The 246692-nt window shown below is 40.6% G+C and overlaps 1 protein-coding gene and 2 long non-coding RNA genes across 3 annotated transcripts; all 3 read left to right on the top strand.

Annotated features, from left to right (window-relative positions):
- Positions 1–28249: 28249 nt before the first annotated feature.
- On the top strand, positions 28250–75507 carry LOC116874227. The gene is made up of 4 exons (XR_004383952.1): positions 28250–28470; positions 71920–72007; positions 72449–72534; positions 75279–75507. It is a non-coding gene; the product is annotated as an uncharacterized LOC116874227 (long non-coding RNA).
- An 8989-nt stretch (positions 75508–84496) lies between these two features.
- Positions 84497–109847, top strand: BLID (BH3-like motif containing, cell death inducer). The gene is given in 3 exon segments (XM_032868991.1): positions 84497–84512; positions 109302–109432; positions 109435–109847. Coding segments are annotated over 3 exon segments (330 nt in total). The 3' UTR covers positions 109618–109847.
- Positions 109848–121814: 11967 nt separating this feature from the next.
- Positions 121815–134534, top strand: LOC116874228. Its single transcript, XR_004383953.1, has 3 exons — positions 121815–123657; positions 124703–124888; positions 133571–134534. It is a non-coding gene; the product is annotated as an uncharacterized LOC116874228 (long non-coding RNA).
- The last annotated feature ends 112158 nt before the right edge of the window (positions 134535–246692 follow it).

Raw genomic sequence — 246692 nt, 5'->3', positions numbered from 1 at the left:
TAGCTATGGTGGGAGGTGGTGAGAAATGATTGGATTCTGGATCTAATTTGAAAGTAGCATGACCAAATTTGCTGGTAGATTATAGCGTGGTGTGAGAAAAAGAGAAGAGTCAAGCCCGAGTCCAAGGATTTGGGACTGAGTAATAAGAAGAAAGATGTCACCTTTAACTGAGATGAAGAAGACTGGAAGCAAGTGGGAAAACTCGAGGGGCAGATCAAGGGTACAGTTTTATATGACTTAAATTTGAGACTTCTATCAGATACTCAAGTGAACATGCAGAGTTAGCAGTTGGATTATTTGAATCTGCATTTCAGGGGAAATGGATCAGGAGATAGAAATTTGGCAATCATTGACATATAGAAGGTATTCAGCATCAAGGGACCAGATGAGATTGCCAAAGAACAAATGTAGACTGCAAAGAAGATGAGGTCCCAAGTGTGAGCCCTAGAGCACTGCCATGTTCAGAGGTCAAGAAGACGAGAAGGAACCAGCAAAGGAGGACAGAAAGCAGGCTGTAGGAAGGAGGAGAACTGGAAGAGAGATTGGTGTCTCAGAGACAAGAAAGATAAAAAAATAAAGATATTTCAAGGAGAGGAAGCAGTCAACTGTGACAAATGTGGCTAATAAGCCAAATAAGATGAGCACTGAGAATTGATCTTTGGGTTTGGCAAAGTGAAGGTTTATTGATGACCCTGACAAAGACTGTGGTACTGGAAACATTGGAACGGTGACCTGATTGGAATGTGTTCAAGTGAAAAGAGGAAAAGAAACAGGGAGAATGAGAATAGACCTCTGTTACAAGGATTTTGCTATAAAGGGGAGAAAAGGGGGATGACTTTCAAGTGTAGGGTGTAAGCAGGGACCTTGCATATGCTAAATCAAATCGGATGCTGGCTATAGGTCCAGAGCACGGTCTTGGAGGGCCCTGCTGATCCAGACTCTAACCTTCAGTTGCTGGATAATGGAAGGTCCTGAAGGTCCTAGGGAAGGGTTTGGGTTGAAAAAAGTGGGAGCGGGGATACTTGGAAAACTCAGGGTAGTGAGTGCTTCCCATCAGGTCCAGAAGTATCTCAATACTTTTAACACTCGTAATAGTAGTACCAGCGTGTTTTAGATGAACACTGGCCTGGATCCATAAAGAGGTTTCCGTCTTCATTACCTTTGTTTTTTAAGAACAGGATATTGCGGCATATTTTCGTGTTGATGAAATGACCAGAAGGGAGGGGAGATTTGGAAATTCAATTATGTGGGAGAACGAGGTGACAGTTATAGGAGATCCTTGAGTTGGTGAGTGGGGATGGGGTTAGCACATAAATAAAAGGGATGGTTTTGTTGGAAACACAATTTGTTGTTGTTGTTGTTCCTTGTAGCAAGAAGGAGCACAGAGGAGAGGGGCACAGACATGGGTGAGCTCTTAAGTGGTGGTAGAGGGCTCGTGAAATTTCTTCACTGGTTGCTCCCAGCTTGTCTGTGAAAGAGAGGAATTTTATTAACACCCCAAAATCTAACCTTCCTCAAGATCACTATGCATCCACATTTTATCTGCGACTTGGTAGAATTCTGGGGGAATGCTGGTCATTCCACCAACTTTTGATTCAGTGTCTTTATCTCCTGCCAGGAGATCTCCAGCTGTGGGATTTTGATCCCACCTCATTCCATGAATGATGATTGGAGCCCAACTTTCTTTGGTTTGCAGAGTGTGAGGACCCCTGGCCCTCTCATGCCCTGCTTTGCTATGGAGTGGCCCAGAAAGGAAACATTTCTTGCTTGACACAGTGATGCATCTGGGGCCACGGCAGAACCTGACTGACAGTAGGTATTCAATAAATATTTGTTGAATGACTATAGAAAGGGAGGGAGGGCAGGAGGGAGGGAGGGAAGGAAATTCAATTTGCATCTAGAAGGGAAACCACTAATCTAGCCTAGTTGCATTATGTTTCTGCTCAGGAGATTTACATCTTGTTTATAACTAATTCCTCTGTTGCACGTTTGGCATTCTAAGATTTTTGCCAAGACTCAGGAATACATCCAAAATGGCTGAAGGAAGACAGTGTTTGATTGCTTGCCTCTCTTTCTACCTCCGAAGTTAATATGATAGTATCTGAGTGCAAAGGCACAGACAGGCAGGAATTTAATGCAAATTTAGCCAGGAGTCTAGTGCCACTTCACAAAATATTGATTAGGTGTCTGATTTGCTCTCCCCTGACAATGGGCCAGAGGAATAAACCAATGAGGTGGGCTCAACCCCAGCTCGTCATGGTCATTCGATAAAGCCAAGCAGCCAATGAGGAGAAGCTACCTTTTGATTGGGCGAGAGGCCAGTGAGGGGGGAAACCATCTTAGCAACAGCAGAAAATATTGCACACGCCCTTGCACACACGCACAAACACAGACATCCTGCTTTACCACCCTGCTGCAGGGAACAGTCGCCGATTGTGTCTCTTAAGGCTTTTGTTTAACCACACTCCTGCTTCCAAAGGACCAGTTTCTGCTCACAGATCACACTGCTTACCTGGTCAGTCAGCCCATAATCCCTTTTTAATGGAACGCAGGAACAACACTCCTCTCTGTGCCCCCTCCAACACACATCTTATTAAGGGCAAACTTTGTCCTGCAGGTGGACGGCCCAGGCTTTGTTCTGAAACGCACTGTCCTGATCCTTTCAGGGAGCCAACCCATCTCTGTCCTTTCCTGGGTGGCAGGCTGGGTGACTGCTGGACGGTCATTTCTTCTGCTCCCTGCATGCGGCAGAGCTTTCCCCGGGGCCAGCGCAGACCCCAGGGTCCATGGAATTTTCCTTATGGGCTTCCCCTTTCATTGTTTGTGGCCTTCATATCCAGGGCCCAGGAAAGCGTGCCTGTGTTCAGTGTGACATCTGGCAGTGTCTTTCTTAGCCACTGGGTTCCAAACATTTTAGCACTCCCATTTGAAAGGCTCCCCTCCTCCAGTCTCTACTGTGTTTTCATTGCTTCCTGAGCTGCTGCCCTTGTTCCCCAGGGGCCGGGGTATGGGGGCGGCCTGCCAATCCCTGGATTCCCCAAATTAGGAGCTGCCTTGGCCTTCTTGCCTCAGTTCTCTCCTCACCCACCCCACAGCCTGGCTCCGATGGCAGCTGGTGATGGCAGGTAACAGGGAAGGCGCATTGGTGCTCAGCATCCTTCTTTCCTCCGTGAGCTTTGCTTTCTCTGCTCTCTCAGTTCCTTTCAGCATGAATCTTTGATCCAAGAGCATCTGTCCATGATTATCCAGTCCTGCTGGTGGCTCTCACTCTGGTTCCCTGCTGACAGTTACAATTCTGTCTAAGTAGGAAAGCCCATCCGTTAGGACAACCCCTCACCCTCTGAGGCGTGTGGCTAGTCTTTTATTCTAGAGAAGATGAAGCTGAGATGGTGTCAGAGGACTTTTCCAGCCCAAGAAGGATGCTTGTCTAGGAAATGGCAGCCAGCTGTTTTCTACCTTCCTACCTCTACACAACAAAGGGAGATGGCTTGAATTGGAAGCCAGAGGGGATGAAGATGGTCATGAAGCATGAGTTTCTGAATATTAGGGTTAGCAGAACCTGAAAAATATTATCAAGGGGGGCTTCAGAATGACTTTCTGCATTCTCCCAGAGTTTTGTGGGTGTTTTCTCTTCTCTCACAGAGGCAGTGACCTAGACGTGATGACTTGGGGGTGTTTTCTCTTCTCTCACAGAGGCAGTGACCTAGGCATGATGACAGGGTGGCATCGTATGGACTTTGGAGTCAGATTGGTCTAGATTCAAGTTGCAGATGTGTTGCTGCCAAACAACATGGTGGTGACAAATTTCTTAGCTTCTCTGGACATTTTTTTAAAAATCTGTAAAATGGAAGGTACAATATCAACCATATAGGTCTAAATAAAATCATGTAGATAGTATGCCTGGCTTAGGGCTTACCATGTAATGAGCATTCAAAAATGGCCAGTCTTCCTTTCAATTCTAGAACTCTCAGAGCTTCGTTCCATTGATACATGTGCGGATACAGCATCGTTCCTTGATTTTTAAAAAGTGAGCTTCTACCTAGAGCTTAGTGCTGTGAGGTTTACATGTAGTTTCTGCCCATGACAATTTACCCTGGAGGCTGGAGAAGAAGCCAGACAAGGGACGTCACAGGGAGCAGAGCTGAGGCAGGGAAAATGGAGGCCAGTTGTCCACAGCCAGTAAGTATAATAGGAGTGGGATCCGGGGTTAGGATCCCCTCAAGAAAGCATGACGGAAAAGTGGGAGCTTGATTAGAATCTTAAAGAACAGCTACAATTTGGATAAGTCGAAGGGGTGGAGGTAGAAAGAGGGAGCATCGTGGAGGTTGAGGTGACAGCACTGGCAAACCCACAGAAGAAGAACCGAGTGTGAAGGTTGAAGCAGGAAGAGCAGGGGAGCTGAAGGATGTCAGTAAGGGGCTTGGGCCCTGGAATTAGGTCTACCTTGGTTTTGGTTCAGAAACTGCCACTTGTGTCCTCATGAGTCAGTTTCCTCAGCTGTAAAATGGGCATCATGGTAGGATTAAATGGTACCAGAAGTGGATAAACGCTTCGGGCCATGTCTGACTGCAAAAACCATGCTTTAACCCATGCATGCAGCCTTTGTAACAGGACCGCCAATCAAGTATTATTCATGTGAGACATGAATAGATAAGAGGTAATAGCTCCAAATGACGGTCGCGGGACAGAATTTCCTGGGCTGCTGTGGAACTCCGTGACAATGACCTCTGGTGTTCTCCCAGACAGCTGCTGATACCCACTTCTCCCTCTGTGGGTTGTGATTCAGCACTTAAGCATTTTCCCTTTTATCTCCCCATTTGCATGCTCAGATTAGACATGGATTTGGTTAGACCTGCATCTGTTGAGACGGCCAGCCAATAATAGAAGCCCCATAGGGACTAATGCCGTCTGGTTTCAGGAGTGGGTCTAGCGAGTGAGGTCTAGGTCAGGAAGCTATTAGCTGCAGAGTCAGGGAATATATTCAGCTGTCATCACTTTTTAATTAAAAATAGCCTGGTGGCACTTGCATTCCACCACTGTGTTGTAGAGGGCGGAACACTACACTCTCCTCTATGGTGGGTCCTCCCACAAAACAGGACACCTGTGTTCTCTGTGGTCCCAGGTCTTTAGAGCTTGTCCAGAGACCATGAGAAACCTAAAGACCACTTTAGGAGGGAATGGGTGCAATGCATACATACCCTCTTCCCACCTCAACCTTTGGTAGGTTGGTGATACGACTTAGACCTTTGAAATCTGCAAATGCTATAAATCAGGGCATCTTCCTTGATGGAGAGCAACATGCCAAACGCTGACCATCACACCACTGGGAGAGAGGTGAGGTAGACCCCCAGCTGGCAATTACTAAGAAGACCCTTTTGAAGTAGGACTTTTTTTGACACTCCAGGTTTGGTCCCCATTTCCCATCACATTAAATCCATTTCTCCCATCGCTTATATGGAAAAGAACCTTTAGCACTAATATGCCATCAGTTTAAGAACCCACTCCATTAGAATGAAGTTCAAATCCCTGCTCCTGAATTACCTGTCATATGTCATATACCTTGTCTACTTTGTGAAGCATTGGTTTTCTCATCTGTAAAATGGGGCCAAGAATGGAGTCAACTAATTAAGTTCACTGGGATCATCAGTAAAGTCTTTCATGTGAAGGATTTAGTACAATCCTGGCATGAAACAATTATGAGGTAAATGTCAGGTACTTTATTAGTCTCAGACTTTATCATTCTGGTTGTGGGACATGGTAAAAAAACTGAGCAGGTATAGAAAAGTGGGTGTTATGGAGCTTGTCATAAATATAGAAGTCTGATAAGGATGTTATTTGACACAGTTCTCTGAACCATGTAACAGTGAAATGTACCAGTTGGGGGCTTCAGCACTTAATTAAAATGTTTAATTTATTACTCTGGTGTTTTTTTGCATTTAAAGATATTCGTGCAAAACAAAATGCAGTGCAGTTCCCACTCTCTTAAACCAGCGTAATATACAAATTATATATTCAGCATCTTATAGCAGTATGCAAATAAAATATCTACATATTTGTAGCTTCATCAACACAAAACATTTCTTTTGTGCCTGTTTTCTATAGGCACACCAGAACAGAATGATTTTTGACAAATATAGTCAATTTCTACTCTTGAATAAATCTAAGTTATACTCTTAGGGTTTTTATGGTAGGAGAGAGAACACTGAGATCCCTCTCACAGGTAGGCAGACAGATGAGAGAAAGAGACAGAGAGTGCTATAAAGGCAAATAAAAATTTCTAGTTCATAGAAATGTGAAGTTATTTACCTGTGTGGTGAGCTAGATAAAATTCATTTTGGATGAATGTGAGTTAGCCTTGTTGGAAGCTTATACATGAGCTAGTAAACTTTGATTAAATCTAGTTGCCTATAGTGACTAATTTTAATTTGGTTTTCTTTACGGTGCAATTTGCTTTTTCAAAGTTAGCCAGATCAAAGGTGGGGGTGCAAACTAGCAGAGTCCAGTGGCAAAAGTCACCCAACATTTACCAGCCTATTTACTCCAATACCTGCCCCCTGGTTGCGCTGGTTCTAATGGCAGCTCTAGAATCATTGATTCTCTACAAGGCTCCTATGTGCAGCATGTCTGTACATTTTCCAATGAAGAATCCCTAGACAAACTGCAGGAGAATCAGAATCACCCAGAGTGCTTTTAAAAATGAGGATTCCTTGGCCAAAGTCCAGTCCTATAAATCAGGCAGATGGGACCCAGGAAGTTTGCATTTTATCATGGGCTTCAGATAGTTACTTTATCATGGGCTTCAGATAGTTACTTTATCATGGGCTTCAGATAGTTACTGTCCACACCAAACCATGGCTTTTGACATACTTCATATCCTCGGCCTCCTTATTCCTTCTACTGCTGCCTGAGTTCAGAGTCTCAGCCTGGCTCCTACGGAAGGCTCTTCATTGGTCTCCTAGTTATCCTATTTACTATAATAAATATAAACTGAATAAAATTCTGATCTTATACTGCCAGATCCTTCATAACATCCTACAGTAGGGTATTTTCTAGAGTAATTTTCTCTCTTCTCTAAGACATATAAGACTCTTCCCAGCCTTGTCTTCTGCCATACCAACTCAGCGGTCACTTGCACGCTGCCACCACAATGATAGGATGTGTCCAGTTCTCTGGACACATTTGGCTGTGTCGTAGCCCTGAGCCTCTGCTCCTGTTCTGGCATCTCGCCAGAATGACCTCCCCTCCACCTACTCCTGGCTCTCTTGAAAATACCTACTCATCTTTAACATAAGTACAGAAGAATTACCTCTTCCATGATGACTTACCTAAACCTGTACCTATTTTTGTGCCCCCAGCCACCTCCCCCTGATCTGTGTTTTCTTTGATGACAGCACCTGTACCACTCCACTGCAGTATTTGGGCTTTTGTTTGTTTGTTTGTTTTTGTTTTAAAAGATTTTATTTACTTATTTGAGAGAGAGAGTGTGCAGGCAAGAGAGAGAACAGGAGTGGGGGTGGGAGGCAGAGGGAGAGGGATGAGCAGACTCCCTGCTGAGCCAGGAGCCCAATGGGAGATTCAATCCCAGGACCCCAGGATCATGACCTGAGCCACCCAGGTGCCCTCCACTGCAGTATTTACTGACATGTCTGCCACTCCCTTGAAGGCACAAGCTCATGTCTCCTACCCTTGGTATCTGAAGGAACATATTACTTTTTTCCAGAGTAAATGAATGAACCCGTGAAATGTACTCAAGGGAGTTTCAGTGTATTCCCAAGCTGAATTGACAGCTCAGGAGTTGGCTGTGTCATCTTTTAGTGATGTACATCTTACCAAGTTTTAAAGATCACAAGAAAAATGAAACAACTTGGAGTTTCTCATATGTGAGCAGAGTTTCCTATATGTGAGCAGGGTCAATCCAGTTTGAGTAATAAATACTAAAACTGGATGAAGCCCACAAAATGCTCCTTCCCTCTAGGACAGGGAGACGAAAAAGGGAGAATGAGGTAAATTAAACCAATGTCTTTGTTATATAAATCTCAGGGTAAATTTAGGTAAATGAGCAATCTCTGTGGCAAATGTAACTGATCTTTCTGGAGAGTTATTTGATTTAATTGGTTGATTTAATTTCCTAGCAAATGAAATCTGAAAATACTATCCCTGAGAATACTTGCTTGCTACAAATCCCTTCTCTTATCTAAACCTCATTTATTTCAATTAATTTCCCATCATTCCTTCTCTCTGTCTACAGTGTAATTTGGGTATCTCCCAGTTTTCTTTCAAGGTGACGGTTCAAAGATCAAACATTAAAAAGCTGAAGACTTGCAATTCTACCATCTAAGGCAATTTCAAAATCAACGGTTGCCCTCAGGGGTTGCGGGTGGGAATGTAAAATGGAACAGCCACTTTGGAAAACAGTGTGGTAATTTCTTAACATGTTATATGAAAACTTAGTATATGACTTTAATCAGTTTCACGCCTAGGAATTTACCCAAGAGAAATGAATATCCATGTCCACATAAGGACTTATGCATGAATGTTCACAGCAGCATTATTCAGAATAGCCAAAAAGTGGAAACCACCCAAAGGCCCGTGAACTGGTGAATGGGTAGACAAAATGGGGTGTATCCGTACAATCAGATACTACTCAACAACACAGATAAATGGAATATTGGTATATGCTATAACACAGAACCTCAGGAACATGCTAAGTGGAAGAAGACAGACATGAAAGTACTCATGTTGTATGATTCCATATATATGAAACATAAGAGAAGGTAGATTTATAGATATAAGGCAGAAGAGCAGTTGCCTGGGTTTGGGGGTGGGTAGGAGCCAACAATGAATAGAGACAGGCTTGAGGGAATTTTGGGAAGTGAGTGAAATGTTTTAAGACTGGATTGGAGTGAGAGTTGCCCAATTCTATACATTTACAGATCATCATTGAATTTTAGTTATAAGGGGTGAGTGCTATTTTGTGTAAATTATACCTCAACAGACCTATAAAAATGGTTGACATTGGCATCCTGTTATCTTCCTACTTTTATTTTAGTGATATTACAGTTTTAAAAATCTTCCCCACATAGTGTTTTTTTTTAAAGTGTTTAATCACAGAATCTAGATTTTAAGTTGGTTTCTTTCCTCTTCCACAACCCCCTGAGACCCTTCACCTTTATACTAACAGAGATATATTCAGACTATAAAAACTTTTTCTCCTTCAAACTAATTAAGCTCTGGTGACATCAGCTGTATTTGCAGTGCACCTGATTAAGGCCATGATGCTAATTAAATTCCTGAATGATTAGAAATGCAAATTACCAGACTTGGTTCTACAACAGGCATTGCTTATAGGCTCCAGAATGGTAGAGGAAGTAGCCCACCTCATGTCAGGTAATGGAATGCTTTTGAGTCTAATGGGAAAATAATATAAACTATGATAATATAAACTATAATAATATAAACTATGGGGCAGTATGTCATTGATAGAGGCTGCATGTTTCTAGGTGGCTCATAACCATGTGAGCTCATTGAGAAGTACTATAGTGGGATAGAAGGATTCTCGCCCACCCAAGTTTTGGAGTTACATGGAACAGAGTTCAAATCCTTTCTCTGACACTGGCCCGTGGTGTGATCTTTGGCTAATTATCTAATTTCTCTGAGCCTGTATATCTTCATTTGTAATAGGGGATTCAGTTATCTATCTCAGAGGATTTGAGGGCTAATTCAATAAGATCATTTATATCTCTGGACCTAGCATACAGGAGGCATATAGTAAGTGGAATATATTCATGGGATAGCTTAGATAAACTGACTCTTCATTTATTTGACAAATACTGAGTGCCAACCATACATTTACTCCTTCCATGCAACAAATATTTACCATATTCAACTTACTGTATTCCTGGTAATATTCTTTTTGTGTGTGTGTGTGCATTTTTTTTAAATTTTATTTTTTATAAACATATAATATATTTTTTCCCCAGGGGTACAGGTCTGTGAATCGCCAGGTTTACACACTTCACAGCAGTCACCATAGCACATACCCTACCCAATGTCCATAACCCCACCCCCCCTCTCCCAACCCCCCTCCCCCCAGCAACCCTCAGTTTGTTTTGTGAGATTAAGAGTCACTTATGGTTTATCTCCCTCCCAATCCCATCTTGCTTCATTTACTCTTCTCCTACCCCCTTAACCCCCCATGTTGTATCTCCTCTCCCTCATATCAGGGAGATCATATGATAGTTGTCTTTCTCTGATTGACTTATTTCGCTAAGCATGATACCCTCTAGTTCCATCCATGTTGTCGCAAATGGCAAGATTTCATTTCTTTTGATGGCTGCATAATATTCCATTGTGTATATATACCACATCTTCTTTATCCATTCGTCTGTTGATGGACATCTAGGTTCTTTCCATAGTTTGGCTATTGTAGACATTGCTGCTATAAACATTCGGGTGCACGTGCCCCTCCTGGTAATATTCTTAGTGTGCAGGATACATCAGTGAATTTAAAAAGACAAAAATCCATACCATAGCAAAGCCAACTTAGATAATATCTATACACATAATAAATAAGTAGATTTTATGATAGAATACAAAGAGGTATATCCTATGGAAAAAACCAAGGTGGGGAGCAAGGAGGATATAGAATGATGGAGGTGGGGCAGAGGATGGGTTGCAATTTAAGGCAGTGAGGGAGGGGGTCACTGAGTAGGTAAAGAATGCACAGAACCTTGGAGGAGATGTAGGGAGCCAGCACTGAACAGCAGATATCTGGGGAAGAGCCTAGGAGCCCAGTAAACAGTGTGTATAAAGGTCCTCAGGAGGAACAAACCAGACACCTTCAAAAGGTACCAAGGTGGCCTGTTACCATGGCAGACACTAGTTGTACAGTGATAAATGGAGCAGTCAGAACCGAGTTCAAGTTCTGCCTCTGTCACTTACCAACTCTGTGATCTTTAGCTAATTGTTTAATGTCCCTGAGCTTATCAGCTGTGCACCAAATGTGATTCAGATGTTTCTGGAATGTTCATCAGAGACTTCAGGTGAATAATGTGTTGGAGGTCAAGATAACAGAGAAGGGACATGGTGGCTCCTTCAATGTTGGTCCTCTTCAACTTGTCTCTCATTGTCTTTAGCTGGCTATGAATGGTGTCATGGAAAGAATTCTGGATTCAGAGTTGGAAGACATTGCTTAGATAGCCATCCCTTTATTTTTTAGCTGTTTTTTCTTGGGCTTGTCATTTTTTAACTCCCCTGAGCTTTATTTTTTTCATTTACATAATGGAAATAAAACTTTTGCATCATGTGCCGCCTAAAATGTCAAAGGTCCAATGAGGAAATGGATTTGAAATCATCTGATAAACTATAGAACGACAAGGTAAGGCAAGGTATAGGCCTTCACTAAAGAGAGAGGCTGATGGGAACTGGGGAATGGTCAGTTACCAAATGTGGGAAAGAATGGTTTTGGCATTTCTCCACAGAGTAGACATTTGGTGCTAATTTATGCACATTAGTGAATTTTGTGCTGCAGGGGGCCCAACTCCCTGGTGGGTGTGCCATCCGTGACAAAATCAAGAAAACCACATACCTTAATACTGTGATCCTTCCAGGCAGGGATGAGCCTGAAGGAGACAGGCTCTAGAGGGGCACCTACTTGGCTGACAGTTCTGCTTGAGAACACCCTACGGACACCTAGAAAGTTAGATGAATAGAGAAAAACCTTATACCTCCCTCGCAAATGGTTAAGTTCATTTTTCACCCCAGCTTTCTAGTCCTCTGGGTTCTACATCCTGGGCATGTAGGAATATTGTCACTCCATGGTGAATGGTGGTGTTGGGCCCTTCTTCCCAGCCATCTGGGGTGGCTGAGAGTGAGAAGGGGAGAGTGGCATACTTTCACTGGGAGAAAAACACTTTCACGAGTCAAACTTAAGGCACGTTCTTGGAGAAAAGAGAATGATTCAGGAGAAAGGCAGCCAGATGCTCTGTAGAAGCACATGTCTGATCGTAGCATACGTTGAGGGTGGGCAGGAAGGAATCACCAAATCTGAAGAATTACGGAACCCTCGTTGTGGATAGGACTCAAGTAAACCATAGATTCCTGTGCACCTCTGGTCCCACCCTCCAGACTGCAAGCCATTCCTCAGGAGGGGCAAGGATTTTGCATTTTGCTCTGTCTCTGACACTTACCCTGGGGCTTGGTCTCCACAGTGTCTCCAGATATGTTCTTGAATGGAATGGTGACACTGGCCCTTTCCACACACCAAGGCTGGCCAGGGAAGGAGGGGAGTCCCTGAGTCTTCTGTGGGTAATTTACCTCAGTGTTCCATAGTTCTTGACGTTTGGGGAAGATTTTCATTTAATTAAGAGATTAAAATATTCCTCTCCTTTGGGTACCCATTAATTTTGAGTGTGCTTGTTGCATCAACAGTGGGCTAGAAATGGACCAGAAGGCAGAGCTTTTCAGGGCTCTATGGCAGGCCTGGGGTGGCTAGAGTAATTTACAAGGTGTTTTCTGAGATACGGATGGTTGTAACTTTCTTGTCATGGTAAAATATGAGAAAGCAATTTTGATACCTTTTAGACATTTTCAGTTCTATTTGAGCATTCATTGTATGGCTTCATCTATAATCTTCTTGACTTTGGTAAGTTTTTGAGTCCTGAAAGTCTTTGAGTGGTCTCCATCACCAGAGGGTTCAGGGACAGCTACAAACAATCCACTTCCCCCTATTTACCTGTGAATATGTACTGGTGTCTTAAAAACAAAAACAAAAAAGGGTCCTGGTCTTAGTTCATTTATGTTTTGATCATGATTTGTCATAAGTGATGCTCTTTGTTTGGCCTACAGTATAAAATGTTAGGGATTTCTTTTTTCTGATTTAATTTGCCCTTGTATTTTATATTTCTTCTAATAACGTAAGAAGCATATGTGATTTTAATCTTTACATCTTAAAAATCAGGTATCAGGTACTCCTAAATAGAAAATGATTTATTTTACTGGAAGAAGTTTTAGAAAATCCATATTTATTGTCTTCCATAACATTTTATCACTATAAAAGTAGTGAATAAAATTTAATTATTTGTATGCCTAAGTCTCAAATAGAATCTCCCAAATTCTTCCCAACTTACCCCAGTTACACAGTTATCATAATTTACTGTGTGTGTCATGATGTGAAAAACACAAATGTAAATGATCCTTTTAGCAATTTTTCGCCCACTCTTTTGGACTGGATAGAAGGGGGAAGAAAGCTAATCTTGGAGGAAAGGGTTTGGTAGAAGACTCCGAGATGTTATGTTCTCTTTTAAAGTTCCATTTGCTACAATAGTGAAATAAAGAGGGTAAGTTAAATTTCAGGATGTTTCACAATGATGGACGCAGTCTGATGAAATTGCATGTGTTTTTGCAGATTCCTGTCTTGCCAGCTGGATCTCCCTTGCTTCCTCCAGGAGAGAGGGGGTTGAAAGAGCCAGCAGGAACTGAGAAGGTAAATGTCAGTGCTTCTAGCCTGCCATATTTTGAAATTAAACATGGATTTAACAGATTTCAATGTGGCATAGTCATACAATTCCTACAATTCATTAAGCCACGTTTAAACGAAAAGTAAGTGATAACCCTCCCATTTAAAAATAATTGAGCAAGTGTTTTTATATTGAATTGAAACACTTCCTCTATTGAATAATACACCCAGTATGGGAGTAAAAGCACAACATGGATCTGAAACTGACCTTAGATTACTCTTCCAGCTTGTTAGAAGTATGGACAAGGGATGCCCCCTTTTCTTCTTGGAGGGCTGGGGAGAGAGGTCAGGGCTGAGAAAGTGCACCTGCAGCTTTGAGTGGCCCTCTTGGGGTGGGGGTGGGGGCGGGGTCAGGGACAAGGCGTGAAGTCTGTGGTCTCAGGGGTCAGGTTGCCATATTGAGTAAATACAAATACAACCCATTCAATGTTGGGGCTATACTTCCAGTAAAAAAAAAAAAAATGGTTTGTTGTTTACCTAAAATTCTGATTTAAGCGGGCATTCTGTCTTTAACTGGCAACTCTGTGTGGGAGGGAGTTGCATGGAGAGGGATCTGGCAAGAATATCAAGAAAAGAGGGAGTCTACAGAGTGATGGGTAAATATTAGGGTAGGGGGTGGAGATAACATTATTTCTAGGTCATGTACTTAGAACGAGATTTGTACAGAATTTCTAAGAAAGCACAGGAGCAAGGTCCTGGTCAGGGAGGTCTTCAGATGATATCAGTACCGATGCTTGAAGACCAGAAATTACTCATGGAAGGAAGATGCTGGGGGTTGAGGAAGGGTTTTCCAGGCAGAACAAAGCATGCGCCAAGGCACAGAGGGATAAAACAACACCAATATCCACCTCCGGGAAGTCCTTCTTGTCCCACTTGGCAGGGTAGGGGTTGTCCTTCCTTGCTTTGTGCTCTCCTAGCCCTTTACTGGAGACTGAATCCCTTTCTACTTTCTGCTGTTGAGATGTCTGTGATGTGGGCCCCATGGAGTTGCAGGTGGGAGGTTACGGGACAGACCCCAGACCCATCATGTGCTGTCCTAGTTGGGCCATGCAGCCAACAGTGAACCTAGTTGAGCAAACCTCACTTTTTGCAGAAGATTGAGAACAAGCACATGAAATGTTCCAACAATTTTCCAAGCAGTGTGCAATTTGGGTATATGTATATATACTTAAGTAAACATAGAGAATTGATTTATAGGACATCAGAGCTGAAGTTCCTAGGAGTGTTTCCCCACCAGAGAAGTAAAAATATGAAAGCAAGCCAATTGGAAATGGAAATCAAATTGGTTACATTCTCTAAGCTTTATCTGCAAGCCTACCCACACTGCCTAAGTATACGAAGTGATTTCTCTCTTGAACCACTCAGCAGGTGACTGCCTTTGAATGTTATTTTTCAGAGAAGAGGTTGTCCTGTATCTTGAGTGTGATGCTTTTATTCCTGTGCTTAGAAGCCTCACCTGCTTAAAGTTCTTCAGCTTAGGGTGCTGAGTACTCAGATAAATAGGACCGTGCTTTCTGCCCTTGCGGGCACAGAGGCTGAGGAGTTCGGGTATGTGTGGAAAGGAAAACTTGCTGGCCGCCCTCTTCCCACATCGGTGTGATTCAGAGGTGAGCTCACCCAGAGATAAGAACATCAAAAAGGTGGTTTCCTCTAATAGCTTTGAGACATAAATAAATTTCCTTTTTATTTAAAAATGCTATTTTCCAGGGGTACCTGGGTGGCTTTGTCGGTTAAGTGTCTGCGTCTTAATTTCAGCTCAGATCATGATCTCAGATCATGATCTCAGGGTTGTGGAATCAAGCCCCAAGTTGGACTCCATGCTCAGTGCGGTCCACTTGAAGATTCTCTCTCTCTCTCCCTCTGCTTCCTCCACCAGCCCCCCTTTTTCTCTCTTAAATACATTTAAAAAAAAAAAAAAAACTTTAAAAAAAATCCTGTTTTCCAGAGCTGTTTGAGCCAGAATGGAAGTGGTTTTTGTTGTTGCTTTCATTTTGTTGGTGGTGAGGAAGGCTATGTGGGGAATTTTATTTCACTAGCAGCTAAGGGTTCTGAGTGGTGGGAGTCTTTGAAGTCTAGGAGGGTTTATCTTGCCTCTGCACATTCTTTTTCTCTTTCCTTCTCTTTGCACATTTCCTCCAAGCGCTGGCCATCCAAGAATTGGACTCAGACTTCTGAGGACCTACCTTGGCTTTTCCTTACTTGAGAAAGAGCCCATATCTGGCTCTACACTCCATCTGGGAGTGTAGAGAGCCTTGCAGAGAGCCTGGTCTCCTTTGCCTTTCCTGGCCCTAATGCCTCCCTTCCCAGAGGAGTGAAAACCATGCTTGCTTTCTCGGGGCCCACTGAGGGTTGGTTTCTGCTCTCCTGCGCCACCTGCTGTAACCAGCTCCAAACGCAGCCTTCCTGGTCTCCAGCCCCAGGCCCCCAGCAGGAGCCAGAGCCAAAATCTCAGACCAAGCAGATGTTACTGAGACTGCCAGCTTTCTGTCCTGGTCTTATCTGGGCTCCCTCCACTGGCTCTCTAGATCAGAATCCCAAATGTCCCCAGATGACTTGCCTCAAGTCACGCAGACCCTGAGCTCCTTGGCCAGAAGGAGGGAGCCTGCCAGTTTGGGGGTTGGTGACCAGCAGCTCCTGCCAGGTTCCTGAATATGTGGTCAGGGGAGGCCAGCCTCTGCCCGGCAGTGAAAATGCAAATGAATTTTTTTCACAATGTCAATATACGCATGGTACTTGTCCTTGAATGGGCTCTCCAACATGTCTCCAGCATGTTCCTTGATTGGGCCACTAGTTTTTTCGCAATTTGCTCAGGAATTAGAAACTTTGCTTTGTTTTTTAAGCACCCTGGACTTTTCTGTGTTCTCAAAACTTGGTGATTCTAACCAAGGGACCACCAAAAAAAGTAGGGTGCTGCTTTTTATTAGCTAAACTAAGTACCCTTCCCCTTATTTCCTATTCTAGGTTGAAAAGCTCTTGATATGGGACTTAGGCATTTGTTTATTGACCATCATTACAGAGCCTGGAACACAGTAGGTTTTCACGACAGCTTTTTGGAAGTCCTTTTCTATTTGTCTCTTAAATGTAAGACCTGTCAGGCCTGAGGCTCAGATAGTTCATTCCTGATTTAAGCCTGAAAAAATAAAGCTGGCTTGGTAGAAAGAAATGATGAGTGATAGTAGTGATTTCTACTATTACTCTGATAAGAACAAGGATGTAAGCAGCTGCTGTCTCCTGAGGTTAGAAAAAGTAGCAAGGTATGTGTTCAGGAGACAGGGTAGATCTGAGATAGAACTTCCTGAGAAGTTACAGTATACTCTTACAAAAATACAAAGGAGGGTTTATCCCAGCAACTAGTCTAGAGATAGATACACATACTGAATTCCTAATTATGCCAGTACCATATTGGAAGCTGGAGTTAGAAAGATTAATAAAGTCCAGTCCCTGTCCAGGGGGGAGAATGAGCCAAATAGATAGTTTCAATGTCATTTCTTCAATCCTAGGAAAGATGTGTACCTGGGCTGTTGTGGGTGCATGATGAAGGGGCACTAATTCAAGCTATGTAATCAGGGAAGGCTTCCTGGAAGAGGTAATATTTATACCGAGTCTTACCATTGGGTGAGAGATACCTAGATGAATAAATGCAGTCAGTGCATTCTAGGAAAGGTGGGTAGCTAGATTAATAGATGTAGAAACATCTTTAGATCATAGAAAATCCTTTCGGTCGTTCCGAGTTGAGTCATCTGGGAAATGCTGTTGTCCCATAAGAAATGTCTTATAATCCTGATGGCAAAAGGGGGGCTTGGTTTTCTGTTCCATGTTTGACTTGTCACCTTACTGGGACAGCTTTTCATGGATTTAGGAGGTTGGAAAAGGTAAAGGAGGGAATCTTATTTTCCTCTGGCTCCGAGGGTCGTGATTCTTCAAGCAGCCTCTCTGCTCCGGCACACATTCAGAGATGATATGTCCATGATTCTTCAGATCCGATGTGTGTGGGGGCTGCCTGCAAAGCCATGGGATCCAGGAAGCCACATGGAGGAAGGCTAGGGCTGAGGCCTGCCTGCTGGGTCAGAGAAAAGAAACAAACTGCTACCTAGAAACTCTCTCAGCAGCTACTTTCTGAATCACCAGGCCCCATTGTACAGATGGGAAAACTGAGGCTGACACCCAGTGGAGCTGCCTCCCAGGTCCTAGGGAATAAGAGGCAACTCCTGTGTATTCATTTAGCTTCTTGTTTCTTACTAAAGTGCTGCAGCAAATATCTCAGGGTGGGAACCTGTGAGAGGCCTTTTTCCCAGAAAAAAGTGCTTTTGAAATGGCAGGCCAGTCAGTACTGGCCTGTTTCCAGTGGATACCCTGCGTATTGGGCCGGCATCGTGGGGTGGGGGTTCCCAGCCTCCTCCAGGGAGGTCATTCAATCCCAGCCATGGCAGCTGGTGTCCTCCATGCCCTGGACCACCATCAGAGAAAGGAATTCGAGGGAACACAAAGAGTGCTGCCCGTGGCTGCAGACCTGAGCCCTCCACGCCCACTTGCCTGAGGCGGGCCCCAGTGGGGCTGGTGCCAGGCGCTGTGCCACTTCCCCGCCCCTTCCTGGGCCCCTCGGCTCATCTGCTGGCTTTCAGAACTGCAGCCCTCCTGAATGGGTCTTTGTGTGCGCCCCAGGAGCTGGCTCCGAAGAGCCCTGATCGAAATGCTGGACAGAGATGTCTCCTCTGGACCCAGGCGTAGCTCGGCGCCGTGCCCGTCTTGTGAGAGGCAGGCCTTTCTTATGCTACCGTGTTGCTCCAGATCTGGGACTGAGCCGGGACCCTGACGAAGGGGGGAAATGTTCTGCACCCCTGCACAGAGAGGTCATCGGCCACGGGGATGCCGGGGGATGCCAGCGCCTTGGTCGGCTCCCCCGAGCTCTCTTTCCCATTCGCTCTCTTTGCTCCGTCACCCCCAGAGATGACTGTGGTGATGAGAGTTCCAAAAGCCTCCGTTAAGTGAACCCTCTTTATGTGCCAGGCATCGTGCAGAGGGTTTTATCCCGTTGAATCAACCCTTTCCTGCAATCCTGTGACATATATCATCTCACTACCCCATTTTACAGGTGAGGAAACAAAGCTTGGAGACATGAACCTGCACCGGAAATTCTTTTTTTTTTTTTTTTTTTTTTTTTAAGACTTTATTTATTCATTTGAGAGAGAGAGCATGAATCGGGGTTGGGGGGAACAGAGAGGACTCAGAGATCGTGACCTGAGCCGAAGGTAGAGGCTTAACCATCTGAGTCACCCAGGCGGCTCTGCACTGGAAATTCTGAACACAGATTGGGTGGGCCTCTCCCAAGGAGGGTAGCTCCCTCCTTCTAGCCCTCAAGGTATCTCTTCCAGACGGGAGTCCCTAAGGCCTCTCCCTGCTTGGCTGCCTGAGAAAGCACCATGCTCCAGGGCACTGGCAGACTCGGGAGACCCCCAGGAAAGCAGATTCTGGTTCTGGCAAAATGCAGACAGCCTCCTGGCCTTCCAGAAGGCGTACTGTGTTTAACACTGTCATCCCTTTGTGCTTTTTTTTTTTTTTTTAAACCAAGAATAACGTTTTGTTTTATAAGATAAGTGAAGCTATGGATGTCAGGAAAAACTTGGGGGTACAGTTACATCCAGAAAATTTTGCTGAAGGTCCCTACCCTCCCGCCCAGGAGAAAACATGGTGCATGAGGGCTGGAGCATGGGATTCCTTTCAGGTGCTGGTGCTTCCAGCTGGTCTACCAACCGTACTGCTCTGGTCTTGCGTCCTGCCATGGTGATGAGGATAAGAATTAACTCCAGGTGTTGGGCTCTGTGGCATTCTGGTCAGGTGGAAATGTAGGCACAAGTTTTGGTTTTATTTTTTTCTCTGGAGATAGTTACGATGCTAATGATAACCTCTATATTCACCTACCTCACCTCTCATACATCTATGGCAGGGCTGGCTACCCTGAGAGGTGTGATCTATACCTTTCTTATGGAGCCAAACTCCATGACCTTTTTGAGGGATGGAGATGTTAACCATGGCTTTAAGAACGGCTCTGTTACCTAAGCCAAATGGCCAAGTGGGAAGGGCTGTTACTCCGTTTGCATAGAGGCTATGAGCAATTGGTAGTAAAGCAAACACACAAAAACAGCAAGAGAAACACAGGTTAGGTCTTCCCAACTTCCCAACTGCACAATGTGTTGAGATAATCAGGCAAGATTATAAGATGGTCTCTAGAGTTTGTGGTTTTGTTTTGTTTTGCTTTGCTTTGCTTTGCTTTCTAGGCTAGAATGATTATAGTCATACAACTTCCGGGAACTGGGGAAAGAGTTTCATAGGCCTTATGTAAAGGGAGCTCCCTTTGGGCTGATCTTCCCCACATGATAAGAAACTCTAGAACTGGGATCCTCAGAATTGTGTGTGATATGCTGTGTTCCACCCCTCCCTGTAAAGAGTTAACGTCCGCGGCCAGCCACTAGTGCACCAGCCCCAGAAAGGGCCATGTTGTAAGGATGGACAATGTGACGGATTCACTGTTCCATGCATTATTCTCCAAGTTGCTTTTCGTGACCTTTTATGCATTGCTCTGATATCCACTCTATTTCCGTGAACATGTTCCTCCCATTAAACCATTGCTATCATCATGGATTATTATTAGAGTCTAACGGTGGTGATATATGATAAATTCTATGGTTCAAGTAACTGATCTGTAAGGGCAGCAGAGGAATACCCATCACGGTCAAGATAATAGTCTGTAAATGATGAAGTCCGTAAGATGTAGGGTGTTGCACACGCGAGTCACAAACGTCCCTTTGTATGTCACCATTCTTTGGTGTTTTCCTTGGGAGCCCTTTGTTTCTTCTTGACTTTGCTAGTCTCATTTCTGAGAGTGGAACTCACTATTTAAACAACAGTTAGAGGTAGCAGATTTCAAGAGCCTGAGAGATAACTCAGGGGAGATGTCGGAAAGGACTCCCTGGTTGTGACGAGGAACATATATAGGAAAGAAACCCACGTGGGTAGCACCAGTGCAGTTCACCTCAGGTGCACGGGTTCCATGAAGGGGAGGAGTTTTCTGGATCTTGGTCCTTTATTCACAGGGTAACATGGGAGTCATTGGATAACTTAATCTTTACGAACAAAGCTGGCCATTCATTTGCTGGACTTTGGTCAGTAGGCAATGCAGAGTCACTGTGTTTGGACTCTGACCAGTGGGCAACAGATCTTCACCAAGAGTGTTTGAACGGAAGAGTGACAGGATCGGGGGCATTCATCGGGAAGGCTAAACTGAAAGTCGCCCGTAAAATGGATTACGGTGGTTAGATACAATTACTGGGAAACCAGTGGGAAGAGATAGCACAGCCCAGCAGAGAAAACATGAGAACTCCGCCAAGGACAATTGCCGCAGAAAGAAAGGGATTAATGCAAGAAGACGTGGAGGAAGAGTGGTCAGAGCTTGGCAACTCAGCAGCCACAAAGGAGGGCTCGGCCAAGGGAAGAATGAACTCTGCCACAGTCACTAGCAGAGTCCCCAGGGAGCCACTGGGCACTTGTCCAATAGTGGGGGGTGGGGGGAGTCATTGGAAATTCTTTGCTTTTCTCACTGAGAAAAAAGGAGGGATCCGCAGTGACCTGTTAGCAGTGCATACTTACCCCCGTAACCTATTATAATGGGTGGAATGGGTCCTTGATAAAGGGTGAGTCAAGATCAGAAACAGCGTGTTGGACACAGGTTTGCATTTCCACGATGGGCGAAGCCATTGTGCAGGTCCCTTTGCCGCTGCTATGCCCCCCCCTTAATGGGGATGATATCTAATACTTCACTTGCTTTTTGTTAGTGGGGCTCTCTGCACACAGAAGTGGAGAGAATTCCACAAAGAACGGAGAGGAAAACATTTAACAGAAAACGCCATGGCAACATCCCGCATGAGCAACAATATCAGGTGACTTGCAGTGTTTTAAATTCCTCCCCCTTTCACTTTTCTCGTCACCATTTCCCGACTCATAAATCCAGGGCTCTGATGCCAGATTTCCTTGGCTTTAACAGTGAAGTGAGGAATGACTTGCAATTAAGTTCTGTGTTCACTGCTGTTTTGCCACCTGAAGACAGAAGGCCTTGGGAGGGGGAGTGAATGTGGCATCTTACTGGGCTCCACAGTTAGAGATCGTAGCATGGGAACAGTGGGCATGTCCCTAGGGCCTCTCAGATAACCTGGTGGCACATTCTTTTATGCTAACTTCAGGACAAGAAAGAATATTCTTGGGATAGACAAAATCCAGATGACTAAAGCTCTTTCTTTAAAAGGAAATCCTTTAAAGGGGAGGGGAGGTTGCTCTTTCTATGATCCAGGTTGGTTTCTGGCCAGGGACCTATGAAATCCCCTGAAAATGAACAGCTTGTGAGGGTCTAGCTGTCTTTTTCTTTTTCTTTTTCTTTTAATTTAATGTTATTTTTTCAGTATTCCAAGATTCATCGTTTAGCTGTCTTCTTAATTAAAGACAAGAGATCTGACACTTCCTATACCCCATTTGGTTTTCCACCTTGAAAGCTGCCTTTAGCCCAAGATAGTCTTTCTTTCCTTGGTTGAAAATGCTCAGATCTATACTTCATTAACTGATACAGGAAAACTAAGCATCCCTATAGTTAAGTCAGGCGAAGTTCAGTCTGTGAAAGTTCCTCCAAAGCACAGGATTGTGGTTACTTCCCATTGCCAGTCCCCAGGGGGCTTGAAGCTTCTGGATGAAACAGAGCTGGGGCTCCCAGGGAAGCCCACTCCTATGAGGGAAGCCAGCATTAACCCTCTTGCTCATAATACCAGGCTTTTGAATAAGGGTGCTAAAGTCAGCTCAGGGTCCTCCAACATATTTACCCATCTGAGAGTGAGCTTTGCCCTGATTTCTTTGTCTTCTAAATTAAAAATGGTGGGTTTGATCTCAGAACCCTTTTGTTTGGGTAAGAAAGTTCAATCCTGGATGCCTGCTCTAGGTATCTCTGGACATGTGCGAGTCATCTTGGCCTGTAGGAACAGTTCAGATTTTCCTTTCCAAGAGACTCTGTTTTTCCAGTCTGAGAATACCTTCGGACTCAGAGCGTCAACCTACAGCATTCTTGCCTTCATTAACCGTGAATTGATGCCAAGAATTGAGGACGTACTTCTGTAATCATTCCGTTGTTGTTCCTGTTGTTGGAAGGCTGCTTGGCTGATCGTGCAGGCACCTCTCAGAAGCATCAGTTCCCAAGGATCTGCACATGGATTACATGCTTTGTGAATTATTCATGGATAATTTTAAATTCCAAACGGCTGTGGCACTGCTTGACATGCTTCCATTAAGAGATTCCGCCATGTCCTCCTTTGAGCTAGAGATACCTAGGGAATGTGATGCATTCTGATATTAGCGTAATACAAAATAAACCAGGACCTAAACTTATTGAAAAGCCATCCTATAAAAATTTGCAAATCAGAAAAAAAAAAAAAGCAACTTTGGAGCAATCCCCTTGTGGAACTGGATTATTTCTGCCTAAACACATCCCTCCATGATTACATATGGCCCGTCATTTCTATACGGACTCCATCTTCCTTCCCAAACCAGAACTTACAAAAATGTAATTGCAATGTTATGAGAGGGTATTGACACATATAAATTCTTCTGCCAACTCTAGATCCCATGAGGCTTGCACTAAAAGCTTCCCTAGCCCTTTCTCAAAACAGTCTTCAAGGGAGCTGACTCTGAGCCATCTTGTCCATCTTCGATAGCATGAAACCCAATCAAGCAATGTAAATCCAAAGTGAAAATTGTTCGTGCCTCCTCCCCTCTTTGGTAAAAGCATCTCATGCTTACTCCACCTTAAAAGTGGAACGTGCCCTTTTTGTGTGCAGAGACTGCCCAAAGTGGGCCCCCTGATCTTTCCAGGGAGGGAATGTAAGCAGATCCCTGAAGAAACCACTCAGCTCAGCAATTTTAGGCCTTGTTGTAATTGGCCTGGCCTAAAAGAACTCAGCAAACTGCATGTGTGCCAAGGAAAATGCAAATGCTTCCCTGAAACAGGCGTTTAGGGTGGGTGAGAGAAGAAGGCTCATCTGTGAACCCATGAGAAAAGCAAGACAGACAGAAAATTCAGGAAATCAGAGAGGCTCCTTAGGGACCATTTCTTTCACTTAGCCACGGGTGGTGGCCACACCAACAGAACTGGTCAGACCAGGCAGGGCGAGAGGGGTCGAGTGGGGAAGATCTTGAGTAGGAGGAGTTCTTCTTCCATCATGAGTCTCGCTTGTTTCCCTTGAGAGGTAGAGCTGGTCTTCTTGCCCAGTCTGGCTCCCCATGGATTGCCTCCATGGTCCCTTGCTGGGCTCAGCATCTACCACCATCCTCTGGAGCCTGGGAAGTTGATGGGGGTACTGCTTACTCCTGATTCTCTATGGCTTCTCACATCTTTTTTCTGTAAAAACTAGAAACCCAGTTTTGTATGTCTGCTATTTTTCTCCACAGTGCCCTGGAATTCTCTCCAGTTTCTTTCATGCTTGGCTGCCCTCTCCTCGTTCCTCTTTATTTGTGACCTCCATGAGAGTGGGCCCCCGTCGTCCCGACTGCATTCCTAGTGCTTACCATGGCCGTTGGCCCATAGTAGTTACTAGGCAAATGACTGTTAATTGCCTAATAGTAATACAGATTACTATGGGATATTTGACAACGTGATTTCTTAGTAGTGTTTTATTTCTATTTCTGTGACGTAGCTGAGCATATGGGAGGTGTTTAGTCAACACTGGACGGATTCAGATTTTTCTGATGAATGAACAGTCTTCCACAGCCAAAAAGTACTCTTGACTGCTCTCCTCTGAAAAATGAGCTAGTCAGGGTCAGCTGGGTGGCTTAGTTGGTTAAGCATCTGATTCTTGATTTCAGCTCAGGTCCTGTTCTCGGGGTCATGGGATCAAACCCCCAGTCGCGCTCTACTCTCATTCTCTCTCTCCCTCTGCCCTTCCCCCTGCTCGCGCGCGCTCTCTCTCTCTCTCTCAAATAAATAAATAAAATAAATATTTTTTAATAAAAGGAAAATGAGCTAGTCAGAAAAATGGAGAAACCAAGTCCTGTGATGAGTCAAGCTTCCTTGCTGCCTCTTGCACTCACATCTTTTCTGGGCCTAGGTCTCCCTTCCCCTCATCATGCAGCCTTATCCCCACCTCTCACCATCTCTTGAGACCCAACATGGTCTTGGAAGCAGCTCTTGGACCTCCCTGGAGGCTCTCTTTTCACTTCTTTCAACCTTTAAATTTCCCTTACCAATCTCCTGTTTCTCTTTCCCCCTCCATCCCTAACCTCTATGTCCTTTCCCTCAACCATTTCATGCCCTCTGTCCCCTCTACTCAAACACAGGTGCATTCTTGAATGCGCTGTTTTTCTCATCTGCCACCCTCACCAGCTTTCCACTTGAATTTACAGCCCTGTTCTGGGTCCCCACATGCAAGCTGTTCCAGAAACAGGCCGCTTGCCAGGACCTCAGAGCTCATGGTACTTCTTCCTCACCCACAGTTTTTACCTTGTTTAGTTATCTTGCCTCTAGTCTGCCGTCTCCCACCTTGCACTGGAAGGCTTGCACACACATGCAAAAGGCAGTGTAACACACAACAATTTCACCTGCGCTTTTACCAGTAATGTGTAGAATTAGAGGTGATATTTTAACTAGAGATGATATTTTTAAAATTTACTCTAGTTCTGACTTTTTAAAAATCCTGATTCACTTTAGGTTCTGTATTTATACTAATGGTTCCATTTTTCTTTTTCCGTGTTTCCTTGACTTGCTGTTGCATTCTGAATGTGTACCTTTTGCTTACTCCACGTTAGAATGGCCTGTGATGAAATTAGCTTAGAGGTGGCTTTCAAACTGAGATCAGTTTGGGGAAGATATGGAATGAATTCAAACAGGAGGGGTGGGGGCGTCCAACAAGAAGACTTCTAAACCTCTTTTTTAAAACCTGAGATTCTCCTTAAACTGAAGAGAACGTAGGAGTTTTTCCTTTTCCTTTGTGTTGTCCCCTCTACAGAAGGGCATTTGCCCCACCTAGGAGGTGCTTAAATACTGGAATTAGCTGAGACAGTGAAAATAAATAGTGCTGTTCGAGGGAGAAAGAGGACAGGCAGCAAGGCCACTCTGGACGGAGGTGATCTTTGAACGTATTAGGTCGTGAGATCCCTCTATAGGAGTCCAATGCTTTGTGTGCGGATTGCGCGTGTTTCTTTTCTCCAGCTTTTCCTTTCAGGCCTCAGGTTGATCATAGAACCAGAGGGAACCCCAAGGGTGGTTGCAGTCCCATAGGTCTGTGTGCATGGCCCCCTCTCCTTGACCAGAAAACTTGCTCTTCTAGCCTTCTCCAGACAGAAAGTGATCTTTCCAGTCTAGGGTTGAGCTAGCAGAATGTTTTCCTTCTAGTGAGTCAAATAGCACTCTTTTTGAAATTTCTCCCCATTGGCTCCAGTCTATTCCCTGATGCTCAGCAGAGCAAAATCCCGTCCCTTTTCTGAGAGCCCTTTGGACAGTGGAGGACAAACATTATTTCTGATCTGGAGTTTTACCTTCATCTGCCCGAACACTTCCAGTGTTCCCAGTTCCTCATCACGTGATTTCCGGTCTTTTCTATGCTCTGGTTCCTCTCCTTTCAGTGGACTCCCATTTTGTCTAGCACAGGGTCAGAATGGGGTGCTCTGGCCAGCCATAGCAGGACGCTTTCTCACCCCATCCATCCTCCTGTTTGTTCTCTAGCCCCTGACACGGTGCCCGTCATGTGCCCGACCCCGTGGTATGTTCTCCTTGAACAGAATCTCCGGGCTCCTACTCCATCCTTCACACCATTCCTATCCCCCAAAGCCCTCAGTTCTAGATCTATCTGCATGAAAGGGATTTTTGTTTGTTTGTTTTTGCAGCTTTCCTTGAATTCTCCAAATCCTCATTGCTGTTTTATACTTGACTTGAGTTTATAACGAAGTGTAAGTGTCTCCGGGGCTGGTTGCTTTTTTTCCTATTTAGCCCAGAGCCCAATATAGGTCTGAGAAACAGATCTTGAGTCTGTGATCAGGAACCATATCACGAATCAACTTATCATTCTCCTCCTTTTGGTGGCACATAGCTCCTGTTGTCTCGGGTGTTTGTTTTGTCTTTATGCCTTTAGTGTCTGCATTGATTATGGAAAAAGAGTCCGTGAGGAAGGTTTTTAATACATGGAGTTTTACGGTTTTATTCCAAGCTCAGTCTTCCCACATCACTCTGTACAGAGCTGCCACCAACATCAAGGAGCGAGTGGAATTTAGTAGGGATCAGTGGGAAGCAGCTTGAGATTGGTTTGCTGAAACTAATATGGGATGCTTTCAGTTGACCCCCCGGCTAGAGTTCCCTTGCCAGGACAGCTAGAAGAGTCGATGAGGCAATGTGATATGGTGAGAAGAGCTCTCGGCTTAAACAGATTTAGGTTTGATCCCTATCTCTGCCACTTATTTCATGGTCTGTTAACCACTGTGACCTCAGTTTTTCCGTCCATAAAATGGAGTTAACCTAACCTCACAACCAAGGTCTCAGAACTGGTATGATGGTGGAATGACGTCACAGGTCACAGCCCACATGGCGAGCTCTGGCCAGGGCGCTGCTGTCCTTCTTCAGAGTGTCTTTATTCCATCCCTACTGCCAGTCCCTGGTTCTGGGAAAATAAGGAGCCCAGTAACAACCCCAATAGGCCATTGGTTGTTTTGACATTCTGCACGATGACGAATTCTCTCCTGCAGGCTGTCTGGGACTTTCTATCTATGTCATACCCAGGGCACTGTCCTCATGGCTGGGGAGTCAATCAGTGCTCCTAATCGTGCCACTCATGGCCCTGCACTGGGGAAGGTCAGTGAGCATCATTTCCCATTCTCTCCAGAGACAGAGCATATAGTCTAGACACACCGGGCAGGGGGAAGGCAGGAAAGCTAAGCCCTTAGCTCCACTGATAGTTTTCCTAGTGCCTCGGACACCTTACTTGGCTATGTGAGCCTCTGATTCTGTTTGCAGAAAAGAGTAATTAATATATTTGATTTCCTACCTGCCTGCCAGGGTAAGAGAGAATGAATGAGACTGTACCTCTATGGAGAAAGTTACTGTTTGGACATACCTGTTTCCATCAAGGTGGGGAGCGGTAAATTGCCAGGTTCCAAAAGGCCGTGCACCCACACTGGGGAGAATCCTGGAGGCTGGACCTTCACTCTGGTCAGAGGACGGAGACCACGCCTGTCTCTGCAGAACAGCCCCATGTGAATGTCTGACTTTATGATACATTTGTGCGGGTGAGGGAATTGGACACGAGGTGCAGGCAAATGGTTGCCAATCACGGCTTCCCATACAGAGCCTACGCGGCGCGAGCCCATGACTCATGCCACACTCACCTGGGCTCAGAGACCTCCAGGCACGGAGAGCTCTGTCTCCCCCAGAATATTCCCCTGATGAATGACGGAGGGTTTCAGCTCTGCACTTCACACAGAGACACAGAGGCCCTTCTTCCTGGTGGAGCCCGACTCCCCCCCGCAACCCCCCAACCCCATGCCTGCGCTCTGCTCTTGGCCCTCCTCCCTCCAAGGCTCCAGCCCAGCTGTGTCCTGCCTTGCCATGCCCCGCATCTCCCACAAGGGGGAGCCCCCGGAGGGCAGTGGAATTTTGGAAGCTCAAGTTTTCTCCTCCTGTCCTCTGATTTTCGCGCTTGACCCAACTGTGAGATTTCTTTGTTGCAATGTTGGGGTCTGAAATAACACTTCTGGAGGCTGCGGCTGAGCACCACAGCTGATGCCATCTTGTATTGTTTGTTATTAATTACCTAGCATGATCCACAAAGAAGGAAAAGTAACAAAGAGCTTGAAGACTTTCATGGCTCCCAGGCCCTGGATGGAGGCAGGCGGCCTCAGACAGGCAGAACCAAGGAGGTGCCCGTGACTGCACAGCCCAGGTAGGTGCCCGGGAGAGGACGATGGAGGGGCTCACAGGAGTTGGGGGTGTCGAGAGGCACAGAGTCCCCTGATGGTGGGAGGGTGGGTGGAGTAGACAAGGGGTAGTCAGGAGAGATTAAGGGGGGAAAGGCAGTGCAGAGAGACTGAGGGAGAGCAGAGGGAGGCACCCCAAAAAGGAGTGCAGAAGAACAAAAATGTTCCTAGGATGTGATGTGGAAGGCTGACTGCGGAGCCAGAGCCGGAGAGGGAGGGCTTGTGAACTGACTCAGACTTAAACTAGCTTGAAGTTGGTTCCAACTCTGCCGCCCAGAAACTTCACAGGACAGGAGAGGCCGAGTCTGAGAGCTGGTGCTCAGCTGTCCAAGAAGATTCAGAGCGGGTCGGTATATGCCTGAAAGTCTATCTAAGCCCGGGCCTTGTGTGTCATGTAGCCACACCCACTCCGGACTCTGGACTTTCTAAACTGGAAGAAATTCTGGTCTGATGGCCTTTTCAGGTTCTCTCTGCTCCCAGCTACTGTCTCAGACGGTCCCCTTCTTCCCTCCAGGCTCCCGCAGTTGCTCTGGGTAATGGACCAGGAGTCAGAAGTGCTCACTCTGCCACTTAGCCAGATTAGCTTAAGCAAGGAGACATCAGAATCCCCTTTTTCTTTGTCTATAAAAGGGAGATAATAATACATTACTGATGAGCCTTATAGGATTTTTCTGAGGATTGAATAAGTAAGATAATGTGAATAAATGCTCCTAATAGATTATAATTGCTAGCTAAATAAAAGATGGCATTAATAATAATTAATCAGTTAATATACCCTTACACTTCTCAGTGGGGTATTTTCCTACTGAGCTTTGGAGGAACGTGCGTGTACTATTTGTGGGAAAATTTAAGTATATGATCCCTAATTGCCACATCCCTTTTTAGAGTAACCTCTTTGGCAGTTAAGTGGGAAACTTTGTGTTCTTTCCCTTTTAGCCACCTTCAGACATTCTCTTTCCCTGGTCTCAGCTCCACTTTCCTAGTTCGCAAACATGCAGATAATGATTGATGGTGTCTGCTTGGCTATCTGGACGAGGGATTTGTCTGTGTCATCGACACTGTGCTGCTGGCATACATGTCACAATGTGTCTCAGGCACCTGATCAGACTTGACTTGGAAGAAGCAAATAAGAGGCTGTGTTTATAATCCCATTGCCATATTCCCTGCGTGGAATGTTCTTTTCAGACTACTTGTTACTTACTCATTAAAATATCTCAGATGGGAAAATGGGGTCTGTGCTCTGGGTCAGGCTCTTTCAGTCAACCTACGAAGGCTGGAGTTGGCTTTGGTACCTGTGGACACATTCACCCTTTCTTTGGGTTCCAGAGGCAGCGTGGTGTATGAGGAAGGTAGTGTAGACCGTGGATAAATCCCTTGACCTCCTTGAGCCTTCTCTTTCCATCTATCACATGAAGTTGCTACTACCCTTTCTTAGTGCATCCAACTATACCTGTGAGGCACACATGAGATTACACCAGAACACTCCAGAAGTTTGTAACTCTACAGCATTATATAATTATAAGGCATTGTAAGTGTTCTGTTGCATGTCCCTTACTAGTGACCTCCCCATATTTTTAATTATTTTAAAAGCTGCCGTCCCTGATGTTCATGTATTCTCCTATTTCTTTTCTTCTCCCCCAACTAATAAATTAAATATCAATAGAGTGTTAAGTTTAAGTCATATGCCTACTCCCCTTCAAAAAGTTTGTATGCTCTCTAAAGCATGTGCCTAGCTGCATAATAGGTCCACAGACTGTATTTTTCTAAAGCCACTATACACGTATATATACGTTCCTTCTTTCCAGCAGGTACTTATTCCCCTTTTAATACAAAATACATGCAAATGTAGATTTGAGAAAACACATGGGCTGACATTCATGCAGCATACTCACTCAGAGAGCACAGTTAATGGGGAAGAGGAATGAGCACAGCACCGTATCAGCATTTCAGCAACTCTGGAGTCCAGCAGTGACCGCAATACGCACTTCATGTGGTTAAAAAAAAAAAAATCATGGATCAATTTCTTCCCTGTTCCTAGTAATGAATATCAATACTGCCTCTTCCAGACAGATGCTCAGCAGCTCCAGATATTTTTAAATGAGTTTTTTTCAAACACATTTGCAAAGTCAATTATTTTGAATCTCATCTGAAGCAATTAAAAAAAAAAACATCCTGACATTTCAGGTGATATTTTTTCCCAAGTAAAATAATTATAAATAATACTAATTATGAACAGATCATTCAGTTACTCTCAGCCTGGTTCAACCTTTAGGTTAATAAACCAATCCATTAAAATTCATCTTGCTCAAAGGACCAATTTGTTAAAAAATGTAGTGACCTTTCACCACAAGTATGATGGATATTTTCTTTAACAATAATCAGAGTTGTCTTTCCCAGAAGAGAGTGTGGCCAAGTGGCAGACGTGGTCAACTAGGGGTCTGGTAATACTTCTAGATTAGGTACAAAGTGATGTTTGTAATGATGAAGATGAATGGACAAAATGGAAATTCTGTTTCAAAAACTACCTTAAAGAGAAGTCTGAAAATCTCAGGACGATTGCTCAGAAAAACTGACAGTATCATTCTTCACAGCAGGAAGGATTTTAGATATGCCCCTCTGTCTTCCTCTGGTGTTCATTCTGTCCAAAGATGTAGGGCAGGGATTTGCAAATAGGGCTCATGGGCCAAATCCAGTCTGCTACCTCTTTCTGCAAATAAAGTTTTATCGGAACAAAGCACAGCTCTCCATTCCCATATTGTAGTGGCTGCTTGCCTACTCCAAAGACAGTCCAGTAACCACAACAGGGTCCTAAAATACTTATTATTTGGCCCTTTACAGAAAAACTTTGCCAACCCCAGTTGTAAGATGATAAAAAAACAAGTTATCTTTGAATTTAACAGCACCAGCTAATATTTGAACAGCACCTTACAGTTTATCAAGTCTGTTATTTTGTAACAGTATTATTATCCTCCTGTCACTGATGAAGACATTACAAACTTTCCCATGGCCGTTTGGCCATTAACTGGTGTAGGTAGACCTTGACCTTCCGAAGACAGAGGGTGCTGCCCTGAGGGCCGCCATTGGAGCAGCAGTGGAGGTGGCTCTCAAGCCACAGTCACAGTTGCCTGTCTCTTTCAGCCACCCAGATGTGGTCCTTGCCATAGGAGAGGAGAGGAAGCGATACTCCTGACATTCCGTTCCCTCTTATCTGATCTTGGCCTGGGTGATTTTACACTCGTTCTGCGTCTGCATCCCTCTTCTCATCATCAGAGCGATACTAATAAACAGAAAGGAGGAAAACAAATGCTTTGCAGTCAAACAAAGCTAAGCTTTATTGCCTCAACTCTCACTTATCCATACTGAAGGAATGTATCCGCCCCAAAATTGGCACCGTGGTATGGATATTCTGCAACAAGCAGAAACAGAGACGTCTTTGTTTTTGGAATATGCTCTTTTTTTTCTTTTAAGTTTGCTTTTTGAAATGGCAAATCCCCTCTTAATTACACACTGCTTTTACTCGGTTTATTATCAAAATTATACTCCCCCCCACCCGCCCCGAGCTCGTTTCATCTACTAGCAAGGTGAGCCATAAGGTGCTAGATATTAGGAACAAGGAAGCCTGGAAGGAAGACCTTGACTTTGAGATCCAAACACGTTGTTTGCAGAGACCAAAGGTTTTGTTAACTTTAATGCTTTCTTGGAACAGAAGTAAGGGAGACAGTAAGAGAGACGGCAGTAAGACACTCCTATGTCAACCTTCCCTGAAGGTTCCAAGCCAAAGATGAGGATTGAAACAACTGAGCTATTTCACTTTTTCCACCCAACCAAAATCTGGAGTGCCCACTGTGGTAGGTGCTTCAAGGAGTGGAAGGAGTATCACGTTGACTAAGCTCCAGATACTCTACTAACTGATTTATTGGAGAAACAAACATGTGCATTTGTGTCTATAGTACAAATCAGAAATAAGTAACAGAATGGAAGTACAAACAAAATCCTAGTGTGCTCAAAGGAGAAGTTGTTTCTTCTTATTAGACAGTCACTGAAGATCTTGTGGAAGAAGTTTGCATTTTCTGAGACCTGAGCATGTATGGGTTTTAGGCATTTGGGAATGGAAGTAGGTGGGCGTTCTAGGAGCAAGCAGAGAGAACAAAGTCATAGAATAAAGCATAGGACTTGTGTGTGATCAGAAAACCATTCACTCCATTTCAAGCATCTGGTTACATAGGAGTGGAGGAAGATAAGGTCAGCAAAATAGGTCAGAGTCAGATTCTAGAGGGCCTTGAAATGTAGGTTAAGAAGTTTGGTCCTTACTATGTGGATGATGAGAATCCATGTTTTTCTGCAGAAAAATTGCATGATCATACCTGTGATCTGGGAGAAGATGTAGTAGATGTTTGGAAAGGTCTTGGAGACCAGGTCACCAGTGAGCAGCTAAAGCAATGGCCAGGTCGGATGAAAAGTTTACACCTTCATCTTCTGCTCTCCTCAAGAGACAGCTCCTCTATAACCTGATTATAATAGGTTATAGCCCTGGCTGAGGGCTTTCTGAGGCCACTTACTTAATGGCATGCCAGTGGCATTTACTCATAAAACCAAAAAGCCATTGGGGCCAGAAATAGGGGTTTTGGTTACTTCCCCAGACAGGATGCAGTTGGGGTGATTATACATGTGATTCATTGAGGTTGGGAAACAAGCCCTCCACAAACAAACACCCCTCCCCTCCAAGCCCAGTGACTCACAGCTTCTTCAGCTTGGAAAGCTCTGGAGTCCAGGCAAAATTTGAGGTATGATGTTAAATCACAATTCTTCAGTGTTCATTGTTATAAGAGAAATATTTTTATTCATTCTTTCAGTTGTTCAAGCCAGGAGCATTGATTGAACTCTTACTACTTTAGGCACGGAGAATGTGGAGTTGCAAAACATGGTCCCCGACCTAAAATCTTCCCCAGTTTATCTGGGAAAACAGATAGAGCATCAAGAAGAGGTAGAGGGGTGCCTGGGTGGCTCAGTGGGTTAAGCCTCTACCTTCAGCTCAGGTCATGTTCTCAGGGTCCTGGGATCAAGCCCCGCATCGGGCTCTTTGCTCAGCAGGGAGCCTCCTTCCCTCTCTCTCTCTCTCTGTCTGCCACTCTACCTACTTGTGATCTCTCTCTCTCTCTCTGTTAAATAAATAAAATATTTTTTTTAAAAAAGAAGAGGTAGAGTATCCAACAAATGTTATAATAAAGAAATGCAAACAGTACCAGAGGGTCAGAGGAAAGACCCCTAATTGCTTTGAGAGAGGAAGCGTGGCTTTGACAACAGGTCTGAAACTGTTTATCATGTATTCATTCATTCATTCATTCATTCAACAAATAATTATCAGGCACTTCCTGTTTGCCAGGCATTGTTCTAGATGTGAGATTTCATAGTTTTGTGGAGTTTCCATCCTAGAAAGAAGATCCAAATATTAAATACACTTGAGAACCAAACAAGCAAATCTCTACCCTCGGGCAGTTTATATTCTTGTAGAAGAACATTTCAGAGAGTAGCAACTAGCACTTTGTTCCAAGAAAAAAGAACATAGACAGAAGGAAGCATGAATCCAGCCCTTGGGGAAAGAATGGAGAAAGATGCCTCAGGTTTGGGGGTACTCAATATGACAAGAGCGCTTATATATAGACCCAAATTAAGATGTACAAGTTGCCTTGACGTTCTTTGGCTGGAGTTGACAGGCAGAAGATAGATACTGTTCTCACATAGAGATGCCGAGAACTGAGTTCCCAGACATTCTGATTTTTCAGCGTCCATCAGGAAACCGAGTGTTGTGGTTCGGACTCTGACGATTTTTCCGTACCTTCTGTCTGAGTGTTCTGCGATGGCCCAGTGCCATGAACGTAAAAACTCAGTACACTGGCTCCCTTCTTGTTTAAATAATATTCAGGTCAAATTCTGTAACAGCCAACTCTGACTTGGAGGTCATGCTTGATTCTCATTTTATCAGGTTGTCTGAAGTAACCAGGCCATGAGGTGGTTATTGTTATGGTACTCGTTGGAATGGGATTTGACCTATATAAGGAAAAGAACTAGGACAGGAATAGCTCTTCAGCCCATCACAGACTTGGAGAGATCCAGTATAAGCAACTGCAGAATCACAGAGCTGGAAGGGACTTAAGGTGACTTAAGGTGATCCTGGCACCTGCCTCTGGGCACATATGTGCCTGTCTGGAAATTTAATATAAATTCTAGAACTCATTATTTTAACAATACATAAAAGTTTATCCATCCTGAATATAGTTTCCTTTTGGGTAGTGATGCTGCCTAGCCTCGGGCACGACATCTTTAAGAAGACCTCAGAACCTATAGCATATTCTTCTGAATATATTTAGTAGAGGAAAATCCTCATCTTTGCAAGATGTTTTGCATTTTCAAAAAACCAAATGCCATATCTAATTGGTCCTGCTGAATGATACCATTTTTGATTAAAAGTGAATTTAAATGCAGCTATGAAATTATGAGGTGACATTTTTGTTTGGCTCATAACTGGTTCAAAAAGACCTTAGTGGCAATTGCAAAAGTCACAAGCTTATATTCCCGCAGATGGCTAACTTGAGGGCACATGAGCTCTGGTAAGCCGGACTGTTTCTCACTCTCCTTGGTGAGCTACTTGAGGTCGAGGAACATGCGTTGTTTGTTTCAAAATACCAGCCTACCACAGAAACAGGTATATGTCAGGGGCGATTTATTGCATGAATTAAAAAACAATAATGTCCTCACCTCATATTCACATCATGAATTCTTTGTCCATTTTTATTCATTTTTTTTTTTTATTTTTACCACAGCTGAATCCCAAGATCACCTCTTACCTTAAGGCTAATTAGCCAGCAAATGGCAAGGCAGTACTCTGTTGTAAACAGAACACTGTTCTGGGAAGAGAGTTCAGGTTCTGGTGTAGACTCTGTTTTGAGTGGCAGGGGGAGTGGCTTTGGAAAGGTGCCTAAGCCTCTGTCTCCAACTTAATAAAGGGATGGAACTAGATGATGGAATGTTCCATCTGAGGAATAAAATATAGAGGAGTTACTCTGTGCCTGTCTCTGTATTTGTTGTGGGAGAATTTTTTTTTAAGGTCTTGGTGTTGATCAGGATTCTGTGTTTGCAAGTGACAGAAACCCATCCTGACTTAGTTGAGGTACAAAGCCACATTCTGGAAGGGCAGGGGTATACCAGCCTCCAGAAATTACCAAAATCGGGGACTCAGGTGCTAGTTACCATGACACACTTTCTCCAACTTTGTCTTCAGCTTCCCTCTCTGGGTCAGTTTTATTCTCTCTCATCTGCTTCCTCCATGAGCCTGGAGAAATTTGTACAACTTCTGGAAAGTTCCCTGTGCAAAGGAAAACAAGATTCCATGACTGGTGGGTCCTTTTAGCACCAGGAGGTTAGCTGGAGAGAGGGGCAGCTCATCCAGAGAAGGGGTTGCTGTAGAGCCAACAAAACAGAGCTCTGCTAAAGCCTGCCGTCCCCATTTGCCTCCCAGTCCCAGCCTCCTCTTCTCGTTCCATACACATCGGCTGGTGACCTTCTACTCTTCTTGGAGGCTCTACTCAGCTTCACTGTCTCTGAGGGCAGCCTGCTTGGGCAGCACAATTCCTTCCTGTCTGTGCTCCCACAGCACCTGGAACCCATCTGTACCGGGAAATAGAGCTCCTCATGACGCCGGCTCTGGTCTATTTACAGACCTCTCTCCCCCGGGAGATTGGAAGCTCGTCAAAGACACTAACTGCCTTAATTGGCTTTGTGTCACCTGATCTACTTATCAGATTATTTATTTATTAATTATCAACAGCCTACTGTGTACTAGGCTCTGAGGATTGAAAGACAAGTAGCCCAAGATCCCTGTTCTCAAGATGATCAAGGTCAAGAGGGAAACATGATGAATACAATAAACAGACACTTGCAGGGCAGTGGGTGGGATGAAGCCACCACCGGCATCTGTGCTGGTGCTACAGAAGCCACCACCGGCATCTGTGCTGGTGCTACAGGAGCCCCTACACTACACAGTGTAGTCCCCTCCCTAAATAAGGATGGGGAGAGGGAGAAGGCCAGAGAACATTTCTAAGAGGTAGAAGGAGTCTGCGCCTGGCAGGTGCTGGGTCCTGCTGAATAGGAAGATTGAAACTCTTCCTATGGGGATTGGGGGGAGGGGAGTGTTCTTTGCCATAGGAACAGCCTATGCAAAGCTCACGGATGCCTGAAAGTAGGATGTAATCAAAGGCTTCTGTTTGAATGGCGGAGATAAGACAGAAATACGTGAAATAATTGGGAAATAACTTTCCAATGAAGTCTTAATTTTACAATACAGTCCACTAGAGGTATGGAAAGATTGAGATCACCAGGGACTGACAAAGGAAATCCTTCAATAAAAATGTGGGTATTGATTGACCTCATGGGGAGTTAGTACTAAATCTGAAATTAGAGAGTCTGAGTTTGAATCTCACTCTGCCAGGTATTAGCCTGGTGATACTTTCTCAATCTCTATCATAAAATGAAGACTCTCAGAATTATACTGATAAAATAAGACACATAAATGAAAGTACTTAGTAAACTGTAAGGCCCATTTATAAACTTGCTATTCTTTAAATCTGATTATCTTTAAGACAGAGAGCTCTTAATTGACAAGAGTATTTGGAAGATATGAAAAGATGTATAAATATAGTTACATATGTATATGTATAAATATAGTTACATAGAAAGATACAATATTCATGTTAAGTGTTGCGTTAATTTTACTTACTGGCTCAAAATTTTGGTTAATGCTATTGCAAAATGCATGTTAATGAGTGGATGTTGGCTTCTTATTCATTGCTGATTCTGAGGATCGGGTAGAGAAACACTACCTCGGGGGTATGTGGTCGGACTCAGCTGGACATGTGATGTGTTAGGGATTAAGTCATTTGGATGTTGTGACTATCAGGTGTTCTCTCTGCTAAGGGAACTGCATTTTTTGTAGGCAGGTTTGCCTAAGGATTTCCTTCTAGCTATAGAACCTTATGAGGTAAAAGTTCTCCTTCAGTGCCATGATTTCCTTCTTTTAAATGGTCATAAATAATCATGGCATTTTAAAGAGTTGTGCTGTTACAAAGGACCTGAAGAAGTATAATCCCTATATGGCTTGTGTGAGCCCATCTTACCTCTGGTCAGGTGTGGGAGAAGGCGGCTAAGTCCATCCAACAGATACAGAATGACCCACTGAAGGGATCTGAACTCTTTGGGTGTATCTCAATGATTATTGGTGAAATACTAAAATTTAGTTGGTTCAGTATGTTCAGGCAAATCAGTGAATAATCTTTACGCCATGCATGCCTTCGGTTCTCCAGAGCTCTTGCCTAGTGTGTGGAAAGAAACGCTTGCCTTGTCGTCCACGTCTACCACCAGTGCTAACTCTGAGCTGATCCTTACTGGAGAGGATGACTCTAATGCTTTACTATGTTTCTGTGACGGTGGCCCTGAGAAGCATGGGATGAGGCATTGGAGATTTGTCACTCATTCTCATTCAGTGAATAGCACACAGAACCTGGATGTGGAGACTCATGGGGTCGAAGACATGGCGAGTTGGTAGTCCTCTCTCTGCACCCAGGGTTTGATCTACCTGGACCTCACTCTTGTGACGGCTGCCTTTCTAAAACTTACCTGAGGAAGGAGAACCTGGCTCCTTCCTTGGAACACTAGGTCCATGAGATGTTAACACAAGTTCTACCAAATAGCAAGGTAGTTCTTTAGTCAAACAAGTTGAGAAATTTTGACTATATCCCCACTGGAGATACAAAATGCATATTAACATACCGAAGGCTGCAAAAAAAAATTGAACTCTGCTTTCCCAGAGTTATTTAACTAGAAGATTGTTTTACTTAGTAATACTCATTAGCTTCTTGAGTACCTCTTGTTCCTCCACCGTACAGTTTGGAAAATGCTGTTCTTAGAGAAGTTTCAATCCCAGTGGTTCTCTTAAATATCCCATTCTTTATTAAATTAGAGGTTTCTAGGAAGGGAGGCTTCAATAAGCAGTCTTCTAGTCCATTCATCCAATAAAGCCCCATTTCCAAGTTTAATTCAGAAAAAAAAAAGTTTTTCTTCTTTTCCATTAGATTGGATAGCACTCATGGAAAATCCATTGGAAATGTTGAGGTTGATGCTTCTTCTCCCTCTTCTCTGCTCTATTTCTTTTCTTTGTAAAGAATGAGTCTGGGTGTGACTATAATACAAACTATTATAGCTTGTATTTGATGGGACCCAATGGAAACCTACTTGCCAGAGACAGAGTAACAGCCAGTAGTTTTAGCCGTAATCACAGAAAAATCATTTCCTCTTCTTCAGCCTTTCCGTTGCTTTGTGACTATGAGCGGTATCTTTATTTTTTTAATCTTTACTTTTTATTTTAAAGATTTTCTTTATTTATTTGATGCGTGGGGGGAGAGCACGAGCAGGAGGAGCAGCAGGCAGAAGGAGAAGCAGGCTCGGTGGGGAGCCTGATGTGGGACTCGATCCTAAGACCCTGGGATCATGACCTGAGCCAAAGGCAGATGTCTAACAACTGAGCCACACAAAGAACCCTATCTTTAAAAGACTGTTTCTAAAAAGTACTAAGACTGTGTTTTCTTTCCATAACCTCTCCAAAGCATCCCTTTTCTTCCTACCCACAAAACAGTCAGGAAGATACTAGACAGTGGGATCCACTCCCCTCAACACATGTTTTGTTTTATTCGTCCTCTCAGAGGTTTTTATGCCAGCTTTCTTCTCTTATCACTGATTTCCCCTGCATCTCTTCAGATTTATTCAGTTCATAGGATGTGATTTTACCTATGATGACACAGGGCTTTGGAGCTGACCTCATTCCATTCATCTGTGTATCTTTTCTGCCAACTAGAATTTAAAGTTTATCAGAGGTAGGGACAATATATTTAAATCTTTCATATTGTCCTCAAAATCTCACGTGCAGTGCTCTGTACAGAGTTGACACTTATGTATTTGAATGGATTTAAGAATACTTTGCATGGAGTGAATGTGGGTTTAATGTCTGTATGTCTAGAACGTGAATGTTGGAGTCCAACTGACCCGAGTCCAATCCCAGACCAAAGAAACATGGGCAGTATGTGTGTTCTTTACCAATTTACTTATCTTCTGTGAGATTCCATTTTCTTTTTTTCTTTTTCCCCTTAAAGATTTTATTTATTTATTTTAAAAAGAGAGAGAGAAACAGCATGTGAGCAAGGGGAAGAGCGGGGGAGGGGAGGGTAAGGGAGGGGGGGAAAGAATCTCAAGCAGACGCTGCGCTGAGTGTGGAGACTGACATAGGGCTCGATCTCACGACCCTGAGATCATGACCTGAGCCAAAACCGAGAGATGGTTGCTTTATCAATTGAGCCAACCAGGCACCCTGAGGTTCCATTTTCTTCTACATAATGGAGATACTATATTTTTTTCAAGGACTACATGAGGCGAGTAATCACTAGTTTATGTTCTGGTGTCCTACAGGTCTGGGTTTGAATCTCATTTCTGTGTTGTGCCATTATCTTGAACAAGTTAACCTCTTTAAGGCTCATTTCCCTCATCTATGAAGTGGGGTCTGTCATAGGATTTCTCTCCTGAAGTAGTTTGAATTAAATGGATTCAATGAAAAAACGCATGTAAAACTTAGAATGAGACTCCATACCTAGTAAGAATTCGATTATTGTCAACTGTTACTTTAGAAACATGCCTAGTATACCCAACACGAGTGGGCTGCCATTGGCAGACACTCTCTAGACCTGTTAGAGGATAAAGGAAATTATTGTGCAACTTTCTCATATGAATGACGTTCTGACTCTTTTAGCTATCTGAAATGGCACCAAGTTCTTCTGAAGAAAAGGCTTTCTTGGAAGGATCATGAACATCTGGATTAAAAAGAGCTTACATTCTCAAAGTGTAGGGGTTGGAGATATTTTTTATTGAACATAGCCATCTTGTGATTTGATTTCCTCAGGATATGAATCAGAGAGAAAAAACTGAATTTTTGTCCCGAAAAAAGGAGAGGACAGGCAGAGGATTTTTCACTGGTAAGGCAATTTACACACTTGTCCTTTTCATAGTTAGTCATGGTCTATGATACATTTCATAGCAATGTCTATGAGTTTCCAAATCTGGAATAAGACTTATCAGCCAAATAAAGGATAAAGAAGAAAAGTCTTTTAATCCACCTAGTTACCATTCACAGAATTCTAGAAGTGGAACTTCAAAAAAAATGACTGTGCTAGCACCCCACTTGTATTTGTTTCTTTAAACCCATTGAGAGAGAATTAGCTAATCACTTTCCAGATACCTTTAGGAAAATAGCAGAAGAATTCCATCACCAGCCCTACTGTTTTATAAAAAGTTCTTTCTTCCTAATCTTTCTCCCAAACCATTTTCCTTTCCTTCTATATAACTTGAAGCTAACTCTTCTTTTCTTGCTTTCATATTGGCTGACCTAAGTTCATCTTAAAGTGACATTGTAAACTTTTTAAAAAAGTTATTAGAGCTTATCCCTTAGTCCTTTTATTTTTCTAATCAAGCAAATTCATTTGAAAAGCTCCCTTAAGTCCGGTTTTTGCATACATCAGGTCATTTGAGGTTACTATTCTGAGGGTGTTCCCCAGATATTCTAATAATAGAATAAAAAACACCAAAGTGTTATATTCACTAGGGTACCCTAGGACCTCTTGCCACTCAAAATTCATTATAGGTGCTTAAATAAAATGTCAACTGAATAGATTAATATGGTCTCAGGTTTATAAAGCTTCTTATACTTTATGAAAAGCTTTAACTTTCTCAAGAAACTCTAAGGTTCTCTTATTTGCTCAGCGCCCCCCGCCCAATCTCCAAATCTTCTTTTTCCCTCGATCCCCAAATCTTGCTTTTAGTTGTAGACATAGAAAGTGGCAAAATGGAGGTCTGAGCTTCGGTCTCCAAATCACGTGAGTTTATCGACTTCGTCTGAGTGTTTATTTATCAAAGCAGAGGTACTAGGGTTTTGAACAATATAGACCCTCAAACTTAACCTCATACTCAGAAAATGAAGAGAATAATGGCAAGAGTGCATATCCATTCTAACAGGTCTTTGTCTGGAACATCTGAACATCATGATATTTTTTAATTGCAGAGTGTGATTTGTTCATAGAGAGCTTTTAGTCTTCTCTGACTGACCGTGAGCTCCAGTTTTCACTTCCTTTCTGCAAGCTTATCATTTTTTTCACGTGACATCTCCGCATTTTGTTCTGGGTATGAAGTATTAACCAGACATGACAGGGCACTTTAAGCTCTCCATCACCAAGATGTCTCATGGCACCTCAGCTGAGTGTTGCGTGATCAGTGCGAGGACCTTGGGACACCTCGTGATGAAAAACTTGCTGCTTCTACAGATGTGTGTGTGTGTGTGTGTGTGTGTGTGTGTGTGTGTGTGCTGAAATCAGCCATCTTTACCACATATTTCATTGACTTTTCTAGAACTTACAAAGGTGAGTATTATATGATCAGGGAGACAGGGTCTTTCATATTGAGCTCTTCAAAGGCAGGATCTGTGTCAGAAATTTTTGTATCCCCATCTCCTAATCCATGTCCTGGCACAGAGTGGGCACTTCATCCATAGTTCTTAACCTGAACTGACAGTTATAAGAAAATCCAAGAAATCTGAAACTCAGTCTAGACTTTGTCCATAACAGTATGTCCTCAGATAGATCACTGAGCTTATTACATCCTCTATAAAATGGGATTTCTTTCTACTTTTGAAAGACCAATGGGAATGTGAGAGTTCCAGGAAATTGGGCCTTACACAATATTTGTGTTAAACTTCACAGACCAGGTGGAGTTTAATCCTTAAGTAAATAACTTATAAACTGATGGCCCTTGTGTGAATACTCAAACCAAAGAGTTCTTGGTGACCTACTTGGGGATCAGTATTTTAAATGAGTATGTCACTTTTGGATAAATTCCTATGACCCTCCATATCTGTTTTTTCCCTTAATTCACAATCTGCTTAGATCATCTTTATTGTTGGAATGGAATTGTCAACTTGAAGATATGCTGAGATGTGGTTTGCTACAATTTGGGTTCATAAATCTTAACAGGAAGAGCCAGGAATCCAGTGGCTCAGAGCATTGTGAAATCATTAAATCAGGTTTCTGGAATATGTGAGCAGCCTACTACTTTCTCATTAATCTGAGGCAGAATGCCCAGAAAGAGTATTTCGTAAAGGTTAGCGCAAGAGGAAAGTCCACTGACTCATTGTTGGGTGCTGGATGACCTAGGAATTTATTGCATTTATCAATGAAAAAGATCTACATTCTAATGTTCTTTTACTGGGGGAGTCATCATCAACTTGTAAAGGAACAATTCTGATGATTTCTCTCACGTCGTTTTCTCAGTGGTTCTCAAACTTGAGTAGGCATTATCATTACTTAGAAGACTTATTTTTTCTTTTTAAGGGATTTTATTTATTTTAGAGAAAGAAAGAGCACGAGTGAGCAGGGGAGGAGCAGAGGATGAGGGAGAAGGAGGGGGAAAGAATCTCAAGCAGACTCCTTACTGACTGTCGAGCCTGACCCAGGGCTCCATCTCATGACCCTGAGATCATGACCTGAGCCAAAACCAAGAGTTGGACACTTAGCCAACTGAGCCATCTAGGCACACCTGACCTCCTGGAGGACTTATTAAATCACAGATAGCTGGATGCGCCTCTCAAATTTCTAAATAAGTAGAGCTGGGGTGGGGTGCATTTCCGCAATTTGCAATTCTAACAAGCTCCCAGGTGGTGCTGATGTTGAAGGTCCAGGGACCACGTGCTGAGAACACTGTGCTACCTGAAGATTGTTGAGACTGGTAAAAATAAATATTCCTTGGACCACTGCTCTTTTCTGAGACTACTTTCATAAAATGGGACCTAGATAACCATCAATAGCACAAACCACAGGCAGACATCGATAGGTCAGAGTGTCTGTATAGAACTACAATAAATATTGGAGAAAGAAACCCAGAATTGTCTTGTTGTTGTTGTTGTTGTTGTTCAAATTGAACATTCAGCTCCTTCATGATTTTGTAGAACCCATTATTGTGGTCTTTTCCAAACTACTTCTTGAGTCATCTGAAAATATTGCCTGAATCTTCAAAAGCAAAAGAGGGACAATTTGTCTGCATTTTCCCCCATATTGTCATTTTTGGTTCCATATTCTTTCCCAACAAATGGACCATGTTATCCCAGTGTCCTTGCCTCTTGCTTTATGATCTAATTAGATGCTAGACAATAATCCTCTATCAAGTGATTTTAAGTCATGTACTTCTTTCAGACAGGCATAATGTCATCAGTTCAGATTATTTTCCTAGAGCCTATTTCATTCAATTCAGTTCAGTGCAATTTAACACCCATTGACTGACTATATGCCAACCACTATTCTGGATGCCTAGGAACAGGCATGACCAAGACCACCTACAAATTCCTGCCCTTGCAGAGCCTACAGTCTAGCAAGGTTTAGGACTTCAGGGGCTATCAGGAGAGGGCTGTGTGTACACTTGAGCAAAGGTCCTCCAGGTAACACTATAAGCACGTATATATCTGGGTAACAGTGTGACAGACAAAGAGAATTGCCGATTCAAAGGCCAAAAGGCAGAAGCTTGCCTGACATACTTACGGAATAGCAAAGAGGCTGAAGCAAAATGTGTGAAGGGAAAGTAGTAGTAGATCTGAGAGGTAACAGAAGCAAAGTCAAGACCATATAAGCAAGGCTTTGTAGGTCACTGGAAAAGACATTGGCTTTCATCTGAGTGAACTGGGAATCACTGTGAGGTATTGACTTTCAAAGAAGGATCTGTCTGAATGTTGTATTTAGAATAGACTGAGCAAGGCAAGGATAGACATGAAGAGAATGAGACAATGCCAGTAACCCAAGCAGAAATAATGTGGCTTGAGCCATGGATTGGTCAGTAGAGGTGATGCATAGTTCAATTCTGCATATATTTCTGAAAGTAGAGTTCAGCAGGACTTCGTGACAGATTGGATATGGAGTGTTAGAGAGAAAGTAATCAAGGTTTTGGCCTAAGGGACAAGAAAGATGAAATTGCTATCAATTGAGATGTAAAAGGCTGCAAAAAACAGGCCTGCGGGGAATACTGGGATTTGGGTTTTGGATGTAGTGAGTTTGCCAAGTCAAAATGGTTGTTGATCATGTGTATGTGGGGCTTGTGAGAATATACTGAGTACATCTGGGCTGCAGATGGAGTTGTCAGCATGTTGATATTAAAAGCTGTGAGGCTCAATGAGATTATCAGTGAATGGGTATGGATAAAATAGTGAAGGCCAGGACTGAAGCCTGGGGGTCTCCAGCATTAAGAGAGCAAAAAAGGAATCACAAGGAGAGATGGAGACAGAATGGCCATCAAAGTAGGAGGAAAAGTAGGGGGTATAATGTTCTAAAAACCAAAAGAAGGAAATGTATCAAGTAGAGGAGAATGAAAAATAGCGTCTGTCGAATGCTGATAATCCATCAAGTAAGAGGAAGATTGAAAATCTACCACTGAATTTCACAACTAGAGATTATCAGTGACCTTAATGAGAACATATCTGGTACAGCAGTAATGGTTAAAGCCTGGTTTAAAAGACAATGCTAGAAGAAGAATTGGAAATAGTGAGGGAAGTTGGCTCTTGAAGTTCCTGCTAAGGGAAGCAGAGAAATGGAGCAGAAACAGGTGGAGAAAGTGAGGTCAGGCTGAGGGTTTGGTTGTGGTGGTGGTGTTTGTATTGGTTTGGAGTTGGGAGAAATAACAATATGGCGCACTGCTGGAAATGATCCAGTAGACAGGGACAGATTAATGTTTCAGGAAATACAGGAAGAATTCCTTGAGCAATTTTGTTGGGCTGGCAAATGGCCGTAACATCTAGTATCCAAGCAGAAGATTTGGTCTCAGAGAGAAATCAGATACTTTCATCCACAGGATTGGGGATGTTGAGGGGCACTAATACTGGTGGGAGAGGAAGGTGGGGTGTTGAGACCCTATGCAAAATCCCTTTCGACTGCCTCAGTTTTCTCCCAAGAAGTAAGAAGCAACATTATCGCATAAAATTATTCAAAAGAAAATAAAGCCCAAATATATGCCTCTACAAATATTTATTCAAAAAATAAAGCCAAACACAATATAAGAAGTATGCAATAAATGTTTCATTTTAGGAGTTTTCCTAAATGAACTGAACTGACTGAGGTTTGAAAATAGAAATGTAATGTCTGTTCTATGAGGGAACCCTTCTTTTCTTCTAAATGTTTCAGTATCAAGCAAGCATTTTTCATTGTCCCATTAATCTTCAAAATTGTTCAAAATTAGGGGTGTTTGTGTAGAACATCTTTTATTTGACAGTTCAGTGTGCATGAAAGTCCATAATATTTTTTTGATGGTGAATGTGGGTGGAGTGATTTCCGTGGGAATTCTCCTACAGTGATCTCTTGCTCTTCATTTCAACAAGATGGCTGACCTCTACCATCTTGTCAGTTACCATTTGGCACTTTGAAGACATTGGCTGCAGTTCTTAAACAGATATTAATAGGAGTTTTGGCCATACTTATTTAAGATAAGGTCTTAAACTTAATCAAAGATAGGAAGAACACATATGATTAAAAAGAGAGAGATAGAAGACCCTTTAATCTAAATTATGTTTCCTCTCTGGGGTGAAAAAAATATATAACACTTTCTGAAGGTTTGAAATTATAAATTATATCTTACTGCTTTGCTTGAACAAAATTTACAAAACTCAATTCAGAAGGCGTTGCATAAATGTTTTGCAATTATAATAAAACACGTTTAAAAAATACTTAGTGGGGGTTCTTCGTTGCTGAACCAAGTATGTTTGAAAAAAACAAGAATAACCATAGCATTGAACTCAGGATTGTAGGGGAAGTGAAATGAGATTGCCCATGTAAAATGTTTCTTAAAGCACATTGTTCTTGGTAAGGGTCCAATAAATTATGTAGTAGGTATAAGGTGATGTGGTTCCTTAACAAATGTAAAATAAAATTGTCAAAATTAGGGGGATATTCCCAGTTAGCTGTGTATTTTTTAGGGGAAGGTGGTGGCAGAAGGTTACTGTAGCCCCGCATTACTTTATTGAGGACCGGTGTTTAGCAGTGGAAGCATATAAAGACCCAATCACAAGAAACAATCACTGAGCATTACATGCAAGGCACGATAGTAAGCATCTGAAATATACATTTTATTTGATCCTTATGATAGACCTGCACAATAAGTTGTGCTAATTGTGTAGAGGAGGAAACTGAATTGGGGAGACATGAAATGCTACAATAGGCAAGTCTGCAAATTGCCAAGTAAATTAAAATGCCAAGCTGCCCATGAAAGAGCAAAATCCTCACCAAGATCACGATGTGATTTGACTTCTAAGTCCACAGTCTTCTTTCTACTACTATTCTACCATCGACTTGCTCATCTAAATCCAACTCAAATTCAAGTGCATGTTGCTGGCTTGGTCAGAATCAAGGAGTCCTCGCACTTGGCTGTCTATCATGGGATTCTGGACATGTATGTGGGAAGGACTTACGCTTTGATATTAACAGAGCTTGAAGACAATAGGAAAAATCTCACCTTCTGTCCCATGAGAGAAAAAGCTCTTCCCATTCCTGAAAGCTGTAATACAGTTTCTTTAGAACCTGGCTGTGCTTCAGACTAGTATTGTTCTGGTTGATGAAAAAAAGAACGATCCCTCTCTCTTCCTACAGGAATGCCACAATGAAAAAAACAAAAAAGCAACAACAAAAAAGAAAACCCAACCTAATTTTAAAGATTTTCTATTCAGAACAAAGAAAAATCAAGAACAATAACTTTCTATTTTTAAGAAGAAAACCAAATGGTAGTAGCTTGGTTTTAACAGCTTTTGGGAGAATTCTAAAGATGTAACACTCCCCTCATTCATGGTAGTCAGTTGTTGAACACTGAGAAGCGCCATTTATGAATGAAGGAGAACAGTTTGGCTGGCAGAACAACTTACAAATATAATATTTAGTTCATGAATATTATGTAAATTCAATAAATTCATTAAATAATGAATATATACAACATAACATTTTACACTTGAATTTATTCCAGAACAAAAAAGAAATCAATGTAAGCGTTTTGAAAAAAAGTGAATATAGAAGTATCATCTGTCCACTGCTCAACCCCTTTAACATTTTTTTTTTCTTAGTATGTGAAAATGTAAGCTCTCTGCTCGACCTATAGCTAGCCACCTAGAATAGGAAAAAAGATGCCAGAGCATCAAAATGGTGTTTTTTTTTTTTTTTTTTCCTTTCTATAACCTAGATGGGAGATGCAAAGTTCTCGTCTGGGAAGGGGTGGGAGAACTGCCTGGGTTTCCAACATGAGTTTAGTAAGAGAGTAACTATGTATAACCATATGACAGATTGATACTTTCAGTAGGAAAATAAAATGCTCATTCATGTCTGCAAAGACCAGTTGAGGACAGTTGAGAGCAGGAGAAGATGCTGTTAATTGAAGCACAGAGCTTAATGGCTAAAAGGGTTGATAAAGATAGAAATTACTTACTAAGAGGAACTGTGACTTTCTTTTCCTCCAAAGAATCTAAAAAATCTGCTTAGCCTGCTTCTCTGATAACCTAGGGGCTCTTCCCCTGGGGGAGACAGGCGTCTGCACTGCTGATTTCTCTTGAGTACATCAGGGTCCCACGAAAGACTTCCCTCCTCCCCATCCCCATCTCAGGACTTTCTTATATGGTGTATGGCTTCTATACATTATGCCACATGTGAGGCTTGCTTGGCTGTTTCTCATGCCCAAGGGCCAGCTCTCTTGCCCCCTGTGGCTGATTGCAGAAGGCCTGAAATCTCTCAAGAGAGAGGAAGAGAAAGAGGAAGAGAGCAGAGACCCAACCCGGCTTCCTCCAGCTTTCATCCATTTCATCTGAGCACTCTCTGACTCATCCCTGAGTTCTCCACCCCCAAGCAAGGTCCACCAAATCCCAGCCCCCCCCCCGATTCATTGTGGAACATTTTCTGTAGCGGTGTCATCTTGCTCTGAGACGACCAGGAATGCTGACTGTATTCGAGGGCTTTCCACCAACTCTTTGAATTGTTGTTGCCCTTTGGCAAGCGCCCTGTCACCCTCCAGGCTCCGTGGTATTCTATGAACACCTCATTCCATGTTACTTTCCTTGTTTCTTTTTTTGTAAGTCCTCATTTAGTTTAGAGCAAGTTCTCTCTCTTTTTTTTTTTTTTCCTCCAACAGACTTGTCTTGGAAAAGATGGGAGAAGAGCCAGTAAACTTGGCTTCCTTGCTTCTGCTCACGTGAGTATCATTTATATTTCTATTATGCAATTGTCATTCAAGCCCTGTGTTTCCCCAGGTTTCTGTGGAGGAACTGCCTTGTTTGATCTTTGCAATGCTGGTACCCTTTTAGAATTACCCATAGAAAAACTTGATGACACTTCCGTGGTTCTTGTAAAATTCATCTTTGGGGTAATTTTACGGTGTGTGTTTTCCCCCTTGAATGTTTAAGAGAGCTGGATTTCTGTCTCTTTGCAGAGCTTTCTAGCAGCTGTGTCTCATTTGCTTTGCAAGGGCATTGGAAGAAATTGCTATTTTGGAAGCTTCTCAACATATGGGATAATTGTATAAAGCACTTTACAGTTTGCATAGTGCATTCCCATTATTTTCCCCAGTTCATTTCTCAAAGAAGCCCAGGCCGTGTTGATTATATTTTTCAGAGAGAGAGAAATAGAGGTACTGAAGAAGTAACAGAAGCTTGGCAGGTCAATTTAGCTCACTCTGGAATTAATCAACAGATTAAAATCTCTTCTTTCAGATCCTTTAATACCTATGATCAGAAAGCCTCAGGCCGTGAGACACCTGGTGGCTCAGTTAAGCATCCAACTCTTGATTCTGGCTCAGGTCATGATCTCAGGGTTGTGAGATCAAGCCCCAGGTCAGGCTCTGCTCTCAGCGCAGAGTCTGCTTGTCCCCATCTCTCTGCGCCTCCCCATACTCGCTCTCTCCTTCTCCCTCAAGCAAATAAATAAAATCTTAACAAACAAACAAACAAACAAACAGGTGCTTGAGTGGCTCAGTCTGTTGAGTGTCTGACTCTTGATTTTAGCTCAGATCATGATTTTAGGGTCCTGGGATTGAGCCCCATGTCAGGCTCTGTGTTCAATGAGGAACCTGCTTGTCTCTTTCCCGCTGCTCCTCTCCCTTGCTCAAGAACTCTCTCTCTGGAATAAATTTAAAAAATCTTTAAAAATCCCTCTTGCCCTTTGACCTAAATAGGCAGACAGACATATTTTCTGTGTATCTGCAGAATGGGTAGCTAGGCTAGTGTTAGGTCTGCCCTAGCCAAGCGCTATCTGAGGGACTGAACATCGGCAGCTGGGCTGTTCAGCTCTGGTATTCAAAGTGGTAAGTGGATGGCTCAAACCACCAGATTTAGGATCAGACTGCCTGGGTGTAAATCCAACTTCCAACCTTTAGCAGCTGTGTGACATTGGATGAGTCACTTAAACTTTCTCAGACTCATTTTTCTTATCTGTCCAATGGGGACGTTCATCACTACAGCGTGGAATTAGTGTAAGACTGAATGGATCACATCCAGGCAAGGCTTTAAGCACAGTGTGAGCCCTTAGTAAATGGTAGCTAGTACCATGTTGTGGTTCCAAAGGGGCCATTGGGCCATTCATTCCTAAGGTTTACTGAAGCTGATTTGTCTCATGAAATTACACATACGGCCCAGTCAGGACCAGAGAGAGTTGGTGGTCCTTAAAGGAGGCTTATGGGGCAGACAAAACTCACACTAGTATTCGCTGTGCCCTTAAGAATTGTGATATTTATAACTTCTGACTCTCTGTCATTCTCTTCAAGACACAAATGACGATGTTGCTCCTCTTGAATAATGTGGGAAATTCACAAAGGGCCTGGTACGCTGGTACCCACAGCATCTCAGCCTAGGACGTTTGGGATGGTAGCGCACACAAAAAAGGCAAAAGATGACCTTGGTTTTCTTACCATTCCTGGTGAGAGTAGGATGTAGAGGAGACAGCAGAGACATGTCTGCTTGTGAATGTGTTCTCGCTGGAATACAGAGGACCGAGTCCTGCATCTCTGCAGTTGTCTGGGTAGACTGAGTAAAGCGCTTTGCTGTTCTGTGCCTCAGTTTCCCCAATTACAAATGATGATTATAACATCCACAGAATGACCAGTTTGTATGCTATTTGCAGGGGCTTTCCCATGGCAAGTGCCATGTCCTGGGAAGCTCTTTAGTCCCATGAAAACTGGGATGGTTCATGCCTTAAATATTTGCCTCCCAGCTTATCATGTTCACCATAAGAACAGTGGATATAAAGGTGCTTTGACATTTCATGGACAGAAGAGTATAATCAACTCAATTCTGAACACCTGGGGTCCCGAAGTAGTGCTTTGGGTTATTGAAAGAAAAACATGGCAATAATATAGTATATCACTTCTCAAGTAAGAGTATCACACTTTCATTCTTGGTGCATCATTGTATAAACTGCTTAGATGTATGTAATGTGGCCGGCAACATCCATTCATGGACTCTTGTATGTTTAAATCCATGCAACTAAAGGCACACAACAAGCATACCCATACGGGAACAGTTAAGACAAGTACTTTCAGGTCATGACAAAGATAATTTGCATCCGAAAGACTTCATTTGAAATATTTTTACTGAAAAGTTCTGTTTTGCACTGAAGGTGTATTTTTGAAATACAGTGATTAGTGATTTGTCTTAGAAAACTTCAAAGAAAAACAAAATAGTCTGGGAAAAATGGTATAACTGACTGTCTACCTGGGATCTGCAAAATGAGTATACACCAAAGGATTACACTCCATTGCCAGGAATCAGCCTGAGGGGCACCGTGTTCAATAGATGTGAAAAAATATTACCCAGTGTGCACACAGGGGAATTAGTCTCTAAAAAAATGATTCATTTAGGTTTTTTTCATAACATATACATTGCACTTGAGTGGAACTTCAAAATCTACAAGTGTGCATTTGCTTGAAAATTCAAATGTTTTCATTGACTTTTTTTTAAAGACCATTTATTTATTTATTTTTCGTGTTCCAGCATTCATTGTTTATGCGCCACACCCAGTGCGCTCCATGCCGTCTGTGCCCTCCGTAATACCCACCACCAGGCTCACCCAACCTCCCATGCCCCCACCCCTCCACTGACTTTTGTGTTTTACCTAGAGGCATCCAGCCAGAATTCAAGCCGGTATAAGACCTAGAAATGCCAAAGTGAGGCTTCTTGTAGACATGCATAACAAGATAACTAAAGCATAAATAGTACGTATAAATTAGTAAAGGCATAAAAAAGAGTAAGTCTGGTCCAACTCAGTTGCCTCTATTAAAAAAGAGAAGTGGTATTTATTTTAAAAATTAGACTTTAGGGGCACGTGGGTGACTCAGTGGGTTAAACCTCTGCTTTTGGCTCAGGTCATGATTCCAGTGTCCTGGAATCAAGCCCCGCATCAGACTCTCTGCTCATCGGGGAGCTGCTTCCTCCTCTCTCTCTGCCTGCCTCTCTGCCTACTTGTGATCTCTGTCAAATAAATAAAATCTTTTAAAAAATTAGACTTTAAAAATAGAACACCTTTTTTTCTGCTTGCCTTAGAATAGGACATGTGACCCTCTGAGAAAATCTTCAGACACTCCAAAGACCCTGGACAAGTCACTCGATTTTTCTCTATCCCTGAGGACTTAACTGCAGCCTTGGGTGCAAGGAGGACACTCAGTAAAACCTTGTTGACTTATACTGAATGTTCTATGTGTTCGTCCTAACTCAGAATTACATAATGAAACCGGAGTGAAAAGGGCATGGTCCACCATGCCACATTCAACTTTTCCCCAAGGAATGAACTACTTTACCTCTCAGACAGCAAAGAACTCATTCAAAATCAGGGCTGAAGGCTGTTGGAGTTATTGTTGTTTATATTGCCCTGGACAGAGGAGGAATTATGTTGGCTTCAAAGGCCTTTTCTTCTACCTCCCGTCATGGCAGGCGAGTGCAGGAAGAAGCCTTCATTCCGCTCCTCCGTTTCACAAACGGAAACCCAGAGGAGGGACCTATTTGCCCAGGGTCACAGATTGAAACCTTCCCAAGATATTTCTTAGTCTGAATTTAATTTTTTCACGTCTCACCAAATAGAGCTGTAGGTAATTTTCCTGGCTTTTTTTTTTTTTTTTTTAATAGTTTAGGAGATACCCTCTGCCCTAGGCCCTGCCCTTTTAGGCATTGTTACATCCTGCAATCCCAACCCCACTACTCTTTAAACAACTCTGGTTCCTTCTATCACTTTCAAATGGCATTTTCTTTGCCTTCTGACAACACACTTGAAGCTCCCCTGCAAGGTCTCAGGCTAAAGGAATCTTCTAGATTCCCCAAGTGCTATATAAATATGAGGGCCATTCCCGTACTTCTTCCTAGGCCAACGGCCTCTGTTACAGTGATGTGTAGCTCCACACTTCTACTGATTTCTTTCAGGCCTCTGTAATGTGAGTCAAGTCTTTGCTTTATGGTTAATTTAGCTGATGATGAGGGCAGGCTGAAACTCGTGAGGCTCGACAGAAGCTGAAGCAAACTGAGGTCAGAACTTGAAGAGAACCTCTAAGAAGACAGATTGCCAGTGGCTCTTAGAGCATCCTTCCCCTGACAGTAGCGATGAGGCCTGAAAGTAGAAAAATGACAGTCTCCTATGAGGGGCGCATGAGGGCACAAAGATTTTTCAAAATTTGGCCCCAGAGAGAGGAAATCTGGTTGATATTTATTCAGCCCCTTCCTTTTAAGTCTCGATTACCCTTGGCTCAGTTGGTGCTGAAACTTACACACGAGCGACAGGTGATTCTTATGTAAGAATGGAATCTCGGGCGTGATAAATTTGGTCTCAAGAAATCACAGCTCAGTCGCTGCAGATGGCAGTGTCATGATGGCAGAGTTAGAGAGAGACATCCTGCCGGGCTGTGGGCTGTCTGTGAGATGGCTACTCAGTTCAGAACTGTCTGAGCCAATTCCTTGAGCTTCAAGGTCATGACCGAGGGGTCCAGCCCAGCTGCAGGGTTGACATTCATTCTAGCAACTTTCTCCCCTACTCCCTTGGATGCTGCTGCTGACTCATTCCCACTCACAGGTCCAGCAAGAATCAGGTTATGTGTTCTTTGTGAATATCTTTATAATTTGGGGTCTTGATCTATTGTAATTAGCCTCCTTTGGGGGTGAATTTTGTGCTTGTAAAGAATTGCTTACACTATAGAGTTCGTACAACCTGGTTGGTTTGGCCAAGGAGACATTTCTACCCACTCCATCCCTATTAGGTCCTGCAACTTTCAGGGCACAGGCTTTTAGGTGTAGTTTTGAGGAGCCTGGAAATCCCCCAGAATGGCATATACACACAAAAACTGTGAACATATATAACCCCCTTTCTAGGGAAAGCATATACAGTGCTCATAAAATTGTTCTAGAGAAGCCTGAGATCCATCCAACAAGTTGCAAGAGTCGCTAGTGTAGATGAAGGAAATATCCTGAAGGCATCACTTATTCTCTTCCAACTAGATTTCCCCCTTTGAATTTTAGATTGAACTTGACCAGAGGTTAGAAATTTAAGATAAGCTTTGGAGTCAGACTCTTGATTCTGTCTTAGACCCTGGCTCTACATTTCCTCACTATGCGACCTCAGACATGCCCTTCCTCTGTGCATCACATCTTTATTTAGACAATGGATAAAATATCGCCTACCTCATGCTGTTGTAGGAATTAAATGGGAAGATATGTATATGTCTTGTCATATACCTGGCCTTTGTATACTGTTCCATAAACAGTGGCTAGTAGTGGTGGGAGTCACACAGAATTTGGGAGTCACAAAAAATTTCTGAAGAGAGAACACACCAAGAGTGAAAAAGCTATGTTTATGAAAATATCACAAGGGCTCAATGTGATGTACTAGGAAAACATGCCAGCAGATTTCACTGTTTACCCATGAGATGTATATCCTGACTGTATTGATAGATACTATTCAAGGGAATGTGGAAAATTCCTTCTGTACGTGCACTTCTCTTGCTCTAGCTCATTGCCTAATCCACTGAAGGTACTTAATAAATATTTGTTCGATGGTTGGATGTACATTATATTTTCATTATAACACAAATACCATACTATTTATATCATACTTATATTGAGCCAATAAGGAAAATGCAATCCTCCCTCATGAATACTTTTATGAACATATTTCTGAAGCTTAGCTGACTGATAGGCCACTAGAAGAAAGTGCCTTCTACATCTGTTTTCTATGCCAAAAAGGAATTTTAGAGAATATGGGTGTAAGTCCTTTGAGCGAGCCTTTATAATGTATGTGAGTTGCCATTTAGTTTGTTAGCTGTTGAGTCTTGCGATTACACCCATTCAGGTAGAACACAGTACAATAGGAGCCCATGAGAATCTTGTGGACTCCTTCTCTCCACCTTACTGTTCATAGAAGAAATACTAAGCAAAAATCACAGTGACATTGGCTTGCCGGACTTAGGGCTGAGACCAAGTAAGGGCCGGCATGTGCTGCATGAAATCTCTAGAGCCTTTCCTCCCAGTGGGAAGACTCATCTGAGGAGTTAGGGGAAAGATAGCTGTGTTGCCAGAAGAGCTGCCTGCAGCAGCTGGCTTCTTCATGAGGATGATTGAACCTAGAGCATTGGCATCCAGAAGCAGGTCATCCTGAGGGAGAACCATAGAAATGGGGAGGGTACGGGAGCAAAAAAGAATGAAACAAAGACATGGTCCCCCAAGAGGACAGCCTTTCTTCTTTGCTTTATTGCAACTCAAAACCCTTTATTTACCTTTGATTACTCAGAACTGTATCTCAGGTGTGTCTCCCACGTCACCACATATGCAGCTCTTCAATCGTCCCTGTCTTACAAGAACATATAAGCAAACACAAGGGAGTGGTTCTTACCTTGTATTTCCATTTGGGAATGTGAAAAAGTAATCAACATGTATTGGGCATCTACAGGTGCCACGTAATTTTACTTACTCTCCAACTCAGCATGTTTTAGGTGGGAAAAATTGAGTATGCACAGGTTAAGTAACTTATCCAGAACGGCCACCTAAGTGATGAGACTGGGTTTGAAACCTTTGGCTGTCAACCCCTGCTTTTCTACATGGACCGCCTCAAGGCAGATAGGAAATCCTGGGAAATGGAACAAAAAGACATTCTTGGTGATAAGAAGTATTCGGTTTGAAGATGTATTTTCTTACTTCCTTGCACTCCTTTTCAGTACAGACCAACACCGAGAGACAATCATTCATATATCTACACTTGTAAGCCCAGGTCCTCTTCCATTTTACCTACTCAACAACAGCGAAGTTTCCATTTCACAGATATGGAGGTCAGGCTCTATGACTGCACGTTTGATATTAAGCAGACCAGGAGGCCTCACAGGAGAAATGCCTCTCTAAGTGCCAGATCAAAGAATTGTTGTGGCCAAACACCAGGGCACATTGGTTTTCCTCGTACCCATCTTGACGTTGGAAGGAATTGCACTTGAGTTTGAATTCATTCTAAGTCAATATTATAACTCATTTCTGGGTCTCTTTTTCAAGTAGCTTTGTTTAGTGTTTGAGTGTTTGTCCTTCTCTCTGGATAATTTCTCAAATGCCTTTCATCCTCATCCTTTATCACTGCCACTCTTCCCTACTGAGATTGAATCCCTGATACAAAATCATATATTGAAGGCCAGGGACAAGTCATTAGCTGTCTCTGTGAAAACCAAGAGAAACACAAGCTTACCAATTCGTAGTATTTGTTAAAACATACTGACACAGCTCCTGGGTTGGTGTCAAGGTCAAGGAGGTCAGCCCACACTTGAGCTCAGGCATTCGAGTTTGTCCAATGAGTCAGCCAAATGGGAATGTTGGGGTTTCTTGGCTGGATGTGTGTCAATATTGCTGTGTATAAAAGATGTCTATTTGCTATACCAGCTTTTGTCATTACGCTAAACCATCAGCTTAAAGTGACTAATGCCCCAAGTACACTTATCTTTACAAGAAGTTCCTTGCTTGAAGGGGCAGATAAATTTTGTTGAATATTTTTTCATCTTCTCTTTTCTTTCCTTGTCACTCCCTGATTATCCACGGTTTCCTTCATGCCTCTTCCGCACCCCTACAAGAGGGAATATACTCTCTCCTTGCCGAGTGCCAATCCCAGCACATGTGCAATTATTTCTGCACATCTGCCTTCCCCACTAGAGTAGACATTCCATGCACACCCATTTTTCCCTCTTCTTTATAATTCATCTTCAGGTCGCTGGTGCCATACAACGGCTGGCACAAACTAGGCCCTCAACAAATATTTGTTGAATGAATGTAAGATAGAATGAATAGAAAAGCATGTTTATTTTGCCACACATTTGGCTTCACTGAAACATTTGGAGGTTTTTTTTTTTCTTTTGGGTATCTTTCATTCATACTGCCTCCTTGCCTTCCTCAGTCAATATTTATGGAGCATGTTTGATGTGTCAGGCACTTGAGTATATGCCAGTGTGTGTGAGACATGATCCCTACTGCTTTGGAAGGTCCAGAGTGGGTTGTACAGATCGTGTTGGTTCTGAGTCAGGTAGCCATTTTGTACAGATCATGTTGGTTCTGAGTCAGGTAGCCACTTTTGGTGAATCACCAGTCACTGTGGGTGGAGCCTGGAAGTGGCTGTTTGTGAGAAGATGTAGAAGAGGAAGACATTACCCTGATCTTGAGACTCTCAACAGCTTCTGGGGTAGTGAATGAATACATACATGAAATATGTAAGAGATGCCTATCCTCTAAGTAGTGAGGTATGTTAGAAGTGGCTAAGTATAAAGCAATGACGTCTTCCCCCAATATGAAACCTCCCTGATATTTCCATCTAGTATATAATTTATATGCAAATATTTCTTCTGTACTACTATGTGCTCAACACTAAGCTGGGGCTGCGCACATGGCAGTGAAGAAGAAAAATGTGAGACTTGCTTCTAGGAAGGTGTAGGCCAAGACACAAGTGTCTGACTCATACCTGAAAACGAGAGTGAATATGAGTGAGCAGGAGTGAGTGTACCAGAGAGGAAGTGAAGGGAGGGGCTGGTAAGAAAGACAGACTTTCTTCTTCATTCCCCTGGGTCTAGGTCCAAAGAATTCCAAAGATGATGGCTTTAAATTCAGGAGTTTTAGCTTACTTCCTTAGATTTTTTTTTTCCAGAAAGAGCTTGATATTGTTGCAGTGACAGAAGGTGAATTTAGTAGAAATATAAGAAATGTCTAAACAACTCCAGTAATCTAGGTTATTGGAGAATTAGCCTATCTTCAGGTGTCTTGTTTCATTTTGAACTAAGACTTCCAATGAATTTTCATTTAGCCCCTCCAGCCTACTAACCATACATTATCAACACTTATAAAAAAAATTTTAGGGGCACCTGGGTGGCTCAGTCTGTTAAGTGGCTGCCTTTGGCTTGGGTCATGATCCCAGTATCCTGGGATCAAGTCCCGTATCAGACTCCTTACTCGGCAGGGAGCTGCTTCTCCCTCTGTCTGCCACTCTGCCTGCCTGTGCGCACGCTCTCTCTCTCACTGACAAATAAATAAATAAATAAATAAAATCTTTAAAAAAATTTTTTTAAAGTCTCTTCCTACTTTTACAATGGCTAGAAGTATTAGGTCTTGGGTTCATTTAGTGCATATTTTCTTGGTACTTATTATATGCCAGACAGCATCCCAGGCCCTAGAATTCATCACCCTTAAGTCACTGACCCTGTGCTGCCATTGATAATACTGGTTTCTCTTTTATAAGATATATTTCAGGGGCACCTGGGCGGCTCAGTGGGTTGAGCCTCTGCCTTTGGTTTGGGTCATGATCTCAGGGTCCTGGGATCAAGCCCTGCATTGGGCTGTCTGCTCAGCGGAGAGCCTGCTTCCCCCTCTCTCTCTGCCTGCCTCTCTGCCTGCTTGTGATCTCTCTTTGTCAGTTAAATAAATAAAATCTTAAAAAAAAAAAAGATACATTTCAGAGTGTCTCTGAAAGAGCCTTTAGACTTCTTCCCTTTTTTTTTTTTTTTTTGCTAAAGGACTCACCACGCATGTGTGTGATTCTGTTTTAATTACTAAAAGGAATATGGAGCAGAGCTGGAATAACATAGAAAGGAAAATTAAAACAATTTGAGAGTTTCAAGAAGCATGACTCTTTTGAATAGTTTTAAACCATCATTCTATCAGGCTCCTGTGAGAAAGGCAAGACAGGCTGAAAGGACAATTTTCTACAATACAATTGCGGGAAGAAGAGTGTTTTCTTTTAAATACTGACCTAATGCTTGGGTGCCTGGGTGGCTCAGTGGGTTAAGCGTCTGCCTTCGGCTCAGGTCATGATCTCAGGGTCCTGGGATCGAGCCCCGCATCAGGCTCTTTGCTCAGCAGGGAGCCTGCTTCCTCCTCTCTCTCTGCCTGCCTCTGTGCCTACTTGTGATCTCTCTCTGTGTCAAATAAATAAATGAAATCTTTAAAAAAAAAAATACCTAATGCGTAAGGTGCCTGGGACCACAGGGTGGGCATGTTCACATGCATCATTTCGTTCCCAATAACCGTGGGAAATAGAGCCCATTATTGAATAGATCAGGAAATGGGGGCTCTGAGTGACTAAGAAGTCACCCAAATATTTAAACAGTGTACAGAACACTTCAGTACAGATCCTTTGACTTTAAAGATAGTACCTTAAGGAGAAATCTCAGAGTATTCTTATTAAGACTTAGAGCCATGTCTTGGTCACTAAGAAAGTCTTCTCTCTCTGAACACTAAAGGAGGGGTTAATTTGGTTTTGAATTTTGTCCTCTAACCCTCTGGGATTTACTGGTGGATGCTATCACTTGCCATTTTTTTGGCCTACTTCACTTTGAACATGCTAGAGAGTCCCTCTTCCACTCAGCCATCTGTGCTCTTGGCTTTTAAATTCCATGAAAATGACTGGACACATTCTTCTTATTTCATCCATACCCAGGGCCAGAGGGAGACATTCTATTGGCTTTTTCTGGTAATCTTTCCTAACACTGTTTGCACTATCTGTTCCAAGGTCTTCATACCACCTTCCCTTTCCTATGTGTGTGTATTTTCTATATTTTCTCAAAATCATTACATTGTATTAATGTAATTGTAACACAAATGTATTAAATTATTAAAGCCGTATTTTTTAATCACTCAAAACCAACACCCAGAGAATGTCCTTAACTGTTGATTTTAGTAATTAAAGAATATTATAAAGAGCAAGCAACTAACAAGAAGCTTCTGAATTTGAAAAGTATCCAGTAAATAGAGCAGAGACCCAACAGCTCAAACCGGGTTTGGATTGTCCATCGTATGGCTTACATAGCAGCCTACCTAAACACAATGGATTGGATCAGTCACGGGCATAGAATTTCGCAATTTAAGTAGCATTCAAGAGCCAGCCCTTACACCAGAGAGAAGGAACTAAACTCTGGAAAGGTTAGTGATTTGCCCAAAGTCAAACAGGAAGGCAGCATGGGATCTAAAGCAGTGAATCTCAAACTTTTATCTAGAGATAAAAACCAGATTGTTACCAACACAGATTTCCTGAATCCCAGTCCCAGTTACTCAGATTCAGATCAGGAGTGGGACCCAGGAGTCTGCATAATTAACAAGCCCCCAGGATGATTTGGCAGCTGGTGGTCCTGGGGCAACGCTTTCAGGAACACTTACCTAGACTCTCTGGCCTTGAGACAGTTTCTTCCCAAAGGATAGTGTTGCCTCCCTACATTAGAAAACTTTGCAAGCGGCACAGAAGACTCTGTGATTCCCATTAACGCTCTTATTTCCTTCTTCAACAGTTAATTCCTGATTGCCTCATTCACTGAGTAGGGTTTCTTCACTCACTCAGCCCCCGTCACATGCCAGATGCTGTGCTAGGAGCTAAAGATACACAGATTTGAACCCAGCTCTGCTTCCAAGGAGCTCAGACTTAGCAAGAGGAGTAGCTACCGTGTATTGAGGCCTTGCTTTGGATGGGATTCCCACACAACCGTCTCTTGTCTCACCTTTAAGCAAGGCTGTACATAACAGCACAATGGCTTGGGAGCGTCTCGTATGATAGAATCCTATATATTCTCTGCAACTTGTTCTTCACACTTTAATCTGTCTTGGAAGTATTTCTTTGTTCTTTCTTTGTACATGTCTAGTCTTCGTCACGGCTAGGAGAACGTTTCTCAATACTGATGGACCAGCCTGCCTTGAACCACTGCCATCTTGATGAATTCTCCAGTTGTTTCTGTTTTCTCTTACTACAAATATTCCCACAATGGATTCCGGAGTAAACATCGTTATCCTCATTTTACCGTGTCCAGCATCATGCAGTGGCAGAATTAGGATTCCAGTGGAAGCCTGTCTACCTCAAAGACCACACAGTTCCTTTCTTTTCACTATTATGCCTTTTAGTAATTGCAGTAGAACGGCTTTGGTGCTGGTTGAAGTGGGTACCATTGGACCCCAGAAACCTAGCTGCTGATGGAACCTCGGGCAGGGTCATCTGGGGAAGTGATATTTGAACAGAATCTAGAAGTCTTCTGGGCGGAGAGGAAGAAAGCCATCAATCCTACCTATTGATCACCTACTAGAGGAAACCTGTAATACACACTCTGGGAGAGGTTCATAGAAAAAAAAAAGAGACATGCTCTTTGCACACCCGGATCTAAGAGTGGATTTGTGGGTGTGGGTGTGCCTACACATGTGTGAAAAGTACTAGAGTAATAAGCGAGTGAGAACAGTATGAGTAAATTACCTACCTCATTCGGCAGCCTTGGCAGACAGCTGGCCATGAGTAGGCCATGGGGTCCTGTCTATGTGGCATGCCAAAGAAATTTGCCCTCTTAGTGGCTCAGTTTCTCCTCCTGAAATGAAGAAAGTACCATCTAGTCCCTGCCTACTTGACAGAGATGTGACAACGCTTGGTTAATATCTGTAAATGTTTTGAGCTCCTCTGAGGTGTGTGTTCTGTAAATAGGAGATATTAATAACCGCCGTCAGAGCTGAAACAAAAGTGAACCGGGCTACAGCCATTTTCTGAGAAAGAAACACAAATGCCCACAAAACATGAAGCCCACTCTGGGTGCATCACATTGACCCTTCTTTAAAAGGCAGCCTGGATCTCATCGTGGACATCCCGACGGCTCAGGCCCTGATCGCAAGTGGGAAAATTCAGGAGACTGGCTGGATTTTCCAGCATTTAATTTCCCAGCTGATTACTATGATTAAGAGCCCATCTGGCACAGCCCGTTTGCAAGGTACGTGTGAGCAGGGAAGTGGGACTCCAGTAAAGGCTGAGATCCAACAGAAAAAAAAAAAAAAAAAAAAGGAAAAGACAAGGCATGGTGGAGCCAGTACCATTTTGGAGCTCTCTGCTAAGATGTTTAAAAAGGAATTTCATTGTATTAGCATCAGTGAGGCTGGTAGGCCATATGCTGTAAGAAAGGCAGTTAGGGAACAAGGGTTTCTCTTTCTCAGGGCTTTTATGTTAGCTTAATGTGGATTTTGTGGTGCCTTTGTCTGTCACGGGTCTGGAGGCTGGGAACCTGTTAAGAAAAAAATCCAGCTCTGGGTTTCAGTGGCAACATACCAACATCTGTACCTGCAAGTTCATGGCCGCTAAGTAGGCAGTGGCCGGGGAGACACACACTTACACTCCCGTATTGTGGTGGCAGTGAAATTTAGGACAAGGGGTTCCTTGCTCCTAGACCTCCAAAGGAAGCTCTGGGCAGGGCGTGGAGGAAGCCATATGTTAGCTCTCCCATCTTCGTGGCCCCCTCAGCGTAACTATGCTTTCAGATCAATTCACAGGCAAGTCGGTCTGGAAAGCACTAATCGGACTTACAGATGTGCAGAAAAACCAAGGTTAGGAGGCTCAGCTGAGCTCCCGGATGGAGTTTCTTTTAATTCTCTCTTACCCAGGGGATCCTGTGTAAACCCATTCCAGACAGATTTTTTATTGTACTTTATTTCTGAGTTCCAACGAGGCCTTCTCTTTGGAGGTCAAGCCTCCAAGTCTCGTTGAAGATTCCTACCTCAAAGGTAGAGGCTTCTGAGTCCTGTGGTCACCACTTCTGCCAGAGACTGAGGTCCACAAGGAAAACTCATCAGTGACTTGATCTTAATCCCTCACTGTGTGTGCACAGGTCACTGAAGAACATCTGGTGGGCTCGACCTTTCATGTCCGTTTGCCAAATGGATTCGAGTGGGGGTTACTGGAGGACCCATCTGTAGGCCTCTGTGGTGATGGAGGGATAGGCTAGCTAGTGGTCTGACTTGTAAGGAGAAAGATCTGTAAGCCTTATCTATTTTGCTCAGTCTAGAAAGGATTGATGACCTCGCCTACCCCCTTCAACGGTTGGAAGATCTCCATCTTTACAGGCTATCATGCTGAGTTTCTTTGGGTTGGGGCTAGGAAGGTGTCCTCTACCTCCTCTCAGAAATGTGAAAATAAGTTGGCTTTTCCATAGGCTGGAATCAATACCTCATTGCCCTTGGGGAGGTTCCCACCCTCTCTCTCAGGAAGGTGGATTTCACAGCCCATAATGTGGAGTTCAGCAGAGAAAGCTAGATCAATAGGAGTGAGAAAGTCTCTGATGTGGTCCCCTTAGGCTTCCGTTTCTGAAAAGGGACTTTTACTTTAATTTACTTAGACCATAGACTTAACTTCTACCTTCTTGCGGACCAGAAGTCCATTAGCAAACTTATAAATTACAGTGAGATCTTATTATTTACAATGATAAGGCTTCCTCAGGGCCCAGGGATTTCTGGTGAGCCCTGTCTGTTGCTGAGTGTCCTGAATAAAGGGTTGGTCTGCTGATTTTAGGCCCTGTACAGCCAGAGCTGTCTAACCTCCTCATAGGAAGGAGCCAGACTAAGTCAATGAGGCAGGATGACAAGCACCTGTATCTCATCACGGTGTCTTCTCCTTGCCCCTTGCTTGCCCTCACCTGGGACCAAGAACCTTCCAAGCTTCCCAGGATAAGTAGCAGTGCCAGTTTGGATCAGGTATATTGTCTGGGGAGAAGTCTTTGTTCTAAAAGGTGTTGTCTCACATAGAGATTCTGAGGAGAACCAGATGAGGATGAATGGATTTTGCATCCCAGGCTACACAGAAACTACTCTTTTTCATGATTTTCAACAGAGACTTAGTCATCAGATTTACATCTCTCAGTGACTGGGAGAAGAGGATGGGCGTTGTTTTCGTTAATTTTTTTTTTTCTTGGACCTTTCTCCAGTAATTTGGAGTGTTATCTAAAGATTGTGTGAATAATTTATAGGAGATAAAAATCTACCCAGACTTTTTTATGGTTAGCTAGAATGTCCAGAAATTATATAATAATAGCAATAAGACTTTCCAGGAATCCCAAAATTTATCACACAGAGGCTCCTGAATAGCACCTCCCCACTGTCCTGAAGAAGTCAGGGAAATGTTGCTCCAAGAGGAGTTTGGGGTCAGGCAGGAATGGCAAATATTAGTTATGTACCATCAAACGCTTTCCCTCTTGGCAGTGATGACTTACTAAATGCTCATAAAACTCTTCCCTACTGAGGTCAGATAGGATTTCAGAATCTTTTCAAGATCTGAATCTTGAAAATTTCAATCTTTCCAGACAGCCCCTAAGAGTTGGTCAGAGTTGGCATAAAGGACTCAATTCTTAAAAACAAAAATATGAACCAAGTGGCATCTTGCATTCTTCCTGGCATAATTAACATGTTTCAAGAAGGAATTTTGGACTCGTTCTGTGGCTTTGCCAGCCTTTTCTGCTTACAGATTGTTTAGATGGGATTCAAGATTCAGCTTTCCACTTACCCCACCCATCCTTGTCCACCACCCCAAAAGCATCACACCAAAAAAATGGGAAATATGATCTTGCTTTTATGAGCCATGAGGTGAGGTCTGGTCCATATTAAGTGTCAGAAATAAATTATTTATGGGAGATGAAAATACAGAGATGTGATTATATTTTGGATATTAATTCTACCCAAGAATAGCATCTTCACCACCTCGAATGCTCCCTGAGGGACATAATAGGTTTTCAATTGTATGTTAGTAACCACTTGTCTTGGGAATATATAAAAAATGCATATAGGCATTTTACATGGGACACTTAGAATGTGATGTCTTCTTTAGATCTTGGATTTATCCTCTCTTCGGTCCCGCCCTGTGTGTGAAAACAAATAAAAATTAAGTGAGCAGTAACGATGACCCCAGGTAATGGACAGATGGACTGTAGTCCAGGTCTAGATAGCGACCAACATTTTGCAGAATCAGGAGTCTGTGACCTCTCTGTCACTCGTGATCAGAGTTACGGCAATGCACAGTCACCTGGCCTCACTAGAACATACTGCTGGAGACCTTTCTCAACCTTAATTGACCTCTGATGTCAGTCTCCAATATGAGCATTTGGCGGTTTATTCTTTGGGGGTACCCAAGATGGCAGCTGTTAGAGCACTTATGGCTGGGGTTTCCTACATCTTGGGGTTATAGGGAGCACACAATGGCTCAGTGACAAGTAAGGCAGAATGAGAAAAGGGACGCCATGAAATCCCTTCAACCCGACCTAGGACTCTCTCCCCAGTTTGGGGACGGGGCAGGGGGCAGTCTTCATTGTGATGCTGCCGTTACAGGAACACATGAGCTTTAGAAAGACACTTGACTGTCCTCTCTGCCGGCCCACTGTCCCAGTATGAAGCAGGAATGCCAGCTGGGCTGAGGAGACACAGACTGGGTGATGTGTAAAGCATTTTGCAATCTGAAGCATTAGCTCATAAAAGATGGAGAGGCAAAAACATTCTGTTCCTTACCCTGTGTGTGGGGCATCAGACTGGATTTCAGGGTGGAGTAAGGGAAGGTCACTTTAAAAAATGTGAAAAAGATGTGGTTTTTTGAACTCAAGGCTAGAGATGAGAGATTCAGATGGTACACACACACACACACCTATAATCGTGTTAAAAATATCAGTTATATCACTTTATACTTTGAGATGGGTCTGGGTGGTGTTATAATTTGCCAGCCACTGTTAATAGGGCTATTTTTCTTCCTGCATCTCAGGGAACAGACTCATTAGAGATTTTTTAATATGATGTGAAAAACCATACTTTTTTAAACCTGAAAGTTATCTGAATGAACTCGTTCTGCCTCTGATGCAGGCTTTCTTCCAGGCCAGTCTAGCCACGCTGATCATGGTTTACTGGTATCCTTCTCTTTCCACAAAGAATTGGCAGGGCTGGAGGGAGGGCAGGTGGTGCTGTAATGAAAGGTTTCTAATGTGTTTTCTGTTCTTTGGGGACTTTGAGAAAGCAGCGAGCCACCCTGATGAAGGAAAGCGTGTTTTTGGCAATCTAGACGGAGAAGGGCCCTCTGCTGCAGGACCAGTGTGGTTGCACTGATCCTGTAAATTAGTTCTTCCTCTCTTCGATGACAGAGGAGCATGGAGCATCCCAGCAAACATGTCTTCATATTAGAGTGAGATAACCTTCCCATTCCCAGAAGGCAGGACAAATAGGCCAGCAGGCAACGAGGCAGGATTTCTTGGGCTTCCTGAGCAAATGAAGAAAATGCAGGTGTCCCTCGACTGCCCCCAGGTCAGCCAGGTCACAGGGTAATTGCCCAGTTGCCTGCTGGGAGAGGCCCACCAGGCTCTCCTCCCTCCAGGTTCATTTTTCATTTTGATTGAGTTATGAGGCTTCATGCCACAAACATCAGAGCTCGTCAAGAACGCCAATGATCCCCTCTTCCCTAAAATCCAGGCCTTGGTTTCATGGAGTTGATTGGAAGGGGTGGGCAAACAGGGCTGGTGGCTGGGTTCTGTTTTTCTCTGTGAGTGGCAGGAGCGAAGTCTCCACCTTGCTAGTTTAAGAGTCGCCTGGCTGGCTGATTTCAACTGAGGCAGAACAGCTTGCTGTAGCTTTGACGTGTGAAGACCAGATAAATGTTGGCAAGAGGAAGAGACGGGAGCCGTGTAGCCTTCTTGGAGCCTGCCGAAGGGACACACCCAGCCCTACACACTGAATGCAGGTGCTTTTCCCATCCCCTTGCTGATCCCTTGTCCCATGCCCACCCCTGAGGATTATGGCTAAAACAGCTGTGGGCTGGGCTGTTTGACCCTCACTGGAGCTTTTCTGTTGTGGCTGGTGGACAGACAGACGTTACAAACTTCTCTAATCTGGGAAGGGACCAAACAGATGCTGGTCCTCCAGCTGTCTTGGTGTGTGTCTTACTAATCTGCCCATGACAGTGACACAGGGACACATGCACCCATACACAAACACACACACGCAGTCACACACACACATGTACAAACGCATACAGGCACGCGCACACTCAGACCTGACTTTGGTTTGCCCCAGCACCCTGAGTAATGACTTAGGCTATGTATTGTCTACTCTCTCTGTGTCCTAGGGAAGATTTTAGAAATTCTAATACAGGAGGCTGAGAAAGGAAAATATTGGGTTCTACAGTACAAACATCTCTGTCCTGAAAAGAAATGTTAATTTTCCCTTAAATCAAATGTTGACATATATCAGCTGATGCGAAAGATGTGTCTCTATGGGAGGAAGGCCCCTGCTCCAGGGCAAGGATATTGGGCTGGAGTGTCTCCTCCGAAAGGCTAACCAGTTTAGAATCTGAACAGGTTTGGTTTAGAGGTTTGAGGAATCATTCCAGTTTGCTTTCAACCCAACTTTGGTAGCAACATGGATGGGACTGGAAGAGATTATGCTGAGTGAAATAAGTCAAGCAGAGAGAGTCAATTATCAAATGGTTTCACTTATTTGTGGAGCATAACAAATAGCATGGAGAAGGGAGTTGGGGGAAATTGGAAGGGGAGGTGAACAATGAGAGACTATGGACTCTGAAAAACAATCTGAAGGGTTTGAAGAGGTGGGGGGGGTGGGAGGTTGGGGGAACCAGGTGGTGGTGGGTATTAGAGAGGGCACGGATTGCATGGAGCACTGGGTGTGGTACAAAAACAATAAATACTGTTATGCTGAAAATAAATTAAAAAAAAATGATTTAAAATATATATTAAAAAAAAAAATGCTGATCTCTCTGGGACCCACTCCTGAGCAGGGGAGCCGGAACTGGGTTCCACTTTGTGGAATGCATAAGCCTGGGACCCCTTCACTGGCCTCTGTAATGATTCAGGCACTGCTTACCTCTGCCAGGAATACAGGATTTTACCTGGAGGGGCTGGTGGGGGCAGGCAAAGGGCACAGAGAAAGGATGTCATGCCCAGGCGAAGAGGAATTTCAGGTGCTAGGTGTCATACCTGCTGCTTTCCTCACTGCTCCCAAAACACGCAGTCTAAGTATTCTTTGTTCAATACCTATGTTTCAAAAATTCCAAATTAAGTCCCCCCCCCAACTAGGCATGCACACGTGCACACACACACACACGTGCATGAACACGCACGCTCTTTTAACTCGTTAAGTTTGAAAGACGATGATATAGACAAGCAGCGGGTTTGCCAGTCTGCATGGTGAAGGCCAAGATTAATGCAGGAGGTTGGTGCAATGTTGCCGCAGAGCAGCGTGATCAGAATACAAGATGGAGCAGAGGGGGAAAGGCCAAGAAATATGTCTGTGCCTGGAGTTTACACAAGTCTCCTTAGCAACTTGTCTGAATTTATTTTTCCCTTAATGTGTGTGGGTTTCTTCCAAACCCGGAGTGAAATGGGAGTCGGGCTTCTAACAGTCCTCGGTTTCTCTTCTAGGAGGGCTGAACTGTTTCAGTCGGTAGCAAACCCCTCTCTCCCTTCCTGGCTCCTTCCCGCTGCCCCCCCCGCCCCGGGACCCCTCCCTCCCTGAGGTGGCTCTTCTCCTTTTGCATTGTGACTTTGTGGACTGTTGGTAGCTTTCCAGAAAGACTCATCTCTGCAGGGAATGGGGGAGCCCGTTTCTGATGGCCACAGCTGTGCAGGTTTCTGCCACGGCCTTGCTGCATGCTTCCAGGACGCATGTTCCTGCCTGTGGCATATGTGTGAACGTGCCTGTCTGTATGCCCGGAGGTCACAAAATGGGGAGTAGCTATGGAGCTCCCTTCCTGTCCACGTTATCTCTTGTCATTTTTTTGGCCTTCTTCTGCTTTTGCAGGTCTCACCTCTTGCCCCGCCACATGCACATGTTTGTGCACACACACACGCACACACAGACATGCACACATGCGTGCACACATATAGACATGCACACATACACATATGCATACCCACCCACACATATACACACCTACACACATTCATGCGCGTGCACACATATACACATATGCACACCCACCCCCACACACCTACACACATGCACACATACACGCGCACACATATGCACACATACACAATACACACAGGCACACATACACACATGCACACATATATACACATATACACATGCACACATACAGAGGGTCCTAGAATTCTAATTCTAATATAATATAATTAGAATATAAAGCTATTAGAAGAAAACCCAACAAACCCTGACTTTGAGGAGTCTGTATGTTGGATGTTTTGCGCTCGGGCTTGCTTCGGGAAAGACAACCAGGAATACTGCCATGGTTTTACTCACACTGCTTTCTTTTGAAATTACTCTGGGGGAGTAGAGTTGCTGCTTCACTGGAGCCAGTGTCGAATGTAAATCTTAATATTTCTCCTCTGGCCTCTTCCTCTCTTGAGAGTCAGGGGGAAAAAAAGAAAAAAGAAACCTGGCCAAAACACGTGAAGGTTTGATTTTGGCTCTTTTACAAACAGATGTTGCTTGTCATTCTGTTGTTGTTAAGCAGGCACCAGATTGGACCAAGCAGCAGTGTGTGTGTGAGTGTGTGTGTGTGCGCGTGTGCGTGTGTGAAAGAGGGGGTGGGGGAAAAGAAAGAGGAAGAGAGAAGAAATCGATCCTAGGAGAAGTTGAGAGCAAGAAGTAGATAATGTAGATTAATACTTTTTTCTTTCCAAACTTCACCATGGCGAGGACGATAGGCAATCGTGTTCTCCTTGGTTGGTGGTTGTTCTGAAGAAGAGGGAAAGGTGGGGGGCGCCTGGGTGGCTCAGGGGGTTAAGCCTCTGCCTTCGGCTCCGGTCATGATCCCAGAGTCCTGGGATCGAGCCCCGCATCGGGCTCTCTGCTCAGCGGGGAGCCTGCTTCCCCCTCTCTCTCTGCCGGCCTCTCTCTGTCACATAAATAAGTAAAATCTTTAAAAGAAAGATACATAAAATAAAAATAAAAAAAAAGAAGAGGGAAAGGTGGAACTTAGCAGGGGGGTGCAGAGAGCCTGGCAGGGGAAAAGCTGGCCTGTGGTGGGCTGAGAAATGGAGGCTTAGGAGGCCGTTCGGTTCTTCCCTGAGTAGATCTGTGCCCTGCAGGAAGGCAGAAAGGTCTTTCTGTTGCCGCCGAACCTGGTTTCTCGTGTTTGATGGCTGTAGGCAACCTGGCAGGGGCTCCAGGCTCTCTTGTACTTTGCCCTGGAACAAGCCTCGCATTGTTCCACGGTCAAGGTTGGAGGACACCCTGACTCCTTGCATATTGCTCATCTCTTTTCTCGCAGGGTCCGAGGGCTTTAATTGTCAGTTTTTCCCCAAGCCTCTCTGGACCCCCACTTAATTCATGGCTTCCGAATCGAATTGCAGGCTGCTTTCTCATGAGCAAAACATAGCTTTGAAAATAAAAGTGTTAAAATTGGCTGACATACAGGAAGCCTTGTGCAGCGTATAGTTCATTTATATTAAAGAAATGACAGACATCTGATCTTTAAAAATCTGTATCTCCTATTTCCCTATCAGAACCAGGGTCTTCTGTGTTTCTGAAAATTGGGATTCTTTGAAGAAACCCTCCTGGCTTTATTAAGCCATGTAGCTAGAAAGGAAAGTTGTAGCCTGGTGTCATTGTTCAGATTTTAAAGAGGAAGAAAAACTGTCATCCTAAGCAAACTTCACTGCTTTTAAAAGTGAAAGTCGCTTCCTTAGCCAGCTGCACCCGAGACAACTTGTTACCGGCAGCCTCCTTCTCTTTTGTTTCTTCGGGTGTGTCGAAAGCAAATTTGCCTCCAGTTCCTCACTGTGAAATAGTTGATCTCTCTTACACTGCTGTGGAGGACGAGCTCTGAGTGGGTTCCAGACTGTTCGAGGAGTGGGTTGCTTTTTTTTGTCATTTAGAAACAAGCTGAGGGCATCTTTTGTTTTCGTCCACTCTTATTTTGTCCTACCATTTTCTTGTCTTTGTTCTTTAGGTGACCTAGCCACACCTTTATTTTTCATTTTATATAAAATATTAATTTTTTTAAATGTGGGTGGGGGGTGATGGCAGGTGTGACAGGGAGATTATCAATATCAATTCTAATTTTCCCTTCGGCCGAAAGGAGCATGAAAACCTGGCCAATCTCCTCCCTCCGACTCCCTTCTGGTCAGTTTTTCCTGGGCAGAGAAGAATTAATCCTACCTAAGCTAGCTGGCTTTGGTGACGGAGCCCCTGCATTGCTCCCAGGAGAGGCGCTCCCATGCTGGGGTCTGGTGTCCCGGTGGTAGTGTCGCAGGTGGACGGCGCTCACGGTGACGCATGGCACCAGTGAATGTCTCTTGGAGCAGCGATTGCTGGATGTGCCTCTTTTGTTGAGGTGATTGGATCTTCCTACAAAAAAGCAAGGACTACAGAGGGTGAGAGAAAAGACATCAGGAAAACAGAGAAGCCATAGGGAGACCAAAGACTGGCCGTCTCTCCTGCTTCATGATGAATCCCAAAGGGTAGATTTGAGTCTTTTTTTTGTGGTTGTTCTTTTCGTTTTCTTTCCTTTTCTTTTCTTCCATCCTCCCTCCTCTCTTTTTCTCTCTGTTTCTCTTTCTCTTTCTTTCTGCCTCCTTTTCTTTTTTCTTTCCTTTCTTCCCACTTTCTTTCTTTCTCTCCCCACCCCCCCACCCCCCTTCTTTCTTTCACTTCTCTCTTGCCTTCCTTTTTAAAAAGTTCACTTGAATTGCTCTGTCCCCTCAGGACAAAGGAGGTCTGCTGAGATCTGGGACAAGAGGTACATCTTTAAAAAAGAAGGAGGGTGGAGGGCAGGAAATCTTTCTGTTGGTGTCGTTCTACTGACATCACCATGGATTGTTGGGTGTTCAAGTCCACAAGCCAGGCAAAACTCAAATACATTTTCCCTTTTGCAAGCAGCTGCACAGTGAGTTTGCCTTCCATTAGTAAAGGAACAATGAAGGAAAAGCAAACCCTGCGTCTAAAACATGGCCAATGAAAGAAGGTTGGAATGGAAGCCAAGAATCCTGCTGTGGTGGAAGGGGGATAGACTCATGAATTCTCCACAATAAGATATTTTACTTCTTTTTAACAGCCCCATCAGCAGAGACAAATAATGACTTCTGAAACATTTCAAAATCAAAAAGTTAAAACGATGTTTCAGTGATGCTACATCTTGCCAGGTAATGATTGCCCAACTTGATTGTACCTTAACCGTTCTTAATAATTGATAGCCTGTCTCTTTCTCATATTTAGCAAATGAGCGGTTTGGTATAAAACATTGGAATTTGTGAATATTCTGAGACCTCACATTCCTGTTTGATCATTTTTCCGGTAAAATAGTTGTCAGCATTTGTCGATAGCCAGGGAAATTCCAGGAAAAAATGTGAACGTGACTTATTTGCAGAACCTTTATAGCATGTGCAGTTTTGGAAATTAAGTAAATATAATGTTACCCAGTGATTTTCTAGAATTATATTTATTTCAGTGTTTGCTGTTCCGTTTTTACCTCGTTCCAGCGTTAATTCTAATTTAGCTTTAACCAAGAATTGGGTGACAAAAAGAAACCAACCGATAAACAAACAAAAGAGTCTTGATCCACTTAAAATAATTTTATTTTCCAGACACGGGCTAATGGTTTGAAGATATTGGCCTAGCAAGATGGCAACGAGCTTAAAAAATAGGATTCCTAAGAAGTTACTTTTCTCAGGTAATAGTGTTTTCCCTTAATTTTCCCAAACCTTCCGTTTCCTCAAGCGCTGCAAATTTTTAGGGCACGTCTGAATGCTTTAGTTCTAAAGAATAACTGCATTTTGAACTTGATTTTTTTAAAGTAGCAAATAGCTTTATAATACTCATAGCAGAGCAGTCATGGCATTCAATTCTATGGAATTCAGGAAAAAAAAATGAAGTTATTACTTAACAGTGCTTACTTCTTTTAACATTGATTTAGCCAGAACTCATTTGAAACCGTCAAGCACTGGCCTTAAACTCTGTGGCTATCTTGGGTAATTGAATTGAAAAATGTAAATATCAGAGGATTGTCTCTAAAAAACCTACTGTGTGCTCTGAATTCCTGGAAGTATAACTAGCATAACTAGCATAACTAGCATAACATGTATAACTAGCATAACAATATTGACATTTTAACTTTGGTCCTAGATTGGTAATATAGTATGGTGTTTAATGCAGCTATCCCCATCCCTGTCCAATGGCTAAGATTTGAGCTCAGCTATCAGGATACAGGCAGTTTCCTTTTAGTGGTATTAAAGAACTTCATGCCACTTAAAAATGTTTAATAGCACAAATAATATATTTGCTTGATAAATTACCTTACTCTGCTTTGCCATTGTTCATAGCATTCAGCTTGCATTTTCCAACTTAATTATGAGTATTACTATCTAACAGAGCCCCACAGAATCTTGCTTCATAAAGCTAGCCAAAATTTGCTCTGAAAAGAACTTTTCTTTTCCTCCATAACACAGAGAAGGTTCTTGAAGGAGGTAGTCAATTAATATTTTGGAGAAAATATCTCCTTCCGAACAAACCATTCTTCTATGAGTCAGGATTTGACCTATTTTTTTCCCCTGCAATCTAGACATCTTCCGATTTTTTCTTTTATTTTCTATAATTAAAACGGTGGATTGTTTGGAAGCTAACACTACAAACCATTTGGAATGAGTAGCTTTTCTCTGTCCTATATTAAAAAAAAAAAAAATTTAAAAAAGAGATGCCCCCAATTAAAACATAGCATCACATTCCTTTCTTTGAGGTTCGAGGATGCAAATGTATGAAGATGGTTCTAATTGAATAACTAAGTATAAAACTTGGACAGATCTTATTTCGTTCATTGCAAACAAATACTGCATTCCGTCTTTTTAATAAACCTGATAATAGTAGCTAGTCCTCATCACTTTGGAAGCCTGGAATGGTTCTTTTCCAACCGAATGGGAGTTCCTCTGTCCCACGTGCTCCTACAACCCTTCACAGCGTGCAGAGTGCCCATCCTCAAATGCTTCTGGACCCATGCCTTTGTCAGAAAGATCAAAGGAAAAGAAGAGGCTTGGGGTTCATTTTAAAATCTTTCCTTTTAGAAAGGAAATCAGCATTTTAGAATGAAGCCAAGACCAGTTGGAGGTGATTGGTTTGGATCCTACTTAATTCCTCTTGCTATCATTGTTGCTTTGGATCTGAAAGTCAAGCTGCAGAGTTGCACAAAATTCTCAGTTTGGGGAACCTTCACCGCATGAATAGGCTGCCACAGCTCTGTCCTAGTGAAGTAGGCAGATGATGGGGTATCTGAGAAGGGTCACGTCTCAGGTCCTATTGGTCCCTGCTGTTGGTTGGTTTTGTGTTCTCTTGCTTTCACCTTTCAGTATGTGTGCATAAGGGCCCGCTCTTTTCTCTAAATAATCCCCCAATTCAGCTTTTTTTGTACTTAGTAGAGCCTCTCAGAATCTTGAGGAAGTCTCATGCTCATGTCGAGGCAAAGGAAGAGAATTTTTGTGAAAGCCAGGATCTATAGATATCGCTTAACAAAAATTAAAAAGTTTCTTCTTAGGTTGGGTGAAGGATGGAGGCATATGTTTTTCCCAATATCTAGGGAGGGCGATTATTTTGCTTTTTATCATGTGTCGTAGAAGTGCTTGTGATTCAGACTGTGCCTTTAAGAAAATTCACAAAAGGAGCTGTTAATAAAGCTTCGTGGTCTTGGATGTCCCATTTTTATGTGTAGAATATTGGCTTGGGAGAAAGAATGCTATATTGACAAATGTAATCATTTCATAAGGCTTCAGAAACAGATCCATCTTCATATCCTTGAATAGTTTTGGGGGGACAATTACACAACTTCTTCTCCAGTTCAGATTTTATAATATATGCCTAAACTTGTTCTGTGTTAGTGTTGGGGCCAGTAATGGGGGTGGGGTAGAAACAAAAACACAAACTTTTCCTGAAGATGAGTCTTCTCATTTAATATATCTAGAAATCTCTAGAAGACTTTTCAGAAAATACTTACCAGCCTGTTGGTGATGCTTGTCAGTTTATTCCGCCTGTTTTCCAAAATGCAAATAGAAGGGAGAAATTCACCATCATTTTTCATGTAATTACAGGCATTTAAAGGAAAGAACTTGCACTTGGGATTTCATGTCTTTCTCAATCTCTCTCTCTTTCTCTCTCTCTTACAATCTGATACCGCTTTGGCCAGATCGTGTGCTAAGGTCTGACTAAAAGAGCCTTTGGTAACATTAAACAGTCACCTGATGAGATTTACCTAAAGCCGAGTGTATCTGTGGAATAAGTGAAAACAGAGGGACCTGTGTCGGGGAGAACACAGATGCTACTGCTTAACCTTTGCCCTTCTAAGAGCAAGATGAAGTCTTTCCATTTCGGACATAAAACACTAGAATGGCAGAAACTTTGGTTGGACTAATGGCTTTAACGTTTTATTTTCAGACATCTCAAACCCCCAAACGAGAGAAGATACTGAGGCCTGTTGCCACAAACCCGTAGATCCGAACTTGTGGTGATAGTCCGCACAAGCTTGTGTCTATAGGTATGTGTCTGTTAGGCAATCTCACAGACCGCGGGTTTTGCCTGTATGCCTACCCAGTCCCCCTTCCCATCCCTTTCATGTCCCGTCTTCCCCTTAGAGTCCTTTAAGAGTGGTAGAAATGGAAGGAAGGGCTGGTACGGGAGGAAGGAGACCTTTTGTTCTGAGATGGATGGGACTCTCCAATCATTAATTTATAAGCTCGCCCTCAATTCCCTTCGCTCTTTAACTATTCTCAGCTCTCAAATTGAGAGACGGGGCTCGCAGGTGAGGCCACAAGGACTTTGGGTGACTCAGCTTACTACTGACGGATGAATAAATAGATACCTAACCGAGGGTCTGTTTTGTTTCCTGTGGGCCTAATTGTTTTGAAAGTTACTGTGATCTTTTTTGGAAACAGACAGAAGCTCCCGCCCAAGACCCATCTCGCCCTGGCTTGACTCGTACCCTGTGGCCATTCTTTCTCCCTCATTGTTCTCAAATCCGTCCTTATCTTTTAAAATAAAATTAACCAGGGGAATGGATGCGCTGTAGTCTTTATACTTCTGTGCAGAGCCAGCACTGTAAGAAAAAGAACTTTTTTATAAAAAAGAGATCGGCCGTTGAGGGCTAACTTCATAGTTGGCTAGAGTTGTAAGTCTTCACATGTTTAAGAGGCTGGAATGAAAATAATTTTATCCCTTTGCCTCTTAAATGTCACCATTGTGCCAGGATTGGAAAGCCAAACTGACTGCAGATCAAAGCAAAAGTGGCTATATTTGTCTCATTCCAACAATGTGAGCTGAGGAGTCTGTAAACAGAACCCAGGGTGAAAAGTTGATCAGATTTGGATGACTCTTAAACTCTTGCATTCCCTTCTGGTCAAACACAGTGCCAGGAATTCCCTTTTAGACTTTTTTGTTTTGTTTTGTTTTATTTTATTTTATTTATTTTTGTGTGTGTGTGCGCAGACTCGTGTAACCAGAAGGGTCAATATAAAGCAGTTACTGAGTTACCATTGGCAAAAGTTTGAAATGCTCATGGTAACATTTTATTTCATTAAAAGCTCTTTTCTCTTCTGAGCCACACTACTCAGGGATGGGAGAACTCTTCTTCTATTACGTACATAAAAATGAAATGTTGTCTGTTGGAATTGGGAAGGTGTAGGTACAGATCCCATATGTTTAAGGAGGAGAATGGAATGTTCTGCAAATGCTCCACGAGGAGGATATGGTGTACATACATTTCCTTTGTGTTTGCTTGGCATAGCATCAAGGAAGGCTGTAGACCTCAGCAGCCAGCTTGCCAAGAAGTCATTACTTCATTATGGAATGATAGAACATGACATCCAGAAGAGAAAGATTGTCCTCATTGGCATGTATCATGTATAATTGTTTGCCCAAGGCCTTGATCCACCCACTAAGCCAACAATTTGCTTGGTTGGTTTTACCTGCCTCTTTGAAGTGGTGAACTTAGAATGGATAAGCTGCTAGCAAATTAAACTTGTACTTTCCCTGGATAAATACTTATCTTTGATAAAGGCAAAATCTTGTCTCTACTCATCATCCCTTTAACCTGCCATTAAAATGTATTACCAGTGGGACCAATGGAGTTCATGAATCCAAGGGGAAGTTGAGTTGCCTGTAGTCCCCATACAAAGACACCAGAAGGACTACAGGTTGGCCGTGAGGTGGCTGCCAGGTTATTTCTTTGAAAGAGGTTTTTAAGACCCATTACCCCAAGAAAAAAAGATTATGGGGAGCAATCTTTTCAAGGTTTCTAAAAGATTTAAGATATTATTATTTGATTCATCTGACTAGAAAATATTCTAGTGGAAAACCCAAAGCCCCTGGGTCCTGGCCACAAGAAACAGGATATTAAATATTTTACATGATGATGCAATTCAGTATTTTTCCCCTCCTTCCAGGTCCATGAATGAATGCTTCTGTAGATATTAATTATTCCTTTGGGGCTCCCTCAGAGTGGACCAAATATTCTACAGAAAGCTGCAGAAAGTAAAATAATTTCAGGTCTTCCCCAGAAAGACTCTAAAAATACATTTCAGTAGTCTGTGTTGCATGGAGGTATACAGAGAATGAGTATAAAACAAAGTAGTTTTATTAAAATCCTCAAATTATCAGTACCAAAATACATTTATGAAGCTATAACACCAGGATATAGTGTGTGTGTGTGTGTGTATAGACAGGAAATTATAATTCTTATTCCAAGAATTGCATTTGATAAAGGAATTCAACCCTCATCACCAGAGCAGTGGGAGGTGCTGATACTTCGTTTTAAGAGAGTTTCTTGTTTTTATTCCAAAATTAATAAATGGATTTTTCTATGTGGGAAGAAAATGGTAGGTATGGGAAATAATTAACTTGAATTTAAATTTAATATAATTCCTTCTTTTTCAATGTGCTTACTAATAACTCCATAGTACCTGTTTGGTCCTATGAATCTTTTGGCTCTGTACGGTATTTAACCTCATCTGATGTCCCCTAGCCTCTCTAATTAAGATGTTTTAAGCTTATTATACCTGAAATAGTGTTGAAATTTTACAGAGAAGTCAATATGAATGACTCTAAAAATTTCAAAGATTTATCAACACCTAACATGGTGCCCAATAAAGTAAAGTTAGAAGGAAGTTTCTTGTTTCTTTTGGGATAGCCATATGGCCAGAAAAATTGTGAGATTCAATCACTCATTCACCCAGCAGAGTTTTATGAGTGCTGACAGTATTCAGTACTTTGTAAAATGGCAAAGATACGACTGTGACTTCACAAAAAATGGTTATTTGGTGAGGAGCCCCTTTGTAGAATTTCATGTCAGTTACCAGATGACTTTTAATGAGTCACGCTTTACTCCTAACAGTTGCCCAGCTTCCAAATACCTAATCAGGTACAGAATGTGTTTACTCATGGGGAGTCTCCCCCCGCCTTCCATAATCTCAGACATTTGTAGCATTGTTTGAGTTTGACCCTCATTTCCTTTGTGGGGAGTGCTACTGCTAACACTTCGGACCTCCATGTTCAACAGACCGAGAGTCTGTAATATATAGATTCCGAATATCTTTGGAATCTGGTTTTGAAAGTTAAAGTGTTTAATGGATTGTCTATACCTAAAGATATATAACTACTGTTCTATAAATGCTACTTATTTTTTACTTCCTTCTTTCAATAAGACTTTTTATGACATCATTCCATATCATAATTGCATGTTGTTATTGCATGCCTACAAATATTTACACTAATTATGTAATGAGCCATAATTGCACTAATACATGATAATGGGCTAAAATCAGTGTAAATAAACAAGGAAATTCACACAACCAAAAGAGCAGGGTATTGAAAACCATTAGTATTCTAGCAGCAACGTCTTTCTGTCTTTGACCCCTAGAAGAAAATGAATTTTTCCACTTCTGGATATTTAAAAGCTCTGTAAGCTATACATTTAGGCTAATATATTAGCACGCTAGCACATCAAAACATACACTATCTTTGTTCTGTCTTCTTTGGTTAACTCTTACGGGCTCTTTTATTGCCTTGTTTTCTGTTCTTAAAGGTTAGGCCTTCACAGTATTTACCGAATCAAACAAATTGTCAGTGCAAGGAAAATGAAAGAAATTCAAATGCAGAGGAAAGACAATGACTTACATTTTCTTCTAGTGTCCTAGTGAATGTTTAATCTTAAATGTAATTGAGTATCAGGAGGCAGAGGACTCACAGTTACTCCTTGAATTTCCGTATGAGATCCAGGACTTAAGAGAAACTTGTCAAATTGAATTCAGCCATTCTGCGATTCCTTTTCTTTTCTTTTCTTTTCTTTTTTTTTTTTAACACCATACTGTGAAGTTACAATATAAGTAGCAGGACAAGAGATATGATATAAAAATAAAAATCACTTGGCCTTTATCTTTAGGTTCATTTATACTCCCACTTTACCCATTCATTCATATGCTTTTGCTTTCATACAACAAACATATTTTTAAGTCTCTTCTTTGTGCCAGGTCGTCAGCATTCAAGTAGGGTTAGATTTGCAACGGTGAGTAGCACAGCCCCATCTTTGAATAGCTCAAGGTATAATACAAGAGGCAGATAGATAAATTATAATGCAATAGTGTTAGGGTTAAATTAAAAATGTGCATATAAAATTATGAATGATCAGAGGAAGAACTCTTTGAATGGAGCCTTGAAGGATGAATGGGCGTTTGCTTGGTAAAACTAACTTACCAGTCTTTCCCGAGAACCACTGATCCAAGAGAGGCAGTCTTCTCAAAAAAGGCAGCCCCATTCCATGATATCTGCATCAGGGAACAGGGTTGGAGAAATTGGGAAAATGGTCCCTCTTCAGGTTAGTAGAGCAGGGTGGTGAAACACCAACTCTACAGCATTTGGATCTTTTTTTTTTTTTTTAACATAATCAGCACCATAGGACTATTACTCATTTATTTACCATGTGCTTAGACACTCCTCCATCTCTATATACATGGGCCCAGCTTCTCTATGGAACAACCTTTACCAGGCAAAACCAGAGTCCAGCTAAGCGATGAGGAGAGGGGGCTACCTATAGATCAGAGAGCCTTCATCAATGGGAAGTGCAACCCTGATCCAACACCAATTCACATGGAAATGGGAAGCCACCATCAAGCTGTTAAGAAGGAGTCTGTCTGCTGCCCCAGCATCAAACTGAGACTGATGATAAAGGGAAGACCCAGTTTAAAAATTAAAAGCCAATAGGGAACTATACTGTATTCCTTTAGAAGGGCGGGGGGGGGAAAGTCAACATTTTACACATTGCTAAATTATTGGGGAAAGAATTTATACCAAAAAAAAAGTGCTGAAACAGTCAACTCTGGAAGGAGGGGCACTTGATAAATATGAGAATTATGTAATATGGTAAATACTGTTGAGTGAATGTTCAACATAGCTTCTATATTGTTTACCTCTGCTTTGCTCATAATCCTAGTTCCTATAACTTTTCAGCATATTTTGGCTGAAGCTCTTTCCCCTTGGGTACTGATGCTTTGGAGATTACAGTTTTTCAGTTTCACAGTAGAAACAGTCATTTTCCTATTTTTTTTTCAATTGTTGAAGTTTAAATATTGGTCTACTTTTATATTCTGTTAACACATGCCAGAGGGTATTAGTTTGATCAGAATAAACACCATTATATAACATTACCATAATTCTGATGCACCAATAATATCAAGAAAAACAACCCTTAGTATTTCCTCCCTTCTTGTATGCACAGTACTCTCAAGCCAAGATTCTTGTGTTATTTTCCTCTACTGTTGGACCCTCTGATGTGTTATCTCTTATGAATGGCCCAAGTAGCTGACAGCATGAAGAACAATTATAAGACTAACTTGTCATTTCATTGCCTAAGAAATGGTAGCTTTCCAGCCATTGTGACTGCATGTTCCCAGGTTGAGGTAGTAGGTTGTATAGTTTAGAATTACATCAAGGGAGATAACTGTACAACCTCCTAGCTTTCCTTGGGTCTTGCACAAAGCAACATGCCGAGAACGATCATGATTCCTCCAGGCCTTTTTTTCTAGGAAATTCTGTGGAAGGTAAGATTGGGTACAGTGGTTCTACTGGCATTTTAGAATTCAGGTTTTGTTTAACTCTTGTACCCATCCTGTATTTTCATGTTCTGTTTCTTTGGGTTGGATTTAGTTTTACCAAAAACATGAGATTTTGAGGGATTCAGCTTATCAGTTATCCATTGTCACAATAATGCTGCTTAATAAACAACACAAAACCTCTGTGACAAACAACAATAAACATGTTTAGCTCATGAGCCTGTGGGTCAGTGACTTAGACTAGACAGTTTTTCTGGTCTTGGCTGGTCTCATTCATTCTGGCTGTCAGCTGTAGGACAGGGTCACTGGGATGCTGAGGTAATTCAGTTCTGTGCCCTACATGGCCCTTGTTCCAACAAACTCTTCCTTGTCAGCTCTCATGGTGAAGGCAGAGGAGCGAGAACAAGGAAGAGCCAAAAAGCTTAAGTATTTTTCAAGCTTCTGAGGGCTTTACATTTACTAATACCTCATTGGTCAAAGGAAGTCATATGACCCAGTATGGAGCCAGAGTAGGAAGCGCTAGTGGTTCTTTGGCAAAGAGCAGGGACTCAGGAACACATGACAGATGGTGGCCGTTTTTGTAGTCACGTTGTACTTTCTTAGAATTCATCAGACTGGAAGTAATTATGCACCCTCCATCCTAGGAAGCTCCCAAGATAAGGAGCCATGTTTGTGAATTCACATTTAGGATTTTGGGCTAAGCTGGCCTTAGTCTAAATGTTATGTATATCCCTGTTAATGAGGTGTATTCCAACCAACTTCTGTGGGAAAATGCCAAGAGACTGGACTGGTAATAATATGGGGATTGACTAAATCAGAAACAAAGCTCAGTCATTTCAGGTTGATAACTAGTATCAAGAATGATGGCCATTTGGCCTTAGAGTGAAATCACAGGATCAACCCAGAGTATATCAGTGACAAAGCAGCACTAGAATCCAAGTGTGTTGGCTAGGATGGCGTTGCTCCAAGCCTAGATGCTTTCAGTAGAAAATGCAAAAAGGTAGTCAGAGGTACTTAATGAGGTTATTTAAACCATTTGATGACTTTCTGGAATTTTAATATGCAACGTATGTAAAAGAATGGTTTTGCACATTTTAGTTTTAGCTCACTCATGTACTCTCTCTCTCTCTCTCTCAACTACCATTAAAAAAAAAGGACGAGATCCCTATGTCACCATTTTGATTCCAGGCTCAAATATTTTCCATAGTGAATTATGGTATACGTTAGGCTACAAAGAGGTTCAAGGATAAGTAGCCCCAGCTTGGTGTTAAAGCACAGCTAGAGGCCCAGGTTTGTTTTGGGCCACCCTGAAAGTCTACTGTAGAACTGGGAGTGATGCTAAGACTCCTGTATGGTCTTCATTTCTTTGTTTACTCATTCATCCTTTAGGAAGGTCTTTGGCCTTGCTCTAGAGGACATTGTCATTATACATTTATTATGAGTTTGACACGAAACACAGTTATTACCTGTATCTGTGTTGGCTTAGGGTTTGCATATTAAACATTTGTAGCCACTTGACATATAAGGACCTACTTAGTACTGTTTATACATTTATAAAGCTTTTTTTTTTTTTTAAATCAAGTCATCTTCCTGTACAAGACAATAAGATACTTTCCTTGCAGTGGCATGACCTTGAGTGGTTTCACACAGCCTTGGTTCCCAAGAGCCAAGGAGTATTTGGGGTCATGCTTTCATATGACTGGATTTCTACTGACTAGGTAATAAGGATGTACCCACTAGATTTTACGTAATGCTCTCTTTGCTTTTAGAATGGCTGTGGTATCTAGGAGGTCATAATGTTGCCATTTTCCAGCCAGTAGCCCATGGGAGGACAGAGTTTGGGAACTGCAAGAAAAATAAATTGTGTTGGAGGCCACTTTAGAGATGTCTTAATCTAAGTTATAGCAGTACAGGATGGGTAAAGTATTCTTCAACATGAGTCATTTCTTATCTTCATCTTTGAAGTATGTGTTCTCTTTCCTCGGGGGAACTGTTCACTGCATTTGACATCTGGTAATCATTCTTGCGCCCAGAAACCACAAATACACCATAGTATAACACAAATGACCATAGTATCTTCTGAGACTTAATTTTAGCTAAAAAGAAAAAATAAAGAGGTACTCGTGCTATACTTTAAAATATCATCAAGAAATTATAACATCTATATGGGTGGTGCAAATGTTATTTTAATTTTTTGGAATGTGGTAATTTCATCCAGCTGTTTTCTAGCACACCAATAGACTTCAGAATGTAATGTGTTGCTGGCATCTTGACCGTCTTCATCCATCAGGGAACATTTCACTGACACGATTTAAGGAGATCTGGCCAGTTAGAATAATGAGTTTGTACTTCTTCATTTGCATGCATCAGATTCCTTTTGACTTTGACCTGGTGTATTAGTAGAAACTTTTAACTACTATGGGATAACACCATTGATCTCCTTCTTGTTTGGAAGTATGCACTTCCAAAGATATTCTCGGAAGGACAAACCCTAGCTGTTTCAACGTTGGCTTTGGTTTAGTGTCTTCTCTGAGCTTTCTGAAGAACCAGAAAGAAATGAATAAACTAAGGTTTTCTTATTGAACCAAATATATATTCTCTAAATATTTAGTACAAGTTTGACCTGCAACACCTTACTTCATTACCATTCTTGTCCCCAGTGTTCTATTTTCCCCCTGTCTCTTGCCTTCCACGTTCTAACCCTGCTGAAATATTTGTTTTTCTCTTTGGAGTAGGACCGACCTCTGATGGTCTTTACCTTCCATTTCTCTAATAGCCAGACTTCCGAGTTCCATTGGAAGCTTCCTTTCAATAATGTTTATCAAACTTTAATTAATACAAATCCCTACAGATCTTGTCAGAACACAGATTCTAATTCAGTAGGTCAGGACAAGGCTTGAAATTCTGCACTCCTCACCGACTCTTACGTGAAGCTGAAATTGTTGGTATAGAACATACTCTTGGGTAACAATGTTCTACGTGATCACCTGCTTTTGAACCCCAGGATGTCTGGGCTTTTAAGCTGAGGGCAAGAAATTTGGAGACAGCTTTCCATCTTTAGATAAGTACAGCAATTTCGCCTCTAATTGTAGTCACTAAGCTTATCTTTTAAAAATATCTTAGTTCCTTTCACCAACAGAACTCAAGATGCAGCCCTGTGAAAGTTGCATCTTAGAAATAGGGACACTGTGACATTGAGTGTAGTCCTAAAGACTTTTCTGGTTACAGGGACCATCCATTCCACACATCCTTGAATAGCAAATGTAAAGAGGATTCAGCCAGCAACGTGAGTGCAGGTACCAAACCCGGCTCTGCCATGCTCAGATCATTTAAGATTTCTGAGTGTCAGTGTCTAAATATATAAATCCGTAGACTAGACCCAGACCATTTCTGAGACACCTGTACCATAGAATATCCTACAGTTCTGGATCTGTCATTGAAGAGTCTCAGATGCCAGTGACTACAATCTTCCTAGCCTCCATATCCTTCTGTTTTACGACATGTCAGGGGAAATTCCCAGTTCTGTCTCCATGCTGTCAAAGGAACACGAACACAATGGTAGCACTTGCAGGTACGGTGACCACATGAGCTGCCAACACTGAAGGCCACTTTAAAGCAATGTAAAAAGTAGCCCAAGAAAACAGCAACTATTAATCCTCTTGGTCCTTCCATGTTTATAGATCGCTGGGGTAATAAAGAAGAGTAAATTAATTTCGGCCTAGTTAATGTCTAAGAACGGGGTACGTTAAAGCACTGAATATCATTCTCCAGTAGAGGTTATCTCAGTGGTGAACAGAAGGGGGTATGAGGGATATGTGAAATTCACTACCTCCTTCCCCAGTTCCTGTTTGTGCTCTTTCTAAACAAAAATTATGTGCTTCATGCTCCACCACCAACTGCAGTATGGAGCACACGAGAGCCTCTGTGGCCCTTCTCAACCCTTTTACATCAGTCACAGAACTCCCACTGTTCTGTGCTAATGCAAAATGCAATAACGTTTAGCATCAGGACATCTCGGAGTCAAGAGGTTAACGGAAAACACATCTCCCATTGTGTTCCTGCAGCTCTGATACTGTTAATGGCGAAAACACCATGGAGACAAATAGATCTCTCTTTATTCAGGAAGCTTGGAGTGAAGAGAAAATATATATGACACCTTTACAACACGAGAGCCCTCTCTATATGGTGCATTAAGGAAGGGCGGAGGAGGAGGAGGGTCACGCGACATCGTGTTTGATAGGGCTTGAGACTCCTCTGGATGGAAAATTCTGTCTCTTCCATTTTCTTTCTGTTGCTTTAGTAAATAGTTCCAGTTCTGGTAGGAGGAAGTGAGATTTAACCTTTCAAGGGACAAATTCAGGGTAAAGGACTTCATGGGGTATTTTCTCAAATGTGACCAGATTGCTCTATGAAGACGTAGATGCCTCTTTCTTTCCTATCCTACCTTTGTGCAAGCTTGTCCTTACCTGTTGTGTGCTTCAGATAGATTGTGGGCCAATATGCTTATAAAAGGGAACCAAGGCAAAAACACACAAAAAAGGCAGAAAAATGCATTATAGTTTTTCTGAGATTTCACTTGAAAATTACCCAAAAGTAGACTGTGAGTTTTATATGGCCATATAAAGATCATATGGAAATGTATTTATATGGTCTTATTTTCCATTCACTTGAGAAAGTCCCTCAGGAAAATCTTTGTCAAGGACACTTCCTGTTCCTATAGAACATTCTTTCCCCAGTTTTATTGAGATATAATTGGCATACACTGCTGTAGAAATTGAAGGCATACAGCATAATGGTTTGGCTTACACATATTATAAAATGGTGACAGTAACAAGTTTAGTTAGCATTTACTGTCCTGTAGATATAATAAAAAAGAAAAAAAAGAAAATCTCCTTGTGGTGAGAACCCTATAGAACTTTAAAAAAGAAATTTGTTCTATAGTTTCTGAATTGTCATTGGAAACTAAATTTAGGATGCTCCATTTCTTGAGGATTTAAAGACTTTTCAGTCTGGTAAAAAAAAAAAAATTCTCGTTCAGGTATCCTTTTGAGGGGTTATCTATAGAGTTTAGGGGCACAAAATCATGATCAAATATTCTGTGTCATGATGTATAGTCTCTGAAACATTTGGAGGGTGTAAGTTATTGATTACTGCCCACTTCTGTCCGGTGACTACACCGGCCTTAGTGGGAGTTGGCGGGGAGGGAAAGAGTGGCCTGTGCCTCCAGCTTTCACACCGAACTGGACATTTTTAGACCTGTTTTCCAGCCGCCCTGGTCCATTGTGATACTAGTACCCTAATTGTTGATTCAGTTGCATCAAGGGCAGCCAAATTTCATGTATAAAAGTTCCCCAAGTCCAGGAAGGAGGGAAAGGAATTCCAGAATGACTCATTGTTTAATGAATAAGGCCCCAAGTGTTCTGCGGTTGCCATTTTTAAACTTGAATAAAATGTATAGAATTCAAATCATAGCTTGCATTCCAGATTGGGGCAGATGAGGATCAACGGTGGGGCGGCACGCTACAGCATTATGCCACGTCTCGTCAGCTGCTAATAAGCAACTTCAGAACCTAAATGGGGCACTCACGATGTGTGCTCTGAATCCTCCAAAGGTTTAAAAGTCTTTTAATCTATTTGTAGCTTTTTATTATTGAGTAATGAAGTGCTGTTAAATATTGGAACCAATATGCAAAACACATATTAAATCAAGCATAATTCAAGGAGAATAGATCCCCGAAGACCGAACAGAAAAGTACAAAATGAATTTACAGGAAGTAAACTTCCATTGGGGGTGGGAGGGAGAGTAAACTTTTTATTACCTTTCATGACCAAGAAACAGAGTTTTCTGGTTAATCCATAGCGTTTTTCTCAAAATGGTCATGTATAATAGACATGAATGACCAGTTTAAAAAAAATACTCTATTTTGCTTAAAGCTAAGATTGTTTGGAATACAATGTAATATTTCTTCCAGATTTATAAATCATTTTGTGTCTCAGCACACATTCTGCCTCTGATTTATCTTTAATCTCAGTTATTCCCCTAGCTCATGCTTTGAAATTACCTTGCACTTCAAGATCAGCACCGTCAAGCTACATTAATGTCGTATACTTAGGTGACGTGTGGAAATGCCAGTTATAGGCCTCAGCTTGGCAGAATACTGGTTAAACTACAGTTTAACCAGTTTATGTCCTATGGCTTAAGTTGGAACTCAAGTTAATGTTGACTGTGATCTCATCTAATGAGAAAGTGCCAAAATACTCTGTTGCCAGTTAACCCTACCCTTCACCGATCTACCAAAACATTTCCTTCTGAATATAGCACATACATTATCCTGTGAACTTGTGTGGTTCTAAATTTGGCCTGCTCTGTTGGTTGCTCTCTGCCTTGCCAGATCTTCCCCGTACCTTTGTTCATCCTGGTCTGTGTTCTCAGAGATTGTTAATCAGGGGCTGTCTCAACAGTCTCTTTGGCCCTTTGGCTTCTAACTGTGTTTCGCCAAGAGGAGGCACCAGCAGGACACCCCAGGGAAAGTGGGATAGAGGTCTGGTACCTCATCCCCCTGACCATCTTCCTGCAGGCCATGGGGTTGACCTGGCTTTGTTCCCTACTGAAGGCTGTGGCCACTCTGACGGCTCTAGGTCTCCCTCTAGCTTCTGGTAACCACCCCCCGCCCCCTGCCATTCCCTCACACCTCACCTTGGTGATGACTTTACCCTTCTGTTAGTACTTGGACATTTATGCGTCTTAATGCCTTTCTTAACTCTGCCCAATCTTCACAAATAATCCTTTCACTGAACTTCCCTCTGTTTCCCCATCTGAGTGTGTTACTTTCTTGTCTGGACTCTGATTTTCTAGTTCAAGTTAACAGAAGCAAGATAACAGAAATTAGTCACTCATTTTCCATCCTGTGTGGGAGATGAGGGATGGGGGAGTAGATAGTTATCTATTATTACGGAAAAATCTATAAACTATCTTTAGTAGACAAGATAGTTATCTTTTCCGTAATACTGTAAGCTCTAGAAGGGCAGGGACCATATCTAATACCTCCTTTATAATTCTTTACAGCACCTGCAAAGGGCTCAGCTCACAGTGCGTGCTCAGTGCACATGGAGAGTCTCACTGAGTTCCTCTGAAATCCTCAAATTTGTTATAGGCTTAAATGGAATGTAAGTGCTTGACTTAGGATGTGGACTTCAAGAAGTCAAGGACCACACTATTTTTTAAAACAGCATTTATAATATAATCTAATCTCCCATGACACGAATATCAAACCCACTCTGGAAATTCTAACTCCATAAAAATAGAAGACTTACGTCATGGGTTAGGTTGGTTCATGTTTAGTAGACAAGAAATAATTCTACTTAAAATGTTTAGATCTCATTTTCCTTTTGCATTACCTACTTACCCTCTACTATACGTTAGTTTTCCTACTTGTGCTATTTTTTTGAGGGGGGTATTTATTTATATGGCTTTCTCCATAGCAATGAGGTTGAGACTAAAGAGTAACATTGACAATTTTCTGAATATAATCTGGGTGGAGGGAACCTAGAGTGTGTGTCTGAAATAAGGATTTAAGAACTTCAGGACAAAGGGAATGGTTACCAGAACATGTATCTTCACTATTTTCTTTGGGGTTCCTTTTACTGATTTGCTCCTTGACTTTCGCTCTAATGCCAAAGCTCTCCCTACTTTAAATTTCAAAATTACTCCCAACTTCAGGAAATGTAGGACCTGGGAGCGGAAAACACTTTGATCTGTAAAGTAGTCCGTTGTTAATATCCTAGTGTGTTGTATTTATTTTCCACTTTGAGAAGATCAGGGTTTTCATTTCTACTTGCTCTGAAACTGGTGAAAATAGATTAGGAAAAAGTTAAGAAGAGCTTGCCTTTTGACTTTCTTTACTGAAAGGAAACTGCCTGGCTAGTTCAAAGAGCAGATGCCTTACTGTTCTTATTTTACAAACAAGATCATTTCTTCAACAAATGGAGGCAGCTGGAACATGGTCAACTCAGATAAGTTAAGCTTTGTGTCTCCCTGATAAGTGAAACTGTTTAATGATAATTTTACTCGTCCACTTGGGAAGTGACCAAAGCACTATTCGATAAGTTAAAATTTTTAAAAAGCGTGGAAAATACTTTTGCCAACTGTTTCTTCTTGGCCTCTTGGCAAAGATCAACAGTTACATTCCCTATCTGGGGACTATCTCTTGTGGGCCAGACCGGATGATCTAATAGGTCTTTATAATCTCTAAATACTGTGACTTTTATCCCCAAGTGAACTACATAGTTTATTTACATAGAAACACATTCACAGGCTTAAGGAAATGCAGTATGACTAATGCTAAGGAAAGTGAGCCAGAATGACTCAAGTGACTTTTTTTTTCTAAATAGGATAAGTAAATTAAAATCATAGACATTCCCTCTAGTTCCCTTCCAGCATCTCAGTATGTAGATTCGAGATGTCAGAATTCCCCAGTAGGTGAATTATTTTTCTGCCACCAGCAAATTATAAACATGTTGTCCTGTTAAATCAGTAAACCTTTGTCGTACTTATCAAGAAAGCTCTTCAACGGAGATTTGGTTTAATTGTTGTTTTAATTTTACATTCTATCCTAGGCACATGGGAAATTAAAATGTTGGGAATGATAGAAAAATAAAAATTGCTGGAAAAATACAAGCATGATAAATAAAGCATAATCACTCTGCATTTCAACTTTATTAAGAATGTGTTTTTGTGCCTTGGGCTACATTTATCGAGGCAAATGAAGCATTGGGAGGAATCTCAATTTTTTAATAAAAAAAATTGTTTCCTCGGGATCGTGTTGGCAAAGACAGTGTTTTTAAGGAGTCTTTTTTTCCCCCCTCTGTGTTATACAAATATTTTATGTTTTCTACATCAGGTGATACTTTGAATTGTCTATCTGGGACTAAAAATAAGTGGCTTTGTTGTTGTTGACTTTTTTTTTAATATATAATTTATAATTTGCCCCAGGGGTGCAGGTCTGTGAATCGCCAGGTTTACACACTTCACAGCACTCACCATAGCACATACCCTCCCCAATGTCCATAACCCAGCTGCCCTCTCCATATTCCCCTTCCCCCAGCAACCCTAAGTTTGCTTTGTGAGATTAAGAGTCTCTTACGGTTTTTCTCCCTTCCCATCCCATCTTGTTTCGTTTTTTTTCTTCCCTACCCCCCAAACCTCCTACTTTGCCTCATTGATTTTTTTTTTTTTAATCAAATCTCCCCCATACACGACTTTGGGTCTCCTTAAAAATAAATACAGGGACGGTCAAGAGATCTTACTTCCAGAGGACTTAGAGTTTCTCAGCTGATTACTTGCTCAACTTTCTCTGGCATACGCAGGTTCAACTAATGTGGTTAAGAGATAGCAAATAAGAAGGCAGATGTCAAAACCCTAGTATTACCCATGAATTGTGTTCCTAAGCCAGTTGGGTAAGCTTCAGGCTATTTATTGTTCAGAGGAGGTGTCTAGATGCTGATCCTTTCAGATAAAAATGGTCATAGTGAGGAATTCTGTCTGGGGACTTGATGATCAGTCCCTTCTATGGTGCTTTCTGCTTCCCCAGTCCCGATTTATCATCTAAAAGTCCATTCTAGTTCAGCACTGAGGAGAAAGGCCATATAAATACAGTGCATTACTTTCTGACATCCCGTAACTTAGTGCACAATTGATCACGTTGCTTATCCTTAATTGAAACCATTTCTTAAAAGATGATAATTTTTCTGTGGGCTCTCTTGGAGTATATGGTACAAGTTCCAGTAAGTCACTCCCAACCTTCACTGTGTCAGGTGAAGACATCTCTCAAGTCACTTCCCACAATAAATTCAATATGAAACGTCCCATATATGCCTCATCCCGCAGTCTTAAGGGTAAGGGAGAAAGAGTATCACTCTCTTTAGTGCCTTTTACTCACTTATCTCAGTTTGGTGGTTCTTCACACTCTACCATGATTTATCTTTCATCTCAATTACTCTCATAGTTCATGCTTTGAAATCACCCGAAAATTCAGATCCCCGCTGAGGGCCGGGTTCACGCTTGAGGGTATGTTTGTTTTGACTGTTTGTGTCCTCTAAAGCCGAGCTCAAAGGTCACCTTCTCCCATTCTGTTTGCCTCTCACCTCCCTCAGGCAGCTCTTCCTTTTGTGCTCCTGTAACACTTTCTTCAAACAGCCAGCATATCATTAGATGAGTGTTATACATGTCTGTTCTACTGAGAGCTTTGGTGAATTCTTTGATGGGACGGACATCATTTCAATCATCCTTTTATTCCCAAGCTGACACATAATAGTTGCTTAATAAGTGTTGGCTCACTTGAACCAGATTTTCTTTCAGTAAACAATTTTGACAGGCCTGTGATTTAGGAAATGTGAAACTCAGCTAAACATTTGCACCCCATGTTTAAGTTCCGTATTGTATTCAGAAGCATCTACGGGCTTTTTCCCATTCACTCCACTATTGTTTCAGGGCACAAGATTGGCTCTGAAATAGATTTAACAGCCAAGTGAAAATAGGACACCGTTAAAACTTGGCTTTTGAAAAGTTTTCTTAGGATATTGGGAGTTCCCAGAAACTCAAGTGTTTGGTAAACTGTGGATACGCGGTAGAAGACCGGAAGAGAAATATTTTAATGCTTATCAGAACAGAATTGATAAGAAACTGTATTACTCACGTGCAATTTCACTGCAATGGGATGAAACTTACTGGGGAGGAAATCTCCCTTGACGAGATCTGCCCTTTTATGCATTGTTTATTGAGTGTGGATAAAACCATCATGGTCATGAAGATGATGAATGGCTTTGCTTTGATGTGACTGAGCTTCCCCAGTTGTCATAGCTTCCTACTGAGCCACATTTTTACTATAGTTTTTGAAGTTTTTTTGAACTGAGGAATATGTTTTACAATGGTGGTGGTAGTGATAGTCATGATGGTGATTCGTTTCATTAGTATTTGTTGTGCAAATGGAATAAACAATGAGTACTGAGTTCCTTTTTTCACTTTTCAAAATTAAGAAGTCCTTCTAATTAAGTTCTAATTAAGTGAGGTACTATCACAGTATCAATGGCATCTAACAGTGTTTGTTCAATATATAAGTTCATTGAATACATTTTGTTCATATATTACCTTTTATTTTTGAATCCCAGGAAGGAAATAAACACATCTCTCTGTCTGAAAGACAGTACAACCCTGTCAGTACAACCCTGACCAGAGAGTTAATGTTATAATAGTCAACTTTTTGGTTTTCCTAATCAATTTCATTTCACTTTATCAAATAATTGTTAATTTATGGTTCTTTTCTCTTTTCCTCTATGTCTCTCTCAAGTTTTAATTTATCAATGATTAATATCAGTAATTGATCAATAATTAACATCAATAATACTGGCCATTAACAATGTGTTGTACTTGCTCAATTTTCTCTGTTGTACATGGATTTTATATATATATATGTATGCATATATATATATATATTCATTCCTCATATCCATTCATTCAGCTGATAAATAGTACTTTACGGAGCACTTATGTTAGGTGCTATGGTAAAGGCAAGATAGATATGATATTTCTGCCTTCAGAGATCTTGAAATATAGTGAAAGGAATAAAATAATTATAAAATGATTACTTCACAAATACAGATTCATTAAATATATTTCCAAAGGGCTACAGCGAGTCAGAGGAAGAGGATATTTCCAACTACAGAATTGGAGGAGGCTTCAATGAAAGAGATGTATTTTGAGCTTGGGCTTGAAGAATGGGCCAGATTTTGAGGGACAGAGTCTCGGGATGAAATATTCCTGATAAAGGGAGAAGCGTGAAGAAGGGACCCGATTAGCAAGAAGTAGGACTTATTTGGGAATGGAAATAGTCCATTTGGGCTTAGACAAATTAGAAAGAAGAAAAAACTTTACAGGTAATCAGAAATCAGTTCGTAGAGGGATTTGAATGCCATGTAAAGGTGTTTGGAGTTTTGCCAGGTAGCGATGGGGAGCAGGTAGGTTGATTAACTGTCTACTTTAAGATGATTAATCAGCATGTAAAGTGGACAGGACGGGATGTAGGGAGACTAGTTAAGAATTTATTACCATAGACTTAGGTGATCCCTGTATCAGTCTGAATAGAGGCTTGGCAACATGTGTAGAAAGGAGGGAATGCTTGGCATGTCCTGTCTGTGCAATTGGGATTCAATAGTGGATGAATCAGAATAAGGAGGACAAATACTTGCTGAAGGTTAATTAAGTAAATTAATTTATTTTGGACTTAAGCAGTATGGTCTTGTGCATTTTCCCAGGAATATCTGGGAGGCCAGGGATAGAAGCAGGGGGGAAAATGGTGATCACTCAGGAGCATAGTTTGGAAAATGAAAAGCTGTAAAAGGTCAGAAGATAATAGATCCTCGGGTTCTAGTGAAAGCATCATTGAAATGACTTGACCAAAGTTACTGACAAAATGGAACTCAAGCGGAAGTAGAGCTAAAAGAGAGTGATAAGCTGGGGGGTCCAAAGGGATTTTGAAGTCTCTTCGTCACACATGGAAATCAAGTGTGTCCAATACAAGGGAGGACTGGGTAGGCGACAAGGGAAGAGATTTCCTGAGGGAGGAGCCATTCCCGAAGGTGAGCTCACGTGGTGGCCATGTGTGTTGTTGACTACACTGGAAATGAAAGGAGATTAATATCATTGGATTTGATGAGGTCTGGGTACTGGAACGGCCTTCAGACAGCAAGGAAGGAAAGACTGTAGCTGAGACAGAACTAAATTATAGAACTGAAACACCTCCACATGGAATGGAAGTTCAGAGACAAATGTCCATGAACTGTCTCCATCTTGAAGAAAACTGGGATACAAAGACCAGGACAGTCTTTTTTTTTTTTAAAGATCTTATTTATTTGACAGAGAGAGATCAGAAGTAGGCAGAGCAGCAGGCAGAGAGAGGGGGGGAAGCAGGCTCCCCACTGAGCAGAGAGCCCGATGTGGGGCTCGATCCCAGGACCCTGAGATCATGACCTGAGCCCAAGGCAGAGGCTTAACCCACCGACCCACCCACGCGCCCCAGACTGGGACAGTCTTAATGAAGAAGCCCCATTCTTGCCACCAGGCTCTGATATGTAGCAAATCCTCAGCTGCTTTCACATTTTTCCAAGAGTTCAATTTGTCACTTCAAAAATGCAAGTAATGTACTTATTCCCTTATTCGCTTAAGGCAAAGGTACCCTAAGTTCACAATCACGGGACATGTTCAAGGGTGCAATCAATACTCATTTATGAATTCCATATTTTCAAATTTGCCAACTCATTAAAATGTATTTATATTTATACACCCAAATGAATACTGGCAATGCTTTTGTGGTCACTTGTAGACATGCACAGAGCATCGAAAATTTATGTCACCCAATTCACACGTTCCCAGCTGAGGTCAAACAAGGTGATGTTCTGCCTTCTCGTTTCAGCTCTCAATCTGTGTCCTTTTCGAGGTCTGTTTAGTGTCACATTTTTTGCAGTTTTGCACTTTTTTGTTGATGATTTCACCATTTAAAATGGCCCCCAAATGTAATGCAGAAGTGCTGGCTAGTTCCTAAGCACAAAAAACTGTCCTGTGCCTTATGGAGAAAATGCATGTGTTAGATAAGCTTCATTCAGGCAGGAATTATAGCTGTTGGCTGTGGGTTCAATGTTCATGTATCAACAATATATACTAAATAAGGTGTCTTTAAACAGGAACACACATAAGTCAAGGTTATGTATTGATCAGTTGACGAAAACATGACCAGAGGCTTGCAGGAAACTCTCTCTGTATTTGCCCTGGGAGCAGTTCTTTGGTATTCACTAATTCCGTGTTTGGGGGCAACTCTGTAGATCTAACTACTGCAAATAACAAGAATCAAGTGTACCTTGTTTGTTTGGGTTAAAGGTAGCTGTTTTAGTTGTTTCAGTCTCCACTCAAATTCTTTATCACTAATGACCATTTCCTCTTCAATGTGTATAAACTTTGCATAGATACGATTCTCTTGTTAATTGGTTGATGAAAACCCAAAGATGACTTAAATTTTTATTTTGAAGGAATTTTAGACTTATAGACAACTTACAAAATAATTGTACAGTGTTCATCTGAATTTCCCTAACGTTAACATTTTTATAACCGTCGTATAATGATCAAAACTGGGAAGACATTGTTATAATGCTACTAACTAATCTTCAGACTCTGTTAGAATTTTTCAACTTGTACCTCTAAGGCCAAGGTCCAACCCAGAATCCTACATTCATTCAGTGTCATGTTTACTGTTTCTTTCAGTTTGTGACATTTCTTCAGTCTTTACTTGTCTCCCATGACCCAGACACTTTTAGTGGTTACTAATGGTCAAATATTTTGCAGACTCTCCCTCAGGTTTTTGTTTTTTTTTTAAGATTTTATTTATTTATTTGAGAGAGAGAGAGAATGAGAGAGAGAGCATGAGAGGAGAGAGGTCAGCAGGAGAAGCAGACTCCCTGCTGAGCAGGGAGCCCGATATGGGACTCCATCCCAGGATTCCAGGATCACAACCTGAGCTGAAGGCAGTCGCTTAACCAACTGAGCCACCCAGGTGCCCCTGTCCCTTAGTTTTGATTAACGTGATATTTTCTGATGATGAGATTGTGGCTACTTATTTTTGACAAGAATTCCTCAGAAGAGATGATGACATCATATTGGGGTCAACGATGTCAATATGTCTTACTGGCAATGTTACTTTTGATCACTTGATTAAGGTAGGGTCTGCCATGTTTCTTCACTATAGAGTTACAGGATTTCTCTTTGTAATAAGATTTTTTTTTAATGTTAAAATTTTCTAGAGTACTTTGCAGTCTATCTAGAAGCACAGCATCACTAATCAGTTCAGTGCTGAGCACAGTGATAAGCACTTGGCTTAATTTTATATGGTAACTTTTTGTTCACCAGGAATGGACAGTCTAATTGGGGAGTTAGCTATGGCACTCATTAAACAACACTATACAAGGAAAGATAAGGAGAAGTACATTGTGGCAAATGGTATGGCACAGAATATAAAAGCTATAGGAGTAGAGACATAATCTTGTGGAAAGTGGTAACGCATGCAGGCTTTGAAGGGCAGTAGGACTTTTCAAGGTGGAAATTTATAATTCAGCGCAATATATTGAGTACCTTAGTTCCTTGGGAACTGTGCTAGAAGCCAGGAATATAGAGATAAAAAACAGAATTTCTACCTTCAAGGAGTTCCCAGTCTCAGTGAGACAGAGATGTCTGATTAGAGACCACATACAATCAGCGCTGTAGAGACAGGTGAGCAGAGGGTATGATGGGTGTGGGAGGAGCAATATCACACCTTAGTGGTTCAAAGTCAACCATCTTCAGGTTGTCTACACTCTCCACACTCTAAGAATGCCCCCCCCCAAATATATTCCTGTGTTGTTGTCACTCAGTCAACATTGGAACACTTTGAGTCACAAGAAGTTAACTTCTCATTCCACCAGTGGGTCTAGTTCCTCCCTCTGCTGCTGCAGGGAATCATTGTGCTCCCTGGCTTTTTGGGTCATTTGGTTTTGTTTTGGGATAGTCCTAAAAGAAGAGATGTTATATCTTTTCTTTTCTTTTTTTTAAAGATTTTATTTATTTATTTGACAGAGAAAGATCACAAGTAGGCAGAGAGGCAGGCGGAGAGAGAGGAGGAAGCAGACTCCCTGCCGAGCAGAGAGCCCGATGTGGGGCTCGATCCCAGGACCCTGAGATCATGACCTGAGCTTAGGGCAGAGGCTTAACCCACTGAGCCACCCAGGTGCCCCACATCTTAATGTCCTCTTTTCAAGAGAAACATGAATAAATCTAATACTATATTTGATTTCTAGACCCTTCACAATTCAGCATGTTGGCTTGGTTTGTGTTTCCCTTATAAATAGTCCATTCCCCCACACCCTAATCCTCACCCTCATCCTGATCTCCTCCCCTGGAAATATTTTAAAATAATTGTACTAGGAGGTCTCTCCCACCCAATTCAGTTGGGGTTTTGAACCTAGCATTCAAAAAGTATTTGGTGCTCTTCATTTTGACCTCTTATGGGAGTTCTCTTTGAACTTTGATCTTGTTGTCTGGCACAGCTTTTATTTCCCCTCCCTTTTAATGTCTGAAGATTTGATAAGAATATAATCTATTTTTATCCAAGAATTTAATAAAATAAATGAGACAGGGTCAAGAACAGAGCTTTTGGGCAAACCACGTATGTCTGATCATTTCACAGTATGGAAGGCTCCCACCTGTACTCTCATGCAGCTTCCATGTCTCTCTTGGGAGGGAATGCTTGGTAAGGGAAGAGCAGGGTGTGCTCATTGACGGTGTTGAGTCTGACCCAGCTAGAGCCCAAGGTAGCATGTTGGCCAGCAGTTACAAATCAGGTTATACTTCCAGGAAAATGGCTTACAGTATGTCATATTCTAAATGCCAGCAAGAGTCATTATGGCTAATGACAATAATTCTCTAATGTTATACTGCCTGTGTGGTTTTCTCACATGCATGGTCTTATGGATATGAAATGGCATAAGTTGTTAGTGAAAACTTTGGGTTAGGGAATGATAAAATAAAAGCAAAATTTAAAGCAGAATATTCAGGGTCCTCAAATAGCACTGGGTGGTTGAGTTGGTTAAGCATCTGCCTTTGGCTCCAGTCATGATCCCAGAGTCCCAGGATTGAGCCCAACATAGGGCTCTCTGCTCAGCCCTTCCTCCACTCGTGCTCTCTCTCTCTCACTCTCTCTCTTTGAAGTAAATAAATCTTTTCTTTCTTTCTTTTTTTTTTTTAAAGCAGATTATGTATTCTGTTAATGGAACTCCAGATGGACTGGAGGGGGAAGAAACTGGAGAGAGGGAGGCCAGTAGGGAAAATGCCGGAGTTATCCAGGAGGTGAGGAGGCGAAGGACTTAGTCAAAGACAACAGTGAAAAGTGAGGGGAAGGAAGAGATAAAAGACACATGTCCACAGAAGAGCAATAGACTTTATAACTTTTGTAAAAATGGACTTGGGAAGGGGAGCAGAGGGGCAAATCAAAGATAACTTATACCTTCTAAATCTGGAAGAACAATGGCTCAGTAGACGGGAGGAAAAAAGGAATCAGTATGGGGAATGCTGTTTGGCCGAGGTTGGTTTTCCTGTTTTTGTGTGACTCAGTGGTGATGAGAAACAAGAGTATCCCAGAGGGGAGCCCAAGACTATAGAGTTGTCATCCATTAGTAGGGAGAGAAGGGTTTCTGTGGAATGCCGTGTTAAAATAGAAACTTAAACAGCTTCCTTTGTGGTATGGCAGAATCATAGGATCACGGCAGTTGTCAACACCCCGTTGGTTTTCTGGCTCATAGGTGGATTATTGCAAAAGTACTAAGTATTGTTTCTGATTGAATCAAGGATCTCTTAATTTTGCAGATCCTCTTAATATGTTGCAAATGGCAAATGTGGTTATGAAAACCTTGGACATGGAGGTTGGCTAAGACAGATTATGTCCACATCATAGCATGAGTCATAGGAATAAAATCTTGGAAATCCTGTTTCTGAACCATCAGCAGAGATTCTAACACAGCTATCTACCTACTTCTAAATAGAACATTCTGCTTTTCTTCTTTCAAGGAATGTTCAATTTGTAGTCTCTCTACACCCACTAAAAAATGAGTGCAAAGAGAGGATGAAAAAATAATAACTTGGAACCCCATTAATCATCCTTTAGAGAAGATGCTGTTATTAAGCTCGTGTTCATTGTCATCACCAGACAGTCATTAAGCACCTGACTGTGCTTATGCATGGGGCACATGTCACACAGCTGGCCCTCTCTGATGTAGACCCCACATGTAAAAGCAAGAGAGAACAAAATGTACAACAGCCACATCAAAGTAGTAAATGAGCCCCTTTTCAATGACGTTAGCAGTTCCTCACCTATCCCGTTTTATCAAGGAACAAAGTCCTCTATGAAAGAAAATGCTTATCAGAATAAAAGCTATCTATCCAGGTATCACAACACGCTTCTTAGGGTTTCCAAACAGTTTTCTGCCCCTAACCCACTTGGTGGCTAAGGGTCACCTTAGGAAAGGACCCGTGTTGTATTCTACGCCCTCCTAAAGTCTTTCTTTGCTTTTTGCTTCTTGGTCATCTTAGTATTCACGGTTGGCAGTTACCTCCTTCTGTCTTCTGGTGCTTTCTTTCCCTTCCATTGCTCCCCTGTGTCACTTAGAACCTGTGTCTCTGAAGCATTGACCTGGGGAAGCAGTTAACCAAGATCGAGGGAAATGGTAAGTGAAATGGGTCAGTATACAGTTCTGAGTGGGGCTCTCAAATACAGGCGTAGAGTGTTGTGGAGACATCCAGCTTGCTACATGGAATGTCCAAAAGCACACGCTCTGCTCAGTGCTATAAGCTGGGTGCTGGGAGGTTGAGGTGGAAGAAATACTGACCTCAGGGTCAGGGAGCAGGGTGTGTTGCTCTCTTTACAGTATCGATTATTAGGTCACAAGTTAGTGTGTGTTTTAGGGATGGAAAGTGAAGTCTAGTTTCTGGAAAGTGGAGAAATTATAAACTTTCCCATAATCAATCATGTGCAATAGAAATTAAGCTTACTGTGGAATTATAAAAACAAAGATAAGTATCATATTCCCATCCTGAGAGCCTTCTCTCAAAGGGAACCCTGCTGCACTGTTGGTGGGAATGCAAGCTGGTGCAGCCACTCTGAAGAACAGGATGGAGGTTCCTCGGAAAGTTGAAAATAGAGCTACCCTATGACCCAGCAATTGAACTACTGGGTATTTACCTTAAAGATACAAATGTAGTGATCCGGAGGGGCACCTGCACCCCAATGTTTATAGCAGTAATGTCCACAATAGTCAAACTATGGAAAGATGTCCATCAGCAGATGAATGAATAAAGAAACTGGTGTGTGTGTGTGTGTGTGTGTGTGTGTGTGTGTGTGTGTGTGTGTATATATATATATATATATATATATATATACAATGGAATACTATACAGCCATGAAAAACCCCTAAATCTTGCCATTTGCAATGATGTGGGATAGAACTAGAGGGTATCATGCTGAGCAAAATAAGTCAGTCAGAGAAAGACAAGTATCATATGATCTCTCTGACATGAGGAATTTCAGAGGCAGGGTGGGGGAGGTTGTGGGGCAAAGGAGAGAAAAAAACTGAGGGTTGCTGGGCAGGAGGGCAGTGTGAGGGGTGGGGTGGCTGGGATCACCCACTGGGGAGGGTATGTGCTATGGGGAGTGCTGTGAATTGTGTAAGACTGATGAATCACAGACCTGTATCCTGTAACAAGTAATACATTATATGTTAATTAAAAAGTTTTTTATTTTTTTAATTGAGGGCCTTCTCTCGAGTACACACCTATACCTACACCATTTTGTTGATTTCACTGGTGGCCATTTTTATTAAAACAGGCTAAAGTGTTGTTCATTCACTAATGGAAATACCATTGTTTTCAGTGCTTCTAAAGAGTATTGTCCCTACTAACCATGAAACAATGCCAAGAACTGAGCACTGAAGGGTAAGCTAGACACACAACCCTCAGGCAGAGACAGAAGAAAGAAACAGTCATTTTGAGGATCACAACTGTGTTTTATTATTGAAAGATTAAGAAGTACCATGATTAACTTAGAGCTTTAGGTTTTGTATTTAAACTTTTCTTTTAAGTTATTTGTGAGTCCCTAGAAATATCCAGGTGGGCTTTTCATATGTCAGGTGAATATCTTTTCTTTCTTTGCTATTTTTAGGTTTTTCTAAGAATGAACATGAAGTCATACTCTTCCTTCTCATTACTATTTCAGAGGAAAAAAATTTAAGTTTTAAAGTTTATGATGGGGGCGCCTGGGTGGCTCAGTGGGTTAAAGCCTCTGCCTTCAGCTCAGGTCATGATCCCAAGTCCTGGGATCGAGCCCCGCATCAGGCTCTCTGCTCAGCAGAGTCTGTTTCCTCCTCTCTCTCTCTCTGCCTGCTTCTCTGCCTACTTGTGATCTCTGTCTGTCAAATAAATAAATAAAATCTTAAAAAAAAAAAGTTTATGATGATTTCTAGATTGGCTATTTTCAACCGATACAGAAATAGTTTGATTGCAACCATCATTTAAATTCCCTTTAGTAATATCAAGAGAATCTGTTAGCTTGCAAATTAGAACAGTGTTTGTATTTGCAGTGGTGGCCTTGTTATTTCTCTTCAGTAGATCTGTACAGAGTACCTGAAAACACAGCATTCCCCTTTTGAACATGGTTGAACTGGAATCCAGAGAGGACTAAAGACCCAGGGTCACTCTGGGATATGGATAACATGAGACCAGCATTATCTGGAAAGAACGGAACCAGAAGTTCAAATAAGCAGGAAGGGTTTGGTGACAGGAGACTAAGGTTCTAGTACAGAGCAGTTAGGTACAGAAGAGGAACACGTTGAAGCAAATCGAGTTCTAGATTTTAAAGGTCAGGTGATTAACAGGGATATATTAACAACCAAAACTGAAAACCAGTCTTAGTAATAGAAGGTTTCCTGTCTTCTCAGTGTTCTAGGGCTTGCTGGCATAGGTGGCTCTAGGGTCTCAGAATTTGGCCACAGCCAAAGTCCAAAGAAGAATCCTGCCCCTCAGTGAGGCAGGAACAGAGAAATACAGATTGCCTCATAGTCGGTTTTATTTAAGTGGCGCCTTGAAACTGAACTTCTCTTTCTACGTTCATTGCACAGTTTCTTCCATAAACTTATGATATGGGTTGCAATATTTGGAAAACCTTTCTCTTAATCTTAGTGAAATAACTAATAATCTCAGGAAAAATTGGGAGAATTCAGTTCTAAGTAGGATCCCACTAAACCATGAGAAGAAACAACTTTTGAGAGAGTTTTTTTAGAATAGCTCCCTGGTACCCGAGACAGCATCAATGCAGATATTCCAGTATCTGGGTAGGAGGCCATCAAACTTGATCTGTAAGCGGCCAGAGCGTACATATTCTAGGCTCTATGCATCAAATAGCCTCTGTTGCAACCACTCCCCTCTGCCATTGTGGTGAGAACACAGCCATTGCCAAGAGCAAAAAGTGGGAGCCAGCAGATTTCAGGACAACAGGTAGCAGGACAGATGTGGCTCAAGAGCTGTGGCTTGCTGACCCCTAAACCAAAAGAAATTTGTTTACCACCAAAAATGTATTAAAAATAAGCCCCAGTCTTCCTCTATGTCATGAAGAGTCCTTCACCCGTGTACCACAGAACACGGAGAAATAACAAGACTCATCTGAGGTCTTCCATCCCAGAACTCCTCAACGAATATAAGTGCTCTCCCCTGTAACTTGCCATTTTGGGCAAACATTCGTAGGAATCAATCAGTCTTTGAAAGTGCGATTAGATTGTCAGTTTTCTTTCTGGGGAGAGGGATGCCTGTGTTCTTGTACTAAATGTGTCTGGTTACTTCTTAAAGACCATCTTCTAGCAATTTTCCTTTTCTGAGAGACTGGATCAAGGAGCCTCCTTCTGCCTTGATTTTCCATAGTCGGGTGCCCTTGCTGTATCTTTTTATTCTAGTTTCTCCTTGAAACCTTCAGACCGGGACCACATTTACCCACCACTTGTTTATCTTTTGTGTGTTTGGTTTTTGTTTAGACAATAGTTGGCTCTCCATTGACTGCACTCCTCGAAAGCAGTGGCATAGAAAATCCAGAAACAATGCAGTATCCCCAAGTCACTGCTATTTTGGAACGCTTTATGTGATTTTTTTTTTTTTTTGGTGGAACACATTTACTTTGGTAATTGTATCCTTCCCAACCTAATATTAAAATCAACTCTAATTTCTGGAGTAAGTGAAGTAACATAGGAGCATGACTCTGATTAGGAAAATCACTGGATGTGGATAACACTTATGCAGATAATAAAAGATTTGAGTATTTGAACAACCAAGTAACAGTTGGCATGTCCATCCACAAATATGTTTGGAAGCCCCACTATTTGTCATGGATACGTAACGTGTACTGAGATATTATTAGGGGCTCTCCTAGGTGTTCTCTGAACCTTTCCGACAACTGTATCTCATGAGGATATTGTTATTTTTATTTTGCAGTTTAGGCTTTGAGAGGTAAAATGACCTTGAGGGGTCTCGGAACGATACATGATTGGGATTTGTACTTGGTCATTTGGTATAGACCTAACACTCTCTAAACAGCAGCCTGTGGCTATATACTCAGGAACTCTATGCAACTCAGGAACATCATTACCCTCCTTATTTCTGGACACTGAGAGGACCACAGATATAATACAAGACAGGGTTGCTGCCTGGAGGAAATTTGTAAAGTATTTTCCACAACAAAGCATGTAGGCATTTACTCATCTGTGTCTTTGCTCCTGTGCTTCTCTTTGCATGCCCCATCTTCCCCCTGTCCATCTGCTGTCATTCTCCTCAATATGTTTAGCAAATTTATTGAGATATAATTTACATGCAACACACTACATCCATTTAAAACATACAATTGAAATAAAATAAAATAAAATATACAATTGATGCATTTTGACAGACTTGCATCTATAACACAGCCATGACCATTGACATACAAAACATCTTCATTACTTCCAGAAGTTTCCTTGGGTCCCTTTGCTGTCTGTCTTCCTCTCCACTGGCCCTAGGCAAGCTCTGATCTGCTTTTTGTCTCTATACATTGGTTTGCCTTTTCTAGAATTTTGTAGAAATGGAATCAATATGGTATATACTCTTTTGTGTCCGGTTTCTTTCATTCAGTATGAAGATTCTGAGACTCACCCATACTGTTACATGTGTAAGTGATTTGTTTCTTCTTATCAGTGAGTAATACTTCATTGTGTTGTGGGTATGTAACAATTTGTTTATCCATTTAGGAGTTGATGGACATTTGGGTTGCTTCCAGTTTTTGCCTATGATAAATGAACCTTCTATGAACACTAGCTTGCATGTTTTTGTGAGGACATATGTTATTATTTCTCTTCAATAAACCCTAGGATTAGAATTGCTGGGTCATATGGTAGATGTGTATTTAACTTTGTAAGAGACTTCTATTGTCCTCAGTGGTTTGCCATTTTGTATCCCCACCAAGAACATATGTGAATTCCAGTTTTCTGTACTCTTCTCAAAACTTGTTATGGATGGTCTTTTAAATTTAACCAATCTAATGGGTGTGTAGTAGCATCTTGTGATTTTAATTTGCATTTCCCTAATGACTAATAACTTTGAGCATCTTTTCATGTGCTTATTGGCCTTTTGTGTATCTCCTTTTGTAAAGTGTATAAATTTTATCTTTGTTATTAGTTATCATTATTATTGGGTTATAAGATGTCTTTATGGATGCTAGATACCATTCTGTTATAGGACCTGTTTTGCAAATATTCTCTCTCAATTCGTGGTGTGTATTTTCATTTTCTCCAATGTGTTTTTCAAGGAGCAAAGGTTTTACATTTTGATCAAGTCCAACTTAACAGTTGGTTCCCTTATAATTCTTTGTGTTTTTGTGTCTGATCTTTATCTTTGCCTACCCCCAAAGTTTCAAGGATTTTCTCTTAATGTTTTCTTCTAGAAGATTTATAGTTTTAGCTTTCACTTTAAGATTTGTCATTTACTTCAAGTTAACTTTTCTATAAGGTGTGAAATGAGGGTGAATGTTTATTGTTTTCTATACAGTTAGCTTGTTTTCTGTACAGTTAGCACCATTTGTTGAAATGACGTTTCCCCCATTTAGTTAATTGCCTTGGCACTTTTGTCAAAAAATTCAATTGACCATGTCATTGGGGGTCTATTTTTAGACTCTGTTCTTTCCCATTCATCTGTATGTCTGTCCTATCCTCCAATACCACACTGTCTTTATTCTTATACCTCTATAGTGAATCTTGAAATAAAGTAGTATGAAAACTCCAGTCCTGTAAAACTACTTTGAAAAGCCTAGAACCTTTGTGTTTCCGTATAAATTTTTAAATTGTCAATTTCTGCAAAAACAACCAAAACAAAAAGTGAAAGAAAGCTTGCTGAGATTTTGACTGTCAGAGTGCTTTGAATCTATAGCTCTATTTGGGTAGAATTGAAACCATAATGATACTGATATCTTCCTGTCTATGAACCCTGATATATATCTGCATTTCTTTACGTCTTTATCTTCTGCCAACAATATTTTGCCCTTTTTACTGTAAAGATCTTACACCTTGGATTAGTTTCCTAGGGATGCTGTACCAGATTTTCACAAAGAGGTTGGTTTAAAACAATAGAGATTTATTCTTGCAGTTCAGGGGACAAAAGTTCACAGTCAAGGTATTGGCAGGTTCTTTCTGGACTCTTTAGGGAGAAATCTGTTCCATGCCTAGCTTCTAGAGGCTGCTAGCAATCCTTGTTATTCCTCAGCCAACCTCTCTGCTTATCTCTTCACATGGCCCTCCCCTTCTAGGTAGCAATGTTGTCTGCTTTTCTGTCCCTTACAATGACACTGTCATTGGACTAGGGAACAGCCAAATGCAGGATAATTTCCTCTCAAGATCTTTACCTTAATTGCATCTGCATAGACCCTTTCTCCAAAAAAGGTCACATTCTGGGGTTCCAGGTAGACATACATTTTGAGAACCACAATTGAACTCACTATATGCCTATTTTTGAAAATTTATTTCCAAGTATTTTATGTTTTATGGTGTTATTATAAATGGCTTGTAATTCTTTGTTTCCAATGATTTGCTGCTTGCATCTAAAAATATAATTGATGTGTATGTATTCTTCTTCTATCTTATGATTTTGCTAAATGCATTAATTAGTTCTGGTGATTGTTACATAGATTATTTTAGGATTTTCTACATAAACAAGCACAGCAGTTATAAATAGAGGCAATTTTACTTCTTTTTCTAGTAATGCCTTTTCTTTTTTTTGCTTTATTACAATTACTAGGATGTCCAGTGAAATGGTGACTAGAAGTGATAAGTGCAGGACTTTTCCCCAACATTAGGGGGAAATAATTTTATAATTAGGCATTAAGGATGATGTTTACAGTATGTTTTCTTTACTTAATGCCTGTTACCAGATTTAGAAAGTTCCTTTTTTATTCCTTATGTGCTGAGAGGCTTTTTTTTAAAATAAAAAATGTGTATGAATTTTATCAAATAATTGTTCTGCATCTTTTGAAATAATGATGTGCTTTTTTCCATTTATCCTACTAATATGATGAATTAACTTGATTTTTAAATACAAGCCAATCTTACATTCCTGGAATAAATCCTAATGGGTGACCATTTATATATATATATTTATATTTATATGTTGCAAGATTTGATTTGTTAAAATTCTGTCAAAGATTTTTGCATTTATGTTTATAAAGGATATTGGTCTATGATTGCCTTGTAATTTGTTTTCTAATTTTGATTAAAAAAATATTCCCTCTTCTATTTTTCAGAAAGGTGTGTAAGATTAGTGTTCCTTTTTGCTTGGATATTTGATAGGAATCACCAATCATACCATTTGGACCTGGAATATTCTCTGTGGGAAGGTTTAGATAATAGATTCAATTGCTCTGAGAGATATAAGGCCACTTAGATTTTCTGTTTCATCTGTGTCAGTTTTAGCAAGTGTATTTTTCAAGGAATTTTGCTCATTTTATCTGTGTTCTGACCTAGTTATTTTATATGTTAGCCTAGATACCTTCTCCTCTTTAAACTTTCCCAGATACCCCCAACAGAAGTGACTTCACATTCTTTGTGGCACTACTTTATCTGGTATCATTTGTACTCTCCACTTTCCTTTGTGGTCGTTTGCCCATATGTCTCTTTATATTCTAAGTTAAGGGCCTTGAAGTTCAATGATTGCATCCCATGTATCTTTGAGTCTCTGACACTTTATATGGTGCTTGGCACATAATAGATACCATCCTCCCCCAATGTTTAATCAACCAATTCCATTTACCATTGTCTAATTTATAGTTACACACATGTTTCTTTCTCAGAAGACTATGAGCATCTTTTGCAAAAATGGCAAGTATTATTCAATGTTCATATTCCTTCTATGTCTTATATTTAGAATAATTTTTAAAACTATTAAATAAAATAGACCCATTGAACAGCATAGAAAAGTCAGCATTCTATAAACTCAGATAAGAGAGGTTAAATGGAAATCAGGAAAGTATGCATCAATAAAGGGAAAGAAACAGGGAACTAACATTGTTGAATGCTTACCATATGCCAGACATTATCTTAAATAATCTATATTCCTTGTTATCATTTAACCTTAAAGTAAGTAGGCATAGAAAATGTTACTGGGGCACCTGGGTGGTTCAGTTGTTTGAGTGTCTGACTCTTGGTTTCAGTCATGATTTCAGGGTTATGAGATTGAACCCCTCATCAGGTTCCACACTCAGCAGAGTCTGCTTGAGATTCTCTCCCTCTCCTTGGCTCCTCCCCCACCTGCACACTCATTCCCTAAATGAGTGCGCACCCTCATTCCCTAAAATAAATAAATAAATAAAGTGAAACAGGGTCTCCTACTTCTCCACCATCTTGCCCCTCCCTAAATCTTTTTTAAAAAGGAAAATTTTATTATCCTCATTTTATAAATCAGGAATCTGAGGTGAGGTTTCAAAAAGTTAAGTATTTTGGCAGAGTCCACAGAGTTATTAAGTGGCAGATCTGGGTTTCAGATGCAAGCCTGAATGATTCTATTGTCATCTTCTTGGTTTCAATTTTACTTTTGCCCATTTGGTTTTCTACAAGGCACTTGGTGGATTTTCCCAAGTTACCTTTAAATTCTACCTTTGCCAGAGTAGAATATTCTGTGATTCCCCGGTTAAGTGTTGGGATCACTGTAAGTTTAGGAAAAACTCCAAAGTATTCCCTGAATACTTGTTCTGCCTTTAGCAGGAAATATCCAGAAATGGCAAAGAAGATTCCAAATAGCCTTATCTCAAAGTATGCTGTGTAACTCCCTGTTGTCTCCCTCCTACTCATCAGCCTTTGTCTACAAGCTTGCCATTATTTTGATAATAGCAGATGCAACACTTCTGGATGTGGCTGATTGGTGGGTATCATTGGTTCCTGAGTTCCTGCCTACATGGCATGAGGACAATTAAGAGACCAAGGTTCTGAAAACTCAAGAAATCTTCATAGCTTCTTGTGAACGGAGAGGATATTTCCTTACAGATGATCTCACTTTTGTATATGTTCCATATTTGTTCTGTTTAGAAAGGCCTGTGGGTTACTTTGTGTAAGGCACATTCTTTCTCCTTTTGCTTTGATAAAAGATATTTGAAACACCAGATCCAATCACATAGCACCTTTGCTACTGCTAACTTAGTTGTGTCTATTTTAAGTCTCTTCTCTCTCCATATGGTAGTACTTTACAAGTCACCTAATCAGGGTTACCTATGATAATCAGGCTTTTCCCAATTAGAAATGTGCCTAATGCGCCATTTTCCCAATATATTTTAGCCAAAGAACTGGGAAGGGGAGGCAAGTTTTTCAGTAATTCCAGTCTATCCGTTGGAACAAGAAGTTTCTGAGGTCTTCCCAATGTCAAAAACAACAACATCAAAATAACAGCATTTGTTTCTTTATTTGGGTGTGATACTGTGGTCAGGAACTTGGCTACTTCACCAGAGAAATTATTTGCAATACATCATTGAAGAGATGACTTAATTCACGCTCACTATTCCCCCCTAGTCTACCATGGGAAGGGTGACACTTTCAGTATCAGAAGCACCAGACAAGGCAGCTGGATACATTTTCTGTCTCTTGAAATTCTAGTCTCTGTTGGAACAACTCCCTTAGGCAACCACAGCTCTAGGTTCTTTCTAAGAAATGAAGCTAGTACTCCCAGGGCTGTTCACATTAGGGAACAAAATCTAAAGAAGTATTCCTGCCTTTTCGATGTCAGAGATCACCATAGAGATGTTTCTCAATTTGAGGCAGAAGATATAGCTTTTCTGTGGTCTGAGCATCAAACTTGTTGAAAGGACATTGTCATGACTTAATATTAATTAATAATGTGTATTCACACAAACCTGGATCAAACGATATTCCACATGGAGGCAGGAGAGAAGGGGTTGGAATGAACACATGAACCCTTGGAAGCTGTTTTTCAGCTGGGGATTTTCGAGTAGCCACTGGAAATCAAGGGTAGTACCAAGGATAGTAGGAGTTGAGAAGAACAGAAGGCCAGGATATATCTTTTTTCTTCTACCTTACATTGTGCTTAGACAATGCCCAGTCTATATGAGAGCTACCCTATAAAAAATTGCTGAATGAATAAATGAATGAATGAACGTTTGATTCCAAACATTTTCTTACTCGGTAGCTTCAAATTGTGGTGAATTCGTTGTGTTCCATGTGGGTATTGTAGGAAGCCAGGAAAGACCTTTCTATTAGATCTTGGAAACTGAGAGCATGCCTTGTACTGCCTGGCTAGGACAAGCTTCTGGAGATTCCATTTATCCAGAGGCAGAATGGACCCTCTTCCTTGCTGCTGGAAAATTGTTGCCAGTTTCAACAAAGAGACTAAACTACCTAAGGAAACAATGTTTCCTCTTACAAGGTACAATCTTGGCTCCTCCCGCCATGGGTTGGTGGGGGGAGGGGCTGTTCTTGGAAATGTGCTCCAGAGGCTTTCTTATTTAACCAGGATACAAACTGCATTGCTACATAATTCCCCCTGCTGAGGCCCTATGAAAGGAATGAGTTGGGACAGATACAGCAAGATAGTAGGATAAATTTCGCCCATTCTTCTGGCCGTACTACACAGGAGTAAACTTGATTTCAACAAGATGACCCAATTCTTAGCATGCTTTTCTACCCACTTTGACCCATAACGCTTCCAAGTCACTGTCTGATTCACTATGTGCAGAGAAACAAAATGGAAAAAAAGACAAACTGGCCAGTAAAAAGTAAGATGACATTTAATTAAAACTAAGCTTGCAAGTTAATGGGGGGAAAGGGTTATTTTGTTTAAAAAACAAAACAAAACAAAACAAAAAAAACCCCTGTGATTAAACCTCAGGGTGGCATAGCATATCACTATCCTTTTGTGGTTTTGAGTGTATTTTATTCATGCACTGGAAGTAGATGTTTGTCATACTGTTAATAATTGTTCTACTAAATTGTACTCAGCAGTGTGCATCTCTGTAACCTTGTTTACTATTTTCTTCCTGGACTTTTTTCTTAAGCTCATTTCTGAGGGGTGGTTGGTTCACATAAGCTTTCAATTTTTAAATAACACACACAATCCGTTTTTTTCACTAGGCATCTTTGCTTAAAATGGGGAAGAATCAGATTGTGATTGTGGTGTAAATTAGTAAGTCCTTTTCTTCCCTTTACAAGAAAAGCTGTGGGTAATAGAAAAGAGAACTGAAGGAAATAAAAATTCTAAGGAGGCTTTTATGAACTCAGTCATTAGAGTAAGAAGAGCTAGCTAGCTCCATGGAGTGGGGAGAAGAGAAGAAAATGCAAACGGTTTATTTTTTTAGAGCTCTTACTTTAAGCCTCTTTAGTATCCCCCTTCTCTTCCATCCAGTATCCTGGACCCACCCAGGCCTAGTGAGAATCCAGGGCTGGAGCACTTCAGAAGCTGGAAGGGGAGTGAGAGAGAGGCTGTGGGTAGCCTTGCCTGGTCATCAGGAGAGGTCCAGGCAGAAAGGCTGCCTAGAGAGCCTCACTCTGACCTCTCTGAAACCGCATCAGAGAACCTCCGAAATGGTATCAGTCATCCTGAAACTTGATCGGTAAAGAATTTTCTGCGTGTAAAATGCTTAATCTTAAGAAAAAATAAAATACTTAATCTTGTTGGGATCTTTTGAGGTAGGAAAATCTGATGAGAAGTAAACATTCCCTATATTCCTATGCCTTGGGTATGCTCCTGGAAACACTGGAGGGATTGTTTGCCAAAAAGTTTTGGCAGTGTTCAAGGATGGCTGGCCAAGTCATAAGAGAAGGGAAGAGAAGAGGTTTATGTGGTACTGAGTCCAGCATTGTGTGTAAAACACAGGTTTCAATGTAAAGAAATCTGTTGCACAAAACCCTTGGAAAACATAGCATCCTCTCTTTTCTGTACTACCCCCCCGAAGTACCCTGTTCCTCCAAAAAATTTTTTTAGAAAATAAGGAAAAAATAGGAGGGAATCAACATGACCTTAAGGAAGCAAATCCCTTTGTTTTAATTTTCTTTTCCTTTTGCTTTTACATTTAAGAGTTAAGACAACATTTCAGCAGAGAATTGCGGAGAAGGGTAAAGCGAAATCAATAAAGTTATTCTGTGACTTTTCCCAGGAGGGAGCTGGGTTAATCGAGAACGGCCTGCTTGGCTATATATCAAGTCCGAGGAGAGAGCAGGAGTTGATTTTGAAACAGATTTCCCAGCTAAACTGAAGGAGATATATGTAAATATACATGTATGAACATACATTCATGTGTAATTTTTATATGAGTGGTTTGTGTCTGTGTGTATCCTATTATGTACATTCTAATGTGTATGAACAGGGTATATGACGTGCACACACATTTAAAAAGTAGATGAGAAAATTCCTTTAGGTCATTAGTGATATTGGACAAAAATTCCTCTAACAGTAGTTTCTAGATATTGATCTAGGATCCTTTTACACTTTATAAGTTTCTCTAATAAGTCCTTTGGCTCCCAAAGAAGGAATTTGATGTAATAAAGCCTAAAGTGACAGATGAAGGGATGGAAATGAGATTTCCTGACCCAAGGCCAGTGGAAGTGTCTTTGAGGATGGGGAAACTTCTGAAGAGTCTCTCTGGGTAATTCGTGTGGTTACTTTCTCTAGTGACTACAGAAATTTCTAGTGGGTCTATAGAGCTTCTGGAAGCCAAGTTGGCGAAGGCACTACCTGATTTCATTGGGTCATATTACCACATTCTCCTGTCCACTGGAAGCAGCGGTGGTTTCTTCCTGGACAGATTTGGACAACATAATTGGGTGGGAGGCAGGATACCTGAGTGTCAGTCCTGATGTCATTTTCCCATTGTGATCTTGAGTGAGTTAGCTATCCTTTCTGGACATCAGTTTCCTTTCTTATGAAATAAGATGAATAATTCTTGCTTCTTCCAAACAACTTCCTTATTGCCCAGGAATCTTGTCCACAATTCTTTGTGCTACTCAATGCTCAGATTTTGGAGACCACTAAAGGGTTCTCTCCTTTCCGTGACCTAATATACTGGGATTAATCCCATCATTCTGAAGCCCTTCACATTTTTCTTCTCTCATTTTGGATGTTCAAATTCTGAATTGTTTTTAACGTCAGCTAAGATGCTCTATTCTCTTTCTTTCTTTTTTAAAGATATTATTTATTTATTTTGGGGGGGAAGAGAGAGATCATGAGCAGGAAGAGAGACAGAGGGAGAGTGAGACAATCTCAAGCAGACTCCCCACTGAGCCCAGAGCGCAGTGTGGGGCTTAATCTCATCACCCAGAAACCATGACATGAGCCAAAATCAAGAGTCGGTTGCTTAACCATCTACGTCACACAAGCACCCCTCTATTTTCTAAATTTAAATGCCATATGTATCGTAACTGTTAAGGAAATACTTTTGTAAGAGAATGGAATCTAGACAGAGAGAGAGGGACTATGTGGAGTTCTGGAATTTCCCTGGAGGAAATCTCATAGTGTATCTAGTCTAACCCTCTGTTTTACAGCTGAGGAAGCTAATGATCTGAGAAGTAAAATGTTTTGTCCAAGGTCACTGTGACAGAATTAAGTAGAGAACCCATGTCTCTTTAACTTTCAGTTCTGTATTCTTTCCATTGCTTCATGTGTCTTGAGACCACTATAATTAGAAATAGTACCTGAGGGGTGCCAGAAAGAAAGAGAGAAAGAGAAGAAGGAAGGAAAGAAAGAAAGAATGAACGAAAGAACCTGAAGATAAGTAAGCAGACCAGATAAAGATATCTCAACCTTTGGTTTTCTCCAGGGCCAGATTCTAACTCTGTGTGTAACCTGACCAACATGGCTTTAGCATCCTCATGAAGGATGAAGGCTTCCTGGTTGCCAGAGCCTCTTCTTTTTGTCCCTTCCTGTCCCGTAAGCCCCAACCCAGAATCTGGATCTAATTGAATTCCTATATTTTCATGTCTATTTTGGACATGGTTGCATTTGCCCCGTATTTCATAGCTCTTAAATTCTATCTTTAAGTTGACTTTACGCATTTCTTATTCAACATTTACTGGGAGTTTACTGTGTGCCAGTCATGTGTAGTGGGCTGGAGATACAGAGCCATATCTCACAGGGTCACATGTCCTGTGTGAGATATGTTCCCATCGGATATGCTGGGGGCGCTGGGGAAGGAGATTCTGGGATCATCCAAGGAATCCAAGAAGACAGCCCATCTGGTGATAATTGCCTTTACTCTCTCGTCCCCTTCCTTATGAGGGCAGGTGAGTTAGATTTAGATGATGGTCTTTTCCAGGGTTCTTTCTGCCTTGTTTTCAACAAAAGAGAAGCCATGTGTAGGATTTTTCCTTTACCTCCATGTCCACCCCAGGGTTAGATAGTCTCACCATGAGTTCTCTGAACAAAGCAGTTTTCCTAATACTTCAGTCAATTCTTACTGGGTTGCAGAAAGCAGGTCCTGGGGGCCCAGAGATATGTGCATATGCAGACTAGCTGTGGGGAAGATACTGTCCTCTCATCATTTCCTCCACAACTTTAATTTTTCAATCAATTTTCTTTGTCTCCTTTGGTTTTAAAGACATTGACAAGTTGACACCTAGATGTTCCCTAGAAACACCCAAAGCTCTGTTCACATTTTATAACAGAACACTAGCCAGATTTCGTTTGTTTTGTCTTGTTTTCAAAGTTCTTCTCCTCCTTCCTCACCTTAGAATTTTCCTCACTTTTCCATCAAATTTAAGACGTAGATTAAAGACATGAGACGTGATTAAAGACACAAGACATGATTAAACTCATGGCAGAGGAGGAAGATCATCAATTAAAGATTGCTTGCGTCTGTATGATCATCTATTGGTCTGTTACATAGCACTGTGACCTAGATTAGTATTAAGTTCCCAGAAGAGTACAGGTGCCACAACAATGTATAAAGCACCTATTATGTGGCAGGCTTGATGGCAGCCAGAGTAAGATCACAATCAGTGCCTCTCCATGCAGTGCACGGGAAGTATCTGCAGAGCCAAGAGACCCTTGGGCCCATAAATTCAACAATTTTCCAGACTTGGGCCAGGTAGTCAGAATATCACAGTGAATCTTGGAAGACTTAAGAATGCCAGAAAATTCACGTAACCTCCCCTCATTTGGGAGTGCGGATTGGTTGCCAACAACAATTGGTTTGCTCTGTACCTGCCTGGATTGGAGTGTACAGTCCAACATTCCAGAAGGGCAGAGCAGGAGACCCCGGAAGGCTGGCCTGGCTCCCTCTGACATAGTTCCCTGTGGTCTTCGTGTCATTGCTATTTGCTACATGGAGAGACTCTTTGATGAGTGTTGAATGTGCCACACTTAAAATCTCTGATGTAGCAGTTTCTACCTTTAAAATATGCCTTGATGTCTCCCCAGAGTGCTCCCTGCTCATCCCTATTCATCTATCTCCGTTTGAATCTTAGCAGGAATTCTGATGCTGTCAAGGCCCCTCGGTCCCCGAAATGTTTCTCAAACTATGTTTTGGTGTTCTTTTAATTTTATTAATTCTGCACACTCAGTGCTTTTGAAAATCATCTATTTCACAAACGCTCAAGTAAATTTAATCGTATCTTTTTGAAGCCCTTCCTTACTGTGCTGCCATTAGTTAGTAATGGGGGAGACCAAGAGGCACGGGGTCTGATTATTATTAATGATACCTCAGAGTCACACATACTCACTCCCAATGAACTCTCGGCAGTTCATACACATTAGCTCATTTTTCCTCACAACAGCTGGGCTGGGAGACCTAGATTCTATTCTTGGTGCTCTAACAACCGTCTTGGGAAAGGTATTTAGCCACTAATTGCCTCAGTTCCCAACTATGAAAGGGGAGTAATGATATAAGGATATTTGCTTTTCCTTCTCCTAAACCTTTAGAACCTAAAGAGAAAAACAACAACAACAACAAACAAAAACAAACAAACAAACAAAACCCTGAAGAGACACAGTCTGAAAGAGAAGGAGGAGTGTCTTGACTTTATTTCCATAATGAAAAGGTGAGACACAGTCCTAGGAGCATGACTAGAAACCTTGAACTCTGAATTGTGATTTACTCTCTGCTTGATGATGGACCATTGCCTTTGATACCTCTCTCCTTTATCTTGGAAAACACTGAGAGATCCACAGCTGGTGAATATTATAAAAGGGGCCCAGTCGTCTACAGAGCATGAACTGGGTCTGCAAAGGTGTCTACAGGAACCATGGTACCAATAAGACTGGATTTCAGATGAGAACAGTCTTGGCTTCCAAAGTCTTCCTCTTCCCCCACCTCTCTCCTTTCCCTCACAACCTCCAGGCTTTGTAGCGATTTCAGAAATATATACTAGTAACTCCAGGCCAAGTCACTGACCCGTATCTTTGGTCTCATATCATCTCTAGACTCTTGGCCTGGCGATTTCAGTCTTCAAAAGTTCCAGGGGCCGAAATATGCCTCTTTGTTTGCCAGCCTAAACCTAATGACTGAATGGCAGAGAACCTAGACCAAAATAGAACTTGGCTCTTCGATGACATGTGTCAGCCAAGAATAATGCTTTTTATTATGTCAGTCTCAGTTCTATTAGTGCACAGGTAATAGGAATCTCACCCTTTAGAAGGGCCTTGATTTTCTCTATTTTTCTCTCTCAGTGTACCCATTGTTACGTAGGAGCGAGAGCTTCTCTCTTTTACCTGTAGAGGCTCAAAAGGCTATTGAAATGTACTATTTGCCAGTTGGCAAAGTCATATGGAATGGAACATAGATTACCTTCCCAAGGGCTTCCCAAACAACATGGGCCCATCACATAAACGCCAGACCTTGCATAGAGTTAATCTAGATGCCAAGAAAAGTCCTCTGAAGCTCACCCAATGAGGCATAAGGAGGCAATGGAATTATTTTATATATTCATATCAAAAATATTATTTTAAATATACATGCTAAAGACTTCTCTGACCATTGATTTCCCCTAATGTTCTAAAAGGCTAAGGAAAACAAGATTTTTTTTAAACTAGGCATAAATTCAAGTATTTAGCCTGATATTACTTAAACTGACACTTGAAACTCTTAGGGATTTGGGGTCTAAAATCTGCCAAATGACTTCTTTTGAGACCACTTGAGCTACAGACTACTGGTACCAAACACTGCTCCCTACTGGTTCAAAGTCTCATTGCTTCAGGGAAATGGCTTTGCTGATACTTGCATAAGGCAGCTTCCTCCTCCTCCCCCTCCTGGGAATATTTTTGCCAATTAATGAGGGACTCTTGCTAATGGAATTGAGATATAGTTCACATCTAAAGTATGTTTAGAGTTTAAGGGCACATCCAGCTCTCCCTTGAGGGTTGCCATCAGCCCCCTAAGGGGATGCATCTTTTTTTTTTTTTTTAAGATTTTTATTTATTTATTGAGAGAGAGGCAAGGAGAGAGAGCATGAGCGAGGAGAAGGTCAGAGGGAGACACAGACTCCCCATGCAGCTGGGAGCCCGATGCAGGACTCCATCCCGGGACTCCAGGATCATGACCTGAGCCGAAGACTGTCGTCCAACCAACTGAGCCACCCAGGCGTCCCAAGGGGATGCATCTTTCGAAACTTAAGAGGAGTCGAAATTCTGAAAGTGCATTATTGCTTGTGGAAGGACAGACTGAACACCGTCACGTTCCCCCTGCCCTCCCCTAGCCAGAGACAGGAGTTGCCCAGATGAAGATGAGGATGGAAGCTAGCCTGCAGAGCATATCACTTATACATACTTAAATATTCTTCCCTTAGGCAAAGTAAGCACATGTCTAACCTTTTTTTTCACAATACATATTATGAAACTCTGGAGCCTTGGGTCCTATGGTCACGAACCATTTCGAGCTTCTCAGCCTCATTTTTCTGAAATGAGGGCATCTGAGCTGGGTTGCTTATCTCAGATCTGGACTTACCCACACACTTTAAAGTGCAAGAGATCTCCCTCCCTGCATATAGCCCAGAATAGTCCTTCACAGCCACGTCATCTTGGACACTTTATCACTTGATATTACCTCCTAATCCACAGATCAGGGAGATTTTAGACAGAATTCGTCTGGCTTCAAACAGAAACAGCATGACTGCAGAACATTTAGAATGAGTTTAACAGACCAATTTGCTATTTTTCAGAAACACAAACAAACATGGCTCTCCGTGGGACCTCAGCCAGAGTAGAGTCTTTGCAAATAAGACTGTAATTTGCCCTTTATTAAATGTTACTTTTTTAAAAAAATAGATTTTATTTATTTATTTGACAGAGAGAGAGAGAGAGATCACAAGTAGGCAGAGAGGCAGGCAGAGAGAGAGGGGGGAAGCAGGCTCCCTGCTGAGCAGAGAGCCCGATGTGGGGCTCCATCCCAGGACCCTGAAATCATGACCTGAGCCTAAGGCAGAGGCTTAACACACTGAGCCACCCAGGTGCCCCAAATGTTACTTTTTAAAGTAACAAGAAAAAAGATTTTATTTTTCATTTGAGAGACAGAGAGATAGTGAGAGACGGCATGGGTGGGGGATGGGGAGAGGGAAAAGAAGGCTCCCCACTGAGCAGAGAGCCACATGTAGGACTCGGTACCAGGACCCTGGGATCATGACTGAGCCACCCACATGCCCTAAATGTTACTCTTATGTGGCATTAGACTAAGCATCATTCCAAGGGTTATTTAGACATGAACTTGGCTCTCTCAAAACGTTACAACCAAAGCCACATCAGCGTACAAGTTTATTAAAAATCTTTTGCTGCCTGCCAGATACTGTGCTATATACCAGAAACACAAAAGTGACCACGTGACAGCCACTGTCTCTACTGACCTTGTATTATGAGGATAGAGACAGCATAGTCTATGCACAGTGCCAGCAGCAGGGCCCCCTTCCTCTCCTCCAGCTAAGGGAATGACACTGCCTAGCACAGGGCCTAACATACAGTCAAGTACTAACTAAATAATTATTGGCCAAAATGAGCTCAATGAAAAGAAAGAATAAATGTTAAGGTAGAGTAAGTACAGAGTGCTGTGGAAAATACATCAAAGGAGAAACTAGACTAGTTCGAGGGGATGGACTGTAGAAATTGTTAGTTACACTGAGACATGAGTCAAAGAACATAATGTTGCAGAGGAAAGTCCAGGCTGGCGGTGTTCGACCTGGTTCAAGTCCTAGCAGTGCCGTCAAGAGCTGGGCCATTCCAGCTATGTCATATCTTACTCCCTCCCTCTGTAAAACACTGGTGATGGCTTTGGGAGACTAAATGAGATATTATTTATCTGTAAACCTCTGTCACAAAGAAGAACATCAGTGACGGCTACTGGAGGAGTAACGGAGACCAGAACTGCAGTGTTCAAGCAATGAGTCCCTAAGTCGTGAGGTTAAGAGCACAAACGTTTGAGGGATGGATGGCAATGATGAGCTTCAAGTTCACGGTGGCCGCTAGGGGAGGTGTTACAGAACTTCTCAGCTTCTAAGCCCAGACAATGCCCGGGAAGGGCAGGTGACTTACGGGATTTGTCTTCCTCTTCCAATCCATCCCAGAAGGCTTTCATATTCACATTTTAACTATAGACCCATGTGGACCCTGCCAGTTGCTGTTCACGGTGGGGTATATACCATTTCAGATAATTAATAATCTGAGGATATTGTGATGTATGGAAACTCGATGCAGATTATATACGTGTTTGTGTTTATATACATATGCATAGAAATACATAATAAAAATATAACCTTTTCCCCCATAAGTTCTTATAAAAATTAGCTTCTGTTGCTTTTATCTTAAATGCCCATGAATATTCCCGACTCCTTCCTTCAGTTCTTCCTTCCCCGCATGTCCATTGGGAACTTTCCCACTACGTTCGTGTAGTTAGATCAGTGTACACACACACACACACACACACGCACGCACACATGCATGCATCCACACACCTGTTCTCTACTGGCTTCAGCTTTTTTTTAGGTGAGCTTTGGGAAATGCCCTGAGTTGAACTGGATTGTCAGCTCTGTTAATATGGGAGGGTTAGGGAGAGGAAGATGTGAGCCACTGACTTTTGGGTTTTCAGTCCCTAACACTAGCTGCAATTCTAATGACATGGCAAAACCAAAAAATGTCAAACTAGAGAGTGCGGGAGACCAAAGAAAAGGGATGGCGAGGGCCAAAGATGAAGGAAGGTACTGGGTATAAAAACATTTTAGACGTAAAAATTGGGGGAGGGGAGAACGAGAGGTGTTTCCGATGATGGTGGGGGAGGGAAAGCAATTGGTGGGGCCTTTGAAATTGTGCCAGGAACCAAGAGCCAGGGGCAGTGGCAGAGGGGAAGGCCAGGTAGGACAATTAAAACGGAAATCTGGCTCCTTACAGCGCAGCATGAAACAGGGCTACAGAATTTGCTGCAGTGGGAGGTGGGGCCAGTCTGGCACAGTCTGTGGGTTTGAAAGGAGCTGGGCGGGTTGGGGAATGCCAGTCAGCCTTTGTAGTTCTGAGCTCAGAGAGGGGGTGACGAATACTGGGCTTCAGGTCAGAAGCCTGGCTTGGGTGGCTTTTGGAGAAAATTTCCCTCTGCTCCCAAACTCTTAAAATCCGCTCATCACACCACTGGCCTCCAATCACAGCATAAACACGTGTCCTGGAGATCGCCCTCCAGCAGAGGTTTCGGCCGTGGTACCTGTTGGCTGACTGATGGGATCCTTCTCCTCTCCTGCTCCCTAGACATCCTAACCGGGGCTGAATACAATATTTTTGCATATTTCCCTTTACCCTTCCCACATGCTTCCCATCTCCCAGACTCCTAGGGTTAATCCCCAGGACAACCTTGCTTTGAAAGAAAAAATGTGGTGAGCCTCCTAGAAGATTTGGATCTCAGAAGCCTCTGTCTGTCCTGCTTCAGCCAGACACCAGACAGCGGGCTCAAGGAGATGGACATTGACAGAGAAAGAAGCAGTAAGTTTTTGTTGTTGTTTGTTTTCGAGGCATAGTTGCTCTCCAGAATCAAGGCCCCTAAAGGCATGAGGCTTTCTTTTCTTTATTTTTCGCCTTTCCTCTTCATTTCTTTTTCTTTTCTTTCTTTCTCAGCAGAAATAAATACTATCCTGTTCCCATCCTGGGGCTGATTCAGAAAAGCAATTGAATTAGAAAGTGTTTCTTCATTGATGTTCGTATCTGGGGTTAAAAATATCTGAAGTTGATTTGTGCGTGCCTATTCTCAACACTGTAATATTTTAAAATGTATCTGCATTTGTTAAAGTAATTTTACTGATTGTTCTTCTCCAGAATAAATACTATCTATCTGGCTGATTGATTGTAATTATGATGAATTTGTCCCAGCACTTGCATGGATGTCTTCTTTGAGGATTTTTGTGCATATTTGCTGCTCATCAAAGGAAAGGCTAGAAGGACTTTGGAAGGAGGGTGTGGTCGGGCTGATTCAGATTCCTTCCCGGCCCATCCCTGACTCCTTCCCTCTGCTCCTCCCTCTCCCCATCTCCTGCCCTGACTCCTCAGATCCCTCCTGAGCCAGCTGTCAATGAAATGGCATTTACCTTTCATTTCTTGTATCACCTGTGTTAGACTCGGGCAGGTAGGAGACCACTCCCCACAATCAAATTCATTACATTTGTAATCTCGGCATTTTTTCAGACCAAGACGGAGACCAGACTGTTGCTGCCACTCCTTAAGCTTCTCTCATCCTGGGATTATTAGCCAAGATAGTAATAACAGTAGTAATACTGTATTTAGAAACTCTCTAGCACATCTGATCTCTGAGAGTCGTACAGATGTTAACTAATTAATCCGTGCAAGAGAGGTAAATATTATTAACCATGATGGAATATACCTATGTATATGCTAAGGACAGCAAAATAGTTCACTTATTTATCACGGTTCACTTGCTATAGTCACTGGTATTTTTAAAACACCCATCATAGATACAATAATTAGAGATGTGCTTTTGTTAACAAAACCACTACCCACTTCTAGCGTACCCTTGGGTACTAAGTAATTACCCACTTTGTGTGGTTATCTAGCTCACTAATTACCCACAGAAATTGGGGTCAGGTGTTAACTGCTTGAAATAAGTATCCTCCAAAGACATCGCTGAGTTGTATAGAGAAATGATGTGTTCAGAGCAAAACTTTCATAACTCATATATTTGTGTATCTTTGTAAGTGGAGCGAATACTGACCGGGGTAGATCGGCTCAGCACATGAAAATCATGCTGAACTGTTGTGGCGATGGTAGGGAGGTTTTGGAGAGTCTGGGGAAATTTCATCCTCTGTTTACCTTTCCTTTCTGAAGATGAGTGGAAGGACAGGGGTCCCATAATCTGCCCTTCATATGCAAGCACACTAAGACAATTGGTGAGTCTGGTTAGGAATGATTCATTTTGGCGGTACAGGGAGGCACCCAGTGAGTCAAAGATTTTTTTTTTTTTTGACAGCTCCACCCATTATGAGTATACTAGCATGTTTCTTTTTTTCTCATCAGTCTAGTGCAAACACACTATTAGCCAAATCTGAAAAAGATTCTAACCCAGTCCCCAAGCCTGCCAACCATCTCTTTCTCCTTCCCAATAATGACAAAAAAAAAAAAAGAAAGAAAAGAAAAGAAAAAAGGAAAGAAAATAAAAGTATTAAAGGGAATCCAACACTATGATTATAAGTCTCTTTTTGCTTGGATATCTTCTCCCGTCCCCTCCCCTGCCTTCCTCTTCCCTCCCCTCCCGTCCCCTCCTCTCCTCTCTTCTCCTTTCCCTTCTTCCTCTCTCTGTGTCTCCTCATTTGTGTTTTTCCTTCTCCTTTTCCTTGGCCTCCAGCTGTGCTTCTGCAGGTCTCACAGTGAGAGACAAAGCACAGTGTCTGAACTGAGCACAAAGAAGCTACCTTTAAAAAACATCGACTTAGAGGAAACCTGCATCCTCAGATGCCTCCCTCCCTTTCTTGCTATTTACAGAACTCAGCCTTACACTTCACACAGGCCCGTTGTCTGCGTGATTCTAGCCAGGAAAATCGGTGAAGATGGCCATATACCCACTGTGTGTATAGATAGGTAGAGACCCCAATTATCAGGAGCTACCTGTTTTCCGGGATCATCGTGTAGCCGAGCTTTGAAAACACACGCCAACAGACATGATGGGAGAGGCTCCCCTCTTCAAGCCAGGATGTCTTTCATTTTTATCTTGTGCCACTTTTTTTGTCATCGGAATGATTACTTATCATTATCAAGGGGCTTTAGGCTGATCAATGGAGTGTGTATGTATCTGATGGACATTTGAGGAGAAACCCTTCAGAAAGAAGGAAAATGTCTGCAGTGGAAGTAGAGGGTTAGTATGAGCTACAGTGACTGATGAGTTCATTTCAAAATCCACGGGCACGTAAGTGGTAAATTAGTACATACAGCAAACAGAGTCAGCAAGCAAAGCCTCCCGTTGAAAGGAAAGAGACTTCAAGCATTGTAGTCATCTCACGCCCGAAGAAAGTGCGTATTTTAAATATAGATTCGAATCCCTGCTCTTTTATCCCTCTACATGCCGATTTCAAAGAAGTATTTGGGCACTGTTGACTTTCCGTCCGTGAAGAAAACCCACCAAGATGCAGGAAACGTACACATGCACTCCAACATGCTTAGGTGTTTTAGATGCTCGTGGGATGCGGAACAATTAGGCAGAGAACTGCACTGTGGTCTCTCTTCGTCACTCCTTCCCCCCCCCCTTTTTTTTTTCCCTCCCTTCTAGAAAGCGTGATACCTGATCTCTGGGTCTAGCAGGCTGAGGATTTTTCTGTATTTGTATAATACAATGTCTGGCCTTCCCCCTGACCTGCTGGTGTATTTTTGGTCTCATTAGTAGTCAGAAAGATGCTTTCATGCATCCGGGGCTGCGAGTCAGGGTGAGACATACAACGGTGAGAGGGAGTGAGCGCGAGAGGATATTAGAAGGGAGGCTTGTCTCCAAGATATGGAAGGAAGTGGGAAATGACAGGACGGCAAGCTTTGTATGGAGGGGCCTGGCAGGGCGGGGGAGTGGCGGGGAGAGCCAAGTGGATTCTCAGAAAAGGAGGGAAGCCGTGGAAGAGCGAAAGGTGATTAGAGGGGGATATTGATTCCTTATTCTGCCAGAGATTGAAGCAAGCATGCGAGGAATCTGCACCATGGTTGGCAAAAGGAGACCCTGTAACCAGACACTCAGGCTTTCCAGGAGCCCAGGGAGAGAGCCGAGAAGAAAGGGGGCAGTGTGGTCTAGGAAAATTCAACTTGTCGCTGATTTGTGCCTGATGCTTGCTGTCCGTCAGCAGCCTCCCTTACAATCTTTTTTTCTCTCTCTCCCTTTTTTTCTTGCCTTCTCCTTCTTCACTGAAGCCTAGGGGAGCCAGCAAAGATTAAATGTGCTTTCTCAAAGGCAGCCACTTCATGCTGCTATGTCGAAAGGGCCATTATTATTATTATTTTTAATAGTAAAAGAAAACGGGAGAGAGAGGCTGAGACAGAGAGAGAAGCAAGGTAGGCTGATGACGGACTAGCTTTTCTGGGAGGAAAAGGAAAGTGAGGGAGAAAGGAGAAACCCTGAACTGAACCGGATCGTGCCTGAGAAGAACCTCCAGAGGTGAGAAAAAAAAAAGTTGTCTTGAAGATGGGGGGGTGGGGATGCTGAATAGACCCTGTGCAGAGGTAAAGGAGGCATAATTTAGCTGTCTTGGCTGTTAGGATTCTGTTTTGCAAGAGGGGGGAGACGGGGGAAGAGCCTGGAGCTTTAATGGTTTTTAGCTGCATATGGAAATATACACGAAATATTTAGCATTTTTACCAAGTGCCGGAGGCCCTTCCAATGCCTTCCTCCCAGGGGCTGCTTTGTCATTCTCTTTGACTAGCCAGCCATCTACCTTGCTTAGGCTGGAATAAAAGAAGGAAAAAAGAGGGAAGGTAGGAAGGAAGGAAGGAAGGAAAGAAGGGAGGAAGAGAGGGAGGGAGGGAAGAAGGGAGGAGAGAGAGAGAGAGAAAGAGAGGGAAAGAAAGGGAGAGAGGAAGGAAGAGAAAGAGAAAAGAGGGAAGAAAAAATCTAAAAGAGTCATCTACCCACCCAGTTCCCCTCCCTTCCTTTTGGATTTTGGAGGCGACACAGGAGCCCCTGGCACAGAAAAGCTCTGCTTCCAGTCAGAACGGGGGAAAAGCCACTCTCAGGTACAGAGCCGGTAGGTTCTGCGAAGATGGAGGGGACTTGGGCTTCGGATTCCTCTGAAATATTGGCAAAAGGCTCCAAAGGTTTGGCGGCGGGAGTGGGGCGGGGGAGACGGATCTCCCCAGCCTGCACCCACCCCTTCCCACCTCGCTTCCCAAATGACAGCCCGGTGCTGCCTCTGCCTGATTTGGCCTTGGTTTCAGCCAAGCAGCTGATGCAGCTGAGGCCCCGTTCGCAGGACCGACTGGCAAAGTGCACGCTGCAGGAAGAAGGAAGAAATTTTTTAAAAGCAGCTCTGGGGAGGGTTCTCATTCTTTAAAAAAAAAAAAAAGAGAGAGAGAGAAAGAAAGAGAAAGAGAAAAGCATTTTAAAAAAAAATTTTAACCGAATATTTTCAAAATTTGATCCGTCCCAGCCCCTCCCTGCACGTCCACCAAATTGCCTTTTTTTTTTTTCCCCTCCCTCGTCAAAGCATAAACTACAGAGTCACAGTCTCTAGATTTGGTGTAGCGTTTCCTGCCCCCGCCTCCCCTCCCCGCCCCGTGGTCGGTCCTCTATTGAAACACCTCGCCCAGGCCAGCGCACTGCGAGCTCGCATTTCCCCCCCTTGCTCGGAATGGTGTCATGGGAGGCTGCAGCCCCGCTCCGCTTCCGAAGGGTGAGTTTAAAACGCTGTTCGTATTTATACTTTCATGGCCTCCGAACCCTCCTTCTTGGTTTTCTCCTTCCGAAAGAAAGCCTGATGTCTGTGATTTTGCATGCGGCATGCTTGGCCAGAGGGAAAGAGCCGCCTCATATTTTCCTTACCGTCAGCCGCGCTGGTCGTAAGTTCAAGCTTTGAAAGGGCATTTTATCCTTATTTTAGACCCTGGTTTTAAAAAAACGTCAGCATCTCTCGGGCTATGCACATTATTTTTCATTTTAGTCAAACTGTTTTGCCCAAAGCTTCCAAGAGTTTTCTGTGATAGACACGCGGTGGTTGTGTTCAGGTATGTATCTATGTCCACAGATCCTGCGTATGTGTGTGTATGAATATATTCTATTTACATGGACTCTGAATTCTGTGACCTAAGGAAGCTTCGAGAGCGAGGGAGTACCCTGCCTGCCACCTGTTTGGTGCCTTTTGGTCATGAACCTGGAACAGAAATTGCCTGTCATTCTCGTTTTGCTTTGCTTTGTCTCAAGAAGGAACAATTTGTTGCGCTCCTCTCAATCCCTGAGACCCTAACTTGTGATGTTTACCGTTTAAATCCACGGGTTAGGCTCTTGGGAGCTGCGAGTCGTGCCTTGTCATCCTGGACCTTTGGTGGAACTTTTTTCTTTAAAGCAAAAACAAAAGAAAAGAAAGTTTTCAGAAGTGATTGAGTGCACCTCTAAGGTTTGCATTGTTAGATGCGGTCAGGTGACCAGAAAGTGGCAGCTCCTGGATTTCTGTTCAAGTAGGTATATATACATTCTGTTAGAGGAGCGCGTTGGCTGCTCTGTGTGTGTGTCAGTACCGGTGCCCGAGGCTTGTGGAACTCCTCTCCCATGGTCTGTTTCTTGAGAGCAACACGCAGTACTATCAGAGCGTAACAAGAACAGCTCAGTACCTGGTGCTTGACCTCAGAACATATTAGCTGAAGTCCCAGCATGCCCCGTGCCTCCAACTTTTAAACTCAACAGTTAATCTTAAAATTGTGTCCAATTAAAATGGGCATGTGGACATGTTACACATTCAGTACTCACATGTATGTGTCATATATGGCTAGACAGCGAACACGCAGACGCAGATGGGGGCAAACCAGTAGTTTGGGCTAAAAGATTAATAGGCTAAAAATTCTTCTCTTGCTAGTCTACGCGGAGGATGAAATTTACGGTGTTCATAAAGATTCAATTTGTATTACTTTGCAAGATTTTAAAAAAATAAGAGGAGCGATGTAGCCTCCTTGCTGGGCGTCTGTTTTAAAATGTTATACACCGCAAGTTTAAAAGCAATAGGGATTGGAAATATATTTTCTAAATACGTAAATGGAAAGAAATAACAAGGGCACACATACATATGCAATTATTGTATCTTTGGGAGTAATCAGTGCCTATTATTCTTCATTTAAAGATTGGAAAAAATTTATCAGGATTTAAATTCAATCCAGCAAAGTTATTTATAATGCCAAACTGTATATTTAAAATAATCTTCTCTGAAGGTAATTGTTTACCTAGTTTGCAGTTTTCTGAAAACGTAACTTTTCGTGACAGAATTATTTTAGTGATTCAGATCTGTCTCATAGTTGAAGAAGAGAAGCAGGAACTTACCTTTCCTTTGTTGCGAAAAATTCCAATATACAATTTTATTTAAACCGCTTTGGTATCCTTGAGCCAACACTTATCTTCTATTTTTGGAAAAGACCTAAATCAGTCCTGACTTCAAATGCTTTCTTCCTTTAAAGACTCTATATTGGCTGTAACCTCATTTTATACGTGTAGTCGAAGGTTAAGGAAACTGTTCTTTTCCTGTGCATTTTTTTTAAGTGTTTATTGCAATTTCAGTCAATGACTCCAAATCGTGGTCAAGAAACCATTTTGTATCAGAAAACTGATTCGAGAAAATGAACCGTGCAACCATTGAACCATGCCTTTTGTTGAAACCTCTTGTGTAGTTGTACTATTTAAATATTATTTTCCAGCCTTTGGTAGCCTGGATATGCTTCAGAGAAAAGAGTTACTTGATTTTCAAGTGATCCTTTGGTTTCCGTACAATTTATTAATGATTTTTCCCCATCTTAGCGGATGTGTGTGCATAGGTATTTGGAAATTGTGGAAAGGGGTCTATTTAACTTATGGATATATGTTATCACATGATTCATATCAACTGTTTGCAAAACATTTGGTGCTTTACTAAGTCAAAATGTATCTGCAGTTAATTCTATGAAAATGTATGCCCGGGCCAATAAAAACATGCTGGATATCATTCTTCTGCGATTTTGAAGGGTAACAGGATAGTAATTTAATACAAGTGATACAGTTTGTATTCCAAGGCACTCTTTCGGTTTTTCACATGTTTTCAAGTGGATTGCTCATGCCCTGAGGTTGCTACCACCACCGATCACACGGGCATTTGGGGAGTGCACAACGGCACACGGGATTTTTGTATTTCAGCGGGGACTGCTCCAGTGTTAAGGGCAGGTTTCTCAACACCCCTTCTTCCTCATGGAGCCCATCAGCAAAGTTCAGTGAAATGAATAACATAATTGGTGGTTGGTTCAATCACTACCAGTCTAGACTAGCCCAGACGCATCAATTAGAGAGCGCTGTCTTTTAAAGGGGGAACGCAACCGAAACAAGCAGGGCATTATTGATACTGATCTTTAAAAGTGCAAATCCAGCTTGGCAGATAAAAAAAAAAAATAAGGCGGGGAATTGGGGTGGGGGCGGTTTGCGTTGCGGGAAGAAAAGAAAAAGACGTGAACTGGAGCTTTCGGACACAGAAGGACAGGAAGCTTGAGAGAAAAGGCGTGGATAATGAGTGCAGGGCAATGCAGCACCTCCTTGGAACACACAGTTACAATTCAGTTCACAAGGCATACTGGTTCACCATATTTTTAACTAGGTTCTCCCCCTCCTCCTTTTTTTTTTTTTTTTTTTTTTTTGCCTCTGTTTCCAAAGAAGTTCCAGCTCAAACCCAATTCCGTTGGAAATTTAACAGCTCTAGGAAGCTCCACTGAGAAGAAAGCCAAGTAATACGAACCAGCCAAAACTCCTTTTGCAACATTTTTCCCCAAAAGAAAAACACAGAAGATGTTTATTTTTGAGTCTCTAATTCTACTTAAAAAAAAAAAAAAAATCAACAGGACTAATGAACAGTGCTCATTTTAAATCCAGCACCTGGGAGCTAATTTTATGGGCAAGACACCTTTAGGTAAACAGTTTTCTGTCGAATACAGTAAAATGATGAAGAACGTAACAAAAGGCTTTGGTAATTTGGAAGGGGGGTGGTTTTTGATGGAGAAAAAACAGATGATTTAGAAAGCGTTAGGAACACATCAAGCCCCAGGGAAAGAAAATGTTTGATTGGTATTAATTAAAACACTGCTAATATATTCTAATAAAATCAAATTTAACATTCTAAACTAATCCGCTTGGTATGTCAAAGGAAAAGAAAAGTATTATCTTATTTGCATCTCTGCCATCCAAATGCATTTGCTCATTCAGCAGAATTAATTTTTATCACCAGCCTGTTTAATCTCCTCACAGATTTAGTCAAACTTAATTCTTTCAAACTAAAAAGGATCGGGGTGGGGGGGGGCGTGGAATCCATGGAAGGTATTGGGAAGACTAGTGACTGTATTTAGTACTGGCTTTATATTTTACCATGTCCTTTTCTCATTTGCTGTAGTGGGGTGTGGAGGAACCCGTGAGACTGCGGGGCGGGGGTGATGGATGGTTAATTTTCCTCTCTTTCTCTTCTACCTACTGGGTTATTTGGCAATTTCAGTTGCCAGATTATTTGAGTGGCATTTATTTACATGACTGATGTTGCCCTGTTGATTAATATCTCATTTATTTCTAATTTCAGAATCTATTTTATTACAAATGGCTTATGCCAAAAAAAACCAACAACAACAACAACAACAACAACAAAAACCGGTCTCATGCCACACACCAATCACTTCTCAATTATTTGCAACTGTGGTCATTCTAAGAGAAAGTGGGGAGGTGAACGTGAATTTTTTTTTTTCCACTAAGAACTGAATTCTTTGTTTCAATTTTTTAAGCCAAAATTCCTACAGAAGAATGTATATTTTCTGAAACGGCGAGTTTCGTGCCCGTTATTGTTAAACTCTCACAATGGGTAAAACTGTCCCCAAATGACATCATAACCAAAATGTTTCTCCCTCATTAGTCTCTCATGACTATGATATCATACGTATATATGTGCCCAACACAAAAAATGGATGGGCCAGAGATACCGAGGGCCACATTTGTGTATTTCACAAGTGCGGGATTCTGCCCAGTCTCAAGGAGAGGCAAAGCACCAGACTAGTCCTGACGACACTGCCTTCTTTGCTCCATTGCCTTTTTCAGTTCTTCAACATAAAAGAGCAGTCGCAGTTCGGTTTCACATGTATTGTTCTATAATCCAGGCAATAAATGCTAATTAGTAATGCTCAAGGATCCGACCATTCAGAGTAATTATCATAATTTACTTCTTCCTTGTTAAAGACATTCCTTGCTGATTAAAAAAAAAAAAATTAAATCACTTCCCCATTGCACTGCAGTGGAAATGCACTGGAGAGATGTCCAAGGTATAGTAATATCGTTCCAGCTGCCTTCGAAGCCACCGACATGTGCCTCTTCGCTTATTCCAAATGGAATTGCAACTTAATTTCTAAAAAGAGATTCATGTAAATGCATAAAGTTTTGCATGTGCACCAGGAATGTATGATTTTATTTTACAAACCCCAAGGCTCCTCCTTCCCAGCCCACCCCCTTTCTAAAACCACTTACTGAGCAGAACAAAGGAAACTGCTAACTAGAGAGGCATCATTAAGTGTGAACAGCAGTAGCATGATAAAGTATGTGATATGACAACATATTTCATTGCACAAAAGTGCAGATAATTAAATAATTCAATAGTAACCCTGACTAATTAGCAGAAAGATCTTTAAGGAGGAATCAAGAAAATGGATCCAATCAACTTGAATAATATGCCCCATTCTCCCAGATCACAAATATATATTTGGTTATTTGATAATGGATTGATTCATACAGAAGGATGGGGACAAAAGCCTGTTCCTCAAAATGGAGCTTTGATCTGGCACCCTCTTTGGGATAAATTAATCCTGTGTTCTAGAAGAGCAGAATTTAACGTAGGGCTCTCTGTTTTCGGTCAAAGGTGTAATCCTCCGTTCGGTTGCACATTTCTCTTTTATCAGGTGTTCTAAAAATTCGTCAGCCCCTTCGCTTTTCATATCATTGCCTCAGAATATATGTATGAAGCCGCCTCCACATTTTCTAATAAGGATCGTGTTTTAAGTTTGCTGCTTCTTGCTTGACGCAAATAAGGATCCTATGCACAGAAGGCATAGGACAAATAGCCATGCTGAATATTATATTTGGTGGAATCGCCCCCCTCCCCTGCCTAATCTATCAAGGTAATATTCCCGGTTTCATTGTTCATTGGTCCTTTCAGGGAGAGTTTCGGCTTTTACTTGAGGGTTGTAAGCGCATTAGAGGAATAATTCCCTCTGGATACTATAGAGAGGGAGCCACCTGCAAAATGTTGATGCTGTTATTGAAATCTCAAGTGGAATCAGCTTTCAAAAAATTAGATATTAGATGCATCCGATATAATTTGCAATGTGTAATTATACTAATGTGCACAGAGTTGTGTGTTGCTTTACATGTTGCCTACTTGAGATTTTTTTTTTTCCCATGGGCATTTCTCATCGTTTGAAATGGCTCCTGAGTAGAATGTTCTTAAAATCAGCTTTCAAAAAAAAGTCCTTGCTAATTAATATAAGAACACAAGAGCTCTACGGTCTGTGCTGTCGTGCAAGAATGAATGAACGTGTGTGACCCAGATATTGGAAAGTAATGATCTCTAAGAACGTTGTCATTGTGGACCCTTGAATTAGTTGTAAAATATTGCCTGCTCTTGACGGATTTAGTCTTCATTCAGACTTTGGACAATTGGTGAAGTAATGGAGAATATTAGAGTAGTAAATCTTATTCATAAGAAATCCATTTCCTTTACTGGGATGAGATAAAATGCCAGGGAAATGGCTTTGGGCAGAGATCATTTTAACTTAATCAAAGTAACCAAAATCGTAATGAACAACTTATTTTCCACTTTTCCCCCCATTTTGCATGGTGCATGCTGAATCACTGAAACTCTGCTAACTTAGGTCATTTACACACTAACATCAACTTCCCTTTTGGTGTCTCAACATGGTGTTCCATTGGACTGAAGACCCCCTCCCCACCAAGGAGCTGGAAAAACCCAGGCAGTGAAACAGTGAGTGGATTGGTCAGCCTGGTGCTTGGCACTTGCTATATGCCCAGTAGGTGAAGAGGCTCTTGATGCAAATTTGGAGAATCATTACCATCAGATCACAGAAGGACCCTGAGCCAGGCTACACAAGGGTCCCAATTTATGCTTATACTTTGGGGAGACAGAAAGGATTTCAAGGGAGGCTCATGTTGAGATGATACAAGATATTACTCATTCCAATTAAGTAGGCAGAGGCCCCAAAGAAGCCTGATTTGTTAAACATTGAACTCATAATAGACACCAAGATACGGTGGTTCATATTCTTCTACTATTTATTCTGCAAAATATATTTTAATGATGGGGCCCATGTTAATAAAAGGGACATTTTGCATGGGCTGTATCTATACACCCCCAAAGCAATGCATTGCTTTACCTTTCATTTGCTCATGTATACAAGGACTTTCCATTATGACACTGCCCACAGGGGTCACCACAAAATTGTGCACAGCATCCTTCCTGACTCCAAGAACAGTATAATTTATTCACAAATGAGTCTTACCCATGTGTATCAAGAGCTCTGCACCCCACCTTCCCAATCCATGTTCACAAAATATGGTTCTAAAATCTGTAAGATACATTTTTAATTTCTCACCCAGGATCAGGTGTCGCACGCTCAATCAGAACAGAAAAATACCTGTTAACCATATGTAACACTGGGCTATTGATTAGGTTTTAGAAAACAAATACACCTGCCATCCAGAGACCCATCTTCAATATATTCCAAGTGTTTAGGGCAGATCTGTGATATGGGGTAGTATATCCTTTTGGCTGTGTGTAACTCATTATGCTTCTTCATTGTGCTGGCATAATGAAGAGCCTGACAATAAAGGCTTTAGTTAAATTAAAATCCACCTGCAAAGTATATCTCATTCATAACAACTTCCGTAGAATAAAAGAAACATTAATACAGCTCTCTCCAAATATCCTTTCTGCACAATGAGTGGGTTGGATTAGTTGGTCTCTAAATGTTTTTACAGCTTTAAGAATTTTTGAAGCTACTCTCAAATACAGAAATAGAAGAACAACTCCAAGACCCTTGAATCCGAAGTCCGTTTGTACCAACAGTTGTCTTTCAAGGTTATATTTGATTCCACCTCCAGGTGCCTTATTTACTAACGTATTTTGCCTTGCTGCTAAAACAGTAAAGGCTGAAGTTCATTTTCAGGAAGGGCAGTGACAAAAAAGAGGAACAGCTGAAGAATGAAAAAAGCTACACAGTGGGAGAAGGAAATTCTTGATCTGACTTCTAAGCCCATGTCCTTCAGCATTAACGCAGAAGAAACCCAGACAAGCACCTGCCTTTCTATTTTAAGACCATATTCTTTGGTCCCTCTGCCTTCATTTAATTTCTTACAGCGTGGTTTTGTTTTACCCCATTGGGTTGACGCCTTTGAGTTCCACGTTTCCCTTTCCACTCGATTCATCTGAATCATGTTAATATTCCCTTCAAAACCCACAATAGTCACATTAACCCACCATGCTTCCCAAATTAAATCTTAACATGCTCAAAACCTCCTGAAAATTGCCCTGCCCTATTTTCCAGAGCCACTCCGAATGTATAATCTCTCCTTGAATTAAGCAAGCCTGCTCTTCCTGGCTTCCAAGTCTCTGAATGAGCTCTCACCCTGCTTTCCTCCCTGCACGCTCTGTCTCGGCCATGTGTGCATTTCAGAAACCTTTCTCTTCTCTCTTGCTTTCTTTCCTTCCTTCCACCTGCATTCTGTCTTCCTTCTTCCCTTCCTTCCTTCCTTCCTTCCTTGTTCCACTTCTCTCTTCCTCCCTCCCTTTTGTTCTTCCTTTCCTTCTTTCTTCCATGGGGCACAATGGAAGTGCTCTGAGCCAGGCACTAGACCTATAAAGCCAGATACAAGAAACTGACATTAATTCCCAACAATTCCAGTGACTTCACTCGCCTCTGCATTGCTAAGCCCTTCTGTCCCCACAATCATTTTATTTTGCTTTTAGTCTTTGGAGTTCTTTGAATTTGTCCTTAATGTCCTGCGTTCTTTTGTCGTTCTTCCTCCATGTCCTATTTCAGTAAGTTGTCTGTTGGATAAACCTGAAGCTTTTCTTACGGAGTGTTTCCTCCCCGAGGGATTAGCGTGGGGCGCTCGCACACTCAAGCAGTGTTGTGGCTTGACTGCTCCTCCAGCGACGTGAACAGTGAGAGAGCGCTACATTTGTGTGGTGATGTCGCATTTCGTGTGTACTTAGAAATAGCATGCCCCCCCGAGGATCCTCATGTTTAGTTATTTCTACAAAAGAGTCAATGTGATAACTTTTCTGTGACATGTTCTGTTATTTTTTTAGTTGTGTTGACGTTCCTTTCAGCTGGTCCTATAGTCCCCTTTCTCAGGAAGGTCTCCCCAGTGAAAGGATGTAAACGGCACTGGACACAGCTACACTGGGGGATGCTCAAGCCAACTATGAAGTTGAAACAAAGGAAATGATCACCTGAAGACACCTCTCCTGCTAAGCATCACCCCCAAAGGATGCAATTTCAGGCAATAGAACTCCCAGAATACGAGGCAATCTTTTCAAGAAATGGAAAAAACTTCACAGTGACATCTAGATTCCTAAAGAGCCAAGGACTTTCCCTTCCTCGTGTGTATTCCTCTGTTTGTATTTTAATTCAGTGGGACATTCATTTCTAAAATATCTCCCCGGTATGGATATGCTTATTAATGCACCAATTTTTAAAATAGAAAATTGCACAAATGTGTTCATGTTTTAAGGAACAAAATTAATGCTGTAAGTAGGTTGATTTCTAGCCCACACACGGTTTGATCTGAAGAGTGACATAAAGGAATATAAAGTACTTTTGAAATAACAAGGTAGTCAGAGGCAACCCAAAGGCTAAAATAACGGTGGAAACTCATAAGGCAACTGAAAAATGCCACCGTATCCCACCTGACACCAACCAATTAACTATTCTTTTAATCAAGCAAGATAGGTTCCGAAGACATGGTCATTGCTTCTGAAGAGTGTAAATCTAGTTCTACAGGGATACATAAACTTTTGAAAAGATCGTAACAAATCAGGTCTATAGATGTTAAGACCACAACAAAACAAAAGATATAAAGAAAGAGCTTGGAGGAAGTCACCATTATCTGGCAAAACTAGTCTGTTTAGGGAACAGAGTTCCCAAAGGAGGAAAATAAAAGATGAATCTTAAAGAATGTTGAAGATTTAGGCGCACCTGTCTGGCTCAGTTGGTAGAGCGTGTGACTCCTAATCTCAGGATTGTGAGTTTAAGCCCTACATTGGGCATGGAGCCTATTTACCAAAAAAAAAAAAAAAAGAAGAAGAAGAAGAAGAAGAAGGAGAATATTAAAGATTCAGATAAATGGAAAGGAAAGAGAAAATAGAGTCCTTTAAATGAATGCAATATTGTGAGCAAAGCCATAGAAGAAGGAATCTATGTGGTGAGTTTAGGGAATTATGACTATACATGTCTAGTTGACTTTCAATGCCAGTGTAAATATGCATATACAGTAAGGACTTCACACCACACCTCCTCTCTCTCACCCTGGGTGTCACCTAGAATCATCATCGGATTTATTTACCATTAAAGCAAGTGACAGTGATTGGTGGTAATATGAGAATTTACGATTTTTCTCTTAACTCAATAATACTTGGTATTTTTGGAGTTCTTACTGTATGTTAAGCATTTTACATACGAACTCACTTAAGCCTGCAACTCAGAACAACCCTGCAAAATAGGCATTATCCTTGTTTAAAAGATAAGGTTTAAGGAGGTCAAGTAACTAGCCAAACTACCATATACAGGGTTCTTATTCAGAACTGTGATTGCAAATCTCATGATCTAAAGCACTAAGTCACAATATTGTGATCAATGTTGCAGTATTACCACTTAAATATTCCTTGATCGTTTTTTATGGTAAACAAATAGCTACATTATTCAGTTATCCCGTCAGGTTTTTTTTTTCAGTTTTCTGCTCAAATCATGTTAGAATGATGGAAAGAATTTTCATGATAGAAAATTGAAAGAATTGGAAAATAGAGCTTATTGGCATTTTTGGCTTTTGTTTTGGCTTTTACTGTTTTTTGCCAGATGTTAAGTAAATTGTTCACTGTGTTCTGCAGAAAATCTCAAATTCTTGAGAATTAAAAAGGGGGGGCACTTAAGGGTCATCTGTTGCGATGTGCTTTTCTACAGATGACAAATCAAAGTTAGAGCGACTTACAGAAGATCACGCATTTGCGTTTGACAGGGCTATGTCCAGAAACCAGGCTGCCCAGTTTCCTCTCAGAGGCTCTTAAAGTATACCACCCTGCCTAAATGAAGGATGAACTTGAGTTTGATCAAGGAAGGCATTCTCTCTGGGTGATAAGGGAGCACCGCACTTAGTAGATTACTTCAATTTTGCATCTCTTTGGCTTCCCACCTCAACATGAAAAAAAGCCAGTTATGAACTAGCATCTTTTTGACGTAGCAACTGTCAATGATCTATCCCCAGAGAACATTAATGGCTCAAGTTATGTGTATAATGTCTTCAATGATATCCTTAAGTTATTTGGAATTCTTAGCTCACCTAAACAAACCAGATCTTCTAATGAGCATTTTCTTATCCAATTTCATGCACAGTATGTATTCCTAAGTGCTTCCACATGAATATTTATACGTGACTGTTTCAATAGTCCTTATGTTTTTGAAAAATATCAATGGTTATTTGCTATTTTAATCCTCACTTATCCTTGTAACTAACTCAAGGATACTTCAGCCCTAAAAAGCTAGAATTGAGGAAATATCACTGTTCTCTACCAGCTCTTTTGCATTTAGTTGGCATTTAGTAATGATTAATAAAGTGGTCTGCTGAATAACACAGAGGTTCAGTGGGTACTTCCATCTTGAAGGGGTCAGTTAAGCTGGGTCTACTTAAGGACAAACATCTAGGTGTTTGGAAGTACCTGCATATTTGACTGTTGTAAATTTCCACATCAAAATCTGGCATTGTCTGACATAGACCTTGTGGCTCGGGTTGTCCTGTTTTCAAAATGGTGATTATTGGCCACATCTCGCACAGTTCTCATTAATGAGTTCATAAATAAGCAGGGTTTGTTTTTTTTTTAAAGAGTAGCCAAGCACAAAATGTGACTTTGTTGACATTTTATGAGACTTTGTCATATGTCCCTTGAATCCCCAATAAAAACAATGTTGTATCAACTGTGAACCTGTGTTGATTTCTTGGAAGAGCAAGCTCTCATAATTTGTTTTCACTAGTGTATATCAAAGCTAATTCCAGGATCCACGAGGAGCAGTTGGTCTGATGTGATGGGAAAACTTAAATCTAGAGACCATTTCTAACAATCCTATATTGCCCCTTCAAGAAGTGGCACTCACTATCACCTACCCAGGTCAGAATGCAAGGGGTGGTCCTTCTCTTTTCTCCTTCCACCTGTCAGAAAAATCAATTAGATTTTCCCCTTCTGTCTCCAAATACATCTGCTTCTCTTCATCTTCCATGCGACTGTTAGGACACCCTTTATTTCTCACCTGGACTACTGAGTCATGTTTCTAGTTTTTCCCTCCACACTGCTAAGCAGCAGCCAGGGAAATCTCTCTAAACCACAAACATGATCATATCATTCCACAATTTCAAACTTTTCACCCGTTTCCCATTAACCTTGAAATATTGTGACACCTAAATTCCTTCATATCCTGGATCCTGGCTCCCAACATTTCTGTCTGGACTCCTCAGGTGCCTGTCTCCCACTGCTTTTCTAGGTTCTTGCCATACCTCTTCGCCATTTCTTAATGCCCTCTTTCCCTTCTGGCCTTTCTCACATACCTAAACCATCTGCTTAGTACTCTTTCCACTGCCTTCCAGATGCCATCTCTTGGTCTTCGGGTCTCATTCTGGAAGTCACTTCGCCTTGGAAATTTCTACCCTGATTCATCACTACCCCTCCCTAGGATGGGCCTCCTCACGTAGGAGCTTTCCTAGCATTCTGTGCTTACTGCATATTAGCACTTATCACCCAGATTATGATCATTTGTATGCCATTCTTCCCCATGGGAATGTGAAATTCTAGACCTGCCTTGTTGGGTAGGGGAGATACTTGCCACAGGTGACTACTGCAATTTAAATTCACTAATATTGAAGAAAATTAAAAATTTGGTTCCTCAGTTGCACTGGCCGTATCTCAAGGGCTCAGTAGTCAGATGTGACTAGTGGTCACTCCTTTGAACAGCATACATTTAGAAAATTCTATCATCGATTAACTTCTATTGGATAATACTGTTCTGAAAGGCAAGTATTCTGTTTTGTTTGTCATTTAATCCCCTAGACTTGCATCCTGTCTAAACTGGAATTTGTCATCTGAACCACAGAGAAAAAAAATTAAGTGACTTTTTTTTCAATTTTTTTTCAATTTTCAAATTTTCAATTTTCCCAAGGATGATATATAACGAAAACTATACTATGCGCATAGGAAGGAAATTAATTCATTGCATGTTAAGATGTCCAGGACAGAGAGGTTTAATTCTGGTATAAAACCCTCATGGATAAAGTCGAAAACAGGCTGTCACAGTGTGTGTAGTGCAATGTGAGCACTTCATAATTATCTGCTGAATGAATGAATGACACATCTGGATTCTTAGGCATTTCATTTTATTCATTTTCACTTAGATGTGTGGAGTCATGTCGAAGACACGTCTTTAGATTCCAAAGGGCCTCTTCTCTGGAGGATGTGATGATAGACGATTTCCTCACTTTGATCTCAAGGATAGTTGAATTGTATCAGTGCGATGGGATTACCCATTCGTTCACTTTCCTTCATTGTTTACACTAGCAACCAGTAGTAGAGAATTGAGTCACTATTCAGTGACTAAGATCAAAGTGAAAATGATCAAAGTAAATACCATTTTTGATAAGCCCTATTTCATTTAGGAATTGGCCAAAGTGCACTAAAAATGTTGACCATTCTCTGAGCACCTACTATGTCCCAGAGGTTTTGTTAGGTCCTAAGGATACAGGAAGCAACGAGATGGACACAATTTCTGTGTTCATAATGAAACAGTCATATTATTTCAGTTCCTCTCCCTGTCTTGTACCTAAAGCAGGAGTTCTCAATATTGGTTGCATATTGTAATCACCTGGGGAGTTTAAAAAATATGGATACCTAAGCTTTTTGTCAAAAGGCTCTGATTGAACTGGTGTGGCATATGGCCTGGGAACTGGGATTCTCCTAAAGCTCCCCACATGATTGTAAGGTGCAACCAAAGTTGAGAACTGTTAATTTATGAGGACAAAATCTTGGGATGAGCTCAAAGATTAAGAAATTTGGGTATTGATGACCGATAGCCTATTCGAATCAAAAAGAAAAACTTTAAAAATCATCTAATATAGCTACATTCTACTCTTTAGTCCTAAGAATATGAGCTAGTACTTAAGAAACACAAAGGTGTCTGGGTCAAACAGGCAGTTCATGAGGAGATAAGACCTGACCCTGGGTTTCTGACTCTAACACCATGCTCTTTTTGCTCCACTAAGCTGTCTTGAGGAAATAGAAAATATAATTATCTTCAAGTCAAGAGACAGCCAATGTCTACTGTGGTCATGCTTTTTTAAAGCAAGAACTGATTTTGGACCAATTTGAATCCTATGTACTCAAATTTTCTTGCCCATCAAATGTGAGCACTATAGATTTATTTTTTTAGATTACAACTTCTTTTTTGGGAATACACACACACACACACACACACACACACACTTTATTTATTTATATTTGTATTTATAAAGAGAGCTCAGGTTCCCAGGGGCCTTAACCACAGTCTTATGAATTCAAAAAATCAATATGCGTGTGTTCAACTCCACACTCACTAAGAAGGAACATTTTGCCTTTAAACTTGAACTCCTGAACAGCAAAAATGATAGTAGGAGGAGAAAATAAGAGTGCATGGTGCTCTCACATTCTCTGTCCCTACCCACCTTGTTACAGGACATTCCATTGAATTTAACATTCCACAGCATAGGTAAAAATCTCCAGTCTGGCCCCATGAGAAAAGCTGACTCTGAAAAATATCTGTCATTAAAAAAAAAAAAAAAATCACCCCTTTTTGCAAGCACCACTCCCTATTTGTAGATGCTGCTCATAGATCACAAGAATCCAGGAACCAGAGTCCACTCTTCTCCGTCCATACAAGACCACGTAGTGAAAAAAGTGTCTTTCCTTTTTTTAAGGCATCAGAATAAAACTCATGTTCACATAGTTCCTTTGAAACATATTTCAGTGTTTGAGAGCCTACACAGTTGGGAAATTCTGTTTTATTTCGATCCCAAATCCCTCACACTATAGTTTAATCCCATTTTCTGTTGTTCCCTGTGGAGAGAAAGAACAGCTGGTCTCCATTCTCTCTAAACTCAATCCCTTCAAGTCCTTAAAGACACCTACCTCCCAGCCTTCTCTTCTCTGGAATAAATAATAACAGTTCCCATCAGGAAAACGTCTCTCTTGCAGTGTGCGTTATTTGCTGCCATATCACATATATTCATGCTTATCACATAATGTTCATAACCAAAACAAGCCAAGGCCAAGAGCAAAAACAAGCAAATGTAACATTGTTTTCATGAATGAAGTTACAGATCCAATAATAGATGCTGAATACATAGCTGTGAATGATAATCTTCCAATAATTATGTGCCAAAATTATCATAATTTCTTTTAGGAAGTATTGGCAATCTGTTGCTTTTGGAGAGGTGAATTAAAAATTCGATGATTAGGTTTCAATTTCTTTTATGCAAGTTCTCCCCATGCCCTGCAATGGAATCTTCCATTCAGCATTCCACAGCAGGAGCCTCCATGGCTTTGACAAAAATAGATACAGTATTGGAACATTCAGTCAATGGAGTAATCCAATTGTCTGAACATTCTTTTCTGCTTTGTCATTTACATTTTAATAAATCCCAGAATATGTCAAGCTGTATCGAGTTGTACCAAGTGTAGCTAATAACATGCAGTTACCAGATGCAATGAGGAAATCATAACATGCAAGCCCTGAGACGCATCAACACTTGGTTTGTGTATATTTTTAGGTTCCGACATTTTAAATAGGGATACTCTGAAAAATTAAAAAAAAATGGATATTTAGCTAAATCCTTGCTATTATCAACATTTTGTTAGTATATTCAGTTTTCATAAAGGAAGCTGTGGGAAGGGGATGCTGTACTTAATTGATCTAGGAATGCTGGCATCTTGTTAACCACAAGGATGACACTGGATAGCAAGCGAAATATAGAATGTTAAATGATCTTATGCCCATTTTTCTCCAGTTCGCTGTGTCCCCATTCAGGAGGCTCAGATAATCACATTTTAAAGTCACTTGGCATTGGACAATGCCAAGATTTCCAGCAAACCGTCCTGGAAAAGATTGTGTGTGTGTGTGTGTGTGTGTGTGTGTTGGGGGTGTGATTATTATTACCTACTATGTATAACTTGCCCTGTGCATATATTGACCACCAACTATTTCAACACTTTGAGAAATTTATTATCCTGGTTTGAAACGGAGCCCCCTGAATTTCACAACGTGGCAGAGCTCCAAGGATAGTGGAGTGAGTCTCAGCAGGTTGGCGACCCCTTGACAGGTGTGCGTTTGGAGAGGAGAGTTCCTCAAGGATCACAGGGATGCTGTCTCAGGCTCCACACTCAGTGCAGAGTCCACTTGAGATTCTCTCTCTCCCTCTCCCTCTCCCTCTGCCCCTTCCCCCTGCTTGCACGCTCCAAATAAATAAATAAATAAATAAATAAATATCTTTTTAAAAAATCACATGGGACATGAGGCTAAAATTCAACTCTGGTTGTACCCTTTGTACCTAGTTACCTAAGTCACTTGTGTTAGCACATCACAAAACTCACCTGAGGCTTCTTCTTTCAAACTTCTGATTATTATCATTACTATTATTGAGATATTGGTTGCCAAAGGACCAGGGTTATTTCTTGATATTGGGTAAATCTGACTAGTGTTAAACTTGTAATAAACCCAAGGATTAAAAAGACCTTTTGTTTTTTGCTGATGCATAGAGCGATTTCGGGGCTTGCCACAGAGATTGTGAGCGGTACGCCACTATTACTATATGGGGTCAAGTACGGCATTGAGGAGAATGCTATCATAGCTCAGAGCAGTGCAGTGATGAAAACAAAAGTTCAATGAAGAAATACACTTGGCATTGTAATCCACAAATGAGGTCATCAGCATTTCCCGATTCCCAAAGTTTTCTCTTACTATGCCCACAGTGTGAGAACTGATAGCATTAGTGGGAAAAGTATGACCTAGCCAATAGCAGAATGCTCACAATATCTTGAAGACCTCTAGAGAAGAATCCTTTACAACTTCCCCATTCATTTAGAATATGAGCAAACACTTGTTCTCTCTCATAAAGTACTATCATGATTATAGAATAATGGGTTATGGCTTTGGATAACACTTGATGAACTTGAATTTATCAACCAATGATCTCAGTCAACATTAGGGAGAATTTTAGAAGGCATGCCAGATAACGAAGGTCAAAAGACAGAGCTGACAGGTTTATTGTCATGAATAAAGTTTCCATGTTCTAGATCTAACTCCATATATAATTATTTCCTTTAAAATTTCTATGGATAAGTTGGCTCTTCTGTAAAATGAGCAATACAGTCATTGACTCATTCTTGCTTTACAAAGATCTTGAAAGTAACTGTGGCAAGATGTTTTAAGAAGTCCTTCCTACTTTCAATATTATCTCCTTGTCTTTAACTTTTGACATTTCAATTATCATGTGTCTTGGTGTCTTGTTAGGGGTCTCTTTGATTCCATCTTATTTGAAGCTCTCTGGTCTTCCTAGATCTGGATCTTGGTTTCCTTCTGGAAACTTACATTTTCAAGTACATACATTCATATCCATTTCAGGTATATTCATTTCAGGGATTTTAGGTACATTTTCAACTATTATTTCCTCAAACACAATTTCTGCCCCTTCCGCCTTCTCTTCTTCTTCTGGAACCCCTCTAATGAGGATCCATTCAATGTTGTCCTTTTGACCCCTTAAGCTATCTTCACTTTTTCTTATTCTTTTTTTTCTTTTTGCTGCTCTGATTGGGTAAGTTTCACTGCCTTGTCTTTGAGTTGACTGATTCTTTCTTCTGCTTTCTCCAGTCTGTTATTAAAACCTCTCTCATCAGTTTGGTTATGTATTTTCAGTTCTGCAAGCTCTATTTGGTACTTTCCTATATTTTTCATCTCTATGGAAGTTTTCATTGTGTTTATCCATTCTTCTCTTTGGTTCAGTGGGCATCTTTATGACCAATACTTTGAACTCTTTATTGGGTGAATTACTTATCTCCATTTCATTAAGGTTTTTTTCTGAGGTTTTATCCTGTTCTTTCATTTGAAACATATTTCTTTTTCTTTGTTTTGCTTGACTCCCTGTGCTGTTTTCTCTGCAGTAGATGAAACAACCACCTCCCAGTCTGGAAGGAGTGGCCTCACGTAGGAGGTGAAACTTGTTGTTCAACACTGCCCAAGCTCTTTGTTGTCTCTCCAAATTTTGTGCTTGTCCAGTACCCTATTATATTTTTAATAGCTCCAAAGGCCTCCTTTACAGAAAGACTGGGGAGAGACAGGCAGCGTGCCCCAGTCTGCTGTCTGCACAGTGCCTGGGGATGGCATTCTGCCAAGAACCATCTCTGACTGTCACAGTCCCATAGGACTTAGGAATGCAAATCCTCTTGGCCATCAGAGCCAGGCAATCAAGATTACATCCCATTGGCTTTTAACTACCCAAGTTAATAGAGAAGAGCAGGGATGCAGATGTTATAAAAAAAAATTAGTATAGTTTATAGGATGCACTTTTGATTTTGCTTTGACCAAATTTCCTTTTGGATTCTAGATCTATAGACTTTCAATGATAAAGAATCCAAAGGACCATGTAGTCCATCTTTTGCTTAAATTATCCCTGCAGATCTATAGCAAACTACTTTGTGGATTAGCAATTCCACCTGTGGACAACTTGGATCATTTAAGTAATTTTTCCTTATACTGAATCACAGGAGGCTTTTCCATCATTCTTTTTTTAAAAAAATATTTTATTTATTTATTTGACAGAGAGAGATCACAAGTAGGCATAGAGGCAGGCAGAGAGAGAGAGGGAGAAGCAGGCTCCCTGTTGGGCAGAGAGCCTGATGTGGGGCTCGATCCCAGGACCCTGAGATCATGACCTGAGCCAAAGGCAGAGGCTTAATCCACTGAGCCACCCAGGCATCCCCTTTTCCATCATTCTTAGTTTTACCCATGGATCACAGAGTTTAAATCTGATTCTCTTCTACTATCTTCTACAGATACCTAAAGGAAGAAATTCTGTACTTTCCAGAATCTCCTTTTCTCTAGGCTACCTGGCTCTACCACCTTCTAGCATGTTCTAACGCCCCTCCCACCCACCTGAGATAGTGGCACTATTTCAAACGCCTTCATCATTCTTATTAGTCTACACACTATACTCCCATTTGTCTATTTGCCTTTTAAAATGTGCCACTCAGAATTGAATGCAATTTTCTAGATGAGTACTGATGAAAGGAGAGCTGAATGTGATGATCACTTTTTTAAAAAGATTTTATTCATTTATTTATCAGAGAGAAAGGGAGAGAGCGCACACAAGGAGGGGGAGCAGCAGGCAGAAGGAAAAGCAGGCTCCCCACTGAGCAAGAAGCCCAATGTAAGACTTGATCCCAGGATCCTGGGATCATGACCTAAGCCAAAGGCAGATGCTTAACCAACTGAGCCACCCAGGAGTCCCTTGTGATCACTTTTTAAAAAGGATTTTTTCCCCCCCAAGTAATAGATTTCTATAAATAAAGCTTCATATTAATCTTCCTGGTAACCATTTAGCAGTGTTGACCCATATCATCTTACTCTCTATTAAAACACTTATGTCTATTTTATACATGCTGCTGTCAAACACCATTTTTCTCATCCTTAGATGTAGCCCATTATTTTGTCTCCTAGTATCTTTTTTTTATCTCAATTAAGATATCTAATATATCAGATATTTCCCTCAAAGTCATCTTGCTCACATATTTGACTCAAACTTCCCCAGAGGAGATCTTCGGAAGCCTTGTAGAGTGACTTGTGGAAGTTAGGATCCCAAATGTCATCTCCCAAAAGTATCAGTCTAATAACTGTCAAAGAAAGAAGTGAGTTAATCTGGCACATTTTAAACATTTTTTTGGTTTGGTCTCATATTTATATAATTACATTTATATGTTTTTTCTTAATGACTGCTGATACTGAGAAATAGCCATCTAGATAAGTGATGAATAACAAGGGGGTTGGGATCCATGTTGTGCGTCTGGCAATCAAAAGAGGGACATTCCATATGTGAAGAATTGAGATCACTAATGCATGTGTTGATGTTTTAAGTAACTGGGTTTTCTTCTTTCTTGCTCTGTTTGGGTTGATAAATAACCTTCTTTGAAAAAAGAGCTTTCCAGTAAAAGGAATTGGAAATCTTTTGTCCGTAGTCTATAAGGATATTAATATGTCCACTCATTTTTGCACTTAACTATCTCACATAAAATAAAATAAAAGTAAATGTGTCCCAAAAAAGAACTTGTTTCCTCACTGTAGTAACAATTCTCTGTAAGAGGACAGGGCGTTACATAAGGGGAATATGGGCTGGCACCTGTTCAGGAGTTTGGTTACCAAAGTGCCTAAATATACATAACAAGGCATTTCAACTCAATTCAGATTGTTAAAATGAATTGAAATTCATGATAAAGCAGCTCCACAGTCTGGCCCCAGAGGACAGAATTCTTAGCAAGTTTCCACTGTACTGTGCTATCAGATGGTAATGCTATCCAGAAACAGTGAAAGTCCCCTTTTCATTCTTCCTCTCATTCCTTCTTTGCCGAAACTGGCAATTCTTGATCTGTACCCCATTTTCTCTTGCTCTTTTTTCTTTCCCCCTTCCTTTCTCCTCCAACTCTTCTCTCTTTCTTTTTCTTTCCTATTTTGTTGTTGTCATTATTGTTGGCATTTCTCTCTCTCTTTCTCAAACTGATTTTCTGAAAAGTTATGGCTCTTTCCACTAATTATGAACTATTCAAAAGCCAATGTTACTTCAGTTTGGTGTGTGCACGTGGCTTTATTTCTTATGCTACTGTTCTCTGGGGGCTTCATCTATGAATAAACCTAGGTTAAAATTCCATCTGAGGATACCACCACATATAGTTACCAGGGCTCTGAACATTCCTTGAAAGAAAAAAAAAAAAAAGGAAAAGACAAGAAAGGAGAAAAGAGCCCTCTCTGGATGGCTTCTGCACTATCTGTCCCCTGAGATGCTTCCTCATGTCCATCTGCCACCATTTGGTAGAGTTGAGCGGGGGAAGATTCAACAGTCAAGGTTCCACTCCTCCCTTCTTTTCTGTTCCAGTGACTAACACAACTCATTTTCATGACTCTTTTTTTTTTTTAATATTTTATTTATTTATTTGACAGAGATCACAAGTAGACAGAGAGGCAGGCATAGAGAGAGGAGGAAGCAGGCTCCCTACGGAGCAGAGACCCCAATGCAGGGCTTGATCCCAGGACCCTGGGATCACGACCTGAGCCGAAGGCAGAGGCTTTAACCCACTGAGCCACCCAGGCGCCCCATTTTCACGACTCTTCTTGAGACCACCACTCCTGTTCTCTAAATGGTTCTTACCCTTGAATGTGCATCAGAAGCATCTTGGAGAATTGTTGAACCACAGATTGCTGGATCCCTTCCCCAGAGTTTCTGACTCTGTAGGTCTGGGGTAGAGACCAAATATTTGTATTTTTATCAAGTTCTCAGGTGATGCTGCTTCTATTGGTCATGGGACCACACTTAGAGAACCACTGCTCTAATCCTGGACCATTATTTTCCTCCCATTTGACAATCTCTCCAATGGGATAAATGTCAGTTCCTTTAATCTTCCTTAGTAACATCTATTTCTAGAACTTTTAATTATTGAGTGGCTGTTCTTTAATCTATTTCCAAATTCATATTTTGCTGGATGGCTAGAACTGAGTGCAGACTTTAGCTGATTCTGACATAATGAAAATAACAACCCCTTGTATTTCTATGACGGATTTCTCCCAAAGGGTTAGAGCTGTACTTTCTTATCTATGATCTTGTTTGTCTGCATAATATCCATGTGCTATTATCTCATTTTGGTAAAGAAGACATTTGAGGAAACAGATACTGGGCAATTACTGTAAGAATAAGCAGGACAAGACTCAAATGTACCTTTCCTGACTCCTAGGTCACGGTTCTATTTGAATTCTTAAAGGATCTGTTTAATTTCTAAAATCCAAAGTCTACTTCAGTTCATTGAAATCAAGATGAACTATTTGATCTATTAATACACTGTCAAAAAATTTGAAAATTGCTTAATTTTGTGTAAAAGCTGTCATTGACTCTTCATATACAAACTAAGTTTCATTTGAAGCATTCCACTCAACACAAGCAGTTAGAACTCTTTGACCTGGAATTTTATTTCTATGTCCACGAATAATAGCTTTTAACCAAAGGTGAACCCACCTTTGGCTTTCAGTTCACTAAACTTACTAATTTGGGCATAGTTTGTCACCCAGTGTTTCCTGCTGTAGTAAAATAGCCTTCTACCTAGTTCTACAAATTGGTTATGACGCTGTGTCATTGTTACAATCTTGCTGTTCACAAGGTAATTAGGAATTTCCACATTGGTCATTTATCTGGTTCTCTGTGCTATATGTTTCCAAAAATAAAAATGAGGAAGAGATTAGAGGGAAAGCAGTTTCTCAACATACCAGTTTTATTATTTACATTATCTCAAAGTTCTTTTGCTCCTCAAGCCCCATGGTCCTCTCTCTGCTCTTCCTCTATCCTTTCTTGTCTTCCCATCAGGACAAAGAAAATGAAGCGTCTGACAGTTTATGAAACAAAAAGGCTGGATTAGATGGGTTTTTAAGGGTCCCATTGTTTGCCCCTAAACCATTGTTGCAAAAGTGAAAGGCTCCAACTGTTCGTCTGACACACAAATTGCCATCAGCAAGGTATTAGAAGGAATTTCATTTATTACCACCAAGAAAATAAATAACACCAATGGACTGAGTGTCTTTCATCCAAATTAGACTAACCAAATCAATTCAAATCATTAGAATACATTATATCCAATTATATATAAGTCTGCCTTGTAAATAGCCACTTACCCGCTTGCCCAGAGCAATGTAATACTTTATGCTAAACCAACAGTTTAAAAAAATTATAGAATTGACTGGCAAAATATTTTAATGGGTTGTTACATATTTTTTTACTTAATTCATCCAATAAACATTAGTTGAGGACTTACTATATTTTGGGAAGACATGGATGAATAATCTTGATCATGGTCTCAAAGTGCTCACCTAGTAAGGGGAAATAGACTTGTAAAAAAAAATTGTTGCCCTTGTCTGTCTCTAAACTGCATTCAATTCCAGGAAAATTAATGGTGTGAGTTCCTGCCTGCTTTATGCATGAGAAAAAAAAAAAAAAAGATGAAGATACTGGTGAAAATATCCAAAGGAAAATAAAAGATGAAAATTTGCATAAAGTTTCATGTCCAGTACCTTCCAATGACTTTCTCTAGTAAATGCAGGTTTTGGTTAAAGCAAAATGTAATGGGGAAGATTGGTCTGTGCAGGAATGGTGAATATTGTATTCTAAAGCCAAATAGAAATGCTTTTGGGGGGAATCGGGGAATTGGGTGATACGCATTAAGGAGGGCATGTGATATGATGTATAATACCCAGTTTATACACAACCCTGATGAATTATTGAACTCTACATCTGAAACTAATGAGGCACTATATGTTGGCTAATTGAATTTTTAAGAAATAATAAATTCTTTAAAAAAAAGAAATGCTTTTTAGATTATTTGGAATGTTGCAACCCCGTTCTGTCTGTTCTTATGGATAATTAAGTTAAGTACATTAAAAACATTTGCAGGGAATCACTAGCAATGGGGAAACATATTTATTCTTTGAATTATGTTTCTATTTCAAGACAGGCCATTTACTTAGGTAATAATATGTTTTTTCCTCTATATATCAAGATGGTTTGCCTGATTCATGCATAGCTGAACACATATGTCAACGATGTGCATGGGTCCACCCACACTTTCTTTAAACAATGCTCTCATCTTCTTTATACAATGGCATTTGCCAGCTGGACCTAGGCTGAACTATCTGAGATCATGGTTCTGGTGAGGACCGACAAGAGTTTGTGGAATAAAACTAACTGGCTTATTTAGAGATTGAACTTCCAAACTTATGAATACCTAGTCCAAATCCAGCTGATCGTAGAGCAATGTAATGAATAAGAAGCTTATCTTCTCAGTGCCAACTTTTCAGTAACTTCTTGAAAAACATGCAACCCAGCACAACACATTAATTGAGATGAAATGTTAATTTTGAACCACCCCGCTAAGGTGGATTACAGAGACCTCCTTCAGACCTTTAAGAGAGAAGAGCTTCTACTGCCTGTGGGGGCCACGTCTAGTCCACGTGCAGCCGAGGGGGTGGGGCAGAAGGGAAATGATAACCCTTTATCAAAGCTAGTGCTGATTTGTATTTCCCTGATGGCTAGTGATGTTGAACATTTTTTTTATGTGTCTGTTAGCCATTTGAATGTCTTTTGTAAAGAAGGGTCTATTTATGTTTTCTGCCCATTTTTTGACTGGGTTATTTGTTTTTTGAGTGTTAAGTTTGAGAAGTTCTTTATATATCTTGGATATCAGCCTTTTATCTGTAATGTCTTTTGCAAAGAACTTCTCCCATTCCAGGGGCTGCCTCTTAGTTTTCTTGGCTATTTCCTTTGCTTTGCAGAAGTTTTTGTCTTGATCAAGTCCAAAAAGTTCATTTTTGCTTTTTTTTCACTTGCCTTTGGAGATGTCTCGAAAAAAGTTAACTGTGGCCAATGTCGAAGAGGTTACTGCTTGTGTTCTCCTCTAGGATTTTGATGGATTCCTGTCTCACATTGAGGTCTTTCATCCATTTTGAGTTATCTTTGTGTCTGGGGTAAGGGAATGGTCCAGTTTCATTCTTCTATATGTGGCTGTCCAATTTTCCCAACACCATTTGTTGAAGAGACTGTCTTTTTTCCATTGGATATTTTTTCCTGATTTGCTGAAGATTAGTTGACCATAGAGTTGAGAGTCCATTTCTGGGTTCTCTATTCTGTTGCATTGGTCTATGTGTCTGTTTTTTTGTGTCATGCTGTCTTGGTGATCACAGCCTTGTAATATAGCTTGAAGTCAGGCAATGTGATGCCCCCAGCTTTGTTTTTCTTTTCCATCTTTCTTTTGGCAATTTGGGGCTTTTCTGGTTTCTTACAAATTTGGGGATTTTTTGTTCCAGCTCTTAGAAAAATGCCAATGGTATTTTAATAGGGATGGCATTGAAAGTGTAAATAGCTCTGGGGAGGGTAGACATTTTAACAATGTTTATCCTTGCAATCCATGAGCGTGGAATATTTTTCCATCTTTTTGTGTCTTCCTCAATGAGATACCACCTTACGCCAGTTAGAATGGCAAAAATTAACAAAACAGGAAAAGACAAATGTTGGCAAGGATGTGGAGAAAGAGGAATCCTCTTGCACTGTTGGTGGGAATGCAAGTTGGTACAGCCACTCTGGAAAACAGTATGGAGTTTCCTCCAGATGTTAAGAATAGAGTTACCCTACAACCCAGCAATTACACTACTGGGTTTTTACCCCAAAGATACGGACATAGTGAGAAGAAGGGCCACATGCACCCCAATGTTCATACCAGCAATGTCCACAATAGCCAAACTGTGGAAGGAGCCAAGATGCCCTTTGACAGTTGAATGGATAAAGAAGATGCGGTCCATATACACAATGGAGTATTACTCAGCCATCAGAATCGATGAATACCCACCATTTGCATCGACATGGATGGAACTGGAGGGGATTATGCTAAGTGAAATAAGTCAAGCAGAGAAAGACAATTATATGGTTTCACTCATAAGTGGCATGTAAGCCAAAACACAGAGGACTATAGGAGAAGGGAGGGAAATCTGAAAGGGGAGAAATCAGAGAAGAGGATGAACCATGAGAGACTATGAAGCAATCTCAGGGTTTCAGAGGGGAGGAGGTTGTGGGGAGGCGGTAACATGGTGATGGGTAGTGAGGAGGGCACATGCTGTGATGAGCACTGGGTGTTATACTTAACTAATGAATCACTGAACACTCATGAAAGACTAATTATGTGCTCTACGGTGGCTAACCGAACATAATACAAAAATAAAAATTAAAAAAAAATAAAACTAGTCCTGAGTAAAAACTTCAGAAGTGGCTTTTGAACCCAAAAGGAAAGCCATAGGATAAAACAAGTCACCTTTTCCCAAAGTCACTCCTTTTTGCCTTTTTAAACATAACTTGTTTCCATTTCCAATCCTAGTCATCATTTTCCATATTTTCTGAAAGTTTTTGCAATGATCATAGTCTTTTTATGAGCTAATAACCATGAGTAAGTAATTCACCTTTCCAACTGATTTTTTGGTTTGTTTGTTTATAAAGTTCTGGGATTGAGAACTTCTAAAGGTTTGTTATCAGGCTCTGAAAATGGACATTTCTGTTGTGTGGGATCAGTTTGGGATCAAGGCATTGCCGAGCTCTGATTGGTCAATTTCCTTATGGTCTGACTGTTAGTCATGGTTGCCCATTCACGAAAGTCTGAGTTAATCATGCTTGCAATGAGGAAGTCTTGCATGCTTTTTATTTTGTGTGTAGATTTTGATCACTTTTTCTTGCATCTGGTTAAATACCCAACCCCGTACAATTCTATGTGTGCTAAGGAGCAGATGCTCCAAATAGGTGCTCATGTTTATTTTTATTGTCTAACTGGCGCAAGTGACCCCTTTATGCACAAAGTGTATATGGTGACTTTGTGTGAGACCAAAAGCTGTTTACTGGGAGCCAACAGGGGCTCTAGCTCAACAGAGAGTCTTGTGAAGCCTCCCTTGTGAAGTTGGATGGGATTTTCTCCCGCATTAACCCACTTAGTAGTGCCTGTGCCCAACCCTCACCTTTGTCACACATCCCCTCTCTTGGGACCTCAGGTTCAGCTCTCCATACCCATTAAAAAAATAACTGATATATTAATGCTTCTTTAAGATATTATTTAATAAGGTGGGTTCCCCCCCAGGTATTAGTGCTTTAATAAAGGAGGCTCGAATGCTGAAATGCTGAAATGACTTAACATCTCAGAAAGAGTTCTCCCATGATAAGTTTTCTGACACCGAGGCGGTCCTGTGGGTGAAGGAGGGAATGGGGCAGGCTAAATTACTTGTCCTTGTGTCTCTCACCACCACTTGCCTGAGGACAACTACTGAGCAGACAAAGCTTATTTTTTGGACCCAGGGTTTCTACTTTTGCACTCCTTGTTTTCAGTGATCTGAACACTCGGTGTCTTCCACCTGTCTCCAGATTCAAAGCCACTGAAGTTTAAGAGGTGCTGTGCCCAGAAATAGGGCTCTTCTCTCCAAGTAGGCATTTCCATCATTGGGTCAGAAGAGCTTGACAAGTTCATTACACCCACACAGGGAGGTGGAGAAAATATTCTACTTGTCTGGAATGTACTGGATGTCTCTCAGAGCCCAGGGACACCATTCTGATCCTAAGAAGTTCCCTGTGGATACTGAATAGTTAATGCAGTGTCTCAAAGTTCTCAATGCACCTTCTCCCTTTCCTCTTCCAATTCTTGAGAACTTTGGGCGTGAGCATGGACCACAGAGGTCATCCAGATAACTCCACCTGCCTTGTCCCACTTTTTCCAGGCACAACCTTTGGCTATCCCATTTATTTGCCCAAGTTTCGCTGGAGGTATGTTTATAAATAAGTATCCAGACAGTCCCAGAGACACAGACAAACCACCATGAGCCCCTCACATTTAAGTCCATCCAACCTTTACTCTTCTTTGCTTCTGTAACTTCACACATCCAAAATGGTGGCAACATCACATTGGGCCAGGACCTAGACACAGACACATGTATTCTCATGAAAGGCCAAGTTAGATGTGCCTGGGTGGCTCAGTCATTAAGTGTCTACCTTATGTTCTTGTTGTAGTTCCAGGGTCCTGGGATCAAGCCCCACAGCAGGCTCCCTGCTCAGTGGGAGCCTGCTTCTCCCTCCCCCACTCCCCCTGCTTGTGTTCCCGCTCTCACTGTGTCTCTTTCTGTCAAATATAAAATCTTAAAAAAAAGAAGAAAGAAAGAAAAAAGAAAGAAAGAAAGAAAGAAGCCAAGTCAGGAGAGCCTTTAGTCGAACTCTTTCCTTAAATTCTAAATGCAAAATAAACATTTGACTGCAAGCCAAAAATATTTGTAGGTTAAAGATTTATGGAATTTATTGGAGACATCCAGAATGGTGATTGATGGTATACTCATCATTTCCTCCTCGTTGCCTTGTGTTTTTTTCTCTGCTTATTCAGGTTTATTATTTATTCATTGAACTACTTTTTTTTCCCCCTCTTGTGTATTTCTCTGGACCATGCTTCTTATTGTCTGCCTACTTTGTTTGCAACATACACTATTATCAGCAGTGATGCCAGACCACTTGCCATCCGCACACAGGCTGGAAACATCTGATTGCAGGGTAGAAATGCCTTTAAATGGCCATTCTATTCAGTCCCCTGCTGTCAAGTCACTACTCTGTCCATGATCAACTGCTATCATCATTCAAATCTGAATAGAAACATCGATTCCTCAAGGAAGGCTTTCCTGACCTCTCCCCAATTAGATCCTGTCCCTTTGTTTGTGTTCTCATAACGGGCTGTAACGTTTTTCTTTATAGCATTCATGGTTTGCAATTATATCTTTGGGCAGTGATTTGATAATGCACGTCCCTTCCATAGGACTGTGAGCCTCGCAGAGGAGAGATGTGTATGTTTCACTCACCACAGCGTCCTTACCTCTTTGTTCAATGTCTAGCCCATAATAGGTATTGATAAATGTTAATTCATAGTTATTATTGTTATTATAATGAATACTAACATCTATGATCAACCTTGGAAAACAAAACCTGGCTATAGGTTTAGCGTTTAGGTTAGAGATTTATAAAGTTACCTGCCTTTCCCATCCATCACTCATTCGTTCATCCATTCATTCATTCAGTGCAGTTATCAAATAACACAAATCTATGTTGCTTGACCTCTATGTTTAAGCTCCCTTTCAAGCAAATGAGGTTGAAACAGTTAAAAACTCTGCCCATTGAATGAAATTATAATTGTTCAGAGGAGAAAGGAGGATACAGAAATGATTCTGGGGGCACCTGGGTGCCTTAGATGGTTAAGCTTCTGCCTTCAACTCAGCTCATGACCCCTAGGTCTTGGGATTGACCCCCATATCAGGCTCCCTGCCCAGCGTGAAGTCTGCTTCTCCCTCTCCCGCTCCACTTGCTTCTGCTCTCTCTCACTCTGTCAAATAAATAAAATCTTTAAAAAAAGTAAAAATAATTCTAATACAGACTAGAGGCTATTCAATGCCCAAGATCTGGAAGTATAGGGACAGCTTCATAGAGGATATTGCCTTCAACTGAGACTCAAAGGCTGTGCGTAACTTGGACAGGTAGAGATGGAAAGGAATAGTATTTTAGTTGGAGAGAAGAGTGAGACTGAAGTTTGTGTCTTTATCCCTTGAATGCCATGTGCATGTATAGGAAACAGCCAGTATCTTAGTTATCTTGAAAGGGAGATAAGGCAGAAAGTGGATTTTGAAAGAAAGTCCTGGAAAAACTTGTATGCTTATCACAGGAGCTTAGAATTTTATTCTTAGGCCAGTGGGAGTGATTGGAGGCCTGTGAGTGTGATGATTTCATCTGAATGGCATGGTTGGAAGATTCATTTGGCATCACTGTATCTCATGGTTAAGTTGGCTGTTGTGCTGACCTCGGCAACGTCGTCTTCAATGCTTGGGTCCCTATCCCTGCATCTCAGTTTCTGGGGGGGGCCTGAGCTTGAACCCCTGCTGCCCTGACCTGTGTTCAGCTGTTAAACTTCCCTGGCACGAATTGTCTGCAGACTGAAACTTTGCTTATCACCTGTGGGGGCTCAGCGGACACACTTAGCTTTGGTCTCTCAACAGGTGGACTTCTCATGACCCATCTTCTGAGCCGGGTCTTCCTCCATCCATTTTCAGATGGGGAGTCCGACACTTGTGAATCAGTGGCAGAACTGATTTTCCAACCCACATTTTCCGATCGCTGGTCTGTAGCTTTTTCCAAAGTTCATACTCTCTCTTAACCTTAATAAAAAGGGGTCTGAATCAAACCACAACAACTAAAATTTATTGAAATTTAATTTCACCCTCTCTGTGCAGGCCCTGTTCTAAGTGCTTTTAGATGTCTTGAATCATTTAATGACCACAAAAATTTTGTAGGTAGATGCCATAGTTCTTTATTTTTTAATTTATTTTTTATTTCTTTTTTAAGATTTTATTTACTTTTTTTGCCAGAGAGAGAGAGAGAGAGAGCACAAGCAGGGAGAGCGTCAGGCAGAGGAGAAGCAGGCTCCCCGAAGAGCAGGGAGTCCAATGCGGGATTCAATCCCAGGACCCCGGCATCATGACCTAAGCTGAAGGCAGACGCTTAACCAACTCAGCCACGCAGGCATCCTAACACACGTGTCTTATTTAGTAATCACAGTTATATAAAGGGTTATCATTTCCTTTCACAGACAAGAAATAAAGTTCAGAAAAGTAAAGGTGCCCACAGTCGGAATGAGTAAGCCATAGAGCTAGAGTTAAAACAGGTGTGTCTGACTGCAAAACCCATCTGTTTGATGAACAAATTGGTATTAAGTGCCTACTATGAGCTGAACAGTCAGGCCAGGGAGCTGTGTTAAGTCAGCAGGACAGGCATGATCCCTGCCTCTAAGGAGCTCTCGGTCCAGCAAGAAGAACCGCTACCTCCATCACTAGCAGCACGATGTGTGATGAATACCGCGTTGGAGAAAACACAATCAGTGAGCCCCTTCCTCGTATCCCACAGGGGGCAAAAGTGCAAGCCTTACCTTTAAAAAAAAAAAAAAAACTGTATGGCACATTTAATAAAGCAATTATTTTCTCCCCTCAAATGTCCTTTCCACTCTAAATTACTAAGGAGTCTATTTGAACAATGGAGGTCCTCGTGGTTTGCAAAAGCACCACAATATCGAGTGTTGGACATTTCAAAACTACGAACAGATGTAGTCCCAGGATGGCAGAAACTTCGACAGTACATCGATGGTAGTGGGTAAAGTAGATGTGTCATGGGACGGTGCCTTGGGGATGGCAGCTCTGGGCTGTGGGCCGTGAGAGGGGTTTGTGGCCTGGTCCTGTTTACAATTTGTCTGAGGCTTCTTGGGCTCAGCCCAGCCAGATGGACTCTTCCTCTCAAATATCAGACCTGATCTTTTCAAATAAAACAGTACAAAGCACATTAAAAGCTTTGATCCGACTGTTTACTTTGCATTTGTGTGTGTTGGGGGAAATGGGAACAAAGGAAGGATTTATTGGGCCTTACTGTGGGTGGCCACACTGCCACTGCGCATGACGGGGAAAGCTAGGCGTGCTCTGGGCTGACACATCCTGGGCTCACGGCTGCACTCAGACACCCCGATTCTCCAGTTAAGTTCCTGGCCCTGCTCCATGGGCCTCAAACATTTCAATCTTCTTGTCCTTCTTGAGATAGGGACCCGTAGTGTTTAGCTGGTCAGCCCATCCCTCGGCCTTGGGGCAGGTCAGAGGGAGTCAGACACCTTTCTTTAGATGCTCCTGGAAAAGAAATTTCTCAGCCTCTGGGTGACATGACCTTTCTTTTTCATAAACACCTGATTCTTTGAAAGTATTTCACATCAGTTTACTTGTTTGATCTATGCTCTTCTGGAATAGGTGGTTAGTATCCATACCTTCCTCCCTTCCCTCTCTCCCTTACTCTCCCTCTCTCTCACACACACACATAGACTCTACAGATATTTCCACCACGTAGATTAGAAAACTGAGAGCTTTGACTGCAGGGAAGAAGAATGTGCCCATTTCTGAGATGAAAAGTACCGAAACTCAGAGAAGTTAAAAACTCCAGGGTTCATTCATTCTGGATATTGATACCAAATATTGTATCACGAAGATTCATATCAAGCATACTGATTCCAAGGCCTGTTTGTTCCTTCTCCCCCGTGTGCTAGCCAACCCCGGGCTGGCAAAGTTGAGAGCTTCACGGGACTCTCGTCCTCTGACTTTCAGCTCCGTGTTCTTTGCTTCTACCAGTAGCCATTGCAAAGTGGCTATTGCACTGAGAAAATCCTCCCTTATATGTGTTTTCTATTATATATGCATACACCAGAGGCAGGGAACCTCTAAAAGGAAAGTTGCCATGAAGGTTTTGTTATCGGTAAATAAAAAGAAATTATATGGGCAGAATATATAGGGCTCTGAATGGGAATTCAGGGACCTTCTAATGTTAGGAAGGAGAATATAGCAAAGCATTGTAGCTTTATTTTCGTTCAACAGAAGAGCAACTCTGACTGCAGTAAATACAGTGGTCAGAGTATGTAGAATCTCTGAGGGTTAATATAGAATTGTCTTTTTATTTCTCCGCTCCAGGTCACCTTCCTTCCCTTGCTCCCCCCACCAATCCTGCCCTCAGATAAAACTGTTGCACACCCAGCCCTTGGTCTCTGCATAGTTCAGGGATAGGCACTAGAGAGGAAAGGAATTTAGAAATTCCAGGACAAACACAGTACCTCAGGCTTAATAAATTGCAGTGTCTAGTAAAATTAAATGCCTCTTTTAAAAAAGATCAGTTATTCCTAGATTTCAAGACAAATGAGGTATTTGGAAAAATAAAGATAACACATGGTTGTTGCATGTTTATCAAATAGAATTTTAAAATATCTGGTTGGCGTGTGAGTGCTGTGTGTGTGTGTGTGTGTGTGTGTGTGAATGAGTGTGTGTGTGTGTGTGTGTATGTTTGAGAGAGAGAGAAGGGGAGAGAAACAGAGAGACAGGGAGAGGGAGAAAGAGAGAGAGGCAGGCTAGGTACTGTAATTTTAATTGCTTGTAATCTAACTTGCCTTTTTGTTCCTTTTTTTTCTTTCTTTCTTTCTTTCTTTTTTTTTTTTTGTATCAGTTAATCTGTTGGTTACATTTGCAGCCTTCCTTTGCTTCTGGTTTCATTTTCAGATGAAAAAATGCTAGGCACACAGCGCTGCTGTCTGGTTGCCATGGTGACCACAGCCTATTATCCTGCCTTGTCATTCATCAAGAAAGAATTGCACTTGACAGAGGGAGAGGAAAATGCCTGCAGTCTGCGGCACAGGAGGAAAAAAAAGGTTCTCTTTTCTTCTATGTATGTAAAAGGTCTTTAATGCCCGTTTAGTTACATGTTTTATTTAGCATTATTTATTACTTGTAACGACAATAATTGATACCTGTAAAAATACATCCCCTCCCCCTAAAGTATTTAACTTGCAATTTGTTCATTTGCCTTTGCTTTCCCATTTCAAGCCTACACCTAGTGCTGTACCCCACCCCCACCCCCACCGACACTGCTTCCACTCCACTAACAGAAACAGCCAAAAGATGATATTCTCCATGGAGAATGATCATTGTAAAGGTAGCTAAACAAACCTCTTCTTCCCAAAATTGTGTTTTATAATCAACCGTTCTCTTGTCCCATTATTTTTCAAATGCATTAGTGTGATACATAATCAATCCATAAATGAATATTACTTTTGATTAAGTGACTTTTCCAAGTGCGTGGTGCCTATGAACTAGAGCATTAGCAAAATGGTACAAAAGTACGGCGATCTTTCCGTGAGATAACCGAATATAAAATCATGATTGCTCTTTGCGAATTTGGATCCAGCCCAAATCCATTGTTCTTCCAGGCAAGAAAAGGTAATGACTTGTTATTTAACTATTTCTTGGCATGGCCATTTGAATCAACCCAAATTATTTCCCCCCAATAAATGATGTAATAAATTCTCTAAGTTTAACTACCTAGGCTTTTATTGATTATTATTTTTTTAAGTCTGATATTTTCCCCCTCACCATTCACCTCTTATGATATCTATAACCAGTGGGCCATTGCAGACAACTTTGTTCTGCTGGTTGCTTTGCCCTTCTTGAATTGCTTGATTTCCTTGGTGGACAGGAGCGGTTGTAAAAGAGGTGGTATTTTAAAGCTGATATCTCCTGAGCTTGGTGTTTGAATATCTGCTCGATCTTTGTCTCGGAGATCAGAGAGCCGCTGGACAATCCTGATACTTCACCCTGAGCTCGGTTCAACAGCAGCATTTAGCACCCCTGATGTTTTTGCAGTTAAGACACCTCACCTTGAGTGTAAACGGGCAGCTTGGTGGAGGAATAAAAAAAACTTCTCAAGTTCAAGTTCTCTTCCTTTGGAAGACAACTTCCCTCCTAGAGGCCATGCTTCACTAGCAGACACGGAGACGCTGAAATCCTATTTCCACACTGTAAGTGAAGCAGAGAGTTGGACAATTACTCTGTCACTTTTGGTTTGGAGATGGTTCAGATTCTAACCTTCCCACCACTTCCTTAATTATCTGGATAATTCTGGCAGGAGGAGGTTTGGGGGTGGAGAGGGATACTTTTAACAGAATTAAATAATTACAGCTGTCAGGAAATTTGTCCTGGGTTTTAGATACTGCTACCTAATCATTCCAAACCTCTTGATTTTCAGCCCATCTAAGATGAGTTCCATTAATGCAGACCCCCCAGCATCCTTTATATACCTTGGGCATGTAAAACGCTAGAAGCCATGGAATGTTTTTCCTCAAACTCGATGTTTGGGAGAGCAAAAGGAAACAACAAAAAAGAGAAAAGATAGATTAAGTTTAGAATCATGGCTATTTTCTGTTGGTTCTAAACTTTTACTTTAATATTGCAGCAACACCGCTGTTCATTTCCTGTTAAACTTCAAGCCCACCTTTTGATTTTCAAATGTCCCTTAGGCTAATGTTTTCACTAAAGAATGAAATGAACAGGCAGAAACAATTAAGGGAGCAGATACAGTGAAAACGAACACCACACTGCACTTTCACAGCAGAAATGGAAGTGTATGAAGGAATTCTGCTTGGAATTTGATCCTACAGGAGCAAAGCTCTTGCTTCTTGTCATTTTTCTTTTGCCCACCCCTAATGCACACCACTTCCCCTTTATGAAGGAGGGGAAAAAAAAAAAAAAAAAAAAAAAAAACCTAGGCACGCAAAAGAACTCCTAAATACTCACAGGCATGGGAAATATTTTCTCTGCCTGTTACTCGTACAGGATAATCTCCAAGAAAAAAAAAAAAAATTCATCTAGATATTTTAAACTGCAAATGTCTCCCAAAGCCTGTTAAATGTTCACATATGTCTTTATGAAACTGTAATATGGATTGTTTATACACTCTTGATTAAGGGCATGAACATCATTAAATAGGATCAAGTCAGTTTCAAAATGGAAAATTATAAAATCAGATACAATTGTAACCTACAAGAAAAAGTGTGCATTAAGAAAAACGAACCACAAAAGTTAATAATCTGTGACTCTTCCCATAAAGAGATAAACCAATAGCCAAAAGTGAGCTGTTAGAGAGCCTTCTAAGTTCCATCAGGAATTAACAAGGAAGTAATTAACTGTACCCCAAACAAATCTGCCATCACATGTTTATAGCATTTTTGTCACTCTATGAAAGCTATATCTTCTTTTTTAGCACCAAACTGAGAAATTTTACATGGCAGGAGCTTGGCATTCCTATGTTTGGATTTACTTTATTAAGAAGAACTAAGTCATCGTCTGTGATAAATAAGAGCCTGGTTACAGCAGCCAGGTAAAGTTGCTGAGAATGAGGTACTGTTGCATACACTATGGAAGACTGTATTCTCATCTGACAACAGATCTGTATGACAGCATCAGGGTTGATTCCCATTTAAATTCTAACTTTATTTCTAAGATGGTATGCAGTGGGAACTTGCCTTGTGAGAGGATCAGAACACCAAAATACACATAAAGTTCAAATCTTGGGGATGGCCTTTGTCAGGTAAGACAATACCCCAGTATTGTCTGGGGTACTGACGTGGGTTAATCTGGATGATGGAGGGTATCCATAAAGGTTATACTGAGTGGAAGGCATGTTTTTGTTTTTTACTGAATTCTTCCCTTAGTATTTTCCCAGTGAAACACCTCTTATAAACCAGGGACTTTGTATTTTTATTGTTGTTATAGGTTTTTGTTTTTGTTTTTTTTTTAATACCAGTATAAATAGTTTTACTCTACAGTAGTGAGGATTTTGAAGACAGCTACTAGTAAACATAAAACCAGCTACAGAAAAGCATTAACATGGATTTTTTATTTGAGATTCCAAGAGGGGATAAATTTGTTACTCTAGCCAAGGGCTGGTTATGTGGAAATTGACTTCATATAATAGGAAACATTTCCATGGAAAAGAAGGTAATTTATATTGGTTAAAACACCAAACACTGACACACTTCCTCTTCTTTGTTACTTCTAAAAACAACAAAAACCTCACCTATGTGGTGGCTAGACGTGAGAACTCTTCCAGTAAACCATTCTTCTTCCAGGTGTCCTGATACTAGTCCTAGAGCACTTACAAAAGCACAAATGAATTTTTAGCTATCCATTGAAGCCATAAGTGGGTGAGGACATTTTCTTAATCTTACCTACAGCTATATGTCACGGGTAGCATTTGAACTAAGCAAATTGAGATCTCCTCATCATCTTTCTTGTCTTTGTAACACAAGAAAAAGTAAACCTAAAATGTTTTGCAAGACAATATCACTTTTTAGATTATAGTGTTGTATTTGTTAAATGTTTAAATGACCTTACAGAAAGAAAAAATATGGGCAGTGGTGACAGGGAAAATATAATGGCATGAATTTATTGAGATGGGTATTACTACATCTCAAAATTAATCACTATCATTTAAGATTCTCTTTTCTGGAGGTTCATAACAGCCTTCCCCAAAGACATGTCCACCCAGAATCTGTGAATGGGGCCTTATTTGCAAAAAGGGACTTTGCAGACATACTTAAGCTGAAGAGATTATCCTGCATAGGGGTGGGCTCCACATCCAATGACAAGCTTCATTGTAAGAGAAAAGAAGGGGAGAAAACACATAGAGACATACGGGGGGTGGGGGGGGGTCAGATGAAGAGGGAGGCAGGGAAGACAGAGGAGCGATGAATCTACAAGACAAGGGATACCAAGGATTGCCAACAGACAGTAGAAGCTAGGAGATAGACATCAACCTCCAGAAGGAGCCAACCTGGCTACAGTTTCTTTTCCTGGACTTCTGGCCTCTAGAAAGGTAACGGAATATATTTCAGTTGTTTCAAGTCCTTCGGTTTGTGGTAGTTTGTATAATAGTTCTGGGTCATTCAACAATTAAAGCAAGAAGGGGACATATTAGAACACTGAATACAAGGGAGGACAGAATGGCCAGGCTGTTAGGTCAAGTATGTAGCTGGAACTCATAAACGACCAAAACAGAGGGTCCAAATTCTGCCAGGACTCTCCATCTCTCCCCTCTGCTTCATTGTCCCACAGTGACAAGGAGACACTTGTCACATGCCAGGAGACACAGACGCTAACGTCTCCTGAGGTTTCCATTATATGGCTTCAGTCATCTCAAACAGACCCATTCCCTTTCATATTTCCAAAATCCATGGAAAGGTTCTACTTTCCTAATTTCATGCCTATCTCTAAACCAAGACTAAGCTGCCAAGATCTCACAAAATACGGCCATTCCTGAGAAAAGCATATAAAGAGGTGAAGGTGCTGGTGCGAGGGGGGTCTAACACATGGGATCTTTTCTTCTCTGTCTGTGATGCTAGAGCCACAAAGACATTTGCAAAGACATTTGTTCTGTGGGTACGATCTGGAGAGGACTCTGGGCTCTCTTATTTACTAGAGGTGTGATGTGAGCAAGTCACTTGACTTTTCTAAGCTGCTTTATCTTCTTTGGAAAGATAAGGATAGAGTCACTGTACATCTAGAAGGATCTCGGTCAAGTTGGGGAAGGATGACAATAGAAGGATAGAACTTCAATGGACCTTCAAATCAGACAAGGTCAATCACTTCATTTTTGTAGATGAGATCTCAGAAGTTAAGCTGGTAAGAAAACCGGGGCAAGAATTTAGGTCACTCAACTACCAGGTTAGTGCTCCTTTGTTATTTTGTAGGATCTGTCCCCATTCCTGTGGATATAAAAGAAGGTCTCATCTGAAGGGTGTCATTCAGCTAAGTAAAAAGCACCTCTCTTAGAACAGACACTGATACCCTTTAGATCAGATCGTGATGTAGGGCAAACGGTGTCAAAAAAGAAGGTGCAAAGATGTGCGCTGAACGTAAAGATGTGAGGGACCCAGCCTAGGTAGTTGCAAGAGTTTGCCTGCCCTTAAGCTTCTAGAACGTAGTTATTCTGAGACAGTTTTCAGAAAAGAGAGAAAGAAGCCACCGTAGGATCAGAACCCTCTAATTTTTAAGCCATTTTTGTTTCTATCCCTCTACCCTGTGTTTATTTTTCTTTTGCCATCTCTTATTACATAATGAACACATTTTGAAAAGGCCCACTTGCTTCAGTGGTGCAATGAGGAGATCTAGAGAAAGGTCTGGTCTTCTTTGGGCCAAGGTTGGGCCAGAATAAGGGCACCTGCAGATATGTCTAGCGACTATAGTTCAGATCAGTTTGTAAGCTTCTAACAACTTGATGTTCATGCCTATGTTCTAAAGTTTTCTAAGATCAACTACATTCTCAGTTTGCTCTGAACCAGAAAGATCTACTCTAGTTTCTTGAGGATACCATAATCATAATCCATGAGACCAATCCACACTGTTGTGTATGTAGGCACAGTGTACAGTCACAAAGACACACAACCTATAACGTGTAGCATTCCCAGAAAAGGGTTTTTGTTTTTTGTTTTTTGGTTTTTTAATTTAAAGAGAGCAGGGACAGAGGCAGAGGGAAAGAATCTCAAGCAGACTCCCTGCTGAGCATGGAGCCCAACTTGGGGCTGGATCTCATGACCTTAATCATGAACTGAGCTGAAATCAGGAGTCAGATGCTTAATGGACTAAGCCACCCAGGCATCCCAGGTATGCTTCTTTTTAAGGCCCTATTCTGTAAGAAATATTGCTTTAAATGACTACTCTGAGCAGAAGAATATTACCTGCATTTGCTAACAGGATACATTATTCACATAACTATCTGCTGGAAAAATTTCAAAATGTTCTTTTTTTTTAAATTTTTTATTTATTTATTTGACAGATAGAGATCACAAGTAGGCAGAGAGGCAGGCAGAGAGAGAGGAGGAAGCAGGTTCCCCACTGAGCAGAGAGCCTGATGTGGGGCTCGATCCCAGAACCCTGAGATCATGACCTGAGCCGAAGGCAGAGGCTTAACCCACTGAGCCACCCAGGTGTCCCTCAAAATGTTCTTTAACACAGAAATTTTTGAATATGGTGAAAAGATTGCTTGAAAATGACAGAAGATACACCTTAGTACGAAGGCCATATTGAGTTAAAACCCAGTTAATTTAGGTGTCCTTATAGATACCACAAATGATAAATAATTCAACCTATGAATCTGATCGTTAAACTCCAAGCCCTTCTCACTAGGTTTTGATGAGACTGACATTAACCAAGCCCTTTTGTTACTCCTTGATCCACCCTGAAACTTATTCCGTTGTTGCCAGTCATCTCCTGCTCCCAGTCCCTTGCTGTCCCTGCCCCATAACAGTCTGTGCTGAAATGGCTTCTCCCTTGCCAGAGTCTTTCAGGTAAATTTCAGTCCCAAAGTCTGCAATTTCTCAGATTTGGTAGATAGGAAGTCATGATTATGTTCTAAGGAATTTGCTTTCTTTCAATGGCCTTTGCAAAATGTATGCCATTTTATTTCTGCCAAAGAATGGCTTCTCTGTGTCTGTGCACAGGCCTGACGCCTGTCTCTTGGCATGCCTCGGCAATGCTCTGGGGCAGAAGAAGGGAGTCTTACGTACGCAGCCATTCATCTGATTCGTTGGACAAGTGTTTATTGAGTCCTTACTGGTCTTCCAGATAATGCTCTAGATTCTTGAGCCCCAGGAGCATACAAAATGGACCAAATTAATTGGCCTTCTTTAAGTACTTATATTCTATTGGGTAAAATAAACAATTTTTAAAAACCACAACGAGTGTAATAGGCTGTGGGGGGAAGAAAAAAATAACAGAGAAAGGGTATTCAGGAGTGTTAGTAGAAACAGGGGTACAGGTTGCAATTTTAAATAGGATGAATAAAGTAGAGGCGGGTCTCCCTGATATAGTGTTTGAGCAAAGATGTTCGCTACAAGAGGAAGTTAGATATGTGAACGCAAGCAACAAGAATATTCCAATCTTTGCAAAGGCACAAAAGAAAGTGAGGACTTTGCCTGTGGCGGTGGGCAGAGTCATCTCCCCAGAAGTATTAGGAGGTCCACGTTGTCATACATGGAACCTATTGATACGACCCCTTCCATGGGAAAAGGGACTTTGCAGATGCAACTAAGTTAAGGACTTTGAGATGGGGAGATTATCCTGGTGGGGCCAGTGTAATCACAAGTATCTTCAGAACTGAAAGAGGGAGACAGGAGAATCAATCAGAGAAGATATGTGATAGAAAGCAGAGGTTGAAGTGATGTCATTACTGGTTTTGAAGATGGGAAAACTGCCATGAGCCAAGGAATGCAGGAAGCTTCTAGCAGCTAGAAAATGCAGGAAGGGGGTTCTCCACTAAAGTTTATAGAAGAAATGCAGCCATGCCAACACCTTGATTTTAGCCTGTTGAGACGCTTTTTGGACTTCTGACCTCTAGAACTGTAATAAATGTGTGTTTTAAGCCAATAATTTTGTCTTTGTTAATTAAGAATGGGAAACCAATGAAGTAGCTCAAGAATATTCCTTCATTTATTCAGATAATTTTCAGATAATATTACTTTATGCATCTAACACATGCCAGGCACTGAAAGAGAACTAGAGGTACAGGGTTAAAACACATAACTCTTACTTTGAAAGCTATGATCTCAAGGCAATGATAAACAATTCCTATAAGATGTGGTAAAAACTATGTATGATAACCCTAAGCACACAATACTGGGTGAGCACGTATGAGGGACAGTTAATCAGATTGAGGAGGAAATAATGGCCAGGAAGTCTTCCTGAAAGAAGTGATATTTGAACTAAAATTCAAATGATTAGTAGAAATTAATCTGACAAAAATGGGGGGAAAAGAACATTACAAATATAAGTTATGTTGAGTTCAGAATGCCCCAAGAGAACACATCACATGGATGTGAGTAGCTTGCTACTTACTGGGAAGTAAAATGAAAGGCATAAGAAATCAAGCATGAACACACTCATAAGATGTAGACCTGAAATAAACAAATAGGTATAGTAAAAGTAACATAATGTTATTAATCTTTTATTGGGGTATCATTTGCCTATTAGGAAATTGACAGATTGTAGATATGCAGTCTGATTAGATTTGACTACTGAATTTCACTTCCATAACCCATACCCTAACAAGATCCAGTCAATTCTGCTGCATTTCAAAATATGCATTCCTAAAAGTCACCACTGCTGCGCCAAACCACGCAATAAACATCCCATCACAGGTACAAAAAACGGGACAGGGACAAAACCAAACATTTGTCAGCAACACAAAAAAGTAAGTAAGAGCCTAATAAAAACAGCAGTGCAGTTTTATACATGCTAGGTGATTAAGAAATTCGTAAGTGCTGTAATAAATATGATGCTCTACCTTGAAAAAGACCTGAAATTTGCATGTGAAAGTGGGCATTGGAAGGGTTGCATTTTGTGAGTTATTGTAAAGTGGAGGAAGGAGGATTCCTTGAAATGAGCCAGAAATATGTAACATTTTATGTGGATGGCTGTGGCTCGTAACACATGAGATGAACTTAGGTAGCTACTAGGATTTAAATTTATTTTTAAAGATTGTATTTATTTATTTATTTGAGAGACAGCATGCATGACTGCAGGGTGCGGGGCAGGGGGGATTGGGGTGAGCAGGAGGAGTGGGGGCTGGTGGTGGTGGTGTAGGAGCAGAAGGGGAGGGTAAAGGAGAGGGAAAGAATCTCAACCAGCCTCCACAATGAGCAGGGAGCCCAAGCAGGGCTCAGTCCCAGGACCCTGAGATCATGACCGGAGCCAACACCACAGAGCTTAACCAATTGCACCACCTAGATGCCCTAGGTATAGCTAGTCGATGTTTGAAGTGTGTTCTTTTGTGTACGATTTGTGTTTTCCCATGCACCTCAGTTCAGCTGGATGCAGTTTTCCCGCCTTCAGATAGGTTCCTTGCTGGCAGAATCATGCATAAGCAAATGAAACATTCACATAGTGCTCAATATTTTCCCTCATGTATCAGTTGCACTGAAACAAATACACATTTCCAAACAAGTGTTGCAACAGAACTAACTATATAGAACATTTCATCACCCCCAAAGATCCCTGTACTTCTGCCCAATCAATTGCCAATTCCCACCCCAAAGGCAAACAGTGTTCTGATTTCTATCACCATAGATTAGTTCTGTCCCTTCTAGAATTTCATATCCAGGGAATCACACACTCTGTACTCTTTGGGGCCTGGCTTCTTTCACTCAAATGGTTTTGAGGTTCATTTGCGTTGCTGCTTTCACTGGTAGTTCATTCCTTTTATGGGCAAGAAGGATTCTATTATATGGATATACAATAATTTGTTTTTTTTCATTTCCTTGTTGGTGCTCATTGTGGTTGTTAGCAGGTTTGAGCTATCAAGGAAAAAGCTTCTGTAAACATAGTGTACATTTCTATTTATATACATATGTTTTCACTTTTCTTGGGTAAGTACCTAGAAGTAAAATTGCTGGGTCATGAGTAGGTATATGTTGAATTTTGTGAAGAGTGCTCAAACTTCTTAAATAGCTGTACCATTTACACGTGCATCAATCATGTATGAAAGTGTTAGTGGTTCTACATCCTCAGCAAGATTTGGTGGGCTTCGTCTTTCAGTGATTCTACTGGGTCCATAGAGGTACCACATTGCGACTGAAATTTGCATTGCTCTGATAATTGATGATGTTGGACACTTTTTCAAGTACCAGCCAGCTATTCATATAGTTTTTTTGTGTGCGTAATGCCTTATATTCATTTTATTGGATGTTTGTCTCATTATTATGGAGTTGAAGGAGTTGTTTATATATTCTGAAAATGAGTCTTTTGTCATATATGTGAAATAGAAATATGACACACACCCATAGATAGATGATGAAAGCCCATAGATAAATGATAGATAGATGATATATTTATTGATGTCCAACTTAACTATGTCTTTTTTATACTTAGTAGTTTCTGGATTGTATCTAAGAAATTCTTGTTTATCCCCAAATCATTGATATATTCTTCTGTTTTATCTTACAGAAGATTCAGAATTGTGGAGTTATGTTTTTTTTACAGATTTAGGTTTATAATTAATTCCAAAATAATTTTGTGTACGTATGAAGTTGGGGTTTTGATTTTTTCATCTTACTCCATGTTGATAGCTAGTATTCTAGGACTATTTGTTGAAAATAATTTCCTTACCCATTTAATTACTTCGGCACCTTGGTCAAAAATTAGTAGATCATATAAGTATGGATATATTTTCTACTCTCAGTTCTATTCTACTAATCTATTTGTTAATGTTCATACCAATACCACACTGTCCTAATTTTTACAACTTCATTATAGGCTTTAAAACCAGGTACTGTGCACCCTCCAAATATGTTACACTTTTCAAAATTATTATGGCTCTTCTAAATTCTTGCATTTCCAAATACTTTTACAATCAGCTTATCAAATTCTGTTTTTAAAAAGCCTGCTCAGTTTTTTAAAACTGAGATTGTGTGATCTATAGATCAATTTAAGAATAGACAGCTTAATAACATTGAACTTTCTAATCCATGAAAATAGTATATCTGTGCATTTATCTGGTCATCTTCAATTTATCTCAACATTTTGTTAAATTCTTCCAATTTTATTGTTAAATTACTTGTTAAATGTTTAGAAACATTCTATGTTTTGATGATATTGTAAATGGTATGTTTATAGTTTATTTTTTACTTTTCTTATTGCTAGTATATAGAAATACAAATGACTTTCATATGTAGACATTAAATTTTGTGATACTAAATCCATTTAGCTCTGGTTGGGATGTTTTGTTTTGGTATTTTCTCTAGGGTTTTCTGTATATATCATGTCATCTATATATCAAGACAGGTTTGCTTTTTTCTTTTCAGCCTAAAAGCCTATTTTTTCCTTTTTTTTTTTCATATTGTCTTCTTGTACAATGAGGAATAAGTGTAATGAGAATGAGCATCCTTGCTTTGTTCCCTATCTAAGGAAAGCTTCAATATTTTACAATTATACAAAAATGATGTTAACTGTGCCTTTAAAAATGACCTTTGGGGAATTTTTTTCCATTTCTAATTTACTGGGTAATTATTATGATTATTGGTTACTAAATTTATTCAAATGCTTTTTCTTCTATTAATGAAATAAGCAAATAATTTTTATTTTTATTATCAATATGTTGAATTACAGTGATTTTATTTTTAATATTAAAATGCTTTTGTGTTTCTGGAATAACTTCATTAGTTCATGATGTAGTCACCTGTTTATATATCTGGATTGAGCTGTTAGTATTTTCTTAAGGAATTTGGTATTTGTGCTATTGAGAGGTATTGGGTGGTAATTTTCTTTTCTTTTTAATGCACTTACATGATTTTGGTATCAGGGTAATATTGACTTCATAAAATGAATTGAAAAGTTTTCCCCCTTCTTATATTCTTGAAAGAGTTTGTGTAAGATTTGTATTATTTCTTCCTTAATTGTTTGATAGAATTCACTTGTAAGTCATCTGAGTCTGGAGTTTTCTTTGTGTGGGGATATTTTTAGATTATGAATCAATGTCCTAATGGATATAGAACTATTATGATTTTTATTTATTCTTATGTTAGCTTTAATAATTGGTATTTTTCAAAGGCTTTTCCTTTTTATGTAAATTGTCAGATTTATCTTCATAAAGTTGTTCGTATTATTCACTTATAAAGTTTTTAAGTTTGAATGACTTGTATTAGTACTCCTTTCATTTGTAATATTGATAATTTATATTTTCTCCTTTTTCTTGATTAGTATAGCTAAAAGTTTATCAATTTTATGAATCTTGTTAAAGAACCAGTTTGTTTTCTCATTACTTTTCTCTGTTATTTGCCAATTTTGTACTTAATTGATCTCAGCTCTTATCCTTACATTTCTTTCTATGTTCTTCCTTTGGATTCATTTTTTTTTTCCCTGACTTTTCTACTTCTTGAGCTGGAATCTTAGATCACTGCTTTTAAACCATTCTTATTTTCTAACATAAACCTTTAAAGGTATAAGTTTCTTTCTAAGCACTCCCTTAGATTCATCCTACAAATTTCATGTTATATTTCTATTTTTATTGTGTTTAAAAATATCCTCTAATTTCCATTTAATTTATCTTATACCTATGGTTTAATAAGGAGTAATTTGATTGATTTCCAAAAATTAGAGGATTTTCCAAGTGGTTTTTTGTTATTAATTTCTAATTTAATCCCATTGAGGTCAGAGACCATACTGTAAGTGATTTAAATTATAGTAAATTTATTGAAACTTGTCTTATATCTCAGCATACCGTTTATCTTGTTTGTGTTTTATGATCACTTGAAAAGCAGGTGGATTTTCCAATTTGTTGGGAGGGGTGTTTTGTACATATGTAAGGTTGTGTGGGTTAATAGAATGGCTCACATCTTCTATACACTTATTAAGCTTCTATCTAGCTATTCTATCAATTGTTGAGATAAAAGGTTGAAATCACTGGTTGTAGTTGTGAATTTGTCTGTCACATCTGTCACATCTTCCTTTATCATCCATGTTTGCTTCATGAATTTTGATCTTCTGTTATTGGATACATACCCTCTTATGCCTTCTTCATGATTTCATAATTCTATCATTATTCTCTTTATCTCTGGTAAAACTTTATCCTGAAGTCAGCTTTGTCTAATATTAATATAGCCACTCTATCATTCTCACGATTAATGTTTTTGTGGTATATCTTTTTTTCTACATTTATGCTTTTGTTTAAGTTATCTGTGTCTTTATGTGTGAATCTGTTATAAACAGCACAAATTGGGTCATGCTTAGCATAATAGGAGAGTTTCACTTTGTAATGAAATATTTAGTCCATTTACATGTAGTATATTTACTTATAAATTTGGATGAGGATTGCTTTCTTGCTATCTTGCTATTTGTTTCTATTTGTCTCACCTGTATTTTTTCATTTTCCCTCCTCTTTTCATCCTAATTTTAGATTGAGTATATTTTATTATTCCATTTTACATATTCTGATGTCTTTTTATTTATGCCTCATTTATCAGAATCCTTAACTTATTATAGTCTGTCTTGAATTAATATCAGTCCATCTCTTGTAAAACATAGAAACTTAAGTTTTTTCCTAGCTTTTTTCCCTTCCTATTGCTGTCACACATTTAACATCTACTCTGAGATGCTTAAATTTTTTTCAGCTTTCTTGGTCTGTATTTCAGTTTAGATAATTTCTATTTTCCTGTATTTAAGTTCACTGATGTTTTCTGTTGCTGTTAAGCTCATCCAGTGAAATTTTTCCTTCAGTTAACATCTCTGTTCTTTTAAGTTCTAAGATTTCTCTTTGTTTTTTTTTTTTATGTTCTTTTATAAAATTTCCTTTCTCTTTTGTGTTTCTCTACCTGTTACCCCAATTTATCCATATTTTTCTTTGAACTCTTGAACATATTTATAATAGTCGTTTTGGGGTTCTTGTCTCTTAATCCCATTATCTTTGTCACTTTTGGATCTGTTTTTATTAACCGATTTTCCTCCCAGCTATGAGTCTCATTTTATAGCTTCTTTATATGTAGTAGTTCCTGATTTGATGCTGAATATTGCAGATATTATGTTGTTGAGTGTCTGGCTTTGATTGTCTTCTTAATAGTGTTGAATTTTGTTCTGGAAGGCAGTTAAACCAAAGTAACATGATTCTTTTGGGTCTTGTTTTTAAACTTTGTTAAAACAGGTCTACAGTAGCCTTTAATCTAGGGATAAATTTGTTCTTTGTCTAAAACAATATTTTTCTGGGTTCTCTACCAAGCACTGTGGCTCCACTAAGAGGTCTCTAAACTATGGTTGGTTAGAACTTGGATGTCTCTCTACCTTGTGCAAGCTCTAATATTTGTTCTACTCACAACTCCTCAATAGTTTTTCTTTCTCCAGTAGTTGTCTTTGCTCAGTAGTTGTTGTTTATAATACCTTATGGCTTCCTATCATGTGCATGTGAAGTTTTGTGTTCAAACATTCAAGTGCTCCCCATATGGATTTCCCACCACCACCACCACCACCAACAACAACAACAAAAACCTCCAGACTCTGATCCCTTTCTCTTTAGCCAAGTAACACCATTGTTTTCTGGGTTCCCCTTTCCTGCACTATGGTTCAGAAAGTACCTCCAAGCAGAAAGCCAGGGGGATTATGGAGCTCATCTAATTTAGTTTCCTTTCCCAGAGCAATCACTGTTCTGTGTTGCCTATGGTTCAACAGCTGAAAATGGTTATTACATATATGTTGTCCTGTTTTTATAGTTCTATACCAACTACTTAGTTATCACTGGTAAGCAGGTATTTTAATGCTAAAGCATTTTGGTTGCCAGTTTCTTGGAAGAAAAGCCATGCAATGCAATATTATTTCATAACAAGAAATACTACCCTAGTAATTATAAATTATACTTTAAATTTGTTTTATATGTATATGTGTTCATGTGTGTGTACATTTGTATAGATGTATGTGTGTGTGTAATGGGATTTCAGTAATCAGAAGAGGCAATAATCATTTAGTTTTATGCATACAATCTCTTTATCAATTTTTTTTTCATATCAATTTTGGTTAGCTTGGGCCTTTCTGAGACCCTAGAGAATTAACAGCTGAGATTCAGAATGAAAGCGATTTTTGCCATTTTCTTCAATACTAAACTACATCTCTTTTCAGAGTGTTATTCACCTAAGGTAGAGAATAATTCTATTGGTGGGAGAGCTAATTAGAGTCAATTATACCCTAATAGACCTGACAGACTTTACATGAACTGCAATGTAAAGTGGATTTGTCCTTTGTATTCATGTGGTTGATTCAGGGAGAACATCATTCATGGTATTTGTGAGACACCAGAAGGAGTGTCCAGGTTAATGGAACAAAAATGGATTCCTATTGTTTAGATAATAAAAAATCTGCATGAATTAGCTTGTAAGCAACTGGAACCAAAAATGTATCCATTATATTGAGCCATATGTTATCTGGTACTTTTTTGAAACTGATTTCTATGATATAGACAAGTTTAGCAATTTTTCTGGAGGTTTTCTTAGTAAGAATAATTCTTAGGCCCTGTAAATTTTGAGTTCCTAGTAATACCCTAGTAAACAAGGTCAAAACCAAAGTTGTAAATACATAGTTTTTTTTAATAATGTACACATGAGTATGTATTGGGTGTCATTAATTTAATTAGTCATTCAACAAACACATTTTGACTACCAGGTAACTGCTCTAGATGCATGACAATATCTTTTAGATAGAAACCTATGTATGTGTCAAAATATGAATATAAATGACTTTTCATTATCTACACATTGAACAAACTAAGAATTTGAGAACCCATCCTCCCTATCTGCCAGTCTAGGAACATGAGAGCTATCATTCATTTCATGGAAAATGAGAGAACTTTCTTTACTTGAAAGTGGAATTGCGTTGTTAGCAGCCATTTCTACATTTCAGACCTGCTAAACTTAAAATCAGTCTCAGCTCTGAGCAGAAACTGTGGATTGATTTTTTTTCCCTTTTTTAAAAAATATTTTTTTTGAAGCCATAACGTCCTTGGCCTAAATAATGGATGAAAGAGTTTGTTACTCAGGAATCTTTTTTCTAAATGTTACATGGAATCAATCTCAGTTTCCATATAGCTTCCAGAATTGTTGTTAAATGCTAAGTTAATTTTCCATTGTAGTTGGCACTGTATCATACCGCATGCGATTGAAGATCCCGGTGGGTCAAAGACTACAGGATGGTGTAGGGTTCTCAGCAGATGCATCTGTTAATTACTTAATGTTTGTAAGGCATTTTCAAAATTAAAGAAAGAGGATCATTCACTTTTATCAGCTTTGGAGTCTCTTTCTTCATGGAGATGGAACATTGAATCGTTGTCACAGATCTCATTGCGGTTGGCACTTAAGGCTTGTAAGAGAAGCAAATGCCAGTCAATTCTGCGATTCTCATCTAAAAATACATAAAGCCCAAGTTGTACTCTGGAGATTAACTGGCTTTATCAATAGCAAATGTCCTCCTTCCCCTGAGATTAATAAGAATTCAGACCTGGTCAGGCTGTTTTTATATCTGTCCTGGATGACACTTTGAACAGATGCTATATAGAAAAAAATACAGATGTGTATTTGGTATTTAATACTTTCTTTATGGGAAAGTGCATCTAGACATTTTAAATATAACAACTAATATGTATTACATATCCTTTCTTTTCCTATGAAAGAATTCATTGATATCTGGGGATACCTATATATAATAAGCGATGGATACATAATACATACACATAAACATGCATGCATGCATTTTAAAATTCTGTTAAATATCAGTTTGCCCTTGAGCCTCCAAATATCCAGGCTATGTCAGATCAACATGAAGGAAATACAATTAATTTCAAAGTAAGTCTTTAGTTATAAAGACTAAAAGTCAGTTTCATTTATGCAATTTCATTTGGCTGTTCTTTTTCATAGAACTGACCAGTTTTTAAAAATTTATCATTTTTTAAAATTTTAATTCCAGTATAGTTAACATACAGTGTTATATTAGTTTCAGGTATACAATGTTGTGACTCAACATTCTATACATTACTCAGTGCTCAGCATGATAAGTGTGCTCTTTAATCCCCATCACCCCACCCACCTCCCCCCGGTAACCATCAATTTATTCTCTATAGTTAAGAGTCCTGTTTTTTTGGTTTGTCTCTTTTTTCCTTTTTTTCATTTGTTTTGTTTTTTGAATGTCACATATGAGTGAGATCATATGATATTTGTCTTTCTCTGATTGGCTTATTTCACTTAGCATAATACCCTCAGATCCACCCACATTGTTGCAAATAGCAAGATTTCTTTCTTTTTTATGTCTGAGTAGTATTCCATTGTATATATACTACATCTTCTTTATCCATTTATCCATTGAAGGACATTTGGGCTGCTTCTATATCTTGATTATTGTAAATAATGCTGCAATAAACATAGGATGTATACATTTCCTTGACTTAGTGTTTTTGTATTTTTGGGTAAATGCTCAGTAGCAGTATCTGACCAGTTGTTTTGATAGTACATAGATATTTTGAAGATACATGTCGGCTTGTAATTATTAAATAATTAACTTTGTATGTAACATAAGCTATTTTTATATTTTTTAAAAAGCCTAGATGCTTAAAAGACAACTTGTTAAGTTATTCGTTTGGGCTCCTGCATAAGGATTTTATTTAAAACCAGTTAAGGAAGAATGATACCAACTCTAATCTTTAAAGGGTAAAGGAGATCATCTTTAGTCTTAAAAGAATAGCGAAGTGGGGTGCCTGGGTGGCTCACTAGGTTAAGTTGTCAACTCTTGATTTCGGCTCAGGTCATGATCTCAGGGTCCTGAGATCGAATCCCACGTCAGGCTCCATGTTCAGCAGGGAATCTGCTTCAGAATTCTCAGTCTCCCTCTGCCCCTGCTCCCTGCTGGCTCACTCTCTCTGTCCAAAATAAATAAATAAATAAATCTTTTAAAATAATAAAAGGACTGTGAAGAGCAGAATTATTTCAGTTTAGGGCAAGGAAGAGAGTATCTCAGGGACCCGCAGTGTTCTAAAGACACCCTCTAAAGAGACACTCACTAGGTAAGTTCCACACAGAAATTAGAAAGATAAAAATAATAGAAGGGCTACTTTCTTTCTTTTTTTTTTTTTTTTTAAGATTTTGTTTATTTATTTGAGAGAGAGAGAGACTGAGAGAGAGCATGAGAGGTGAGAAGGTCAGAGGGAGAAAAAGATTCCCCGCAGAGCTGGGAGCCCGATGCAGGACTGGATCTGGGCCTCTGGGATCATGACCTGAGCCAAAGGTGGCAGCTTAACTAACTGAGCCACCCAGGTGACTGAAGGGCTACTTTCTTTAGAGGATATTGTCTTCAGAATAATGGAGAAAATAAAACTGACTTCTAGGAAACTGAAGGAAGAAGCAAGCCAAAAAGCATACTAACATGGGATTATTAACCAGATGTTGTTTAAACTCCTCATGAGAATAAGCATTATGCCTAAGAGGTTTGCACTAAAGTTACCCACAAGCACAGAAAAGGATAGTCTTCGTGTGCTTAGTCCATATTTCCTTTCTTTTGTCTATATCTTATCATTTTAAAAAAGTCAACGTATTTCAATAACACGCTTCAGTTTTAAAATAAATATTACATTTATTTATACATATATATACATGTATATGTATATATGTATATTATGTATATATATGTATATATATATTCATACATATATAAACATACATATTTTACTTAGCATCTGCAATTTCCTTGAAAGCTATCAATAGGCAAAGTGGGCTTTTTAGGGTCTTCCACTTAAATCCTCAACCTGTAATGGATACGGTCTAGCTGTACTCATTGTTTTTTATTTAACCACTATCCTACAGACAGTATCTTTAAACAATAGTTTTCCGCTGATTTTCATCTTTTCATTTTTCAGAAGTTTTGCAACAGTGATATAGAAGGTAATCACTTTGTCAGTATTTGTGGATCCTTCATGTATGATGTAAGGTGACCAGCTCTCCTGATTTGTCTGGGACTTGGAGGTTTCCTGAGGTTTGGGACTTTTAGTGCTGAAACTGGGGGTGTCTGGGTAAATCGGGACAACTGGTCACCGAAAATGAGGTACCCTGTCTGAAGGGGCTAATCCAGTACTGCTAATACTTGTTGAGAACTTAAATATTAGGCAATTAACTTTGGCTCCCTCATTTAATCTTCCTGAAAGTTCTTTGAGACTGGATTAAATTTCACCTTCATCTTGTAGATGAGGAAACAGCTTTAGTCAGATGATGTAATGCATAACTTTAAGAAACATGTACTTATTGAATAAACCAAAATAAACGTTCTTTGAAACCATGTCTCTTTATCTTGCAAAGTCCTATTATAATATTACTTATACAGTATTGTTTTATAGAAAACTTGATGAATGAGTGAATGAAAAGGTTAGACTTTAAAGAGAATCATCTCAGCTTAGTACAGGAGGACCATCCATTAGATCAATGTACCTTAGCTCCAGTGGAATGGAATCTGCTCTTTTTTAAAAAAATTTTTACACTACATTTTAATTAACTCAATATATTCAGAGGATGTAATCAATATGAAAATATTAATGAAATAGTTTATAGTCTTTTTTTTGTATTGTCTTCAAAACCCAGCATACATTTTGTACTTAATAGTGAAAAATTTTGCACTTAATTTGGACACTCTATTTTCATAAAAATAGTAAATTTGTATTTATTTTATTATTATTTTTAGAGGGGGGCGAAGGAGGAGCAGAGGGAGAGGCAGAGAGAATATTTAACAGGCTTCAGAGTCCTACGTGGGCCTTGATCTCACAACCCTGAGATCATGACCTGAGCGGAAATCAGGAGTGGGATGCTTAACCAATTGAGCCACCCAGGTGCCCCATTAATCCATATCTGGGATTTCATCAAATTTACAGTTGAAAAAGCAGATTCACATACCCAAGTTGTTCTAAACATACTTAGAAATTTTCTAATACATAAATGGAGTATTTGTTTTAAAATTTGTATTTAAATAAATCAAATATATATCCAATTAAAATTCAGTTTCTTGGTCTCACTAGCCACATTTCAAGGGCTCAAAAACACACAGGCTGGTGACCAACCTATTGGAGAGCACCACTTTAAAACCTCCCAGGCCGGGGCATGTGGGTGGCTCAGTGGGCTAAGCCTCTGCCTTTAGTTCGGGTCATGATCCCAGGGTCCTGGGATGGAGCCCCACATTGGGCTTTCTGCTCAGTGGGGAGCCTGCTTCCCCCCACGCCCCCCCAACCTCTGCCTGCCTCTCTGACCACTTGTGATCTCTGTCTGTCAAATAAATAAATAAAATCTTAAAAAAATAAAATAAAATAAAACCTCCCAGGCCTGACCAGCCCACGATCCCCTACTAAGCCCGAGGCTAGTATAACAGCAAAGCTGAGTCGCCCCAGGGTCTGTCTTCCCTCCCTATTGGCTTCCTGCTCCTAGAAGAGCTCTGATGTCTGGCCCCTCTCCTGCACCTGCTTTTGCTGCTGTGCCATCAGCCACTTTCTCTTGTCCAGAGTCACCTGTCACTGATGGACCTCCCAGGGATCATGGGAAGGCCCCCATCCAGGGGTGGGGACCAGCAAAGCCTAGGACTCAGAGGACTTGGCCACTGTTCCCACCACTCCTGCCTCCTCTCACTGCACCCCACTGCTTGGAACCAGAGCCACCTCACAGTGCTGGACCCCTGCTTCTAAGTATGAAGGTGAACGGAGGTGCAGTCAACCAGCTATTTTTAAGAAATTGAGGCCAATTCATGTTGGTGTAGAAGAATCAGAATGGAAGCTTACATTCACCATGTATTTTCCTATGTTTACTGTGCTTCCCTTTTTTTTTTTTTTTTTTTTTTTTAGGGATAAAGGAGAGAGGACTTGATTTTAATGGGGTATGGAGGGGAGGATTTGCAGTCGTTCATGAGAGAAGAGTGGAAGTCAGGAGAGGGGCATGGGAGGAACAGCTGAAAGCTTTGGAGGGTCCAGAATAAGGGTGAGAGAGCCACCAACACCCCTCTTCTCCCTGCTGGAGCCAAGCAGTCTGAATGCTGTGGTCTGGCTCCTCTCCCCCATTGCCCCTTAAGCCCTAGCAAAGTCTGATACTTGAGCTTAATGTCCAGAGGTATTGTGGCTAGTATTTTTTTTTTATTATATATATTTATTTGTCAGAAAGAGAGAGTACACAAGCAGGAGGAGCAGCAGGCAGAGGGAGAACAAGGCTCCTCATTGAGCAAAGAGCCCCATGTGGGACTTGATCCCAGAACCCTGGGATCATGACTTGAACCAAAGACAGACACCTAACCAAGTGAGCCATCCAGGTGACCCGTGGCTAATAGTATGAGGCTATATATCAACCATTAAATACTTGGCGGGGTAGCAGGATTGACAAAGGACGTGCTGAAACCCATCCTAAGGGATAGGGTTTCTCACCCTGAAGCCTGAAGGGGATCCTGAACCACAAACCCTTATAGATGGGGTCCTGCTCTCTGCCCTGACTGTCAGACAGACAATTACAAAAGCAAAGAAATGAACTTGGGAAAACATATGATCTGTCTTTTCCATTTCTTCAAGGCAACCTACAGCCCAAATACTCAGATTCAGATTGCTAATACAGTGGACCCTTGAAGGACAATGATTTGAACTACAGGTCTGCTTTCATGGATTTTTTTTTTTCCCAGAAATAATAGTACAGCCAATTTGTATTTTCTCTTCCTTATGATTGTCGTAATATTTTCTTTTCTCTAGCTTACATATTTTCTTGTAAGAAAACAGTATAGAATACTTATAACATACAAAATATGGGTTAATCAATTGTTTTTGTTATCGGTAAGGCTTCCAGTCAACATTAGAATTTAAGTTTTTTTTGGGGGGGGAGGGGGCCAAAATTTACATGCAGATTTTCAACTGCACAGGGGTATTGGCACCCTTAGCCCCTGCATTGTTCAAGAGTCAACTGATTTTTTCAGATGGTTTACGAGAAAAAAGAAAGGAATGAAGGATTAAAAAAACATGGCCTATATACACAGTGAAATATTACCAAGCCATAAAATGGAAAGAAATTCTGACCCATGCTACAATGTGGATAAACCTGGAGGACATTAGGCTAAGCGGACTAATCCAGTCACAAATGGGCAGACACTGTATGAGTCCACTCCTATGAGGCGGCTAGAGAAGTCAACTTCAGAAAGATAAAGTGTAGAAAGGTGGTTGCCAGGAGCACTGCAGGGTAGGGCGGGGAAGGCATGGGGAGCAATGGTTTGGTGGTTACAGAATTTTGGTTTTGTAAAATGAAAAGAATTCTGGATATGAGTAGTGGTATTCATTGAACAACGGGGAGGATATAATCAGTACCACTGAACTATATACTTTTATGTAAATTTCATGTGTATTTTACCAAGTTTTTTTAAAAGAAGAAAATCTCTAGGCTTTTCAGTATGCACCATATCTAGCACCATTTAAAGGGTCCTTATATTTTCATCTTTGTTCTGAAAACAGCTTACTCAGCAGTTAAGTCCCTGACTTGACTGTTCTTTATGGGTTTCCTTACCCATAAAATAGGAAAAATCTTTTTTTAACCATGCAAGTGCTTCTTTCGAAGTATAATTGGACCTTCTCTTAAAGGGCAACTGAATAAAACCCATATTCCCTTTTTTTCTGCCGCCCCACTCCCACAAAAGAAGGAAGGAGAGTTGATCAAGAAACCAGAACGAGGTGTCCTTCCGCTAAGATTCATACTCCCCTTGCGGTGTTTAGGGACCGCGGTGAGAAGAAAAGAAATGTCTGGTGCGACCGGATGGGGGTAGAAAACCGGACTCGGGCTCCCAGTACAAGGTCTACCCATGCTCCAGGCATCTTACCGAACAGCTTCTGATCCCCACGAAGAGGTCTGGGAAAGTTGGGATTCCTCTAGAACTCCTGACTTCACTTCTCCGATCCTTTTACTAAATCTCTACCATATGGCAGAGTCCTAGTCTCATGCCAGACTATCTCCTTTTTTGAAAATCAGTCACCAAGGCAACTAGTGAAGGCCCTGGAGCAGAGTGGTAGAGAGCTCTGGAACTGGGAAGACCTGGTGGTGAATTTCTGTGGGTCTTTAGCTACATGGTGAAGCTTCCAAACCTTTCATATTCTCACAGTAGAATGGAGAGGATAGTAACCTGCCCCTTGGAGAGGTTATAAGAATGCTGTCACAAGTGCCCAGTGCACTGAGTTTGTCAAAAGTGTTCAATACGTGTTAATATTTATTCACTAAAATGACCTTCATTCTAGGAAATCGTGGGTGGTGGAGATTTTTAACCATGGTTCCAGACTCCACTGAACACGGTCCAAACCCTTTCGCTGATTCTCCTTAAGCAACTTTGTAAGCACCCACTCTGTTGTCGGTCTGTCTCCACGGGTTCCTAATGCTGTTTTAGTCCATAATGCTTTCTTCATCTCTGAGAGAACTCCTTGGGTTTCCTTTTCTTTACCTCTTACAAAATAACATCAAAGGTTGGGATGAATCACAGCAGTCTGACTTGAGAACCGGTCGATGTATAAATTCCAAATCTAATCCAGCCCCAGATGATGTCGCTAGTGAATTTTTCATGCAGTCTAATGAGGAACGCAAGAGCATTTGTAGTCAACCAACAACATTCCCCCCCACCCCCACCCCGACCCACACAAAGCACATCAGAAATAGATTGCAGTGATCTCACCTCCCCGGATGGGAAACCAAGGCCCAGGGTGGCAAAAGGAGCAAACCAAGTTGAACAGGCAATGTCGATTCAGGTGTCAAAATGTTTCTATCAGGGCTCAAGGCTAAGTAGTAAGTTCGAACCCACTCCATCTCCTACCCTGATTTCCTGTAGAATAAATTGTACTTTTTTTTTAAGAGAAGCATATCAGCAAAAGAAAACCATGGCCATAGGAGGACGCATGTTTAACCCAAATGCCAACAGGATACAAACTCAACTGGAGTCAGAGCAGGAGAAGCCAGGGGTGAGCTAAAGCCAGGACTGGACCTACACTCCCTAAACGGGCAGGCAAGGCCCTTGGTGATCCAGCCCCAGCCCACTTCGCCCGCCTCAGCATTCCCCACTCCCCAGCTGGAATCTGAAACCCTTTGTAACATCCGTACTCAACCCCCCAAACTCCCCATATCTCATAGCTGCCTGACTGCACATCTTACCTTCCACTCCTCTGCACTTCCTGCCTTGTTTCTTCTTTTCCTCTCATCTGGCCTGAGCATCTGTGCATCCGGGAACACCTTCCCACCCTCCTCTGCTCCCCGCCCTTGGAGGATTCCCCTCCTCTGTGTTCCCAGGATACCCTGCACATATCCCTGCATAACCTCTCATGCTGTATTAGCACAGCCGGCTTCCCCACCAGACCAAGAGCTCCGTTAGGGTGGATACCGTTGCTTTCTATCTCAAGTGTCTGGCACGTCCTGGGCCTTCAGTAGATGCCTGTTAAGGGACTCAGTTCTTAAAATTGAAATTTTAATTCTCTCCAAAATTTGAGAACTTCCGGCTCGATTTCTTTTTCTTTCACGAATGGCTAACAGTTCCTCCTCCCCTGCCACCCCCATAGAGTAAGGAAATGGCCTAGCACACCTGTTGCATGGAGTCAGTGTGACCCCCCCCCTAAATTTAAAAAGAATGTTAGATTGCTGGACTCAAAAATATGTTCAGAGGTCACTCCCATCAGCACCAACATGAATTTTCTGGAAATCTGAAAATATTTCAGTAATGAAAAGTCACAAAAGACAATGTCTGCATTGGACAGAAGGGCACGTTGAACTTCAAGTGGGCTCAAATGGCATGTTCAGATAAGTTTGGCTTTCGAGAATCAAGAACAAAGCTTCCAACTTGTTACTCCTTCATGTCGAAACATGTAAGTGCGTAGAAAGTAATGTAATTCATATGCCGATGATTCACTTGCTTTTCCTTCATTAAATGCTTAGCTGCAGGAGTGTGCTTGTCACCTGTGTAAGCTTCCTTTTCTTGACAACAAAGTTTGTTTTTTGGGAGATAACTCACATCTTAAAATCTGGGTACTTATAGGCAAATTCCAAGTTTATTAAATCAAAGAGTCTTGTCAGTCAGCCCTGAAACTTTCTCCTAGTACAGGTTAATAATCCGGGGGAGGGGGAGGATGTCAGGGGAGTAATAGTTCTGTAGATGAAATAGGTCACTGGCTAATTGAATTTCCCAAGAGATGAGTGATCAACATCAGAACTTCTAAGCTTTTCCCAATTTGCCGTTCACTCTTAATTGGTTTCAGACTTATGGCACGAGGCTAAAGTGTATAAAAACGGTCAAAGGCCTTGGAAAAGAAAAACATTCAACTAAAATGATCATTTTGAAAAGCTGTAAGAATGTATCCACTCACATCCTGAATCACATTATTACCTATGCAAAAACTCCATACGTGACTTCTAATGCCTTAAAATCCTGCCGTATAAGAAAGAGCTGAGGTCTTTTTTTGCTTCTTTGTGCCAAGGATCAAGATCAAGAATATGAAAATCAAATCTTCAAATGAAAGCATCACGGTGTCAGATTACTAGCTGTGACTGAAACAAAACGAAACAGAAAACCCTGAGATCCCAGCCTCTAGGATAAGGCCAATACGTCTATTTACACGCGATGTCCAGAGCTGAGGTCCGAATCATAGAGCGGACTAACTTCAGAGCAGCAGAGGTCGGTCGGACTCATGCTAAGCAAAGAAAGCCCCACAATTCATAATCTTGGGCTGAACCAAAGAAAAATCAGATTCAGACCTGGTAGAATTACAGGGATTCTAGAATCCCAAGAACCCATCCATGCCTGCTTTTCGAGGCTCTGGCCTGTGTTTGAACCCTTCTGGATTCACAAAGCCCTCTTCCTCAGCTGGCGCATAGCACAGATGACTCTCCGTGCTAGAAGGTTCTTCCATCCATGGCTCCTTTTGAGCTATACACAGTAAATCGAATGCTTTTATCTCACCTAGTTGGGTGAGTGTCAGGCCCTACGTGTTGAGACCTTCTTGATTCTACTCTTCCCCAGATGGAAGCTTCTCAGATCCTTCTGCTTTTCCTTATATGATGTGGCTTCAGATCTTTTCACTTCCTTGGATGTTTTTCTCTGAAAATCCTTCTTTGTCACTTGATCCCTTAAGTGTGTTAATGAGAAGAAATATATGGACCTCTTCGTGCTCAGATCTTGAGAAATCCATGAGGAAATCATAGTATCTTTAAGATGGACGATAGGTACATCTTATTTCATGAGATTTCTCCTCCTGTAGCCAACACATGTGACATTTCTGTGTTTATTACATCTAAGAGGCATTCTGTGGGCACTTGTTTACTGGAAAATTCCCTTCTCAATATTTTCAAATGCTTACAGACTGTTGAGTGAAAAATCCTGCCTGAAACCACATTTAAATCCTAACATCAAGTGCAGGCCATACAATTCAAGGACAAATAAACCCCAAATAAAAATAAGGAGGAAAGAGATGTATATCATTCAAAAGCAACACGAAGCCTCATTGTTTCCTGTGAGTGTAAGTGGAAGAGGACAGGAATTTCAGGGTAGGAATAATTAAGGGAAAAGAGCCTTACTGTTTTTTTTTTCCATGAAGAAAGCCAGATTGGGTAGAAACAGGGTATATGGACCTTGGGTGTACACACACACACCCACACATAGAATTAATCAAGAAGAGAATGTGCAACTATATCAATATGTTGTTATTCTTATGGTTATATATGGAGTTTGTTTGTCTATGCAACAGAGAACAGTCCATAGGTTCCATGGGAAAGGTTTGCATGACATAAACTGTAGCAGAAAACAGATGGTCATCTGATCTTAATAACTGTGTTTAAACAGAGCTGAACTACTATTAGTGATACCATCAATGATGATTTATTTGGGAACCACGGTAAAGGGACTTTCACCCTCATGGAATATTTTCTCTGTCAGTGTTTCCAGTTGTCCACACAACAGTGAAAACATCTGGATACAAACTAAAACCTTTAGTCTATCCTCTGCATATAGCTGGTTCATGCAGGGCCAAGCAACTGAGGGCGAGGAAAGAAAGTTGCAACTGACTAATTTGGAGATGCATAGATTGCTAGAGCTAAGGAAATTCAGTCTTTCAGGTTGGTCAGTATAGACATCTCACTGGGACAGATTATAAATCTAAGTCAGGCACTGGGTCTGTTAAGACCCTACTTGTTCCTCACTGCTTACGAGGGGATGAGTTTTGTTATCTGATCACAAACTAGACTTCTGAACTCATTTGCTGCTCCTTTTCACTCAGTGGATTCTACAATCCAACTACACAAGTGATGCACCAATTTAAAAGTGCTTATGCCTTAATTAATTAATTAATTAATTAAAATAAATAAAAGCACTGTGCTAGTTCATGATTTCAAACTGCCTTTGCTCAAGTTCATTCTCCCCGCTACATTTTTTCTTCCAGTTCCTCTGTCTGATAAACTCTATACTCCCATCCATCTTTAGGATCATGTAGTGACTCCTTTGGGGAGGCCTTTGTTGATTTCCCTGTACTGAACTCAGTGTTTCCTCTGCTATGCTACTACAGGCCATGCGACAAGGGTTGCTAATACACTTACCATCATCATTATTTGTCCACACATCTCTCTCTCTTTTTGGACAATGACCAGAGGAGGAGACATGCCTTTTCCATCCGTGACTCCCTTGTGCCTACAATAGTGACTGACTTATCATTGGTATGCCACAGATGATAGTTGAACGAATTAATTCCAATTTGAACTCAAATTTCAATTTTGAAAGTTTTGAAATTTGAACTCAGATTTCCTCAATGAGAGAACTGTTACTGAATAATTTGGGTCATTGTTCAATAACTCACTCCAGCTCTATAGCTGATAGCCAACAGTATATATTTCAATTCAATATTGATTTGATGATGTCAATTTAAATAATAATGTGCTCAATCAACTTTAATTCATTGATTGTAAATTTTGCATTTCATTTTTTTATGCAACTGCACAGAAGACATGTTTTATAGCACTTGAATTATTATTCACAAAATACCCTTCAGTATGTGTGTAATGGTGATATGTGGCTTAAGAGCATGCCTGAACTCTCCTTAGGAATTTTTCAATCTCTCTAGGATACACAATACCAAAAAAATACAGTGAATGTTAAATACCTAGTAACCTTCACTGAAGCTATGTTCATAGGCCGAAAAGCTATAAAAGGATTATAGAATGTCCTATTCACCTACTCAGTTCTGGGCATTAAAGAATTTTCATCATGTCTTTTTTGCTTTATATTTCATTATTTGGTAAGAAAACAATTTCTCGTGTTATTGTTTGGAGAGCGTGCCTGTGTGTAACAACCTACACATAACATATTTATATGTATATCTCATCTATAGTGAGAATTCAGAGAGAGAGACATGTGCATCTATCTACGTGTATGCACGTAAATATACATTTGTATTGGGTAAAACAGAAACAACCCCCACCCCCCAATTTTACCCAGGGCCCCTTGAAACACGCCAACATTTTTCATTTCCTGACCAAAATTGTCAGGATAAAACGGACACCGTGGAATGAAGGGTAATACAGGAATACTTTCACCAGGCTTAAGGGTACCAGATAATGAAACCAGCTCCTGGGATAAGCATATTTATTGGGTTTGTTATGTATCAAATGTAACAAAAGTAGAGGATCTGAAGAACACCCTGTGTGGTTCTTTTCACACCCTTTGATCACACAATTCCTCTTTAATTCAGATGGACTAGAGCTTAAGTGGCCTCATTGATGTGTTAAGTGTGGAATGATTTTTGTATAAAATAAAAAAGGCTCCATTATGTGTCCAGAAAAGCCTGTGTGTGCTTGTTTATTGAGACAGGAAGTTGGTTTCCCACACAGAACAACAGTTCTGCAATCCCGAAGCATTGTGTCTGAAAGAGGAGTAAAGGAAACTTAATTTTCTACCTGGCAGAAATCGGCTTCTGGACGAAGGGCAGACAATGCGGTTGGGCTTCCACTGACTGAGAGGACTTGATTGATTTTCAGAAAATGCGCCATGCCACGTAGAGCGAGGTTGCCTGCAACACTTTTGTTAGGAAAACGTACATTTTGTAACAGGCGCCTGTTTTCGGGCTGGACTTAAAGGGATGCAGGGCAGTGAGCCCTTGTCCGCCTGGCTCAGGGGGACAGGCGGGGTTGGGGGAGGACTTTACTCTCCTAGATTTGTCTCTGGGTTGATTTTTATTGTTGTTTTCCCCTCAAGTTCGTTGCCATTTGCTTTCGCTCTTTGGGTATTATTTGTTTGTTTGTTTGCTTGTTTAACTAACATGGAGAATCCTTTGGAAACTTTCCCTGGTGAAATTTTAAAAGTTTACATATTTAGGCATGGATCTAGTTTTTATCTGCTAGGAGTGGATCTTTGTCTTGTAAGCCCATGGAATAAATGCTACACCGTGGTCATAGGATGAAAAGGAGCGAGATTAGAATCCATCTCAGTTTTATATTCCAAAACCAGCTGGTTTTTTTCTGTACCCTGCTGCCTCAAGCTGTATAAGGTAGCTAGATTCTAGCCATCCTTCCCCGTAGCTCCTGTAATCCCATTGTCTACCCCCGTGCTTATTGTTTTCATCGTCCTCCTCTTCAGTCTCATTAGGAACCAGCGTAAAGGTTTATGTTTCTGAGCTGGGGATTGTTCTAGAAGAATATATGACATGGTTGTTTCACTGAACCGTTTTCTAATCTGAAACAGACAACAGGGAAGTGGACCTAATGATAGGAATGTATGTATATAGAATAGAATGAGCCCAGGGAACTTTTCCATCGGTAACATTTACCTTATTAATATTGCAGCAACAAGTGAATTTTCAGGGTGAAAAGCGTGGTAGAGGATAGTGATAGCACTTTCACGTTCAAGATAGCGATCATTAGGCTGCATAAACTGTGGGGGCAGAGCGGGGTTAGAAGGGTCATTGACTGAGGCTTGGTGAGGTGAGTAAAAATGGTCAACCTTCCAGGCACAATCATGTCTTCCTACTTGATTCTTTGATTCGTCCTTGTATAATTGAATCCTTTTTTTTTTTTTTTTGCCCATTCTTCTTTAAAATTTTCCAGGCTTCTGCTTTTTCTCCCATTACACATGGATGGATTTTTTTCCCCTAAAATTTGATGTCCCAGTATCGTTGTGAGTATTATAATTCTGTTTATACAAGAACTTCAGAGTCAAGGAATTCTAAGCATTAAGTATTGGGGTGCGACAAGGAATATTCTTTGAGAAGTTCTTAGACTAATAGTGACAACCGCTAACTTTCTTCCCTTTGGTTTTCAGAATGAATTCTTCATCTCTGGGATGCATGGGGGGGCTCTGTCAGTTGAGTGTCTGACTCTTGGTTTCTGCTCAGGTCATGAACTCAGGGTTATGAGACCGAGTCTCACTAGGCGTGGAGTCTGCTTGAGTCTCTCTTTCTCTCTTCCGCTGTCCCTCCCCCTTGTTCTTCCTCTCAAATAAATAAATAAATCTCTAAAGAAAAATGAATGAATTCTTCATCTCTGACTGCTTTATTAGCCTATTCTATCTCATCATGACTCACAGGAGCACAGCATGGCCGCTCTCCCAGATATTTCACACCCCTTCTTCACGCGCATCTTACATTCCTCTCATGCATTTCTCATGGAGCCTCGTCTCTCGGCCCCTCCATCTATGTGTGTAATGCTTGGTATGTGACTGCTGCCACGAACAAAAGGCCCTGACCGAATCATGGGACCTTCATCATGTCAGACACCGTTTTTCCTGGAGAGAATTAGTTGCTGCCCTAAAGCAAATTCTCTTACCTGGATATGATATGATTTCTGATAACCCTGGAAAAAAACAAAACTTGTTAACTCTCTCTTCACCCTGTGTTCATTTCCCTCAGACACCCTCCTTCCCAAAAAAGATACTGGCCCTTTATCACAAAATCAATAGTGCCATGAAAAGATGGGCAAGTCAAGGAATGTGCGAGCTGGATGCTGCTCCTGGTGCTGTAACTGACTTCTTACAACTCAAGACCAGTTGCTTAATCTCTCCTGACCTTCAATTTCTCCATCAGAAAATTGTCTTTTTCTTTTTTCCTTCCTTCCTTCTTTTCCTTCTTCCCTCCCTTCCTTTCCTTCCCTCCTTCTGCCCTTCTTTCCCTTACCTCATATGTACTGAGTATCTCCATTCTCAAGGAGAAAACATAAACACCAAATGAAACCTTGATATGGTCACACAAGGCCATTATAATTAAATCACTGAATATAAAGGAGTAAAGTCCATGTGCATTTGTAAAGTCCTAGATAAAACAATGATATTATTGTTATGAGAGGATGGCACTCCAATGAAGACTGGATAATGTAGAGGTTGAGAGCTGGGGCTTTGAAATTAAAGAAATATGATTCTTTTAAAGATTTTATTTATTTATTTGACAGACAGAGAGATCACAAGTAGGCAGAGAGAGAGAGAGAGAGAGGAGGAAGCAGGCTCCCTGCTGAGCAGAGAGCCTGATGCGGGGCTCGATCCCATGACCCTGAGATCATGACCTGAGCCGAAGGCAGAGGCTTTAACCCACTGAACCACCCAAGCACCCCCAAGAAATATGATTTTTTGATCCTACTAGCTGCATGACCAAGGGCACATTAAAGCACTTATGTCAAAGTCTCCCCACTTATAAAATACAACTTGTTAAGAAAAGCACCCGGCTGTTATGAAGATTCGCGGAGTGAGATTCTACTTATGAAATGCTGAGCACACATACCTGGCCTCTAAGACATGACAAATAATGCTAGCTATTATTACCATTAGGGAAGGCACAGTAACTCCCATCATTATTTTTGTTTTTTGAAAATAATAAAAAGATTTTAAAAAATAAATTAAAAAACAATAGTAATCCCCAAAGAAGTAAAGTTCAGTGGGGGCCAGAGGAGTCAGGACTTCTCCTGGGGTCGTCCATTCTGTTGAAGAAAGGAGTTCACCAGAGGAGACACATGAATGTGCCCACACAGAGGGCTAGGAGTGCAAGGCTAATAAGTCTTCTCATGTGCCAATCACCCATCTCTTTCTATCCCCCTTGAATATCCTTTTCTCAGTTCTTTCTGGAGTTTGTCTTGCCTTATTATTGCTGTGTAGGGTCCCTGGGCTAGAGCTTTCTCTGGGGAAAATGAGCTGGGTGACTTAAAAGTCCCACCAGTCTTCCCATATCTGTCAAAATCCTATTCCTCCTTCATGGCCTGATTCAGATATTATCTCCTTCATGCAGTCTTCCTGGATTGCTTTAAGATGTCATTCTAGTTGTCTTTCTCTGTGCTCCCACCTCACTCTTGGCAAACAATAATGTATGATTGTGTTTGAGATCATGGGTGCCTGTCTCTTGTGATCTCTCTGTATATCCTTATCTTGTATTAGACTGTGAGCATTGGAAGGTAGGAGATATGTTGGATTCGTCTCGTACCTTAATGACTTATGCTTAGTACAGCATAGAACTAGGCAAATGAAACTGAATGGTTTGGACTGAATTGACTTGAATTCAGTCTTGCAAAGGAAGAAGCAATGGGTTTGCTTTCCTAAGAGTTTTAAGGGTTCACTCAAATTGGCTTTGGAGCACACAACCAGGGAAAGGGCCCAATTCCAGCTTGAAACCCCACCTCTACCACAAGCTGCCTCTGGATCTCAGAGGTCCTCCACTGCTGACTAGGTGGCCATAGGTCCTTTGAAGCTGGAATTAGAGATAACCCATGTGCAATATTTGGACTAGTGCCTCGATGACATGGACTCTGGGGATCATGAGGCCACGAGAATGTTCCATTTAGCTTATTTTTGCTGTGTGCTTATCAGAGCATAGTGCACATGCCCAGGACATTCAGATGGCTAAAGTTAAAACAATGAAGGGGTGTGGAGCCTACATTTGACTCAATACTGTTTAAAAATTCCTTGGCTAAGAAATAATCTTTCTTTTCTTCTTTCTTTCTTTTTAAAAATTTGTATAAGTTGATCTAAAAAAAAATCTTTGCAGTTCAAGATGGAGTTTCTTTTTCCTTTTCTGTCTCGGGGGCCTTATCTGATTTTAATCAGCACTGGTCTAATATGATTTGAAACAGCTGAGGGTGACTGAAATGCCCATTAAAAAAAAAAAAAAGGTATCTTAGGTTGGAACTATTGGAACTACCTACAGACTCACCTTGTCCAAGGCTGCATGCACCATCGAGGGCAAATATTGTGGATTATGAATTTACCCTTAAAGCATTTCAATGCCCTGCAGAGTTTTCTCAGCAATTTTAAAGTCCTGTTAACCATAATACAGCCAGTTCTTGATTATCCACAAAAAAGGAAATGAATAGTGGCACAGATAATCCGAAACAGAAAAACAATCAAAATGTTTCTTATATTTTACTTTGGAATGCTTTGTATGGCTTTTGGGGATTCAGATTTTCCTTCCCAGTGATGTTCTGCTCAGGAAAAAGTTGAAATGAGTTTGCATTCCCTAAGCCCACACAAAATAGCTGAGGGGGGATGTGGCTGGGCCACATGCTGGGTGGCAGGGAGAAGAAGCCTGAAATCTGAGGGGTGAGAATTCCACTGATAAATCTAGAAGTGGAAAATGCCCCTATGAATAATTATAACTGACTGGAATATAATTCAGTCTTGTAAATTGATTGTGGACAACTTTCCAGCCCACATTAAAAAAATAAAGTAAAATCAGTTTATCCTCTGCAGAGAAGTTACCTTGGCAGTATAACAAATGACCTCAATGTTCTTTATTGTTCCAGTTCCTTGACACTGGTACTATGCAAAGGAGTCAGAACCCTATTGCTAAGGTGTTGGGGAGTCAGTCCTCCAGCTCCGTCCTACAACCTTCTCCAGTTGGACATATAGGTTTATAAAATGCCAGATTATGTAGTAAGTATTGTGTCATCTACAAGTAGTAGATGACCATTACTGGTCCTCGTTTTACAGATGAGAAAACTAAGGCTCAGAGAAGTTCATTGTTAATTTAATGAACCCAGACCTAGTCACTGAGAGAGGCTACATTCTAGCCTGGGACTACCTCATCTAGTTTGGGATGGAATGGGGAAAAACCCAGAAAGGATTTTAAAAAGAAGCTTCAACAAATGAATGAGTGTAAATACATGGGTGATTACAATGTAAAATGTGTGATGTTACCAAAGGACCAAGTCCATAGTGCCTTTAAGATGGACCATAAGGATGAGATAGCTCTTAATCAGATTTTATTAGAGCTCTCAATTGGACAGGATGGGATTCCCAGTCATGAGAATATTTGTGGTAGGTACACATAGGTTAGAGAACCATGAGTTGATCTGAAAAAGGAATCTGTTCAAGGCCAAGAAATGAAATGAAAATGAAGGTAATGACAATTAGAAGTGTCTCAATAGCATAGTAGTCTTGCCATAAAAAAAAAAAAATCACAATGGGGAACAAGAAAGGGAGAAAACAAAGAGGAAAGGGGCAAGCCTGTTTTTGAAACCTCTCAGGTTTTCTCGTGTTTTAGAAAGAATAAATACTCACTTTGTTATCTAGTGCTGGACAATGAGTACACCTTTCACTACTTCTAGTACTAGGAGCAGATGAAGAAAATAGGTGAGGATAGAGCTGGTTAAGTCAAGATCACCCAGTTGGCCAAGAGGATCCCCAGACTCATGTCTCCTGACTCCTACCCTAGTGATCTTCCACTAGCCAGGTTGGTTTGGGGCACCAGGTTAGAACCACGGCCAAGCCTCCAGGAAGCCTAAGAGTAGCTTTGGGGAAGAAAGGGACTTATAAAATATAAGTCAAGGCTTGGAGGTTTTCAGTGAGCTCTGGAAATTTCCAGTCATCTTGGCTAAACCATATTGTTTTTCCCAGACAGACCGTTTTGTCTGCCTTTGATCTTTTCTTTGACCTCCCTATACCATTTACTCTGTCAAACTTGATTTTATCCCTTGTATAAAAATGCAGGAGCCATAGAGTGGCTTATCTCTATGTACCATTTTCATCTTCTAGTCTCTGCCTCTTTAGTCTCTGGGGCTGTAGATGTTCTGTGGGCCCCATCCCTTGGTCTGTGATGACATGATCTCTATGAAACTGGCCCCCAAAATCTGGGTTCCCATCACACGGGTCTACCTTCCTGTAACAGATTGCAGTCCCCTATCACTTTCAAGACCAAGGCACTTGGGCTGCCAGGAGTGTTGACTGTTAATCTCCCAGAGCTGAGCCTTCCCCGGAACTTGTTCTCTCTCAAAGGAAACTTCCTTACCCCAGGCCCTGTCCTTTTCCTGGAGATGGCTCATATTTGATGATTGCCACAATTCCAGATGAATGGGAACGGTTATCAGAGCTCTAGAATTCCCCAGAAGATCAGTTATGCGTTCTCTCATGAACGTTCAGCGTTTCCCTTTGCCCTGTCCTGCTTCTCTGACTCTCTCAGGAGTATTGTTCCTGAAATTTATCCTAAAGATTTCCTTGCTTGCAGATCTCGACTTTACAGTCCGTTTCCTAGAGAACCTAATGTATGACATTCCCATTGCCCAAACTTACTGTAACTTCTATGCCGTTGCTGTAGTCCTGTGCCCTATAATGAAAGAAAAACTTGCAAACTTTGAAGGGGTCAGAGATCATGCTTTTTGTAGATGATGTACAACAGTATTCACGGAGCCAGTCCAGCCATCTTCTCACTTCTTGACCTTGAGTAAGAGATTTGTCATTCCTTTGTACGTACTGGCTTCCTATGGTTCAAAATAGATAATAGCCTCTATGATGGGTTGATTGGGGGGAAAAAGTAAGGAGAGGGCTAAACAATTTCTATAAGACTATTAAGTGCTGTGGGAACACTTAAACTTTGTGGTGAAAGCTCCAAAATTTAAAGCCCCATAAGAGTGAGGTTCTACAGAGCCCACTTCGTTGGAGGTAGTTTTGAAAATACCCTTTGCTTCATTTCCTGTGGATTATGCAACCACAGAATTCCTCTGGGGACTCAGCCACACCCCAAATCTGAGCCTAAATCACTGAGTTTGACACGGATTCACAGGCATTTGGCAAGGAGCTCACCCAATTTTTCTATCAAATTGGATCCAAATGTTGCCTAGGTTGGCTGAGAGTTCAGACGGAGGAGAAGGCGCGCAGGCTGACCGACTGCTAAATGGTGACATTTGAAACTCAGTGAGTTTGGCTCAGCTTGAAGACAGGAAAGTCGTGAGCCCTAGTGTGGAATATAAGCCCTGGTCCAACTTGAAACACTTTCCAGTCTTTTGAGTTGTGGTTTCAGGTCTGCATCTAACCCTGAGAACGCACCTGCGTCACTGCACTCATTCCAAATGTCAAGGCCAGTTTCAGGGAACCTGGGGTCAAAGTGGGGAAGCCAGCTCGCCTCACCTGTTGCTTTAATTCCCTCTGCATCAGAGAAAGCCCTGACAAAGGATGGAGGGAAGACTAGGGGAGTCCTGGGTTCAGCACCTGTGAAGACTCCAACAAGCCATTGGCTTGGCGTGTTCCTATCCTCATTGAATTCTCTGGTCTTTCTTCTGGGTATTCAGAGAGTGCTGGCTTCCTGGTTCCTGGAATAATGACAATGGCCAGCAAGCATCTGCAGCACTGGTTCGGGTGAAGTTGCAGATTTGAGAAAGTTAGGTGTTGCTGCTCACATCATATATTCTATCACAACATTGCCTTGAATACTTCTTTTTCTTGTTCTATGTGGGTTTATTTTTGCCCCCCCCAAAATCCTCTACCATAATCTCTACTGTCTTCAGGCCTCAGCTCCAGATCCTCCAGTATCCACCCCAGTATCCAACCAGTGAGCTGGCCTTTCCCAGGTAATGTCACACACTCTGGGCCCTTGTCCCTACTTCCAGCCCACATACTTGTCTTCCCCCAATCCCCGTCCACAGCCCCCCACTTCCCACCACCATCAAGACTCAGCTTTCCTAGATCCTATCTCCTAAGGCCCTAGCTGCTTAAAAGAACCGATATGTTATAAAATATATATTTATGGGAAAACCCAGTAACACTCTGTCAGAATATATTTGAGGCATGACTTTGTCATCCACACGCCAATTAACATTAGGTAAGACAGTGAGACTCTTTGAGCCTCCATTTTTTTTACCTCCGAAATAGAGATCTGAAATATTTAATTCATAGGGTCCCCGATTAACGTTAACTTCCCTCAAAACGTCTCTTGAGCTTCCAGAATAAGATGAGGGGCCTGTCCCCTGTGCTGCTGTGTCACCCTGGGATTCACTATCGTGAAGCATCTAACTTTGCATCCAAGTTCCCTGTTCCGTTTTCTGATGCTCACTGGCCTGAGGCTCCTGAGGGCAAGGACCACAGCTGATTGTGCTTAAAGCCCAGTGGCTAACAGCATGTCTAGTATGTAGCCGGTACTCAAAATATGTGTATTGAATGAATGGGCCATTGAAAGCATTTATAAATAGTAGAAATTGTTTCTCCCAGAGAACATATTTATATTGGAACAGTGTCTTTTTTAGACCACTTCTTTCCTGGAGGAGAGACCATAATGGAAATGTCAGGTGCAGGAAGATGTTTTGAAACAGGTGGAGCTCATGGTGTCCCTCAAATAACTCCAAGTAGGTGGCCTCTGGCTCTCCGCAGACGTCCAGCTGGCCCTGGGCCCGTGCACCTGAAGGGGAGGTGTCTCAGACTCCACACTTCCTGCTTCATACCAGTGACACAAGTTTGGCTCGGTTCTCATTTCCAAGCTGGGATCAGATGTTCTCCCAATGTGGGGAGAAGAGGAGATGGGTCTTGCTTTCTCCCTTGACTTCCTCCCCTCTCCTAAATCCTCTCCTGTCATGTTTTCCATGAAGCTTAAACCAGATTCCCAGAGAAAAGCCCTGTCCGGGTCCCACCAGCAGCCTACACAGCTGTAGGCTCTGACATGCCTCTAGACAGCTCAACATGGGCCAGAAATGTCCTAATGGGGTGTTTGGACTGTGATATGATGGGGAGAAGAGAAGAGGGGCAGGATACAGGGCACGGGTAATGTGGGAGAGTGCCATGTTCACAGAGCAAAGTGATGTTATACAGAAAGCCTGGCAGTGCCAATAGCCTGGTAAGAGCAGGGGAAGGAAATATATTATTTCTGTTGCGGCTTTTGGGAGACAGTCTTCCATGTGTCTCTCAGTTTTACGTCTGGCAAGCCGGAGCACTGACGACCTTTGCTCTGGACTACCTTTTCAAGGATGTTTCTATAGGGAATAGGCTTCGAAGAAATAAAGAGTCTAGATCATGGGACAGGTATGCTTATGGCCCCTTACACAAAATTTGGGTTTTCTAAGCTTGGGGCCCTTCTCCCACAAGGCACCTCACAGTGTGACCGGCTGTCCCATGTCCTGGCTCTCTTCCCACTGCCCTGTGGCATGAGGGCTCAGAAAGATGGTGCCATTACGCATCCAGCATCCATGTTGCTTGCTGGGCTATGAAGAAGCCAGGACTTTGTGTCTGCTGTGGGAGTTTTTGTGCATTCATCCACGAAACCGTCAGTCAGGTTAACGGCTTAGCCTAAGAGTAGCCTCCTGTTTCAGACCTTTCACAATTCTTGACAATGCTCTGTCCTCTTTACCTAAAGGCCCTATCTCCTCTGGGAAAAGAGGAGAGAGGAAAAGAGTATCTACTTATTGAATGTCCTCTTTTTGCCAAGCTGGACTAGGCTGAGCTGAGCCTTTTAGGCATTAACTCACCACATCTGCACGATAACCCTCAGAATAAAGGTTATCCTACCTGCCAGAGGAGGGCTCCAAGGCTCGGTGAGGTGAAGCGACTCTTCCAAGGTCGCACACAGGTGACGTGTAGACCTATCAGCGGAGAGAGCCTCAGGCTCTTCCATTACACGGTTCTAGAAAACGCCCTCTCTGCATGTTGCATAGGTAACCAACCCAGGATAACATGAGAGATGCTAGCAAGTCTAAAATCCTTTCTTTGACCGCTCTGTCACTTGGCCCATGATTTCACCTAGTTCTAACCCTGAATGTGCGTCTATATGTTCAACATCCCAGGGCACTTTTAAATATTTCAATCGAATCTAGACTTTTGCCTTCTCGTTTCTAGGACCCCCAACCTCCAGCCAATGTCACTCTATTCCTTAGCCTTGATTTCTTGACTCCCCCGGCTACTGCCATGGTTTCTTGTGTTTCGTTTTTTTTTCCCCAACTCAGAAGGAAGGATGTGGAGCAAGTTCTCCGATCTCCACAGAACCAACCACATCCTGCAGACTCCACAGTTCCAAACAATCTTGTTTGTTTTCTGATGTGACTGGAGTGATTTGCACCCAGATGCTTCCACTCGCCATCTGCCCAAATATGGAGCAGAAAGACCCACCCAGGCTCTTTCCCGAAGTGGTCATGTTCCAGGGCTCCGTACCTCTGGCAAGTCAAGGACTCATGAGAGCATTTGCTTGGACCTACTACACAGCCTGACTATGGCATAAGTTGACCTTGTCTTGGAGGGAATGGGTCAAGAAACGGGCCTCTTTTTTTGTGTAGTGACTGTTCGTTTTTCAGTCGAGAGGGAACAGCATCAGGCAGATGGAGTATACATGTTAAGACCAGGGGCAGAAAATGAGTGGTCCTTTCCATCGAGACTTTTCCATCAAGAGGGTTTGCTGGGGTTTTAGGCTCTTGAACATCACGGCTAATTCCTTCCTCTGAGGCACCAGTCCACGAGATTAGCCAGCTTCTCATGGGGGCTTTCATGGGGGCTATATTTCACACATGAAAATGAATTTTGCAAATAAATGATGTATCTGTTTCTTTATGGGACAGACTTAGTTTAGCAACAATCTAAGATAGCTGACATACCTGTAATTCTCTGGGGAGGAAGACTGCCACCCACCTTCTAGTCCTACAACCATGATGCAAACACAACACAAATGGACCAATTCGCAGTGAATATTTTCTAATACTTATTAGCAAGACCTGGACTCGGTGGAAGCAATTTTGATATAAACAGAAAAAGGGATGACAAGCATACACCATGCTTTACGGAGCTCAGAAGCAAGCTGAAGAGAAGGACAGAATACATAGAAGACAGTCGGGGAGAAGAAACAAATGAGCAGTGGAGACAACACAGAGGGACTGCGGAACTTGGAGGAAGGATCACGAGTCTCCTAGTTACCAAGTCTCTGAACGGTGCAGATATCCCCAGATCCCATACCTACCTCTCCCCAACAGAGCCTGCTTCAAACCCCCTCCTGCAGCTCCTCTTGCTTTCCATTCCTCATGTCAACACCTTACTTTAAGCCTTTATCAACTTATATTTAAATCTTTAAACTCCTCACTATCTTCTTGCTGGCCTCTCCCCACCCCGATCCATGGTGGTGGTTGGGGGGGGCACATATTCAGCTTCAAAAAGCACTACTTTAACAAGGTGGTTTCACTTTTTCTCTTTTTATATTTATTAATTTAATTTAATTCTTATTAACATATAATGTGTTACTTGTTTCAGGGGTACAGGTCTATGAATCATCAACCTTACATAATTCACAGCACTCACCATAGCACATATGCTCCCCAGTGTCCATCACCCAGCCGCCCTCTCCCTCCCACACCCCCCTCCAAAAATAAAACAAAAAATGTAACTTTAGAACAAACTGATGGTTGGGGGGGGTGGGTGTTGGGGAGGATGGGGGATATAGGGGATGGGGATTCACGGGTGCACTTGTCGTGAGGACCACTGGGTGTTGTGTGGTAGTGTTGAATCGCTATGTTGTACACCCGATATATACACTGTATGTCAACTAACTGGAATTTAAATAAAAACTTAAAAAAAAAAAACAAAAACAAATACCAGGACACCTGGGTGGCTCAGTGGGTTAAATGTCTGCCTTTGGCTCAGGTCATGATGTCAGGGTCCTGGGATCGCGTCCCATATTGGGGCTCCCTGCTCAGCGGAGAGTCTGCTTCTCTCTCACTTTCTACTGACCCCTGCTCTCTCTCTGTCAAATAAATAAATAAAATCTTTTAAAAATGATAAATGAAACTTAAAATTAAGAAAAGCAACACTTTGATCCCTTTCCTTCTCTACTCAAAAAGTCTCCTGGATGCTAATTTCCAAGTGAACTAGAGTCAAACCTTGAGGATTGGCATGAAAGGAGAATCCAGGTTTGAGGGAATCTTGGCTCAGCCCTAGTGTGGTAATGGTGGAAAAGGGGGAGGAAGAAAAGAAAGGGGAAACAGGACTTGATATATGGGATATGGGGGATAAAAAAGGGTAACTTTACTAAGAACTATGGGCTTAAATCTTGAAGACTGGAAGATGGGCAAATGTCAAAAACAGAGAAGAGCATGTTTGCAAGGAGAGATGATGAAGTAAGGAGATTTAGGGCTTTGGTAACATCACCCACCACTTGTCATGCACTTCATAAAACATAGGAGATGTTCAGTATGTGTTTGTAGAACAAATGAATTAAAAAATGAATGAATAGGCCTCTTAAACTTGGATGCCCATCATTTTATTTTACCTTTACAGCAGCTCTATTTGGTGGTTCTCTAATTACCCCCCATGTTACTGATGTCTAAACCAATGCCCAGAGAAGTCGTTTAATCCTCCCAAGATCCCACAGTGAATGAGCAGCATTAGAATGTGAAACCAGGTCACTCTGATGTTGCAGCTATCTGTCACATTGCTCTCTGGAAACATCTAAGAGCCCAGCACACGTAGAATTGGAGTTGAGAAGATAGGTCACCACTAGAGAAGTAACGGTGAGATTCATTTGGAAAAGGTGGCCATTCATAATTGAAGCCACAGGCATAAATGACATAGCAGAGGAAGGTAGAGGACAGAAAAGTAGAGGTCCTTAACCTGAGCAAGGAGGGATGCCACCATCTTGGAGATAAGTAGAGGAAAAGGAACTCTTGAGACCCGTAGAGAAAATAAGAGGACAACTAACAGAAGGAGAATCATGGAACTGAGACGGGAAGCTTTGTCAGTGAACAGGGGGTCAACAACATCAAAGACTGCAGGTGTATCTTGGAAGGGGGCAGTGGAGGGCAGGGTTTGAATGAAAGGAAGGAGTGTTGACTGCAGCAGACCACCTGGCTTAGGACTACACTTCTGCTTTAATCTGGAGCAAGTTGCCAGAACTAGGGGAAATGTGTTGATTTTCCACGTGGTCATGATACTCATATGACAGGAGTAAATGTGACAGTAGAATGAGGGGACTTACCACCAGGACTTACATGTAACAAATAACAACTAACCTTTATGAGGGACCAAGTACTGGTTTAAGTACTCACTGTGCATTGATTCATTTACTCCATGCAACAAACCTGTTAGCTAGGTTCTGTTTTAGCTTCAGTTTATGGATGAGGAGACACAGGCTCAGAGAATTTAAGAACATTCCTCAAGGTCACAGAGGCTGTGCGTGGCAATAGCTGGGATTTAAACCCAACTGTTCTGTTCCCAGAGCCACCATGCTATATGAAACTTTGTTGAACAAATTATGCATAAATGATTCTAAGAACAAGTGAGATAAATATAGAAATATATATTTATAATAATAATAAATAATATCAAATAAAAAACATATAAATATATATTTATGTATAAATATAAAAATATAAAATAATATAAAATAAAAATATAAATATGTGTTTATATATAAATATATAAATATAAAAATATAAAATAAAATAATATATAATATATGGTTGTAATAATATATTATACATAATATATTATATGAATATATAATATTTTATATATATTTATATATTATGTGAATATATAATTAACAGGAGAGAATCAAATTTAATAGACATATGTATGGGGAATCCACAGAGACATTAAATTCTGCTGTATAATTTTTTTAAATAGGTAGATTAAAAGTATTTAAACTAGAGGTGAGCAAACAATATGCCATGGGCCAAATATGATCCAGTGCCCATTTGGTATAACCTGCGAGCTAAGAATGGCTTTTACATTTTTAACTGGTTATAAAAAATTTTTTTTAATAATATTTTGAGACACAAGAAAACGATACCAAATTCAAGTTGAATTTCCCCAAGTAAAGTTCTGTTGGAACACAAACATGTCCATTTACATATTGTCTATGGCATTTTGTACCATAAGAAGAAAATTGCATAGCTGCAAGGGAGACTGTACAGCCCACAAAACGTAAAATATGTACTATTTGGCCCCTTACCCGAAGCCTGCCAGCTCCCTGACAGGACCAAGAACCTCTGAGGACTGGAAGACAAGTGAATGTGAGGACTTGAATTTCTCAGGAATGTCGTTGCCCTTCACCTCTGCCAACGCCCCCTCCTCTCCCTGCTGAGGGGCTGCACGCGCACCTGCCCTTCATTAGGGAGTGGCGGTGGGGAGGAAAGAAATCCCCGACAGAGCAGCTGGTTGCATTTCTTGGGTGGAGAGAGAAGGCAGAAGGAGGCTTGCCGGGTAGGGTGAAGGGGAGGCTCTTCTCAGCCCCGAATTACAGGCAGACGCGTTGCTCTCTTGTGCAGCGACAGACCTGTGACTTCCAATGAGAGCAGGAAGTGCACGCAGCAGCTCAGCGGCCCCGGGAGGGGAACCAATGGACAAATCCCATCACAGGTGTCTTCTTTCAGGCGCTGGTCTGCCACCAGCAAAGCAGTCGGCTCACACCCCTTCCCAGGGTCTACCTGTTCTTCCCTGGGAAGCCACTAAGCCTCTTGGCCTTTGCACACTGCCGGGAGCCAGGAGTCATATGCCAGGAGCCAGCAGCCAGTTCGCGGGGTTCCTTGCCGAGCTTTGCCTGAGGACCCTCAGTGTGATGGCAGCAGGTTGATTCCTTCCTCCTGCCTTAACATAATTAAACAGAAGTAAGTTCTTTACCAGAATCTTCAGTGCGTTCATGGATCCAAGCTGTAAGACAACAAGTAAACAACAGGCGGCTAATAGTAGAGCTATGTCTGCTTGGGGTTTTTGTTGTTGTTGTTGTTGTTTTTAATTTTCTAAAATTGTCGTTAAACACATATGATATAAAGCTGACTATTTAAACCATTTTTAAGGGCACAGTTCTGTGATGTTAAATGCATTCACAGTGTTGTGCCCCATCTCCAGAACATCTTCCTCTCCCAGCTGATACACTGTATCCGCCAGAAAATACTCCCTTTTATCTCCTCTCCCAGGGCCTGAAAAGCACCTTTTTCCTGCCTCGATGAATTTGATTTCTCTAGATATTTCATGTAAGTGTTACCCTGAAATATTCGTCCTTTTGTGTCTGGCTTGTTTCACTTAGAATAATGTCTTCGACTTTCATCCATGTTGTAATGTGTACCAGAATTTCCTTTCTTTTTAAGGCTGAGCAATATTTGATTGTATGTCATTTTGTTGAGCTACTCATCTGTTGGTGGAAACTTGAGTTACTTCTGCCTATTGGCTATTGTGAATGACGCTGCTATAACCCTGGGTGTGACTGTTCAAGTCCCTGCTTTCACTTCTTTGGGAGACACACACATACACACACACCACACACACAAACACTACACACACATACACACAGACAAAAGTGGAATGGTTGGGTCATACAGTAACTCTATTTTTAATTTTTGGAGGAACAGCCATACTGTGTTCCATAGGGGCTGCACCATTTTGCATTCCCACCCTCAAGGCATAATGGTTCCAATTTCCCCACGTTCTTGCCAATAGTTATCCCCACTCCCCACCCCCACACTTTGCAGTAGTAGCCATCCCAATGGGTGTGAAATGGCTTTGATTCACACTTCTCTAAAGATTCTTTCATTGGCCAGTTGTCTCTCTTCTTTGGAGAAATGTCTGCTCAAGTCCTTTGCCCATGTTTTAATCAGATAAGTTTTTGTTGTTCTTGTTGAATTGTAGTTGTTCATATATCCTAGATATTAACCCCTTATTAGATATATGATTTCCAAAGATTTTTTTCCTATTCCATGTACTCCCTCTTCACTGTGTTGCTATGTCCCTTGATGTACAAATATTTTAATTTTGATGTAGTTCGACTCACCTATTTTATTGCTGCCCGTGCTTTTGGTGTCATATTAAGAAATTATTGCCAAAGTCAATGTTATTGAAGCTTTTATCCCATGTTTCCTTGTGAGAGTTTTACAGTTTTAGCTCTTATGTTTAGGTTTTTGTTCTATGTTGGGTTAATTTCTATGTATGGTGCTGGGGAAGGGTCTGACTTCATTCTTTTGCATGTAGATATTCACTTTTCCCAATACCATTTGTTTAAAAGACCATCCCTCCCTGGCCCCCCGCACCCTGAATGGTCGGTACTCTTCCTGAAAATCTTTGATTGTATGTGAAGGTTTCTTTGTGAGTCAGCTGGAGTTTTGATATTAGCAGACATGCCCCTTGAGAGAACATCAGGGAGATCTCATCTTGGGCTACAGTTTTCAATGCATAAGTCTGTATTGCCACAGGTTTGCGAGCTCCTAGAAAACAGGAACTCTTTTATAATTCAAACTTAAACCATCTCTCTATATATTCCTCACCCATTATGTGTCCAGCATCATGTAGCTCTAAGGATGCAGAAACTTTTATCCAAGAGCTTGCAAATGAGTGGAGAAGCAAATATGCAAATATGCAGATGTCTTTTTGTGAGAAGTGTACCCTTGAAGGTACAGTAGGGGTATGAAGACGGAAAGGGTGAAACCCAACTAGAGAGGGGAGAAAACTTTCTTCGAAGTGGTAACACTTCTGCTGAGTTCTGGAGGGTGATTAAGAGTTTGCCTGACAAACAAAAGGTGGAGGTCATAGGGACATTCAAAGCAGAGGATCCGTATGTGCATAAAGCTGGAGGGAGGCCACAATATGCCATTGGACTATCATAGAGCATATATTACAAGGCCCAGAGGAGTGGGTGAGGAGCTTAGGTGGGTAGGCAGGAGTCAGATCCTAGAATGTGGGCTTTACTATGTGCGTGATTGAAAGGATTTGAATGTCCCCCCACTTAGACCAGTCTGTAGCCCTTATCATTGTTTATTCAATCGATTTTTGTCTAGTAAAATAATGCTCTGTGCTTCTTTCCCTGCTCACAGATCTCCTCTTTCTCTTCTTTTTTCCTTCTTTCTTTTTCTTTTGTTTTCTTTTCTTTTCCCTCTTTGGTGGCTTTCCTCCCACCCCCCCGCCGGAGATATATTTCAGCTACAGAAGAACATAAACAACACTGGGGCATGAATTTAGACAAAACAACAACCACAAAAATTGAACTCATACAAGAAAACATTGAAGCTACCTAGGTTAGGCTCAGTTGAACTTCCAAATGTGTTTTAAATTAGGTCATCTCAACCATGACTACAAGTTCAAAACATTCAAAGCAACCTTATTGGAAATGGAACAAGGCATATTTGGTTTCCTCTAAAGGATTTTTAAAAGTGTAGTTAAGAGCAGGGCTCTCAAATGTAAAAATACATAAAAAGAAAGCCATAAGCTTTCTTTTAATAGCCATAAGACTCTGGTCTTCATAGTAAGTGACATTAAACTTTCGAACTAACAAAAGTTGTGATCCCTTAGTAACGTAACACTTACAGGAGAAGGGTTTCCCAGAGAGCACACTTATCTGGGCAGGGCCGGTCAGATGAAAGTGAGCAGAGGAAGCATTTAGAACCATCAAACCATGTGCAGAGTCCATAAACTCAGACAGATTTTACTCTTCTTTTACCCATGATGTCAGCTAACTGGGTTGCCTGGCTTCCTAAGAGACAGAACATGAACAGTAGGTTACAAGGGCACCGAGGGAGGGCGAGACATAAGCACGAGGATCCTTCTGAGAAGAAAATGCTATTGGTTTAGTAAGGAGAAGACAGAAAGAAATGTGAAAGGAAAGATCTACAAACTTCAATGAGAAAACCCACATACCACATATAAAGCATCCTGGGATGATTTAGAAGGAAATGGAGGCTTGCCCACTTCCATAGTCTACAATGCATCTCCAAAGGAAAGCCCAGAATCCAAGTTAATGTTCATAATCACCCCTTCCCTCAGTATAGTGTGGGCCCACAAAGTAATGAAGATGACCTATTTGGTAAAATTCACTTCTGCAGAAAGAACTATGTCTTATTCTGTCCCTTTGCTAGTTAAATCGGTCATCAGACCACCTCTCCTAATTTCAGCCCGATTTCCAAGTTAATTACCATAATAGCAAGACTGCAGAGTTAGAGAACTTGTATAATTTTCCTATGCACTCAATATGACCTTAGTCAAGACTCCATTTTCTTATGTGTAAAATGATGATGATAATAGTGCACATATCATAGATCTGTTGTGAGGGCAAAAAGAGGATTTATGCCCAGCACCTGGCATCTTACATACTCAGGGCTTCATAAACATGAAATACTCCTATAACCACCAAGGCCAACCCCCTCCACCACCGTCACTGTTATCTTGTAACAACACTGCTCCTGCATTCCTACCCTGACTCCACCATTGATGATCTTGGATCTCTCTAGGATCTTGGGAAAGTCACTTAACTTCTTTCTGCCTCAGTTCTCTCATCTAGAAAATGAAGAAAGCCTATAGAGATATCCCTCCTGAGGTTGCTACAAGGATTAAATGGAATAATATACGAAAAACACTTAAATTAGAGACAAGCATCGAGTAGGGATTCGAGTAAGATTGGCTGTAATCGCTATTGTCATTACCCTCCATTTTACATCTAAGGGTGATAGTTCTCAATGTGTGTTTTGGGGACCCCAAGGTGGTTCCCTTTTCAGACAGTCCATGAGGCCCAAACCATTTTCATAATCATATTAAAATGTGACTTTTTCACTCTCACTTTCTTGAAAGTGCTCTTGATATCCCTACAGAGGAACTGCAGATGTACATTTGAGACTCTAGCCATCTTCTATTAAAAAATAAAGAGATTTGGAAAAATTTAAAACCATGTTCTTCTTATTATTTTTGCAGAATACAGTTATTTCTCCTAAAAGTATGTTTATATGTTAGTTTATCATAGGTTTATTGCTGTTACTTTTAAACTAATAAATATTTTTTTAAACCTAGTTTTCAATTCTAATATGGTAACAATCCATGGATACAATCCACAAATACAGACATTCTTTGGGCCTCTCAATAATTTGAAGAGGATAAAGGGGTCCCGAGACAGAAAAGTTTGAGAACTGCTGTTGTAGAGTAGAAAACTCCAGAACTGTTGACATCCTGAATGTCCCTTGCTTAAGATCTGGAGTCAAGTCTCAACCCAATTTTCTGATATTGAAGCATACTGGTCATTATGATACATTACACCCCAAGAGTCATGGCACCCCCACATGGGAAGAGGGGCCAATGGTATCGCTATGCATCTACACTGAGTACCTTTGCAGAGATCTATCTGCTTGGCTCAGCATGATGGTATTCAAAGCAAATACATGTCCCCCAACACCTTCGATTTTATTCCAAGTGGCCCATCATGGCCAACTCAAATTCACATGCAGTTCTTCCCTGGTGATTAAGAAGAGGCACCCAGTGTTAATAGTCTCATGTTGTGGTTCCAGAGTCCAAACGGATTCCCATCACGGGGTTTTCAATCTCAAATATCGGGCAAGAATTCTCACCCATTTGTTAGCCACTTTAAATACGCTTTTCAGGAGTTCAAGAACTAATCCCCGAAGGAACTGGGTCAAGTTCTTCCTGATACTGTCCCCATATCATAGATAGCTAAGATTTAGTCTTAAGGACATGACTTGGGGATACTGGGGCTTACTTGAAGGAGGGAAAATAAACAGGGAGAGTCTTCCATGGAAAAGGCATATATGGTCTCTCGTTGAATAAACATTTGATACTTGAGTGCATTTCACTGGAACCAATTGGTTTAAGTATGTAATATTCTGATTCAGGGTTCCCACCATTGTCTTGGAGCAAAGTTGACACCTGCTACGTTGTTCAAGACCTTTTGTCTCAGAGGCCGCAGATTTTCACACACATATACACATGCATATATAATGCATTCGGTTGGGTTGGATTGAAATTTTTAGTAGTAATTCGAAGAGTGGCTTACAGGGCAATGTCACAGGCTTGCATGCATTATGCAGGATTTCTGCTAAGTGCAATGGGCTTTTGGAAATTAAATTGGTTTATTTCAATCCAATGCTTATTTGACATATATGTCACATTTATGCTGAAGAATCGTATCATTCTTCTATTTCGGCTCCAATAATGTTAATTCTTCAAATGTTACCCTACATAGGCTGTTACTCCACAATGCCAAATATTCATCTGGAAATAATAAACCTTTATTTTATTATCCTCATCTCCCCAAGTCTAATATTTGATAAGATGGACTTAAATTACCTGCATGTCTAACTATTTTCATTTGTAGCTAGATGCCATAGTATCGTAGGAAAACAGAAACAGGCAACACAAAATGAAAATCATTTTGATCAAACTATGTAGCATCCCAGAACTAAACAACCCTACTCCAGTATTTTGCTACATTGAATAATTTCACCCCAATGTTATCAGATCAGTTTGTGTGTGGAATACAATGTGCCGAACTAAAGAAATGGACTATCTCACTCTGGAAATAATTTGGAAGGAGGGCGGGGCCAGGAGAAACAAGCTTGAGATCTGTAGGGCGAGGCAGAGAAGATTAGCTTTTCTGCTCCTCCTCCATGGAGGGTCCAGACAGACCCCACTGGGTCCAGCAGTGGAGCAAGAACATTAGTCCTCTTATCTTTGACTCTGTAGCTCCTGCTACGTCTTCATCCCAGCCAGCACTGTGGTTTTGGGAGAGATGCATGCAAGGTAAGGATCTAAGTATGGGCTTGTATCAGAGCACTCCCAGTTTCCCAGCCAGTGCCTGAGCACACACTGGGCACACTCCAGGCTTTAGGGAAGATCCACTGGCTCACTCCCCATCACTATAGAATCCAAGACCTGGAAATGCAGGCAGCAGACCACTACAACCCCCCCTACTGTTACTGCTAGGTGCTGGAGAGTTACCTAATTCAGACCTTTCCCTGGACACAAGCCTACACAGGGCAGGCTGATCAATTTGAGAACAAACCTATGAAAGCTCCCCAGACTGGAGATAGAGCATCTAAGTTTTGGAGGCATTTAAGTATTTTGAAATTGCCATTTCATTTCATTTTTGTCCTGCTTAGAGTTTGGCTTCATTTTTCCCCTTCTCTGATCAGATCTACAATATTCAAATGGGAATTCAGAGTTAGACATTTTCGGATAAATCTGGAGAAAAAGCAAAGTCATGTCATGCTCTACTTTTTTTTCTCAGCTAGCTGGCCAACTGAACCCCAAAATGGGTTTGGTTTAATGACCCAATTAAATAATTTACATCTGTGTGGCCTTGGTCTTTGTCTCAAATGGGTGAAATAGAAATGTACATGAAACTTTAAAGATAAACTGTGCTGGTAAATTGCCCCAAACGACCATACTTACTCAAATGCTCCCTAATGAAATTGAAAGATGGGCGTGTTATATATTCATGCAATTTACTCCAACAAACAAACCTTTCAACCTGTATTTACTGAGTGGCTGCTATGTGCTAGTGTCTGAAAATAAGAGTTAAGTAAAAGATAGACTTGTCTTAAGAAGCTTACAGCCTAAGTGAGAGTCACAAAAGCAAACATATTTTCCTATCAGTGTGGTACTTTGGGAACACAGAAGGTGAGGATACTTTCTCCATCCTGATTACCATCAACAAGCACCTATAAAATACACCGTTGTGTGCCTCGTTGAGTCCCTAGCAGAAGTAACGGAAGGATTATTAATTCCCGATTCTCTGTTACCAAGGCTGCAATGATTAATCTCCAGAAAAGCTACAGTTTAGCACCTGTTGAATGATATTAGAGGAAATCATCTGTGTTGCAAATAGAGAATATGTTAGGGAGGCTAGACTCAAATGAATCCAGGTTTTGATATCTTTCTCCTTCTGTTTTAGCAGACAAATAATCTGTTGCAACTTTGCTGCTTCTCTTCCATAACTTGGCTCTGTTCCCGTGCACCATTTTGTTCTAGGGAATGCCTAAACTGATTCCTCAGCGTTAGCCAAAACAAATGAGGAGCTTGGCTCTTGGTCTGCTCATAACAGCTGCTGTGATTGAAGTTCTCTGCACCTAAGCGGTGGGGCAGCTTTCCGTTTGACAGATGAACACATTTTCATTACTAGAGAAACAGGAAGCGTTGCATACTGGGCAAGAAAAAAAAAAAAGAAAAAAAAAGGAAAGAAAGGAAAAGAAAGAAATATTTGGGAAGTCGCTTTGTTCTTTCTCCTATCAATCGTGGTTATTGTTCAGCCGAAATGTTGGGGAGGAGGCTGACGGTGTGGGAGCCTAATACCCAAGCCTCGGGCTTCTCTCTTCCCCTTAGACTGTAACTCTGAGCTGACAGCTGTGTGGTTTCTTGACCTCAGGTTGCCTTTGCCAGAAAAATCCTTTACAGATCTGCTCTGGGAGGCAGTTTCTGTTCATGCATGAAGCAAAGGGCATGGAGAGGCCAGGAGGGCTCAGGGAACCCACATGTAAAGGAAAGGGAAAAAACATTTCGCTGGTTTCGTTTATTTAGTCATACAATGGATCTGAACTGTGTCATGGGTATTTGAAGGCCTTCAACATAGCTACTCGAGACTTCCATGGTGATTTGGGAGCTTGTGATCGACTTAAGTGCAGGCACATTTCGGTTCTTTAGATAACAGAACCGCTCTCTGGGAAGGCAACTTTGGGACAGTCTTTCCTTCCTAACTTTGAACTTGGGATTTCTGTGATCAAAATGGCGGCCTTCCAAGGCTCCCCGGGTTCCCAGGTTTTGTGTATTGAGTCCCTAGATAAACTTTAGTGCCATCGACTGGAATAGTAAATTCACAAAGCAGAGGACAACTGTGGGAGGGAGACACAAAGGACGGTGATAAGAAAATACGTAAATGTGGGGTGCCTGGGTGGCTCACTCAATTGAGGGTCTAACTCTTGATTAGACCAACTCAGGTCACTATCTGAGATGGGGCCCTGAGTTGGGCTCGGTGCTCAGCGTGGAGTGTGTCCAAAATCTTTTCTCTCTCTCTCTGCTCCTCCCCTCTCTCTTGCTCTCAAATAAATAAATAAATAAATATATTTAAAAAATAAAAATAAAATAAAATACAAATGTAAGGGGTGAAGTTGCAAATGAAAAGGCAAAAATTTAGCGTAAATATTGAGAGATAGCTTCAGAGAGGAGAGGCTTCTAGGTCCTCACAGTTGGGTCATTGTTGGGTCCTCATTTACAATGACCACTGCACCAAGAATTTGCCAGAAACCTTGTCATCTATCGAAAAAGTTGGATTGTCAGCCAAAGCAGCCAACAGATATTGACCAACTGCTACTCATCAGACACTGGGCAAGGTGTTTATAGAATGACATGGCTATCACAGTGCAAAATGTAGGGATTATCTCTGAGGTCACATGGTTAAATGACACAGCAAGATGGCCAACCCAGTTCATCAAAACTCCAAAGCCATCGTGGACTTTAAAGGGTTCATCCTCCACACACAACCCCCTGCCCTTTCTCGCCTACATCCTTGGTAACTTGTGGCATTTTCTCCTGCTTGGCCTGGACCAAGTCACTGATCTTTCCACATAGGACTCCAGGCTGCTAAGTGATGGGAGCTGGCACTCGAGATACAATCCCTGTGCCTTGACCAAGGGGTGAATGTGGTGGGAGGAGAGAAATGAAGTTCTTCTCTGCTATATACTTACCAGACTTTGACTCTAGCAGTCCATACGTTGTACTTACGTGTTCATTATGTTCATTACTGAGTTTTTTGAGGACTCCCTAGGTTTGTCTCTTTCTCACTTTTGCATCCTTGTCACAAAATATGCATAATGCTTATTCTCTGGTCTTCAGGTTAAGCAGACTTGCTCGTCCAAACTATCAACTCCCTTCCCCTCCAGTATTCCACCTTCACAAAAGCATTTGATGAGGGCTTATTGGTAGTGGTGACTATAATGCCAGAAAGGTCACGGTGCTTGGTCAAGGGTCTGCAGTAAGTTATAGAACTAAGCAAAAATTCAACTTTTCCGTTTCCCAAAGAACTTCCTCCTACAGACCGAGATTATAAAATTCACATCTCATAGGGTCGTAGGTTTCATTTAAAGCTTCCTAGGATTCCTTAATTGTTTTTGCAAAAACCAATTAAGGTTTAATTGTTTTTATAAAAGTACTACATCTAAAATAAGCTTCTTTCTTCTGCTTATTTTGGTGTCCTTCTCTCTTCTTATCTCTAAATTACTCTTTTATTCTTTGCTCTCACAAATGAATTTGTTCCCAAGTACAAGCAGGGGTATTTTGTGAGAAAAAAAAAAGTCCAAATATTGCCTCCTATAAGAAGAAAATTTATGTGTAAGAATTACTAAACTTTTCAGACTCAATGTCATTAGTGATATGAGATATCAGTACCCACCCTTCAAGATTGTTGTGGGAATTTAATTATTCTATATCTCACAAGATACATAATAATAATATAGATACAGATATATCTATATCTAACAAGATGCTGGACACATAGTAGGCATTTAGCAAATGTCAGCTTTTATTGTTATTAATACCGACGTGACTTTTATAAGGAACAACATAAAAAGGATAAAGAAATATACTAACACCGTAACATCTGACCCTTACTATATTATTATTTTTGCACCCTTGATTCTTTTTATCATAGATTATTGATTACAGAATAGTGTTACAGAATAGTTGTACCATACGTTATTGATAACAGAATAGTTTTGATCTAGCTAGCTAGCTAGCTAGCTATCATCAGACAAGTCAAGGCTAACTATTATGCTTGCCATGCCCACAATTTTTTTTTTTTTAAGGAAACCACTTTGCACAGAACAATTCCTGAGGGATTAAAGGAACATCCCTGGGCAGCCATGGCCTCAGCTAAGGGTCCTGCATCCAACTTCACCAAGTCAGGCCAGGATGAAGAACTGACTTGAGAGTAACCATTCCTCAGGCTAACCAGTGGCTGTGAAATTTCTAAATCTCTACTTCAGAATTAGCTAATAAGATCCTCTCAACTCTGTAATTAGCCTTGGGAACTGTAGAAAAGATTAGGCTATTAACAGTAAAAGCTGAATTCTGAGAGACAGAGAGAGATCATGAAGTAGAGCAAGGAGCTGTGAGGAAACAGAAACTAAAATTTAGTGGAAGCCATGAGGCTGCACTTGTTGCTAATGCCTGCAATCTCTCAATGGCTCCCAGTTAAAAATTCCATGCATTTGTGTCCTCCTTTTCCTGACTATGAGGCTTCTCTTGGGGAGGGGGGTTTCTGAATACCCAGCCGTTTTTCTCATGCCACATCACGGTTGGCGGGGCTCAAAGCTGCCCTCAGAAGCACCTGTCAGTTTCCTTCCACAGTTGCTACTTGATCACTCAAATGCCATATTAGACCTGGATTTTTTTCTCCAGGAGGCTTGCACTCTCCCAGACTGCATAAGGCAAATTAGAAAATGATACATTCTATTTTGGAATCCTTACAGCTTGTCTGGTGTTGCTATCAGGGGTTGTATTATCCCTTTTATCTCCAACCACAGCTGAAAACTGGGCCCTTTCTCAGGCACTGAGAGCATCCCTGTTAATCTACCCTTTCTCCCTTCTTTGATCAAGCTCTGTTCTCATTTTGTGAATTTTAGTGCTGTTATAGTCTTCCTTACTCCGGCGTATGGTACTTATACTGTGGGGTTTTCTTTCTTTGTTAGTGGTTGCCCTTGAGTTTGCAACATGTGTTTATAACTAATCTAAGTTTACTTTCAAATACTACCATATCCCTTCAGGGGTAGTTCAAATACCTCATAACGGAGTATTCCCAATTCTTCCGTCCTGTCCCTTACAACATTGCTGTCATTTATTTCACTTCTAGATATTCCATAATCTCCAAACACCTTGTCTCTGTTATTATTTTGCAAACTGTTACCTGTTAGGTCAATTAGGAATAAGAAAAAGAAAAGATTTTCTTTTATCTTCATTTATCCTTTTCCTAACACTATTCTCTTCTTTATGTTGGTCCAAGCTTCTAACCTTTATCATTTTCTTTCTCTCTGAAGAATTTATTTTAGCATATCTGACAAGGCAGACCTACCGGCAACAAATTTCATCAATTTTTGTTTTTCTGAAAAACTACTTCTCCCTTACTTTTGAGGGATGATTTCACTGCATAAGAATTCTAATTTGTGGCTGCTTTACTTTTAAATATTTCCTTCACTTCTTGCTTACATGATTTTTGGAGAGTAGTCTGATTTAATTCTTACCCTTATTCGTTTATAAATGGATGTTTTTCCACCTTTGACTTCCTATAAGATTTTCTCTTTGTCTTTGATTTTTTTGCAGTTTGAATATGATATGCCTAGTTGTAGATTTTCTTTGGTACTTGCCATGGTTGGTGTTTTCTGAACTTCCAAGATCTGTGGTTTGATGCCTGTTGTTTATTTTAGAAAATTCTTAGCCAGTATTACTTCAAATATTTCTTTGGTTCCTTTCTTTCTTCTCCTTCTGGTATTCTCATTATACTTTGTAATTATTCTACAACTCCTGGATTTTCTGTTCCATTTTTTCAATCTTTTTTCTCTTCATGTTTTAGTTTCTGAAGTATTGACATATCTTCAAACTCACTGATTCTTTCCTTGGCCATGCTGATGAACCTATCAAAGGCATTCTTCATTTCTGCTACAGTGTTTTTAATTTTTAGGATTTCCCTTTGATTCTTTCTTAGAGTTCCCATCTCTGCTTACATAACCTACCTGCTCTTGCTAGGCCTTAGTTCTTCCACATTTAAAGCCAACGAAGTCAAACAATTCATTTTCTATTTACAATACTTGGTTCTAATGATAAAAGTAATGGCTTTCAAGACTTTTTCTGCTTTAGATCTACCCAAACTACATAAGAGGTCCAGAGTAAAGAATTTAACTGGTTGTTTGGTATCAGCCCTACTACCAGGGCAGCATAATAATAATGAAAGTTCTTGATGCTCCTTGACTCATTACAGGATGGGGAAGATGAGGTCAACAGACTTGAAAATTAAAATATCCCTCTACTACATTTTGCTCTGAAGGGTTTGCAAAACCTGGAACACAGAGCTCACACTACACTGACCCAGCACTGCAAAGATAAGACAGAAGAAGCCCCTCCACTCCAACACTAGACATTACATGCAGCTCATTTACCCATTTATTTGTCCAATCGATTTACACCCTGGTGGTCCTAATAAAAAGAAGGAAACCAGATATACCCCATTTCTCTCCAAAAAACAGAGAAATTTGACATTGTACTTGGGATCGAGGAAAACTAATTGATTTGACAGCTAATCAAAAACTCCTAAGGGAAAAATCAATATAGAGCAAAATAATGTGGTCTGTAATTCTGTATGCTATTCCCTCTAGTATGTTGATTGTATAGCTTCAGTGTCATCTCTTTTAGATAGGAATGTTACCAACTACAATGCTTCTGTTGATATTTCAAAAAGATTCTAATCTCATTTCAGTAATAGCTTCTGTCATTCCCAGTGACACATATGCCATAACATTCTTGGTTAAATTGACAGAAATATTAATGTGCTCAGATTTTATATTATTCGGACCACTGTATGTCTCTTTCTTAGTTTTCAATTACCTTTGCCTTATACATAGTATCAGAGCCCAGCTGCCCAATCCCAATGTATTAGGTATTATTCATGAGGGACATCAGTTTTCTCATCTCTGTGTGATTTTGGACTTCTCCAGCAGAAAGTGTTTTACATCTATATGGATTGTCTTCTTTAAATTTTATACATTTTTATCTTCTGTAACTCAGATGAACTTGTTATATGCTTTGTTCCTCATCTTCATTTTATTTCCTTGGAATTATTGCCTTTCAGAATTGAAATGGATTTATGGCCCACACCTCAATCTGATGTTTGAAACTGTTCTATACCTTCTTTGCCAAATTCCTCCTCTGTCCTTAAGTTCATTGCCTTCCAATAGCCAATTCTATCTTTGCTGTTACATAGATCAGAGAGCAGATTTGTTTCAAAGTAGTTTTCACCTATTACTCTAGTTTTACATTTTAGTGTCATTTAGAACAATTCAAATCTTTCTTTTACTCCATGACCCTTCAGATATTTAAAATAGTTCCAAGGAGCATTTGTTTCTCTGGGCTAAATAACCCTACTTCCTTCTATCATTTATAATAGAATATAATTGTGAATTTCCTTACCCCTAGTTGGTGGTTCATTATGTGTTTGAATTACATATCTAGCAATAATTTGGAGGGAATGTTAGGCAATTTTTCCACTGTGGCATCAGATTTTCAACAGGAGTGAGTAACAGTATATGACTACCTTTAACACTGTTAAAATTTAAATAGAGCCTTAGGAAGGTAAAAAAGAAAATTAAAAAGAAAGAGGTTAAATAGGATCAACTAATTCATACAATAGGATAAAACTACATACAATATGCTACAAATTTGGTAATGAACATTTTTAAGTGTCATAAAGCAATGATAATCAGTACCAAGCTCAGTTTCTGGAACTTAGTCAGTACTCAGTAAATATATGTTAAATAAATAGTAGACATTTTGATATGTATTTCAACTTTCTTTTCACTGAAGACTGGTATAAACACATGGGAACGCTGTGGAAGGCTTGGAGAATTGTCTAGAAGATTCTATGATGGTTTCAGAATGTCTCTAGTGGAGACTGGGTGAGGAGGAGGAGATCATGTTAGGAAGAGAGCTAGAAGATTTATCTTAAAATTCTAACTGCATAGCAAATAACATTTTACCCATTATATGACAGATCAAGTAATATAATAAGTTTCTCTAAAAATACTTTTACTCACCCTTCACCTAAGATTAAGAAATTATCCATTGTCCATAGTAAAGATTATTATTTTTGTTTAGGGTAACTTTGGAAGGTGATGGAAATTCTGGCAAGGTAAAAGCCACTCTCCTACCAAGATGACTATTGGAGACGCCATTACTCCGATTCCTCCTATGTTACTGTTTTTGTCTTAAGTGATTCTGCATTGGGTATCACTGTCACTGATTACAAAAAAAAAAAAAAATTATAAACACTATCAGTCTCTGAGATGCCAGTGCTTGACATTTACTTGAATTAGCAAGAGTTAGTAGTGGTTGTAGAGAAACACTTCCGGTGTGCTCTGTGAAGGGTCTGCTACTTGTTACTCTTTATTCTGACAATGATATATTCTCTCTATGTTCTTCTGTATTTTCTTTGAATTCTTTCATTCTGTCTCTCCCTCAGATGCCTCTCTCTTCTCTCTACATTGTGTTTCCAGAAGGAAAACATATCCTGTTCATTTTAGTCCGGAATTGGTCATAGGTCAAACAGGGTGCTCCCATTAGGGTAACATTTGTACCAAACCCTTTTAAAGATTCTCCCTGGCTGCAGCTGTTCAAGATTTTACTCTCTGATCATCTCAGGCCATTAATCCTAAGGCTACACATGTGATGCTTTCAAAGAGTGGCATCTAAGACAGAACCCAATACCACAGGTGAGATCTGATCCTGGCTTTCTCCTAGCTTGAAAGACACATAAATTCCATTTGGGGAGATATATTGGACATGAGCTGATAACAGATTGCCTTTACTAAGTATCCCATGTAAAGAGAACATTACGTTCAGCCTTGAAAGATAATAAACTTACAAACAGCCTTATAGAAGGCAGAGTATCTTTCCTCAAGAACTAAGGCAAATTTAGGCAGTGCTGGAAACCAGGCTACCTTTGTTGCTAGTCATAAACCCATTACCTGGTAAGATCCCACCTACTGGTATTTGAGTAGCCAACAAAACATGGGTGATCTAGGCTCATAAAGACATAACTCATGCAACACTTCATATCTGATGCATTACATATACACACCTTGGGGCAGGTTGGGAAGTAGGAACATTTGCTTAGTGTGGGCCATGTGCCAACACTACTGCCCTGAAGTTTCAGAATGTTCCCTTAAACTCGGATTCCTATATCTGTTTTATGGATGGGGAAACTGAGTTTCAAAGAAATCTTAAATAGCATGCATTTTCATAACTGGCAGGCCAAGATTATAACTCTAATATTTTACCCCAAAGCCCAAGCTCTTTCCACTACATCATGCATTCCAGGGGGTTGCCTGTGGGTAAAATGAAGATTATGTTCTAGATAAAGCATTAGCAGACATATGAAAGAAAAACAGGTTGTAAGAAAAGTAACTTAAAACTGAAACGGTTCCTAACTCTTCATTGTTACAAATGGTTCTAAGTTGAAATGTCTTAGAACTTACTTAGTTAGAACATTATTACTTGGTCATGTTAGGTAAAAATTATTGTAGGTATACATATATTTTTATTTTAGGTATATATCATTCCCTCCCACTGTCCTCTGGTGTACTCTCTCTGTTCTGTATAAACTGCATAATCTCACATAAATGTGTTGAGTTCAAGGCCGTATTGCATCATAATACATATAAATTCAGTAGGTCTTCTCTTTACCCTAAAACTTCTTATTTCCTGTACTGTAGTGGGGGATTTCCTTTCCCCTTTTCAGTTTTTACCCATTACTGAGGTGGAACCCTTTTAAAGCAGATAGAAAATTTTGATGCTAAGGTATCTAGAAATACACAAGCAATCCTACCAATTAGAGCAAGAAGGGACTTTTGATATAATTTGCTAAAACATCCTACTTTTACCAGTCAAGAAATTAAGACCCAGAAAATCCTATAAATAGAATGTTATTGTAATACTTACCCTATGTAGGGTGACTGTGTCATTCATTTTCCAATTTATGACACTTTTAATCCAAGTTAAAACCTGGGTGGGATGCTGGGAAATGGGCTCTGGGACTGCCCTAGACAGACCAGAATTTATAGTTGACCCTGAACAATACGGGTTTGAACTGCAGGGTCTCGATGAATACTGTATGATACTGTGAATGTAATTTCTCTTCCTTATGATTTTCTTAATAACATTTTCTTCTAGCTTACTTTATTGTAATAATACAGCAAAGAACACAAATGACATACAAAATATGTGTTAATTGACTCTTAGTAAGCCTTCTGTCCAATAATAGGCTATTAATAGTTAAGTTTGGGGGGAGTCAACACTTAAACACAGATTTTTGACTACTTTGGGAGTCGGCACCCCTCACCCCCATCCTGTTCAAGAGTCCACAGTACAGTTATTCTAACCTCTTTGAACTTTTATAATAATGAAATGAGATGGCATATGTCAAAGCTCCCAGATTAATGCCTGGCACATACAACGAAAGAGCAAATAAACTTTGGTTAACTCTGAGCCTACAGTCAAGTTGCCCAGAAAATTAGTGGAAGAGTCGTGAATCACACACGGATTTTCTAACCTTCATGGCTAAGAGTCAACAGTACCAAGTGAAATCATCCCAAACCATAAAATGACAACTAATCAGCAGATTTTCCTTTTTGTTCATTTTAATTTTTCTTTTTGTTTTGGATCTAACACAGAAAAATTCCTTGCATTTCATCCCTTGTTATAGGTTGACCAAACAGCCCAGTGATTCCTCTAAGACAGAGACACTTTCACAGACAGCTGTGCAGACCAATAAATCCCATGGGAGGGAAGGAAGGAAGGTTAAAAGGAAAAAAGGAAGAGAAGGAGGAGTGAAGGAAGAAAGATGGGAGAGCAACTGTTTCCTAAGATACAAGATTCTGTGGGATCTGTACCCAGACAAGATGCTACACATTTTCCCTGGAATTGGCTTTAAAAGGAAATGAGATTGAGTGCAGTTCTGTTACTATGACACAACAGTTTTATTAATTGGAAAATGAGGTAATTCCTCAATCTACTACCACTTCACTGGTAAAGGCTGCCCCATATCTCTGTTTCAGTTGGATATTTATTTAGTGGATTCTGCTTTCAGAGCCCTTGAACTCACCCCTTCTCCACTTGGGCCATACAAGTAACTCCAATTCACTCCTTAGTGTTTGGATAACCACAGAGTGAGTGACCCGGTATTATTTTCTCACGTTAAGTTATGAGCTCCCAGGAGTAGTTAAATGGTCTTCTCCATATAAATGCCTTTCTTTTCTAGGTCATGCCAGTTAGAGGCTCCAAGTTTGTAAGTTTTGATTCTGTCAATACATGGAAGTATTCACTTCTCTGCTTCCAAATCCAAGACGTTGGCTCTCTCCAAGACATTTTTGGTTGAAATCTTATCCTTGGGAAGGCAGCACATGTACCAATTCTTCTTGTCATTTGTCCTATGGCGAGAAGGAGATGAAATCTCAAATGTTATCGGGCCTGTGAAATCTGGTCTTTATCCTCTTTTGACCTGTTCATTATTCTCTGTCCTGACTGACTGGTTGTCACCAACCCTCCTGCAGGTTGGTTGTGTTCTAACGACTGGAAGAGCAGAATTGCCAACTAATCAACATACCAACTATTGAAAAGGTCAAGACCAGCTGATCTCTAGCCTTGGGTGAACCACTGTCAGTGTGTGCAAGTCAACTTAGACAGAAACTGGCATCACGTTAGAAATATCCTGTTCCGGTTTTAGTGCATTTAAAAAAAAATAATTTGAATATTACTGATGATCTCACACTACAAAACTCATTTAGGAAAAAGTAACTTCCACTGCCTAATTAGACCCTAAAGCTCATGGAAAGCTATACCTATGTTGAATTCATTCTCAACTCAATTTTTTTTTCAAGTAAAACTCTAGGATTTTTTTTTCAAGTAAGAATATTGAAATAAGATTCTCCTGAAAATGACTGATTTTTCCTTTCTATCTTAAGCTTGAGAATTTTATTCCTAAGCCAAGTTTTTATTTTTTCCTTCTGTCTTTGAATTAGCTCTTCATCTTCACTAGATGGTGATGCATTTTCTCCCCAGTGCAACCAACAAGAATGCTAGAAAGTGAGAGTTAAAATGAAAAGCCCTTATATTTTCATGGCACTATATATTTCGCAAAACATTGTTTTTGTTAGGATAAGATCGTTTAAGCTGTAGTAACAAAGTAATCCCCAAACCTCAGTGCTTCACACACTAAAGCTTCATTTTTTGTCCTATGTCATATCTAATGTAGGTTTGCTGGGGGCTGGCTTTCACATTAGCTCACAGATCACTGTCTGATGAAGACTCCATTATTCTAACTAAACACATGCCTTGGGAGTTTGCCATACCAGCCTCAGAAGACACGTATTATTCTATATTTTGGCCTAAGTAGGAAAAACAGCACTTTTGCTTATAACACATTGGCCAGAACTTGTCATATGACCCCACCTGGGCTAGATATATGGGCAATCACCTGCATCTTCCGTAAGCAACGGATGTCTCTGCCACATACATTTCTGCCAAGGGCTTCATATAATCATAGTAACCTTGAGATGTTGATAATCTTGTTACTAGTAACAATATAGCAACCGTTTACTGTTTCCCCATTCTGTATTATGGAATGGACTTTTGCAACATCATTTATTCATCTGAAAACTGAGGTTCAAGGAGAGTAGTGTGTCAGCTCAGGTCATGTCATAATCTCATGGCATTGTGGAGTTAGAAGTGGAAAAGATTTATTGGGGGTCACTGCCATGAAACATAAAGGGGACAGGGAGCCAAAGCAGACATGAAAGATTTCGGACTACAGAGGAGGTCTGACACCTGCAAAAGCAGAGGGAAGGGAAGAGCCAGCCTCAAACTGGCCAGGCCCTCTGCGGATCACTGCTAGTCTAATGGGAGTTCTAAATAGAAAATTAACAGTAGCAGAATCTCACATTGGGCAGAAATGGCCAGGCCTGTGGACCCATACCATGCTCCGCTAGTACCATGCTCTTGGCTTTAACACTGAGACAGATCCCAAAGGTGCAGCAGCTGGAGGCTATCAGCTAACTGCTCCTCATAGCAGGTTTTCTCTTTCAGGGCTCCCACTGATAGCAACATGGAGAGTAATAGGGTGAGCCTCAAAACATACTCTAGTGTCCTGGCATTAAGACTTTCTGCTATCCCAGCAAGTACCACAAGCCACTGCCAGACCATTAATACAGTTACCTTCCTACGAACTGGAGAAAGAAGAACATTTTTTAAAAGAATGCAAAAGGGGCGCCTGGGTGGCTCAGTTGTTAAATGTCTGCCTTTGGCTCAGGGCATAATCCCAGGGTCCTGGGATCAAGTCCTGCATCGGGCTCCCTACTCAGTGGGAAGCCTGCTTCTCCCTCTCCCACTCCCCTGTTCATATTCCCTCTCTTGCTGTCTCTGTCAAATAAATAAATAAAATATTTAAAAAAAAAATGAAAGAATACAAAAGCAATGGGGAGAACTATAAAAGTCAAGTGATCATGAGATTACAATTCTAGCCTCATGGCTAAGGTTAACTCGCTGTGTGACCTTAGGTCAGCCATCCGACCTCTCTGCGCCTTCATTCTCTCTGTGAAGGTAGATGATTGGACTAGAGCAGTAGTTCTCAAACTTGCTGTGCATCCCAATCCCCTGGAAGGCTTGTGAAAACAGTTTCTGTCTCGGGAAGTCTTGGGTAAGGCTGGACGTCTGCATTTCTAACAAGTTCCAGACCCTGCTGCTGATGGGGACCCCACACTTTGAGAACCATCCAACTGGGTCCTCTCTCTTAGCTCATTTCAAGTTCATGAATACTCTGTGCTCGTGACCCAGCTCCATTCCCGTAAAATTATCATGGCAACAGTTACGTATACCCACCTCCTCACTCCCCGTTATATATACGAATGTTGTCTTTATAACTATGCATACAATGCCTGTAGAGATAACTTAAAAATTAATTAAAAGTAAGGATTTCTCACCATGTGACATGTATTGTGCTACATGCAGAGAACATAGCCTCTAAGTTTAAGAGACTAGTAGAAGAGAAGCATCTTCATCTTCATCATCATCCTAGTTAACATTTAGTGACTATACAGAGTGTCCCGGGCTCTGTACTAGCTTTTAAAATATTTTATCTCATTAATATAAGCACATGATTAAACCTTCTGTTATGAAAGTTATAAAGAAGGAATAACAAACTTTGCAGCAGAGAAATAGAAGCAAAATAGTCTTCAGAGCAGACAGACAAGGTGGGGGAGGAAGAACCCAGCACAAGGAGTGTTATACACACACACACACACACACACACATACATATACACAATATATATGTATAACATATACACAATATATATGTATATCTATATGTATATATTATAATCTATTTGGGAGGGTGAAGAGAAGTTTGGTGAAGTCTTAGCATACACTGGAGGTGTTTTGCAGGTGAGGAGCGAATGCTGGTTTTGTGCAGGGGAGAAAGGAATAGAGTTAATTCAGAGAGGCGGTTCAATGAAATGGAACCAACATATTTCACATCCATGACTTAGAGCAGTCTATACTGTACCGCCTGGTAGGTCAGCAAACACTGGCAAATGTTTTCACTAGAGGGAAATGAGAAGACAGAGTGGAAAGAGTGTAAGACTTGCCTCGGCTCTGCCGCAGAGTCAGTCATGTGGACTTGAGCAAGAAACTAAATGAATATAGTACACATCAGGTCTCTTTTAAAGGATGGTGAGAAGAATAAAGTGAGAGAGTGTTGTTAACTGCAAAGCTCTGTGCATTGGTATGGCATCATTAATAGGAAGGCTCTCTTAGATTTTGAAAACTTTTCATGCAAAGTTCACTCATTTTTCAACATTTCCGGCTTTCTGGTTTAGTGACAATTTCAGTCTCTTCCAAAAAGTCCAGATCTCCCGTAGAGAATGGCCTAGCATTTACCCAGTTGTCTGTGGGATGATATGCACTCCTGGTAGCTTTAGGACTAGAGAAAGGGAGTCCTCGGTTTCTTGGCTTGATATCATAACAGTTTCTCCACCCACATAGGGTAGGATGTCGTCTTCTGACTAAATGCAAGTAGAAAACTCCCAGAGAATTAGTCTATGGGCTGTCTTGTGGCCTAGGACAATAAAAAGATGATATGAACATGATGGGAAAACCAAAACATTGTCTGCTGAAACATGTAATTAACAAATCCCAGGAAGTCGATTGGCTTCTCTCTCTGGTTGGAGCCTAAAGGAACAAAGAGAGGAAGGGGAAAATCCAATCCAATTAGAGAAAATGCAGCTCAGGTGAAGGTCAAGGCTGTGCCCTAGGGATCTTTCATTAACCACTTGAAGGCAGGTTCAGAATGGGTTAATACAAGCCTGACCTCTGGCATTAGGAATATACTGTCAAGGGAAAATCAGATGGATAGTCAGTGAAAAGGCAAGAAACCTCGTCTACACCTCAATTAAGAGATGCATATAGAACTGGTATTTGGAAAATTGAGTTTGTCTATGAGGAGAGTGCTTGGGAAGTTGGCTAGATGGAGACACCTTGCTTTTACGGTTTACCGTTCCCCTTAAGCAGATGGTTAAATTAAATTTGAAGGCATCCAAAAAATGGAAATGACTCAAAATTCAGAGTGGACTATTCTCAAAAAGTAGATAATATAAAATAATTTATATTTGGCTTTTGAGTTTTATCTAACTCATCTGCAGCATATTTGCCTATGCATTGGTATTTTGTGGAGATGAATATTAAAATAGACCAACATTCTCTGGGTCCTCAACACCTAGAGTGGGGCCCAGGTGGTTGAGAGTTCTGTTTTGGAAACACAAGATGTGAGATGACTAACAGACAGCCAAGTGGAGATGGGAAATGTAGGAAAAACCTCAAAAGTCATCCATTCAGCACTGGATTATCTCCTGAATAATCCTGATGATTATTCCACCATCACAGCAAACCTACTGTGTCTGAAACAAAACACATATTCTCCTTCAGCAAGTTGGCTTTATTTTGCCATTTCTCTTTTTCCTGTGGATTTCATTATTTTTCCAAATCACCTAGGTTCTAAATCCCATGGGTAGTTTAGGTTCCTTTCTCTTTCTCTCTGTCCTGGTCAATTCTCCAAGCCCGATAAATCATACCTTCATTACGGCCATCCTAAAACCCCTTGCCTTTCAACATCATCTGTTACAACTCTGGTCTAGTCCGACATCTCCAAGATTCCTTTATATCTAGAAATGAATCATCTTGACGACAGACTCTCCCAACATTCAATTTCATTCTTTTTATTACTTCCATATTTATCTTTCAAAAGCTGTCCTTTGCAGGTGTCCCTTTTCAACTCAGAACTATTTCTTGACACACCATTTGTTGGGAGAGTGCGAGAGGACTCCCAGTGCCCATTAACCCATTCATTATTCCTTGGAAACAAAGCCCTAGACAACGTGCTTAGCTCAGAAATCTAGCTTTCCCAGGAACCCTTGCAGTTACGTTCAGTCATGTGGTCAAGTTCTGCCAATAAGATTTAAGCAGCAGTTGCATGGGTTGGTTTGTTTGTTTGTTTTAATTGCTTGCTTTGAAAGGAGTAATTTTTTCAACCTCTTGTCCTCCTTCCCAGTGATGGAATGCGACCCTATTGCTGAAACTCAAGCAAATATCTTGAATCTTAAGATAATCTTAATGGTAGACGTCCCCTGAACAGGAAGATAGGACACTGAGTCTCTAAATGACTTCAGGGGGCTGTCAGATCAATCAACCCTGGACGGCCAAATTCTGTAATTGTTTTTTTACATGGAAAAATAAACATTTGTCCGTTTAACGCACTATCCTGGGGATACGTTGTTTACAGGTGAATACAAACCTGAGCTGATAGGCCATTGTCCCCAAGGTGCCGGAAGTTCTTAACTTGATATTCACAGTGGAAACCTGGTCTGCCTCTAAGCCTGTTCCTACAACACTTCTCCAGAAACACTTTTTTGTGATCAAGTTAACATACTCCGTATGGGCTGGGCATTTTCCCATTTCTAGAATTTACCATATTACCTCAGAAACCCTGACTTTTCTTTAGTCCCACAATATCTAGCAAATGCCTTGCATTTGGGACTAAAATCAATGTTGGAATAAAAGACTTTGTAAGATGGGAAGAATTTAAAATTTCTCTAATCCCAAACTCCCCATACACTGAAAGAAAATTCTCTATATTCTTGATGCTCAAACAGTATTTGCTGACCTGCAGCATTTTACAAGACTCCAGGTGATTCAAATGCACCTTCAAGTTTGAGAAGCATTTCATCCACAACATTTCCAATCAAGCGCCATTCAATCGCTGTTTGGGTTGCTCACAGACACGCAGAAAACCCCCAGCTGTTCTTGGACAGCTGTAATTGTTAGCAAGTCATTCTACATCATGAGCTAAAATTGCCTCCTTGGACCTTTCATTTGTGGTCTCTGGAATAACAATAAAATTTACTGTTTCTGATCCCTGGAATAACAGTAAAAAATACTGACCCACCACCCACAATTATTCAAACATAGGTATCAGTGATACTCAGCCTTCCTTTTTCAAAGGTGAAAAACTCATTTGAATTGGCATTCTTCACATACCCTGATTTTTAGACACTTCATTGGCTTTTAATGTACATTTGGTTTTACTAGTGCCCTAATGAAAATACAAAATCGCTATTCAGTATTATTCTCTAAATGTGTGGGTGCCACAAGATGCCACAAGAAATAGTGGACTGTGATCCCCTAAATCTGCACCCTATTTCATGCAAATGTTCAGCTGATGTCTGTAGTTTTGATGTTGTTCTTGTGATTAACACATATTTTTACTTGCATTACTATCATAAAAATTATTTTTAAAGTATGCTGGAAAAATATCAAAAATCACATCTTGTTTGTTCACTTATTTGTTTCAATTGGAAAAAACGGCATGTGAGTGAAAATCACTCTTTTCTCTTTCAAGGGTCTTATCTACTACCACCAAAAATTTTATATATATATATATATATATATATATATATATATATATATATATATAAATTTTTATCTATCTATCTATCTATCTATCAATCATCTATCATGCCCTGAATGCTCTCTCCAGTATAAGTCTTGGTTTCTAGCTACCTATAGGACACCTCATCTTCTTTTTTTTTTTTTTTAAGATTTATTTCTTTATTTGAGACAGAGAGAGAGAGAGAAAGCTTGTGTGGGGGGAGGGGCAGAGAGAGAATCTTCAGAGTCCCCATTGAGTTTGGAGCCGGACATGGGTCTCCACCCTCCAACCCACGAGATCACGACCTGAGTGGAAACCAAGAGTCAGACACTTAACCGACTGATCCACCCAGGTGCCGCCCCCCTTTTTAAAAAAGATTTATTTGTAGGACACTTAGTCTTGAGTAACTTTCCTGTAGCTTAGACCCAACAGGTTTATCTAACTCAACTTTCTGCCCCCTTTGTGTGTGTGTGTGTGTATATATATAGTATATACATACACATATATATACACACAAAATATATACACACACACATAGTTTCACATGTAAGTATATATACAGTTTTACATATAAAAATATGAATATATATACCTTATTACCCTTTTCTTTCTTTTTTTCTTAACATTTTATTTATTTATTTGAGAGAGAGTGCACGAGAAGGGGGAGAGTCAGGAGAAGCAGACTCCCCGCTGAGCCAGAAGCCTGATAGGGGACTCGATCCCGAGACTCCAGGATCATGATCTGAGCTGAAGGCAGTCGTTTAACCCACTGAACCACCCAGGCGCCCCCTTATTACTCTTTTAGAGAGCAGTTTTGTTGACCGCTGGAATTCATGCTTCCCACAACACCTAGCACAATGAAGAATTGACATTCGACACTAACGAAATAGTTTAAATGAATGAGTCACTGTTTATTTACTGAGACGTAGGACTTTACTAGATTAAACTTCAGCAGAATGAGCTGGAATAGACAAACCAGGAAAATACCAGAACTCTTCTCGCTATCTTTAGGTGGAATGTAGAGCTCCCTCTGGGATTATCCCAACAAAGGAGTTGACCCAGTTTAATAGAGTATAAATATAGCGTGTTCCCTAAAGTCCCCAAACACTAGATACACAAAAGTGTGTCTTCAGTGTTTCAAGTGTTTCAAACTAATACAGATTGACCCACTTAGAGCGAGTCTTTTTACAGGGTGGTTTCTATTGAAACTAGGACCATCCAGCAGAGTTCCTGCCCGCTACCCTCCGATGAGGTTCCACAACATTTCTCCAAATGACTGTTGAAAAATTTGTGTTCACCAAAAAGCACAACCAAAGCAAACAGACAAACAACAAAGAAGCAAAAAGCAGTGACACATTTTACCAAAATCACATGGTTCTCAAAAAGAAATGGAGGTAAACACGGACACGAGGAAGAACATCTAACTTTAGTATTTTCCCTCGTTTTACAGTCTCACTGCAACGTCATTCAGGACACTATTTATATCTTCTAGATATTTTGTCTGAGGTTAGAAAGCTGTCAGTGGTGAATATTTTTGCCCTGATTATGGTTCCATGAGGTATCCATAAATATTAGTATCTGGGCAAAAATACCATCATGCATTTCTTCCCAGTTGTATCATTTTTAGAAAAATGGACCACTTTAGTGAAATGGCAAGTGTAAATCTTAAGCAGGGTTAGTCATATCTTGCCCTAATTAAAAATTAAGCAAGACTTAAAAAAATATGTTAGTGGCACATCCTACATCTAGGGAAAGTTCACACACAACTTTTTCTCCTTCCTCTTGACTTAACCCAGCCAAGAAAAGTTCTAATCTGCTAATTCATAGAGCTAGAGTTCTGCATTGCTTCCTCTTCTGTCCAGCCTTCTCGTGACACTGAGGTGCTCAAGGGGCCTGAGGCCATCTCCCCTTGGGAGGGCTCCGCTACCTTAGAAGAACTAATAGAACCCAAGGCCAGCTCTGTTCCAGGCTTAGGAAAAGGAGGGGTTTTTTTTGTTGTTTTGGGGGATTTGTTTTGTTTTGTTTTTTTTGGTAGTAAAAGTTCTCCCCTTCTACTTTGAAGCTGTAAAAACAAGCTAAAAGAAAATCAGTCTCAGGTTGATGGAAGATTTGGGTCACTTCCAACCTTTTCCTATTACTAACAACGCTGCAACAGATATCCATGTATATCATTTTATATGTGACCTAGTATAACTCTAGGATACATTCCCACAAGTGGAATAGCAGGGTCAAAGAGGATATACATTTGTAATTTTAATAGATATTACCAAATTGCCCTCCTTAGGGGTTGTAACAATTTACATTCCCATCCGCAATGGGTGAAAGTAAATCTTTTCTTATAGCCTCACCAACAGATTGTATCACCCTTTTAGATTTTTGACAGTCTGATAGGTGAAAAAATAGTATCTCAGTGTAGCTTTTAAATTGAATTTTACTTATGAGTAGCTTCATACATATTTTAAAAATACTTTGTATTTCCTTTTATATTCTTTGCCCATTTCCCCCACTGGATTTTATCAAAATTTAGGAGCTCTTTATATATTAGGGAGAGAATCTCCTTTTCTTGATACTTGTTATAAGTATTTTAATGCAATTGAACATTTTTATTCTCCTTTTTTAATGGTATGTTTTCACGCTGAAATTTTCTTTCAATTTTATGTAGTCAAATATAACCATTTTTTTTTTAATTTGGAGTTTTGAATTATATTTAGAGAAGCTTTTCCTTATCCAAGCCTATCATGGAATCTTTCCATGTTTTCTTTCAGTATTTTTATGGTTTCATATTTTATATTTAAATCTTGATCCATTTGGAACTTATCCTTGCTTGAGGTATGATTTTTTATAAATGTTGGTAACTTTATGGAGACTACATCAATTTTTAAAATTAGGTTAGGTAAAAATGACATCTTTATGATGTTGGGTCTCCCAATCTAAAATTTGCACATCTTTCCATTTGTTAAACTTTGCTATCTTTAGTTAATTTTACAAAGTTTTCTTGGATTTTCTTGGTTTGGACTTCTCAAATGAATTTTCTTCCTAGGTATTTTATCTTTTTGTGTTGCTACTGTAAATGGGTTTGTTGTTTTTTTTTTCCTATTGTATCTTCCAGCTCGTTTTTGTTTGTATACATGAAAATCATTGATTTATTTGTATTCATTGTATATCTCCACTGACTTGGTTTTTTTAATTTCTACTTTTATTCAATTTATTTTCTTGGCTTTTCCGTGTTACCATCAAATGCTTTCACATATTGTGTTTTATTCCTTGTTTCCAATTCTGTACCTATATCTTTTTGCTCTGGTCTAATTATGCTCACCAGTGACCTCAGTACAATGTTAAAGGACAGTGATGGTTGTGAGTATCTTCTTGATGCTTCTAGTTGGAATTCCTCTGCGGTTTTTTTTTTCAATGAAAAAATGATGCTCATTTTGGGGCTTAGAAATACTTAATTTAAGAAACTACCTAGCCCTATTTTATTGAGTCTTTAAAACTCAAGAATAACTGATGGATTTTTTTAGAAGCCATGTTTATTGAAGTATAATTTTCATAGAGTAAAATTCAGATTTTAGGTGTCGAGCTCAGAGAATTTTGACAAATGTTTACAGTTCTCTAATTATTAACACATTCAAGGTATAATATATTCTCATTTCCACAAAACGTCCCCTTCTGTCACTTTCTAGTCAATTTCCTTATCACCCTTACCCCTGGCAACTACTGATTTGATTTTTTTTACTAATGATTTTGTATTTTCCAGAGTAAATGAAATTATGTGACATATAGCTTTTTTATATCTTGCTTTTTCTTTTGACATAACATTTTTGAGACATATCCGTATTGTATTTATCAGTAGTTTGTTTGTTTTATTGCTGAGGAGTGCCTTGTACAGATGCCCAGTTTGTTCTCCCATTCAACGGTTGACAGGCTTTTGGGATGTTTCCAGATTTCAGTTGGCTATAAACAACCTACTGACCTCTGTGTGCTCCTGAGCTTCCATTGCTTTGAGGTAGATATTTAGGAGTAAAAAAATGTGAGTTGTATGGTAAATATATGTTTAACTTTATAAGAAATTGCCAAAATGTTTTCCCAAGGGCCTATACCCTTTGGCATTTATACCAACATTGTATGAAAACGATAGTTGCATAGTTGCTCTGTATTCCTGCCAGTCCTTTGCCTTGTCTTTTTTTTTTTTTCTTTTTGGTAATTTTGTAGGTGCATGGTAGTATCTCGTGGTGACTTTAATTTGCATTTCCTTAATGATTAATGATGTTGAGCCTCTTTTTCATGTGCTTGTTTGCCATCTGTATGTATTCTTTGGTAAACTATCCGTTCAAATATTTTGCCCAACACTTAATTGGGACTTTTGTCTTCTTCTAATTATTTTTAACAACTTAATGAAGTGTAATTAGCAAACAGTAAACTGCACATATTAGAAGTATACAACTTGATAAGTTATGACAGATGTATAAACATCACCAAAATCAAGATAATGAATATATTTTTCATCCCTAAAAGTTTCTTCTTGATCCATTGTCACCTCTTTCTCCCACACATCCTGACTCTTGCCTTTTTCTCCAGGTAACTAACGACATGATCTCAGTTTCTAATTATTGGGTTACTTTTTCTAGATTGTTATATAGGTGGAATCATACAGCACATTTTTTTTTTTTTTTAGCGTGGCTTCTTTCCTTGGCATAATTATTCTGAAACAAGTCTCTATTTTTCCATTTATCAATAGTTCATTCCTTTTTGTGGCTGAGTAGTATTTCATGTGTGAATGCCTCATAATTTGTTTATCCATTCATCTGTTGGTGGACGTTTGGTTTGTTTTCAGGTTTTGGCTATTGTAAATAAAGCTATTGTGAACATTAGTACAAGTCTTTGTGTGGGCATGTGCTTGCACTCGTCTTGGGAAAATATCTGGGAGTATAATTCCTGGGTCACGTGATGGGGGTATATTGAACATTTTAAGAAATGCCAAACTTTTCTTTTTTCTTTTTTAAATTTAGATATAATTCATATACCATAAAACTCACCATTTTAAAAATGCACAATTCAGTGGTTTTTAATAAACTCCCAAGGTTGCACTTATCACCAATATCCAGTTTTAGAACATTTTTCTCTCTCCAGAAAGAAATCCTGTATTCTTTAGCAGTCACCCCAGTTCTTCCATCCACCCAGCTCCTGTCCACCACTGTTCTACTTTCTATCCCTATGGGTTTGCCTTTTTTTGGTCTGTTCAGATACACGCGGTCATATATACATGTGGTCTTCTGTGTCTGACTTCTTTCCCTCAGCATAATGTCTTCCAAGCTTATCCATAGAGCAGCATGTGTCATGTGTCGGTAGTCTCTTCCTTTTTTATGGCTAAATAATATTCCATTTGGTGACTATACCAGATTTGTTTATCTACCTATCAATTGATAAACATTGAATTGATTCCACATTTTGTAATTCATGTACAAATTTTTAAAAAGATTTTATTTATTTATTTATTTGTCAGAGAGAGAGAGAGAGCGAGCGCACAAGCATGGGGGAGGGACAGAAGGAGAGGGAGAAGGAGACTCCCTGCTGAGTAAGGAGCCCAACTTGGGACTCAATCCCAGGACCCCGAGATCATGACCTGAGCCAAGGACAGCCACTTAACCAACTGCACCACCCAAGTGTCCCTGTATACAAATTTTTGTGTGAATATGTTTTCACTTGTCATGGTGTATACTCACATGTGAAATTGATGAGTCATACATTAAGTGTATGTTTAACTTTTTGAAAAACTATCCACTGTTTTCCACAGCAGATGCACCATATGACAGTCCCGCCAATGCACGAGATTCCAATTTCTCCATATCCTTGCCAACACTTGTCTTCTTTCTTTCTTTCTTTCTTTCTTTCTTTCTTTCTTTCTTTCTTTCTTTCTTTCTTTCTTTCTTTCTTTTTCTTCCCCTACCTTCCTTCCTTTCTTTCTCTCTCTCTCCCCTTCCTTCCTTCCTTCCTTCCTTCCTTCTAAATCATAGTCATTCTGCTGAGTATGAAGTGATAGCTCATTGTGGTTTTGATTTGCATTTACCTGATAACTAATGACACTAAGCATCTTTTCATGTGCTTAGGGTAAAATCTTTCAATCTTTCACCATTACGTATGTGCTAGCTGTATATTTTTCATTGATGTCTTTTATCAACTTGAGAAAGTTCTCTTACATTTTCATTTTCTTTAATGTTTTTGTCATGACAAGATGTTCATTTTTTTTTTACTGTATTTTCTACATCTATTGAGATTATCATGGGCTCTCCCCATCATTTTATTCATATGATGATCTTGATTGACTTTTATAAGTTGAACCAACCTTCATACAAAGGATAAATTCTACTTGGTTATAGTGTATAATCTTTTTTATAGGGTGCTGGATTCAGTTTGCTAATATGTTATGGGGGTATTTTTGTCTCTATATTTATAAGGGTATTGTCTATATATTTTTTTCTCATGTCTTTTTGCTGCTTTTGGTGGAAAGCAATAATATTGGATTAATCAAATGGAAATTGGAAGAGTTTAAGGAAGTTTATGTTAATTCTTTTTTTAATGTTTGGTAGAATTCACTGATGAAGACATCTAGACCAGGGCTTTTCTTTGGGGAAATATTTTTTGTTACTAATTCAGTCTCTTTAATTGTTATAGGTCTATTCAGGTTTTTAAATTTTTCCTTAAGCCAGTATTAGAAGTTTGTGTCTTTCTAGGAATTGTTCCATATCATGTAGGCTATCTAGGTTTCATCTATATTGATCGAAGAGATATTATTCTCATTTTCTCCTATATATAGACTCTAATGTACAAATAATATAAATAATTTACATAATACATAATATAGAAATAATTTGTATTATGTAATATAGAAATAATTTATTTAATATTATGTATATTATATTTTATGTATGTAATATTATGTATAATTTATGTAATATATAAATAATGTATAATTTATATAATATAATTTATAACATAATATAAAGATAAAAGATTAATAGTAATGTCTTCTTTAATTTTAGTACTTTAAATCTCTTTTTTTCTTGGTTAGTCTATCTAATTTAGTGATTTTTTTTTTCAAAAAACCTCCTTTGGTTTAATTAATTTATTTTTTCCATTGTGTTTCTCTTTTCTATTTTATTAATTTCTGCTATAATTTTTTTATTTCCTTCTTTCTGCTTTCTTTGGATTTAATTTGTTCTACTCTTACTAGTGTTTTTATGGTAGAAGTTTAGTTTATTTATTTGAAATCGTTCTTCTTTTATAACATAGGGTTTTCAAATAAAAATTTCCCACTAATAACTGCTTTAGCTGCATCCCAGGGGTTTTAGTCTGATTGTGTTTTCACTTTCACTTACTTCAAAATATTTTCTAATTGTATTTGTAATTTCTTCTTGGACACATTGGTTATTTGTGTATATGTTATTTCATTTCCACATATGTGAATTACCAAATTTGTTTATGTTATTGATGTCTAATTTATTTCTATTTTGGTCAGTGGTCAGTGAGTACACTTTATATTGTATAACTACTTTTAATTTTTTGAGATTGTTTTATGGTCTAACATCTGGCTGTCCTAGAGAATGTCTCATGTGCTTTTAGAAGAATATGTGTTCTGCTCTTGTTGGGTGGACTATTCTATACATATGTGTTAGGTCCAGTTTGTTCACATGTTGTTCAGTCTTCTATTTCTTCGCTGATCTTCTAATTGTTTATTTACAATTGAAAGTAGGGTATTAAAATTGTCAAGTATTTTTATTAATTATTTGCTTCTCCCTAAATTATGTCCGTTTTTATGTCTTATATTTGGGGACTTTGTTAGATGTGTATGTATTTATAAGTGTTATATCTTCTTGATGGATTGACACTTTTATCATTATAAAATATCCTTCCTTGTCTCTAGTAAGACTTTTTGTCTTAAAGTCTTTTTTCCCCCTGAAATGAGTATAGTCACATGGTTACCATAAGCATGGTATATATTTTCCCACTCTTTTATTTCCAACCTGTTTGTGTCTCCTTTGTATAACATATAGCTTGATCTTTTTTAATCCATTCAGCCAATCTGTGTTTTTTAATTTAAGAGTTTAATCCAGTTGCATTTAATGGTATGACTGATATGGTAGAATTTATGTTTGCATTTTTCTGTTTTCTATATGTCTAATGACTTTCATTGTTCCTCTATTCCTCCATACTGCCATCTTTTATGTTAAAAACATATTTTGTAATGTGCCATTGTAAGTCCTTTATTTTCTTTACTATTTATTTTGAGTTATTTTCTTAGTGGTTGCCCTGAGGATTAACATGTTCCTTTTTAACAGCATTGTTAATGTTTATAACAACTTAATTTTAATAGTATATGTTACAACTGAATGAATCCTGTCCCTCCAAAATCCATATGTTAAAGCCCTAACACCTATATGACTGTATTTCAAGAAATAATTTTTAAGGAGGTTATTAAGGTTAAGTGAGGTCATAAAACTGAAGCCCTAATCTGCTAGGACTGGTGTCCTTATAATAATAAGAAGAAATACCAGAGGATTCTCTCTCTATCTACATGTGCACAGAGTAGATGACATGCAAAGACACAGTAAGATGCTAACTGTCTACAAGCCAGGAAGAGACACTTCACCAGGAACCAATCCTAATGGCACCTTGATCTTGATCTTGATCTTGGACTTCTAGCCTCTAGAACTATGAGAAAATAAATTTCTGCTATTTAAACCACCTAGTCTGTGGTGGTATCTTATGGCAGCCCAAGAAGATGAATGTATAAAAATTCTGTTTCCTTATAGCTGTATACCCACCTCCTCTTTATGTTGTTATTTTCACAACTTATATGTATATATATTGTATGCCAATAAAGACAGATTTATAAGTATTGCTTTATACAGTTGTCTTTTCGATGAGAAGGGAGGAAAAAAGGGAATTACAAGCAAAAATACATTTCCACCGTCTTTTACATTTACTTATATAGTTACATTTACTAGTGCATTTACAGTATCCTTATGCTGTCCCAAAGATCTCTAAGGATCTGTGTGTTTTTATCTTCCCTCCTGTTACTTCAGATTGGATAATACCAATTGATTTATGTTCAAGGTTACTAATTCTTCTGCTTGCTCAAATCTTCTGCTGAGTGCTTCTATTGAACTTTTTATTTCAGCTATTGTATTTTTCCAATTCTAGAATTCCTATTTGATTGTTTTTCACAATTTATATCTCTTTATTGATATTCTCTGTTTGAGAAAACGTAAGTCTTATACTTTCCTTTAATTCTTTAGACATGATTTCTTTTAGTTCTTAGAACATTTAAAAAATTGTTGATTTAGAATTTGTGTCTGCTAAGTCTTCATTCTTATAGGTTTTTTAAGTGTTAACTCTACTCCCAACACGGGGCTCCAACTCATGACCCCAAGAGTCACATAGTTTACCAACTGAGCCAGTCAGATGCCCTGTTATAGCTTTAATTAAGTCTTGAAGTCAGGTAGTGTAAGTCTTCGAACTTTGTAATGCTTTTTCAAAGTTGTGACTATCCTAAGTCATTTATATTACCGTAGAAATTTCAGAATCAGTTTGATGGTTCCTACAAAACACCTGCTCTTTGTCCAGGATCACGTTGTATATATACAGTTCAATTTGGGGATAATTCTTAACAATATTGATTGTCCTAATCTATGAAGACATCTATTTCTCCATTTATTCAGGTATTTTTTTAAAATCTCTTAGCAATGTTTTATACAAGGCTTTTTAGATACTTTGTAATATTTCTTGCTCAGCATTTTATGTTTCTGATGCTATTCTACATGCTTTGGTTTTGTTTTCTTTCAGTTTCTGATTATTCATTGTTAATATTTACAAATACAATTGATTTTTGTGCATTGATTTTTGTACCTATAACATAGCTAAGTTCATTCATTAGTTATTATATTTCTTTTGCAGATCCTATAGGGTTTTCTACATATATAATAATGTAATCTAAGAATAAAGACAATTTTACTTCTTCCTCTCCAATTTGGATATTAGTTATTTATTTGTTTGTTTACTTATCCTGGTGGAGCCTTTAATATAGTATAGAGTAGCAGTAGTCAAATGAACATCTTTGTCTTGTTCCTTGATTTTTTGCAAAAAGGAAAACATGAACAGACACCTCTCCAAAGAATATAAATGGCTATCAGACACATGAGAAAATGTTCATCATCATTAGCCATCAGGGAGATTCAAATAAAAACCACATTGATATACCACCTTACACCAGTTAGAATGGCCAAAATTAACAGGATAGTAAACAACAAGTGTGGGAGAAGATGTGGAGAAAGGGGAACACTCTTACACTGTTGGTGGGAATGCAAGTTGGTGCAGTCACTTTGGAAAACAGTGTGGACATTCCTTAAGAAATTAAAAATAGAGCTTCCCTATGACCCTGCAATTGCACTACTGGGTATTTACCCCAAAGATACAAATGTAGTGAAGAGAAAGGCCGTCTGTACCCCAATGTTCATAGCAGCAATGTCCACAGTTGCCAAACTGTGGAAAGAGCCAAGATGCCCTTCAAAGGATGAATGGATAAAGAAGATATGGTCCACATATACAATGGAGTATTATGCCTCCATCAGAAAGGATGAATACCCAACTTTTGTATCAACATGGACAGGACTGGAAGAGATTATGCTGAGTGAAATAAGTCAAGCAGAGAGAGTTTCACTTACTTGTGGAGCATATGGTTTCACTTACTTGTGGAGCATAAGGAATAACACAGAAGATATTGGGAGATTGAGAAGGGAAGTGAGTTGGGGGAAATTGGGGGGAAAGACAAACCATGAGAGACGGTGGACTCTGAGAAACAAACTGAGGGTTTCGGAGGGGAGGGGGTTGTGCAGTTGGGTGAACCTGGTGGTGGGTATTATGGAGGACATGTATTGCATGGAGCACTGGGTGTGGTGCATAAACAATGAATTCTGGAACACTGAAAAGAAATTAAATATAATTTAATTTAAAAAAGAAAACATTAATTACCATTAAAGATAATTTGCTAAAAGTTTTTTTAGGTGTTCCTTGTCAAGTAGTTTGCTGAGAGATGTTTTATTATGTATTATAAATAAATACTAACTTTTGTCACTTTTTTCTGAATATATTTTAGGTGAATACATATTTTTTTCTTTTTTAATTTGTTGATTTTGTTTTCTTTATTGATTTTCTATTGCTGAGCCAAAATTGCATTCCTGGGATCAATTCCATATGGCTATAATGTATTTTTGTATATATGCAAATATATACAATATAATGTACTGTATTTTTCTTTTCTTGTAATGTCTATCTAGCTTGGTATCAGGTAATTCTATATAAAATACATTGAAAATGTTTCCTTTTTCTTTTATTTTCTGGAAGTATTTGTGTAGAGTTAGCTTTATTTTGCCCACAAATGATTGGTCAAATTCACCACTGAAGTTATCTGGTCTTGGAATTCTCTTTGATGGAAGTTTGAAAGATATGAAGCATATATATGCATACATTATTGTATTCTATTATTCTTATATATCTTAAATTGTATATACATTATTTATATATATAATATATACAAACTAATGTATATATTAAATTATATATGTACAGGAATGTAATTGTGTCTAATTCCTTTTTATTTTTGTGGTTTATGCCTTTCAGGGAATTAATTAATCCATTTAATTATTAATTAATCCATTTTATGGCCCCACATTTTCTCCTTCTCCTTCTGCCCCATATCTGACAGTGTTGTTGAGAAAGCCCAGGTGCTCTCTTCTTCTGCACTACTGGGAATTTTAAATCAAACAAGCCATGGGCACACATAGGACGTCCCACACCTAGCCCCATCTTCTAAACACTATGATAGATGAACAAGTCTCTTTTCCCTACTCTCTCAAACCAATTCAGAGTCAGGTTGAGCTCTGTATACTCTCCCCAGAGAGCTCCATTATGTGAGCAATAAACTTTTTCATGCTCTCTTAGTGTGTGTGTAGGGGGGTAGGTGTCATTAGTCTCAACATCTAAACCAAAATTTGATGTGTACTGCTCTATCTCTTGACAATGGATCACTTTTTTCCCCTTGATTTTTGTCTTCATATTTTACTGAATGCCAGACATTATGTGTAGAAGCACAGTAAATATAGAGGTAAATAACATGTCCAGAAATGGTCATGCCTCTCCTTCTGTCAGGTTATATGCATGTGTCTATAGAAACATTTTATTTCAATGTTGTCAGTGATGGAACTGGGTGTGGATTTTGTTCAAAATCCATCTCAAATTTATTTTTGTGTGTAGTGTAAGGTAAATTCTAGTGTCATGCTCATTTTTAGTCTTTGCATATATTTATCCAATTGTAATAGTATCATTTGTTGAAAAGGCTTTCCATTCCCCATTGAATTGCCTTAGCATCACTGCCAAAAATAATTGTGTATGTGTGTGTGTGTGTAGGGATTCTATTCTGTTACATTGTCTCCTACGTTGCCAATACCACATTGTCTTGATTACTCTAGCTTGATAGTAAGCCTTAAATCAAATAGTATAATTCTCCATCCCTTTTCTTCTTTTAAGAAAGGTCTGGGTCTTTTGCATTGCCATACCAATTTTAGAATTGACTTTTTCATTTCTGCAAAAAAAAATACTGCAGGAATTTTTGTTAGGATTGTGTTCCATTAATAGATCCATTTGAGGAGACTAAGAAATTCAAGTTTTCCCATTTATAAACACGGAATAACTCTCCATTAATGTAGATTTGTGCTTTTTATAATAGGTTTATGGTTTTTTGTAAGTTTTGATATATTCCCCACAGATTTTTATTATAACATCATCCTAAAAATAGTTTTCTATTTGTTCTATTATTATTCATTATTTAATGAGCTGGACTTTTCCTAAACATATGTTTTGCAGGAGGTTCCTATAGAGGGAAAGATGATAGGGTAGCCTTATAACTGATACAAAGACAGATTACTTCCTACAAATATGGTCACTTGTCTTATTCTTTATTTTATTTATTTATTTGTTTGTTTGTTTGTTTGTTTTATAAAGAGAAAGAGATTGTATATGCCTATGGAAGTAGGGAGAGAGCAAGAGGAAAAACAGACTCCATGCTGAACTTGGAGCCTGAATCGGGTCTCAACCTCACGACCCTGAGATCATGACCTAAACCAAAATCAACAGTTGGACACCTAACTGACTGAGCCACCTAGGCACCCCATTGTTTTGTTCTTCATACAATCCAGACTTTTCTGTTTTGCTTATTTTAGTTATATTGGCTTCAGTCACCAGTATGACCCACGCTCATTTCTGACCCCCATTTTGGTAAAGAATGGAGTGGGTCCCTTCCGCTTGATAAGTACATCTTTGTTACAATTTTCTGAGGTTTGCCACTCCTGGGTTACTCTTTCTACACTTGTCCTCATGGCTTCATCCCAACTTTAACACCTATTGGCAACTCTTACATTTTTTTTTCCTATTTTGGTATTATATCTTTAGTGTACTTTCATTTAGAATAAAGTTCTCAGAATTTATTGTTTTATATGAATCCTAGGACAGGAAGGGGAAAGATGCTGAGTTATGTAGCCATGTTAATATAAAAGGTCCAAATCTGAATTTTTAAAAGTCACAATTAATACAGAATATAGTAGACTTCCTAAACAAACTTATGAAGTAAATTCTCCATGTAACAAAATTAGGACTTTAATATAAAATCTCCATGTGGAAGGCAGGAATTCCAGATGCCCATCACCTAACTGAGAACTATCCGTTTCCAGAATATATTGTCTTTTATTTTCCAAAAGACAATATACATGTAATTTCTAAAATATATAGTTTTGGCTAGAAAGGCCAATATTATTATAAAAAATTAAACTAAATTAATCTGAGCAATTAGCTAAAGCAAAACTTCAAAAAATATTTTTATCTCTAGTCTCTTAGATTCATAAAATTTTAGAATTTTAGTGCTGAAAGAAATACTACGGTTAATTTTGTATTAAATTGAAGTTTAACTGCTTTGGTCTAGATGCCACTGCTGAGTGACAGAACCATGGCCCTTGTAAAGCCCAGGTTCTACCCTTCGGTTCTTACACTGGTACCTATAGACTGTTTTCTATTGATCTCTGATGAATTTCTCTCTTTAAAAATGTATCTCTAATAAATTAACAAGCTAGCTTTCTTTTACGTAGATATAAGAAAATAGATTTGAGTTGGATAAATCGCGCACTTTCGTGAATGACACAACTAGGACTAGAACATAGGTCCACCAAGGTGAAGTGTCTCAATTATGGAGAAATCTAAATATTAGGATAATCAATGGGGATGCCTATCTCTTCCCAACGGGTACATTTTTTTCTTCTTTAGGAGGGCTGTTTAAAAATAGCTACCATTGTAGGGCACCTGGGTGGCTCAGCGGGTTAAGCCTCTGCCTTCAGCTCAGGTCATGATCTCAGGGTCCCGGCATCAAGCCCCACATCGGGCTCCTTGCCCAGCAGGGAGCCTGCTTTCCCCCCCTCTCTGCCTGCCTCTCTGCATACTTGTGATCCCTCTCTCTGTCAAATAAATAAATATATTTTTTAAAAAAAGAATAGCTACAATTGCTTTGGTTTTGAAATCCTAGAAAACAAGGATCTGAGTATATAATGCATTAAGAATTACCTGACAAACTATCTCATTGGTAGCTGCTGAAAGAATGCTTTCTAATGGTGAAAATCCTGTTAAGAGTAGCTTATGCGTTGGTCTTCCATCTCCCTTCTTCTGTCTCTTCTTCTTTTCTGATCTCCCTGGCCATCTTCCTCAGGTGTTCAGATTCACACCATGACCAGGAGGAGGGGATGGTAGTGTAGGATAGCAAAAACAAGGTAAGAGTAGGAAAGACCCAGAGGGTCCTAGGAGTTGGAAGTCACAAGAAACCTAGCGATCTAGGGGTAGGAGACCCACAGAGTCTGTATTTGGTCCCAGACTAGAAGGAAGATTAGGAATCAAGCAGTTTACACAGTAAACCCGAAGCTCTAGGAGCAAAGAATGCTTGACCTGGAAGTAGATACCAATGTCAAGGAGAAACCAGTTTTGGGCTTGAGGGTACAGGGTCACCATCTTGCACAACTCCAGAGAGCATCATTCTTATTATCTACTGTAAAGAGCAGGTCAGAAACACTAGGGAATTGGCCAGTGTTTTTAAAAGGTTAAAGATGAAAGATGGGAAGCACCTCTCTCCTTGTGATGTCTACTATCAAACATGCTCTGGGGAAAAGTACTGAAATTCACACTAAGGTTACGTCTCCCCAGGATGGTTTGTGTCTTAGTGGAAATCAAAGCAATAAACCAAAGGACTTAACCTTTAAGTGAGGGAAATGCTGTGGGCAGGGGGCGATTTGGGGCATTCCTGGGCTCACCGACACCCCTGCGTGGTGGAAGTACTGCCTGGGAGCCTAGGCACCAAATCTGGTAATTGCAGAGTTTTTGGAAGGGCACCCCCCACTCAACTCCCCAGTTCAATACACATGCCTTTAATCTGGTGTTTTTTAATTCAGCTCCAAGGCTGTCGTCAGCCATTTTTCCCTCTTTCCTTTAACACTGACCACCTTGTTCCCTTTTATACTCTGAACAGAGCCAGGCAGTGTGCATTGAAATCCAACATCCTTTGTGTTGTTTGAGAAATCTGAGGCTGACATCTCCGGGGCTTTTTTGTTTCTCTTGCCTCTCTCTGCCATGACCTGCCAACTCCTTTTGGCTCTCCTGGGCTTTCGTCATGTCCCGTATCGATTGCTACCCTTTTCTTTATTTGCGGGATGCTAAGTATGAACCCTGCAGCACAATGACGCTGGCTTTGGACATGGTTAGGTCAGCCTCTGACCCCGGGCACACAGGTCCAGTGATACCACACCAGGCTTGTTGCATCAGACACTCATAAAGGAGCCAATTGATTTTTTTTTTTTTTTTCATACTGCTATTTTGAATTCACAAGGTCTTTTCTGGGATTTCACTCTGCTTCTTTAAATGTTCTTTTTCTGCTTCTTTTCTGTCTTAGACCTTGTGATCCTCAGGTACCGGGTTTGCTAATTACCCCCAATGCTGGCACCTGACAGCAGGTGGCCACAGTTCTGTTAATTATGTCCCCAGGCTTAGGAATTCTCTTGTAATGACATCCAATCATCTACCTCTGACTCTTGGGCTGAAAGCAGGTTGCAGGCATGTTTCTCTTCCCCTGAGCTCTTAAAATCTATTCTTCTGGTCCAGCATCTTAAGATTCATATGCTGTGCCTTGAATATATATCATAGAAGAGTCAAAGATCGATTCCATGCTTCCTAAGCAACTGGTGGGGTTACTGCCGGCTCAGATGAGGGGGCATCCGAGACCCAGCCAGCATAGCTTGCATTTCCCAGCCACACAGTCCAACTGGGAAAGTGTTCACCAGGGGCATTTTGCGTAGACTTGTAGTGGATGAAGACCTTTGTCTTGTCTCCTTCCATCCCCTTGACCCAGTGTAACCTGCCGTAGCCCAAAGAGAGAAGCCCCTTTCCGCAGAGAGTGAAATAAAGATTAAAAGGAGCCATGATTAATTTCTTTATCTGTCGACTGAGAAAGACTATGGCATAGGATATAAGAGAACTGGGCTTGCAAAGAAGTTGGATCTCATCAGTTATAATATTCATCCGATGAGTGACTGGGCCTCTGTTTGCCATCCATAAAATGGGGGAAATAGCTATTCCTTGTTTGAAGTGAAGCCAAGAGAATTAGTTGTGCAATGTTTCTAGCAGGCTCAGTGTTGCGCGGAGGCAGGTGCTGTCTGTGTATATGAACACGCAAAGATATGTAGGTACATAGATAATCCTTCATTGATTATTTCGAGATACTGAAAGAAATGAATTATGGGAAAGAAGAACTGTTGAGCAGGGAGTTTGGGTCAATTTGGAGGTACTTTAAAGCAATTGTGATGGATGTGGGAAAAGAAATCAATAGAGAAATATCAGTAGGGATTTCACTGTAAATACAATATCCTAACAGCCTAACTAGTCATCAAAAATACTGCCTCTCTGTAATGTGTGTGAATTAAAAGGGAAAAGGAAGATCTTTTCATATAAGTAATAAAAAATAAAATAAAACCCACAATTAGCCTCACAAATGATGAGACAAGTATGGGGGGAAACAGATAAAATCGGTCCTGGTCAAGGTCGGAGGTGTCTTATCTGATCTACAACTACAATCACAATTTGCATTCGCTTAAAAGACTTTTAAGTGTCCTTGCAATTGATTCTCATAATACTTATATAAGAGAGCCAAGGTAGGTTCCTTGTTTATATGTGAGGAACCTGGCTGGGGTTTCCCCGGGATCATAGGAGGTGCACCCAGGAATGTTGAGACTTAATCCCGGGTCATTTTTCTTTTCTTTTTTTTTTTTTTTTTGGGTCATTTTTCTTGAGCTAGAGTGTTCGCTACCATTCCATACTTGTGTTGGGAATTAGATAATTAGATCGTTTCTTTGAGGCCTCAGTTCTGTCCTAATACTGTATCCTTTCTCTGCAGAAAGTCTTCTTGTTGGTCCCTCTTCAATGATTTGGTAACCTAAGCCCATTTAATGCCAGTTCTCTGTAAGTAAGACCTTCCTCTGGAGTCAGCAAACTCCCCAGGGCCACTCTGACAACAATGCATCCTTTGGTCCTGGCGGGTCTCCAAACTCTCTCTTCAGCTGATTCTACCTGAACAGCCTCCCCGCCTGGGATTTCTGGTCAGTGCCCAATCAAAGGTAAGCTGACAGAGAAGGAGAAAGTAATTTGGGAGCGTCTTAAACAGATGCATGCAAAACTTCCTGCCAAATGCATGCTTTCACCTTCCAACACCAAACCAGCCCTCGGTAGAAATAATTCAGATTATTAATTCATATTATTTAATTATTAATAATTCAGCTGAGCTGGTGGATCATTTGTCCATCATTCACATCTGCACTGATAAAAGAACTCTCAAGAGGGATTTTTCCATTGTACTTGGTTTTGCTGGGCCTCCTCTTTCACGCTTTCTCTCCCTAGTTATGGTGCTCTTTGCACTCTCTCTCTTTCTCTCAGTTGTTTGAAATCTTCTCCATCAATGAACCCCAACCTCCCCCCACCTCTCCTCACCAAGGTATTTCAGAGCTTTGGCTCTCAGACAGGTCATGGCGTCTCACTAAGGACGCTGTTAAATATGCAGGCTAGTAAATATTCCTGCCTTATGACCACGGTGTCCAGTCTTTGTACTATGTTTACATCTAGGGAAAAATTATCACCATCTTTGCTTCTTTCCAGCCCACACTCATCATAATTTTTCCTGACCACTTGGAGACGGAGAAAGGGTAACAGTGGCAAGGATTTATTGCTCTTCCTTGGTATGTGTGAATAAATTGCATCATTCCAACGAGATCTGGACTCCTACAACAGACTCTCCCTGCCTGCTGGCTTGGCTGTGTTCTCTGTTCTGCAGACAACAAAAGATGACAGGTTGTAAGTTCCAGCATCAGAAGAGAGCAACTGGCTTCCGTTGGCAACCTTGCTTGTTAACTGGCAGCTCCGAGAAACAAGGCTCCCTGGGTCATCTGAGGACAGGCAGGGGTTGATGAGTTTGAAAGTAGAAGAAGAAGCAAAGGGAGGGTTGCCTTGAATTCTGCGATGCCGTAGCATCACAAGCCCGCCTCTCTCTGCACCTCCCTTCCCTTCCGGAGCTCATCCCCATCTCTTATCCCCATCTTGGTAGCAGGGTCAGATTGTAAGAAATATAATAAGAATCACTCCCATTTAGAAGTTGTCTTCTCAGTAAATGCCTTTCTATTCTCTACCACAAACCTATGGGGGCTGGGAGTCTCTGATGCCAGGGGAAAAAAAAAAAAAAAGAAGGAACGAAAAGAAAAACAATCCACCTTTTTGACTTGGTTCTGTGAGGACTCCCAGTTGCTTAATTTTAATTCAATATTCCAAAACTAGTTAGGTTACAAATAAGGGATCAATTACTTTCAATAAAATTCTTTTTCAATAAACACTTCATTTTGGAATAACCAGGTTTACAGAAAAGTTGCAAGTACACGGTTCCCATATATCCTTCACTCAGTTTCTAGGAGATCAATTTAATACCTAACTGAGTTTAGGCTAACGCTTTAAATAGGACCAAAGCAGACGTAGGACCCTCTAGGTCCTAATCATCAGCAGCAGCATCTCCACTCCTCCTTGCCAGCCTCCCACCCAGCACCTCCCTGAGTTCCTCCTCAGGCTCTAGGTGAAGCCTGACCGGCACAGGAGGAATTAAAGGAGACCCAGCCCCACGTTCTGGCCCTCGGCCCCCAGGCTTCCTTTATGGACAGCTCAGCCAGCCCTTTGGTCCCAGATCTGAGCAAACGCACATCGGGCTTCTACATCATTTCCCCGGGCGGAGTGTCCCCAGCAGCATACCTGAGTCAAGAATTATGAGCTTACTTCTCAGCACAGGGAACAATTCAGTCCCTTACCTTGATTTTTGTCTGCCCTTTCTATGACTCCCAGTAGCTCTGCCTAGCTCCTGCTGCTTGCCTGTATGGATTTCTGATGCCATCTGTGGGCCTGGGTTACTGCTTGCTTGAAATAAAGCCTGTCGGTACCACACTTTCTAGATTCTGTATCTTGGCTGCTGCACTAAACTTTCTCTTGATTCCTACACTCAAAAAAAATGAACTAACATAAGTCCTCATCCAGATCCCTCCAGAGGGTCTCCAAGCTGCTGAAACTGACAAGGCTGTGCTTGATTACGTCATGAGATATGATGATACTCACTTTATTCAGTCCTCTTAAAAAAATATTTAATTCATTTATTTGAAAGAGAGAGAGAGAGAAAAGACAAAGGGAGAGGGAGAAGCAGACTTCCCGCCAAGTGGAGAGCCCGATGCAGGGCTCGATCCCAGGACCCCGAGATCACGACCCCAGCCAAAGGTAGAGGCTTAACTGACTGAGCCACCCAGGTGCCCCATTCAGTCCTTTTTATATAGACATTTACTGCCCATTACATTTTGGGCTCCATCAATGAGGTTTATGGAGATGAATAATAAAACCTTACTTCCAAAGAGTTCACGATCTAGCAGATAAAACAGGTAGGAACAGGTAAGAACATGGGGTGCCTGTGTGGCTCCGTCAGTTAAGTGTCTGACTCTTGATTTCTGCTCAGGTCACGATCTTAGAGTCCTGGGATGGAGCCCCGTGTCACTTTCTGCACTCAGTGGGGAGTCTGCTTGAGATTATCTCTCTCCCAACCTCACACACACACACACACACACACTCTCTCTCTCTCAAATAAATAAATAAATCTTTGAAGAAAGAAACAGAGAAGAACAGAGTCAGGCAGCAGAGCCATTGTTATGAGGAAGCTAGCTAAGGAGAAGTAAATAGGTAGGATTCAATTCCCCAACGGGGATACATAGGAGGAAAAACAGATTTACAAAGCGCACTAAGCAGCGCCATTTTGGACATGTTATATTTGAATTAACCACAACACCTGCAGATGATGATGACCATTATGCGTCAGATATAAAAGCCTGGGGAGAGATGAGAAACGTGGGCTAAACTTTTGGGGTTACCAGACAGAGAGGCAAATCGAATCCTGAGGTGACCCGGAGATCATAGATAGAAGGAGAAGGGGTTCAAATGGGGTCTGGAAGAAATCAACACAGGGGAACAATACTCAGTGATGTCAAACAGCATCCTTCCAATTTGGAGTGTGCGAGGCGTGGGGGAAGACGTAAGTTTGCGTGTCCTTGCTCCCCAAGCCTTCGCTATCTCCCTGCAGTGTCATCTGACCAGGCAGGGAGCAGCTGGGTATCTCTTCAGGCTGCTGCTGGAAAAACAAGAAAGCCCAGAGTCATGGCCTCTGCTACTAAGGCTTGAGAGGACTCATTCTCCCCCAAGTTGTTCTGAATATTGGTTAGACAGGGAAACTGAGGAGCAACGAGCCACAGTCACAGTCCCTGAATAGATTTCGCTATCCTTAATGTGGGGATTAAGACATGGGTCATTAAGTGGCATTCTGAGAAAAGCCATCTGTGTTCTTAAGACAGAAACTCCCCAGGAATCGGCAAAGAGTAATTGGAACTGGTAGGAGTGGTTGGAACTGGTAAATGCCCAGGACCCCGAAGAGCTTCCAAGATCCCCAAAGAGCCTGGTTAGTAAAGGATAAACTCCAGTCTGTACTTGGAAACTAGAAAAACAAGTATGTGTGATCCGTATCCACGCAAAAAAAGAGAGAGAGAGAGAAAGGTGTGATTGTAATAGTAGCACTCAGAACTAATAGCAGACATATTGAAGCTTCCAAATTATTTCTTGTGTTGCATGAACTGAGCTGTGATTAGTAATGAACATTGTTTTAAAGCTCCAGAATATAGAAAAAGTAGTAGGGATATGGCACAGCGGATGACCCCCGTTTTCAAGGCTAGCCTGTAATATATATGTGTACATGAGTCGTTTCCTTGGGAAATGTGAGAACATGGGTTGCTCTTGAACGTCCTATCTGAAAACAATTCCTTAAAAACTCTTCAGTCCCCAGCAACAGATCAGATGTTTTCACTGGGCTCTCAAGCCACATCTGTCCATCTGACCTGGAGGAAACTCTCATAGAGGTATTTTTTAGGAGCACAGATGAGTTATGACTAAAGACTAAAGACTACAGGCAAAGACTACCCTTATCCCTTTCATAGAGAAGTCCAGAACCTTGATAAGACACCCTGTATCTATGTGACTAGATTCTTGGAA

Source organism: Lontra canadensis, unplaced genomic scaffold (assembly GCF_010015895.1).
Source record: "Lontra canadensis isolate GAN:19392208 unplaced genomic scaffold, GSC_riverotter_1.0 scaffold36, whole genome shotgun sequence".
NCBI lineage: Eukaryota > Metazoa > Chordata > Mammalia > Carnivora > Mustelidae > Lontra > Lontra canadensis.
This window is presented reverse-complemented; position numbering and strand designations above follow the sequence as displayed.